The following is a 288,358-nucleotide window of genomic DNA, read 5'->3' as shown; positions in this document are numbered from 1 at the left end:
TCGAGTTCGTATTCCTCTGCTGCAAGGACTTCGGTCCATCTGTCTGCTAGGAAATCTTGATCAGCTCGAAGCTGTTGTTGCTTTTTCTTCAAGCTATTTGCTGTGGCTATAAGCTAGCGCTTGAAGCGCTCTTTCTCGATGGGATCCTCAGGCACAATAAATTCTTCATCGCCAAGGCTCACCTCATCTTCGGAGAGAGGCATGTAATTGTCCTCATCCGATTCTCCATCTGTTGCCCACTCTGGAGGGCTAGCTTGTTCACCCTCCCGCTCTAAATCATGCTGGAGGGGATTGTTGTTGTCTTCGGCACTATCCGGAGTGTTATTGTCGCTTGTGCCAGTATCACTACTTTTGCTATGGCGGGACTTAGAGCAGCGCCGCTGATGTCGGCGCTTGGGTTGCTTCTTGGAGGGGTTATCCTCCGCTGTCTCATCGCCATTGCCTTCTTTGGGGGTGTCCACCATGTATATATCAAATGATGAGGTGGCGGTCCAGCGCCCCGTGGGCGGTGGATCCTGCTCGTCTCCTGCATCGTCGTCCATACTGTCGATGTCTTTGGAGTCGAAGTCGAGCATGTCTTTGGAGTCGAAGTCGAGCATGTCGATCGTGGCTACTAAGTGGGTGGTGGGTGGGTCGCGAATTTCTTTGTCGTCCGCGTCCCATTCTAGCTGGACATAGTTCGGCCAAGGTTCTCCTGACAAGGAGAGAGACCTTAATGAATTTAGCACGTCGCAGAAAGGTGAGTGCTGAAAGATATCCGCGGAGGTGAACTCCATGATCGGCGCCCAATCAGATTCGATAGGCGCGGACGCAGGAGGATCGGAGTCCGTGGCCGGGGACGAATACAGTGGTTCGGCAATACGGCTCTCATAAGGGGTGAAGTCAGTATCCGACTCCATCGCCAATGAGAGTGCGTCCTCCATGGCGGGGTCTATCCCCCCATCCTCGGATGGCGCAATTTGCTCTAGATTGAGGGCCGGAGTAGTTGCAGGTGTGATCTCCTCAACACTGTCCAACGGCAGAGTTACGTCATGCTCGTCGTGATTGTGCGGCGCACCTGACATGGGCTCGAATCCGTCGAAGATCAAGTCTCCGCGGATGTCGGCAGTGTAGTTTAAGTTTTCGAACCTGACCTGATGGTCAGGGGCGTAGCTCTCGATCTGCTCCAGATGGCCAAGCGAGTTGGCCCGCAGTGCGAAGCCGCCGAATATGAAGATCTACCCGGGGAGGAAAACCTCACCCTAGACCGCATCGTTACCGATGATCGAAGGAGCCATCAAGCCTTACGGTGACGGCACAGTGGAACTCTCAATGAAAGCACCAATGTCGGTGTCTAAACCGGCGGATCTCGGGTAGGGGGTCCCGAACTGTGCGTCTAAGGCGGATGGTAACAGGAGGCGGGGGACACGATGTTTACCCAGGTTCGGGCCCTCTCAATGGAGGTAATACCCTACGTCCCGCTTGATTGATATTGATTATATGAGTATTACAAGAGTTGATCTACCACGAGATCGTAGAGGCTAAACCCTAGAAGCTAGCCTATGGTATGATTGTTGGTGTCCTACGGACTAAACCCTCCGGTTTATATATACACCGGAGGGGGCTAGGGTTACACAGAGTCGGTTACAAGGGAGGAGATCAACATATCCGTATTGCCAAGCTTGCCTTTCACGCCAAGGAGAGAACCATCCGGACACGGGACGAAGTCTTCAATCTTGTATCTTCATAGTCCAACAGTCAGGCCAAAGGATATAGTCTAGCTGTCTGGAGACCCCCTAATCCAGGACTCCCTCAGTCGGCTTGTCCGATCACCATTGATTATAGGGACCACCCAACCAGTATCCATCACCGAGGTTCGGCGGCCCTGGTACTCGATTCTATCATCGATGGATATCATCTCACTAAAGTCCATATGGACAGCGGTAGCAGCCTCGACTTGATCTATAAAGATACTGTCCGTAAAATGGGTATCGACCTCCTCAAGAATCAAGCCTAGTAATACTACCTTTAAAGGAGTAATACACAGCTTGGAGGCCCGCTGCATGGGCTCCTTAACACTGGAAGTGGTATTTGGCTCTCCAGACAACTTTTGAAGTGAAGATTTTATCTTCAGCATCATCCCTTTTCGTAGTGGTTATCATGCAATGCTCGGATGAACGTCTTTCACCCGCTTTAATGCGGTCCCACACTATGCTTATTTGAAGCTCAAAATGCCTAGACCTCGTGGCGTCATCAAAGTAAATGGGAATATGGAGCGCCCCCTCCATACTGAGGAGCACACAGTGGCCCTAGCAGCCTAAGTACAGGGCGGTCTCATCAAGTCGAACAACTCATCGATCATCAAGACCGATGACACTACTAAGCGAGTCCGATCCACATTACAATGTGATAGAACCATGGAGCCAGAGCTTAAATAGCAGTTTAGTCTCCGCCGACCGCCCCATAAGGTTGTGGCATATGCACCGCGCGTACATAACGACGCACTTAAAATACCTTGGGCAGCGCCGGAGGCACACTAAAGAAAAGGTCCATAGTACGGCTTGACCCTATTCGGACCCTACATATTTTTTTCCAACTGCTGGTTTGATAAAAACCAGCTGACTCTATGGTTGTACAAGGGCTCTTTTCTAGGTCCCTCTTTTTCGTAGTCGTCCACTGATTCCTCCTATCAAAGGAATTATCACCAAGGAAAACTGGCATAGACGTGCAGCAGGGCACCACTGGGATCTTTGAACCACTAATTTTAGGCCCTGTGTAAACCTTTCCCTTATGTAAACTCTTGGCATGTAAAATGGCCTCGATATTTATGGCATTATCTATAATAACACGTCTCGACGTATTAATCAGGTATAAAGGAAGTAGTTGATTACCACTTTTTGTTTGGTACTCATTTATTTTATATTATCACTTGTACTCCCTCCCCACTTTAGACTGCCACATGTGCTTTAATCTGGCCTTAACACCGGGGGCTGTACTCGGCCCTACACATTTCATGTTCGAACACCTGTAGGGAACTCTTCGGCGTCCCGGATACTGCATTATATGCATCGGCTCTGAATCGTGTCTTTGGTCTATAGTTGGTTGCCCGGCTCCTGTGCTTACCACCTTATGTTCCGCTCGTTCGGCAAAGGTAGTAAAGGGAGAACTACTGCTATTGTATTTCTGGTTCGTCCGGTCAAGTACTTTAGTAGAGAAAGCGGAAAACTGATTGTCATGATAGGCGAGAGCTGGTCGACAATCCGGCATCTTAGTCTTATACTACCAATTTTTAGCGATTCACTCCGTGTTATACGAGGGGCTGGTGTTCGTCCAGCTGTGTGGAAAAGGGACCATAGTCTGGATAGCCGCACATGCACCAGGGGCTAGTACTTAGCTCCACAGTCAAACTCCTATGGCCAAGTGAAAGTAATAGAGCCGCATAGTGTGATTGCCTTGTTCACCTCGTGGACACCTCCTCTATGGACCAAGACATCGGATAAAGTGTGGTCGCATGTTATGTCGAACATCCCTGTAGCATCTACATGGGGGCCGAAGCCGATGACTGGCAACTTTCAGTAATATATCAATAAAACGGCCGCACAAGAGGAAAAAATCGCTTGAAACAAAAGGCACGAACATAGATATATAACAAGCATGGGTTCATAACATCATTATTTACAACATGAACACATCTAATCAAATATCACATCCTTAGAACATTGGCCATCTACTATTCCGGCCCCTTCTAGGACATCGTCGAAGTATCTCTCGGGCTTCCGATGAACTTTGCCTTCGGGCGGGCCTGCGGTTGCCACTTTGGTGGCCTTCATCTTAGCCCACTGCATCTTGACGCGGGTGAAGGCCATCCGGGCACCCTCTATGCAGGCTGAACGCTTCACAGCATCAATCCAAGGCCGCGCGTCGACGAGCAACTTCACCAAACCGAAGTAGCTGCTGGGAATGGGCTCGGCCAGCCAGAGCTGGACTATTAGATCCTTCATGGCCCATCCTGCCACCCTATGTAGCTCCGACAGCTACTTCAGCTGGTCGTTCAGAGGCATCGGGTGTTCCAGCGCGAGATATTGCGACTAGAATAGCTTCTAGGTCCAGTTCCCCTCCTGGGCTCAAAAGAACTGTTTGGCATCAGCGGTACTCTTCAGAAGATCCGCAAACGGGCCAGGAGAACTCCATATTCGGGTGAGAAAAGCATACCTCAGGCCTCCAAAAATACTCTGCAAAAGAAAGGGCTTACCAGCCGCTATCTGCCTCGCCTGATGGATCTCTTCGCAAGCACTACGAGACTCGACCCATGCTGCTTTGACATCTTGAAGGGCCTTGGCAAGCTCGGACACTTGGGCTGAAGTCTTCTCCTCTGAAGCGCATTTGCTGATGGCATCCTTTAGCTCCAGCTTGACTTTGGCCACCCGAGGTTCATGTTGGCGGCGGGCAGCTTACTCTGCCTTTAGTTTTGCAGCCGCTTTATCAGCGGCAGCCTTGTTCTCCTCAGCCTCTTTCTTGGCCTAGGCAAGGGCACCATCGAGGTTCTCGACCTCAGCTGCGCCAACTATGCGCATAATCCAACATTCTATGAGTTAATACAGATATCACTTCCGATAAACAACTAAGTTATTAAACATCATACGCATACCTTGCGTCTCGTCGAACCGCTTGTTAATGCAGTCAATTTCTTCATCAGGCACCCGAAGCTTCCGATTGAGTTCGGAAACTTCTGCAGCTTGGGCGGTTGCCGCCAACATGGAAGCATGTTACAATAATAGAGCAACATGTTAACTCTCCCAAATACTATGTGGATCCTCTGTCCGGTTTCTTTTAAAAACCGGACAGAGCCTTAGGGGTTATTATCTATGGACAGGTATATTCCTCTATATGAACAGTTTTTAGAACATTATGTCGCATACCTCACAGCTTGTCAGTAGGCCGGTGAAGGCTTCGCTCGGTCTGCTCTCCGCAGACTGAACCTTTTCCACCACCACGCCCATCAGGGTGCGGTGCTACGCCACGATGGAAGCACATTGCAGTGCTTCCTCCAGAGCGTTGGGTGCCTCCAAATTAGTGGAGGTCGCCGATGGAGCTGATACTCCTCCCCCCTCTTTCAAAGGGGGATGCTTGCCTGATCCCAGAGCCGCGTTGGTCTCCGGGACGGTGTTCGGCTGGGCCCAAATTGTTGGGGCTTCCTGCCATTGGTTGTCATAGGGGCCATCCCTCCTAGGTCTTCAGCGACTGAGGTATTAACGTCGGACACTTTCTCGACGGCCTCGCTTGCCCCCCTTTGGCTAGGAGAGGTCCTTCGGGATGACACTTTGGCATCCTCCATGATCATAGGCAAGGGGGCTCACGGCGGCGTATCGCTCTCTGCCATTTTGGGTGGCAGAGAGTTCCCCTCCGATAATGGAGTTTGAAGGAGCTCACGTGGAGGGCTGAAAGGGAAATAACAAAATAACGTATATAATGGAAGCAGGGGATACCAAAGATGCATAGTAGGTTTCTAAATACTTACGATTCGGCCAGGCACTTCACCCTGGGAGGTCTCTTGGGGACTAGTTCGGACTCTGAGTCCAAATTGTCCGGGATGATCACCTTCCCTCTCTTGGGCGCCTCCCCCTTCGGGTCCTCGGAGGCCACCCTCTTCTTCTTCCTCCCTTACGTGGGGAGTCGCTCTCCACCTCCTCCTCCTCTTCTTCCTCATCTCCCTCGTGGGAAGAGAGGGCTTCGGTCTCTTCAGACACCGTGTTCGAAGGACCTTTATGGCGGGGGACGCCCTTGGCCTCCTTGCCCATCTTCTTCTTGGCCTTCTTTTTTGGCGCCCGATCAGGCGCCGGGTTCAGCATTTCTATTAGCTAGGGTGTGGCTGGGTCTTCAGGCAGCGGTGCCGGACAGTTGAACCGCTTCGCCTTTGCCGTCCAGCCCTATACGGAAGGCAGGCAATAAATTATATCTAACTTATTTGACCGAATAGGTCTTCGAAAATATTATGCTTACCGGCGAGGTCTTAGGTCTTCACCGGCCCACTTTTCTGGGCCGTGAAAAGCTGCTTCCATATGTCTTCGTGTGTGCTGCCAAAGAAGTGATTCAAGGTCCATGGCTCCTCCGGATTGAACTCCCACATGTGGGAGGCTTGGAGTTGGCAGGGAAGGATGCGGCGGAAAAGCATCTCCCGAATCACGTTTGTGAGACAGGTGTTTGATACGTCTCTGTCATATCTACTTTTTCAAACACTTTTGCCCTTGTTTTGGACTCTAACTTGCATGATTTGAATGGAACTAACCCCGACTGACGATGTTTTCAATAGAATTGCCATGGTGTTATTTATGTGCGGAAACAAAAGTTCTCGGAATGACCTGAAACTTCACGGAGACTATTTTTGGAAATAAGAAAAAAATACTAGGAAAAGATCAAGACCAGGGGTCCCACACCCTTGCCACGAGGGTGGGGGGCGCGCCTGCCCCCCTGGGCGTGCCCCCTACCTCGTGGGCCCCCTGGAGCTCCTCTGACCTCAACTCCCACTCTATATATTCGTGTTCGGAGAGAAAAAAATCAGAGAGAAAGATTCATTGCGTTTTACGATACTGAGCCGCCACCAAGCACTAAACTCTCTCGGGAGGGCTGATCTGGAGTCCGTTCGGGGCTCCGGAGAGGGGAATCTATCGCCATCGTCATCATCAACCATCCTCCATCACCAATTTCATGATGCTCACTGCCGTGCGTGAGTAATTCCATCGTAGGCTTGCTAGACACTGATGGGTTAGATGAGATTTATCATGTAATTGAGTTAGTTTTGTTAGGGTTTGATCCCTAGTATCCACTATGTTCTGAGATTGATGTTGCTATGACTTTGATATGCTTAATGCTTGTCACTAGGGCCCGAGTGCCATGATTTCAGATCTGAACCTATTATGTTTTCATGAATATATGAGAGTTCTTGATCCTATCTTGCAAGTCTATAGTCACCTACTATGTGTTATGATCCGGCAACCCCAAAGTGACAATAATCGGGACCACTTCCGGTGATGATCGTAGTTTGAGGAATTCATGTATTCACTATGTGTTAATGCTTTGGTCCGGTAATCTATTAAAAGGAGGCCTTAATATCCCTTAGTTTCCGCTAGGACCCCACTGCCACGGGAGGGTAGGACAAAAGATGTCATGCAAATTCTTTTCCATAAGCACGTATGACTATATTCGGAATACATGCCTACATTACATTGATGAATTGGAGCTAGTTCTGTGTCACCCTAGCTTATGACTGTTACATGATGAACCACATCTGACATAATTCTCTCTCACCGATCCATTGCCTATGCGCTTTCCATATATTGTTCTTCTCTTATTTACTTTTCCGTTGCTATTATTACAATCACTACAAAATACAAAAAACATTATTTTTGCTACCGTTACCTTTTGCTACCGTTACCACTACTATCATATTACTTTGCTACTAAATACCTTGCTACAGATATCAAGTTTCCATGTGTGGTTGAATTGAAAACTCAGCTGCTAATACTTGAGAATATTCTTTCGGTCCCCTTGTGTCGAATCAATAAATTTGGGTTGAATACTCTACCCTCGAAAACAATTGGGATCCCCCATACTTGTGGGATATCAAGACTATTTGCTGGCGCCGTTGCCGGGGAGCATAGCTCTATTCTTTGAGTCACTTGGGATTTATATCTGCTTATCATTATGAAGAACTTGAAAGATACAATAACCAAGATGTATCCCTCAACTACGAGGGGAGGTAAGGAACTGCCATCTAGCTCTGCACTTGATTCACCTTCTGTTTTGAGTAAGCTTGCGACACCTAAACCTGCTTCTGCTATTAATTCTAATATGTCGCATATTATTGATGATGCCACTTCTGCTATGCATGATACTTATGATGAAACTACTTCTATGCCTGATACTACTATGCCGCTCGGTGAATTTCTTGATGAACAACTCGCTAGGGCTAGAGAGAATGAAATTATTGAAACTGATAATACTGATGAAAGTGATTAGGAAGGCTCTCCTAATAAAAATGAATTACTTGTTATGCCTAAGGGCTATGTTATGGATGAAGAAACTAAAAGAGACTTTCTTGCTTGCAATGATAGAAGTGATCTTAAGAAATTATTAGCCAAGATTAAACAAAAACCTCTGAATGCTAGAATGAAATATAATCTTGCTTATGCTACTTCACCTATCTTTGTTACTGATAAAGATTATGAATTCTCTATTGATCCTGAGATAATTACTTTGGTTGAATCTGATCCTTTTTATGTCTATGAATCTGAAACTGTTGTGGCACATCTTACTAAATTAAATGATATAGCCACCCTGTTCACTATTCATGAGAGAACTCGCCACTTTTATATACTTAAAATATTTCCATTCTCATTAAAGGATGATACTAAGATATGGTTTAATTCTCTTGATCCTGGTTGTGTGCGTGATCCCCAGGATATGATTTATTACTTCCCTACTAAATATTTCCCTGCTCATAAGAAATAAGCTGCCTTAAGGGATATATATAATTTTGTGAAAATTGAAGAAGAGAGTCTCCCACAAGCTTGGGGGAGGCTTCTCCAATTACTTAATGCTTTGTCTGATCATCCTCTTAAGAAAAATGAAATACTTGATATCTTTTATAATGGACTAACCGATGCTTCCAAAGATTACCTGGATAGTTGTGCTGGTTCTATTTTCAGGGAAAGAACACCGGATGAAGCTGAAATTTTATTGAATAATAGGTTGACAAATGAAAATAATTGGACACTTCCTGAGCCAGCTCCTGAGCCTATTCCTAAACCAACTACGAAGAAAAGGGGTGTTCTATTTCTCAGTCCTGAAGATATGCAAAAGGCAAAGAAATCCATGAAAGAAAAGGGTATTAAAGCTGAAGATGTTAAGAATTTACATCCAATTGACGAAACACATGGTCTTAATTTACCGCCTATTGAAGAAAGACATGATCTTTATAACCCGACACAGGTAGTAAAGGTAAATTCTCTCTATAGATATGATAAAGCTTAGATGAGTTTGATAAATTTATGGTTAAGCAAGAAGACTTCAATGCTTATTTTGGTAGAGAATTAAAACGCAGTGCTGATATGCTTGAACACTTGGGTGATTATATGGCTAATGTCAAAGGTGAACTTAAACTTATTAGTAAACATGCTTCTATGGTTACCACTCAAGTAGAACAAGTACTTAAAGCTCAAAATGATTTGCTCAATGAATTGAATAGTAAGAATAAGGACTATGCTATTAGAGTGGCTACTAGAACTAGTAAAATGACTCAGGAACCTTTGTATCCTAAAGGCCAGCCTAAGAGAATTGAGCAAGATTCTCAGAGAAATAATATAGATGCACCTAGTCCTTCTAAAAGGATGAAAAAGAAAAATGATAGGACTTTGCATGCTTCTAGTGAACCTATTGCTGAAACACCTGAGAATCCAAATGATATTTCTATTTCTGATGCTGAAACACAATCTGGTAATGAACCTGAAACTAGTGATAATGTTAATGATAATGTTCACGATGATGTTCAATCTAGCAATGATAATGATATATAAACTGAACCTGTTGTTGATCTTGATAACCCACAATCAAAGAATCAATGTTATGATAAGAGAGACTTTGTTGCTACGAAACATGGTAAAGAAAGAGAATCATGGGTTCAAAAACCCATGCCTTTTCCTCCCAAACCATCCAAGAAAAAGGATCATGAGGATTTTGAGCGCTTTGCTGAAATGATTATACCTATCTTTTTGCGTATGCGATTAACTGATATGCTCAAAATGAATCCTTACACTAAGTACATGAAAGAAATTGTTACTAATAAAAGAAAGATACCGGAAGCTGAAATTTCCACCATGCTTGCTAATTATACTTTTAAGGGAGGAAGACCTAAGAAACTAGGAGATCCCAGAGTACCAACTATACCATTCTCCATTAAAAGAAACTATGTTAAAACTACTTTATGTGATCTTGGACCCGGTGTTAGTGTTATGCCTCTCACTTTATATCATAGACTTGATTTGAATAAGTTGACACCTACTGAAATATCTTTGCAAATGGCTGATAAATCAACTGCTATACCTGTCGGTATTTGTGAGGATGGGCCTATTGTGGTTGCAAACGTTACTATTTTAATGGACTATGTTATTCTTGATATTCTCGAGGACGATAGTATGTCTATTATTCTTGGTAGACCCTTTTTGAATACTGTAGGAGCTGTTATTGATTGCACCAAAGGCAATGTCACTTTTCATGTTAATGGTAATGAGCATACGGTACACTTTCTGAGGAAACAACCTCAAGTTCATAGTATTAATTCTACTGGAAAAGTTCCATCGATTATTTTTGGAGGTTTTGAATTTCCACTTCCTACTGTCAAGAAGAAATATGACGTTCTAATTATTGGGGATGTGCATATCCCCTTTGAGGTAACATAGTGTTATTCGGAATGAGTTTGTTAACAAGACTTGATCAACCTTGTTAATGGATTCCTTTTGATGATCATGAGATGGATGAAGTTAGAAAGCACTACCTTCTCTGCCCTCCTTTCACTTTATGTTATTTATATTAAATAAAGTAAAAAATAGTATTTTCTGTCTATTATCTGAATTATCCGTGCAATATAAAAATACCCCGAAAATAAAAGTTCTCCAAATGCCATGAAATTTAAATATGATTTTTCTGGAATATTTGAGAATATTTGGCACTGAGAACACTGCAGGGGGGCATCCAGCTAGCCACGAGGGTGGAGGGCGCGCCCTACCCCCCTTGGCGCGCCCCCTGCCTTGTGGGCCCACAGTGGCCCTCCTCCACTTATTCCTACACCCACACACTCCTTCCTCCTACAAACACCACCATCCATCTCAAGCACGAGTTCTAGCTCATTTTGCTGCGATTTTTGATCTCCTTGCTTAAAGCACCTCTCACAAAACTGCTTTGGGGGATTGTTCCTTGGTATGTGACTCCTCCATTGGTCCAATTAGTTTTTGTTATAGTGCTTTATTCATTGCAAATTTGTGCTGCCTAGGTGACCATGTTCTTGCGCTTGCATGTGAAATTAATATGGATCCAAGTAGTTATAATGCATGATACAGGCTCTAGGCACTTGTAGGAGTAGTTGCTCTCAATTTTGTTGAGTTTGGTTTACTTTTATTTGAAGTTACTAAAAATTTCAGAAATTTTTCACAGGAAGAAATATGTTTAGGAAAATGTACCAAGGTGGTTCTTCAAGGAAACAAGGACCCAGGATTGCAATGCGTGATGTTGATGATGAGCTACCAAGGGACGCTCCAGTGCGGTCTTGTGAATGGCCTTCAGAGGACTTCATGGATCGAGCATGCATTAAGGAAGAATTTAATGCATATTTGCGTAATGCTGATCTTGTGAGCTTCCAGGAAGAAAAGTGTCATCATTACCACTATATCACTAGTTCCTTTGGGAGGAGGTTTGAATTTTCATCTTCACACAATTCTCAAACTATCCTGTTTGATCTTTATGAAAATTCTTATACTGTGGACTTAGAGGATTTTACCACTGCCTGCAAACTTCCACAATGGGGTAGTACTAATGAACCCCGCAAATCTGAGTTTAGAGATTTTCTTGCTAGTATAACTATGGGAGAGTCCAGAGATATATCACAAGCTACCATAGGGAGCATTCACTTTCCTGCTATACATTATTTTGCTCACTTCATAGGTAGATGCATTAACGGTAAAGATGAAGCATGTCACATGTGTGTCCCTGACCTCAGTATTCTTAGGAGTGCTGTGTTACGAGATAAATCTTATAATTTGGGAGCCATTGTTGCATGTAGGTTGCATCTTAATAGATTTAGTGGAGATTTCTTTGGTGGAATTTATGCAACCAGCATAGCTAATTTTCTTGGTATAACCATACGTGAGGATGATATTGAGTTGCCTCCTATTTATTTGGATTATGAGGCTATGGTTCGTCATCAGTTTGTTGAGAGGAACAATTAGTTCCTCCAGTACTGACTAATCTTTGACAGATGACGCACCTATCACGTCGCTCTCCCTGCTTCTACTTTCTTTGACTTTCAAGCAAAAGGGAGATATTTTATAACCAGAGACGAGGCAGAAGAGTATAAGAGGAGAGCTGAGATAGCTCGCCTCCAAGCTGCAGCCCACGATGCAATGACTACTGCATCGTAGTATGACCCCAACTATTACTTTGGATATCCGCCAGGCCAGCTGTGTCCATAGACCAACTTAGGCCAAAAGCCTAAGCCTGGGGGAGTACGTATTTCTCATCGACATTACATTCATGTTCACACACTCATTGCTAGATGTCGGTGCTCATACTTTTTCACTGTATTATCCATGCTAGTTTATTTCCTTTTTGTTGCTTTCTTCTTGTGTGTTTAATAAACCTTAAGAAAAACAAAACAAAAAAATTACTTGTAGATTTTAATTAGTTTACTTTCCATGCTTCTAGTAATAATTAAAAATAAAACACAAAAAGATTTCTTGTTCTTCTTTTGCTTGTTGGGAGCTTTCCCGTGTATATAGTTTTATTTCTTCTCTTTGGGGGTCGATAGGAGAAGATCATGATTAAATTGTTGAAGTGGCTCTTATATGCATTATTATTGATCTGACAAAAGAGCCCATATTGCCTTGTCTTCTCCTGTTTATTGAATGCTTGCAGATTCCAGCTTAGTCCAATGCACGTGCACTTTTATTATTATCCACATCGTTCGGTCGTGCAAGTGAAAGGCAATTATTACGATATATGATGAACTGATGAGATGGGAGAAGCTGGTATGAACTTGACCTCTCTTGTTTTTGTAAATATGATTAGTTCAACGTTCCCGATTCAGCCTATTATGAACAAACATGTTTGCGATGACAATTAGAGCTCATAGTTTCTTATGCCATGCTTAATTAGCTAGGAGCTTATAATGGTTTACCTTGCGTGCCAACATGCTATTAAAATGGTTGTGATGTGGTATGATAGGGTGGTATCCTTCTCTGAATGATTTCAGTGACTTGACTTGGCACATGTTCACGCATGTAGTTGAAACAAAATCAACATAGCCTTCATGATATTTATGTTCATGGTGGATTATATCCTACTCATGCTTGCACTCAATGTTCATTAACTTTAACGCATGTTCATGGCTGTTGTCGCTCTCTAGTTGGTTGCTTCCCAGTCTTTTGCTAGCCTTCCCTTGTACTAAGCGGGAATACTGCTTGTGCATCCAACTCCATAAACCCCAAAGTTATGCCATATGAGTCCACTATACCTTCCTATATGCTGTATCTACCTGCCGTTCCAAGTAAATTTGTATGTGCCAAACTCTAAACCTTCAAATAAATATCCTGTTTTGTATGCTCAAATAGCTCATGTATCAACTAGGGTTGTCTGTATCTTCCATGTTAGGCGGGTTATTCTCAAGAGAAATGGACTCCGCTCCTCACTCACGAGAAAATGGCTGGTCACCGGGATGCCCAGTCCCATGCTTTATGAAAATCAAATCAAAATAATTGCAAACAAAACTCCCCCTGGGACTCTTGTTAGTTGGAGGCACTCGTTGTTTCGAGCAAGCCATGGATTGATGCTTGTTGGTGGAGGGGGGTATAAACTTTACCATTCTGTTTGGGAACCGCCTACAATGTGTGTAGCACGGAAGATATCGCCATCTCTTGGTTGTTATGTTGACAATGAAAGTATACTGCTCGAAATATTATTCATCTCTATTTCAAAACCGAGCTCTGGCACCTCTACAAATCCCTGCTTCCCTCTGCGAATGGCCTATCTATTTACTTTTATGCTGAGTCATCCTCCTCTTATTAAAAAGCACCAGCTAGAGAGCACCTCTGTCATTTGCATTCATTACTGATTAGTTTACATCGAGTATGACTTGACTGGATCTCTTTTACCATGAATTACAATGTCTAGTCAGTCCTTGATCTTTAAAGGTGCTCTGCATTTATGTTTTTCAGTCTCAAAAAGGGCTAGCAAGATACCATCTTGGTATATCGTATTATGATTGTTTTGAGAAAGTGTTGTCACCCGAGATTTTTTATTATTGCTCGCTAGTTGATTCTGCCATTGATATGAGTAAACATGAGACCTAAGCGTTATTGTGAATATGGTTATTTTATAATCTTTGCTGAAAACTTGAATGTTAACTTTACATATTTACAACAACAAGAGCAAACAGAGTTTGTAAAAGTTTTTCTTTATCACTTTCAGTTTGTCAACTGAATTGCTTGAGGACAAGCAAAGGTCTAAGCTTGGGGGAGTTGATACGTCTCCATCGTATCTACTTTTCCAACCACCTTTTCCCTTGTTTTGGACTCTAACTTGCATGATTTGAATGGAACTAACCCGGACTGACACTGTTTTCAGCAGAATTGCCATGGTGTTATTTATGTGTAGAAATAAAAGTTCTCAGAATGACCTGAAACTTCACGGAGACTATTTTTTGAAATAATAAAAAATACTGGCAAAAGATCAAGACCAGGGGGTCCACACCCTAGCCACGAGGGTGGGGGCGTGCCTGCCCCCCGGGCGCACCCCCTACCTCGTGGCCCCCCTGGAGCTCCTCCGACCACAACTCCAACTCTATATATTTGTGTTCGGAGAGAAAAAAAACCAGAGAGAAAGATTCATCGCGTTTTACAATACGGAGTGGCCGCCAAGCCCTAAACTCTCACGGGAGGGCTGATCTAGAGTCCGTTCGGGGCTCCCGGGAGGGGAATCCGTCGCCATCGTCATCATCAACCATCCTCCATCACAAATTTCAAGATGCTCATCGCCGTGCGTGAGTAATTCCATCGTTGGCTTGCTGGACGGTGATGGGTTGGTTGAGATTTATCATGTAATCGAGTTAGTTTTGTTAGGGTTTGATCCCTAGTATCCACTATGTTTTGAGATTGATGTTACTATGACTTTGCTATGCTTAATGCTTGTCACTAGGGCCCGAGTGCCATGATTTCAGATCTTAATCTATTATCTTTTCATGAATATATGAGAGTTATTGATCCTATCTTGCAAGTCTATAGTCACCTACTATGTGTTATGATCCGACAACCCCGAAGTGACAATAATTGGGACCACTTTCGGTGATAACCGTAGTTTGAGGAGTTCATGTATTCACTATGTGTTAATGCTTTGGTCCGGTACTCTATTAAAAGGAGGCCTTAATATCCCTTACTTTCCGCTAGGACTCCACTGCCACGGGAGGGTAGGACAAAGATTGCATGCAAGTTCTTTTCCATAAGCATGTATGACTATATTCGGAATACATGCCTGCATTACATTGATGAATTGGAGCTAGTTCTGTGTCACCCTAGGTTATGACTATTACATGATGAACCACATCTGGCATAATTCTCTATCACCGATCCATTGCCTACGAGCTTTCCATATATTGTTCTTCGCTTATTTACTTTTCTGTTGCTATTGTTACAATCACTACAAAATACCAAAAACATTACTTTTGCTACCGTTACCTTTTGCTACCGTTACCACTACTATCATATTACATTGCTACCAAATACCTTGCTACAGATATTAAGTTTCCAGGTGTGGTTGAATTGACAACTCAGCTGCTAATACTTGAGAATATTCTTTGGCTCCACTTGTGTCGAATCAATAAATTTGGGTTGAATACTCTACCCTCGAAACTGTTGCAATCCCCTATACTTGTGGGATATCAGTGTTCGAGCCCAACACGTTGGAGATGTGTTTTTGCAGCGTCTGCACCTCCGGTTGGGACCCCCAATCAAGGCCCTTAGCGGTCCATGAGGTGAGTGTCATGGGGGGTCCGGATCTGAAATTAGGCGTGGTCACCAAGTTGGTGTCGTTGGGTTCGGTGATGTAGAACCACTCCTTCTGCAACACCTTGACCATCTCCAAGAAAGCCCCCTTGGACCAGACGGTGTTGGGAAGCTTGCTCACCATAGCCCCGCCGCAGTCCGCGTGTTGTCCGTCGACCACCTTCAGCTTTAGATTGAAGACCTTGAGCGATAGGCCGCAGTGTGGGGGGATGCGGAGAAGAGCCTCACACACGACGATGAACGGTGATATGTGGAGGAAGGTATTTGGGGCTAGATCATGGAAATCTAGCCCGTAATAGAACATGAGGCCTCAGACAAAGGGGTGGAGGGGAAACCCTAGCCCTCAGAGGAAATGGGGAATGAACATAAGCCTCTCACCAGGCTCCTGAGTGGGGATAACCTGATCTTTGTCAGGGAGCCTGTGCGCGATATCCGCGGACAGATAGCTCGTGCTTCGGAGCTCCTTGATGTCCTTCTCGGTGACAGAGGAGGTCTCCCACTTGTCCTTAGAACCGGACCCAACCATTGTTGGGGAGGGTCGGAGTGGTAGGAAAGATTGGAGTTTTTTGGCGCTGGATCTTGAAGGTTGGAAGTGAGAAGCTAGAGGAAGGTGTGGGGAAAAAGAAGGGATTTTTACCATCTTATAGGCGGCAAAAATACCAAACGCCCCCTCTTATGCCGAAACCTCGCCTGTTCCCAACAAGATCATGCGTTAAGGCACGGTTGGGTTACCCAAACCATATTGATGATAATCCCGTGATGGGCGGGCACAATCCACTAGTATAGCGAGCTCCTAAACAAACGGTTTAAAACCCCTTTCCGTGACGACATCTGTAACCGTCGCCAAGTGAGTGTGAGCGATAGGGGGGTCCTTCCCACACGACCTAGAAACCGTCGGGGATATGCCCTCCTGACACACACGTTCGGCAAAATGAGATCTTGTGCGACCGACGAGTGCTCAAATACGGAAATACATACAGTAGAGCTAAAGAAAATACAATTATACGGCGAAATTGTTTTTGGTCGCAAGTACATCCCACACAGTCAATCCCTGCTAAACGTTTTCGTTCGTATGTACATCCCACACAGTCGCTCGAAGGAGAACGTTTCCATTCACAGGTACATCACACACAATTTTTCCCGTTAAATCGCTTCTGTTATTGAATATGTCACACACGGTCCGTGGAAGAAACTGTGTGGCAAAGGCTATCCATCACACATAGTTTTCATGTGGTAAACGTTTGCGCAAGGTGGCCTAACGCTAACAGTTTTCAAGAGAAAGTCGTGTGTGATTGTTCATTGATCCAACACGGTTTATTCCTAGAAACTGTGTGCGTTGCCTGAGGTCATCGCCAACGGTATTTTTTAACAACCGTTTGCAATGGAAAACCCCAATTAGCAGGCTAATTCGCTGCTAGCAGGCTAATTATCCAATTATTCATAATCCATTTATTAATCTAATTGATAGTTCATATTAAGCACAATATATTTCATTTTCATAATTGAAATACATCAGAGTACAACATCATATAGCTTTAGCACTCAGCCACCCCATTACACAACTACACCAGGACCAAGTTTCACATGCAACATCTATAACCTTTCAAAATTAGCATTATAGATGGTACATAGACAGATGTATCTCATCTAGAAAACTGCTGAAGCAGAAGGCGAATATTGAGCCTTCATTGATGTTGAAGATCTTTGTAACTTTAGGCCAGTGCATATGGATGATTGACCGTCCATCCTTCGTCCTCTTTGGGAACACTTCAATATTGAACCATGGGTGTTGTATGAATACCTTCCTCGACTCCTGACCATACAGGTGGTTTGAGAGGTAATCATCAGTGAAATTCTTTGGAAAGGCGTGAAAACAAGGATGTGCATAAATATCTTCTGTATATTGGAAATGGGGAAAAGGAATAAAAAAAGGCAAGGTATAATAGTTGGTACCATCCTGTAGTGAACTGATGTCTTCTTAATTGTGCAGAAAAAGATCTTGTTGTTTTTTGTCACTAATTTCTTTATCCTAACAATCTTTCTCAGTTTCTTGACTTGACTGATATTCATGGACAACTCATTTCCCCATATGCAAAAAGGGTCGAACAGTGGGTCAAAACCTCTGATAGGAGGACCTACATGTGCAAGACCAAATTGTTAAAAACCTAAATATTAGAATGGTTCCTGCAATTGCACAATAATGTGCTATTAGACAACGGACCATGCACGTGCTAACCTCGATTGTAAACCTCAGTGCTTCCCATTGTTTCCCTGCAACACATATAAGGTAGTTAGTCATCAGGTTAAGTTAGGGTTCGCATGCTATCAGTAAAATATGTTGATGAAAAATAATCACATTGCAGATTCATCATATTAATTCAAGCCACAGCAAAACCCCATTTATCCAAACCAAGCAGGATTAAGAACTAGGAAATATAGCACTTGTATATGTTTCTCATTTATTAAGTGCAGCCAAATTTGATTTATTCCTCACATGCACAACATAAAAAATTCTACCCACGACAATTGAACATCACATTGCAGAATTGAAACAAGTAGTTAACTAAACACCACAACAAGTGAACCAAACATTAACTAAGCACCACATTGCACAATATAACATTGAACCAATCAGTTAACTAAACACCACAACAAATGAATCAAACATTAACTGAGCACCACATTGCAAAATATAACATACTCCTAATAGAAGATCAGACACTACTAGAAAAACCGCTACTAATGGCGCACCTAATTTGGCCATTAATGGCGCATCACTGGTGCGCCATTACTAGCACGCCATTAGTAATTTTTACTAATGGCGCACCACTGGTGCGCCATTAGTATAGGCCACGGTGCGCCATTAGTATGCCTCCCAGGGCCATGTATACCCAGGTGCTTTGGCATACTAATGGCGCACGACGAAGGGATGCGCCATTAGTAACCGAGGCATACTAATGGCGCACTGTCCAGTGATGCGCCATTAGTATGCTTTGTCATACTAATGGCGCACTGTCATGTGATGCGCCATTAGTATGAATATTAGGTTTTTTTTTATTTTTTTTCTGTTTTTTGCACAGGTTACAAAATGTATAATTTGACAAAATATAGACAGCACACATCAATAACAGATTCATCGAATACAATAGAAGATTAGTCTTTGAATACAATTCATCATATTAGTCTCCGAATACAATTCATCATATTAGTCTCCGAATTGAAAAGACCGAACAAAGATAGAACATTATATTACAAGTCTCGAGACCGCGAGTAGCGAGTTTGTCTTCACATTACAAGTCGATATCGATCATCTAAACTACCATCACATAGAAGAGAGCTGTGGTCATCACGATGAGCATCATCACGATGAAACTCGTCTTCATCCGGTTCCTCCAACGCTCCCTCCCCTCTCCCGCTAGATAGCGGGCGTATCTAGATTCGGCCTCGGCCCTAGTGGTGTACCCTTTGTAACTGTTACCGCTGAATCGGTGAACCTGTCTCCGACACTCCTCCCAGTCATCGTAGACTCCGGGAACCTTACCCTTGTACACGACATACGTCGGCATCGCTATACAATCTGAACTTTTTTTGTCATCTATGTGCTCATTTAACTTTGATCCAAATAGTATCAAAGTTCTTAGAAACAAGCAGCTCTGCTAACAAAGAACAGTAAAAATGGGGCTTGCCTTAAGATGGGAGGTAAAGTTGCAAACTGAATATGTAGCTGCTAGGACCCAGTTTATCTTTCATGCACTTTGCTTTAACACAAATGTGCTCTGCTTCAACACATTGGAAACTGAGTTCTGACTGCTACAAATTCAGTTTTCAGATACCAGCAATCAGGAGCCTACATGGTACCATTTTGTTATCCTAGCAAGAACAACATGAGCCAAACAAGTAAATGGAAAACATGTTTCCTCAACAAGCAAAAAGGGAAAATGCAATTTATGGCACATAGATGTTGATCCACTGACATTCATAAATTTCAGAAGAGAAAACAGCAGGCATTGCGCATGCAGTATTTACTACTAACCAGGGAGAAGAGGTTCTTATTTTCACTCCCAACAACAAGCAGGAAAACGTCTACATCGATGCACTCGGACGAAGAAAGTGCAGCATACATATAGTTCATAACAGAGTGCACTGTGTGCAGAAACAGGAAGCGTACTATCAATCATCCACATATTTTTCGACAAAGATCAATCATCTATATAGTAAGGGATAGCTAAATTCGCACTTTACTAAACAAACTATCCCTCAAGTTATGCTATGAAAACATATTCAGTTTTTGAGACACCAACAATTAAGAACCTACAGACAAGTATTAAGAGAGCAGCTACACTAGGATTAAAGAAATTGACTCCTAACTACTACCCAGTTCAGCGTTGAGACTCCACCAATTAAGGTCCTACATAGTAATAGACCATCTAAAATAGCATTCCACTACTACCCACTACAAGCAGTATGTGCTAAACTAGCATGTCACTACTACAGACTAGATTGGAAACTGGGTCCTAGCAGCTACATATTCAGTTTGCAACATAACCAATCAAGACCCTACAAGGTGCCACTTGTTCATCCTACCAAGAACAGCAGCATCCAGAAAAGCCCCATATTTCATGCACTCTGCTTCTACACAAATGTGCTCTGCTCCTAGCTAGTTTCAGTTCAGATCTGATTACTCTTTGCTCTTATCCTGGTTTAGATCTTGTGGTAATTAAATAAATGTCCGTATATGCAATTGCAGACCAAAACAAAACTACAATTAACAGCCCCTGTTTTATTGCAAGTAAATTTGCTATCTTATACTCCCTCCTCTCTGGATTAGAGATCCTGCGTGTAAATCTAGGTTGTCTATTTTACCAACATAACAATACATATCACAAAAGTTATACCGTTAGTAGAAAGTACAATAAATCTTCAGCAAGAACCAGTAAGGTCCATATAGGGCTCTGGCTCCAACTATATCATGTTTTATTTAAACACAGTATGTTTCAATTCCTCCTCTATACAAATCTTGAGCAAGGACCAGCATATAGTATATGTCAACGATTCCGCAAGCAAGAACACGAGGCTTACTTGAGATCCAAAGAGTAGCTACCGGACTAGAGATATCGGGAACTAAACTATCAACGAAATCAATCACAGCAACTAAATCGATCCAGCACAAAAACGAAACGATAAAGATCACCGATCCGTAGAGCCACGCGTGAGGAGGCGTAGGGGAGGGAGGGAGGGAGGGAGGGGAGGGGAACCTTTCTTGGGCTGCTGGCGATGGGGATCGCTGCTTCTGCTACGACGGCGGAGGCCGCGCTTCCGCTCCCTGGTTCGGGGCGGCGGGGCGACGGACGGTGGTGTCGGGGCGGCGGGGCGACGGTGGTGTCGGGGCGGCGTCGAGGGCGGTGGGGCGACGGTGGTGTCGGGGCGGCGTCGAGGGCGGCGGGGCGACGGTGGTGTTGGGGCGGCGCTGGGGCGGCGGGGCGACGGTGGCGTCGGGGCGGCGTCGAGGGCGGCGGGGCGACGGTGGTGTCGGGGCGGCGCTGGGGCGGCGGGGCGACGGTGGCGTCGAGGGCGGCGGGGCGACGGTGGTGTCGGGGCGGGGCGACGGTGGCGTCGGGAGAGGAGATCGGGGAAGGGGATCGCGGGCGAGGGCGAGGGAGAGAGAGGGGATCGGTACGAAGTAGGGGCGCACAATACTAATGGCGCACCACCCCTCGGTGCGCCATAAGTACATTAGTAGTTTTGCAAAAAAAGGAATAAAAAAATAAAAAAAAACAACATTAGTGGCGCACTCTCTGGCAGGTGCGCCATTACTAGTTACAACTAGTAATGGCGCACTACCTACGGATGCGCCATTAGTATGTTTGGACAGGTGCACTAGTTCAAAATATTTTTTTTGATATTAATGGCGCACCGTGTGCCAGGTGCGCCATTAGTAGTTTCAACTCTAATGGCGCATCAGAAGGTGGTGCGCCATTAGTATATACTAATGGCGCACCACTTGTCTGGTGCGCCATTAGTGTCAATCCCATCTATAGCCCTTTTTCTAGTAGTGAGACAGTTAACCAAACAGATAACTACAACCAATTGTAGCAATTGTATTTGTTTCTCATGTATTTAGTACAGCCAAATTCAATTTATTCCTCACATGGTATATAATAACAGAATGCACCCACAATTTTGTAAAGATACATTTGATTTATTTCTCACATGGAAGACAATACAAAATTGCAGCATGAAGAATTGAACCAAACAGTTAACTGAAGATGACAACTAATTAACAAAACAGTTAATAAGTGAGCACCACACAGCACGACATATAGAACATATACACTAGAGCAACATATTGCATGGTAAAATTAGATAGCACAATTCACTAGAATTTGTGAAGGAAAGGCAGGAGTAGCACACGCAACGGGTAAACCGAGCATGCATAACCGGTGTAGCTAGCAAATGGTAAGGTGGTCCTTCAAGATCTGGGGGTTGGCATGAATGACAGCCATGGTGACCTCATCCACGCATGCGGCCGCGATTTGCTTCTCCGCTGCCAAATGCTCCTTGAGGTCCTAGCTATACTGCATGCACCATGGCTTAGGCCGGCGCTTATTTGGTGGAGGGGTCGGTGATTTGGGTGGAAGGTGTCGCGCCGGCGGTCAGGGCATGTGGGATGTGGAAGGAGGAGGAGGATGGGGGTCGGGTGTGGATTACCTGCCTGGATAGGCAAGGCCGAGCAGCGTGAAGGAGGGTCTCCGGCGAGGAGGCGGCAGTGCTGCAAGCAAGGAGTGAAGGTTTCATCTTGTAAAGGAAGGCGAAAAGAGGGGAAATGTGGCTTTTGGTAAGGGGGAGGGGGCGGGGAGGTAGATATTTTTGCGGAAGCCGAAAATTTGGAATCGCTTCAGCCAAAAAACTGGCGCGCAAAGTTTCATCAGACCGACGGTGCCCCAAGATATTTTGTGATGCATCTCACATGGTTTGTGATAATAAACTGTGTGCAATCTACTTGCTTTATCATCTTGATCATTTGAATTACGTAATGGGGTCACAACTACAAAGGATGGTGTTTGAATTGTTAGAACTTTTATCTGCACTGAACATGCAACTATAGGTGTGTCATCAAAAAAATTGGAATGATTCAGGGTTCGTTTGTACATTTTATACATTAACTGGGTTTTCCTGGCATTTTAGACGCATAATTCAAATTTGAACTACATGCACATGCTCCAATGGATATAAACTTGTTGAAAAATCAAATATGTGTTCTTGGTTGCATGCTTAGGTCCCATGCGAGAAATGGGAATGAATTTCAAACACCCTGCCACCGTCACTCGGCTGCAAAACATTGAGATGTCTAGTTTTTAAATTCTAGTAAATCCAAAACCTGTATAAAATTCATGAAACTTGGCATGCTATCATGTAGCGGCATCAACATGTCGTCGTACAAATTTTGTCACGTTTGGGGCAGGTTTGGGTATAAGCTTCGCACAAACCAGAGCTTCTCACAACAAGCGTGATGGTTTCGGTAGGGAATGAGCCACATTTGGGGACGAAACGATATTTGTTGCCTCTTATTGCTTTTAAAATTTATCGAGTGTCAACATGGAACAACAGGAGTGTTGTGCGAATTTTTGTCATTTTTCGGGGTTTGCTTGGATATTTTTTATGCATTAACTAAGTTTTCAATGCATTTATGTGCATAATTCAAATTTGAGATACATGCACATGCTCCACTACATATAAATTGGTTGAAAAATCAAATTTGTGTCCTTGTGTGCATGCTTAGGTTCCATGCAAGAAATGAGAATGAATTTGAAACAACAGGGCACCGTTGATTGCCGACAAAACATTGAGATGCCTGGTTTTTAAATTCTAGTAAATCCAAAACTCGTTTGAAATTCATGAAACTTGGCATGCTATCATGGAGCGGCATCAAGATGTCGTGGTACTAATTTTATCCCATTTGGTGCAGGTTTGGGCATGTGTTTCTCACAAACCGGAGATTCTCACAACAGGCATGATGGTTTTTGGTAGGGAACGTCCCACCTTTGGGGATGAAACAATATCCGTTGCCTCTTATTGCTTTCAAAAATTTTCAAGTGTCAACATAGAATAACAGAAGTGTTGTGCAACTTTTTGTGATTTTTTGGGGTTCGTTCGGACATTTTTATGCATTAACTGAATTTTCAATTCATTTATGTGCATAATTCAAATTTGAACTACAAGCATATGCTCCAGTGCATATAAATTGGTTGAAAAATCAAATATGTGTCCTTCTGTGCATTCTTTGGTCCAATGCAAGAAATGGGAATGAATTTGAAACACTAGGGCACCGTTGATTGCCGGAAAATCATTGAGATGCCTTGTTTTTAAATTCTAGTAAATCCAAAACTCGTCTGAAATTCCTGAAACTTGGCATGCTATCATGGAGCGGCATCAACATGTCGTGGTACAAATTTTGTCCCATTTGGGGCAGGTCTGGGTATATGCTTCTAACAAACCGGAGCTTCTCACAACAAGCGTGATGGTTTTCAGTAGGAAAAGTCCCACCTTTGGGGACGAAACAATATCCATTGCCTCTTATTGCTTTCAAAAAATTTCGAGTGCAACATAGAACAACAGGAGTGTTGTGCGATTTTTTGTGATTTTTCGAGGTTCGTTTGGACATTTTATGCATTAACTGAGTTTTCAATGCATTTATGTGCATAATTCAAATTTGAACTACATGCACATGATCCAGTGCATATAAATTGGTTGAAAAATCAAATATGTGTCCTTGTGTGCATGCTTAGGTCCCATGCAAGAAATGGGAATGAATTTGAAACACCAGGGCACCGTTGATTGCCGGCAAAACATTGAGATGCCTGGTTTTTAAATTCTAGTAAATCAAAAACTCGTCTGAAATTTCATGAAACTTGGCATGCTATCATGGAGCGGCATCAACATGCCATGGTACAAATTTTGTCCCATTTGGGGCAGGTTTGGGTATATGCTTCTCACAAAACAGAGCTTCTCATAACAAGCATGATGGTTTTCGGTAGGTAACGTCCCACCTTTGGGGATGAAACAATATCCATTGCCTCTCATTTGCTTTAAAAAAATTTCTCGTGTCAACATAGAACAACAGGAGTGTGGTGTGAATTTTTGTGATTTTCCGGGGTCCGTTTGGACATTTGTATGCATTAACTGAGTTTTCAATGCATTTATGTGCATAATTCAAATTTTAACAACATGCACATGCTCAAGTGCATATAAATTGGTTGAAAAATCAAATCTGTGTCCTTGGGTGCATGCTTAGGTCCCATGCAAGAAATGGGCATGAATTTCAAACACCAGGGCACCGTTGATTGCCGGCAAAACATTGAGATGCCTGGTTTTTAAATTCTAGTAAATCCGAAATTCTATTAACCATTCATGTGACGCCATGTGTCTTGGTTTTAATGGCTGTAGGAGGTGCCATGCGGACAGTTGCTTGACCTTGACTGAACAGGAGGTGTGTGAGCGTCGTCCGGTGCGTAGGCTGACTGAGAGGCATGCAAGCTATCCTCGCGTGCGCAGGCTCACCGGGAAGCGTGCGAGGTGTATGTTGCGCAGGCTCACTGGGAAGCGAGCCCTTTGATTTCCATGGCTGCCTGCCTTGCTCGCATCCTTTCCATTAATGGCACCCAAGCCGCAGTTTAATTCGACTTTTAAATATAAAACACTCATCGTGAACGTTTTAGTTAGAACACCCGTATGCAGACCGACAACTTCCCCAGGAAGCCTAGAGAAAATGTGCCGAGCAGGATTTCTGCAGCTCTTGGTCGCAAACGATTTAGATAGAACACCCATATGCAAACTGATAGTAGCGCAGGATTTGTGCATCCCTTCAACGCAAACGGTTGTTCTGGATGACCCGTGTGCAACCACGTACAAACAATTTGCTAAGATTTGCATCCGTCATATTGGGTATGTTGCCATTTGTCAAACTGGAAAGATTTACATTTGTTGATCTAGTAACGTTGCCATTTGTCCATCCTTGTAACACTGCGATTTGTCAAAATATGCAGCTAGAAATCATTAGCGCTATGTAATTTTTGCAACTAAAATTCAGTAATTAAGCATAGATTTCATCCATAGATTAAGCAGTCGTTCTTAATTTATACAAACAGTTCAACTCGACAGCTGAACCGACCAAACTTCTCCCCAATTGTTGCCAATCACGTACTGAAATAGCTAGTTCAACTATATATACTAGCTAATTTTATGTACGTTGTATAGTTCGACCACACATCTATAGTCAGATGAACTGAGCAAAATAGCCCCTAAATACTACTACTACCACGGAGGGGCTTTGTGCTACTTCCGGCAACCTCTCCTCTGCCGAGCACGCTCAGTAAGAGGCAGAGGAGGAGGAGGAGCCTACCGACGAGCTAGACAAATGCAATACGGTGCCTGTCGCTGTTGCACGTTCAGGGACGCTTGCCAGCTCGAACACCCACTGCCGCTCCAGACGATCCCTCTCGAAGCGGCCGGACTGCTCATAGATCTCCTTATTCCTCGCGTCTGCGTCAGCGTGTGTTGCGGCCACGGCTGCGGTAAGGCTCTTTGCGTGCTCGACGAGGCGCTCCTCCTCCTCCTCCCACAGGAACTGGATGTAGCGCGCAAGGTCGCTGACGCACGTGCAGGCCTCCACCTCCGCCCCCCTCCTTCGGGCGGCGGTGGCGGAGCGGGTGATGATCCCAGCGGTTCGCAGTGGGCTGGCGGCCATGGCGGCCGATGATGGGGTGGCGTCCACAACCACCACCTCCCGCCTTAGGGCCGTAGTAGCGGAGCGGGTGATGGCCACGGTGGCCGGCGGCACTACGGCCACCTCCCTCCTTCGGGCCGCAGCGGCGGAGCGGGAGAAGGCCCTGGCTTTCGACGGTGGTGTGGCGGCAATAGCTGCCGACGGGCAGTGGCGGCGGAGCGTGTGGTGGGTGTTCCGCGCACACCCAACAGGGACGCCACGTGCACTACACTACGCCGGGGACTATGCCGCCGCCGCGATGTAGCCTCCCAGCTGGAGCTGTCCTCTGATGACGGCGGAGTGGCTGGGCGACGATGACGGATCTGTGCCATTGGCGATTGTGGGAGAAGAAGACGAGATAAGCTACATGGAGGGAGGGGAAAATGCGACGCAGGACTCGCTAGCCGTGAGGGTTTTTATAGCAGGCCGGTAAGCATTGGGATTTTGGGGGATTTCACTGAGTCGGGCGGGAAGCTTGCACGGGAACCTGCGAGGTTGCATGGGAACGGGCTCACCGACGATTCATTGGCACCACCATTTGGCCAAAAGAACGCCCCTGCGCGCTGCGCAAGATTGCGCTGTAAGCCATCTAGATAGCGGGGTGACAAGACGTGCGAGAGCAGGACGAGAGGACACGTACACATACAATTAATAAAAAAACGTTTGCGATTTATTTACCTACTATACCTCTGTCCTGGTTTATAAGTAGGCTTTAAGTAATAAAATAGGAATGCATGTCGCCATAGATTATATCGTTGGAGTCGTATTTGAACATAGTTTCCTGCTATACAATTTTTGAAACATGCATTAACACTTTTTTTGTTAAATTTAAGGTTATAGACCAGCAAGTGTTTGCCCGCAACACACACGGCTTATTCCATCACAAACAGCTCTGATGGATCAACTGTCTGTCACGTATCACACACGCAACTCTAATCTGATTCGTGATTGATGTCTCCGACATTGCTCGTATAGTTCGTCTTATTTGCCACGTATCACTGTGCCATCCTTTGCTCGCATCCCTCGGCAAGCTCTGCTCGCCGTTAGGCGCCGCAGCGCGCGGTGCTCGCTGTTAGGCGCCGGGGCGCGCTCTACTCGCGTCCGTCGGTGCGCTCGGCTTGTGGACATCTTTTCCTTCAGGTGACCATGGATCGCTTTGCTCGCGTCCCTCCGCGCGTGCTCTGCCAGCGGTTGGGCATGCGCACGATCACGTCGAGGGCCCCATATGCATGCGGTTGCGACACACACATTGCCACGTGGTGCAGTTACGTGTGGCATGATGGAGTTACGCGCTGCAAATTAGAACTGCCATCAGGGCCTGCCAATTTTCCTGGTCGTCTGGCTTCCCCTTTAATGCCCGCGGCCATTATAACCTTAGTCTCTTCAACCTTTCGATCGCACCCCACAACACAACAAGCACGCCCACGACGACACATAGAGCTGGGATGTCCGGCGGCGCTCGAATGGAGTTCGACGAGCATAGAGTGGAGACCCACGCGAGGGAGACAGATCTCTCGGTGGTGTACACCATCGACCCAGCCGTGGTGGACGACTACATCAACAGTGTTGAGCAGTTGCTTGCTGGAGACAAGTACAGGGTGGTCGGCATCAACCTCCAGTACACCATCGGTCGTCCCGGCATAGATCAGAAGGTTGTCGTTGCCCAGTTGTGCGTGCGCTATCATGTCCTCATCTACCACTACTGCATGGCCACAGAGCCTTGCGACCGTTTCAACGGGTTTGTCAATAGCACCGACTACAAGTTCGCCATGGTGGATAGCAATGACGATGTAAAAGCGCTCAGTATTACGGGCTTGGCCTGCAAGAACCTTGTCGAAATCCGTGACCACTACAGGGTCTGGGGCAGCACGAAGCAGGACTCCCTGGTCAAACTCGCCTCGGCCATCATCGACCCCTACTACGAAAAGATGAAGCAGGATGCCCATAGAACAAATCCCGTATCCTGGCACAAGACTTGTATGCGGCAACTGGATGAACCTCACCTCAGGTTCGCGGCCAAGAGAATGTACACATGGTACGAGATGCACAGGTAGATCGTTGACATGAGGAAGTGCCTCGTTACCCAAATCGACGAGCCCAGATCGAGCCACAAGAATAGCAAGCATCACTAGAAGTAGATGATGATCAGATGATCGTTTATGCTAGTTAATCATGCATGTAATGTATAGTTTAATTTATTTGTGTGTGTGGATATGTCATGTGTGTAGTAGCCACCTATGTAATTATGCATGTAATAGTTTACTTTGGCGTGTGCAAATTCCATGGTTGTAGTAGCCACCTATGTAAGTGGATGTTTAATTTGGTTATGCAAGCATGTCCGTATAAGTGTGTGTGTGTGTGTGTGTGTGTGTGTGTGTGTGTGTGTGTGTGTATGTTGTTCTGTATACAATCACATCGCAGAACACACACGTCTTATTAGCAGCAACCGTTTGTGTTATTATCGGTCTTCATACACATTTCTGATTACAGACCTGTTTGCCGCGTATCACACACATCTTGTTAAGTTGAACTGTTTCTGTTCTCATGTCTCAATGCAAACAATTCATCCAAGTGAACCGCATGCCGTATATTGCACACACCTTTGATCTGGCTGACCGTTTCTTTTGTTTTGCCTAATCACAAACAGTTCATCTGCGTGAACCGTATGATGTGTATAGCACACGCCTTCATCTGGCTGCCCATTTCCTTTGTTCCTCCTTGGCGCAAACAGTTCATTGAACTGAACCGTATGCCCTTCATCACACACGCAACTAAAACCTAAACCGTGTTTGATGCATCTGTCATTGCAAACGTTTTATACATTTATGACGGTTGTCATACGGCACCGTTTGCAATTATTGCATTGCACATAGTTTCTCGAAGGGTCTCTGATCATAGTGTCACATTAGCAGCATCCTATAGTAGTGATCTCTATTTTGACAAGACGTGCCAATTAAGGCTAAGTCTCGAAACGCGAAATGGTGATAATCCCCAAGTGCAGGGAATCATCATAGCAATTACAATGGTGGAAGTGATAAGTATGGGGTGTCGAACCCACAAGGAGATAAAGATAAGATCAATATTCTCTCAAGCCCTATCTGCCATTGATACGACTCTACGTACACCGAACGTTTGCTTCCAACTAGAAACGAGAAATAAAACTATGTTGTGGGTATGAAGAGGATAACTTTGCATGGTATCAGAGAGATAAAATATAAAAGTAGGTGTTGTTATCATAAAGTTATAATATATTACTAAATATTATAAATAGCGAGTGTGGAATAATGATGGATCAATGTGCGGAATTGTCTTAGGCAATTGTTAACAAGACCGGTGGTCATCATTGCAATTTCATATGAGGGAGAGGCATAAGCTAACATACATTCTCTTCTTGGATCATATGCACTTATGATTGGAAGTCTAGCAAGGATATGCAACTACTAAAGATCATTAAGGTAAAACCCAACCATAGCATTAAAGCATCAAGTCCCCTTTATCCCATACGCAACAACCCCCTTACTCGGGTTTATGCTTCTGTCACTCAAGCAACCCACTATAAGCGAATCATGAACGTATTGCGACACCCTACAGTGGGAATCCCTCATGCTTGCGTGACACGGAGGGAACAATAGGATTGCACCAAAATAAAACATACAAGTCATACCAATCTAGATCATCAATCAACCCAAAGACAAAGGATATCTACTAAAAACATCTTAGGATGGCAACACATCATTGGTTCATAATATGTGGCATAAAGCACCATGTTCATGTAGCGATTACAGCGAGGTGCGGGAGAGTGGACCGCGTAAAAAGATGAGGGTGATGATGATGATGGTGATGTTGATGAAGACGATCACCGCGGCGATGATTCCCCTCTTGATGGCACTCCCATGCCACCGAGAGAGAGGAGGAGATGTTCTCCCCCTTGTGCTTCCTCCTCCATGCCCCCCTGGATGGGGAGAGGTTCTCCCTCTGGTCCTTTTGGTATTCCTTTTCTGCAATACTCAAAAACAAGGGAAAAAAAGAAACTAGCACTGGGCTCTAGGTTAATAGGTTAGTCCCAAAAATCATATAAAATAGCATATAAATGCATATAAAACATCTAAGATGGATAATATAATAGTATGAATACTTCATAAATTATAGATACGTTGGAGACGTATCAGCATCCCCAAGCTTAATTCCTGCTCATCCTTGAGTAGGTAAATGATAAAAGAACTAATTTATGAAGTGTGAATGCTAGGAAGTGCATAAGTTTCATAAATGATAGTTCCAATCACTTTTTCTAGCATCATTATATATCATAACAGTAGCTGAACTCATGAAACTTATCATGATCAGGTAACAAGCTATTCACATGTTAAAGTATAGATCATAAACTTTCTTGAAAACTAACAAACCGTGCTCTTAGTCTTCAAACAATTGCAATTCATCTTATTTTCGGGAAGGGTCTATGTAAGAGCTTTGATTCAGAAAACTCCACATACTGAACTATCATTTAATCTTTCACAATTGCTAACACTCATGTGATATTTATGGGTTCAAAGTTTTAATCGAACACAGAGAAAGATAGGGGCCTATAGTTTCGCCTCCCAACCTTTTAACTCAAGGGTAATGTCAATAATAATAATTTATGAGAACCTATATCCAAGTGGATATATATATCCGGATCGATCCAACACAAAGTTCTTGCCAAAGGAAAAAGTGTAAAAAGGAAAGGTGATGACCACCATGACTCTTGTATAAGGGTAGAAGATAAAAGTAAAAGATAGGGCCTTCGCAGAGGGAAGCAGAGGTTGTCATGCACTTTTATGGTTGGATGCACAAAATCTTAATGCAAAAGAACGTCATTTTATATTGCCACTCGTGATATGGACCTTTATTATGTAGTTCGTCGCTTTTATTTCTTCCAAATCACAATATCGTACAAAGCTTATTTTCTCCACATTAATAGATCATACATATTTAGAGAGCAATTTTTACTGCTTGCAACAATGACAACTTACTTGAAGGATCTTACTCAATCCATAGGTAGATATGGTGGACTATCATGGCAAAACTGGGTTTAAGGATATTCGGAAGCACAAGTAGTATCTCTACTTGGTGCATAGAATTTGGCTAGCATGAGGAGGAAAGGCAAGCTCAACATGTTGGATGATCCAAGACAAAATAACGTTTCGAATATAGGAAAACATAACCCATTAAGTTGTATTCGTTGTCCAACATCAAGTTTTCAGCATGTCATATTTTAATGAGTGCTCACAATTAAAAAAGATGTCCAAGATAGTATATTTATATGTGAAATCTCTCTTCCTTCAATATTCTTTCATGAATTGTTCAAGTGACCAATTCTACGTTTGCTAACTTCCAATAAGTTTACTACCTATAATTATTATGTGTGAAGTCATTACTCCCCATGTTGTCAGCATAAGAAACGTATATAAATTCAAATTTATGATATTCAATTCATTCAACCATTTACTCATAGGATATATGTGAAGCACATGAGTAAATGACAAACTACTCCAAAAAGATATAAGTGATGAATATTGAGTAGTCAAATAATCAAATAGCCCTGGGAGGATTCTTTTTCATTCATTTTTTCAGATCCAATGATTTTATTCAAATAGCAAGTAGAATCTAAAATATGCTCCAAGCAAAACACAGATCATGCGACGAATAGAAATATAGCTCCGAGTAAGGTATACCGATAGTTTTGAAGACGAAAGAGGGGATGCCTTCCGGGGCATCCCCAAGCTTAGGCGCTTGAGTCTTCCTTGAATATTACCTTGGGGTGCCTTGGGCATCCCCAAGCTTAGGGTCTTTCCACTCCTCATATCGATAACTCACCCAAAGCTTGAAAACTTCAATCACACAAAACTTAACAGAACTTCATGGGATAGGTTAGTATGATAAAGAGTAAACCATTCACTTTGGTACTGTCAAATACAAGGTTCATAATTGTTCTCACACAATGCCTACTTTACCAAATCATGTCTACAATTTATATTGATAAATATAATCCATTGAAACTAGAAAACAAGCAAACTATGCAATGAAAACAGAATATGTCAGAAACAGAATAATCTGTAATGATATGAACACCAACCATACTTCTTCTACTCCAAGAATTATGAAATAAATTTATGTATGTGAGGGATTTGTCTATTAATCTTATGAAAAAATAATCAACTCAATCGCACTCTTCTGTAAAATATGACAGCTAATCTCGTGAGCGCAAAGTTTCTGTTTTTTACAGCAAGATCACATTAACTTTCACCCAAGTCTTCCCAAATGTCTTACTTGGCACTTTATTGAAACAAAAGCTATAAAACATGATTACTACAGTAGATTAATCATGTAAATGCACAAAAACAGTAAGGGTAAATATTGGTTTGTCTCCCAACAAGCGCTTTTCTTTAATGCCTTTTAGCTAGGCATGATGATTTCAATGATGCTCACATAAAAGATAAGAATTGAAACATAAAGAGAGAATCATGAAGAATATGACTAGCACATTCAAACCTAACCCACTTCCTATGCTTGTGGATTTTGTGAGCACACAATTTATAGGAACAAGAATCAACTAGCATAGGAAGGAAAAAACGAGTATAACTTCGAAATTTTAAGCATATAGAGAGGAAACTTGATATTATTGCAGATCATACAAACATGTATTCCTCCCTCATACTAATTTTCAGTAGAATCATGAAAGAGTTAAACAATATAACCAGCACATAAAGCATTTTGTTCATGATCTACAAGCATACAAATTTTACTAGTCTTCTCAGAAGACAAAATTCCTCTCATTCCGAATAGTGGGAGCAACCTTCTTCTAAATCCACTTTAGATGATAGTATTATTCATACTCGAAAAGATATAAGTGAAGTTCATGGAGCATCCTACAATTAATATATACTAACCAATATCCAAGCCCAAAATATATAAGTGAAGCACACGAAGCATTCTATAAAACCATACTCAAAAGATTTAAGTGAAGCACAAAGAGCAATTCCATAAGATCATACTTAAAAGATATAAGTGAAGCACATGAATTATTCTATAAATAAATAAAGGTTATATTATACTAGCATAGTTCTTAAAGGAAAAACAAAAACACAAAGGACACAAATTATGTGAACAAAACAAAAACCGAGGTATACCGATAATTGTTGAAGAAGAAAGATGGGATGCCAACCGGGGCATCCCTAAGCTTAGATGCTTGAGTATCCTTGAAATATTTACTTGTGGTGCCTTGGGAATCCCCAAGCTTGAGCTCTTTCCTCTCTTTATTCTTCTCATATTGATAGCTCCTCGATCTTCGAACACTTCATCCACACAAAACTTGAACAAAAACTTTGTGAGATCCGTTAGTGTAAATAAAGCAAATCACTACCTTTAGGCACTCTTCCAAACTTATTCCAATTTCATATTAGAACTATACCTACTGTATTCCAACTTCATCATGGTTCAAACCCCCCGATACTACCTATAGATTCATCAAATAAGCGAACAACTCATAGAAAACAGAATCTGTCAAAAAACAAGACAATCTGTAGTAATCTGGAAATTTAGTAAACTTCTGTAATTCCAAAAAATCTAAAAATATATGAAAATATAAAAAAAAATTGTATAGAAGTAATGTGCCAAAAGTTTTAGACCCATTTGACTTTCTAGTAAAAAATGTAAAATCACGCGCTACAGCCAAAGTTTCTGTTTTTGTACTACACAAAGTAAACAAGAAATCTAATTATCCTAGAACCAAGGCTTGGCACATTATTTTTATAATACAATGGGTATATACAAGGGGATAATTATTTTCAGAGAAGATTCCATGAAATTTTTTACATTATTTCCATGAGCATGAACACAAGTGTTCAAGGTCGACCCTCATTTCTCCAATGCATAACCTTCCAATAACTTCTCTTATTGAAAAACTTTTTAGGTATGAGAGGCAAGTATTTTTTTTGTATTTTCATTCTTTTTTAAAAAAAAGTACGTTTCACCCACAACTAAAAAGAAACAAAAAAGGAAAAACAAAATCTACTTAGTGAAGAAAGCAAACTAGCATACACAAGAATATCAACCCCACGCTATTGCTTCCCTGCAACGGCGCCAGAAAGAGCTTGATAATCCCCAAGTGCAGGGAATCATCGTAGCAATTCCCAATGGTGGAAGTGATAAGTATGGAGTGTCGAACCCACAAGGATCTAAAGGTAAGATCAATATTCTCTCAAGCCCTATCTGCCATTGATACGACTCTACGTACACTGAACGTTTGCTTCCAACTAGAAACGAGAAATAAAACTATGTTGTGGGTATGAAGAGGATAACTTTGCATGGTATCAGAGAGATAAGTATAAAAGTAGGTGCTGTTATCATAAAGCTAGAATATATTTCTAAATATTATAAATAGTGAGTGTGGAATAATGATGGATCAGTGTGCGGAATTGTCTTAGGGAATTGTTAACAAGACCGGTGGTAGTCATTGCAATTTCATATGAGGGAGAGGCATAAGCTAACATACTTTATCTTCTTGGATCATATGCACTTATTATTGGAACTCTAGCAAGCATCCGCAACTACTAAAGATCATTAAGGTAAAACCCAGCCATAGCATTAAGGCATCAAGTCCCCTTTATCCCATACGCAACAACCCCCTTAGCCGGGTTTATGCTTCTGTCACTCAAGCAACCCACTATAAGAGAATCATGAACGTATTGCAACACCCTACATCGGGAATCCCTCACGCTTGCGTGACACGGAGGGCACAATAGGACAGCACCAAAATAAAACATATAACTCGTACCAATCTAGATCATCAATCAATCCAAAGATAAAGGATATCTACTCAAAACATCATAGGATGGCAACACATCACTGGATCATAATATGTGGCATAAATCACCATGTTCAAGTAGGGATTACAGCAGGGTGTGGGACAGTGGACCGCGTAAAACAAATTAGGGTGATGATGATGGTGATGTTGATGAAGACAATCACCACGGCGATGATTCCCCTCTCGATGGCACTCCGATGCCACCGAGAGAGAGGAGGAGAGGTTCTCCCCCTTGTGCTTCCTCCTCCATGGCCTCCCCCTGGATGGGGAGAGGTTCTCCCTCTGGTCCTTGGCCTTCATGGTGATGATGGCCCCTCCGGGATCCTCTTCCATAGCCTCCGGTGATGATGGCCCCCTCTGGCAGGGTGCCAGAGAGGGCCTAGATTGATTTCTCGTGGCTACAGAGCCTTGCGGTGGCGGAACTTCCGATCTAGGTTATTTTCTAGGGCTTTCTGTATTTATAGGAATTCTTGGCGTCGGTTTCACGTCGGGGGGGGGGTCTCCGAGTCGTCCACGAGATAGGGGCCCACACCTAGGGGGCGGGGAGCGCCCCCCACCCTCGTGGACGGCTCGGGACTCTTCTGGACCAACTCTTTTACTCCGGGGGCTTCTTTTGGTCCATAAAACTCATCAAAAATTGGCACGTCAAGTGGACTCCGTTTGGTATTCCTTTTCTGCAATACTCAAAAACAAAGGAAAAACAGAAACTGGCACTAGGCTCTAGGTTAATAGGTTAGTCCCAAAAATCATATAAAATAGCATATAAATTTATATAAAACATCTAAGGTGGATAATATAATAGCATGAATTCTTCATAAATTATAGATACGTTGGAGACGTATCAAATGGGAGGCATGAAAATGGTTCAAAATGTTGAAGGGTCAAGTGTGACGCTTTGCCAAAAAAGTTGTCAGTAAAAGACACTGTTTCTGTTTCGTTGTTTTGCCTTCGTGGCTAAGGGTTGTATTGATTATGCGGAGCCAGAAACAACTTCTTTATGCATGAAACTGACTTAAAATATTCAGGAGGAGGAACCCGCCTTGAAATGCTGAAGATAATCTGCGTGCCGAACACATCATAAATGAAGACTGGTTCAGGGGCTACTGAGGGAGTCCTGGATTAGGGGGTCCTCCAGTGACCGGACTATTCAATATGGGCCGGACTGATGGGCCGTAAGGATAAAGTAGAAGACTATTCCCTGTGTTCGGGTAGGACTCCTATATGTGTGGGTGGCAAGTTTGGTGTCCGGGTCTATTGTTTCCTTCCTCTGCAAACCAACTATGTACAACCCTAGGTCCCTCCGGTGTATATATAAACTGGAAGGTTCAGTCCTTAGAGGCTATCAGAACAATCATTGGCTAGACAACTAGGGTTTAGCCATTACGATCCCGAGGTAGATCAACTCTTGTAACTCCTATACTCATCGAATATAATCAAGCAAGACGTATGGTTTTACCGCCTTTAAGAGGGCCCGAACTTGGGTAAAACACTGTGTCCCTTGCGTCCCTTGTTACCATCGATCCTCAGATACACAGCTTGGGGCCCCCTACCCTAGATCTGCCGGTTTTGACACCGACACCCCCCTCCACACACACCACACACTCCCCAAACCTCTGCTCACAAAAACACATACCACCCCCGAAACCATTGGTAGGTCGCCTCTATTGCCGCCGCCACCATCCTCAACCTCTTCCTATGTGCCGGGGAGCTCGAGGAGCCAATGGATAAAAGATGTTTATCGCGGCCTCTTCGGCCGACGCCGGCGAGGTGGCCGCCAAGGTGTCCCCGTTGTCCTTCGCGGGCTCTTTATCGATCCGCTAGCGCCTGTCCCCTGATCCGCCCGCCGCCGTGTCCCTATGCCGGTTCGAGGACTTCCCCATCCTCCCTCGGACTGGGCAGCCGATGAGGTCCTACCTCGAGGTCCGTCAGCAGCGGTGGGGGACGTGGGTCGCCAAGATTATAGATCGGGAGACCCACACTCGTTGGTTGGTCGATAGCTTCGAGACGGCCGAGCTCGCGGCCATGTAGTCTGACCGCTGGCAGGTCCACTAACACGGCGCAGGGGCTAGGCTCAATTTCCCCTTCAGCACACGTCTGGTCGACCTCGTTCTGCCGTAGCTAGGGGTGGTGAGTCCGGCTAGGGCGCGGGAGGACCACGAGGTGTGGGAGCGCCTCGAGGCTGAGGCCGCCGACGAGGCCTACATGCAAGAGCTCCACCGTGAGCACCCGAAGCTCATGGAGGCGAAGCGGGGGATCTTTGCTAGCACGGGGGGCGGCGAGGTTATCGCGCACTCCTCCAATGAAGAAGTAGCAGGAGGCGAGGATTGAGGCGCGGAGGGCGTCGAGGTGTGCGGTGAAGACGAGGAGATCAACGTCAACAAGTGGAGGAGTGTCTTCCCCAACGACGGCACCGGCCCGGACCCAGCTCACGGCACACCGTACCTGACGAGGAAGGATTGGATAGACTTCTACTTTGAGCGAAAGTAGTTTAGCTTAGTTTAAATTTATGTTTTATGTTCGTTTATGCAAAACTATCTATGTTTATGTTTGAATGCATGCTACTTTCGGTTGATCCTGCTTTGAACTTGATCAAATTGAAGTTTACAGTATTAAGTTTAGGAGATCGACTAGAAACGGCCAAAAATTGCTGGAGTCTATATATATATATATATATATATATATATATATATATATCCACTAAGTGTTTTAGTCCTTTAACTTTTAATGGATCGGCTAGAGATGGCCTTATGCCTTGTTTATTTTAGTTCTTCACAATGCAATGCTCTATATGTGCAACTATTTGTCGTGCAGTTCAATTTCATCAATAACAATTTCAACAATACCACTATGAATTACGATATTTGGTTGCTATTAAGGATATTGCAGTTAACATGCCTTTTCGTTTTTGAACTATAACTAGTGTACTTTAGACCTGCACAATACTAGTTTGAATGACTATTTGCTTGTTTTTAAATGTTATGCCTGATGCATTTAACACACCTTTGCACTTCTTGTTTTGCTTAACTAGCATGCTTAAGCCTGTAGAGTGAAGCTATCATTTGTAGAGTATGTTGTCTACCATGGATATATTTGGTTGATGTTTAGCCTGTTGTGCTTAACATGCCTTTATATGTATTCATACAGGACAATGTTGAGAACGGTGTTGTTTTCCATCGAGGTTAGTTTCATCGCATTGCTTATTTGTACTCACTGTTCAGGATATTGGTAGCTGGTACCATATAGCGTGGGGCTGATAAGGGATTAATTGTTGAATCGGACATTTCATTGAATATATCTGTAACCCATTTATCAGTATGTTAACTAGGGTCATATTTAATATATCTAAGGCTACATAGCAACATGCATTGTACTGAATGACTAAATATGCAATCCAAGGCTACATAGCAACAAGGAAGAGTGTTATCTTAATGTTCTGATGATGTCTAGATATAAATGTAATAAAATTATATAATGGGATGGAGGGAGTGTTGTACTACATCATTTTGCAATTGTTGTTTAGCTTCTAATATTAACTTGGTGCTTTTAGGTACATATGTCATTGCCAAAGATCCACGCTTCGACCCTTTTTGCATATGGGGCAATGAGATATTCATGAACAAGCATCAAGTGAGGAAACTCATTAAGTTTGTTATTAAAATGTCTCAAAAGATGTCAACCGAACTATTTGTTTACACTTTATGCAAGACAACAGTGAACTGCAGGATGGTAAGTAAGAACCATGTAGCCTTCTTTTTATTGCCCGTAATGAGTTGTGTTTGATTAGAATGTCTGAATCTTTTTTCCTTTGAAGTGGATCCTGAAGCAGTTTAATCAAGATTACCTCTCAAACTACATGATTGGCGGCCGGCCATCACAAGGGGTTGGACTAGAGTTGTGTGTGCCTTCTGCATCCAGGAGAGCACAATAGGGCCATTCTGCTTCACCTTGTTCAACAACCAGAATGTCTGTCGCCTCTTTCTTTACCATCTGTACTAGTACAAGTATAGAACCCTGGTTCATCATTCTTTATTTGGTGCCTATGTAATTCTTAAACATATGTACCTGTTGAGGGAGTCCTAGATTAGGGGGTCCTCGGGTCTCTGGGCTGTGTGATATGGGCTGGACTGATGGGCCGTGAAGATACAAGGTAGAAGACCTTCCCCGTGTACGGATAGGACTCTCCTATGCGTGAATGGAAAGATTGGCGTCCGGATGTATAGGGCATGTTTGGGACTGCTCCACTTCACAAAATTCGGTTTCGCTCTACTAAATTCACTTTGGAGCAGTTTCATCTAGAAGTTGTAGTATTACCAAAGAGAATGTTTGGCTGCCATCTAGCTCCAGCTTCAAGAATAAGGAATTTGGTGGAAATGTTCTATTTGATTGGTTGAGGGGGAGAAACGAAGGGGTATCCACTTGCTGGTGGCAGTGGTGGGTACTTTCCACCCAACTCCAGCTTCTAGAGTTTTTTGGAGCACCCCCTGAAGAGCTTCATAAAAAACTAGGAGTTGTACCCCAGATTCTAGTTTTTTTGCGGAGCGGCATATCGTGGAGCTACCCCGTTTGGCATGTGTTTTCTGGAGTGGAGCTGAATTTTAAGGAGTAGAGCAGTCCCAAACAAGCTCATAATTTCCTTCTTCTGCAAGCCGACTCTGTACAACCCTAGGCCCCTCCGGTGTGTATATAAACTGGTGGGTTTAATCCGTAGTGGCTATCAGAATTCATATAGGCTAGACATCTAGGGTTTAGCCATTATGATCTCGAGGTAGATTGACTCTTGTAACCCCTATACTCATCAAATACAATCAAGCAGGACGTAGGGTTTTACCTCCATTAATAGGGCCCCGATCCTGGGTAAAAATCGAGTTCCTTGTGTCCCTTGTTACCTTCGATCCTCAGACGCATAGTTCAGGACCCCCTTGTGACGCCCCGAGACCATTAAGCCAGGTGTCTTCCAGTTATTCGCCAACGTTGCCATGTCATTTGCTTGCGTGTTGCATTTTTGCCATGTCATCATACGCATTACATCATCATGTTTTCAAACTTGCATCTGTCCGGGTTCCCCCAGTTCCGTCCGTTGTCCGTTCTGAGCCCAGACACACTTGCACGCACCCCGCGGCATGTCCGAAATAGTATTTTATAAGTGGCCGAAAATTGTTCTTGGAATGGGTTGAAAGTTGGCGTGCGGTGCTGTTTTGTTGTCAGTAGACCGCCTGCCAAGTTTCATCACATTCGGACTTCGTTTGATGCCCCAGCAGATAACTAGAGCGGCAATATAGCCGGTGTAACGTCGAACGTTTTCGGTCTCCAGAAACCTTGCCGGGCTGCATTTCCGTCTCTCTCTTCTTAGCCTGAGACCTCTCCTACACAGCCTAGGCCCAGCCTACCCCCTTTTTGCACAGTGCATCGACCCCTCGCACGTGTCCGAAACTTACCCGAACCCGACCCGTCAGTCGTCACCGTTGGATCCGAATCATCCCCAAACATGTATAAAACATCACCATTTTGTTAATTGGGCTCCCTAACCTATTTATCCGAGACCGTCCGATTTAGATCGGAGGGTCCAAACCTAATCCTATTGTCCCTTTATATCAGTCCAAACCCTAAAATCTAGGGACGTGTCCCCCCCTAGCCGCCGCCACCCACTCACCAAATCCCCCTCGGGATCTCCCCTGCCCAATCCATCGATCCCCAACAACCAGAGCCCTCCCATGGCTCCCTTCGAATCCTCCCTCCCTCAGACCGAGGAACCTGCGCTCTCCACCGATCTCCCAGCCACAAAGCTCCTCCTCCTCTCGATCCATCCCCGGGGCCACCTTCAGATCGAGCAGAGCACTCGGCCTCGTCCCATCGCGCCGTTGTGCCGCCGAACCTCCTTCCAGGACAGCCGAGGACGTCCTGGACCCCATTGTTCCTCGCCGGACCAACAGACCGACCTCGCCGCCTTGCTCAAGGTCACGCTAGCCACTCCCCATGCCCTCTCTCTTTTCTTTTCTCTCTCTAACCCGTTGGCCTCTCTCTTCCTTTTCCTCCCAGGAACCAAGCGATGGTGCCCGAGGCCTCCCCTGCCACGCCTCGCGTCTCCCGATTGCTGCCCGACGTCACCGGCCGGCCATGGGAGCCGCCGCCCCGGCCACCTTGCGCGACCTCCTGCCTCGTCCTCGTCTGCACGGGAGACAAGCGACCGAAACCGCGCGCCTAGTTCCCCTGCATCGCGTGAGTCATCGACTCCCCTGCGTCGAGCTGTCGCTCACCTTCAAGCCGCCGCCATATCAAGTCCCCTGATCCCGGCCTCCACCGCCCAGATGTGTGCCCCTGCCGTCGGCCTTTGCTTCTGCTTCCTCCGCATCATGCCAGCGCCGCCCTCATCGTCGCGACATTCTTCTATTTCCAGCGTCGCCCATGCGCCGAGTTCTGCTGCGGCCTCTGTTCTTCTGCAACGAGCAGCAGCGGCTCGCTCGGTTCAGTCTGGCGTTGACCACGTCGGCAGGCCCAGCACCCCCCTTCCAGCCTGCATCTTCCACAACCCGGGCCAAAGGCTCAAGGGCCCGGCGTGAGCAGCTTCCCCGCGCCCTGGGCCAGATCTTAGTTCAGCCCGCATGTGTTTTTTTCCTGTTCCGGGCGTTTTGCTAATATCCCAGAAAAGCCAAATTTGCAGAAAAACCCCTCAGCTTCATGCATTTAATAACTAAATAACCGTGCATCGGTTTAAAATGATTTATATATAAAAAATTCTTAGAATTTTGTGTAGATTCATATTGTGCAACTTTCATCTATGTTTAAAATGTTTAAAATGATGTTTGCATATATTTTGCCATATTGCCAGGTAAAATGATTTATTTCATAACTAAATAACCGTAGCTCCAAACTTAACAAACTTTATGTGTAAATGGGGTAGAAAAATTCCTAGTTTAACATGGTGGATTTACTTTGCATGTTTAATAACTCTAAAATTGTGTTTAGGGTAGAACAATACCATAACCAAAAATATGCAAATGGGGATTTACCGGAATTGTTGTTCGTTGTTTCCGGCCTCATTTAAACTTGCCTAGATAGGTAGTTTTCTTTTGCTTCACCTCTTCCCATGGTAATCAACATTTAATATTGTTGGGTACCAAAACGAGAGATAACTAAATAAGTCATGTGGTGTTCCGTCAATATGCAACTCGTTGCATATTGAGCTCCACTTAATTTGTAGGATTGTTTGTGCATTTTGCCATGCCATGCCTCTTTAAACGGACATGCATCATACTTGTTTGCGCATCATGCCATGCTTATGTGATGGTTGCTTACTATGTTGTTTGGTTCTTTCCGGTGTTGCTTCTTCGGGTTAGTTCCGATAACGTCGAGTTCGCGAGGATCCGTTCGACTACGTCCGTTTGTCTTCTTCATGGACTCGTTCTTCTTCCTTGCGAGATTTCAGGCAAGATGACCATACCCTCAAAATCACTTCTATCTTTGCTTGCTAGTTGCTCGCTCTATTGCTATGCCGGGATACCTACCACTTGCTATATCATGCCGCCCATATTGCCATGTCAAGCCTCTAACCCAGCTTTCCTAGGAAATCGTTGTTTGGCTATGTTACCGCTTTGCTCAGCCCCTCTTATAGTGTTTCTAGTTGCAGGTGAAGATGAAGTTTGTTCCATGTTGGAACATGGTTATTGTTGGGATATCATTATTATATCTTGTTTACTTTAATGCATCTATATACTTGGTAAAGGGTGGAAGCCTCGACCTTATGCCTGGTGTTTTGTTCCACTCTTGCCGCCCTAGTTTCCGTCATACCGGTGTTATGTTCCTTGATTTTGCGATCCTTACACGGTTGGGTGTTATGGGGACCCCTTGACAGTTCGCTTTGAATAAAACTCCTCCAGCCAGGCCCAACCTTGGTTTTACCATTTGCCTCACCACCACCTACTTTTCTCTTGGGAGTCGCTCTCCCGAGGGTCATCTTTATTTTTAACCCCCCCGGGCCAGTGCTTCTTTAAGTGTTGGTCCGAACTAGAGTCCTTTGCAGCGCCACCTCAGGGAAACTTGAGGGCTGGTTTTAGTTGTACGGAGCACTCATCCGGTGTTGCCCTGAGAACGAGATATTTGCAGCTCCTATCGGGATGTCAGCGTATTGGGGGGGTCTTGCTGGTCTTGTTTTACCATTGTCGAAATGTCTTGTAACCGGGATTCCAAGTCTGATCGGGTCTTCCTGGGAGAAGGAATGTCCTTCATTGACCGTGAGAGCTTGTGATGGGCTAAGTTGGGACACCCCTGCAGGGTTTTGAACTTTCGAAAGTCGTGCCCGCGGTTATGGGCAGATGGGAATTTATTAATGTCCGGTTGTAGAGAACTTGAAACTTAACTTAATTAAAATGCATCAACCGCGTGTGCAGCCGTGATGGTCTCTTTCCGGTGGAGTCCGGGAAGTGAACACGGTTCTTGTGTTATGCTTGAACGTAAGTAGTTTCAGGATCACTTCTTGATCACTTCTAGTTCACGACCGTGCTTTGCTACTCTTCTCACTCTTATTTGTGTATGTTAGCCACCATATATGCTAGTGCTTGCTGCAACTCCACCTCACTACCATTTCCTACCCATAAGCTTGAATAGTCTCGATCTCGTGGGTGTGAGATTGCCGAGTCCTCGTGGCTCACACATACTTCCAAACAGTTGCAGGTGCCGATGATTCCAGTGCAGGTGACACAACCGAGCTCAAGTGGGAGCCCGATGAAGATCGTGTTCATTGTGTTGTTTCATTTCCAGTTGATCAGTAGTGGAGCCCAGTCGGGGCGATCGGGGATCTAGCATTTGGGGTTATCTTTATTTATGTTCGTTCCGTAGTCGGGCCTTGATTGTATTCTGGACGATGTATGCTATATTTATGTATCGTGTGAAGTGGCGATTGTAAGCCAACTCTTTATCCCTTTCTTATTCAGTACATGGGATGTGTAAAGATTACCGCTCTAGCGACATGCCTACCATGCGGTTATGCCTCTAAGTCGTGCCCCGACACGTAGGAGATATAGCCGCATCGTGGGTGTTACAAGTTAGTAATCAGAGCCTTCCCCGACTTAGGAGTCCCCTGCTTTATCGAATCGCTGACGTTGTTGAATCTAGAAAAATGTTTTGAGTTTTATAGGGTTATATATATCGGAGAGTGGGATTCTTTTTACTCCGCAGTCCCTTCGTCGCTCTGGTGAGGCCTCCTGACATAGAGTTTTGACTCTTCTCTCCTCAAATTTCAGGAAAGTTTTTTAGGATCATGCAGGTATCTTGGAATCGTTCTGATGGTTTTGTGACGAGAACATTGTTCTTGGTGCCTCTTGACATTTAGGGGTTGTGGCGGTTAACCGGGGAGTTGAGCTCCCAGGTGTTGTCGTCACAATTTTATCGTTGCAGTTCTGGAATACCTGAGCTCATCGACATCGATGTGACGCCCTCGATTTGACCGTACACTAATCATACACGCAAACGTGTATGATCAAGATCAGGGACTCACGGGAACATATCACAACACAACTCTACAAACAAAATAAGTCATACAAGCATCATATTACAAGCCAGGGGCCTCGAGGGCTCGAAAACAAGAGCTCGATCATAGACGAGTGAGCAGAAGCAACAATATCTGAGTACAGACATAAGTTAAACAAGTTTGCCTTAAGAAGGCTAGCACAAACTGGGATACAGATCGAAAGAGGCGCATGCCTCCTGCCCTGGATCCTCCTAAACTACTCCTGGTCGTCGTCAGCGGGCTGCACGTAGTAGTAGGCACATCTTGATTAATAGTATTCATCGTCGACGGTGGCGTCTGGCTCCTGGGCTCCAACGTCTGGTCGCAGCAATCGAGTATAGAAAGGGGGAAAAGGGGGAGCAAAGCAACCGTGAGTACTCATCCAAAGTACTCGCAAGCAAGGAGCTACACTACATATGTATGCAATGGTATCAAATGGAATAAGTGTATCATATGTGGACTGAACTGCGGAATGCCGGAATAAGAGGGGAATAGCTAGTCCAATCGAAGACTATGCTTCTGGTATCCTCCATCTTGCAGCAGGAGAAGAGAGTAGATGGTAAGTTCACCAAGTATCATCGTGTAGCATAATCCTAACCGATGATCCTCTCCTCGTCGCCCTGTGAGAGAGCGATCACCGGTTGTATCTGGCACTTGGAAGGGTGTGTTTTATTAAGTATCCGGTTCTAGTTGTCATAAGGTCAAGGTACAACTCCGGGTCGTCCTTTTATCGAGGGACATGACTATTCGAATAGATCAACTTCCCTGCAGGGGTGCACCACATAACCCAACACGCTAGATCCCATTTGGCCGGGCACACTTTCCTGGGTCATGCCCAGCCTCGGAAGATCAACACGTCGCAACCCTACCTAGGTACAACAGAGAGGTCAGCACGCCGGTCTAAATCCTATGGTGTAGGGGTCTAGGCCCATCGCCCATTGCCACATGCACGTTGCGTACGTGGCCGGAAGCAGACCTAGCCTAGGAGGCGTTCCAGTCCAATCCGGCGCGCGCCGCTCAGTCGCTGGCGTCATGAAAGCTTCAGCTGATACCACGACATCGAGTGCCCATAACTGTCCCCGCATAGATGGTTAGTGCGTATAGGCCAGTAGCCAGACTCAGATCAAATACCCAGATCTCATTAAGCGTGTTATTTTGAAGTAACCGCGAACGCCGACCAGGGACAGGTCCACCTCTCTCCTAGGTGGTCTCAACCTGCCCTGTCGCTCTGCCTCAAAGTAACAGTCGGGGGACGTCGGGAACTCAGGCCCACCACTACCTGGATGGAGCCACCTGCCCCTTCAGCCCCCAACTCCAAACAGTATCACTGGTAATGTAACAGTGTAAAGTATATAGTATATGCCCGTGATCACCTCCCGAAGTGATCACGGCCCAGTGGTATAGCATGGCAGACGAACAAGAGTGTAAGGCCACTGATGATAATCTAGCATCCTATACTAAGCATTTAGGATTGCAGGTAAGGTATCAACAGTTGTAGCAGCAATGACAGGCTATGCATCAGAATAGGATGAACGGAAAGCGGTAACATGTTACACTACTCTAATGCAAGCAGTATAGAGAAGAGTAGGCGATATCTGGTGATCAAGGGGGGGGGGGCTTGCCTGGTTGCTCTAGCAAGAGAGAGGGGTCGTCAACACCGTAGTCATACTGGGTAGCGGCGTCGGTGGTCTCGGTGTCTAGCGAGAGAAGAGGGGGAAGAAACAATAAATATTAAGCAAACAGATGCATAGCGATTCATGGCATGACAAGTATCGGTGCTAGGGGTGCCCTAATGCGGTATTCGCGTTTTCGGACAGATGAACATCCGGGAAAGTATTCCCGGTGTTTCGCGTTTTCGGACAGATGAACCAGAGGGGGAAAGTTGCGTGTTTGCTAAGCTAGGAATGCATGGCGGATGAAAGGGCTGCGCATCCAAATTCGTCTCGTTGTTCTGAGCAACTTTCATGTACAAAGTTTTTCCATCTGAGCTACGGTTTATTTTATATTAATTCAAAAAAGGATTTAATCATTTTCAGGATTTAACAGATTTAATTTAAACCAAAAATAGGTTTACTGCATCAGCATGATGTCATGATGATGCCAGCAGTCAACTAGTCAGTTGACTGGTCAAACTAATGGGTGGGTCCCGTCTGTCATAGACTGTATAACTAACTACAAATTAATTAGAGTAGTTAGTTAATTAGATTAACTAACACAGGTTAATTAAGTTAATTAATTCTCTAATTAATTAATTAATTAATTAATTAATTTTCTATTAATTTTCTATTTATTATTATTTTTATTCCTTTTCTGCTTTCCTTTTTTGTTTAAAAAAGGGGGGGTCGAGCCCCGGTGGTTAGTGGCCAGAGGCCTTACCGGTCGGGCTAACAGGCATGAGCGCGGTTGCGGGCAGCGGGCGACGGGCGCCAGGATCTGGCGCAGCCTGGCTGGCCCTGGACACCGGCCGGGACGGAGGAGGCCGTAGGGAGGCTGCTGGGCGTGGGCGCGCGCGCGGCGTACAGACAAAGTAGGAACGAGGAGGCGCGGCGCATGGGGACAGGGGGCGCGAGCGCGGCGTAGGCGAAGCAGAGCAGCTGAAGCAGGGGGTGCGACGCGCGCTGGACAAGGAAGCAGCGGGATGGCGCGGCAAGCGTGAGCGAGCAGTGGCTCGTGACGGGTGCGGGCGTGCATGGGTACGAGGGGAACCAGGGCGTCTCTAGGCGACGGTGCGGGAGTGCGGTGAGCGTAGGGAGAGGTGGACGCGCGGGTTGCCGGCGACAGAAGGGGAGAATGGTAAGGTAGAGGCCAAGGGCCTCACCAGCGTTGCAGGGGCACAGGGTCGGCGAGGCGCGATGGCGGCCGGCGTGGAGGAGGTTGAGGACACGGGCGACGAGGTCGGAGATGCGAGGCGGTAGGCGACCCGGGCATCCACGGAGGTAGGCGATGGCGGATCCTTCGGGCGGTGATGGTGGCACATGGCGACGACAAGCGGGTGGGGCCCCGTGATGAGGGGATGACGGAGAGGAGATGAGGACGGGGCGGAGGAGCTCCGAGCAGCAGCGATAGGGCGCCGGGTTCGAACCCCTCCTGATCCAGATGGGATTGGGAGGTAGGGGGCTAACGAGAGGGAGTGGGGGAGTGGGTGTGAGGTGGGGGTTAGGGTTTCGGTCTGATGGGGTTATGGAGGTGAGTGGGGAGCCGGTTGGGCCAGTGGGCTGGGCTGGCTGTCAGCCGGGCCGGTTGGCCCATTGGGGAGTCCCTTTTCTTTTGTTTTGTTTTTACCTTTTAGTTATTTTACTTTTTTCTGTTTTAGTTTTGTTTCCTATTATTTTAGTTTTAGTAAAATACACATAGCATCTAAATTAGTGTTTCAACTTAAGTGTATAGTCACCAAAAAGTATAGCCCTCAAATAAATTAGTTTGACATCTTATTAATTAAAAAAGGTATGTAAATAATTGTTTTTACTGCTGTTTTATTCATCTTATAGTATTTAAGTATTTTATAAAGGTGTGGTTTCTCCACCATAATTATCTATGGAATATTTGGTTCACTCCTAACATTTTAGTTTTAATATTTGAAAACTTTTATTGTTTGCTTGATTTTAAATTTGAATTTGAATCGGTTTCGAACTAACGTGAGATTAGCAACAATAATCATGGTGATGTGGCATCATTATCGGAGGGTTACTGTAGCTTAACTATCCGGGCGTCACAATTCTCCTCCACTACAAGAAATCTCGTCCCGAGATTTAAGAGGTAGTGAAAGGGGGAAAGGTTTTGGTTATGAATCTAGCGGGTCTTCTCATCCTGGCTTGCTCTTCGCGAAGAAGTTGATCCCTGTCATTGATGTCTTCATTTCTCTACTTCAGGTCATCTTGTCGAAGTCATATCCTTTCTTCGGGGTATATCTCGTACTTACGGATAGGTAAGGGGCAGTTCGACAATGATAGAATGCTATTAGGGTTAACCATTGGGGGTTACCCATGAATGAACACAGGGGTATCTCTTGAGTTGGTCAAATGAAACACATCGAGAGCCAAGCAAGAGGGTATAGTAAAAATAATCAAGCAGATAGGCAACCGTTCGATGCCCAATTACAAGGTGAAAGGGTTTCAGGGCACGAGAACGAGTATTGCGTCTGAGACCAGAATAGATCAATAGGCAGGTGGCCCGTGAACTGCATACAAAGTCAAGCGCAAGGAATAACTTTGGCAACATGGGTGTACAGGAGAGTCAGGTTTCGATCCTGGGACTTGTGGGTTATGGGCCCACCATGTGGGTTAAAAGTAGGAAGGGGGGTGACGCCTTGCATGATCATGTAAGCAAGGCATGTCAGAGGATAGACTATCGATTATGTCAGCAACAACCATTGGTACCAAGGGTGAGGAACGAAGAGAACCATTTTCCTGGTCGTTGAAACGAGGCGGACCAATAGGCAAGGTTCTCGTCCATCGGTGGTTACCGGAATGTCATCAACAATAGTAACAGGGTCTTGCTGGAAGAATTATACACCAAGGTGTTTACATAAGCAGGAGAATATTACTACTTAGATCATTTAGATCACAAGAAATGTTAAACCAACCAATGGAAAGGAAAATATGATTATCAGGTTAAACAGAACTATGGAAAGGAAAAATGTGTTTAAACACATATTTCAGGGTCTATCCTTCCCAAGGACAAGAAGTGCATGATATCCATGACAGGATATAATGTAGAAAACTCCTTAGGTAGATGAGAGAAATTTCATGACATTACCCATACAGCGGTGTTTGGATAATTGAGCAGGAAACATTTAGCATTGGGCTTCAAATGTTCTTGTTGAAAAGCGGAGTACCATAGACATGCTTCGAGATAGCATTGACATGGTCGTCAAGCAAAGATTACACTCCGGATACACGAAGGATCCATCAGGATCAACTTGTAGAATAAGCCTTACAATTTCCTCATGGAAGAATGGATAATCTTGGTAAAAGGAAGAACTATAACAATAGGCCCTCCAGCCAGGTGTGCTAGGCATGACATCACCTTACCAGGTCATATAAAGACCAACATTATAACTCTTGTAAAATGCGTCCCAACCATCATATCTGACCGGGATCCATATCTGATTGGTGTTAGGATATCTCAGACTCAGGAGGTCTGAGAAGAAGAGGTGCAACACAATTGACGAGATGACATTATATGATTCTCGGGAAATGAACTATGGAAGCGAGTTTCGAGCAAGGGTCCGTCATTAAGCCAAGGAGAGGATGAGGAGGTGGCTGATGGACTCAGCGATAATTCAACGAGGTATCCAAAAAGATGGATCTCCACAATTATGTGGATAAGGAGATAACATTTGTCAGATCAAATGATGTAATGAAGTATGCTCGGGGAAAACATACACAATTAAACTTTGGTTGAAAGGTGCACCCGAAATATGGGTTGGGTTGCACGACCAATGTCAGAATGGTGATTCAGTAATCGATAGTATAAGAGTGAATGGCCGACCATTAAATTCAAAGCAATATGGTTGCTAGAAGGGCAGAATCCAAACAGCACCGATCGAATCAACACGAGGACCAAGAAAGAATGGTGATGGTGAGAAGTATCAATATACCAAGAATTCTTAAGAGGTGGTGAAACTCTCACGACATTCTTGATATAAAAGATGATAATACTCCAAGGTAAAGACGAACAAATGCTGGATAGCAATCATCTCAAGGTATAACACAAAACACAAACAAGTTTGTGTTGAATGGAAGGCAATAAAGTGGTCGATGACAACACAAATCATCGAGGGCATGGATGGTATTTCTTGAAATCCTGGAAGAGCTCTGAATGCTGATGATGATCACGACACATTTGTCGAGAGATTTCATGAAGATGTAATCGATCGATGATGACATCAAGTTAAAGGAATGATGAAGCAAAATGTTGTCCAAAACAAGGGTACGACACAAACTCGAAATTAAGCTTGATGTTCAAGAACCAATGATATGACGAGGAAGATCGATGTAAGATTAGCGCATCATCGAAAATTTGTGCTCCGGAAAGAAGGACCAGGGAGCACAATTTAAAATTTAGCACAATAATGTTATTAGCCAATCAGGCTAGGAATGACTTCAAGGATTTTTAAACTCATAAGCAACGAAAATTACTTACAGTTATTGTATCGGAGCGCGGAATTGATTCACTTATGGATGTCCTCGGTTGACGACAACCCAGAACCCGTGGAGTCACTATGACAGGGAAGGTACTACTTCATCAGAAATTCATAAGACGTAGTACAATGGCATGATATCCCCGAGATAGTAGGGGAATACTCGAGGTAGTTCGGTATAGAGGTTGGACAAGTATATTTATTTGCAACAGACAAGTGCTTTAACTTGTCCGCGAAATGGGATCAAAGAAGAACAATCATGGTCAGAACCACGAATGCAAAGGACCAAAACCAAATACAAGATGATTTTATAATGAGGAAATAATTATTATTACAAGAAGCTTCCATGATAGGATCTACATCGTGTCCATGGGCATGAACACAAAGGTCCAAGGTCGACTCCCACTTCATCAATGCATAACCTTCCATTTACCTCCTCGTATTTCGAAAATGACATTATTTGTTGGAAGTTTTACCTGGTGCAATACCAGATAAGTATGACCCGTGAAATCTTTTGGGTTCACATAGATTAGGGAAGGCGTTGGTTCAACCCATCGGGGGATCGTGGAAACATATACCACAAGCTTCGATAGCAAATATCACCAGCTCGAAAGCAGAGCATGGTTGGCCAAATCAAGGAATAAGATTTACCAAAAGCATTATGTATCAGGGAAAGAACTTCCAAAGTGATTGAATATGAAGGACGTTGTCGGATAAAATCCAACAAGGTTCTAATGGTCCATAAAGGATCTGATGTGAGTATCGGCTCACAAGCAGAGGAAGAATCAATGCAAAGACATTGGATTATAGAAACAACTAAGTAACTTAGAGCTCAATTGCAAAGGAATTATGATTTACAAAGCGAAGGATCAGAAGCAGATGCGCTGATCAAGGATGGATAAGTTCAATATACTTAGGGGCACAATCAATGGCAATTTGAGTGGTCGAGATCCAGCTCAGGTCTGGAATGACGTCTGAATCCGTAGGATAATTCCAGGGAACAACTGATGATTGTGTGCATTCACACACTTGTTGAATCAATAGGATCAAAATGACGGTGTCAAAAGATACTGGTGAATATTGCTAGTGATATGGGAGCATCCATAATGTAAGCATACAAGTATTTGCAGAGCAATAGTTTGAAGAGGATGCTCAGAAGGTCGTATAGTATTTTAGAGTATCTTATGAAGCATACGAACAACTGGGGATCAACAGATACTCAATAAGTGCGAGGAATTCTCAATAGGGGTATTCATGTGGCAAAGAACTGCAAGGCAATAAGCTTAAAGGATTTTCGAAACAACGGAGAGAAATTTAGGGCATCTTGTAATAACAAGGGCAACTGAGGATGAAGGTATGAACAACAATTGTAGGTAGTTATCCATAAGGGTATATCAGTGGTAGGGGATTGTAAAGTCGATGGGCACAATGGTCTCGGGAAAACCTCGGAGAGTATCTTCGGAATCTTCTGGTGCAGCAAGCGATCATCTGGAGTGCAGGGTTCTCCGGGAGAAAGTCTTTCGAGATCCTAAAGTTAGTCTTTTTAGCAAAATCATTTAACCCGAATAGGGGAGAGGTTAGAGTCCCAGAGTAAGGATCAAGGAGTAAAAGATCCTAATACCACCCAATGGCAACGTGGGCCCGTAAGCCACACAGCCATGTTAGTAAAAGTTTTGCAATGACTAGACTCGACTTCGGCCAAGGAGTGTGGAAGGGGGATTCATACAAGAAGTCGGCTCTGATACCAACTTGTGACGCCCCTGATTTAACCGTACACTAATCATACACGCAAACCTGTACGATCAAGATCAGGGACTCATTAGAAGATATCACAACACAACTCTACAAATAAAATAAGTCATACAAGCATCATATTACAAGCCAGGGGCCTCGAGGGCTCGAATACAAGAGCTCGATTATAGAGAGTCAGTGGAAGCAACAATATCTGAGTACAGACATCAGTTAAATAAGTTTGCCTTAAGAAGGCTAGCACAAATTGGGATATAGATCGAAAGAGGCGCAGGCCTCCTGCCTGGGATCCTCCTAAACTACTCCTGGTCGTCGTCAGCGGGCTGCACGTAGTAGTAGGCACCTCCCGAGTAGTAGTAGTCGTCGTCGACGGTGGCATCTGGCTCCTGGGCTCCAACGTCTGGTCACAGCAATCGAGTATAGAAAGGGGGAAAAGGGGGAGCAAAGCAACCGTGAGTACTCATCCAAAGTACTCGCAAGCAAGGAGCTACACTACATATGTATGCAATGGTATCAAATGGAATAAGTATATCATATGTGGACTGAACTGCAGAATGCCAGAATAAGAGGGGGATAACTAGTCCAATCAAAGACTACGCTTCTGGTAACCTCCATCTTGCAGCAGGAGAAGAGAGTAGATGGTAAGTTCACCAAGTACCATCTTGTAGCATAATCCTAACCGATGATCATCCCCTCATCGCCCTGTGAGAGAGTGATCACCGGTTGTATCTGGCACTTGGAAGGGTGTGTTTTATTAAATATCCGGTTCTAGTTGTCATAAGGTCAAGGTACAACTCCAGGTCATCCTTTTACCGAGGGACACGGCTATTTGTATAGATCAACTTCCCTGCAGGGGTGCACCACATAACCCAACACGCTCGATCCCATTTGGCCGGACACACTTTCCTGGTCATGCCCGGCCTCGGAAGATCAACACGTCGCAACCCTACCTAGGCACAACATAGCGGTCAACACACCGGTCTAAACCCTATGGCGCAGGGGTCTGGGCCCATCGCCCATTGCCACCTGCACGTTGTGTACGCGGCCAGAAGCAGACCTTGCCTAGCAGGCGTTCTAGTCCAATCCGGCGCGCGCCGCTCAGTCGCTGACGTCACGAAGGCTTCGGCTGATACCATAACATCGAGTGCCGATAACTGTCCCCGCGTAGATGGTTAGTGCATATAGGCGAGTAGCCAGACTCAGATCAAATACCCAGATCTCGTTAAGCATGTTATTTTGAAGTAACCGCGAAAGCCGACCAGGGCCAGGCCCACCTCTCTCCTAGGTGGTCTCAACCTGCCCTGTCGCTCCGCCTCAAAGTAACAGTCGAGGGCCGTCGGGAACTCAGGCCCACCACTACCTGGATGGAGCCACCTTCCCCTTCAGCCCCCAACTCCAAACAGTATCACCGGTAATGTAACAGAGTAAAGTATATAGTATATGCCCGTGATCACCTCCCGAAGTGATCACGGCCAAGTGGTATAACATGGCAGATGGACAAGTGTAGAGCCACTGATAATAATCTAGCATCCTATACTAAGTATTTAGAATTGCAGGTAAGGTATCAATAGTTGTAGCAGCAATGACAGGCTATGCATCAGAATAGGATTAACGGAAAGCAGTAACATGCTACACTACTCTAATGCAAGCAGTATAGAGAAGAATAGGCGATATCTGGTGATCAAGGGGGGGGGGGCTTGCCTGGTTGCCCTGGCAAGAGAGAGGGGTCTTCAACACCGTAGTCGTACTGGGTAGCGGCGGCGTTGGTCTCAGTGTCTAGCGAGAGAAGAGGGGGAAGAAACAATAAATATTAAGCAAACAGATGCATAGCGATGCATGACATGACAAGTATTGGTGCTAGGGGTGCCCTAACGCGGTACGAGGCGGTACCGGTGAAGGGGAAAACATCCGGGAAAGTATTCCCGGTGTTTCGCGATTTCGGACAGATGAACTGGAGGGGGAAAGTTGCGTGTTTGCTATGCTAGGGACGTGTGGCGGACAAACGGGCTGCGTTTCCGGATTCGTCTCGTCGTTCTGAGCAACTTTCATGTACAAAGTTTTTCCATCTGAGCGACAATTTATTTTATATTAATTTAAGAAGGATTTAATCATTTCCAGGATTTAACATATTTAATTTAAACCAAAAATAGGTTTACTACATCAGCATGATGTCATGATGATGTCAGCAGTCAACCAGTCAGTTGACTGGTCACACTAATGACAGGTTAATTAAGTTAATTAATTCTCTAATTAATTAATTATTTTATTTTCTATTTATTAATTATTAATTATTATTTTTATTTCTTTTCTGCTTTTCTGCCCAGAGGAGGCCACAGGGAGGCCGCTGGGCGCGGGCGCGCGTGCGGTGTACATACAAAGTAGGAACGAGGCAGCGTGGCGCACGGGGACAGGGGCGCGAGCGCGGCGCAGGCGAAGCAAAGCAGCTGAAGCAGGGAGTGCGACGCAGGCTGGACAAGGAAGCAGCGGGACGGCGCGGCAAGCGCGAGCGAGCAGTGGCTCATGACAGGTGCGGGCGTGTGTGGGTACGAGGGGAACCAGGGCGTCGCTAGGCGGAGGTGCGGGAGTGCGGTGAGCGTAGGGAGAGGCGGACGCGCGGGTTGCCGGCGACAGAAGGGGAGAAGGGTAAGGCAGAGGCCGATGGTCTCACCAGCGTTGCAGGGGCACAGGGTCGGCGAGGCGCGATGGCGGCCGGCGTGGAGGAGGATGAGGATGCGGGCGACGAGGTCGGAGACACGAGGCGGTAGGCGACCCAGGCGTCGACTGAGGTAGGCGACGGTGGATCCTCCGGGCGGTGATGGTGGCGCATGGCGACGACAAGTGGGTGGGGGCCCGTGACGAGGGGATGATGGAGAGGAGATGAGGACGGGGCGGAGGAGCTCCGAGCAGCGGCGATAGGGCGCCTGGTTCGAACCCCTCCCGATCCAGATGGGATCGAGAGGCGGGGCCTAACGAGTGGGAGTGGGGGAGCGGGTGTGAGGTGGGGGTTAGGGTTTCGGTCTGGTGGGGTTATGGAGGTGAGTGGGGAGCCGGTTGGGCCAGTGGGCTGGGCTGGCTGTCAGCTGGGCCGGTTGGCCCATTGGGGGGGTCCCTTTTCTTTTGTTTTGTTTTTACCTTTTATTTATTTTACTTTTTTTCTGTTTTAGTTTTGTTTCCTATTATTTTAGTTTTAGTAAAATACACGTAGCATCTAAATTAGTATTTCAACTTAAGTCCATAGTCACCAAAAAGTATAGCCCTCAAATAAATTAGTTTGACATTTTATTATTAAAAAAGGTATGTAAATAATTGTTTTTACTGCTGTTTTATTCATCTTATAGTATTTTAGTATTTTATAAAGGTGTGGTTTCTCCACCATAATTACCTATGGAATATTTGGTTCACTTCGAACATTTTAGTTTTAATATTTGAAAAATTTTATTGTTTGCTTGATTTTAAATTTGAATTTGAATCGGTTTCGAACTAACGCGAGATTAGCAACAGTAATCGTGGTGACGTGGCATCATTATCGGAGGGTTACTGTAGCTTAACTATCCGGGCGTCACAATCGAAAATCTCTTTTATGCGGTTGTTGGTGAGATAACCTCGACGCCACCCAGTACTGGGGCGGGAGTTCGGGAGTATTGCCATAACTCGTATAACGGATGCTTTTTGAAGGTTGAGGTAAATGATTTCCGAAGGTTTCTTGGTTATGTGTTGAAGGATGGATACAGCTGGATGTAGGATTTGTTAGTTTTGGGTGAGATATTATGCTTCCCCTGTATCCCCAACACCTGATTGCATAACCAGAAAGTTTCGGGAGTGTATAAGTGGGAATTCAAGTATATCATAGGATATCCTTCCAACAGACACATGATACGACATGTGGTCTATCTTATGTTTGTTTCCGGCTTATTTTGCAAGCCAATCCTTTGTTTTGTTTTTAAGTTGTGGTATTCAAGTTGCTTCGAAGTCAAATGTTGATTCCATACATTTCCTAAGTGGCGTTCTCATGCTCCTATGTGAATACTAATCCTTCATGATAATAGAGATTGTCATGTCAATCCTTTTCAACCGGCGTGTTTCTCCTGAAGTAAATCTGATCAATTCAACATCCGCAAGATCAACTCTAGTTCTTCTCAACGGTGTTTGTTTCATCCATCCCAAGTTTTCTTTGTTTTCCCCGCCCTCCCACCCTTTTTCTTCAAGGACTCTGATTTCTTATCCAAGTATCCTTTTATTGATGGGAAGTCTCTCCTTTCTTTTCTGTCAATGTTCTTATCCGGTGATTATCATGAAGTTTCTAACGAGCTTCTAGTTCATCATTCTTCATTCTTTTCTTCTCCGGTGGATTCAATTCAAGCTTTGTTGATCATATTCCTTCCTCGTTTTAAATGTTGTCTCATGTCGGTGCACGTCTTAGTCATTCACCTCTCGCTATGCAATTGTTCTGGAGTGCTGAAGATATCTCGAAGATTCATGTTTCCACTCTGTATTCGTTCAAGCCTTTTCGAGATTGTTATCTCATTGAAGCCATTTAATTCAACCGGTGCAATCTCTCTTCAAATCATTTCAACGGTGTTTCTCTTGAGTGGGCCCTAACCCACAGGTCTTTTTCCAGGATCTTACCTGACTCTTCTAATTTTACCGGAGCTATTCTCATATCTTTCAAAGTTGACGTAAGAATGAGTTATAATCAGTCAAATGTATTTCCCCAAGATCTACCAAATTCTTTTCGTCGTTGGCTCAACCTTTCTATTCGTCATCCCGGAGTATCTGAACAATTCATGGTGGTGTTTCCCATCGTCATTCTCTGTTTTTGAAGACCAAAGAAGAGTTTTCCCTTGAATCTTGTTTCGTTCTATCAAAGATTCGTGCTTCTAGCGTTACGCCATCCTCTCATAATTGTTTTCGATTGTGAGATTTATTTTCACCCATCCGGAGCAATTCACGAGTCTTTTCAGTTTGATTCTCCGGAGTCCATCATCTCAGGATTATTCATTCCATATTTCAGCTCTCGTTCTCCAAATCTTACCGGTGCATCATTCAAATATTCTCTAATCAGTTTGTGATCTATTCGTTCTCACGTATCAAATTCCCTCAAGTATCTTCGTTCGTTTTATTATTCTTCCCGGTGTTTCCTTATCTTTTCTTCGTTCATTTTCAATTCTTACGGTGGTTCGTTCAACATTTCTCTTCCTTCGTTATCATGTAAATTTATTCGTTGTTTCAATCCTACCGGCGGATCATTGAAGACCTCCTCAAGTTTATGCTATATCTATCTTAATCCTTTCTACGAGAATAAGTAGTATTCCAAATCCGTTGCTTGTCATCAATTTAAAATGGTGAAGGATAAGCATAATGTAATTCTTATTCTTGTTTCATCGAGTAAATTCAATTCCTTATTCCGGAGGTTCATCAAAATTCTTGATTTCATTTGTTCATCTTTTCCTCCCGGAGTGCCATGTTTTCTCGGTTATATCATCATGAAGATCCATCTAAATCGTTGCAAGGCTACAATCTAATTCTTTTCATCCTTCACTTCTTTTGATCATCCTTTTATTACCGGAGTTCTTCATGGAGGCTCTACATGGTTGTTCGTCAAGGATTCATTTCATTCTTCAATTGTTCTTCAAGATTTCTCTCGGAGTTATGATCCACCAAGATATACTCTAAAATAAAAGGGTGCTCAACACATGTCTTGTTTTGAGGAGTTCAAGCATTCTTCATCTTTCATTTCTAAGTGCAGTTCAATCCCTTCTCCCTTATCTTTTGAGGTGGTGTTATGTCATTTTGACAATTTCCTTCATGTTTCATGATCGACAAGTGGTTCGAAATGACATATCCTAAATCCATCATTTTCAGTCCATTCAGGACATCTTTTCAACCCAATTAATCTCTTTGTTGGAGTTATATTGGGTTATTTTTCACCTAAAGCTTTCCCTAAGGATTGTTGTTATTTATGGTGCTCATAAATGACCCAAGTTCTTCATTTATCCTCCCGGTGAAATAAGTTTCTCGTCTCCTTGTTGACATCAATCCAATCTATTGTTTTCGTTAGTGGCAGAATTTCACCTCATAGTTTTGAGGTGTTTTCCATAAGTCCACAACAAGCTTACTCTTTTTGTTGTTGGTTTTCCAACAACTCCATTCGACCCTTCCCCTAAAGATGGTCTTTCAAAGCTCATTTCAGGTAAAAGATGTTGTTTTCTTCTCCGTTCCTTTAATTCCATTCTTTTATCTCTTCCGGAGGCATTGTGATGTTGCTCTCTTCGACCAATTATCTTGATTTCCCCAAGATCATGTTCTTTCTTTTGCTTATCCATTTAACAGGAGTGTCATGCCCTCCTTTCAAGTTCTTTGCAACTTATGAAGTTTTCCTTCTCCTTTCAGTCGGAGTGCTGCCCAAATTATATAAATCGTATTCCTTCTGTATCTTGTTTTAACCGGAGTGGTTTCAATATGTATATGTCACTCCACTTCTTGGTTCTCATCGCGTCCCATGTTTCTCTTATCTAACGGAGTGTTCGCAATCTCGTTCATCTCCATTGTATTCCTTCTTTCAATTTGTTCAACCTCGCAAGGTTCTTTGGGTTTCACTTATTTGTCAAAGAAGCAACTTAGTTTTAACTCTTCTCTTCCTCTTCCGTTTTCCTCTGGTGCCATCCTAGATCTCGGGACGAGATCCTCTCGTAGTGGTGGAGTGGTGTGATGCCCCGAGACCATTGCACCAGGTGTCTTCCAGTTATTCGCCGATGTTGCCATGTCATTTGCTTGTGTGTTGCATTTTTGCCATGTCATCATCCACATTGCATCATCATGTTTTCAAACTTGCATCCGTCCGGGTTCCCCCAGTTCCGTCCGTTGTCCGTTCTGAGCCCAGACACACTTGCACGCGCCCGCGGCATGTCCAAATTAGTATTTTATAAGTGGCCAAAAAATGTTCTCGGAATGGGTTGAAAGTTGGCTTGCGGTGTTGTTTTGTTGTCAGTACACCACCTCCAAGTTTCATCGCATTCAGAGTTCGTTTGATGCCCTAGCGGATAACTATAGCGGCAATATAGTCGGTCTAACGTCGAACGTTTTTGGTCTCTGGAAACCTTGCCGGGCTGCATTTTCGTCTCTCTCTTCTCAGCATGAGACCTCTCCTACATAGCCTAGGCCCAGCCTACCCCCTCTTTGCACAGTGCATCGACCCCTCGCGCGTGTCCGAAACATACCCGAACCCGACCCGGATAGTCGTCACCGTTGGATCCGGATCATACCCAAACATCTGTAAAACATCACCGTTTTGTTAATTGGGCTCCCTAACCTATTTATCCGAGACCGTCCGATTTAGATCGGAGGGTCCAAACCTAATCCTATTGTCCCTTTATATCAGTCCAAACCCTAAAATCTAGGGACGTGTCCCCCCTAGCTGCCGCCACCCACTCACCAAATCCCCCTCGGGATCTCCCCTGCCCAATCCATCGATCCCCACCAACCAGAGCCCTCCCATGGCTCCCTTCGAATCCTCCCTCCCTCTGACCGAGGAACCAGCGCTCTCCACCAATCTCCCAGCCACCAACCTCCTCCTCCTCTCGATCCATCCCCGCGGCCACCTTCAGATCGAGCAGGAGCACTCGGCCTCGTCTCGTCGCGCCGCCCGAACCTCCTTCCAGGACAGCCGAGGACCTCCTCGACCCCATTGTTCCTCGCCAGACCAGCAGGCCGACCTCGCTGCCTTGCTCAAGGTCACGCTAGCTGCTCCCGTGCCCTCTCTCTTTTCTTTTCTCTCTCTAACCCATCGGCCTCTCTCTTCCCCTTCCTCCCAGGGACCAAGAGATGGTGCCCGAGGCCTCCCCTGCCTCACCTCGTGTCTCCCCGTTGATGCCCGACCTCGCCGGCCGGCCATCGACGCCGCCGCCCCAGCCACCTTGCACGACCTCCTGCCTCGTCCTCGTCTGCGCGGGAGATAAGCGACCGAAGCCGCACTCCTAGTTCCCCTGCATCGCGTGAGTCGTCGACTCCCCTGCGTCGAGCTATCGCTCACCTTCAAGCCGCCACCGCATCAAGTCCCCTGATCCCGGCCTCCACCGCCCAGATGTGTGCCCCTGCCGTCGTCCTTTGCTTCTGCTTCCTCCGCATCACGCCACCGCCCAGATGTGTGCCCCGAGACGATCAGGGATCTAGCATTTGGGGTTGTCTTTATTTATGTTGTTTCTATAGTTGGACCTTGATTGTATTCTGGACAATGTATGTTATATTTATGTATTGTGTGAAGTGGCAATTGTAAGCCAACTCTTTATCCCTTTCTTATTCAGTACATGGGATGTGTAAATATTACCGCTCTTGTGACATGCCTACCATGCGGTTATGCCTCTAAGTCATGCCCCGACACATGGGAGATATAGCCGCATCATGGGTGTTACACCCCTAACCTAGATCAACCGGTTATGACAGCAACATTGGTGCTTTCATTGAGAGTTCCATTGTGCCCTCGATAGAAGGTTCGATGGCTCATTCGATCATCAACAACGATGATGTTTCCGGGGAAACTTTTATCCCTGGTCAACTTTTTGTGTTTGACTGCTTTGCTCTGTGTGCCAACTCAATTGGTCACCTTGAAAAGATTGACAGCTACGCCCCTGGTCATCAGATTAGATTCAGGAGCCTGAATTACATCGGTAATATCCGAGGAGACTTGACCTTTGATGGGTTCACGGCCTCGACCACTATTCCTAATCTCCAAGAAGGAAACCCATCGGATCCATCATCAGGAACCGCTCAAGGACCAACTATCATCCCTGCCCTGGCCTTAGATCCAAAGCAGACCACCTCGTCCGAAGATGGGAGTTTGGAACCTACGGGCTCTCCCTCGAAGACCCAGAGGCGGCTGTGTTTTCGGCAAAACTGGAATCAAACAGGACTCTCCCTATCATCGGGGAGCCAAACTCGCCCCTGGACGCTAACTCCGAACTCTCAAGGTTTGCGTACAGTGAGCACGGCCTGGTAGAATCTACTATGCCAGGCCACGCAGGTCCCCATCTCCGAACTACGCCCAGCCCGGTCTAGGGGCAAAGAGTGGGGAATTTTATGTCCCACCCACTGCCCTCTTAATAGCCAATGTCGAAGACTTAACCGACAAGCTAGATTACGCTTATGAAGACACCGAAGGTATGGACAACAATGCCGGAGACAAACCAGGCCAAGACCAGCCATTCACCGGGCACTGGACGACCACCTCCACTTATGATGTGTATATGGTGGATACACCTATAAAGGATGACGACGGCGGCGGCAATGATCTAAGCGAAGACAAGCCCGTCGAGGCACCACTGAAATGTCGACATCAGAGGCACCATTCGAAATTGCTTCGCGGAAAGGAAAGCAATACCGGCACCAAAGACAATAAAACTCTGGATATTGCAAAAGATCCCGAAGACCCCGCCGAACCTGCGTCCGAGCAGGATGAGTGGGAGGAGGGACAAGTCAACCCCGACGAATAGGTCGGCAATGAGGATTCATAGGATAGTAACTATCTACAGATCTTCGAGGAGGATGTCACCTCGGCAATGAAGACCTCATCATGCCAGAGGAACCCCTCAAGCAGGAGCGCTTTAAGCGGCAGCTAATCGCAACTGCGAGAAGCCTAAAAAAGAAACAACAATAGCTTCAAGCTGAATAGGATACACTCAACGACAGATGGACCCAGGTCCTAGTTGCCGAAGAATATGGCCTCAAGTGCCCAACAAAGAGCTATCCGAAGCATCGGCTACTGCCACAATTCGATGACGAGGCCCTTGAGCCAATACTGTCAAGATATAATTATGCTGGTGAACCACACCGACCACCATGTGGGCGAGCCAAAATGACTGCTTATATCGAACACCAGCCTGCACAACCCCTCCGTCGAGGCAAGAAGGTTGCGACTCTGGGCTACACCTGTGAGTTACGTCAGGACCTGGACAATAGATCCGGTCAGGGTAGATCAATCTATGGATCAAGAGGCGTGCTCCAATGCAAGATGATGGCCATCAAGCTTGGTGCGATAAGCATAACCTCACCCGGTTTGAAAACCGAACACGGATGTCGTCCGAACTCCATTGTGATGTCGCCTGGTATAGAGGCGCCACACACCCCTTATGCTTTACCAATGAGGTAATGTAGCACCAGTTTCCAAAAGGGTTTAAACCCGTAAAAATTGAAGCATACGATGGGATGACAGATCCCGTGGTATGGATTGAAGATTTTCTTCTACATATTCACATGGCTCGCGGTGACGATCTCCGCACCTTTAAATACCTCCCCCTAAAGCTAAAATGACCAGCACGGCACTGGCTAAACAGCCTCCCAGAGAACTCTATTGGCAACTGGGGAGATTTGGAGGATGCATTCCGAGACAACTTCCAAGGTACTTATGTCTGGCCACTAAACTTCGGTGACCTGAGACCGATGCTCCAGATTCCTTTCATGTATTCTGAGTTTCGTCGTGTGATTTGTTTGCTTGTTGAATTCATCATTGCATCATCTGCATTGATTCTGCATGTTTTCATAAAACTCGTAGCCGTTCGCAGTTGCCGCTTCTTCCTCATCTCCGTTGGCCTTTTGTCCAACCCCTCCCGCGCGTGTCTGTAGGTTGTCCCGAACCCGACCCGGACAGTCGTGACCGATGTGTCTGGATCATCCCTAAACATCCCTAAAACATCTTCCATTCATCTCGATCCATCTGATTATGATCGGAGGGACCGAATAGCCCCTAAACCTAATCCCACCACTATATATAATAGGACCAAACCCTAAAATCTAGGGAGAAGTCCCACGCATTTCATCACCGCGCCGCCACTCCACCGGGTCTCTCCTTCCACCTTGGGATCTTCCCAGATCCATCTCGCAGCCACCCACGGGCCAGCCGTCTCCCCTCGATCCCCATCCCACCAGTCTCCTCCTCATTAGGGACGAAGCTAGAAAAAAAGTTCAATGAGGTCATGTCTATGACAGTGGGGTCATCTTCTATTAATAAATAGTGATTAGTACTTAGTTTCTGAAGGATTTGCTAATTTCATTGGGGTCAATTGACCCCAATTCTTACAAGGTCGCTCCGTCCCTGCTCCTGATCCAAAACCCACCAACCTACGCGTCCTTCCTTCCTCGTTTCCTCAACAGGCCAATCCCCACCGAACTCCTCTGCTCGCACTAGTGCGCGAGCTCCCTACTACTCCTCGCGCCAACCACCGTCGGAGGCCGTCACCATCAACCAGAGACCTCGTTGCCACCCCATCGCACCCGAGGCCAAGCCCCTCGAGTAGGAGGGCTACTCCTGCCTGAGCACAGCCTCGTCCCCCATCGTCCTCGCCCGTCGTCACACCACCGACGTCCAAGCCACCGGAGCGCAGCCGCCCTTCTGCCGCCGTCGAGCACCACCGCAGCAGCAGCTCCAGGCCGGCCCCTTGATCCCGTGCCCTTGTCTCTTCTCCCTTCCCTTCGCTTTCTCTCTCGAAGGGAATACAGACACATGGATCTCCATGGCCGCCCGATGCTCAAGCCACCACAAGGAACCGCTCGTCCGCCTCGGGTTCTCCCAGATCGGGACTATCCCAGCCTTCCCCGCACCTCCTGACGCCCAACGCCGCTCGCCTCCGTCCGCCAAGCTTCTGCGCCGCCGTGCCTTTTTCCTCTGCTTCTGCATCGAGGACGAGGGAGATGCAACGGAACTCCCATTTTAACCGTTGACAGCATCGAGCGTCAGCGCGCCACCCTTGTCGTCGCGTCGTTCGTCTACTTCCAGCATCGACCGCAGTGCCAAGTCCTGTTCAATTCAGCCTGCTCCGGACCGAGCCCCCGCCACCTCGCTCGCTTCGTCCAGCCGCGCGCGTTGACCCTCGCTGAGTCCAACGTGGGTGGCCAGATCCATCGGCCTGCACCAGCGTGCAACCAAACCTCGCACCCTGCTGCCACCATCGTCTAGGCCTTAGCCCATGGTGAGCGGCCCAGCCACACCCAGTAGTTTCAGCCCGTGCCATGTTTTTTCCTTGTTGCAATTTGTTCTATTATCCAGTGAACTACATATTTACAAATTGGCCCCTCATGTTCATGCATATAATAACTAATAAACGTGCATCAGATAAAAATGTTATATATATATATATATATAAATATTAGAATTTCATGTACTTTCATAATTTGCAACTTTCATCCATGTTAAAAATGTTTAAACTTGCTGTTTATTTAAATATTCATAAATGACATGCTAAAATGGTTTATTTCATAACTAATTAACCGTAGCTCCGATTTAAATAAAATTTATATGTAAATGGTGTAGAAAAATGCATAGATTAACATAGTGCACTTACTCTGCATGTTTAGCAACCATAAAATGTGGTTTAGTGCAGAACAGTACCAACTTCGAAATATGCATATGAGGATTTTCCAGAATTGTTGTTTGTTATTTCCGGCCTTATTTGAACTTGCTTAAATAGTTAGTTTACTTATGCTTCACCTCTTTCCATGTTAATCAACATTTAATATTGATGGATTGGATAAACGAGAGTGAACTAAATATTTGAATGTGGTGTTTCGTCAATATGCAACTCGTTACATATTGAGCTCCAGTTAATTTGTATAATTGTTCATTGCACTTTGCAATGCCATGACGCATTAAATCGGACATGCATCATACTTGATTGTGCATCATGTCATGTTTCCGTGATGATTATTTACCATGTTGTTTGCTTCTTTTGTGTTGCACTTCTCCTTGATAGTTCCGGTTACGTTGCGATTGTGAGGATCCGTTCAACTATGTTGGTTTGTCTACTTCATGGATTCGGTCTTCTTCCTAGCGGGATTTCAGGCAAGATGACTATTTGTAACACCCACAATGCGGCTATATCTCCCATGTGTCGGAGCACGACTTAGAGGCATAGCCGCATAGTAGGCATATCACAAGAGGGGTAATATTTACACATCCCATGTACTGGATAAGAAAGGGATAAAGAGTTGGCTTACAATCGCCACTTCACACAATACATAAATATAGCATTACATCATCCAGATACAATCAAGGTCCGACTATGGAACCAAATAAAGCAAGACAACCCCTAATGCAAAAGATCCTCAATCGCCCCAACTGGTCTCCACTACTGATCGAAAGGAAAACGAAACAACACAACGAACACGATCTTCATCGGGCTCCCACTTGAGCTCGGTTGCGTCACCTGCACTAGTATCATCGGCACCTACAAACTGGTTTTGGAAGTATCTGTGAGTCATGGGGACTCAGCAATCTCACACCCTCGCGATCAAGACTATTTAAGCTTATGGGTAGGAAAAGGTAGTGAGGTGGACTGCAACAAGCACTAGCATATATGGTGGCTAACTTACGCAAATGAGAGCGAGAAGAGAAGCAAAGCACGACCGTGAACTAAAAATGATCAAGAAGTGACCCTAAAACTACTTACGTTCTAGCATAACACAAGAACCGTGTTCACTTCCCGGACTCCGCCGAGAAGAGACCATCATGGCTACACATGCGGTTGACGCATTTTAATTAGGTTAAGTGTCAAGTTTTCTACAACCGGACATTAACAAATTCCCATCTGTCCATAACCGCGGGCACGGCTTTCGAAAGTTCAAAACCTTGCAGGGGTGTCCCAACTTAGCCCATCACAAGCTCTCATGGTCAACGAAGGATATTCCTTCTCCCAGGAAGACCCGATCAGACTCAGAATCCCGGTTACAAGACATTTCGACAATGGTAAAACAAGACCAGCAAAGCCGCCCGGATGTGCCGACAAATCCCGATAGGAGCTGGACATATCTCGTTCTCAGGGCACACTGGATGAACACTATGTACAACTAAAACCAACCCTCAAGTTTCACCGAGGTGGCACTGCAAGTGGCTCTGTTTTGGACCAACACTCAGAGGAGCACTGGCCCGGGGGTTTAAAATAAAGATGACCCTCGGGCTCTGGAAACCCAAGGGGAAAAAGGCTAGGTGAGGCAAATGTAAAACCAAGGTTGGGCCTTGCTAGAGGAGTTTTATTCAAAGCGAACTGTCAAGGGGTTCCCATAACACCCAACCGTGTAAGGAACGCAAAATCAAGGAACATAACACCGGTATGACGGAAATTAGGGCGGCAAGAGTGGAACAAAACACCAGGCATAAAGCTGAGCCATCCACCCTTTACCAAGTATATAGGTGCATTAATTAAATAAGAGATATTGCGATATCCCAACATATCCATGTTCCAACATGGAACAAACTTCATCTTCACCTGCAACTAGCAACGCTATAAGAGGGGTTGAGCAAAGCAGTAACATAGCCAAACAACGGTTTGCTAGGAAAGGTGGGTTAGCGGCTTGACATGGCAATATGGGAGGAATGATAAAGCAAGTAGTAGGTATTGCGGCATAGCAATAGAGCGAGCAACTAAGCAAGCAAAGATAGAAGTGATTTTGAGGGTATGGTCATCTTGCCTGAGATACCGCAAGGAAGAAGAACGAGTCCTCACAACTCCGGAACGGAACCGAAGCTAACAAGAGAAGCTACCCGGAAAGAAGCAAGCAACATAGTAAACAACCATCACCTAATCATGGCATGATGCACAACCAAGTATGATGCATGTCCATTTTAATGATACATGGCATGGCAAAGTGCACAAACAATCCTACAAATTAAGTGGAGCTCAATATGCAACGAGTTGCATATTGATAAAACACCACGTGACTTATTTAGTTCTCTCTCGTTTATGTACCCAACAATATTAAATGTAGGTTAGCATGGCAAGGGGGTGAAACATAATAAAACTACTTAACTAGGCAAGTTTAAATGAGGCCGGAAACAACGAACAACATTTCCGGTAAATCCCCATATGCATATTTTTGGATTAGGTATTGTTCTGCCCTAAACCATATTTTAGAGTTGTTAAACATGCAAAGAAAGTACACCATGTTAAACTAGGCATTTTTCTACCCCATTTATATATAAAGTTTATCTCATTTGGAGCTACGGTTATTAAGTTATGAATTAAACCATTTTAACATGATTTTTATGCAAATTAATGCAAACAACAGTTTTAAATATTTTAACATGGGTGAAAGTTGGATATTGGGAAAGTACATGAAATTCTAAGCATTTTACATATATGACATGTTTCATTTGGATGCATGGATATTTAGATATGAGCAATGTAATTTTAATGGCATTTTTGAAAATATGCATGCACTGGATATGTGACAAAATCACAGAATGGAAAAAATGTCTTTGGGCCGAATGCAACACACTGTGCAAAACCCAAGATGGACCTGGCTTGAAATGGATGAGTGTGTGTGAGAAAAAATTAAAAGGAGACAGTGCAGAAAAAGGGTCCCCTGGGATTCAAACCCCAGACCTGCTAGATCAATGCACACTCTGAAGACCACTGGGATACAAGTGGTATGGTGATAATAGAGGGGCTAGGCTCGACATGAAGAAGAACAAGGGCTTGATCTGGGTGAGCCAAAATTGATGCAAAAAGATGTTGGATGGGGATTTGAGCCCTGGTTGTCTGGGTGCATACCTGCTAGTCTAACCAGTAGCAACAGAAGTGCACCTGAGATAATTTGCAGACAAACACTAACTGAACCAACAGTTCGAGCAAACCTGACTAGAAAAATAACAGAAACAAGAAGAAAAAGAAACAGGGGCGCCTGGGATTTGATCCCGAGACCACTTGGACACGTGAATGCGCTGTTATCCAGGTGGGGTACTATAGAACTCTACTAAGAAATGTCTTATGGTAGAGATGAATGTCCCGGTGTTGATCTAATGAAACAAAAAACGGAATCAGAGATGGCTCGAACGCACGGTGGACTTGGCCGATGCCGGGAGCCAACACCAGCGGCTGCAGGTCGCCGGTGGGGCTGCAGAAACATACATGGGTGCGCGCGTGCAGATGTGTAAGTGTGGGTGTACGTGCAGTGCATTTGTGGGTGCAGCAAGGGGCGGCCGTGTGCAAGAGTTTAGATATCACGGCCATGGTTTTTGGCTGGAACAGAGACATTGCAAGGAGGGGTGTGGGGTTTGCTTGAGCTCGCGAGCGTGTGCTGCGAAGGTGCTGATGCGTGTGCGATAGAAGATCCAGAGCGGGGGCGAAGCGCGAGGGACCACGGCGACTACTTTAACTACACAACAAAAATCAGAACTCATCGGAACACCGAGAACACGAGGATGGCATGGATCTAGGGACGACTCCACGGTCTAATCGCGATTGAAAAGATCAGGGTTGGAGTTGGGTATACCTAGTATACCTGTGACATGAGGATGCGGCCGGGAACACAGAATATTGACGGAGACGAGGCGAGGAACTCCGCTGGACTTGCTGTCCGTGAAGAAGATGAAGTAGAGGACGAAGAGGACGTCGGGAAAGGCGTCCTAGGGCTCGGATCGGCGTCAGAACGGACTCGGGGAGGCTCTGCAGGGCTCGGGGTCGATGGAGTGGAGGCCGGCGATGCTCCTACTCCTGTGATGAGCTCTTGCTTGGGCAGGCCATGGTGGCTGCATGGAGGAGATGGAGCGGGGAGGAGCTGCCCTCCTGGCTGGCGGCGGCGGAGGAGATCGAGAGGGAAAAGGGGAAAACCTAGGGCAAGGCTGCTGGCTTAAAAGGAGGGGGATAAGACGGTGCGACCTCGGCGTCCATGAAACTCACGGCGCGAGCGCGAGCGCTCTGTCTCTAGAACAGAGAGGGCGACGCAACGGGGCAGGTGGCCGTGAACAGATTTGGGCCAGGTGGGCTGCACTGGAGCTGCTACTAGGCTTGGTTGGGCTGCGGGTGAGGGGAAAGACCCAAGTGGCTGCACTGGGAGAGCTTTCCTTTCCTTCTTAAATCTATAAATTTGAAATTCGCAGCTGAAGAAAAAGAAAATGCCATGGAGGTAGGAAATGAAATTGGCAGATATAAGAGTATCCTCATGCTCCAGGAATTATGCTCTATTGGATAAAATTCGTTTGGACATTTTTAGAGGTAGAAAAATAAGTCAAGTTTGAATTAGATTCAAACTTGAGCCATTTTTGGACCCAACCAAAACATCTTCAAATGAGCTGAAAATTGAAGGGTACGCAAGGTGTATGGTTTGCAGGAAAAGAAGGAACATTTCCTGGACAGGGAAAATGTCACATGAAAATAAATGTAATAAAGAAGAAAGGATAAGTTTGAATGGAATAGAAACTTGGGTGAACTTGACGAATGGTCGCTGGTATGAGCATGTTGCATGAGTGAGGTGGAGATAAGAAGCAAAGGGGGGGGGGGGTTCACAGAAGATCACACAACAAGATTCAAGATGCAAATGAAGGCATGATGCTCATGATGCAAAATGCAACAAAAATGACATATGCAATATCATGAAGCATAGAACAAAGTAAGGATGGTGCAATGCAATATAATATAAGATGATCATGATGCAAGAAGCAAAAATGACAAGGCACTCGACAAGATCATGGCATAACATAAATGAATGAAATATGAAAAACAATTATGATAATGCAACTAACATAATAAACACACGTTAATAACTAAAACAAATGGAAGGGCAACTGAAACATCGGTCTCGGGGCTTCACAACACTCCACCACTATAAGAGGATCTCGTCCCAAGATCTAGGATGGCACCGGAGGGAAAATGGAAGAGGAAGGGGAAGAGGTTGAACTAAGTTGCTTCTTTGACAAATGAGTGAAACCAATGAACCTTGAGAGGTTAAACAATTGAAAGACAGAATACAACGAAGATGAACAAAGTTGAAAACCTCCATTCAAAAAGAGGAACTAGGAACATCACGAGAACCCTGTAGGTTGAAAGACATAAGAAAAGGGCTACAATGGACAAAAAGTACATGCAAGCACTCCTGTTGAAACAAGATGTACAAGGAAACGATAAGGATCAATTACAACAACACTTCGGTTAGAAATGGAAGGCATAGAATATGACCATGGCAAAATGAAAGCACTTGGATGAGACTCCGGTTAGAAGAGGAATGCTAGTCACAACAGTCTGGTTAAACAAGATATAGAAGGAATAAGAATGATGTAATTTGGGCAGCACTTCGACTGTAAATGGAAAGAATTCAACATGAACTTGACAAAACAAGATGATGGGTCGAAGAGAGCAACATCACAATGCCTCTGGAACAAATGTAAGAATGGAATCAAAAGAGCGGAGGAGAAAACAACATCTTCTACCTCAAATGAGCATGAAAAAGCATCTTTAGTAGAAGGGTCGAACGGAGTTGTTGGAAAAAACAACAACGAAAAGAGTAATCTTGTAGTGGGCTTATGGCAAACATCTCAAAACTGAGGTGACATTCTGCCACCGAAAGCAATGATTGATCGGGAACAAAGAAGAGATGAAAACTTCTTCCACCATGATGATGGAGAGATAACTTGAATCATTGATAAGCACCACAATAGCAACATTCCCTAGGGAAGGCTTTAGGTGAAATATGACACAAGATAACTCCAACGAAGAGATTGGTGGATTAAAAATATCTCAATCTTGACAACATGGGAATCATGAAACACAAACTCAAATTGTCAAGAGTGACATAACACCACCTCCAAAGATAAGGTAGAACGAATGCACTTCGGAATTCAAGATGAAGAACACTTGCGTTCCTTTGAAAAGAATCCCGATGAACACTTCGAGAAGGAATTAAATCCTTTATGAACCATCATCTAGAGCCTCCATGAAGAACTCCGGTAACAAAAGGATGATCAAACGAAAGGAAAGAGAAGTTGAAAACACAAGGTGAAGCCTTGCGATGATTCAGATGGAGCTTCACGACGAGATAATGCGGAAAAAGCTTGGAACTCCTGGAAAAGAAAGATGCACAAAAGAAATCAAGAATTTATTCAGCATGAACAAACTCCGAAGGAAGGAATTAATAACCTTGAGGAAAAACAAGAATAAGAAATTATGTTCTGCTTATCCTACATCAACTTAAATTGATGGCACATAGTGAGTTTGGCATACTAATTATTCTCGAGGAAAGGATTAAGATAGATATAGCGCAAACCTGGGAAGGTCTTCAACGGACCACCGGTAGGATTGAAAAGAACGAAATGAACTGATATGATGAGAACGGAAAAGGAATCTTCAACGAACCACCGTGAAAATGTAAACAAATGAAGAGAAGAGAACGAATCACCGGAAAGAATTAGAAAATGAGCGAAGATACTTGAGTAAATCAAGATGCACGAGAATGAAGAGATCGCGAACTGATTAAAGAAAGCTTGAATGAAGCACCGGTACAACTATGGGAACAAACGAAGCTAAAAACATTGAACGAAGAAATATTCTGAAATGGAGGCCTCCGGATAAACGAAACGGGAAAGAAACTCCTGAAATACTCCGGCTGGGTAAGAAAAGAATCTCTGACAAACGGAATAATTTGAGAGGATAACATGAGGCTAGCACCACGAATCTCTGGGAGAACGGACAAGATTTAGAGGAAAAACTCTTCTTCGGTTCAAACGTTGAGAAGGACGACGAGAAACACCATCAAAATTGTTGAGATACTCCGGGAGAATGAAAAACAAAGATGTTGAGCCAACAATGAAAATGATTTGAAATCGATCTTGGAAAAGCATCTGACTGATGAAATTCATACTTACGTCAAACTTCGAAAAGAATTTGAGAATAACTCCGAAAAATTAGAAGAGTTAGGTAAGATCCTGGAAAAAGACCTGTGGGTCAGGGCCCACTCAAAAGAAACACGTTGGAATGATTTTAAAGAGAGAATGCTCCGATTGAATTAAATAGCTCGAATGAGATAACATCCTCAAAAGAAATTGAGCGAATTGAGAATGGAATTTTATCTTTTGAGATATCTTTAGCACTCCGGAACAATTGAATAGCGAGAACTGACTGATTAAGAGATGTACCGGCATGAGTAAGCATTTAAAACAAGGAAAAGGGATATGATCAACACCGAAATATTGCATTGAATCCAGCGGAGAGAAAAAAATGATGAACTTGAAGCTTCCTTTAGTATCTTCCCGAGAATCACCGGATAAGGATATTGACGGAAAAGAATGAAGAGACTTCCCATCGATAAAAGGATACTTGACTTGAATATCTCTGAGTCCTTGATGAAAAAGGGTGGGAGGGCGGGAAAAACAAAGACAACTTGGGAACAGGTGAAACGAACAACATTCATAAGACTTGAGTTGATCTTGCGGATGTTGAAAAAGATCGGATCCACTTGAAGAGAGACACACCGGTTCAGAAGAAATTGAGATGGCAAACTCGAAGATCAAGAAGGATTAGCATTCACATAGGAATATGAGAACCCCTCTTAGGAAAGCTCTGGAAACAACATTTGACTTCAAAGCAACTCGAATACCACAACTTAAAACAAAACAAAGGTTTGAATTGCAAAATAAGCCAGAAACAAACATATGATAGATCCCATATCGTATCATGTGTCTGTTGGAAAGATATCCTACGATATACTTGAATTCCCACTTATAAACTCCCGAAACTTTCTGGTTATGCAATCAGGTGTTGGGGATACAGGGGAAGCATAATATCTCACCCAAAACTAGCAAATCCTACACCCAGCTGTATCCATCCTTCAACACATAACCAAGAAACCTTCGGAAATCATTTACCTCAACCTTCGAAAAGCATCCGTTATAAGAGTTATGGCAATACTCCCGAACTCCCACCCCAGTACTGGGTGGCGTCGAGGTTATCTCACCAACAACTGCATAAAAGAGATTTTCTATGTCGGCGAAACTCAGGTATTCCAGAACTGCAATGATAAAATTGTGATGACAACACCTCGGAGCTCAACTCCCCGGGACACTGCCACAACCTCTAAATGTCAGGAGGCACCAAGAACAATGTTCTCGTCACAAAACCATCGGAATGATTCCAAGATACCCGCGTGATCCTAAAAAAAATCATGAAATTTGAGAAGAGAAGAGTCAGAACTCTACGTCAGGAGGCCTCACCAGAGCGACGAAGGGACTGAGGAGTAAAAAGAATCCTACTCTCTGATATATATATATAATCCTATAAGACTCAAAACATTTTCTACACTCAACAACGCCAGCGATTCGATCAAGCAGGGGGCTCCTAAGTCGGGGAAGGCTCTGATTACCAACTTGTAACACCCACAATGCGGCTATATCTCCCACGTGTCGGAGCACGACTTAGAGGCATAGCCGCATAGTAGGCATGTCGCAAGAGGGGTAATCTTTACACATCCCATGTACTGAATAAGAAAGGGATAAAGAGTTGGCTTACAATCGCCACTTCACACAATACATAAATATAGCATTACATTGTAACGCCCTCGATGCGGCTATATCTCCTACATGTCGAGGCACGACTTAGAGGCATAACCACATTGAAAGCAATGTCGCAAGTTAGGCAATCTTCACAACATCCCATGTAATATATAGATAATAAAAGGGGAGATACATAGTTGGCTTACACTCGCCACGTCAATCAAAGTACATAAATAGCATTACATCAACCAAACACTCATGGCCCGACTACGGCGCCAAAATAAAAGATAAACCCAACATGCGACACGGTCCCGATCATCCCAACCGGGAACCACTATTCATCATCAGGGAAAGACACATAGTAACGACGTGAGTCCTCATCGAACTCCCACTTGAGCTCAAGCGCGTCATCTGGAACGGAGTCATCAGACCCTGCATCTGGTTTGGAAGTAATCTGTGAGCCACAGGGACTCAGCAATATCGCATCCTCACGATCAAGACTATTTAAGCTTATAGGTAAGGCAAGGTAAATATGTGGAGCTGCAGCAAGCGACTAGCATATATGGTGGCTAACCTATTCGCAAAAGAGAGCGAGAAGAAGAGGCGAAGCGCGAACGAAAAACTAGAGAACAACCTGCGCAAGCATTACTCCAACACCGTGTTCACTTCCCGGACTCCGCCGAGAAGAGACCATCATGGTTACTCACACAGTTGATTCATTTTAATTAAGTTAAGGTTCAAGTTATCTACAACCGGACATCAACAAATTCCCATCTGCCCATAACCGCGGGCACGGCTTTAGAAAGTTCAAATCCCTGCAGGGGAGTCCCAACTTAGCCCATGACAAGCTCTCATGGTCAACGAAGGAATAGACCTTCTCCCGAGACATTCCGATCAGACTCGGTAACCCGGTTCTACAAGACACTTCGACAAGTTAAAACAAATCCAGCAACACCGCCCTAATGTGCCGACAAATCCCGATAGGAGCTGCACATATCTCGTTCTCAGGGCACACTTAGATGAGCCAGACGTTGGGTAGGCCAGCCCAGAGTTGCCCCTGGTAGCCCCGGACATCGCTCGGTTGGACCAACACTCAGAGGAGCACTGGCCCGGGGGGTTTTAAAATAAGATGACCCTCGGGCTCCGGAAACCCAAGGGAAAAAGAGGCTAGGTGGCAAATGGTAAAACCAAGGTTGGGCATTGCTGGAAAATCTTTATTCAAGGCGAACTATCAAGGGGTTCCCATTATAACCCAACCGCGTAAGTAACGCCAAATCTGGGACCATAACACCGATATGACGGAAACTAGGGCGGCCAGAGTGGAACAAAACACTAGGCGAGAGGCCGAGCCTTCCACCCTTTACCAAGTATATAGATTCATTAAGATAACAAGGCAATATAATGATATCCCAACAAGTAAATAATGTTCCAACAAGGAACGGTCTCCAATCTTCACCTGCAACTAACAATGCTATAAGAGGGGCTGAGCAAAGCGGTAACATAGCCAATCAACGGTTTGCTAGGATCCTCGTTAGCGAACACGTCTCCCGGCTCTACCCAAACAAGACAAACAAGCAACAAGGACACAATCAACCACGTGCAAACTCAAACAACATGATGCAAACATGGTATGCTATGCGGGATGCGATATGTGATGCATATGCAAGATTTGACAAGGAATGAATGAACCTGGCCTCAACATGGAAATCCAAGTGTGCCACTGGAAAGGTGAGATGAAATCGCTTGTAAACGATATAAAGAACGCCGGAAACGGAGTTACGGTTTGGAAATGGCAAGCAAAACAAATATGGCACCTGTCTGCAATATACAGTACGTAGCCATCTAAATGCAACAAGATGAACATGCTACAACATTCAAACATGGCAACAAAATACATGGAATGGATCCATTCATGATGCTTAACAAAAGTTGAACACTGAGCTACGACCAATTCATCCATTAACAGGTTCAAACAAGCATGGAAAAAATGCATTTGGTAAACAGATTTCAGACTTTGTGAAATTAACACTTGTCTGGAATTTCAGATCAGGTAGCACACTTTGGAGCATGAAAACAATATGCTACAGGTCCTGATCATGGAAAATCAAGACATGGCATGGAGCTACTCAAAGAGCTTAACAAAAGTCCCTTAGTGACCTTGAGCCAAAAGGGATCAGAAAATACAATTGCAAGCATGTGAACATGGCAAAAACATACTCAGATCATAGACTTAGTGAAAAATTGGAGCATGCAAAACAGATATCAAGTAGGCATGTTTACGAGCTCGATGCATTCGCTACAGAGCATGTCATGACAATCTAAGCATGCACCCATCAATAATACACATTATACATGCTATAAATGGCAAGAAAAATAACATAGCATGCACGGATCAACTACAACATCCTCGGCAAAATCGCTAACAAGTAGACAATCTGCCCAGATTCACGAAATAGCAAAAGTAAAGCTCGATTGACTCAAGCTAGGGTGCTCCATAATTGCAAACAAAGACATGGATGGATAGAGCACTACAAGATTAACAAAACATCCTTACTGATCATCCTCAAAAGAGGCACGGATCACTAGGAAACAACATGAACATATGGCATATTGAGATAAATAGATCAAGGACTTAGTGGAATTGCTAAGTCCCTGAATCAGCATTAACAAATGCACCACTTTGCAAGCTTGTGCTAGTTACCACACACATCAAAAAAATACATGGGTTTGCACCTCTGGATTGATGGCAAAACATATAACAAAACACATGTAGAGCTCAGGGGCATATCATGCACACAATAATCATGGCAAAAATGACAAATATCTAATTGGAGCAGCAGATCTGACAAATATCTCAAATAGCACTCTTCCAACAGCATTTCGGGCACCAAGATGAACTCAAATGAAAATGATGCAATGAGATGAAATGATGTGCTTTCTGAGGCGAACATTTTGATATGCTATATGCCCAAAACGGAGCTACGGATGCAAAGTTACGATGCGATGAACATAGCAAAATAATTATGGTTTCGGGCAAAAAGTCAACCCGATCTATTCCCAGATCTAGATCCAGCCGGGCGCGGTTTACGAGGTTCACCGGAAAAACTGTTCACCGGGGCAGGGACGACGCCAGAGCTCGGAGTTGGCCGCCGGAGTGGCGCGGACGTCGAGGAGGTGGCACGGACGTCGAGGAGGTGGTCGGCGGGCGGGCGCGGCGACTCGGGCGCGACGAGGTGGCGGCTTCCGGCGCGCCGGCCGGCGAGGCGGCGCGGCGGCTGGAGTTGAGATGCGGCGGCTCGGGCCCGGAGCTGGGGAAGAGGCGGTGCGGCGCGAGGTGGCCTCGGGGCCCGGTCAGCGATGGGGAGGGCCGGCCTCGGGCCCTCGCGGGCCGGCGGCTGGAGCGGCGATGTGGGCACGGGCGGGACACATGGCGTCGTCTGAGTGGTCGGCGGTGGCGGGCGGACGTGTCCGGTTGCGGCCGGACGTGTCCGATGCGCGCGAGGTGGGTGGATCTAGGGTTTCGGGGGGAAGGAGAAGGAGAATTTCGAAGGGGTCTTTATATAGACATAGAGGGAGCTAGGAGTGTCCAAATGAGGTGCGGTTTTCGGCCACGCGATCGTCATCGAATGCTCTAGATGATGGAGAGCGTTTTGGTGGGTTTTGGGCCAAAATGGGGGGGGGTGTTGGGCTGCAACACACACGAGGCCTTTTCGGTCCCTCGGTTAACCGTTGGAGTATCAAACGAAGTCCAAATGGTACGAAACTTGACAGGCGGTCTACCGGTAGTAAACCAAGGCCGCTTGCCAAGTCTCGGTCCAATCCGGAAATGTTTAATCCCCGCACATGAAAGAAAGGTAGAAATGACCACCAGAGGAGAACAGAGCGCCGGAATGCAAAACGGACAACGTGGAAAAAGCTCGAATGCATGAGACGAACACGTATGCAAATGCAATGCACATGATGACATGATATGAGATGCATGACAACAACAACAACAAACGGAGACAAAAACCCGAACCTGAGAAAATAAAATAACTTAAGGCCAGAAACGACAAGAGTTGGATTACATATTAGGAGAAACATATCCGGGGTGTTACAACACTCCACCACTATGAAAAGGATCTCGTCCCGAGATCTAGGACTGAAAGAACACTGGGTATTTAGAACGGAGGTGATCCTCGCGTTCCCAGGTGGCTTCATGGTCGGAATGGTGTGACCACTTGACTTTGAGGAATTTGATTGACTTGTTGCGAGTCTTGCGTTAAGTCTCTTCAAGAATAGCAACGGGGTGCTCACGGTAAGAGAGATCTTCTTGGAGCTCAATGTCTTCGAAGTTGACGGTGCGGTCAGGAGTCTTGAAGCACTTTAGGAGCTGAGAGACATGGAACACGTCATGCACATTTACAAAGTTTGAAGGAAGCTCGAGTTGATAGGCGAGATCGCCTCTCTTTCTGGCGATCTTGAAAGGTCCCACATATCTAGGGGCAAGCTTCCCTTTGATACCGAAGCGACGAGTACCTTTCATAGGAGAGACGCGGAGGTAAACATGATCTCCGATCTCGAAAGCCAAATCATGATGCTTACTATCATAGTAGCTCTTCTGGCGGGATTGGGCTGCTTTGAGGTTATCTCAAATGACTTTGCACATTTCCTCTGCCTCTGTGATTAGGTCATTGCCGAGAAGCTGACGTTCACCGGTTTCAGACCAGTTGAGAGGGGTACGGCACTTTCTTCCATACAGAATTTTGAATGGGGCCTTGCCCGAACTTGCTTGAAAACTGTTGTTGTAGGAGAATTCAGCATATGGAAGACAATCCTGCCACTTCATGCCGAAGGAGATCACACAAGCCCTGAGCATATCTTCAAGAATCTGGTTGACACGCTCGACTTGACCGCTAGATTGAGGATGGAAAGCTGTACTGAAGCGGATGTTGGTGCCCATGGCCTTCTGAAAAGAATCCCAAAACTTGGAGGTAAAGATGCTACCACGGTCTGAAGAGATCACTTGTGGAATACCGTGCAGAGAGACAATTCGAGAGGTATACAACTCCGCCAATTGAGCTGCAGTGATAGACTCTTTGATAGGCAGAAAGTGAGCCACTTTAGTGAGTTTGTCGATGACAACGAATATAGCATCATTGGCATGTTTGGACTTTGGAAACCCAGTCACGAAGTCCATCTCAATGTGGTCAAACTTCCATTCTAGAATGCCAAGAGGTTGGAGGAGACCAGCTGGCCTTTGGTGTTCTGCCTTCACTCTTCTACACACATCACATTCATTCACGAACTGAGCAATCTCGCGCTTCATTCGAGTCCACCAATAAGCCTGCTTGAGGTCCTGATACATCTTCGTGCTCCCAGGGTGGATGGAGAGGAGAGAATTGTGAGCCTCGTTCATGATCACTTTACGAAGGTCACCTTTGGGCACAACAATATGATCCTCAAAGAAGAGAGTATCCTTGTCATCAAGGCGGTAGCACTTGTACTTGGGTTGTCTCTTGGCAATCCCAATCTTCATCTTTTTCACCATAGCATCAAGAAGTTGGGCTTGGCGAATCTGGTCTTCTAAGGTAGGAGAGACTTGAAGGTTGGCGAGGAAACCTTGAGGAACAACTTGCAGATTAAGTTTGCGGAAAGCTTCACAAAGCTCGGGTTGATAAGGCTTGAGAATCAGGCTGTTGCAATAAGCCTTTCTGCTCAATGCGTCAGCAATCACATTGGGCTTGCCTGGAGTATACTCGATACTCGGATTATACTCTTGAATCATTTCGACCCATCGAGTCTGCCTGAGGTTGAGATTAGGCTGAGTGAAGATGTACTTGAGACTCTTGTGATCAGTGAAGATGTCCACTTTTCTTCCCAATAAGAGATGTCTCCAAGTCAAAAAAGCATGCACAACTGTCGCCAACTCGAGGTCATGAGTGGGGTAGTTCTTCTCATTGGGCTTCAACTGGCGAGAGGTATACACCACAACTTTCTTCTCTTGCATCAACACTGCGCCGAGACCTTGGAGAGGCATCGCAAAAGACCTTGTACGGTTTGGATTCATCAGGAGGAGTCAGAACTGGAGCAGTGAACAATTTATCTTTCAAAGTGTTGAAAGTGATGTCACACTCCGGAGACCAAACGTAGTTGACATGCTTCTGGAGAAGATTTGAGAGAGGCTTCGCGATCTTAGAAAAGTTTTCAACGAATCTTCGACAGTAGCTTGCGAGACCGAGGAAGCTACGGAGTTGCTTCACGTTCTGAGGTGGTTCCCAATTCACAATTGCAGACACCTTCTTAGGATTCACCGCAATGCCCTTGGCAGAGATGATATGCCCAAGATAAAGAACCTCATCGAGCGAAAATTCACACTTGGAGAACTTGGCGTAGAACTGTTGTTCCCTGAGCTTATCGAGCACCAAACGCAAGTGCTTGGCATGATCTTCCTTGTTCTTCGAAAAGACCAGAATGTCGTCGAGATAGACCAAAACAAAGTCATTGGTGTAGGCATTAAAGATGAAGTTCATCATGCGAGAGAAAGTCAGAGGAGCGTTGACGAGGCCAAAAGACATGACAGTGTATTCATATGAACCATAGCTTGTCCTGAAAGCCGTCTTGGGAATATCTTGTTCACGGATTCGAATCTGATGATAACCCATACGGAGATCAAGCTTGGAGAATACTTGGGCACCTTTGAGTTGTTCGAACAACTCGTTGATGTTGGGAAGTGGGTATTTGTTCTTGATGGTCTTCTTGTTCAATGGATGGTAATCAACACAAAGTCGGTCCGTTCCATCCTTCTTCTTCACAAAAAGAACACCACAACCCCACGGAGAAGAACTAGGTCAGATGAGACCCATTCTCTCTTGAATATTGAGTTGATTCTTCAGCTCCTTCAACTCTTCAGGTCCGAGCTTGTAAGGACGCTTGCACACTAGTTCCGTGCCAGGCTCAAGATCGATGACGAATTCAACTGGCCGGTGCGGAGGCATTCCTGGAAGCTCTTCTGGAAAGACGTCTTGATATTCGCAAACGACTGGAATCCGCGAGATAGCATCCAGTTCACCCTTCTCATTGCGAGAAAAATAGACGAATGGTATCATCGCGAGCGGCAAAGACAATTACATCCTCAGACGAATGAGTCAATTGAATCTGCCTAGCAGCACAATCAAGATGCGCCTTGTGCTTAGAAAGCCAATCCATTCCGAGAATAAGATCAATATCCGAGTTACCAGGAACCACCGGAGAAGAAAGAAACTTGTAGTCGCCCAACGTGATAGTAACATCCGGGGCCATAGCGCTTGCATTCATGAATTTACCCAGAGAAACAACAGATAACTGACTAGGCAAATCTTGTAAAGGCAACTCATGCTTAGAAACAAATGGTCTCGAGATGAAACAATGCGATGCACCAGTGTCAAAAAGAACTTTTGCAGGAATATCGTTAACAGGAAGGTCACCCATGATGACATCTGACGAGTCCTCTGCCTGATCTGCATTCATCAAGTTGACCTTTGCAGACTTGGGGTTATGCTTAACCACAGCTGTACTTGCCGATCTCATATGAGGAGGAGGAGGAAGACGCCTCTGATTGAAGCACTTGTTGGCATAGTGACCCTTCTGTTGGCACTTGTTGCACGTGACCTCTGAAAGCGGACGGTGATACGGAGCACTCGATCTTGGAGCTTGAGACGAAGTCTTGTTCTGAAAGCCAGGGTTGGGTGGGTGGGAAGATCTACTGCCACCTTTGCTCTTCTGTTGATACGGCTGACGAAACGGAGGAGGAGGAAGCCAATACCTCTGCTGCTTGGCCACTTGAGTAGAGGAAGAAGGAGTAGCATCTCTGACTCGCTTCTTGGAAGCATCACACCTCAGTTGAGTGGCCTCTTGCTTCAATGCCATGTTGTAGAACTCATCGTACCTCAAGGGCTCAAAGAGAACAAGAGCTAGCTGAATTTCTTCTCTGAGACCACCCTGAACTGGTATATCATGCTCTTCTCATTAGGGACGTCCTGCTTAGCAAAGCGGGCGAGCTTCTAAAACAACTTGTTGTAGTCATAGACAGACAAGGAGCTTTGCTTCAGGTTGCGGAATTCCTCACGCTTGCTTTCAACCACGCTCTGAGGGATATGATGAGCTTTGAAGTCTTGACGGAATTCATCCCAAGTAATCACACGGCCTCCTCTGGAATCCTTGTACTGCTGGAACCACTCTACAGCTTGGTCTTTGAGTTGGAAGGAAGCGAACTTGACAAAGTCCTCAGGCCTGACGTTACTGCACTCGAAATGCTTGCACAGATCCACGAGCCAATCGTCAGCATCAGTTGCCTCAACACAATTGCTGAAAGTCTTTGGCCCGTTAGCAAGGAACTGGTTGAGTGTAGCAAAGTGATTCTTATTGTTGCCTTGGTTGCCTTGATTCACTTTATTGCGCTCTTGAAGAATTTGCATGATCAGCTGCGTGTTTGCATTGGTTGCAGCCATCACAGCTTGCCATGCCTCCGGAGCAGGAGGAGGTGGTGGCGAATCCTGATTCTGATTCTGATTGCTGCTCTTAGCAGGAGCCATCCTGAAGAGGGTGACAACCGTTAGCACATTGCCAGATAAAATGAAGCTGAATCAAACGGGTTGAAATTGCAACATAAAGTCTTCACATCCGAACATAAGAACGAATGCATTCCAATTAAAATGGTCACATATCCATAAATTGAGAAGCCACTTAGAATTTAGGTAGAGGAATAAGTCAACAAGGTACGGATCAAGAATGAATACTCGGTAAGAAATCCCAATCTCAAACCAAATATCCGTGGAAGAAGAACTAGAGCTACAAGAATTCCCACCTATGAAACTCCCGAACCTTTCCGGTTATGCAATCAGGTGTTGGGGATACAGGGGAAGCATAATATCTCACCCAAATCTAGCAAATCCGACATCCAGCTGTATCCATCCTTCAACACATAACCGAGAAAAACTTCGGAAACCATCTACCTCAACCTTTGAAAAGCATCCGTTATACAAGTTATGGAAATACTCCCGAAATCCCGCCCCAGTACTGGGTGGCATCGAGGTTATCTCACCAACGAACTGCATAAAAGAGATTTTCGATGTCGGCGTACTAAACTCAGGTATTCCAGAACTGTAATGATAAAATTGTGACGACAACACCTCGGAGCTCAACTCCCCGGGACACTGGCACAACCCCTAAAGACAGGAGGCACCAAGAACAATTTTCTCGTCACAAAACCATCGGAATGATTCCAAGATACCCGTGTGATCCTAATTTTTTTAGTGAAATTTGAGAAGAGAAGAGTCAAAACTCTAAGGCAGTGCCTTACCAGAGCGATGAGGAGACTGGGTAGTAAAAAGAATTCCTAAACTCTCTGATATATAATTCCTAAATGACTCAAAACATTTTTTTCTAGACTCAAACTCGGCTGCTAAAAACGATCAAGCAGTGGGGGCTCCTAAGGTCGGGGAAGGCTCTGATTACCAACTTGTAACGCCCTCGATGCGGCTATATCTCCTACGTGTCGAGGCACGACTTAGAGGCATAACCGCATTGAAAGCAATGTCGCAAGTTAGGCAATCTTCACAACATCCCATGTAATATATAGATAATAAAAGGGGAGATACATAGTTGGCTTACACTCGCCACGTCAATCAAAGTACATAAATAGCATTATATCAACCAAACACTCATGGCCCGACTACGGCGCCAAAATAAAAGATAAACCCAACATGCGACACAGTCCCGATCATCCCAACCGGGCACCACTACTGATTATCAGGGAAAGACACATAGTAACGGCGTGAGTCCTCGTCGAACTCCCACTTGAGCTCAAGCGCGTCATCTGGAACGGAGTCATCAGACCCTGCATCTGGTTTGGAAGTAATCTGTGAGCCACAGGGACTCAGCAATCTCGCACCCTCGCGATCAAGACTATTTAAGCTTATAGGTAAGGCAAGGTAAATATGTGGAGCTGCAGCAAGCGACTAGCATATATGGTGGCTAACCTGTTCGCAAAAGAGAGCGAGAAGAGGAGGCGAAGCGCGAACAAAAAACTAGAGAACAACTTGCGCAAGCATTACTCCAACACCGTGTTCACTTCCCGGACTCCGCCGAGAAGAGACCATCACGGTTACTCACACAGTTGATTCATTTTAATTAAGTTATGGTTCAAGTTATCTACAACCGGACATCAACAAATTCCCATCTGCCCATAACCGCGGGCACGGCTTTCGAAAGTTCAAATCCCTGCAGGGGAGTCCCAACTTAGCCCATGACAAGCTCTCTCGGTCAACGAAGGAATAGACCTTCTCCCGAGACATTCCGATCAGACTCGGTATCCCGGTTCTACAAGACACTTCGACAAGTTAAAACAAATCCAGCAACACCGCCCTAATGTGCCGACAAATCCCGATAGGAGCTGCACATATCTCGTTCTCAGGGCACACTTAGATGAGCCAGACGTTGGGTAGGCCAGCCCAGAGTTGCCCCTGGTAGCCCCGGACATCGCTCGGTTGGACCAACACTCAGAGGAGCACTGGCCTGGGTGGTTTTAAAATAAGATGACCCTCGGGCTCCGGAAACCCAAGGGAAAAAGAGGCTAGGTGGAAAATGGTAAAACCAAGGTTGGGCATTGCTGGAAAATCTTTATTCAAGGTGAACTATCAAGGGGTTCCCATTATAACCCAACCGCGTAAGGAACGCAAAATCCGGGAACATAACACCGATATGACGGAAACTAGGGCGGCCAGAGTGGAACAAAACACTAGGAGAGAGGCCGAGCCTTCCACCCTTTACCAAGTATATAAATGCATTAAGATAACAAGGCAATATAATGATATCCCAACAAGTAAATAATGTTTCGACAAGGAACGGTCTCCAATCTTCACCTGCAACTAGCAACGCGGTAACATAGACAATCAACGGTTTGCTAGGACATGGTGGGTTAGAGGTTTGACATGGCAATTTGGGAGGCATGATAAGCAAGTGGTAGGCATCGTAGCATAGGCATAGCACAAGAGCAAGCATCTAGCAAAGCAAAGATACAAGTGATTTCGAGGGTATGATCATCTTGCCTACAAAGCTGTCAGAGTTGACTGGATCCTCGAAAGCAAACTCAACAGGCTCCTCGTTAGCAAACTCATCTCCCGGCTCTACCCAAACAAGACAAACAAGCAACAAGGACACAATCAACCACGTGCAAACTCAAACAACATGATGTAAACATGGTATGCTATGCGGGATGCGATATGTGATGCATATGCAAGATTTGACAAGGAATGAATGAACCTGGCCTCAACTTGGAAATCCAAGTGTTCCACTGGAAAGGTGAGATGAAATCGCTTGAAAACGATATAAAGAACGCCGGAAACGGAGTTACGGTTTGGAAATGGCAAGCAAAACAAATATGGCACCTGTCTGCGATATACAGTACGTAGCCATCTAAATGCAACAAGACGAACATACTACAACACTCAAACATGGCAAAACAATACATGGAAGGGATCCATTCATGATGCTTAACAAAAGATGAACACTGAGCTATGGCCAATTCATCCATTAACAGGTTCAAACAAGCATGGGAAAAATGCATTTGGTAAACAGATTTCAGACTTAGTGAAATTAACACTTGTCTGGAATTTCAGATCAGGTAGCACACTTTGGAGTATGAAAACAATATGCTACAGGTCCTGATCATGGAAAAGCAAGACATGGCATGGAGCTACCCAAAGATCTTACCAAAAGTCCCTTAGTGACCTTGAGCCAAAAGGGATCCGAAAATACAATTGCAAGCATGTGAACATGGCAAAAACATACTCAGATCACAGACTTAGTGAAAAACTGGAGCATGCAAAACAGATATCAAGTAGGCATGTTTACGAGCTCGAAGCATTCGCTACAGAGCATGTCATGACAATCTAAGCATGCACCCATCAAGAATACAAATTATACAGGCTATACATGGGAAGAACAATAACATAGCATGCACGGATCAACTACAACATCCTCGGCAAAATCGCTAACAAGTAGACAATCTGCCCAGATGCACGAAATAGCAAAAGTAGAGCTCGATTGACTCAAGCTAGTGTGCTCCATAATTGCAAACAAAGACATGGATGGATAGAGCACTACAAGATTAACAAAACATCTTTACTGATCATCTTCAAAAGATGCACGGATCACTAGGAAACAACATGAACATATGGCATATTGAGATAAACAGATCAAGGACTTAGTGGAAATGCCAAGTCCCTGGTATCAGCATTAACGAATGCTCCACTTTGCAAGCTTGTGCTAGTCACCACACACATCAAAAAAATACATGGATTGCACCTCTGGAAAGATGGCAAAGCATATAACAGAACACATGTAGAGCTTAGGGGCATATCATGCACACAATAATCATGGCAAAAATGACAAATATCTAATTGGAGCAGCAGATCTGACAAATATCTCAAATAGCACTCTTCCAATAGCATTTCGGGCATCAAGATGAACTCAAATGAAAATGATGCCATGAGATGAAATGAAGTTCTCTCTGAGACGAACATTTTGATATGCTATATGCCCAAAATGGATCTACGGATGCAAAGTTACGGCACGATGAACATAGCTAAATAAACTGAAGACTTAGGAGAAAAACAAGGGTCAACCCCTAGGGTTTCCAGATCCAGATCGGATCTCGCCGGAGCACGCAAAACGAGGATCACCGGGATCACTGTTCATCGGAGGGAGGAAGCTCGCCGGAGGGGTCGGAGTCGCCGGATCCGGCGCGGACGTCAAGGAGGGCGGACGCGGCGACGCTCGCCGGCGCGCTTAGCGGCGTAGGATGCCAGACTTGGGGCTCCAGTCGTGGGACTTGGGGCTCCAGCGGCGGCGCCGGCCGGCGAGGCGACTTGGCCGCGGAGAAGACGAGGCGCGGGGCGCGCGCGGTGCTGCCGGGACGGGAGGGCCCCGCCTGGGCCCGGGCGGGCCGGCGCGGCGACGCGCAGTGGCGATGTGGGCGTGAGGCGCGGCGTATGGGCGGCTGCCACTTGGCGGCGGACACGGCGGGCGGACACGTCCGTCGGTGGGAAGATGTTCGGCGGGTGAGGGGAGAGAGGGGGCTAGGGTTTGCGCGAGGATTTCAGGGGAGGACCTATTTATAGGCATAGGAGGAGCTAGGAGAGTCCAAATGAGGTGCGGTTTTCGGCCACGCGATCATGATCGAATGCCCTAGATGATGGAGAGGGTTTTGGTGGGTTTTGGGCCAAAATGGAGGGGTGTTGGGCTGCAACACACATGAGGCCTTTTCGGTCCCTCGGTTAACCGTTGGAGCATCAAACGAAGTCCAAATGGTACGAAACTTGATAGGCGGTCTACCGGTAGTAATCCAAGGCCGCTTGGCAAGTCTCGGTCCAATCCGGAAATGTTTAATCCCCACACATGAAAGAAAGGTAGAAATGACCAACGGAGGAGAACACAGCGCCGGAATGCAAAACGGACAACGGGGAAAAAGCTCGAATGCATGAGACGAACACGTATGCAAATGCAATGCACATGATGACATGATATGAGATGCATGACAACGACAACAACACACGGAGACAAAAACCCGAAACCGGGAAAATAAAATAACTTCAGGCCGGAAACGGCAAGAGTTGGATTACATATTAGGAAAAACATATCCGGGGTGTTACATACATCATCCAGATACAATCAAGGTCCGACTACGGAACCAAATAAAGAAAAGGCAACCCCTAATGCAAAAGATCCCCGATCGCCCCAACTGGGCTCCACTACTGATCGAAAGGAAAATGAAACAACACAACAAACACGATCTTCATCGGGCTCCCACTTGAGCTCAGTTGCGTCACCTGCACTGGTATCATCGGCCCTTGCAAACTGGTTTTGGAAGTATCTGTGAGTCACGGTGACTCAGCAATCTCACACCCTCGCGATCAAGACTATTTAAGCTTATGGGTAGGAAAAGGAAGTGAGGTGGACTGCAGCAAGAACTAGCATATATGGTGGCTAACTTACGCAAATGAGAGCGAGAAGAGAAGCATAGCACGGTCGTAAACTAAAAATGATCAAGAAGTGATCATGAAACTACTTACGTTCAAGCACAACACAAGAACCGTGTTCACTTCCCAGACTCCGCCGAGAAGAGACCATCACGGCTACAAACACGGTTGACACATTTTAATTAGGTTAAATGTCAAGTTTTCTACAACCGGACATTAAAAAATTCCCATCTGCCCTTAACCGCGGGCACGGCTTTCAAAAATTCAAAACCCTGCAGGGGTGTCCCAACTTAGCCCATCACAAGCTGTCAACGAAGGATATTCCTTCTCCCAGGAAGACCTGATCAGACTCAGAATCCCGGTTACAAGACATTTCGACAATGGTAAAACAAGACCAGCAAAGCCGCCCGGATGTGCCGACAAATCCCGATAGGAGCTGCACATATCTCGTTCTCAGGGCACACCAGATGAACACCACGTACAACTAAAACCAACCCTCAAGTTTCCCCGAGGAGCACTGGCCTGGGGGTTTAAAATAAAGATGACCCTCGGGCTCCGGAAACCCAAGGGAAAAAAGGCTAGGTGAGGCAAATGTAAAACCAAGACTGGGCCTTGCTGGAGGAGTTTTATTCAAAGCGAACTGTCAAGGGGTTCCCATAACACCCAATCATGTAAGGAATGCAAAATCAAGGAACATAACACCGATATGACGGAAACTAGGGCGGCAAGAGTGGAACAAAACACCAGGCATAAGGCCGAGCCTTCCACCCTTTACCAAGTATATAGGTGCATTAATTAAATAAGAGATATTGTGATATCCCAACATATCCATGTTCCAACATGGAACAAACTTCATCTTCACCTGCAACTAGCAACACTATAAGAGGGGCTGAGCAAAGCGGTAACATAGCCAAACAATGGTTTGCTAGGAAAGGTGGGTTAGCGGCTTGACATGGCAATATGGGAGGCATGATAAAGCAAGTGGTAGGTATCGCGGCATAGCAATAGAGAGAGCAACTAAGCAAGCAAAGATAGAAGTGATTTCGAGGGTATGGTCATCTTGCATGAGATCCCACAAGCAAGAAGAACGAGTCCATGAAGAAGACAACCGGACGTAGTCGAACGGATCCTCACAACTCTGGAACGGAACCGAAGCTAACGAGAGAAGCTACCCGGAAAAAAGCAAACAACAAAGTAAACAACCATCACCTAATCATGGCATGATGCACAACCAATTATGATGCATGTCCGGTTTAATGAATGGCATGGCAAAGTGCACAAACAATCCTACAAATTAAGTGGAGCTCAATATGCAACGAGTTGCATATTGACGAAACACCACGTGACTTATTTAGTTCTCTCTCGTTTATGTACCCAACAATATTAAATGTTGGTTAGCATGGCAAGGGGATGAAACATAATAAAACTACTTAACTAGGCAAGTTTAAATGAGGCCGGAAACAACGAACAACAATTTCGGTAAATCCCCATATGCATATTTTTGGATAGGTACTGTTCTGCCCTAAACCATAGTTTAGAGTTGTTAAAATGCAAAGCAAGTACACCATGTTGAACTAGGCATTTTTCTACCCCATTTACATATAATGTTTATCTAATTCGGAGCTACAGTTATTAAGTTTTGAATTAAACCATTTTAACATGACATTTATGCAAATTAATGCAAACAGTAGTTTTAAATATTTTAACATGGGTGAAAGTTGGATATTGTGAAAGTACATGAAATTCTAAGCATTTTACATATACGACATGTTTCGTTTGGATGCATGGATATTTAGATATGAGCAATGCAATTTTAATGGCATTTCTGAAAATATGCATGCACTGGATATGTGACAAAATCACAGAATTAAAAAAACGTCTTTGGGCCGAATGCAACGCACTGTGCAAAACCCAAGATGGACCTGGCCCGAGATGGATGAGTGTGTGTGAGCAAAAATTAAAAGGACACAGTGCAGAACAAAGTAAACAACCATCACCTAATCATGGCATGATGCACAACCAATTATGATGCATGTCCGGTTTAATGATACATGGCATGGCAAAGTGCACAAACAATCCTACAAATTAAGTGGAGCTCAATATGCAACAAGTTGCATATTGACGAAACACCACGTGACTTATTTAGTTCTCTCTCGTTTATGTACCCAACAATATTAAATGTTGGTTAGCATGGCAAGGGGGTGAAACATAATAAAACTACTTAATTAGGCAAGTTTAAATGAGGCCGGAAACAACGAACAACAATTCTGGTAAATCCCCATATGCATATTTTTGGATAGGTACTGTTCTGCCCTAAACCATAGTTTAGAGTTGTTAAAATGCAAAGCAAGTACACCATGTTGAACTAGGCATTTTTCTACCCCATTTACATATAATGTTTATCTAATTCGGAGCTACGGTTATTAAGTTTTGAATTAAACCATTTTAACATGACATTTATGCAAATTAATGCAAACAACAGTTTTAAATATTTTAACATGGGTGAAAGTTGGATATTGTGAAAGTACATGAAATTCTAAGCATTTTACATATACGACATGTTTCATTTGGATGCATGGATATTTCGATATGAGCAATGCAATTTTAATGGCATTTCTGAAAATATGCATGCACTGGATATGTGACAAAATCACAGAATTAAAAAAACGTCTTCGGGCCGAATGCAATGCACTGTGCAAAACCCAAGATGGACTTGGCCCATATGCATATTTTTGGATAGGTACTATTCTGCCCTAAACCATAGTTTAGAGTTGTTAAAATGCAAAGCAAGTACACCATGTTGAACTAGGCATTTTTCTACCCCATTTACATATAATGTTTATCTAATTCGGAGCTACGGTTATTAAGTTTTGAATTAAACCATTTTAACATGACATTTATGCAAATTAATGCAAACAGCAGTTTTAAATATTTTAACATGGGTGAAAGTTGGATATTGTGAAAGTACATGAAATTCTAAGCATTTTACATATACGACATGTTTCATTTGGATGCATGGATATTTAGATATGAGCAATGCAATTCTAATGGCATTTCTGAAAATATGCATGCACTGGATATGTGACAAAATCACAGAATTAAAAAAACATCTTCGGGCCGAATGCAACGCACTGTGCAAAACCCAAGATGGACTTGGCCCGAAATGGATGAGTGTGTGTGAGCAAAAATTAAAAGGACACAATGCAGAAAAAGGGTCCCTGGGATTCGAACCCAAGACCCGTTGGATCAATGCACATTCTGAAGACCACTGGGATACAAGTGGTATGGTGATAAGAGAGGGGCTAGGCGTGACATGAAGAAGAACAAGGGCTTGATCTGGGTGAGCCAAAATTGGTGCAAAAAGATGTTGGGTGGGGATTTGATCACTGGTTGTCTAGGTGCATACCTGCTAGTCTAACCAGTAGCAACAGAAGTGCACCTGAGATAATTTGCAGACAAACACTAACTAAACCAACAGTTTGAGCAAACCTGACTGAAAAAATAACAGAAACAAGAAGAAAAATAAACAGGGGCGCCTGGGATTTGATCCCGGGACCACTTGGATACGTGAATGCGTTGTTAACTAGATGGGCTACTTTAGAACTCTGCTAAGAAATGTCTTATGGTAGAGATGAATGTCCTGGCGTTGATCTGACGAAACAGAAAATGGAATCAAAGATGGCTCAAACGCACGATGGACTTGGCCGGCGCCGGGAGCCAACACCAGCGGCTGCAGGTCACCGGCAGGGCTGCGGAAACATACATGGGTGCGCGCGTGCAGGTGTGGAAGCGTGGGTGTACGTGCAGTGCATTTGTGGGTGCATCAAGGGGCGGCCGTGTGCAAGAGTTCAGAGATCACAGCCATGGTTGTTGGCTAGAACAGAGACATTGCAAGGAGGGGCGTGGGGTTTGCTTGATCTCGCGAGCGTGTGCAGCGGAGGTGCTGATGCGTGTGCGATAGAGGATCCAGAGCGGGGGCGAAGCGCGAGGGACCGCGACGACTACTGTAACTACACAACAAAATTCAGAACTCGTCGGAGCACCGAGAACACGAGGATGGCATGGATCTAGCGATGACTCCGGCGGTCTAATCGCGATGGAAAAGATCAGGGTTGGAGTTGGGTATACCTAGTATACCTGTGACATGAGGATGCGGCCGAGAACGCAGAATATCGACGGAGACGAGGAGAGGAACTCCGGTGGACTTGTTGTCCGTGAAGAAGACGAAGTAGAGGACGAAGAGGACGTCAGGGAAGGCGTCCTCGGGCTCGGATCAGCGTCAGAACGGACTCGGGGAGGCTCTACGATGCTCGGGGTCGACGGAGTGGAGGCCGGTGATGCTCCTACTCTAGTGATGAGCTCTTGCTTGGGCCGGCCATGGTGGATGCATGGAGGAGATGGAGCAGGGAGGAGTTGCCCTCCTGGCTGGCGGCAGAGGAGGAGATCGAGAGGGAAAAGGGGAAACCCTAGGGCAAGGCTGCTGGCTTAAAAGGAGGGGGAGAAGACGGCGCGACCATGGCGTCCGTGAAACTCACGGCACGAGTGCGAGCGCTCTATCTCTGGAACAGAGACGGTGACGCAATGGGGCAGGTGGCGGTGAATAGAGTTGGGCCAGGTGGGCTGCGCTGGAGCTGCTACTAGGCTTGGTTGGGCTGTGGGTGAGGGGAAAGGCCCAAGTGGCTGCACTGGGAGGGCTTTCCTTTCCTTATTAAATCTATAAATTTGAAATTCGCAACTGAAGAAAAGGAAAATGCCATGGAGGTAGGAAATGAATTTGGCAGATATAAGAGTATCCTCATGCTCCAGGAATTATGCTCTATTGGATAAAATTCGCTTGGACATTTTTAGAGGTAGAAAAATAAGTCAAGTTTGAATTAGATTCAAACATGAGCCATTTTTTGCACCCAACCAAGGCATCTTCAAATGAGCTGAAAATTGACAGAGGGGTTAACGGCAAGGTGTAGGGTTTGCAGGAAAAGAAGGAACATTTCCTAGACAGGGAAAATGTCACATGAAAATAAATGTAATAAAGAAGAAAGGAGAAGTTTGAATGGAATAGAAACTTGGGTGAACTTGATGAATGGTCGCTGGTATGAGCATGTTGCATGAGTGAGGTGATGGGAAGAAAAAGGGGGGTTCACAGAAGATCACACAACAAGATTCAATATGCAAATCGAGGCATGATACTCATGATGCAAAATGCAACAAAAATGACATATGCAATATCATGAAGCATAGAACAAAGTAAGGATGGTGCAATACAATATAATATAAGATGAACATGATGCAAGAAGCAAAGATGACAAGGCACTTGACAAGATCATGGCATAACATATATGAATGAAATATGCAAAGCAATTATGATAATGCAACAAGCATAATAAACGCACGTCAATAACTAAAACAAATGGAAGGGCAACTGAAACGTCGGTCTCGGGGCGTCACACTGTTACCCTGTATACCATTACTATCTTTGCTTTACTAGTTGTCTCGATGCTATCGCTATGTTGCGCTACCTACCACTTGGTTATCAAGCCTCCCAAATTGCCATGATAGCCTCCACCATCCTAGCAAACTGTTGTTTGGCTATCTTACTGCTTTGCTTAGCCCCTCTTATAGCGTTGCTAGTTGCAGGTGCAGTTGTAGGTGGTTCGATGTTGGGACCTGAATATCATGGATATCTTGGGATATCACAATATCTCTTATTTAATTAATGCACATATATACTTGGTAATGGGTGGAAGGCTTGCCCTTTTGCCTGGTGTTTTGTTCCACTCTTGCCGCCCTAGTTTCCGTCATACCGGTGTTACGTTCCTTGATTTTGCGTCCCTAACACGATGAGGGTTTAGGGGCCCCTCTTGATAGTTCGCTTTGAATAAAACTCTTCCAGCAAGACCCAAGATTGGTTTTACCATTTGCCCAACAAAATAACTAAACATGATAATAAACTTGATGCATAGGAAGTTAGAGCTACCCGAGGTTCGTTATTCCACATAATACTGGGGGCCAGTGCTGATGGTGTTGGTCCCAAACGGGCAGCCTGCAGGGCCACCTTGGGGAAACTCGAGGGCTGGTTTTACTCGTAGCTTGTCTCATCTGGTTGTGGCCAGAGACAAGATACGCACGGCTACTATGAGTGTGTCGGCACGCCGGGAGGTCTTGCTGGACTTGTTCTACCATTGTCGAAATGTCTTGTGCACCGGGATTCCGAGTTTGATCGGATGGTCCCGCGATGGAGGATTGTCTCCGTAGATTGTGAGCTTGTCATGGGCTAAGTTGGGACACCCCTGCAGGGTTTAAACTTTCGAGAGCCATGCCCGCGGTTATGTGGCAGATGGGAATTTGTTAATATACAGTTATAGTGAACTTGAACTAAACTCAACTAACATACACCAACCGCGTGCGTAGCTGTGACTGTCTCTTTTCGGGTGTGTTCGAGAAGAGAACATGGTTGGGTTATGCTTGAACATAAGTAGTTCAGGATCACTTCTTGATCATTACTAGTTTGCAACCATTTGCATAGTTTCTCATCTTACTCTTGTACTCGTAAGTTAGCCACCATACAATGCTTAGTTGCTTGCTGCAACCTCACTACTTATCCATTCCGTACCCATTAAGCTTTGCTAGTCTTGATACCCATGGTAATAGGATTGCTGAATCCTTGTGGCTCACAGATTACTACAACAGCAGTTGCAGGTACAGGTAATGCGATGATCCGACATGAGAGTGATGCTTGATTGCTTTTGGAGTTCTTCTTCAATCAAGGGATAGATTCTGGGTCTGGGAGCCTGGGATTAGCAAGGTGGATGTCGTTCTTCTTTTTTGTTTGATTTCATCCATAGTCGGATCCTGCTCTTTCTATATGATGATTGCTATGTATTGATGTATTCATGTATTCATGTTGTAGCGGGGGCGAGTGTAAGCCTTTATCTTGTATTCTCATATATTTTAGTACATGGTATGTTGTAACGATATCCACCTTGCTATGCGCTCAAAATGCGGTTGTGCCCCAATCATGACTTCATCATGTGATTGGTATAGAATCGTATCTTGGGCGCTACACACCCTCTCCTTGTGCTGGCGGCGGGCGACCTGTTCGGTCTTTAAGTCCGTAGCCGCTTTGTCAACGGCCGCTTTGCTCGCTTTCGCGTGCTCCTTGGCTTGGACAAGAGCACTCTTGAGGGCCTCAGCCTCGGCTACGCTACCTACAAACATAATCATCACAGGGCATGAGCTAAACTCTGAATTTGCATATCACTTCAGATATATATATAAAGGAAAACTCTTTTAAACATACCTTGCGCCTCATCGAACCGCTTGTTAACGCGGTCGATCTCATTATCAGCCAGCTTCAGCTTCCGATTGACTTCGGAAACTTCCGCAGCCTGGGCGGTCGCCACCAACAGGGAAGCCTGCTATACAATAGACAAGTACGTCACCTCCTGTGATTACTAATCGATCCTCTGTTCGGCCTTTTTCAAAACCAAACAGAGTCTCAGGGGCTACTATCTATATATAGGCATATTTCCTTCATATGAAAAGTGTATTATGTCGCATACCTCGAAGACAGTTAGAAGGCTGGTGAAGGCTTCATTCAGCCCGATCTTTGCGGACTGAACCTTCTCAACCACCGCACCCATCAGGGTGTGGTGCTCCTCCATGATGGCAGCACGTCGTAGTGCCTCCATCAGAGTATTCGGCGCCTCCAGATTAGTGGAGGTTAACGTTGTAGTTGACTCTCCCCCCTCCATCGAAGGAGGTTGCTTGCTCGATTCCGGAGCCATATGGGTCTCTGGAATAGTGTTCGCCTTGGGGACCGGACTGGTCAGGGCCCCTGCCTTCCATCTCCATGGGGGTTGCACGCCCCATGTTCTCAGTAGCCGAGGCCTCACCCTCGGGTGCCATCGTGGCAGCCTCGCTCACCCCTCCGTGGCCTGGAGAGGTCCTTCGGGACAACACCCCGATGTCATCCGGGGCGGTAGGCGGAGAAGCTCGCGGAGGCATCTCTCTCTCCGCCATCCCACGCGGCAGAGAGATCCCCTCCGATAATGAAGGTTTGAGGAGGTCGTGAGCAGGGCTGAAATACACACAATATAATATGTTATATTAAAAGCATAGAGGACCTAATACTTGTAACGAATCCTTTGGTACTTACAATTCGGCCAGGGGCTTTGCCCTGGGGCACTTCTCGGGGATGTGTTCGGCATCCGAATCCGAACCATCCGAGAGGGTTATCTTCCCCCTCTTGGGCACCCCCTCCTCTGGGTCTATGGAGGATGCCCTTTTCATTTTCCACCCCATGAGGGGAGAGTCGCTCTCCACCTCCTCCTCCTCTTCGTCTTCATCTCCCTCGTGGGAGGAGGGGATTTCGGTTTCTCCAGACACCGCGTACAAAGTACCCTTATGGCGGGGGCTACCCTTGGCCTCCTTGCCCTTCTTTTTATCCTTCTTCTCTGGTGCCTGATAGGGCACCGGGACCAGCATCTTCGTTAGCTGGGGAGTGGGTGGATCTTCAGGCAGCGGAGCCGGTCACTTGATCCACTCTGCCTTCGTTATCCAGCCTTGTGCAAGGGACGGAAAAATCATTATGCATGAGGATTTTTGGACCAAAGGTATGTCCGGGAATTATGCACTTACCAGAGTGGCCGAATTCTCGCTGTCAAGGCCGATGTCATCGGTCTTCTTTGGCCACGTCTTCTAGGCCTTGAAGAGGAGCTTCCAGATCTCTTCACGCATTGTGCCGAAGAAGTGCTGCACGGTTCGGGGACCTTCTGGATTGAAATCCCACATATGGAGAGGCCGGAGTTGGCAGGGGAGGATCCGGCGGAAGAGCATCACCTGAATCACGTCAGTGAGACTGGTGTTCTTGCTTATCAAGTTTTTGATGTGCTTTTGCAGCATCAGTACTTCCGTGGTCGACCCCAATTCCAGACCCTTGTTGGTCCATGACGCGAGCCACATAGGGGGTCCGGATCTAAACTCAGGAGTGGCCTCTCATCTGGCGTCACATGGTTCGGTGATGTAGAACCACTCCTGCTGCCACACCTTGATGTTCTCCATGAAGGCCGCTTTAGGCCAAGTGGTGTTGGGGAGCTTGCTCACCATGGCGCCGCTACAGTCCGCATGCTGCCCGTCGACCACCTTCAGCTTCACATTGAAGACTTTTATCCATAGGCCAAAGTGTGGGGGGATGCGGAGTAGCACCTCACACATGACAATAAACGCCGAGATGTTGAGGATAGAATTTGGGGTTAGATCATGGAAGTCTAGCCCGTAGTAGAACATGAGGCCATAGACAAAGGGGTGTAGGGGAAACCCTAGTCCATGGAGGAAGTGAGGGATGAACACAACCCTTTCGCTGGGCTCTGGTGTTGGGATAACCTGCTTCTTGGCAAGGAGCCTGTGTGCCATGTCCGTGGACAGGTACCCCGCCTCCCAGAGCTCCTTGACGTCCTTCTCCGTTAAAGAGGAGGCCTCCCACTTACCCGTTGAGCCGGATCCAGACATGGCTGGTGAGGTTGGTGGCGGTGGGAAAGATTGAAGCTTGGGCGTTGGAGCTTGAGGATGGGAAGCAGGAGAAGGAAGAAGGCGCGGGGAGGAAAAAAGGGATCTTTATCCACTTATATAGGCAGTGAATATCAAGCTCCCCCACCTTGAGCCTTTAAACTCGCCTGTTCCCAAGGGGTCGTGCGAATGGCACGGTGGGATTACCCAAACCCGCATGGATGAGGATCCCACGATAAGCAGACACGATCTCTGCTTTGACAAGACGTGTGAATAGAGGACGCGCCTTGAAACGCGAAGCGGGAGGTGAAAACGGTTTGAAATGTTAAAGAGGCCAGTTGTGGAGTTTGGCCGAAAAGTTGTTAGTTGACAGGCATTATTTTCATTGAATATTTTTGTCTTCGTGGTTGAGGGTTGTGACTGTCATGCAGAGCCGGATATAATTATTTTATTCAGTAGATTGTTTTGAAGTATTCGGGAGGAGGAACCCACCTTGCAATGCTGAAGACAAGCTGTGTGCCAAGCATATCGTCATTGAAGACTTGTTCAGGGGCTACTAAGGGAGCCCTGGATTAGGGGGTCCTCGGGTGTTCAGGCTGTGTGATATGGGCCGGACTGATGGGCCGTGAAGATACAAGGTAGAAGACCTTCCCCCGTGTCCAGATAGGACTCTCCTATACGTGGATGGCAAGATTGGCGTCCAGATGTATAATTTCCTTCTTCTGCAAGCCGACTCTCTACAACCCTATGCCCCTCCGGTGTCTATATAAACCAGGGGTTTAGTCCGTAGAGGCTATCAGAATTCATATAGGCTAGACATCTAGGGTTTAGCCATTACGATCTCGAGGTAGATCGACTCTTGTAACCCCTATAATCATCAAATACAATCAAGCAGGATGTAGGGTTTTACCTCTATTAAGATGGCCCTCACCTGCTATCTAGACATTGTGTTCCATGTGTCCTTTGTTACCTTCAATCCTTAGACGCATAGTTCGGGACCCCCTACCCGAGATCGGCATTTTGACACCAACACTTGCGAATCGAATAATGCATTGATTGTTTGAACCTGATGGATATGAATAAAGCTATAGCCTACTTTCAAGTTTAAATTAGGTACAATTTTAAATAGCAATAATTAAATTAGGGCAAAATTACGGTGTGGAGGTCATTATGGTGCACACGGTTAATAAAGCACAACATGTGCGATATACATCATAATCCGACACGGTTCATGGAGAGGAAACGTGTGCAACAATGCACACAGTTGCCATTTGTAAAGCATGTGTGATCTCACACACTATCAAATACGGTGTGGGAAAACTAAATGTCTGTGATTGTCTACCTAGCGTACACGGTTTAAAATCATGAACTGTTTGTGACGTATCAGGCATCATAAACATACATCCAGTTTGGTACGTGCCTGGAAAACTCCCGTGCCTGGAATCTTCCTGGTTTTAGGTAAAACCACAATACTTCGACTGTGATGGCAATGCGAGCACAAACGAGTAGCAAGGATGAAGCGTTTGGGATATTCGAGATATCGAAAACGGTTATATAGGGACAACTGTATGCATCAAGGCTCCCTATCCCCGACAGTTTCTGGAACGTGTGCGAAGGACCCCCCTATCGCGCACACTCACTTGGCGACGGTTCCAAATGTCGTCGCAGAAAGGGGTTAAAAACCATTTTTATAGCACCGATGTGCACCAGTGATAGTAAAACAAATTTGGCATCAAATCAATGTTTCCATGTCATGAAGTAGGATTAGGAATTTATGGCCATTTTTTTATACATATCCAGAGATTATGGTTTTATTTTTATGCACAATTGTCTATGTATAGACCAATCTTGAAGAAAATAATGGTACAAGCATATATGTAGGTCATTCAGAATCAATTGTCAAGTCCTGGCTAGGAATTATTAGCACGAACACTAACCCTAGTCGGATTACTAGCAGAAATGATTTGCACAGATGAAACAACTAATCACTTGAACGAAACTTACTCAGATTTCATGGATTGGGAGAACATAACCATAGGATTTCTGTTCGAAAAAGGGGGAGGCAGGAGTAACGAGAGAAAACCTAGGATCTATTTGACACATAAATGGGTATAGATGACTAACCAGTGGTCTGTCATCATCGGAGTCGTCGCCGAAGTGGTCGTCGGAGTCGTAGCCGGGGTCGTCGCACGAGTCGTCACCAGAGTCGGTGTGGAACTCCGCCTCCGGCTATGGAAGCTCGACGTCGTCGATGACGTCAGGGTGCAGCAACACCTCGCCGACAGTGATGGGAACCTCTATCTCCATCTCCACGCCATGCTCCGGTGCTTCAGCAGCCTCGGCGTCGCCACTCCCTCCGATGGGGCGCTTTGGCGACATCCTCGTACACTGACGGCTTTGAGGACTGAGAGCGACATTGTGGATGCAATTGGAGAGAGAGTATTGTGTGTGTGGCGAGGATGGGGGGTGTGGCCGCTCGGGCACACCATTAATATGGTGTAGTGGGAGAGAGGCAGGCGACGGTCAAACCACTAGCTCGCCTCCCGGTGAGCCTGTGCACCAGACTGCTGGCATGCCTACCGTCGTTTCACACAGCTACTCACACGCCTCCCAATGACACTGCGAAGCGAGCACGCCTCTGTCAATTCACACACCTGCACGCATGCCTCCCGATCTGCCTGCGCGGCGGACTGCTCGCATGTGTTTCGTCAACTCATGCCCGCTCGCATGGCACACGGGTCGCGTGGTGGCACATATATTGTTTTTCTATTTGGATGATTAATGCTACCGCTTTATTGCTTAACCAAAGCATGTCACATATCCATTGTTGGTCTAATGCTCACGGTTTGAATAAATAACCCGTTTGGGATATTGGTTCCCAATTATTAATAATCTCCTGTTTGTAAGAAGATAAAGATTACATCAAAACTGGTCTCAAATTTGACAAAAAAATACAATGCCACTTTGTATTTGTGTCCATATGACAACACGATAAGTTTCATGAACTTCAAATAAGTTTTTGATGTACTAGAATTTAAAAATCAAGATTCTCAATGTTTGAAATTTCTTGCATGGGGAGTAAACATGCACCCAGTGAGACACATGTGCTTTTGCAATCCATTTAGGTGCACTGTCATGTGTGCATGTAGCTCAAATTTGATTTTTGCACATTATCCCCTAGAAAATCAATCAATATACTAAAAACATCTTAATGATCTTTGTTTTTTTCTAAATTAAAACGTCCCTCCTTTGGTAACATATGTTCACCGCCGGATAATTTAACAAGCACCGTAGTTGCGGTGGATTCACGGTGTGTGTGTGGGTGTGTGCGTCTGGGGGTGGCGGGTGACTCGCAGCACACTACGAGTTCTGAGCCACCGTGTGGGTTGGCTGTTTTGTTAGGCTGGTTCCACATTAGAGTCGTGAATTCTCTATTTAAAACATGACACAACCCTTTAATACATACATGTTCTGGCCACATGCTGTCGATGGTTGTCCTACACGACACTCGATACTCGCGTGTGATGCTTTCTGTGGGCCCGCGAGGTTGTCGTCCATCACTTTGATGAACAACCGTCAGTGAGGTTAATTTGACCAGCAAGGTAGAATCTTTTTTGTTTGTGTTATGGTGGGCATATATATATAGTACGCGTTGAGGAGGTGGGATGGGACTAGCATATATACTATACGTACACGTCCGTGAGCATGTACACCTCACTCAGTCTCGGGACTTTTTAGTTTCCGAGGCATGTGCCACATCAAAATTGTGAAATTGGCTATTCAAACATCACACAACACCTCTTTGGGCCACATGCATGCAGGCGGTGGTTATCCTAGCTAGGACACTCACATGTGACGCTCCCATCCATGGGCCCATGAGGCCATCGTTGATGCATGCATCGCTTTGACCTACATCGGGAGAGGTTAATTAATTTCACCATCGAGGAGGATTCTTTTTGGGTTGTATTATGGTAGGAGCATATAGTATGCGTTCAAGAGGGGGAAGGGGACCATCATATGTAGTACGATTCATGAACCTCGCTCTGTGTGGGGACTTTACGGTTTTTGAGGCATGTGGCACATCAAAGTTGTGCATTTTGGGTATTCAACATATGTTTGGCCCACATGCAAAGCTATGGTGGTTGTCCTCTCGCACCCACTTAAGCGGTTATCAGCGATATCGGTGCTTTCCATCTGTGGGCCCACTTGGTCCATCACTGCTTTTTGCCTGACAAAGAGAGAGGTTAATTTGACTTCGAAGGGGATTATATTTTTTTTGCAATACGGTATAATATAGGTCATGCTCTGGAATGACATGATACAGTTTGAGCATGAAGGCATGCATCGCATGAATCCCTCCCATCGAGACGAAGTGGCTAGCACAACGACATGTCACGAACAAATCTCGCTCTATGTGGGGACTGTATGATTTTCGACGCACACGCCACATCAATGTTGTGAAATGGTATTCAAACATGCATGCATGCATGCATCACCTCCATACATATGCATGTAGTGGTTGTCTTCGAACGGTACACTCCCTCATGTGGTTATCAGCGACAATCCTATATATACGTGGGCCTGCGTGGACATCCATGATCAGACCGACAGTAAGATAGGTTACCATGGCGAATTCTTCCTTTGGTTCATGTTATCGCCGTATAGGTCATGTTGAGATTCAAACCTAATTAAGTTTGAGAGCGTACTATGAATGCATGGATGCATGAATCCCTGTCATCGGCTTGAAGTGTGGTGTGACATACATATGCATTGTCATCCTAACCCTCACTCAGTGTGGGGATTTCTGGTTCTAAAGCATGGTGCCACATCAAAGTTGTTCCATTGTGTATTCAAAACACACCTCTCCATACATATGTTTGGGTCACACACGCGCAGTGGTTGCCTTCGGGACTAGCTACTTGCATGGTTATTGGTGAGCTAGCCCATCTCCGGGGTCGCATGGACAGCCATCACTTTGACCAACAACAAGAGAGAGGTTGTACGACCAAGGTGGACTATTCTTGGTCCGTTTTATGACCGATCTTGGTGAGATGCCTCTCTGGCCCACCGACTGAAAGTGGGTGTGTGTGGGGGGGGCGATACTTTGCACTTTTCTAGGTAAACCTTGGTTGGTGGGGGGCATGCATCAATAGTTTAGTATTCCCTTCGTGCCGACATGAGGGGGGGGGGGCAAACAATACCGTGTGCTTTGCGAGATAGGTGCCACATCGAAGTTGCATTTGGTATTTGAACATGAAACCACCCTTTTCAGACATAAATTTGGTCCACATGCAAGTGTGTTCATGTTCTGGCCCTATCATGCATCATTTTTCGCCAAATTTATGAACATTAGACAAGTCGGATGATGCAACTTACACGGTTCACTCACACTAACTATGCGCCACGTCGGTGCCCCTATCATGCTCATCCACATAGTACATCGGGCTCCACGTGGCTTCGCCTCTCAAAAATATCTACCCGCCTACAGCTTTATTCTGTTCGATAACACACGGTTATTATATTTCGACTATGTGTGATGTTTCTTATTCCCAATCCCGCCAGCATCCCTCGAAAATAGCTGCCTGCCTCGAGGGTTTTTCTGTTTCATAACACACGGTTGTTATCCCTCGAAAATGGCTGCCTGCCTCGAGGGTTTTTCTATTGCACCATCATCCAAATTTTCAATAGCCCCGACATTTCACTCCCGTGTTTGACTCCCGCGTAGTAAAATTTTCAGTAGCCGCGTCATTTCCTCAAACACACCCCCGCTCCCACCACACACACACTCACACACCAAAACCTCCTCGGGCGCGCGCGCGTGCACACACACACGCACACACACAAACAACCTCCCTCGCTCGAAACCCTAGCAAAGTCGCCGCCGGCGCCGCAAGGCCTTCATTGTCAACATCTGCATGTTTGCCCGTGCAGCGTACCCACCTATCTTCATACCCAGGCCGCCCTGAGTTTCTTAGAAGATGCCTACCGAATGCCCCCTTTCCCACATATCCCCATCCCCCACTCCAGAGCGTTGCAGCTTAAGCCCGGCTAGGCTTCCCATGAAGCTCGAGGTGCGACTGGCCCAAAACGGGTGTATCACTGTCCCTTCGAACGATGTCGCTAAGGAAGCTGACAACCATTACTGGCCATAGGCACTCAATTAGCGGGCTAGAGTATGCTGGTATGTCGCAGACGCCAGCTATGACATCAAGGTCGTCGACAGCAATGGCCTGAGGCGGGCTATATCGCAGGTTAAGTGGCCCACCCCAACCCTTAGGATCAACCACCGTCAATCTCATCCATGGCCCTGCCGCTGATCTCCTCTAGCTCACTGTCAAGAATTTGCCATCCCACATCGCCATCGAGCCCGTTTTATCAGTTCTGAAGGACATGTTCTGTGACACTGGCTTGGGATCCACAGATTCCAAGTCAGACCTCATCGACAGCATCCACGAGGAGGGTACCCTCTCCGGCTCTTCAAAGGGGAAAGATCCCATATGTTCTTCCAAGGGGAAAGAGCCCATCTGCGACATCAGGGAGGGCACCCTACAGCCGTGCTCTTCCAAGGGGAAGGAGCCCATCTGCGACAACATGGAGCACATCCAGGGTCCATGCTCTTCCCACGGGAACGAGCCCATCTTTGACAAGTGAGGAAACCCATGATTTGTTTTGTCGTGCCTCTTCACAGGGGGGACCCATGATTTGTTTTTTTGTCCCTTTTGTAGTGTACTGACAATATGTCCAATTTTAATTGCTATATTTGGTTGTTTGCAGTATGCCTTGTTTATTTTAGTTGTTCACAATGTGATGATCTATATGCATAATTATTTACTGTGCGGTACATTTCATCAATCCAGTTTTAAACACACCGATAGGAATGCATATATTTGCTTGCTGTTAAGCCTGTTATACCTAGCATATGCCTCTTTTAAAGTTTTTTTATTGTTCGGTTGTTTGTAGTTAGCATATGTCCAGTTTCAAATGCTATCTTTGGTTGTTCGTAGTATGCCTTGTTTATTCTAGTTATTCACAACGTGATTTTCTGTATGTGCAAGTATGAACTGTGCGGTTCAATTTCATCAATACTAGTTTCAACAATACCACTATGAATGACTACATTTGGTTCCTGCATCTTGTAGTTAACATGCCTTTCTATTTTTATTTAACAATAACCAGTGTACTTAGACCGGCACAATACCAGTTTGAATGACTATGTTTGCTTGTTGTTAAATGTTAGGCCTGTTGCAGTTAACACACCTTTCCACTTGTTTTGCTTTACTAGCGTACTTAAACCTGCACACTGAAGCTATCTTTTGGAGACTACTTTGTCTGCCATGGATAATTTTGGTTTATGTTTAGCCTGTTGTTCTTAACATGCCTCTCAATGTACCTACACAGGACAATTTTGGGAACGACTGCTGTTTTCCATCGAAGTTAGTTTCATCCCATGGCTTATATATACTCACTGTTCAGGATACCGGTAGTTGGTACCATATAGGCCGGGGGCTGATAAGGGACTAATCGGTGAATTGGACTTTTAACTGAATATATCTGTAAGCCATTTATCGTTAGGTTAAATAGGGACATATGTAATATATATGAGGCTACATAGCAACATGCACTATATTTAATGTCTAAATATGAAATCCTAGGCTACATAGCAACAAGGAAGAGTGTTACCTTAATGTTCTGATGATGCCGAGATATACGTAGAAGAGTAGCAGCAACAACAACAACAACACCACAACCCTGTTTGGATACTCAATTTAGCTAGAGGTTAGATTTAGTTTCTAGCGCATGACTAACCCTGAACTAACTCCATCCAAGGAGGTGTTTGGATGACAGTGTTAGATTGAAAATAAATGCACTAGGAGAGCTAGCTCCAATTATCTCCTCTTGGGTTGGATAGTTTCTTTGGGTGGGCTAGATGCAACTAGCTCAAACTAGCCCTTGTGTGTAGATATACTTTAGGGCTATTTGAGCCCGAACTAGCTCAAACTAACTCTAACCCATGGATAAAGCAGCAGTTAATCAGCCGATAATTTGTAAGAATGTAATAAACTCCTTCCGGCCCATAATATAAGATGTTAATTCATCTAATATGTGAGTATATTGGATGTTATAAGATATTATAAAAGAGTGTTATACTACATCATTGTGCAATTGTTGTTTAGCTTCTAATATTAACTTGGTGCTTTTAGGTACATATGTCATTGGTATAAAGATCCGTGCTTTGACCCTTTCCGCATATGGGGCAATGAGATATCGATGAACCAGCAGCAAGTGAGGAAGATGATAAAGATCGTTAGTAAAATGGGACAAAAGATGGCAATTAAAATATTTGTTTACACTTTATCCAAGACAACAGCGAACTACAAGATTGTAAGTAAGAACACTGCAGCCTTCTTTTTACTGTCCACAATGAGTTGTGTTAGATGACAATGTTTGAATCTTTTTCCTATGCAGTGGTTCCCAAAGCAGTTTACTCAAGATTACCTCTCAAACTACATGATTGGTGGGCATGCAAAGGTTAAAGTATTTCTACCAGAACACGATGGTTATCTAGATGTTTTCATGAAGACCGTGAAGGATGGGCAGTAGGCCATCACAAGGGGTTGGACTTGAGTCGTGTGTGCCTTCTGTATGGAGGAGGGCACAATACGGGCATTCGCTTCACCTTGTTCAGCAACGAGAATGTATTTGGCCTCTTTCTTTACCGTCTTTAATAGTACAAGTATACAACTGTGGTTCATCATTCTTTATTTGGTTCTTATGTAATTCTTGAACATATGTACCTATGAATCGAATAATTCATTGGTTGTTTGAACCTGAAGGATATGAATAAAGCTATAGCATACATTCAAATTCAAATTCAAATTCAAATCTGATACAATTTGAAATAACAGCAATTAAATTACGGTGAGATTACGCTCTCCTGGTCGTTACGACACACACGTTGGTAAAACACAAACATTTGCGATATACACCATAATCCGACATGATTCACAGAGAGGAAATGTGTGCAAGCATGCACACAGTTGCCGTTTGCAAAGCATGTGCGATGTCTGACAATATCACAAACGGTGCGGGCAAACTAAACGTTTGTGATAGTTGCCTTATCGTACACAATTCGCATCCCTGAACTATTTCTAATGAAGTATGCATCGTAAACGTTGCACCACAGAATAACATGTGCGATAGTTGTCGTGTATGACGATGTTACAATGGTCCTACATTTCGTAATCCTGTCCGATACTCGTACGATGATTAGCTAATCTTCTTAATTAGTTATCGCATACGGTTAGGGAAAAGCGAATGCATGTGATTATTTTCTTATCATACACGTTCTATAATAGTGAACCATTTGTGATGGGCCATGCATCATAAACGTAGCACCACAGGACACCGACTGGGATGGCAATGTGAGCACAAATGAGTAGGAGTACTGTATATGCATCTTGGCTCCCTATCCAAGATAGTTTGTGTGTAGTGTGGGAAGGATCCCCCTTTCGCCCATAATCACTTGGTGATGGTTCCAAATGCCGTCGCAAAAAGGCATAAAAACCGTTTGTATAGCACCTCGTTGTACTAGTGGGTGCACTCTAATCTTGTCTACACACAACATCGTGGCTAGTTGGGTTCCTAATCTAGGCTTGGTCATGCATGTTGGGCATCTATAAACTTTCCAATATCCTAGGTTTCAGGACGGTTAAACCACAAAATAGATTCAACTACACAAATAAAACAGTGAACTAATAGCTAAGCCACATAACAAAAATGTACTTCAACAGTACAATTAAACAAAAACCAAACCTCTAATATTACACTAAACTATGGTCACGAGTGTGAGGTCTAAACAGTCTCACATTAAAGGCCCCTATAGTATGCCATCTTTCTTGAACATGACCTTCTCGTTAGCGTTTTCAAGTGAGCATGTGTCACCTATACACAGAAAACAAAAGAGCAGGAAAACTAAGAACACATAATTAAAACTTTAGTGCAATTGTTTCTAACATAGGTTATACATGCCAGACAGGTGTCATAAACTATCTAGACAAATTAATCAGGGAGCAAGTACTCCAGAAATACTATGATTCTAGCCTCTGTGTCATATCATGTTGGTTCTGCTGGAAGTAGGTGCAACTCTGCCGCTTCTATAGAAAATCAATAGCACTGCCCTTAGATATGATGATACTCGTTTATAAACAAGAAATAAGGAGACATGAGAGGCCTATTGATCGAGCCGCTAGCAAATATGAGCGTGAAAGATGGAATACAGATTTTTCCTATTTCTAATAAGGATGCAGTTTATTACTGTACCTTGACCATATGCAGAAATTCATAGCTAGTTGATATGTCTCCAACATATCTATAATTTTTTATTGTTCCATGCTATTATATTATATGTTTTGGATGTTTTATATGCATTAATATGCTATTTTATATTATTTTTGGGACTAACCTATTAACCTAGAGCCTAGTGCCCGTTTATGTTTTTTCCTTATTTTTGAGTTTTGCAGAAAAGGAATATCAAACAGAGTCCAAACGGAATGAAACTTTTGCGATGATTTTTCTTGGACCAGAAGACACCTCTAGGACTTGGAGTCCAAGTTAGAAGACCCATGAGGCGGTGGCAAGGGTGGAGGGCGCGCCCTATGGGGCGCCCCTGCCTTGTGGCCCCCTCGGGAGTCCCTTGACCTACTTTTTCGTCCTATAAATTCACACATATTCCAAAACCCTCAGAGAGAGCCACAAAAATACTTTTCGGCCAACACAACCTTCTGTTCCTCTCAGATCCCATCTTGGGGCTTTTTCCGGTGATCTACCGAAGGGGGATTCGATCACGGAGGGCATCTACATCAACCCTATTGCCCTTCCGATGAAGCGTGAGTAGTTCACCTTAGACCTACGGGTCCATATCTAGTAGCTAGATGGCTTCTTCTCTCTCTTTGATTCTAAATACCATGTTCTCCTCGATGTTCTTGGGGATCTATCCAATGTAATATTCTTTTGCGTCATGTTTGTCGAGATCCGATGAATTGTGGATTTATGATCAGATTATCTATGCATATTATTTGAATCTTCTCTGAATTCTTATATGCATGATTTGATATCTTTGTATTTCTCTTCAAATTATCGGTCTGGTTTGGCCAACTAGATTGGTATTCTTGCAATGGAAAGGTGCTTAGTTTTGTGTTAAATCTTGCAGTTTCCTCACCCAGTGACATAGTAGGGGTAGCGAGGCCCGTATTGTATTGTTTCCATCAAGGATAAAAAGATGGGGGTTTTGGTCATATTGCTAGAGTTTATCCCGCTACATCATGTAATTTTACTTACGGTGTTACTCCGTTCTTTATGAACTTAATACTCTAGATGCATGCTGGATAGCGGTCAATGTGTGGAGTAATAGTACTAGATGCAGTCAGGAGTCGGTCTACTTGACATGGATGTGAATCCTATATGCATAATCATTGCCTTGGATATCGTCAGAACTTTGTGCTTTTCTATCAATTGCTCGACAGTAATTTATTCACCCACTGTATTATTTGCCTTCATGAGAGAAGCCTCTAGTGAAACCTATGGCCTCCGGGTCTATTTTCCATCATATTTTCTTTCCGATCTACTATTTTGCAATCTTTTATTTTCAGATCTATAAATCAAAACCCCCAAAATTATTTAGTTACCTTTTATTTTACCTATCTCTATCGGATCTCACCTTTGCAATTGACCGTGAAGGGATTGAAAACCCCTTTATCGCGTTGGGTGCATGTGTTTGACGTTTGTGCATATGCATAGATTGGGGACTTGCTTGTACCTCCTACTGGATTGATACCTTGGTTCTCTAACTGAGGGAAATAGTTATCTCTACTTTGCTGCATCACCCTTTCCTCTTCAAGGGAAAAACCAACGCAAAATCAAGAAGTAGCAGGAAGAATTTCTGGCGCCGTTGTCGGGGAGGTTTACATCAAGCCTACCAAGTACCTATCATAAACTCTTATCACTTGCATTACATTATTCACCATTTGCCTCTCATTTTCCTCTCCCCCACTTCTAAAATTATTTTTAGAATAACATAAAAAGATTTGCCTTTTTTATTCACCTTCTTTCTGTTTTCCCTTATGTCTTACTTGGTTTGTTTGCTCGTTTGCTTGGCATAATTGTGTATTTTCTTGAAAAATAGTAAGCAAAGAGTTTATGGATCCTCATCCACATGCTAATATTTTTAAGAAATCCAATTATGATGAACCTATTGCTAGTGAGTTGAGTGCACTAGATTATCTTTATGAAGTTTTGCTTGAAATTCGTGAATCTGAAAATTGTGATGACTATTAAAAGAACAAATTTATGAAGTGATTCATGATAGCTCCTTGGATGAAAAGCATGGTTGCAATGGTTCTACTATAAATTCTATTAATGTCAGTTGTGCTAATGATATGCAAAACCCTAAGCATGGGGATGCTAATTTTGCTATGTCCAGTACTTGTTGCAATGATCATGATTGGGGTGATTTTTCTTATGATCTTGAAAATTTATTTAAGCCTCATGATGAATATGTTTGAAATAATATTGAAAGTGGGTATGTAAGAGTGTCAACTCTAGGTAATAATGATCCCACTACTTTGGAGTATGATCAATCTCATGATTTTATAAAAGTGGGTTTGAAGAGGTCATGACTTTAGTGAATGTTAATCCCACTATTTTGGAAGAGTGTCAACTTTGCATGCATGTGGATCATCTATAGAATATGTTATGTGATAGCTATACTGTTGAATTTGAATACCATCCCACATGTTATTATTATGAGAGAGGAAAATATGGTTGTAAAAATTTTCATGTAACTCAATTACCTCTCGTCATGTTGAGATTGCTATGTTTCTTCCATCTTCCTTGCATATGATAGTTTTTGCTTGCCTTGATAATTTGTTTTCTTATGAAATTCCCATGCATAGGTAGTATGTTAGACTTAAATATGTTTGTCACATGTTTTATGATGCTCTCTTCATGTTTCAATTGCTATCCTTTATGTGAGCATCATTGAATTCTCAAGCCTATTTTAATGGCTATAAAGAAAGAGCTTGTTGGGCGACAATCCAATATTTTTGTTTTTTTGTGTGAATACACATTATTACCTCTGTAGTAATTGTGTTTTGGTGTTTTAATTAGTGTTTGTGCCAAGTAAGACATTTGGGATGGCTTACGATGATAATTGATTTGATCTTGCTGAAAAACAGAAACTTTTACGCTCAATGCCAGAATTATTAAAAATCACAGAAGCGCGATAAAATACTGATTCTTTTTGCACAAGAGTTATGTACAAATTGCCTATGATTTCCTGATTTTTCAGAATTTTTGGAGTTACATAAGTATTCGAAATTTACAAATTGCTACAGACTGTTCCGTTTTTGACAGATTCTATTTTCTATGTGTTGTTTGCTTATTTTGATGAATCTATGGGTAGTATGGGGGGTATGAAGCATGGAGAAGTTGGAATACTGTATATATTACACCAATATAAATAAAGAATGAGGACACAACAGTACCATAAGTGGTGATTTTATTTTCTTATACTAACAGATCTCATGTGTTTTCTATTGAGTTTTGTGTTGTGAGGTTTTCAAGTTTTGGGTAAAGATTTGATGGAATATGGAATAAGTAGTGGCAAGAGCCCAAGCTTGGGCACGCCCAAGGCACCCCAAGGTAATATTCAAGGACAACCAAGAGCCTAAGCTTGGGGATTCCTCGGAAGGCATCCCCTCTTTTGTCTTCGTCTATCGGTAAATTTACTTGAGGCTATATTTTTATTCACCACATGATATGTGTTTTGCTTGGAGCGTCTTGTATGATACGAGTCTTTGATTTTTAATTTGACACAATCATCCTTGTTGTACACACCTTTTGAGAGGGACATGCATGAATCGTGATTTATTAGAATACTCTATGTACTTCACTTATATCTTTTGAGCTTGGCAATTTTGCTCTAGTGCTTCACTTATATCTTTTTTAGAGCATGGCAGTGGCTTTACTTTATAGAAATTGATGAACTCTCTTGCTTCAGTTATATTATTTTGAGAATCTCTCTAAATAGTATAGTAATTTGCTTTGGTTATGAATTTAGTCCTAATATGATGGGCATCCAAGAGGGATATAACAAAAACTTTCATATAAAGTGCATTGAATACAATGTGAAGTTTGATTCCTTATGATTGTTTTGAGATATAAGGATGGTGATATTAGAGTCATGCTAGTTTGTAATTGTGGATTGGTAGAAATACTTGTGTTAAAGTTTGTGATTCCCGTAGCATGCACGTATGGTGAACCGTTATGTGATGAAGTCGGAGCATGATTTATTTATTGATTGCCTTACTTATGAGTAGCGGTCGGGGACGAGCGATGGTCTTTTCCTACCAATCTATACCCCTAGGAGCATGCATGTAGTACTTTGTTTTGCTAGCTAATAGACTTTTGCAATAAGTATGTGAGTTCTTTATGACTAATGTTGAGTCCATGGATTATACACACTCTCACCCTTCCATCATTGCTAGCCTCTCTAGTACTGCGCAACTTTTGCCAATGCATTAAACCCACCATATACCTTCATCAAAACAGCCACCATTCCTACCTATTATGGCATTTCCATAGCCATTACGAGATATATTGCCATGCAACTTCCACCGTCCCGTTTATTATGACACACTTCATCATTGTCATATTGCTTTGCATGATCATGTAGCAGACATCGTATTTGTGGCAAAGCCAGCATTCATATTTTTTTATACATGTCACTCTTGAGTCATTGCACATCCCTATACACCGCCGGAGGCATTCATATAGAGTCATATTTTGTTCTAAGTATTGATTTGTAATTTTTGAGTTGTAAGTAAATAAAAGTGTGATGATCATCATTATTAGAGCATTTGTCCCAAGTGAGGAAAGGATGACGGAGACTATGATTCCCCCACAAGTCGGCATGAGACTCCGTACTAAAAAAAGAGAGAGAAAAAGAGGCCAAAGAGCCCAAAAAAATGAGAGAAAAGAGAGAAGGGGTAATGCTACTATCTTTTTCCACAATTGTGCTTGAAAGTAGCACCATGATCTTCATGATAGAGAGTGTCCTATTTTGTCACTTCCATATACTAGTGGGAAACTTTCATTATAGAACTTGGCTTGTATATTCTAGTGATGGGCTTCCTCAAATTGCCCTAGTTCTTCATGAGCAAGCGAGTTGGATGCACACCCACTTAGTTTCTTTTTAAGCTTTCATACACTTATAGCTCTAGTGCATCAGTTGCATGGAAATCCCTACTCACTCACATTAATATCTATTGATGGGAATCTCCATAGCCCATTGATATGCCTAGTTGATGCGAAACTATCTATTTCTTTTTGTCTTCTCCACAACCACCATATTCTATTCCACCTATAGTGCTATATCCATGGCTCACACTCATGTATTGCATGAAAGTTGAAAAATTTTGAGAACATCAAAAGTATGAAACAATTGCTTGGCTTGAAATCAGGGTTGTGCATGATTTAATACTATGTGTGATGAAGATGGGGCATAGCCAGACTATATGATTTTGTAGGGATAACCTTCTTTGACCATGTTATTTTGAGAAGACATGATTGCTTTATTAGTATGCTCAAAGTATTATTGTTTTTATGTCAATATTAAACTTTTGTATTGAATCTTATGTATCTCAATATTCATTCCACAATAACGAAAATTACATGGATAATACATTAGGTAGGATTCCACATCAAAAATTCTGTTTTTATCATTTACCTACTTGAGGACGAGCAGGAATTAAGCTTGGGGATGCTTGATACGTCTCCAACGTATATATAATTTGTGCTTGTTCCGTGCTATTATATTATCTATTTTGAATGTTTTATATGCATTTAAATGCTAATTTTAGGACTAACCTATTAACCTAGAGCCTAGTGCCAGTTTCTGTTTATTCCTTGTTTTTGAGTTTCGCAGAAAAGGAATATCAAACGGAGTCCAAACGGAATGAAACTTTCACGATGATTTTCTTGGACTAGAACACACCTGTAGGACTCGGAGTCCAAGTCAGAAGACGCACGAGGCAGCAGCAAGGGTGGAGGGCACACCCTAGGGGGGCTGCCTTATGGCCCCCTCGGGAGTGCCCTGACCTACTTCTTTGTCCTATGAATTCACATATATTCCAAAACCTTAGAGAGAGCCATGAAAAACAATATTTACTTTATTTTCAGTGTTTTAGTTCAACGACTATTGGGTGGACACAACTGCAGGTGTTCATGTGGGTGTTGACATTTCCTTGTTTTCTTCTCACCAGGTCATAGTCCACGAGTCCGTATTTGATGGGGAATGGCATGAGTACTTTTGTTCTGGTGTTGGCACGGTCTATCTGAAGTTCACTTCGGGAAGGATCATGCTGCTGAAGAATGTGCAACATGTCCCCGCCATCAAGAAGAACCTCATTAGTGGATCCCTTCTGTGTGGAGAAGGGTTTAAGTTGGTCTTCAAGTCAAATAACTAGTTGTTATGAAATATGGATCTTTCTTGGAAAATGTTATGAGTGCGGAGGGATGTTCCGCGTTTCCCTCGTAGACTTTTATAACAAAGTCATGAACCATATTCATTCAAGTGTTAATGAATATGAAGTTTGGCATTCACGTCTTTATCACATTAGTTTCGGTGTTATGATGCGGCTAGCTAAGTTGAATTTAATCCCAAGTTTCACTTTAGCCAAAGGTTCTAAGTGCCTTTCATGTGTGCAAGCTAAGCAATCTCGCAAGCCTCACAAGGCCATGGAGGAGAGACACTTGGCACCATTAGAACTCATATATTCTAATCTTTGTGAGATGAATGGTGTGTTGACTAAAGGTGGAAAGAAATACTTCATGACATTGATATATGATTCACTAGATATTTCTATGTGTATGTGTTAAATACTAAAGATGAGGCTCTACAATACTTTAAAATCTATAAGGTAGAAGTTGAGAATCAACTTGAAGAGAAAATTAAACGAGCCTGGTCAGATCATGGTGGAGAGTACTTCTCGAGTCATTTTGATTCTTTTTGTGTGGAACACAACATTACATGAGAGAACTCCTCCCTATTCACCCAGTCAATTGGGATTGCCAAGCGAAAAAACCATACTCTAACTAATTTGGTTAATGCCATGTTAGATACATCGGGTTTATCCAAGGCATGGTGGGGGAGGCTATATTGACGGCATGTCATGTCCTCAATAAAGTTCCGACAAAGGATAATGAGATCACTCCCTATGAGAAATTGGCGAAGAGAAGGACAACAGTCTCGTACTTGCATAGTTGGGGCTGTTTGGTGAAAGTCAATGTGTCGATCCCGAAAAAGCATTAGCTTGGACCAATTACTGTGGACTCCGTTAATTTGGGCTACACTAAACTAAGAATAGTGTTGGTTGTAGATTTCTAGTAGTGAAATCTGAGGTACCTGACCACAAGGTCGGTACAATTATGGAGTCTAAAGATGCTACATTCTTTGATCATATTTTTCCTATGAGAGATATTGTTGTTGTGATCTCACAAAAAATGCCATGGGATGGCTAAAAGAGGGGACAGACACACGTGCACCGGTGGGTTCCAGAGGCGAGGTTGGCACGAGTAAATGTGTGACATGAGACGTACCCAGGTTCGGGGTTCTCCAGAGAGATAACATCCCTAGTCCTGTCGAGTATGGTTTATATGAACTCCATACAGGTTTGCTCCTGGAGCTGTTCGAGGGGAGGAAGATATGCCAATCCATGTGCGGCTTCTCTGGTGCGGGTGGATGTGTGTGGTGAATGTTCTAATGATGGACTGAGCTGAACCCCTCTGCATGGAGGGGCACCTGGGGGGGGGTCTTATAGGCTGCCCCCCCCGGGGTTACAATGGTAATGTTACATGGGCGCGGGGCCCTGGTGTTAGTGTCTGGGAGCCGACAGTGGGGGTTGCCGAGTTTGCCGGGCACGGGTTCGGGCCGTACCGGGTATGGCAACTGCTGGGTACAGTGGCACGCCTCGCCGGGAGTCATGGAATAGTGAGCGCCGTCCTCCTACAGGGTCATGCCCCCATGACACTGCCCGCCCTGGGCGAGGGCGTGGGGAGCACCGCTGCCGCGCCCACCAGGGCCTACATAAAGGAGGGAGCACTGTAGCCACGCTTACTTGTCATCAGGGTTGACTTCTCGTGGACGACCGACATGTGCTAGCTGGCTGGCCGGGTAGTGGAACCCAGCCGGCTCACGCTGGGGAGCCAGCCAGGGGTGAGCCGGATTGAGGGGCTTTGCCAGAACCGATGTTTTTGAAGTAGATATGGGTTCCATTGCCTTTCTTGGGGCCATCCCCTCGATAGTAGTCCCCGAAGCTGTGAAGGCTCACCGGCTCAAAGCAGGAGGGCCTTTGCGAAGCTGGGTTGGTGAAGCTTGCGACCGCAAGGTCCCGGCAACACCCACTGTGTGCCGGCTTCCGGAAGCTGGATAGCGGCCTCCCAGCCTGGCCGGAAAAAAAGCATCGACCGAGTCTTGAAGGGGAAGGATGTGCCTCCCGCGGCTCGACGCAGCGTCACGTGGTGAACAGCGGCCGGCGAGGCCCTGCCAAGCTACGTGTGCAATGGGACACAACAGCGGGCTGGGCCCCACCATGCCGCGCCTTCAGCCCATGCGTAGGGGATTTATTGTGGCCGCCGCGGGAGGTTGGGCTTCTCCATGTAGTTAACTTGTGGGGGAAAACATGACCGTACAATGCGGGGAAGTGGAAGCGTGGGCACAACCGGTCCCACTTCCCCACGTCCCTTCGTAGTTATAAAATGGAGGGAGGGGCGCGGCGGAAACGCCCTCGCATGCTTCCCTAGCACTCACATTGTCTTCCTCTTCTCCTTCTCCTCCAAACCTCGATCACGCCCTCGTCTGAGGAACATGTATAAGTCATGAAAAAAGCAGTAGCAATGAAACTGTAACGATCATAATGCTAAGCTAACAAATGGGTCTTGTCCATCACATCATTCTCCTAATCATGTGATCCGGTCATCAAATGACAACACATGTCTATGGTTAGGAAACATAACCATCTTTGATAAACGAACTAGTCAAGTAGAGGCATACTAGGGACCTTTGTTTTCTCTATGTATTCACACATGTACTAAGTTTCTGGTTAATACAATTCTAGCATTAATAATAAACATTTATCATGAAATAAGGAACTAAATAATAACTTTATTATTGACTCTAGGGCATATTTCCTTCAGTCTCCCACTTGCACTAGAGTCAATAATCTAGTTCACATCGCCATGTGATTTAACACTAATAGTTCAAATCACCATGTGATTAACACCCATAGTTCACATCGTCATGTGACCAACATCCAAATGGTTTACTAGAGTCAATAATGTATCACATCGCTATGTGATTAACACCCAAAGAGTACTAAGGTGTGATCATGTTTTGCTTGTGAGAGAAGTTTAGTCAATGGGTCTGCCACATTTAGAGCCGCATGTATTTTGCAAATATTCAGTGTCCACAATACTCTGCACGGAGCTACTCTAGCTAATTGCTCCCACTTTCAATATGTATCCGGATTGAGACTCAGAGTCATCCAGATTGGTGTCAAAGCTTGCATCGACGTAACTCTTTATGATGAACCCTTTATCACCTCCATAGCCGAGAAATATTTCCTTAGTCCTCTAAGGATAATTTTGACCGTTGTCCAGTGATCTACTCCTAGATCAAAATTGTACTCCCTTGCCAAACTCAGGGAAGGGTATACAATAGGTCTGGTACATAGCATGGCATATTTTATAGAACCTATGGCTGAGGCATAGGGAATGACTTTCATTCTCTCTCTATCTTTTGCCATGGTCGGGTTTTGAGTCTTACTCAACTTCACACCTTGCAACACAGGAAAGAACTCTTTCTTTGACTGTTCCATTTTGAACTGCTTCAAGAACTTGTCAAGGTATGTACTCATTGAAAAAACTTATCAAGCGTCTTGATCTATCTCTATAGATCTTGATGCTCAATATGTAAGCAGCTTCACCGAGGTCTTTCCTTGAAAAAACTCCTTTCAAACACTCCTTTATTCTTTCCAAGAAATTGTATGTTATTTCCGATCGACAATATGTCATTCACATATACTTATCAAAAAGGCTGTAGTGCTCCCACTCACTTTCTTGTAAATACAGGCTTCACCGCAAGTCTGTATAAAACTATATGCTTTGATCACACTATCAAAGCATACATTCCAACTCCGAGATGCTTGCACCAGTCCATAAATGGATCACTGGTTCTCACACACTTTGTTAGCTTCTTTTGGATTGACAAAACCTTCTGGTTACATCATATACAACTCTTTAAGAAATCAATTAAGGAATGCAGGTTTGACATCCATTTGCCAAATTTCATAAAATGCGGCAATTGCTAACATGATTCGGACAGACTTTTAAGCATCGATACAAGTGAGGAAATCTCATTGTAATCAACACCTTGAACTTGTCGAGAACATTTTTGTGACAATTCGAGCTTTGTAGATAGTAACACTACTATCAGTGTCCGTCTTCCTCTTGAAGACCCATTTATTCTCTATGGCTTGCCGAACATCGGGCAAGTCAACCAAAGTCCACACTTTGTTCTCATACATGGATCCTATCTCAGATTTCATGGCCTCAAGCCATTTCGCGAAATCTGGGCTCATCATCGCTTCCTCATAGTTCATAGGTTTGTCATGGTCAAGTAACATGACCTCCAGAACATGATTACTCTACCACTCTGGTGCGGACTTTACTCGTGTTGACCTACGAGGTTCGGTAGTAACTTGATCTGAAGTTTCATGATCATCATCATTAGCTTCGTCACTAATTGGTGTAGGAATCACTGGAACTGATTTCTGTGATAAACTACTTTCCAATTCAAGAGCAGGTACAATTGCCTCATCAAGTTCTACTTTCCTCCCACTCACTTCTTTCGAGAGAAACTTCTTCTCTAGAAAGGATCCATTCTTAGCAACGAATATCTTGACTTTGGATCTGTGATAGAAGGTGTACCCAATAGTCTCCTTTGGTTATCCTATGAAGACGCACTTCTCCGATTTTGGGTTTGAGCTTATCAGGCTAAAAACTTTTTCACTTAAGCATCACAACCCCAAACTTTAAGAAACGACGGCTTAGGTTTCTTGCCAAACCATAGTTCATACGGTGTCATCTCAACGGATTTAGATGGTGCCCTATTTAATGCGAATGCATCTATCTCTAATGCATAACCCCCAAAAAGATAGTGGTAAATCGGTAAGAGACATCATAGATTGCACTATATCCAATAAAGTACTGTTATGACGTTCAGACACACCATTACGCTGTGGTGTTCTGGGTGGCATTAGTTTGTGAAACTATTCCACATTGTTTTAATTGAAGGCCAAACTCGTAACTCAAATATTTGTCTCGACGATCAAATCGTAGAAAACTTTATTTTCTTGTTACGATGATTCTCTACTTTACTTTGAAATTCTTTGAACTTTTCAAATGTTTCAGACTTGTGTTTCATCAAGTAGATATACCCATATCTGCTCAAATCATCTGTGAAGGTTAGAAAATAACGATACCCGCCACGAGAATCAACACTTATCAGACCGCATACATCAGTATTTATTATTTCTAACAATTCAGTTGCTCATTTCATTCTTCGAGGGAACGGAGTTTTAGTCATCTTGCCCATGAGGCATGGTTCGCAAGCATCAAATGATTCATAATCAAGTGATTCCAAAAGTCCATCGGCATGGAGTTTCTTCATGTGCTTTACACCAATATGACCTAAACGGCAGTGCCACAAATAAGTTGCACTATCATTATTAACTTTGCATCTTTTGGCTTCAATATTATGAATATGTGTATCACTACGATCAAGATCCAACAAACTATTTTCATTGGGTGTATGACCATTGAAGGTTTTATTCATGTAAACAGAACAACAATTATTCTCTGACTTTAAATGAATAATCATATTGCAATAAACATGATCAAATCATATTCATGCTCAATGCAAACACCAAATAACATTTATTTAGGTTCAACACTAATCCCGAAAGTATAGGGAGTGTGTGTAACACCCCGGATATAACTTGCCATATTTGTAACCCCAACTCTTGCCATTTTCGGCTTTAAGTTATGAGATTCCCTTCGTGGTTGGATTTTTCTCTGCGCTTTGCATTTTGCTCATGTCATTCATTTCATATCATGTCAACATATGCATCGCATTTGCATTCGTGTTCGTCTCATGCATCCGAGCATTTTCCCCGTTGCCCGTTTCATAATCCGACACTCTTACATGCATCGTTGCACCCCTCTTGTCTCTTTTCGTGCGAGGGAGTTAAACGTTTTCGGAATGGGCCGAGATTTGTCAAGTGGCCTTAGTACACCACCGTAGACCACCTGTCAAATTTTGTTCCATTTGGATGCCGTTTGATACTCCAACGGTTAACCGGTTAACCGCAAAAGCCTCTTGTGTGTTGCAGCCCAACACCCCTTCAAAACAGCCCAACAACCCATCTAAACCATCTCCATGTCCTCTGCCATCGGATCACGATCATGTGGGCGAAAAACGCACCTTATTTGGACACTCCAAACTCCCACTACCTATAAATATGTGATCCTCCCTCAAGTTCCGGGTCCAAACCCTAATTCCACCGTCTCCCTCCGCGCTGGACACGTCCCTTTCGGCCAGACGCATCCGCGCCGCCGCCACCGACCAACCGGAGGCCGCCACCTCACCCTACCCTCCGCCGCCGCCGCGACGCAGGCGCTCCACCTCTCGTGTCCGCCCGCCAGCGCCGCCTTCCTCCGCTGCCCGATGCCTCCTCGCTGGCGCGCCACCACGCCTGTCGCCTCCGCCGGTTGCCGCCGCACACCGCCGCCACCACCGCACCACCGCGCCGCAGGCCGCCGCCACTCTGTCGCCTCTGAGCACGCCAGTCGCCACCGCCCCCCCGTCGTCCTTGCCGGAGTTCGCCGGAGTCAGATCCGGCCGAATTGGATGAGATCCACCAGTCTCAGCAACCAAACGCCGGCCCCGTCCCCGGATCTCTCCGTCCCGGAAATCTTCGTCCCGCGTTGACTTTCGCGGAGGTGAAATTTCTCTAAGTCCCGAAAATCCCTTACATTTTTATGCCTCCTTCATCGCATCATATCTCGGTGACCGTGGCTCCAAATCATGCATATGATATGTCAAATTGTTCTTCTCGTTGAGCTCTTCTTGTCAGAAACATTTCCAGGAATGTTACTGCCCATTATTATGCCTTTTTCATTGATGCAAGAGTGCTATAAAATGTTAGCTATTGGTACTTATCAGATCATGGTGATTTGTCATTTTTGTTGCATTTGATGTGTGCATCATGTGAGCATGAGGTCTACATGTGTTTTGAAGTACAACATGCCATCCTTTCCCTGCTAAGTCTTTTCCCTGCTTATTTTGAGGGACTTAGGATTTTGCTACATCTTTTCCCTGATGTTATTTTGATGCCATGTAAACTTGATGCTATAGTGAGATCCATGCTTATTTTGAGATACTTCAGTAAGGATGTTTTAAACATGTGGTTATGATCTATCAATCCATGCCCCTGGTTGCAATTATGGAGTTTTCTAGTATGTCAATTTCTTGCTCTACTTTTGTTATAAATTATTCCTCGAAGATTGTTAACATGTTAATCAATTTTTCCATGGTTGTTGCTAGTGATCCATGCATCCTATGAACTTGCTCTTGCCATGTTTAGCTTCATGAACATGTCTTCTTATTGTTGGTATGCTTGTTTTGTCATGCAATTCTTTGTGGTGAGTGGTATGAGCTCGCAAAGTCTGAATCTGTTTGTAAAACATGCTATGTTTACATGGGTGCCATCATATCTTCTGTGAATTTTTGGCTCATGTTTGCTACCTCTTGAGCACTTCATTGGATTTCCCCGAAGAGGAGAGGATGATGCAGCAAAGTAGCGTAAGTATTTCCCTCAGGTTTTGAGAACCAAGGTATCAATCCAGTAGGAGGCTACGCGTGAGTCCCTCATACCTACACAAAAACAATAGCTCAACGCAACCAACACGCTTAGGGGTTGTCAATCCCTTCACGGTCACTTACGAAAGTGAGATCTGATAGAGATGATAAATAATATTCTTGGTATTTTTGGTATAGAGATGCAAAGTGAAAAGTAAAAGGCAAAGTAAAAAGCAAAGTAATAATAAAGTGATGGAGATTGATATGATGAGAAAGAGACCCGGGGGCCATAGGTTTCACTAGTGGCTTCTCTCAAGAGCAAAAGTATTCTATGGTGGGTGAACAAATTACTGTTGAGCAATTGACAGAACTGAGCATAGTTATGAGAATATCTAGGTATGATCATGTATATAGGCATCACGTCCGACACAAGTAGACCGACTCCTGCCTGCATCTACTACTATTACTCCACTCATCGACTGCTATCCAGCATGCATCTAGAGTATTAAGTTAAAAACAGAGTAACGCCTTAAGCAAGATGACATGATGTAGAGAGATAAATTCATGCAATATGAAATAAACCCCATCTTGTTATCCTCGATGGCAATGATACAATACGTGCCTTGCTGCCCCTTCTGTCACTGGGTAAGGACACCGCAAGATCGAACCAAAAGCTAAGCACTTCTCCCATGGCAAGAACTACCAATCTAGTTGGCCAAACCAAACGGATAATTCGAAGAGACTTGCAAAGATAACGAATCATACATAAAGGAATTCAAAGAAGATTCAAATATTATTCATAGATAGACTGGATCATAAACCCACAATTCATTGGTCTCAACAAACACACCACAGAAAGAAGATTACATCGAATAGATCTCCACGAGAGAGGTGGAGAACATTGTATTGAGATCCAAAGAGAGAGAAGAAGCAATCTAGCTACTAACTATGGACCCGTAGGTCTGAAGTAAACTACTCGCACTTCATCGGAGGGGCTTGGATGATGATGTACAAGCCCTCCGTGATCGATGCCCCCTCTGGTGGAGCTTCGGAACAGGCCCCAAGATGGGATCTCGTGGATACAGAAAGTTGCGGCGGTGGAATTAGGTTTTTGGCTCCGTCTCTGATCGTTTGGTGGAACGTAGGTATATGTAGGAGGAAGAAGTACGTTGGTGGAGCTTCGAGGGGCCCACGAGGCAGGGGGCGTGCCCTAGGGAGGGATGGTGTGCCCTCCACCCTCGTGACCGCCTCGTGGCTTTCTTGACGGAGGGTCCAAGTCTCCTGGGTCTTATCTGATGAGAAAATCGCGTTCCCGAAGGTTTCATTCCGTTTGGACTCCGTTTAATATTCTGTTTCTCCGAAACACTGAAATAGGCAAAAAACAGCAATTCTGGGCTGGGCCTCCGGTTTATAGGTTAGTCCCAAAAATAATATAAAAGTGGAAAATAAAGCCCAATATAGTCCAAAACAGTAGGTAATATAGCATGGAGCAATCAAAAATTATAGATACGTTGGAGACGTATCAATGTTCAGTAAGGGTCTTTTGTTCTATGCATTTAGTAGAATCATTCCATGCCTTTTTTTACCATGATACATTCCTGTAGCATGTCGTTTGCTTGCTCTAAACAGTTATTCCTAGTGTTTTTTTACCATGATATGTTCAGTAAGTCTGTGAACCTGCTATATTTTGCACTTTTGCCATGCTTGTTTGAACCTGTTCTAATGTGATTTAGCCGTAGCTCAGTGTTCATGTTTTGTACAGCATCTCTTGTACATCACTTCCATATGCTTTGTAGCTATGTTGGAGTGCAATAGCTTAGTCTCTTGTTGCATTCTAGGTGCCATCGTGCTGTTAATCGCAGTTTTGCGTCATTCTTGTTTTGCTTGCCATTTGCAAACCGTGCATCTGTTTCCAGTGATATTTATATCGATTTCAACCGAAATCATCTCATATTTCCAGCGGTATACTTGGTATGCCAAGTTGATGCCTTGTTCATTCTTCCCCTTCCGGAGCACACATATGCATTGCATATCTTATCTTGCATATCATGCCATGTATTGCATCATGTTGCTTGTGCATTGCACTGTGATTGATTGTTGGTCCTTTGCTTGTGTTTCTTGCTTTGCGTAGAGCCGGGAGACGAGTACGTGACCGAGGAACCTGTTGAGTACGCTAACAAGGATCAAGCTTTCGACGACTCTGAGAACTTTGCAGGCAAGATGACCACACCCTCGAAATCACTTCTATCTTTGCTTGCTAGTTGTTCGCTCTATCGCAATGCCGCGCTACCTACCACTTGCTATATCATGCCTCCCATATTGCCATGTCAAGCCTCTAACCCACCTTCCTAGCAAACCGTTGTTTGGCTATGTTATCGCTTTTTCTCAGCCCCTCTTATAGCGTTGCTAGTTGCAGGTGAAGTTGAAGTTTTGTTCCATGTTGGAACATGGATTTGTTGGGATATCACACTATCTGTTATTTTCATTAATGCATCTATAAACTTGGTAAAGGGTGGAAGGCTCGGCCTTTTGCCTGGTGTTTTGTTCCACTCTTGCCACCCTAGTTTTCGTCATACCGGTGTTATGTTCCTTGATTTTGCGTTCTTTACGCGGTTGGGTGTTATGGGAACCCATTGACAGTTCACTTTGAATAAAAATCCTCCAGCAAGGCCCAACCTTGGTTTTAACATTTGCCACCTAAGCCTTTTCCCTTGGGTTTTCTGGAGCCCGAGGGTCATCTTTATTTTAACCCGTCGGGCCAGTGCTCCTCTGAGTGTTGGTCCGAACTGAGCCGCCTGCGGGGCAACCTCGGGGAAACTCGAGGGCTGGTTTTACTCGTAGCTTGTCTCATCCGGTGTGCCCTGAGAACGAGATATGTGTAGCTCCTATCGGGATTTGTCGGCACAATGGGGTGGCTTTGCTAGTCTAGTTTTACCATTGTCGAGATGTCTTGTAATTGGGATTCCGAGACTGATCGGGTCTTCCCGGGAGAAGGAATATCCTTCGTTGACCATGAGAGCTTGTGAAGGGCTAAGTTGGGATGCCCCTGCAGGGTATAAACTTTGGAGAGCCGTGCCCGCGGTTATGTGGCAGATGGGAATTTGTTAATATCCGGTTGTAGAGAACTTGACACTTAACTTAATTAAAATGAATCAACCGCATGTGTAGCCGTGATGGTCTCTTTTCGGTGGAGTTCGGGAAGAGAACACGGTCTTGTGTTATGCCTGAACGTAAGTAGTTTCAGGATCACTTCTAGATCATTTATAGCTTCTCGATCGATGCGCTGCTTCTCTTCTCGCTCTTTTTTGCATATGTTAGCCACCATATATGCTAGTGCTTGGTGAAGCTCCACCTCACTACCTTCTCCTACCCATAAGCTTAAATAGTCTTGATCTCGCGGGTGTGAGATTGTTGAGTCCTCGTGACTCACCGATACTTCCAAACAGTTGCAGGTGCTGAGGATACCAGTGCAGGCAATGACACCGAATTCAAGTGGGAATTTGACGAGGATTCGGGCCATTACTATGTTTCTTTTCCTGATGACCAGTAGTGGAGCCCAGTTGGGACGATCGGGGATCTAGCATTTGGGGTTGTCTTCCTTTATTTTGGTTCTGTTGGGGATATACCTACCAGGTATGACCCGCCCAGGAGGGGCCGGGTCAATCACCATGGCGGGTTACTTAAAAGAAGCCCGACGAGTATACAGGGCGACGGTTAATGATAAGGCTTGTAGTAGGCCTAATCCTAGAGGCGGCTTGAGGCCCATGAGTATAAACCGCCATGTATGATAAGACTTGTAAAGTAAGGCATGTAAAAGATGTCACTGAGCCGGACACGTTGTATGAGCCGGACGGGACTCTGTAGGCCACAGGGCGTCAACCCGTGTATATAAGGGGACGACCCAGCAGCGGCTTAGGGCAAGAAACAACGGATCAAGAGCCAAGCTAGCGTATTTCGCTCCTTGGTCATCGAAACCTAGCAATACCACAACAATTGGACTAGGCTTTACCTTCACCGCAAGGGGCCGAACCAGTATAAACCTCTCGTGTCCTTTGTCCCGATTAACCCATATAAGCTTCCTAGTTGTGATGGCTCCACGACAAAGTCCCTTCACTACGACATCTGTCGTGACAATTCCACGGCGGTTGGTGCCCACCATGGGGCCAGGGCATGGTGGATTTGAGTTCTTGAAGGGCAGCTTCCAAGGGCTCAAGGGATACGATGTGGGCCGGATGACCAAGAGTCGTCGTGGCAAGCTCTACATCGACGATGCAGGCTGGGGCCCCGATGCCGGCTCAATTGAGTACGGCTATTGGGTCCCCTTCGGCGGAATCCACGTCTTCATCGGCCGGATCGGCGAGCCGGGCCCTAAGCCGGACATCTACACCGACCTCATCGAGATGGCTCAGCGTGCGAGACCCGCCCGGACTCAGCCTGCCGTGAAGCATGCCTTCGTGGGTTGCATCCATGGAGGGGAGTTCTCTGAAGGATCTGTGGATGGCGGTGAGACCGTTGTCTATTTTGATGGTGAGTCGTCCACAGGCGAGACGGATTCATTGTATCAACTACAGGATGGCGGGCTTGGGGGCTGTTCCGATGGCAGCAGTATTCCGGGCCCCTTTGAGCCGCCGAACAGAGCAGGGGTGTTCGTGACTGGTACACAGCCTGCACAAAACTCTACAATTGCGGCAACAATAACCTCTGGGCCGGCCGCGACCATGGATCTTATGGATAAGATGACGGCCCTGTTGACCGCCGTGGTTGAACCGGCGGATAAGGCTCAGCATGATGCGGAGGTGGCACGACTACGTGAGGAGGTAGCACAGGCCAAGGAAAACATGGCGGCGGAGGATGTCAGGATGGCAGCGGAGCTGACTACTTTGGACGCCCGGGCTCAGCAACTTCAATCAGAGGCTTTTCATCTCACGATGAATCTGAACGCATCAAACGAGGTCATGAGGAGAAGGCACCAGAAGGCTCAATCACGACTGCCTTTGACTTACGATCCTATGAACCTCTTCCACACACATGGAGCCGGTTCCAGTAACCCGCCGGAGGCAAACCGGATTACAACACCTGGAGGTTGGGCGCCAGGTCAGCCGCGGGCTATGGAACCCCCTCGTGTGAATACGGCTCCACCTCGTTATGCACCGACGCCACCGGGTCACTTTCCTAGCCCTCTGAAGAATCTGATAGCTGCATCAGCGCGTTTGGCGGCTGTCCTCATGGAAGGCGACTATCCTACGGTGATCGAAACACGAAGGGTCAGAGAACTTCTTCAGACGGCTCTGGCACAGCAGGAATCATATTCTTATAGTCGAGACAGAATTCATTCAACCCCTCGCCCGAGCCGGAGCCCAAGCTACAGCAGGCGTATGGATTCAGCGACCGTGTCAAGCAACGCCCAGCGGCATAACCAGCCGCGCAGGTATGACCCGGCGCGTGATGGGGCTCTTAACTTGGCTGACCAGGAGAGGATTCACCAAGAGGCTGAGCGGGCGGCTCAACATGCAGCTGAGCAGGCGGCTCACCAAGCTTTTTCGGTGTATCCTATGACCTCCGTTGAAGCAGGTGTGGACACAAGGACAGGATGTGTCCCTTGCTTGGTGCCAGCTCTACGTAATGAGCGTTTACCAAAGGATTTCAAGGGGCCTCGGAAGGTGCCTAATTATACGACTGACTTACAACCCGGGGCATGGTTCGAAAGTTATGAGATGGCCATGGAATTGCTGGAGGTCAGTGATGCAGCGATGGCCAAATACTTTACCATGATGTTGGATGGGACAGCTCGCACTTGGCTGAAGGGGTTGCCCCCCAACTCCATCGGCTCATGGATAGAGTTAAAGGCCCGGTTTATTTAGAACTTCAAAGATACATGCAAGCAACCCATGTCGATTGTCGACTTAACTAATTGCAAGCAAGAGGAAGGTGAATCCACAACCCATTGGGTGTGCCGGGTGAAGAAAATAATACATTCATCTGATAAGATGGATGTCGGCTTTGCGGTCTTAATGTTGGAGAAAAATTGCCGTTTTGAACCTCTGAAACAGAAGCTGGGGCGGCTCAAGCGTGATTGCAATGACATGGGCCAGATGATGGCGGCTCTGGTCAAATACGCGGATTCTAACAGTACCAAAGATCCCGCGTCTGCCGAAGAGAAGACATGGAAGGGAAAAAAGAACGACAATGACAAAGGTCATCAACATAACCCGGCAAATCAAGGAGATAATAATAAGCGTAAGGATGATGGTAGTCTGGAGTTTGTGGCTAACACCAACGCACAAGGCAACAATCAACGGCGTAAGGGGAGGCCACCTCCTCGGTCAGGCGGGTCAGGTCCAACCCTTGAGCAGTTGCTAAATGAACCCTGTCCAAGACACGGCACCCGGTAGAAGCCAGCCACCCATCTATGGAAAGATTGGACGATCATGAAGGCGTTCAAGAATTCTAACATGCTCGATGGTAATCATGGGCCTGGCAACGGCTCAGGTGGTGGCGGCTTTCATGGCCCGGGTGGCGGCTCAGGCGGTGGCGGTTTTCATGGCCAGGTCCCTTAGAGCAATCAAGGCGGCTATAATCAGCAATCTGGCCAAGGTAGTCACTAGCAGCAGCAATCCGGGTATCAAAGTAACCCAAAGCAGCTAAACAATGGGCAGTACCACATGTTCACCACTAGTTTATGCAAAAGGGACTAGAAACTTCATAAGAGAGTTGTGAATGCGGTTGAACCGGCGGTTCCACATTATTTGAGATGGTCTAAGCAGCCTATTGCGTGGACTAGGGAAGATCACCCTCCCCGGGTCGATAATCCGGGTCACCTGGCTTTGGTGGTGGCCCCTCAGGTTGGTGGATACAAATTAGGCAGTAGTATCAACATTCTCTATTATGAGACATTTCATCGCATGGGGTTGACTGACAAAAGTATTAAGACATCCAACACCGTTTTCCATGGAGTAGTGCCTGGTAAGTCGGCATATCTAGTTGGTAAGATTGAGCCGGACGTAGCCTTTGGAGATGAGCATGATTCTAGGGCGGAGAAGTTAACTTTTGAAGTGGTCAAAATCTAAAGCTCGTATCACGCCCTGTTTGGACGGCTGGCTTATGGAAAATTCATGGCATGGCCGTGTTATGTTATCCGCAGCTCAAGATGTAGGGTTATAAGGGCACTATCACAGTGCATGGAAGTCAGAAGATTGCTTTGGAATGTGAATAAGGTGACGCTGCTTACGCCAAATCTGTTTATGCAACAGAGGAATTGAAGTTTTACAAGGATAATGTCGACCCGGCGGACATGACATCTTTGAAAAAGCCAACCATGGAACTTGAGCCGGCGCTGAAGTTTAAGTCCGCTGATGATACCAAGATGATTGATTTTGTGCCTGGCGACTTATCCGAAAAATTCATTATCAGTGCTAAGTTGGATCCCAAATACGAAAGCGCGCTCTTCGAGTTCATCCATGAGAACGGGGACATCTTTGAATGGAAGCCTTCTGACATGCCGGGTGTACTGAGAGAACTCGCTGAGCACACTCTCAATATTGACCACAAGTTTAAGCCGGTCAGGCAATTTCTTTGGCGGTTCAACGAGGAAAGGCATAAGGCTATTGGAGAAGAGGTGGCCCGGCTCTTGGCTGCCAGGTTTATTGTTGAAGTTTTTCACCCAGAGTGGTTGGCTAACCCGATGCTTGTGCTAAAAAAGACTGGCACTTGGTGTATGTGTGTGGATTACACAGATTTAAACAAAGCTTGTCCGGCTGATCCTTTTGCTCTCCCTCGTATTGATAAATCATTGATGCTACGACGGGTTGTGAGCGTCTGAGCTTTTTGGATGCTTATTCTGGCTATCATCAGATCAAAATGGCAGTTAAGGACCAGGAGAAGATGGCTTTCATTATTCTATTTGGAGCCTTCTGCTATGTGTCTATGCCTTTTGGGCTTAAGAGTGCCCAGGCGACTTATCAGCGGTGTGTACAGAATTGCCTTCATAATCAGATTGGGCATAATGTTCATGCTTACGTGGACGATATAGTGGTGAAATCCAGAGAGAAGGAAACCTTGGTAGCTGATCTGAAGGAAACCTTTGATAACCTCTGGGTCTAAAAGATGATGCTTAACCCGGCCAAGTGCATTTTTGGAGTCCCAGGTGGAAAGCTTTTGGACTTTTTGGCGTCTAACAGAAGCATTGAGGCTAATTCGGAAAAAATTAAGGCAGTTACATCTTTGGCTAAACCGGCATGCATCAATGACGTTCAGCGGCTGGCGGGTCGCGTTGCAGCTTTGAGCCGGTTCATAAGCCGGTTGGGTGAGAAGGCTATGCCGTTGTATCAAATAATGAAGAAGACGGATGATTTTGTCTGGAGTGACGCTGCTAATTCTGCCTTTGAAGATCTAAAAAGACAGCTCGCCGAACCACCGGTTCTTGCTGCTCCGGTTGAGAAGGAGCCACTGTTGTTATATGTGGCTGCTAACACACGTGCTGTCAGTGTGGCCATTGTTGTCGAGTGCAAGGAGGCTAGCAAGGAACATCTGGTTTAATGGCCGGTTTATTATGTCAGTGAAGTGCTCATTGAGTCCAAATAGAGATATCCACATTGGCAGAAGCTTCTTTATGGGGTGTTCATGGCAGGCCGGAATCTTAAGCATTACTTTCAGGCTCATCCTATCACTATGGTTAGCTCTGCTCCTTTAGGAGATATTATTCAAAATAGAGAAGCCATAGGACGAGTCGCCAAGTGGGCCATTGAACTTGGGTCTCATGGTTTAAAGTATGTGCCACGTACTGCCATAAAATCTCAAGCACTGGTGGACTTCATTAATGATTGGACGGAGTTGCAGATACCTGAAGAGAAGCCAGACAACACATATTGGATGGTTCATTTTGATGGGTCCAGACAATTGGAAGGCTTGGGGGCTAGAGTTGTTTTAACTTCTCCTTGAGGTGAGAAATTTTATTATGTGTTGCGATTGATGTTTCCTTGTACTAACAATGCAGCTGAGTATGAGGCCTTACTCCATGGGCTTCGAATGGCTAGAGAGATGAGTTTAAGCCGTGTAAGGTGCCTTGGCGACTCAGATGTGGTGGCTCGGCAAGTATCAGGCAAGTGGGATTCAAAGGACCCTCTCATGGTGGCTTATCGCCGTGAGGTTGACGCTGTTGCTGAACACTTTAACAGTTATCAGGTGGAGCACATTGACCGCAGAAAGAATGAAGCGGCCGATGCTTTAAGCCGGTTGGGATCTCAGCATAAGCCGGTGCTGCCTAACACCTTTTTAGATGTTCTGCATAACCCTTCTTCAACTTGCCTATAGAAGAGGACTTGGCTATTCCAGACCCAGAAGCACAATTGGTGGTGGCTCTTCATGTCATTCCAGATTGGATAGTGCCATATTTGGCTTACATGACCCGGGGTGAGTTGCCGGAGGATGAGACCTTGGCTCGACAGATAACCCGGCGGTCTAAGTCAATGACAATTTCCAATCGTGAGTTGTATCATCGTAGTGTCACCGGAGCGTTTCAATGTTGTGTCTCTCCTTAAGAAGGTCAAGAAATTCTTCATGAGATCCATGAAGGAGATTGTGGCCATCATGCCGGTTCAATGTCTCTTGTCGCCAAAGCTTTTTGTCAAGGTTTTTACTGGCTAACGGCTCACGCTGATGCGGAGGATCTGGTCAGTAGGTGCGATGGGTGTCAAAAATTTGCACGACGAGCACACGTGCTGGCTCAAGAATTGCGGATGATTCCGATCACTTGGCCGTTTGCAGTCTAGGGGCTTGACATGGTTGGACCTTTCAAACAGTCTAAAGATAAGAAGACGCACCTTTTGGTGGCAGTGGACAGGTTCACAAAATGGCTTGAGGCAGAGCCGATCAGTAAGTGTGATGCGGCCACGGCGGTTCAATTCATGAATAAGGTGATATTTCATTTTGGCTTTCCACATAGCATTATCACTGACAATGGCACCAACTTGTCGCAAGGAGACATGGAAGAGTTCTGTCAACGGGAGCATATCCGGCTTGATGTTTCATTAGTAGCTCACCCCCAATCCAATGGTCAAGCCGAAAGAGCCAATCAGGAAAGCCTGAAAGGTCTAAAACCCCAGCTTATGGTCCCTTTACAATGGACGTCGGGTTGTTGGGTGGAAGAATTACCTTCTGTGATATGGAGTATCAATACTACCCCCAACTGGTCTACAGGTTGTACGCCTTTCTTCATGGTTTATGGAGCAGAGGCAGTTCTGCCCAGTGACATCCGTCGTGACTCACCCCGCGTGGCGGCTTACATTGAAGCTGGTAACGAGCAAGCTCGACAGGATGTGCTTGACTTACTAGATGAGCAGCGAGACTTGGCAGCAGCCCAATCAGCAATTTACCAGCAGGACTTGCGACGTTATCACAGCCGCCGGGTTAAGTCCAGAACCTTTCAAGAAGGTGACCTGGTGCTCCGGCTCATCCAGGATTAGTCTGATGCACACAAGCTATCCCTACCTTGGGAAGGACCCTTTGTGGTCAGCAAGAACTTAAACAACGGGTCATATGACCTTATCGATTTTCGAGAGCACCAAGACTTACGTAAGTTGGAGGAGGAGACCCGCTGGCCGTGGAATATTGCTCATCTTCGGCCTTACTACACTTGAGCCAACGACTCTCAGAATGTACATACTTTGACGTTGTATATATTATGATAAGTAATAAAGAAGGACTTCTGTCCTTTTTTCATCATATATCTTTATTATTCTAATTATTTAAAACGACCAGTAGGGGGCTGATCGTATTAGAATCTAGATTAACCCTTTTGGTCCGGCTCATGATCGTATTCAAATCAAGCCGTTAAACCTCATGGTCACCACGGGGCTTCCTGTTTAAATATAGGTCGTATTCGAACCAAAGAGAACATAGCTGTCATAACCCTCTTGATCGGCGCAAAGCCAAACTCGTAAAGGGGCTTCTTGATCGTATCCGAATCATAGCTTAACCCCTTTTGGGTCTGACTTGGATCGTATTTGAATCAGGGTTGTTAAAAACCTATCAAGGTCATTTGGGGGCTTCCTTTGTAAACATAGGTCATATTCGAATGAAAGAGAACATAGCTGTCGGTACCCTCTTGATCGGCGCAACACCAAAGCCACTGGGGGCTACATTGGTCTGGTTTATTGATCGTATTCGAATCAGAAGCCTCCAAATTATTCTTAATGCTTGATTTACATTGTTTGAAACATACTATTTTGTTTTACTGGTTTTTTGTTGTGTCAAATCTAACTGTAAGTATGGTTTCAATTTAAACCGGCTCGGTTATTTGACAATGAGTTGCCAAGGTATAACAATCATCAAGCATATGGAGGTATTGACTTGTACAAAGATTGGGTTGTCAACCTTACTTTCCGGGTTATATAAGCCGGCAGTTCAGAATCAAAGAATACATGTATGACATTGTCTTTCATAAACATACTTATCTGTGTTTGTTCGTTAATCAAAGGCTTTTTCGGCCTTGTTTATCTTTACATCTGGTCCTGATTATTCCACTATGATAAATTCATAATTATGTATCGGGTGTTTTGACCCATCCAGCGATAAACCGCTGGGACAGTTGTTTCATCTTTTGCAGTCAGGAACAAATTTAAACAATACTGATGTGATAAATGATATAATGCATATATTGACATGACGGGTAAAACAGTCATATGCAACATGATATGCACGACGGCATAGGCAAAACATGCAGTTTTCAAGCTAACCTATTACAAGTCATTGAGATCCCAAAAGGTTAAAACTATTTTCTCTCCTAAAGCAGATGTCAAGCCAAGGCCGGGTTATTAAGTCTTGGCCCAATTATTCGGACGATTATGAATCCTCCCTCACCGGTCCACCTCCCTCCACTGGTTGGAAGCTAGGCTTGGACCAATCCATGCCTCCAGAGCAACGAACTCAGCTTCATTGTCAATTAGGCCAGCCGGGTCAATTTCTGGGGCAAAGTGTGTTGGCGAACCAGCGGGATAAGTTCTATCACTTTATACGAGGGAGTCGCCATCTTCTTATTATCAACATCAAAACCCAGCTGATATTTATCAATGTTGGTTTCCTCGCCAAGGATGGTAGCATGAGGACGAACTCCCCTCACACAAGTAACAAAGTCATCTTGATCAAACAAAGTCTCGTCTTCCTTCAAAGGGGGATACCCCTTGGCTACATCTGCCGGGTCTAGCTCCGGCACCCAGGCTTTGGAGCGGCTTAGGGCAGTTAGGGCTCCGGCTCTTTCACAAGACCGCTTGACCTCTTGGAATCTGGCGGGTAAAATAGATAACTTCTTCAAAACGTCACTCAAGAGGTTGGGTCCTTGGTTGGCTGGGGAGATAATAGCAAGCGCCCGTTAAGCCCCAGTATACAGTTGTTCCACCAACGTGTAAACCGCCTAGAGTTTTGTCACGCTGTTTTGACTCAGATTGTTGCTCCGTGGACCTATGAGTATTTTAAAAAGGTTAAGTAGGCGGCTTATATTTCTGGCAAAAATAGAGTGCAAGTAACTAATGCAAATGACTCACCAAAGATTGCGGAGAACATCTGAGACACACTGTTTTTTAAGCCGGTGAGCTCCGTGGTAACCTCCTTGAGAGCCACCTCCGCTGTCTCAGCATGCTGTATCAGCAAGGTTTTCTCAGCGGCCCAGGATTTCTTCTCCGCATCAAAACTGGTCTTCAGTTTTTCAGCTTCAGAGAGGCTCAACTGGAGTTTGGACTCAGTGTTCTTTATCTCTGCCTCTTGATCCACCATCCTGGTCTTTGCATCAGCCAATTGAGAACCCAATTCAGTTAGGGCGGTCTACAAACATGCACAGGTGTGTTAAAATTTATTTCAATAAAGGTTATAATGATTAAAGTCCCAAGTGCTTTGCAACGCATCACTCGACACTTGGGGGCTAATGTCTGCCAAAGCAATTTAAAAAAAATGCAAAATGGCTCTTCTATGTTTAAAGTCCCAAGTGTTTTAAAAGTGACAATGCTTGGTACTTGGGGGCTAATGCATGATATTAAGAAAGTTTTTTCATGTTGAGCCGGATCACACTATTTGTTTGGACTGATTCAAGATAGTTATGAAGTCAAGTACCGGCTCATTCATGATAAATTGAGCCGGCCCTTGGGGACTACAGGTGAAATTTATGCTGGACTTAAGGAAAATCTAAGACAAAGCATCAACCTATATCACAAGTCTATAGATCATTCAGGTTCATCATAATCCAGAGACTTGGGGGCTGGCAGAGCATATGTAAGATAGTGAAAGCCGGAGAACATACATCATATTTCAGTTGCAGTTGCTTGACCATCTCAATTTTCGAGTCACGGCTGGAATGCACATGACTAAGGTATCCAGAGAGCACGTCACTAACATTCAGGTGAGCATAGTGAGAGACGTCAAACCGCACCTTCTGCCTTTCTAAAGCCTCTTGCTTGGCAGAGTGCCGGGCAAGTACAGTTGGGTTGCCCGGCTCAACGAATCAACTACCAGTAATTAAGGCATCATTGTCAGAAGTCGTCAGTGGGTTAGCTGAGCTAGATGGCTCAGCGGTAGAAGGATTGAGAATGGTCTCATCAACTGACGGCTCGGGAGGGTCTGATTGAACGTGGATAGCAGGGTCTTCCGGTGCTTCAGATTGTTTAGGAGGAGTTGGTATTGCCGGTTCAGGAGCAGGGTCTTTCGGGTCTTCCGTCGGCTTAGCCACCTTGGCTTTCTTGGACTTTTCTTGACCGCTTAGAAGGATTTCATGAGTTAGTATAATGATGCACACTTAAAGATGCAGAAGAAAGATAATTTCTCTTACCCAGGGGCAGTCTTGAAAGCCGGGAATTGAGTTTGTGAAGAATCGCCAGAAGAGCAAGAAACCTCCTGCAAAAGGAAAATAAAGTTAAGATAGTAAGGAAATAGATTCATTGATAAAAGCAACAGACAAAGGTGAAAGAAACCTCATTCTGGCGTTTTCGAGGAGTTTTTGGTAAGCCGGAGGGCAGTTCATTGTCGTCATCAGTCCGGGCCTAACGGCGGCTCTCATGTTGCCGCTTTTTCAAAAGAAAATGAGGATCCAAATAAGCCAAAGGGTGTGAAAACCTTACTTTCCGGGTTACCAGTCGATGTTTTGGTCTTGGCAAAGGTTCTGAGTCAGAGGAAATAGTTACCTCTTCTTCTACTGCCTGGCTAGGCCCCGTGTTATCCTGGCAATACTTAGTGTCAATAAGGTTATTAAAAAATAGGCCAAGGGAGTCAAGGGCTACCTCCGACTCAGAAACATCATCCAGCTTGAACATATCAGAAGCAGTCTTTTTCTTCTTGGACTTTTGGGTTGTCTTCCTGGTGGCTATGGCAGCGGCTCTAGCCTTATTGGCGGCTTCATGATCATATTTGGCCTTCCAGAAGTCAGATTTGGCCTATAGGCAAATAACAGGTTAAAAGTCATGCAAGTACTTAACTACTGAAAGCAAAAGGGGGTCAAGGGGATTTACCTCTGGTGCCCGGTTAAGTTTGCAGAAAGGATTTAATCCAACTTTACTGCAGTCCTCGTATTTTCCATTCACGAGGATGGTTGAATTGCAACAATGTCCTCTTCAGTGAGTTGTACACAACTTTGACGCAGAGGTTCATCTGGGCCTCCGCCATATTTATACATCAAGTTGGATCGGCGTCTCAGAGGGATGACCCGCCATGCGATCCAGCAATGGATCAGGTCAACTCCAGTTAGGACATTTCCCAATAAAGCTTGAATCCTTTTGATAGATGCTATGAGCTTCTTGAGTTCAGCGGCAGTCAACTTGTCAGGGAGCACAAACTTAGAGTAAAGACGCTCCACGCGATAACCCGACAGTGGCTTTTCATCAGTTGGTGAAGTGTCTTTGCAGTAAAACCAAGTTTGGTTCCAATCCTTGGGATGGCTTGGTAAGACTACTAAGGGAAAGACAGCGTCCTGTGGGCGCTGAATGGAAATTCCACCAAGTTCCAAGCTAGGACCGTTGGTGCATTCATTCTGGAAGTTTAGATAGAAATACTCTCTGAAGAGTTCAGTGGTCGGTTCTTCTTGAAGATAAACCTCATAGAGAACTTGGAAATTGCAGATGTTGGATATGGAGTTAGGTCCAAGATCTTGTGGATGAAGCTTAAAAAAATGCAGAACATCTCTGAAGAACTTCGAGCCGGGTGGTGAAAAACCTCGATTCATGTGGTCAGTAAAGATGATAACTTCATCGTCTTTGGGCTGAGGCCGTTCTTCGGCCGGGTCAGGAGTACGATAGGACATAATGGTCTTCTCCGACAAATATCCGATGGTGACAAAATCTTTCAAGGTGTCATCAATAACTGTGGAAGGGACCCTGTTGCAGACTATTGGCGCTTTCGACGGCATGATGAAAAAAGGACAAGCTGAAAAGAAAGTGATTTGCCCGTTCAAATTATTGGTAGAATTACAGGTTAAATGATGATAGTACAGATGAGTAATGGCGGCTTAAGTAAGGGTTAATGAGATATGAAGGAGAAATGAGCCGGTATGATAAGCTGCCATGGCTAAAGATATTTGAAGGTTGTCTGAGACAGAATTTGCTAAGTACTGAGATAAACAAGTTTCACAAGTTATTGCTATTATTTTGGATCAAACTGGTTAAAAAAGAAAAAATAAATCTAGACCTAAAAAACCAGCATAGGGGAGTTCGTCAGTTCTAAAGAGGCCTTTGTACAACAGAAAGGGATCTGCTAGCATCTGAAATGGATGCAAAACAACTACCGCGTAGGTTTTATATTTCTTTTAGATCAAAGGATGGTGCAGTGGAGATAATGCAAGGAATTTGTGATGAACATCAAAGAACACCGACGAACTTGCAACCTTAAATGCAGATCTAAAGGTGCGGAAAGGTAAGAACTTACGGATCTAGATCTACTGCGGAGGGTTGTCGCCGTTCTCTGGACAAGCTCAGGGCAATGCAGCGGCCAAATTTGAGGACGACGGTGAGCGCTGCGGCGGCGGAGCTCGAGCAGTAGACAGGTTGCGAGAGAAGGAAGAAGAAGAAAGAGGAAGGACCGGCCGTGCCTATTTATAAGGAGACAGGTGAACAGGCAGGCGTGAAAATCAAGGAAGGCTAAAAGTAATGATTATCCAGCTAAATGGACGCCTCGATTTTTGAAACACATTTAAGATAAGGATCCGTTATAGATGACGTCGTGGTGGGTTTCTAAATTTGCTGAAGATAACGTCATGGCGGGTTCCAGAGCCTTTACAAGCAGCCGAAGATGGATTTCGTCTAGGTGTTGGAGATTGTCAAGAACAAAGTTCAAATCAACCTAGGGCCTAATGTTCGGGATATAACTACCAGGTATGACCCGCCCAGGAGGGGTCGGGTCAATCACCATGGTGGGTTACTTAAAACAAGCTCGACGAGTATACAGGGCGATGGTTCATGATAAGGCTTGTAGTAGGCCCAATCCTAGAGGCGGCTTAAGGCCCGTGAGTATAAACCGCCATGTATGATAAGACTTGTAAAGTAAGGCATGTAAATGACGTCACTGAGCTGGACACATTGTATGGGCCGGCCGGGACTCTGTAGGCCGCAGGGCGTCAACCCGTGTATATAAGGGGACGACCCGGCAGCGGCTTAGGGCAAGAAACAATAGATCGAGAGCCAAGCTAGCGTATTTCGCTCCTTGGTCATCAAAACCTAGCAATACCACAACAACTGGACTAGGCTTTACCTTCACCGCAAGGGGCCGAACCAGTATAAACCTCTCGTGTCGTTTGTCCCTATTAACCCCTTTAAGCTTCCTAGTTGCGATGGCTCCACGACTAAGTCCCTTCACTAGGACATTTGCCGTGACAATTCCACGACAGGTTCCATAGTCAGACCTTTGATTGTACCTTGGATGATGTATGGATTATTTATGTATTGTGTGAAGTGGCGATTATAAACCAACTCGTTATCCCTTTCTTATTCAGTACATGGGATTGTGTGAAGATTATCCCTCTTGCAACAAACCTAGCATGCGGCTATGCCTCTAAGTCGTGCCCCGACACATGGGAGATATAGCCGCATTGTGGGTGTTACCAAGTTGGTAATCAGAGCCATCCCCGACTTAGGAGCCCCCTGCTTGATCGAATCACTAACGTTGTTGAGTCTAGAACAAAATGTTTTGAGTCTTAGGATTATATATATCGGGGAGTAGGATTCTTTTTACTCCTAGGCCCCTTCGTCGCTCTAGTGAGGCCTCCTGACATAGAAGTTTTGACTCTCCTCTCCTCAAATTTCACGAAACAAAATTTAGGATCACGCGGGTATCTTGAAATCGTTTCGATAATGTTGTTGGTGCCTCCTGACATTTAGGGGTTGTGGCAATGTCCCGGGGAGTTGAGCTCCGAGGTGTTGTCGTCACAATTTTATCGTTGCAGTTTTGGAATACCTGAGTTCACCGACATCAAAAATCTATTTTATGCAGTTGTGGGTGAGATAACCTCGATGACACCCAGTACTTGGGCGGGAGTTCGGGAGTATTGCCATAACTCGTATAACGGATGATTTTCGAAGGTTGAGGTCCATGATTTCCGAAGGTTCGTTGGTTATGTGTTGAAGGATGGATACATCTGGATGCAGGAATTGTTGGTTTGGGTGAGATATTATGCTTCCCCTGTATCCCCAACACCTGATTGCATTACCAGAAAGTTTCAGGAGTTTTATCGGTGGGAATTCAAGTAGCTCTAGTATTTCTTCCCGCAGATATCTGGTTTGTGATTGGGTAATCCTTATCACTTATTTGTTAATATCCATAACTTGTTGCTTTATTCATCTACCTTTATCTAAGTGGCTTCTCAACTTAATGGACGTGTGATGATTTACTTTGGAATTCATTCATTAATCCTTGTTCAAATGTTAAGACTATATGTTCCAATCCCATCCATTGATTCAGCCTGAATATCTGTTTATCAAGATTCTAACGAAAGTCACCCTCTTCAGGATGGCTCCTCCAACGCTTCAGAATCCGCCACCACCTCCACCTCCGGAGGCATGGCAAGCTGTCATGGCAGCCACCAACACCAACACTCAGATTCTTTTGCAACTCTTGCAAGAGTGCAACCAAGGTCAAGGCAACCAAGGAAATCAAGGCCAAGGAAACAATCAGACTCAGTGTGCTACCCTAAACCAGTTCCTGGCAAACCAGCCGAAGCCCTTCAGCAATTGTGTTGAGGCCACAGACGCAGACGATTGGCTCGTGGACATTTGCAAGCATTTCGAATGTAGCAATGTCATGCCTGAGGACTTCAAGTTTGCTTCGTTTCAACTCAAGGACCAAGCTGCTGAGTGGTATCAACAATACAGTGATTCCAGAGGAGGTCGTGTGATTACATGGGATGATTTCCGCCGAGACTTCAAAGATCATCACATTCCACCAAGTGTGGCTGAGAGAAAGCGTGAGGAGTTCCGCAATCTCAAGGAAGGCAGCATGTCTGTGTATCAATACAATACCCAGTTTCAGAAACTTTCTCGCTTCGCTAAACAAGACGTTCCTGATGAATAGAGTATGATCTATCAATTCAGAGTGGCCTCAAAGAGGATCTGCAGTTAGCTCTCGTGCTTCTTGAGCCGACTAAGTTTGATCAATTCTATAACATGGCACTAAAGCAAGAAGCTGCTCAACTCAAGTGTGAGGCTTCTAAGAAGAGAGTCAGGGATGCAGTTCAATCTTCTTCTTCATCGCAAGTGGCAGCTAAGCAACAGAAGTTCTGGTTGCCTCCTCCTTCTCCATTTCGTCAGTCCTACCAGCAAAAGAGCAAAGGTGGCAATGGATCTTCCCACCCACCCAACCCAGGCTATTAGAATAAAGCTCAGTCTCAAACTCCAAGGTCAAGGGCTCCTTATCATCCTCCGCTCTTAGAGGCCACTTGCAACAACTGTCAGCAGAAAGGGCACTATGCAAACAAGTGCTTCAACCCGAGGCGCCTTCCGCCTCCTCCTCCTGTGAGATCTTCCAGCAATGCAGTGGTCAAGCATAATTCCAAGTTTGCAAAGGTTAACATGATGAATGTAGCTCAGGCAGAGGATTCTTCAGAAGTGATCATGGGTAACCTTCCTGTTAATGACTTTCCTGCAAAAGTATTATTTGATACCGGTGCATCGCATTGTTTCATGTCATATCCTTTTGCATCAAAGCACAATTTTGACACAAGGGTTCTACCTAGAGCACTGCAAGTTGTTTCTCCGGCAAAGCGTTTGAGATGTAGCATGATGGTTCCGAATGTCGGTATCGAGATGGGCAACTATAAATTTCTATCTTCTCCAATTTTTCTTGGTGACTTGTATATTGATCTAATTCTCGACATGGGCTGGATTTCTAAGCACAAGGCTCAGCTTGATTGTGCTGCCAGGGAAATTCAATTGACACACTCTTCTGAGGATGTGATCATCTATGCCACTCATGATGAAACCATTCGACTATTTTCTCTCAATGAGAAAGGCGAGTTGAATGTCATCTCTCAGATTCCAGTCATTTTTGAATAACAAGACGAAGACGTCTTTCCAGAAGAGCTTCCGGGAGTGCCTCCTCACTGGCCAGTTGAATTCGTTATTGATCTTGAGCCTGGCATGGAACCTGTTTGCAAGCATCCTTATAAGCTTGGACCAGAGTAGTTGAAGAAATTGAAGAAACAACTCAATGAACAAGAGCTTATGGGTCTGATCAGACCGAGTTCATCTCCATGGGGTTGTGGTGTTCTTTTTGTCAAGAAGAAGGATGGAACGGAACGACTCTGCATCGACTACCGTCCATTGAACAAGAAGACAAATAAGAACAAGTATCCACTTCCCAACATCAATGAGCTTTTCGAGCAACTTAAAGGTGCCAAAGTTTTCTCCAAGCTTGACCTCCGTATGCGTTATCATCAGATTCACATTCGTGAACAAGGTATCCCCAAGACACCATTCAGAACAAGCTATGGTTCTTATGAATATACTGTCATGTCTGTCGGCCTTGTTAATGCTCCTCCAACTTTCTCTCGCATGATGAACTTCATCTTCAACCCTTACACAAATGATTTTGTCCTGGTGTATCTCGATGATATCTTGGTCTTTTCCAAGAATAAGGAGGATCATGCCAAACATTTGAGATTGGTGCTTGACAAACTAAGAGAGCATCAATTCTATGCGAAGTTTTCCAAGTGAGAGTTCTGGCTTGACGAGGTTCTCTACCTTGGTCATATCACCACCGCCAAAGGCATCGCTATTAATCCCGAGAAGGTGTCAGCCATTGTGAATTGGGAACCTCCACAGAATGTCACACAGCTCTGATGTTTTCTTGCGCTTGCAAGTTATTGTCGAAGATTCATTGAGAATTTCTCTAAGATTGCAAAGCCTCTTTCCAACCTCCTCCACAAGCATGTCAAGTATGTCAGGAGACCTGAATGTGACGTTGCTTTCAACACCCTCAAAGAGAAGCTGGTCACAGCTCCTGTCTTGACTCCTCCTGACGAATCCAAGCCATTTGAAGTTTTCTGTGATGCCTCCTTACAAGGTCTCGGTGTTGTGTTAATGCAAGAGAAGAAAGTTGTGGTAATACCTCTCGTCAGTTGAAGCCCAACGAAAGGAACTACCCCACTCACGACCTTGAGTTGCCGGCAGTTGTTCATGCATTATTAATGTGGAGACATCTCTTGTTGGGAAGGAGAGTGGACATCTTCACAGATCATAAGAGCCTCAAGTACATCTTCACTCAACCCAACCTCAACCTCAGGCACACTCGATGGGTCGAAAGATTCAAGAATACAATTCGAGTATCGAATATACTCCAGGAAAGGCCAATGTCATTGCAGATGCTTTGAGCAGGAAGGCTTACTGCAATAGCTTAATTCTCAAGCCCTTCCAACCGGACCTTTGTGAAGCTTTCCGCAAACTGAATCTCCAAGTTGTTCCTCAAGGCTTTGTTGCCAATCTCCAAGTCTCTCCTACTTTGGGAGATCAAATTCGTGAGGCACAACTCCTAGATTCCATGGTGAAGAAGGTGAAACATGGGATTTGTTGGGGATAATACTACTGGACGTAAACCGGCCAGGAGTAGCCGGATTAACTTTATGAAGATTAGAAGCCCATGAAGACGTAAGAATGATGGCGCTTTACGAAGGCCCAAGACCTAAAGGCAAGTTAAGGCCTGTGGATGTAAACCGACATTATTATGTAACTTGCATTGTAAGATAGGAAGGATAGAGACCGAACCGGACACGTTTATGATCTGGCCTCCGGACTTTGTAAACCGGCGGGCGTCAACCTATGTATATAAAGGGACGACCTGTCAGCGGTTTAGGGACAACACACAAGAACTCGAGAGCCAGGCAAAGCGGATTCTCTCCCTGGTCATCGAAACCCTAGCAGTACCAACACAATTGGACATAGGCTTTTACCTTCATCGAAGAGGCCGAACTAGTATAAAAACCCTCCTATCCATTGTCCGGATTAACCCCTTTAAGCTAACCATGACAGTTGGTGCCCACCGTGTGGCTATCGCATGATGGTTTGGAGTTCTTGAAGGGCGACTTTGAAGGACTCAAGGGATACACTGTGGGCCGGATGATGAAGAGTCATCGCGGCAAGCTCTACATCGACGACGTAGGATGGGGCCCCAAGGACGATTCAATTGAATATGGGTACCCGGTCCCCTTTGGCGGAATTCACGTCTTCATCGGCAAGATTGGTGAACCGAGCCCTAAGCTGGACACCTGCACCGACATCATTAAGACGGCTCGGCGTGCAAGCCCTACCCCGGTTCAGCCCGCAGCAAGGCATGTTTTTGTAGGTGTCATCCATGGAGCGAAATATGAGGATGGACCGGCATCTGAAACCGTTGTCTGTTCTGATGACGAGTCTTCAACCGGAGAGACCGAGTCGCTGTATCAGCTACAGGACGGTCGGATTAGTGGAGGTTCTGATGGCAACAGTATTCTGGACCCCCTCGATCTGCCAAGCCGGGTCGCAGTATTCATGGCCAGTACACAACCAGCTCATCACTCTCCGACCACCGCAGCAATGCTCTCCGGTTCAGCAATAGCAACACCAGCGGGAGCAGGGGGCTCTGCGCCGCCTCCGGCTCAGTTTTTGTCTGTTTTATTCAACACTTTGGCAACATTGATGGCGGCAGAGGTGGATGCAACAACCCGGGATCATCACAATGCGGAGATTGCGAAGGTGAAGGATCAGATAACTCATGCCAAAGTGGACCTGGCGGCGGAGAACACCGGGATGGCTACAGAATGGGTCAAGTTGGAAGCTCAGGACTACCGGCTTAGGTTGTACCAGAGTGCCTCAGATGAGGTCATGAGGAGGAGATACTGGTCGCACCTCCCACCGGGGTATGAGCCAAGAAATCTCTTCAACACACCAGGGGCCGGAACCAGTAACCAGCCAGTGGGGAACTGGACTGAGGCACCAGTAACGGGAGCACCGGTTCAGCCGCGTGCGATGAACCCGCCTCGTCAGAACAACATTGTGCCACAGTACGTTCCGATGCCCCCGGGGCATTACTCAAACCCGTTGGATAACATTGTGGCCGCCGCTTCACGATTAGTAGCCCTCCCAACTGATGGCGAGTCGCCAGTGGCGATTGAGGCACGACGGGCCAAAGAGCTCCTTCAAATAACTTTAAACCAGCAGCAGGCTTATTCGCATAGTCGCGAGAGGATTCATTCCACCCCCCGTCCGAGTCGGAGCTACAGCAGGCACATTGAGGATGAACCGGCCATGTCAAGTAGTGCACGTCATCATAACTCGCCGCGAGGGCATAACCCGGCGGGTGGTGGTGCTAATGCGCAGGATGTGGTGGATCATGGACGGGCGCGTCAAGAAGCCGAGTTAGCAGCACAGCATGCGGCTCGTCAGCCTACTCCAGTTCGTCATACCGCTTCAGTGGAGCCAAGTGTGGTCTTCAGTTCTTTAGGGGTGCCATGTCTCACCCCCGCTTTGCATAATGTACGACTGCCCAAGGATTTCAAAGGCCCTCGTAAGGTGCCCAATTACACTGCTGATTTACCCCCTGAGTCATGGGTTGAGAGTTATGAGATGGCGATGGAGATGCTGAATGTGGATGAGGTGGTGTGTGCTAAGTACTTCACCATGATGTTGGAGGGGACAACTCGTACTTGATTAAATAGCTTACCGGCTAACTCCGTCGGGTCATGGGCTGAATTGAAGCACCGGTTTATCCAGAATTTTAAAGATACTTGTAAGCAGCCTATGTCAATTGTGGATCTGGCCACCTATGTTCAAGAGGATGGAGAGTCCACAACCTATTGGGTGAAACGGGTCTCAGCTATTCTGCATTCGTCGGATCGCATCAACGCGGATACAGCAGTTTTGACGTTGGAGGGGAATTGCTGGTTTCTACCGTTAAAACTCAAGTTAGGGAGGCTCAAACGTCACTGCAATGACATGTCAACCCTTATGGCTGCTTTGGTGAAATATGCCGATTCAGATAGTACCAAAGACCCTGAGTTTGAGGAGGACAAACCGGGGAAGGGGAAAAAGAACGGCAATAGTAAGGGGCAGCAGCACAATCCGGCAGGGCACGGGAATAATGGTAAGCGCAAGGCAGACAACAGTTTGGACTTTGTGGCTAACACCAATGCTCAGGATAATGGTCAGCATCGTAAGGGCAAACAGCCCCAGAGAGGCGGAGGGTCCGGCCCCAATCTAGAGCGCCTATTAAATCAACCTTGTCCAAAGCATGGATCGAAAGAGAGGCCAGCTTCACATCTTTGGAAGGATTGTTACATCATGCGAGAGTTCAAGAACTCCAATATGTTTCAATACGACAACGGCCCGCCTGGAAGTTCAGGAGGTGGTTTCCATGGGCCGGGTTATCGAGGTAGCAGCTCCGGTTCAGGATTTCAAGGCAATCAAACTGGACATGGCAATCAAGGGAACCAGGGCAATTAGGGAGGTCATAGCCATCAGGGGAATGAGCAGCAGCAGCAGTCAAGTTATCAGAGTAATCCGAAGCAGTTGAATAGTGGGCAGTATCATGTCTTCACCACTAGCTTGTGCAAGAAAGATCAGAAGCTTCATAAGAGGCCTGTGAACTCTGTTGAACCAGAAGTGCCTCAGTATTTGCGCTGGTCTGCGCAACCAATTTTATGGAGTCGAGAGGATCACCCACCCCGGGTTGATAATCCGGGCCATCTGGCCTTAGTGGTGGCACCTCAAGTTGGGGGGTACAAGTTCACCAAGGTGCTTATGGATGGTGGAAGTAGTATCAACATCTTTTACTACGATACCTTCCACCGTATGGGATTGACAGATAAGAATCTCAAACCGTCGAACACCGTTTTTCACGGTGTGGTGCCTGGAAAGTCAGCATATCCAGTGGGCAAGATAGCCCTAGAGGTGGCTTTTGGAGATGATCATGACTCAAGGTCAGAAACATTGACATTTGAGGTGGTGAAGATCAAGAGTCCGTATCATGCCCTGCTTGGACGACCGGCTTATGCCAAGTTCATGGCGAGGCCATGTTATGTTTATCTGTAGCTTAAGATGCCGGGTCATAAGAGGACCATCACACTACATGGGAGCAGGAAAATTGCTTTGGAATGTGAAGAGGCTGATGCGGCCTATGCTGAGTCGGTTTGTGCCATAGAGGAGTTAAAGTTTTATAAGGAGAAAGTTGATCCGGCAGACATGACTTCTTTGAAAAAACCAACAATGGAGCATGATCTGACATTGAAGTTTAAATCGGCTACAGACACTAAGATGGTAGATTTTGTTCCTGGCGATTCATCCAAGCAGTTCAGCATCAGCGCTAACCTGGATCCCAAATAGGAAAGTGCGATCATCGAGTTCATCCGTGAGAACCAGGACATCTTTGCATGGAAGCCTTCTGACATGCCAGGTGTACCGAGGGAACTCGCTGAGCACACCCTTAATATAGATCCTAAGTTTAAACCGGTCAGGCAGTTTCTCCGTCGCTTCAACGAAGAAAGGCGTAAGGCTATTGGTGAGGAGGTAGCTCGGCTGTTGGCCACAGGGTTTATCATGGAGGTCTTTCACCCGGAGTGGCTGGCTAATCCGGTGCAAGTCCTTAAGAAAAAAGGTACTTGGCGTATGTGGGTGGACTACACAGATTTGAACAAGCTTGCCAAGCTGATCCCTTTTCCCTCCCTCATATTGATCAGATTATTGACGCTACGGCAGGTTGTGACCGTTTGTGTTTTTGGATGCTTATTCTGGTTATCATAAGATCAAAATGGCAGTTAAGGACTAGGAGAAGACAACTTTTATAACTCCCTTTGGTGCCTTCTACTATGTCTCCGTGCCCTTTGGGCTTAAGAGTGCCCAGGCGACTTATCAGCGATGTGTTCAGAATTGTCTTCATAAGCAGATTGGGCGCAATGTTCATGCATATGTGGATGATATTGTGATAAAGTCCAGGAAGGAGGAAACATTGATAGATGACTTGAGAGAAACCTTTGGCAACTCCGGGTTTATAAGATGATGCTTAATCCGGACAAATGTGTCTTTGGTGTTTCGGCACGCAAGCTCTTGGGTTTTCTGGTGTCTAACAGGGGCATTGAGGCTAATTCGGAGAAGATCACAGCTATCACCTCTCTGGCTAAACCGGCATGTATCAATGCCATTCAGCGTCTGGCGGGACGGATTGCAGCTTTGAGCCGGTTTATCAGTCATCTTGGGGAGAAGGCTATCCCTTTATATCAAATGCTAACCAAAAACGGATGACTTCGTCTGGAGTGATGCAGCTGATAAAGCGTTTGAGGATCTGAAGAGGCAGTTAGCTGAACCGCCTGCCCTTGCGGCTCCAATTGATAAAGAGCCTTTACTGCTATATGTGGCTGCTAATGCCCAGGCTGTTAGTGTGGCTATTGTTGTGGAGCGCAAGGAGGCCGGAAAGGAGTATTCGGTTCAACGACCGGTTTATTGTATCAGTTAGGTGCTTATCGAATCAAAGCAGAGGTATCCGCATTGGTAGAAGCTGGTGTATGGGGTGTTTATGGCAAGCCGGAAGCTCAAGCATTATTTTCAGGGTCATCCTATCATAGTGGTTAGTTCAGCCCCTTTGGGAGACATCATCCAGAACAGTGAGGCGACTGGCCGGATTGCTTAATGGGCAATTGAGCTTGGACCTCACGGGCTCAAGTATACACCTCGCACAGCTATCAAATCTCAAGCACTCATGGACTTCATCAATGATTAGACAGAGTTGCAGGCACCAGAGGAAAAGCCATACAACGCTTATTGGACTATTCACTTTGATGGGTCCAGGCAATTGGAGGGCTCGGGGGCTGGAGTCATAGTAACTTCCCCATGAGGTGACAAGTTTTGTTATGTTCTTCGCTTAATGTTCCCATGCACTAACAATGCAGCTGAGTATGAGGCCTTACTCCACGGTCTTCCGATGGCTAAGGAGATGAACTTAAGCCAGGTTAAGTGCTTTGGTGACTCTGACCTGGTGGCTCAACAGGTATCTGGCACATGGGATTCTAAGGACCCACTCATGGCTGCATATCGACGAGAGGTGTACATAGTGGCTGGTCATTTCAAGGGTTTTCAAGTTGACCATATAGACCGGCAAAAGAATGAAGCAGCAGACGCTTTAAGTCATCTAGGCTCTCAACGTAAACCGGTGCCACCTAATGTTTTCGTCGACGTACTGCATAATCCGTCGATCAAGATACCCATAGAGTAGGAGTTAGCTATTCCCGACCCGGAGGCCCAGTTGGTGGCGGCTTTGCATGTTATACTGGATTGGATAGTCCCGTACTTGGCATACATGAACCGGGGCGAGTTACCGGAGGATGAAACCTTGGCCCGGCAGATAATCCGGCGATCCAAGTGAATGACCATTATCAATGGGGAGTTACATCATTACAACATCACAGGAGCAATTCAGCGTTGTGTGTCTCCTCAAGAGCGTTGTGAGATTTTGCGAGAAATCCACGAAGGAGATTGTGGTCACCATGCTGGTTCAAAATCTTTGGTGGCTAAGGCTTTTCGTCATGGCTTCTATTGGTTGACGGCTCATGCTGATGCTGAGGATTTCGTCAAAAGGTGTGACAGTTGTCAGAAATTTGCACGCCGCGCTCATGTTCCGACTCAGGAGTTGAGAATGATTCCAATTACTTGGCCGTTTGCAACTTGGGGGCTCGATATGGTTGGACCCTCTAAGAGATCCAAGGACAAAAAGACCCACCTATTAGTGGCAGTTGACAAGTTTACCAAGTGGGTAGAAGTAGAGCCAGTCGGTAAGTGTGATGCAGCCACGGCGGTTCAATTCCTTAAAAAGGTGATATTCCGGTTTGGTTTTCCACAAAGTATCATAACTGATAATGGTACTAATCTGTCCAAGGGTGATATGGAGGAATTTTGTCAACGTGAGCACATCCGGCTTGATGTAGCGTCAGTGGCTCACCCCCAGTCTAATGGTCAAGCAGAGAGGGAAAATCAAGAAATTTTGAGAGGTATCAAACCCTGGCTTATGGTTCCTTTAAAGAGGACGCTGGGTTGTTGGGTGGAGGAGTTACCTTCTGTATTATGGAGTATCAACACCACACCAAACAGATCTACGGGTTACACGCCTTTCTTCATGGTTTAGGGAGCAGAGGCGGTTCTCCCTAGTGACATCTGTCATGACTCACCCCGTGTGACGGCTTATGTTGAAGCTGAGAATGAGAAAGCACGTCAGGACTCACTGGACCTGTTAGATGAGGAGCGTGATTTAGCAGCAGCGTGTTCGGAGATTTATCAACAAGATCTCCGACGTTATCACAGCCGCCGGGTTAAGACCAGAACTTTACAAGAAGGCGATTTGGTGCTCCGGCTCATCCAGGATCAAACTGATATGCACAAGTTATCCCCACCTTGGGAAGGGCCTTTTGTGGTCAGCAAAAATTTGCACAATGGGTCATACTACCTCATTGATGTTTGAGAGCACAAAGACTCACGCAAATGGAGGAGGAGACTTAGCAGTCGTGGAATATAGCTCTTCTTCGGCCTTACTATACTTGAGCCACAGGCTCTTCTTATGTACATACTTATGACAATGTATATATTATATAATAAACCGGAGACTCAGTTAAAGCGGAGACTCAGTTAAAGCGGGGTCTCTGTTCTTTTTTGCATCATGTGTGGTTCCATGGGGGCTTCTACTTACAAAGCGGAGTTCTATTAACACGGCCTATCAAGCCACACAGATATGAAGAAAATCACTAGGGGGCTTGGTCGTATCCGAACTATAGCCAAACCTCTTGATCGGTTTAAAACCAAAAAGGGAAATCACTAGGGGGCTTGGTTGTATTTACACCATAGCTACACCTTTTGATAGGTTTAAAAGCACAAGGAAATTATGTGGAGCCAAAGAGAGTCTGTTGCATAAAGCACAACTCAAACATAGGTCACCACTGAGTATTGCTCAAATATAACTTGGGGGCTCCTTGCTTCTCAAAGAACAACGAGCTTGCACCCTTGTAGTAGGCTATCAAGCCAGGCTTGGAAGCCAGGTGTATTCACCTAAAACCCCATGTTATCCTGCCTCTTTAAGTAAGCCACTCCATCCAGGTAAACCTGGTATGACGCATCGAACGTTTGACAAGTCAATCTCATAGACCCTGAACTTGTCAAAGTTAAAACGATGATTGGTTAAAGATTGAGGTCCATCTTAAAAGGCTTTGTAAAATGGTTTAACTCAGCGGCCTGGCAGCCCATGAAAAGCCTCGCTTTAGGGCTTGGCATCCCATGAAAAGCCTTGCATATTTCTTTTGTCTTTGTCGTTTTACAATCTTTTCATAAGGGATTTATGAATATTTTCTGATAAACCGGTGTTTATTGCAGCCCGGCGTGGTTTTCAACACATAGTTGTCAATACATGATCAATTCTCAACCGGCAATACATTGCTCCGGTCTGGTTTTGACTAGATGTCACCAGCATTATATGAACAAATCAATGGCTATTTTAGCCCGGTATGGTTTTTATATGAACCACCAAGAGGGCAAGGAGTCATCAACACTCCGGATTGGTGTTTTCACCCTTACAAACAGTTGGTTAGCCAACGAGGTATGTCATAGGTATCATCTATTTTTTATCTGGTTAATACAAATCTTGGTTATCCATCCAAGTTATGTATATATATTTTGGGCATCATGATCCATCCAGTGGTAAACCACTAGGACACTTTCAAGTTCTTACATGCAAGAACACAAATCATAATGGGCTATGCATAAATAGATCCCAAAGGCAGGACAAATTTTGAAGTATCAAGCAAAACAAACATGCTCGATGGCATGGCAGATAAGGTGTTCATGCTATCCTATTACAAGGTGCTTTCAATACCCCCAATTGAATACGTGTTTTCAAGGGAGTGGCAGACTACAGCTGATAAACTTGCCACCGGTTTAGGATTCCTCATCAGGACGAGTTGACGATTGAGGGTCATCTTGCGCAGTCACATTCTCTTCATCCCTCCCTAGACGCTAGAAATCAACCGTTGACCAATCGATTCCGGTTAAGGCTTGAAAAACGGCCTCTTCATGAATAAGGTTGGAGGGGTCAACATCAGGAGCGTAAGTATGCTTACGGATAGGCGGCACAAGATCTTCAACATTATGAATCAGTGCGGGCTGTCTTTTTCCCTCAGCATCATAAACCGGTTGAAAATGAGAGAGATCTATGTCCTCCGCCAGTTTGCTTGCTATCAGCCGCATCTCCTTTGTCAGCCTTCGGAGATCGTCGTTATTGAAGTCTTAGCCGTCTTCTTTCACACCAGGATAGCCTTTGATGATATCTGCCGGTTCATGATCTGGAATCCACACCTTGGCCCGGATTAGCGCGGTCAGCGCACCTGACCTTGCGGCTGATCTCTTCAGTTCGTTGATCCGGGCAGGCAACATGGCCAGCTTTTCAATAGTTTCTTTTATCAGCAATGGCGGAGGCTTGTTATAAGCTACAATGCAAATGGCTCGCTGGGATCTAGAGAACAGCTGTTCTATCAAGGTATAGGCCGCTGTAAGCTTCATCCGCATGTCAGAGCCTAGATGAGCAATACGGGTCCCTATCATGGTTCAATATTAGTGAACCAGTCATTGATAAGGTATTATGAATAAGACAAACTTTATGAGAGAGTACTTACCAAACATAGCAGAAGTCATGGCATTAATTGGCCGCTTTAAACCGGTCAGTTCTTCAACCACCGGCTTCAGGGCTGCCTCTGCGTCCTCGGCCTTCTTTGTTAAACTGGCCTTTTCTGTCTCCCAGTCTGCACGCTCTTTGTTAAAGGTCCCTTTTAGCCTTTCCATGGATGCTAAGGCATTTGTCAACTCCTCCTTGGCCTTGGAAGCCTCTGCTTGCTGAGATTTGATGTTCTCCTAAAGGTCAGCGGTTTGAGCATCCCTTTTACTCAGCTCGGCCTGCAAAGGCAAGATATATCAACAATGAGGTGTGCATTTTTGAAGTACCAAGCGTATAACAAGTTATGCACTTTGTACTTGGGGGCTAATGCCTATTTGCTCTATCATCAAAAGTATATTTGAGGTCTCAAGAACAATGCAAGCATTATCCTTGACACTTGGGGGCTAATGTACATTTTTTCAAATGGATGCATGGATTAAAGACCCGGTTCACCTTGGAAAGATAAACCGGCCCTTGGGGACTACACAGGCGAACACTACACGAATATAATGGTCATGTCTAGTTTACTTCAAAAGATTAGTTTGTATATGGAGGACAAGTTTGCAAGGGTTAAGATATTATAAAGTCCCGGTTTATGCTAATTATCATAAACCGGCCCTTTGGGGCTACTTGAGTTGATATTTACAAATTGGATTTACGAAAGGGGAAGTGGTCAAAATACCTCGTAGCGCTCCTTCATCAGGTTCACCAAACCGGCTTCATAATCACGGTTTGAGTGCAGACGGTTTAGAAAGCTAGAGTGGAGTTCTTGAGCGCTGAGATGGGCATAGCTTGACAAGCCGGTGCTCCATTTGCCTTTTTCCATGGCAGCACGTTCCTCCTTGGCGCTATGTTTGCCCGAAATTACAGGATGGCCAGGGGAGGTGTGACCAATACCAGTAATGACAACTTCGCCTTCTTTGTCTCCAGCAGTCTTTTCTGGAGTTGATGGGGTGTCAGTACTTCTCACCGGACTAGAAGATCTATCATCAGCCCGGATGAGATTTGCCAGTTCGTCATCAGGCATAACAGTGTCAACTTCTGGTTGTTCATCCGTATTGTGATCTTGAGGGGGGGTTCATCAAAGGTAGCTTCAGGATTTGGACCCTCCGGTTCAATGACCACCTGGTCTTCGGGCGGATTGTTCACCCGAGCCTTTTTGCTAGGTCTGGCTTTGGCTCTAAAACATAATAAGATGTGAAGGTTAGCACAGCATGTAAAGTATGAAATATCAAAAGAAAAGGGTAAAGTACTTACCCAGCTACGGTTTTGAGAGGAGGGAGTTGGGTCGCTGTTGACTGGCCAGAGGATGAAGGAGGTGTCACCTGATAATTCGAATCGGATGGATTAAGTGGTTGTCAGAAATAGCCTGCCTTGGGATAAGAAGTGTTAGAAGCGAGTGAGAGCTCAGATTGGCGTTTCCGAACAAGAGTGTCCAGTAAACCGGTCGAAGTAACCTTTTGGCTGCTATGCCAGGTTGTGCGGCAAGCCTCGTGCTGCTGCTTCTTCAAAATAAATGTTGGATCCAAGTGAGCAAGAGGATGTGAAAATCTTACTTTCCGGACCGCTTGACGGATTTTTTGTGTTGGCAGAGAATCTGAACCGAAAGAAAGGATAATTACCTCTACATCGTCAGCTTGGCTTCCCTCCACGTCCTCCTGATAAGTGTGAAAAGCTTACTTTCCGGACCGCTTGACGGATTTTTTGTGTTGGCAGAGAATCTGAACCGAAAGAAAGGATAATTACCTCTACATCGTCAGCTGGGCTTCCCTCCACGTCCTCCTGATAAGTATCATTGTCAATGTGATGCATGAAAAGGGAACCAAGTGAATCAAGTTCTACCTCAACTTCTGGTTCATCTGGGTCGTCGTCTAGTTCCATACTGATGCGTTTAGGTGCCTTCCGCTTTGTGATTTTCTTGACGGCTTTGGTTTCAGGGCGGGCAGTTTTGCCGCTTTTTCTTGAGGTTTCTTCTTCCAAAACAGATCATCACCCTGTTTAAAAGTAAAAAGAAGGGTATTCAAGGATTGTACAGTCTAAAGATATCAAGTGTAAAGCGGAAGAACAATACTCACAACAGGCGGTTTGTTTTGCGTGTAAAAAGGGTCTAGTCCGGTTTGGCGACAGACAGCTTCCGATTCGTTCAATATCTTCTTGACGGCCTCAGTGACCTCTTCATCTGTTAGCTGAATATTGATATGATGTTGGGAGTCTTCTACTTCACCTGTGTACTCACACATTAAGCGAGAGCGGCGACTTAGCGGCAAGATACTCCAGGATATCCAGCAACGGACAAAGTCTACACCTGTTAAACCGTTGGCTAGGAAGGCCGTCAGCTTGGCGAGTTGAGGTGCATACGAGGCTCGTTCCTGGGCACTTAATCGTTGTGGAAGAGGATGAGTATTGGCCAGCCGGTGGGCACGGTAAACCGGCAGATGATTCTCATCTTCAGGGGAGGTGTCTTTACAGTGGAACCAAGTTTGATTCCACTCTTTGGGGTGACTGTGTAGCTTGGCATGAGGAAATTCAACTTCTTTTCTTTTCGGAATGGAGACGCCACCATGTTCAGTATTGGGTCCGCCTACAAATTCAGTGCCTTCGGCCCACATCGTGGCTCCACCAGCGGCCCTATCCGGCCCATCTTCACCAGCAAACATTCAAGACCCTCGTGAGGGGCCAAGCCTCGCGAGGCGGATGACACAAGACCTCCTCAGGGCCACCCTCACCAGGCCGGCTCGCGAGGGGTGGAGAGATCAAGGCAAGGGACACCTCGCGAGGTTCCTGTGATGCAAGCCATGATGACTGGAACCAGGCGGGAGCCTGCGCACGCAGTGTCCTCGTTTCCTCTTTGGTGCTAAAGAGGCAAGCGCAGGCGAGGAGTCCTGAGGCATCAGGCAAAGGTTTCCATATCGGTGCAACAAGACCAAGACCAGCAGGATGGCAAGACTGAGGTCATCGTGGAGCCCAAGGCGGTGTCACCACCAGAGCCTTTGGTAGGCGAAGAGCACTTTTGTCAGGATAGCTTGTACTAGTTGTCTCCCTTCAATTCGGCCATTGTGGGGTCCCTTCCCGCTCAATATTTGGGAAGAGGACCAGTGCCTCTATAAATAGGACTAGCCACCACCCTGGAGAGGGGATTCCGATCTTTGACCACACAAGCACACCAACACAAGAACACCTCTCCTCGCAAGGCTGTTCTTCCCTTGTAACTATTCATCCTCAGCCCAAGAGGCAATCCACCACACCGCACTGGAGTAGGGTATTACACCACAATGGTGGCCCGAACCCTTATAAATCTAGTGTCTCATGTTCCTTGGGTTCGTCGAGCTAGGCCATGAGATCGTAGATTGCGTGAGCTAGAGAGGGGGAGAGATCTTTGTGCGCACCCAAGTGTTTGAACCTCAAGGGGTTTGCTGGAACCTAGAATTCGATAGGTGGTTCCCCGTTACTTGCTATGGTCTGAACACCCCATTCTCTGGAGCCGTGAGGATCACCCACCCCTGGTTAATAATCCGGGTCACTTGGCTTTGGTGCTGGCGCCTTAGGTTGGAGGGTACAAATTTACTAAGGTACTCATGGATGGGGGCAGCAGCATCAACATTCTTTACTATGAAACCTTTCGTCGCATGAGCTTGACCGACAAACATCTTAAGCCGTCGAATACTGTTTTTCATGGTGTGGTGCCTGGTAAGTCGGCGTATCCAGTGGACAAGATATCCTTGGAAGTGAATTTTTTTGATGATCATGATTCCAGACCTGAGACGTTGACCTTTGAGGTGGTCAAAATCAAGAGCTCTTATCATGCTCTGTTTGGGCGGCCGGCTTATGCTAAGTTCATGGCAAGACCTTGTTATTTGTATTTGCGGCTTAAGATGCCGGGTCACAAGGGTACTATCACAGTGCATGGAAGCCAAAAGATAGCTTTGGAGTATGAAGAAGGCGATGATGCTTATGCTGAATATGCCTGTGCAACAGAAGAATTGAAGATTTACAATGATAATGTTGACCCAGTGGATATGACATCTTTAAAGAAGCCAGCGATGGAGCAGGATCCTTTTTTGAAATTTAAGTCGGCAGACGACACTAAGCTATTTGACTTTGTTCCTGGCGATTCATCCAAGCAGTTTAGTATCAGTGGTAATCTGGACCAGAAATAGGAAAGCATGCTCATCAAGTTCATCCGTGAGAACCGGGACATCTTTGCAAGGAAACCTTCAGATATGCCAGGTGTACCAAGGGAACTCGCTGAGCACACTCTTAATATTGATCCAAAGTTTAAACCGGTCAAGCAATTCCTTCGCCGTTTTAATGAAGAGAGGTGCAATGCCATTGGTGAAGAAGTGGCCCGGCTCTTGGCGGCTGGCTTTATTGTTGAAGTTTTTCACCCTGAGTGGTTGGCTAATACGGTGCTGGTACTTAAGAAAAAGGTACTTGGCGTATGTGTGTGGATTACACAGACCTAACCAAGGCCTGTCTAGTTGATCGTTTTTCTCTCCCCCGTATTGATCTGATCATTGATGCTACGGTGGGTTGTGAGCGTTTCAGCTTTTTGGATGCGTACTCTGGTTATTATCAGATCAAGATGGCAGTTAAGGACCAGGAGAAGACAACTTTCATCACTCCCTTCGGAGCCTTCTATTATGTGTCTATGCCCTTTGGGCTCAAGAGTGCCGAGGCGACTAACCAGCGGTGTGTGCAAAATTGCCTTCATAATCAAATTGGGCGTAATGTTCATGCTTATGTGGATGATATTGTGGTGAAGTCCAGGAACAAGGAAACCTTGATAGATGATTTAAAGGAGACCTTTGACAATCTCCGGGTATACAAAATGATGCTTAACCCGGCCAAATGTGTCTTTGGTGTACCAGCAGGTAAGCCCTTGGGATTTGTTGTTTCTGAATGAGGTATTGAAGCTAACCCGGAGAAGATAAAGGCTATCACTTCCTTGGCTAAACTAGCGTGTATTAACAATGTTCAGCGTCTGGCAGGTCATATTGCAGCCTTAAGCCGGTTCATAAGATGGCTGGGTGAAAAGGCTATCCCTCTATAATAGATGATGAAGAAGGCAGATCACTTCGTCTAGAGTGATGCTGCTGATCGGGCATTTGAGGCCTTGAAGAGACAGTTAGCTGAGCCGCCGGTTCTTGCTACTCCTATTGATAAAGAGCCCTTGTTATTGTATATGGCTGCCAATAGCCTAGCTATTAGCGTGGCAATTGTGGTGGAAAGGAAGGAATCAGGCAAGAAGCACCCGGTTTAGCGGCCAGTTTATTACATTAGTGAGGTGCTCATTGACTCCAAGCAGAGGTATCCACATTGGCAGAAGTTTGTATATGGGGTGTTTATGGCTAGTCAAAATCTCAAGCAATATTTTCTAGGTCATCCCATCACTGTGGTTAGTTCTGCTCCTTTAGGGGATATTATTCAAAACAGAGAAGCCACAGGTCTGGTAACCAAGTGGGCTATTGCACTTGGACCCCATGGTTTGAAGTATATGCCTCGCACAACCATCAAGTCTCAAGCACTTGTGGACTTCATAAATGATTGGACAAAGCTGCACATGCCTGAGGAGAAGCAAGATAGCACATATTGGACTATTCACTTTAGTGGATCCACGTAGTTGGAAGGGGGCTGGCGTTATTTTGACTTCCCCACGAGGTTACAAATTTTGCAATGTTTTAAGGTTGATGTTCCCTTGCATTAACAATGCAGCTAGGTATGAAGCCTTACTCCATGGTCTTCGGATGGCTAAAGATATGAATCTAAGCCAGGTGAGGTGTTTTGGTGACTCAAACTTAGTGGCTCAGCAAGTTCAGGCACTTGGGATTCTAAGGACCCACTCATGACGGCTTATCTTTGAGAGGTGGATGATATTGCTGGTCACTTCAAGGGTTATCAAGTAGAGCATGTTGATCGGAGGAAAAATGAGGCGGCTGATGATTTAAGCCGGTTGGGATCCCAGTGTAAGTCGGTGCCACCCAATATTTTCCTTGATATTCTGCATAATCCTTCAGTTAAACTGTCTATAGAGGAAGATCTTGCTATTCCTGACCCTGAGGCACAGCTGGTGGCGTCTCTTCATGCTATTTCTGATTGGACAGCTCCATATTTGGTGTATATGACCCGGGGCGAGTTACCTGAAGATGAAACTTTGGCCAGGCAGATAACCCGGCGGTCTAAGTCAATGACTATTGTCAACGGAGAGTTGCATCGTCGCAGTGTTACGGGGGTGTTTCAACGTTGTGTCTTTCCTTAAGAAGGTCGTGAGATCCTACGAGAGATTCATGCAGGAGATTCTGGTCATCATGTCGGCTCTAAGTCTCTCGTGGCCAAGGCTTTTCGTCATGAATTTTATTAGCTGACGGCTCATGCTGATGCAGAGGATTTGGTTAGGAAATGTGATGGTTGTCAGAAATTCTCAAGACAAGCTCACGTGCCGGCTCAAGAATTGAGGATGGTTCCAATTGCTTGGCCGTTTGCCGTCTTGGGGCTTGATATGGTTGGGCCTTTTAAAAGGTCCAAGGATAAAAAGACCCACCTTTTGGTGGTGGTTGACAAATTCACAAAGTGGGTTGAAGTAGAGCCGGTTAGTAAGTGTGACGCAGCCACAACGGTTCAATTCATCAAAAAGGTGATCTTCTGTTTTGGTTTTCCCCACAACATTATAACAGGTAATGGCACCAATCTGTCCAAGGGTGCTATGAAAGAGTTTTGTCAACGACAGCATATTCGACTTGATGTGTCATTATTGGCTCACCCCCAGTCCAAGGGTCAAGCTGAGAGAGCCAATCAAGAAATTTTGGGAGGCATCAAGCCCCAGCTTATGGTCCCTTTGTAGAGCACGCGGGGTTGTTGGGTGGAGGAGTTACCCTTAGTGTTATGGAGCATCAATACCACCCCCAATAGATCTACCGGTTACATGCCTTTCTTCATGGTTTACAGAGCAGAGGCGGTTCTCCCTAATGACATCCGTCACGATTTGCCTCGTGTGGCGGCTTATGTTGAAGCTCATAATGAAAAAGCATGTCTGGATGCTATGGATCTGTTGGATGAGGAGCGTCACCTTATGGCGGATCGTTTGGCAATTTACCAGCAAGATCTGCACCGTTATCATAGCCGCCGGGTTAAAACCAGGACCTTTCAAGAAGGCAATTTGGTGCTCCGGCTTATCCAGGATCAAACAGATATGCACAAACTATCCTCGCCTTGGGAAGGACCCATTGTGGTCAGCAAAAATCTGAACAATGGGTCATACTACCTTATCGATGTTCGAGACCACAAGGACTCATGGATGTCGGAGGAGGAGACCCGCCGGCCGTGGAATATTGCTCATCTTCGGACTTATTACACCTGAGCCACTGGCCCTTGTGATGTACATATTATGACAATGTATATATTATGATGAATATAATAAAGTCAGCATCCCTGCTAAGTCAGGGCCTCTGTCATTTCATTTCTGATAATAATGAGTCTTTATTGTCACTTCATACGATCACTTGGGCGCTTCCTGCTCATTGAGCATAGCTATGACTACCCTCTTGATCCAGCTTGTACGCCATGATTACAAAATACTTGCAGGCTTCCTGCTCATTGAGCATAGCTATGACTACCCTCTTGATCCGGCTTGTACTCCATGATTACAAAATACTTGGGGGCTTCCTGATCATTGTGCATAGCTATGACTACCCTATTGATTCGGCTTGTACACCTGGAATGAAACATTAATTGGGGGCTCTTTGTTAATGGACAAGAGCTTTGTTGACCCTTATAATAGGCTTGGACGCCAGGTGTATTCACCAAAAAATCCCGGTTATCCTTCCTTTGTAAGCTTGCCACTCCGCCTAGGTAATCCTAGAATGACTTGTCGTACTCTTGTCAGTCAATCTTATAAAGACCCTGAACTTGTCAAAGTTCAAGCGGTGATTGGTCATGTGAGGCCCGACTTACAAGGTTTCAATGAAGGTTTAACTCAGTGGCTGTGCGGACCTTGAAAAACACTTGACTCTGAGGCTTGGCAGCCTATGAAAGCCTTGTTTTTTGATTTATATTTGATTTTGAATATTTTTGAGGTTCAATTCTTGTGACATGTTAATACATGGATGAAAACCGATGAGGGCCATGTTGCCTTATGGTTCATATATGAATCTATCCGGAGTCCATTAACCCGACCTGGCTTTGGACTTTGAGTCGCCAGCATATGATAGTCTTATGCTTAGAGTACTGGCTCTAAGTTTTGGGCTAATTACCCCTTACATCATATGGCAACTTAAGACGGCAATATGAATCAATTGAACAGAGTGTTTTGCTCTCAATCCTTGGGTTGTAACCCTTACTGCACAGGTAGTATAAGCCGGTAGTGCGAGCAAATATCACAGGTATGACATTCTGTTATGATTATCGGAGGTTGTGATTAAACCGGGCCTGGTTATGAAATATTATAGTCACTAGTGGTTTTTATATAGGGTATTGTGTCCCGCCCTGGGGTAAACCGCCAGGGCACTTGTGATCTGTTGTGTGCAGCTCAAATGATAAAACTGACTTGTATATTAATAATATCATGAGCATAAGTGGAAGATCTTCAAATGACGGATCAACGATATTATGCAAACAAAACATGCACGATGGCATGGCAGATCAGAGTTTAACTATCCTATTACATAGCTTTGCAAGCTCAAATGACTTAAGTGTTTTTACAAGCAATGCTTGTTGTTGAAAATTGAGAACCGTCCAGCTTATTAGTTCTCATGGTCTTGGCGGTTCGATGCTTCTGGATCATCCCGTGCCAGTTCTTCTTCTCCCTCCACCGTCTGGAAGTCAGGTGTGGGGACCCCGACTCATAAGTCGTGATCACCGAATGCACGTGTACAGTGATCCCAGAGATCAATGCTCACTGAACACACAGAAGCTGAATAACAAGAGTCTTACATCCATACATACCGTATTACACAAGTAGGACCATTATGGTCAAGTCTTGAGTATAACATCGCAGCGGAAATCTTCGTCGATAACTTGGACCCATGCCATCTGCCTTAACCCTACAGGCATTCTGACTGGGAAGCGTCCTAGCTTGCATGTTCGTCACCGAGGTACTCTTCTTCATATCATGTTCTTTCATGCCTGGCCAATAAAATAACCAGTGACAAGCCATTGAGTACTTTGAATGTACTCGCAAGCAACCCATAGTTTGGTTCAAGATACAACAATGGATGATATAGATAAATTTTTTTTGCGAAAAGCTAGTTTTTGAGTGCAATGATATGTTCAACAACTCGTAAGACATGCATCAGGAGAATTCAAGTAACCAAGAGGACAGGTTACAAATATCAACACAAAGGGAGTGGGCTCCAACCCAACTCATCCATGTCAAGTCCTTTGACTTGACCCAAGTAGTTCTTCCCACACACACTGGTTTGTAAACAAGTGGACGTAGCCCAAGAGCGGTTACCCAATTGTCCTTGACCGTGGACACGGCTATTTGAATAGTTTTACACTCTGCAGAGGTTGCACACTTTACCCACAAGATCCGGGGAACTTCCGTGTCATCCACGACCCGCGGTACCTCAAGTACCCGGGGTAAGCACCCGATCACTATCTTTCCCTAGACGACACTAACAAGGAGTCCACTCGTTGTTCCGTATCCTCACGATGTACATCATACGGGACTCACTCGAGATTGTAACATCCGAGAGGGGACACAACGGTGTATCCGGTGCCCTGTGAAAACAGTCATGGCCGCCCTACCTGGCACGACCCTGTCCCGAGAGAGAGCACCAACTCTCCCCCGTCACTAGTAATGCGGGCTCCAAGCTAGTATCGGCCTAGGTAATCAATAATGCCCTTTCCCATATAAGGGTAGAGTGGTTGCGCATGTAAGGTTGGAATAACGGTCGCAACTTAAACCAATCCATTTTTGAAAACAACACACACACTTGCCTCGGTACACCACTTCGTCATCAAGTGGCTACCCAACTCATCATCTCCCTCAGGCATAAGTGGCACCCGACAGGGTTTTTGAAAAGTCCTTTGAAAATACTTTGTCTCCATCACCATGCATATTCCCGTCCCTTTTTGCGTAGCACTACTTAGCATCCTATCTACTCCCACCGGCATAACCCTCATAGAAAGGTAGGGTCATGCATCATGCAAGTGTCAATGAGAAAAGAAACGGAGGCAAACCACCTCAAGTGGTCACCATTTTATCATGACTTCGATGCAAGCAATAAAAGTGCCATATGACATGCATAAAAGGGGTATCTTAGACATGGTCAAAGGGCCACTTGCCTGGTTCATCAGAGTCTTGAGATCTTCTGGTCCTTCTCCAAGTACTCCGTCTACTTCGGCAACTAACGTCGGAAACAATCACAATAAGCAACACAACAAGGCAAGAATAAATGTGCTCTAAAAATATGAAGTTGACTTTTATTGGATACCTCTGGTCATATGAGGAATGACCAAAGTGATTTCATTGGAAGTGGTCAAAGGATATTTCTAAACATTTCGATATGATGGAATCAAGGGGTTTATGGAATTGCAAGAAGTGTACAGAAACATATTTTTGAAAAATGAGCAAAGGCACCCATTTAACAAAACATGATTTTAGAAGCATCTAGGAGTTGGTTTCACTGGATTTGGAGTTCAAATGAATTTCCTATGAATTTGCAAAGTTGACAAATATGAAGAAATGGCTCATTATTTTATGTGGTGCAGAAAGTATTAATAAAAATGTTCATAAACTAAGTTATGAACTTAGAAACATCTTGGAATTTGAATCATGGAATTTGGATCAAATTTGAGCTCTTTGTGATTTTCTAAAGTACATCACATAAATAGGAAAAATAGGATTTGATAGATATTTGTGAAGGAAAAGCTTCTGTAAAAATGTGACAATAGCACCCTATGGTAGGGAATGATTTTAGAAACAACTAGAAATTTGAATCATCAAATTTGGAGTTAATTTGAATTGTTTATGGATTTTTGAAGTTGACTGGAAAAAGAATAAGGAAAAGGCTATACCACTTATTCTGCGCGCTGGGCGAGGGATAGCTGACGGGCCGGCCCAGTGGCTCAGCTGCGCGCGGGAAGGGCCATGTCGAAGGCGAACTCGGGGGAAATACGCCTTCCCCGAGCGAAGGCGTCAGCAGGCAGGGCCCGTGTCCACTTAACTCATGGGCCCGCCCCATTGTGCCGCTGACGCGCGGGGCCCACATGTCGGGTTCGTCCCCCACCTCCCGCTCGAACAGACGCGAGGTAGGGGAGGCAGGGCCGAATGCTTGCGGGCGTGGGCTCCGGCAGCACAGGCCACCTCCGGCTATGCCCGGCACACCGGCGGCTTCAGGCGAGCGTGACGCACCCGCCAAGGTGCGCCACGACTGCTAGGGCGGTCGGATGCGGCCAGTGCGTCACCCGCGGAGGATGGAGGCGGCGGCAAGATTGGGGCATGGCGCTGCAGCCGCGGAGAGGAAGAAATGGAGTGGGGGGGGATATGAATGATGGCGGAGGCGATGTTATGAGACGACGAGGTGGAGAGGAAGGGCTCGGGTTGGCACGAATTTAGGCGAAGTCCAGCGGCTCGGCTTCGGCCGTGGGGAGCGACGGAGGGATCAGAAAGAGGGTTGGATGGGTCAAGGGGCTTCTAGGAGGGAGAGGGGGCGAAGAGGATCCAGATGGAGGCCTGGGGCGGCTTTATATGGCGAAGGCCTCGGCTCACCGTGGGCTCATGCGCCGGCGAGCTCGTGCTCGTTGCTACGGGCCTCGGGATGGTGATGCGCCGTGTCTAAGGCGTTCGTAGGGGTGGACTACGCCCAGGGGGAGAAGAGAGGGAGCAGGGAACGCGGCAAAGCGGGTCCCCGCCGCGGCCAGCGACTGGCGCGCTCGGGCGGCGCTCTGTCCGCACGCGAGGAGAGCCGGAGAGGGAGAGAGAGGAGGGGGACGACAGCGTGCCGTGTACTGGACGTCGAGGCGACCTCGGGGGACACGAGGGGGAGGCCCTAGGTGGTCCGGTGGCTCGGGCAGAGAGCGGCTACAGTGCGGGTGTGCACTATAGCGCGCTCTGGAGCACGCCAATTGCATGCCAGGGCATGCCTTTGGCTTGTAGGGCGCGGCCACTTGTGTCTAGGTTGTTTAGGGAGGAGTAAACAAAGGGGAGAGGGCCTTGGATGCCCTGGACAGCCAGTAGGAGAGGAGAGAGGTTGAGAGAGAGAGGGAAATGGGCTGTCCAGAGAAAGAAAGTGAGGGTTTCACCCCCAAATAATTGATCTGAGATGCAGCCATTGCTACTGGAGGTAGAAGAGGTCTAGGAGGGGCTGTGGTAAAAAGTGGAGGCCATGGAGAAGAGTGGAAGAGGTCAAAACAGGGGTTTTAGTAAAATGGCAGAAGGTGTTTGATCCTTGTTTGGTTAAGCAAATGAACTCCATTTGGCAGGTGACTCCACAGGGTGAAATTGCACATATAATTAGGGCCTTACACCCATTTTGAGCTTATTTGGGCAAAGTTCACAATGTAACTTTTGTAAACCCTAGAAATTAGCAGAAATGGACTTGTGTAGATTTAGTTGAGAAAATCATTTCTCCTTGATGCACCACTTGGTGTAGTGGCCTCATTTTGTCATGTGCACATGCTCACAAAAGTTGGGGTCAAGGAGAAAAAGTTGGAAGTACAAACTTGTTCAAATTTGATTCTGGTAAGAGAGGGTTTTGGGGTACTTTGATCAAGATAACATTCTCTCCAACTTGTGCCATTAGGGCTAGATGCATTATTACACCATTTGAGCATGTGCACCAAGTTTTAGAGCATTTGGACATGTTTGACAGTGCAAAATTGTTCAAACTTGAAAAATGACAGAAGTGGTTTTGAGAGGGTTTCATGGGGTTATACTGTTCTCCATGACATGAGACTTGCCAAGAGCATCAAACATGTCATATGTGACATGCTAGAATTTTCTTGGAATTTTTGGGGAATATTTCCTTTGTAAATATTTCAAAAGCTTGAAATATCCAGCAAGGGTTTTTGAGGGATTTCACCAATATTTTGAACATGACCATGTGTTGAAACTCTTATATATGGGGAATATATGCCCCCTGAGTTTCCCTGATTCTTCTCAAATATTTTTGAAGCAATAAAATAATTTTTCCCTATTAAAGACCATTTCTGGCCTTAAGAAAAATGCTTTTAAATAAAATAGGAAAATAACTTTTAAAATTATATTTTTGTGGTTTTTGGGTATCCTATATCTAATAGGAGTCAAATATATTTTTGGAAAGATTTTTACTGCCCTGAATTAAGTACTTGCAGTACAAATCTTAATTCGGGGGTTTTTGGAAAACTAATTTTTGAAAATACTTTTTGGACAAATTATTCTTGTAAGAAAATACTATATTACTCTATACACATGGCATGATCATTGGTTCAAGAGTTTGGAGCAAGGAGATGAAGTATAGGAGTTGGAGGATTTATTTGATTTTTAGAGCACTTGCAAACAACAGACAAGATCCAAACAAGGCAAGGTACAAAACACTCAAAAGTTTTTGTCAAACCACATTTTATCATGATTTATTAGCTTAAGTGTTGTGGCATGAAAATCAGGGTGTGACAGACCTACCCCCCTTACAAGAATCTCGTCCCCGAGATTCCCAGACTAGGCGCGGAAAGGAATACGGAAACTTGGATTTGGGGTAGTCTTCACGTCCTCATACTGCTTCTGCTTCCGTTTGGTGCTCCATTGAACCTTGAAGTACTCGATGGCATGGCTTTGTGTTTGTCGTCCTGCTTGATCCAGATTGCAATTGGGGTCTCTCGCGTAGGTCATATTAGGCTGGAGGTCGATGGCTCGGTGATCGATGTCCTTGTAGAGGTCGGGCTAGTTAGGAAGTTGGAAACGTTTCCAGTGTTGTGTCATGTGGAAATATTATGCACAATGGGTAACTCAAGTGGTAACTCTAGCTGGTAGCCGTCTACTTTTCGTCCCACAGTGGTCTCGAAGAGGGCCGATGAATCTTGGTGTGGGTTTACTTTTCATGGAAATGCTTGGTTCCTTTGAGAGAAGTGGCTTGTAGATACACCTGGTCTTCAACGCGGACGTTTATTTCTTGGTGATGGTGGTTGGTATAGTTCTTCCTCCTTGGCATGGCGGTCTTCAAATGTTTCTTCAACATCTCAGTGATTCTTCTTCCGTCTTCGGGTAGACAAGTATGTTACCAAAATAAGGATGACATCTATCTTGTCTAAGCACTCCATGAAAACTTTGTTCACAGGGTACATAAAGTAGGCTGGGGGTATTGGTGGTGGTCACGGTTGAGTATGGTCCGAGGTGTTCTCGATTTAGAGTCAAGACCTATGGTAATGACCCGACCATGTTGTGGCTTAGTAGGGCTTAAGGGTTTCAAGGATTCTAGTGTGCGAGTGAACATTTTATTATCTTATCCTTAAGCACGGGTTCTGAGATGCCAATAGTCTATCTAGTCCTTCCAACAAATAACCTTATACCATCGAAAGCATCATCTCGTATAGGCCAAATCCAATCATCACTCATGATTTACCAAAGTCTCAGATAATTCCTCAGGGTCACTGATACAAACTCATGAAGTCATTTGTCCTCTATTCCTATATCCTCAAATTGGTCTTCCTTATGGCATCGTCAGTTCTTGTGCTATATTAGGGTGACAATGTGCTTGCTCACTATGTCCTCTAGTTCCATAATGATCCCAGTGCTGTGCAAGGTTTACAAAGGCTTAACTGGTTCTCTTGCAATTATGTGGGTTAAGCACATGGTTAAGGACTCGAGCTGGGGTATCTTGTGAAGTCCCGAAGGGTCTAGGAACGGGTTTCTAGTCTGGAGGGTTAAATATAACTCTACGGGGTTTCACTTGGTCGAGGAGATGGTAGCAAAAGTCTTCATTGCCAGTTGGTTGCCGGGGTAGAATCCTTGGTGCATCTTGTCTTGCTGATCTTCAGTTGATGAAAGAGATGCGGGGAAAAAGTAGCATAGAGGAGGGGAATGCCTAAAGGGGGTTCTATAGTGCAAGTGCAACCAAACGGGTGCCAAAAGGGCCAAACAAAGGAAAACAAGGAAGGTGATATAGTTGCGTACTTGTTGCCTAGGGCAAAAGTGCAACCTATATCAAAACACAAATAAATAAAAACAAGCAACACACAATCATGGTTCTATTCGAACCATCATACGGACTCGACTGCGCATAGGGGGTACATGACTCATCCTACCCTAGGGGTTCTCGGACTCAGTAATCGTGCCTTGAGCCTCGTGTAGTCTTCTGAGTTTTCGTCAGGTGTTGCTACGTCTCTTATAGTTGTTCGATGAAACGATCCAGGTTGAGCCTGAAGATTCTTCAACAACTTCTTGCCTGTTGAAGTGATGGGGTGAAGGTGGCTCCTCGTAGCAGGCATTAACTCGGTCTTCTGTTGTTTTCTTAATCATGACAATCCCTTTCTGTCTTCTAAGGAGTCGATGGTACCAGGTAGGTAATCCTTTATGCAATGACATTAACAAGGCATAGTAGAGATCCAACATGTCGGTTACGTTGATGACAACATCGACACCAAGAGCGGGGGATGAATAGAACCGTTTTCCTGCTCACTATAGTGAGGCGGACCAAATGGCGAGGTTCTCATCCACCGGTGGTTGCCGATACAACAACGGTAGTGACAGGGTTACTCTATTAGCGATGTATATCATGATCTTGCATATCCTATGCCATGATCATCATAGGCTAATGTTGCATCATCCTGGGCAAATTAAAAGGTGTCACCGTCCACTGGGTCTTCATGTCCTCATTTTTCAAAGGCGTATCTTCTGTTGGCATCGTCTTGCTGTGGTGTTGCCAATCTTGTGTTCAGAAGAGGTGGGTGAGTGTTTGGCAAGATGTAATCCTTCTAGGCTACCCACGAGGATTACAAGGAATCCCGTGGTTAGGGGCTTGAGGGTGCTAGCGACCGTTTGCAATAGTTTTGAAGGGAAGAGATTGATAGGGAAAGTATACCTTAGTTTTCTAAAAACTGAGAAGGGAAGAGAAGTATAGATAGTTTTGAAAACTAGTAATAGTTTTGGAAATAGTTTTACCCTAACTAACGACCATGCTAACTAAGGCTCCCTACAGTCAGGATGGCTCTAATACCAGCTCTGTGGGGACCCCGACTCATAAGTCGTGATCACCGAATGCACGTGTACAGTGATCCCAGAGATCAATGCTCACTGAACACACAGAAGCTGAATAACAAGAGTCTTAACTCCATACATACCGTATTACACAAGTAGGACCATTATGGTCAAGTCTTGAGTATAACATCGCAGCGGAAATCTTCGTCGATAACTTGGACCCATGCCATCTGCCTTAACCCTACAGGCATTCTGACTGGGAAGCGTCCTAGCTCGCATGTTCGTCACCGAGGTACTCTTCTTCATATCATGTTCTTTCATGCCTGGCCAATAAAATAACCAGTGACAAGCCATTGAGTACTTTGAATGTACTCGCAAGCAACCCATAGTTTGGTTCAAGATACAACAATGGATGATATAGATAAATTTTTTTTGCGAAAAGCTAGTTTTTGAGTGCAATGATATGTTCAACAACTCGTAAGACATGCATCAGGAGAATTCAAGTAACCAAGAGGACAGGTTACAAATATCAACACAAAGGGAGTGGGCTCCGACCCAACTCATCCATGTCAAGTCCTTTGACTTGACCCAAGTAGTTCTTCCCACACACACTGGTTTGTAAACAAGTGGACGTAGCCCAAGAGCGGTTACCAAATTGTCCTTGACCGTGGACACGGCTATTCGAATAGTTTTACACTCTACAGAGGTTGCACACTTTACCCACAAGATCCCGGGAACTTCCATGTCATCCACGACCCGCGGTACCTCAAGTACCCGGGGTAAGCACCCGATCACTATCTTTCCCTAGACGACACTAACAAGGAGTCCACTCGTTGTTCCGTATCCTCACAATGTACATCATATGGGACTCACTCGAGATCGTAACATCCGAGAGGGGACACAACGGTGTATCCGGTGCCCTATGAAAACAGTCATGGCCGCCCTACCTAGCACGACCCCGTCCCGAGAGAGAGCACCAACTCTCCCCCGTCACTAGTAATGCGGGCTCCAAGCTAGTATCGGCCTAGGTAATCAATAATGCCCTTTCCCATATAAGGGTAGAGTGGTTGCGCATGTAAGGTTGGAATAACGGTCGCAACTTAAACCAATCCATTTTTGAAAACAACACACACACTTTCCTCGGTACACCACTTCGTCATCAAGTGGCTACCCAACTCATCATCTCCCTCAGGCATAAGTGGCACCCGACAGGGTTTTCGAAAAGTCCTTTGAAAATACTTTGTCTCCATCACCATGCATATTCCCGTCCCTTTTTGCGTAGCACTATTAGCATCCTATCTACTCCCACCGGCATAACCCTCATAGAAAGGTAGGGTCATGCATCATGCAAGTGTCAATGAGAAAAGCAACGGAGGCAAACCACCTCAAGTGGTCACCATTTTATCATGACTTCGATGCAAGCAATAAAAGTGCCATATGACATGCATAAAGGGGTTTCTTAGACATGGTCAAAGGGCTGCTTGCCTGGTTCATCAGAGTCTTGAGATCTTCTGGTCCTTCTCAAAGTACTCCGTCTACTTCGGCAATTAATGTCGGAAAGAATCACAATAAGCAACACAACAAGGCAAGAATAAATGTGCTCTAAAAATATGAAGTTGACTTTTATTGGATACCTCTGGTCATATGAGGAATGACCAAAGTGATTTCATTGGAAGTGGATCAATGGATATTTCTAAACATTTTGATATGATGGAATTAAGGGGTTTATGGAATTGCAAGAAGTGTACAGAGACATATTTTTGAAAAATGAGCAAAGGCACCCATTTAACAAAACATGATGTTAGAAGCATCTAGGAGTTGGTTTCACTGGATTTGGAGTTCAAATTAATTTCCTATGAATTTGCAAAGTTGACAAATATGAAGAAATGGCTCATTATTTTATGTGGTGCAGAAAGTATTAATAAAAATGTTCATAAACTAAGTTATGAACTTAGAAACATCTAGGAATTTGGATCAAATTTGAGCTCTCTGTGATTTTCTAAAGTACATCACAGAAATAGGAAAAATAGGATTTGATAGGTATTTGTGAAGGAAAAGCTTCTGTAAAAATGTGACAATAGCACCCTATTGTAGGGAATGATTTTAGAAACTAGAAATTTGAATCATCAAATTTGGAGTTAATTTGAATTGTTTATGGATTTTTGAAGTTGACTAGAAAAAGAATAAGGAAAAGGCTATACCACTTATTCTGCGCGCTGGGCGAGGGATAGCTGACGGCCCGGCCTAGTGGCTCAGCTGCGCACGGGAAGGGCCACGTCGAAGGCGTACTCGGGGGAAATACGCCTTCCCCGAGCGAAGGCGTCAGCAGGCAGAGCCCGTCTCCACTTAACTCATGGGCCCGCCCCACTGTGCCACTGACGCGCGGGGCCCACATGTCGGGTTCGTCCCCCACCTCCCGCTCGAACAGACGCGAGGCAGGGGAGGCAGGGCCGAATGCTTGCGGGTGTGGGCTCCGGCAGCACAGGCCACCTCCGGCGATGCCCGGCACACCGGCGGCTTCAGAAAAGCGTGACGCACCCGCCAAGGTGCTCCACGACTGCTAGGGCGGTCGGATGCGGCCGGTGTATCACCCGCGGCGGATGGAGGCGGCAGCAAGATTGGGGCATGGCGCTGCAGCCGCGGAGAGGAAGAAATGGAGCGGGGGGGGGTATGAATGATGGCGGAGGCGATGTTATGAGACGACGAGGTGGAGAGGAGGGGCTCGGTTTGGCACGAATTTAAGCGAAGTCCGGCGGCTCGGCTTCGGCCGTGGGGAGCGACGGAGGGATCGGAAAGAGGGTTGGATGGGTCAAGGGGCTTCTAGGAGGGAGAGGGGGCGAAGAGGATCCAGATGGAGGCCTGGGGCGGCTTTATATGGCGAAGGCCTCGGCTCATCGTGGGCTCATGCGCCGGCGAGCTCGTGCTCGTCGCTACGGGCCTCGGGATGGTGATGCGCCATGTCTAAGGCGTTCGTGGGGGTGGACTACGCCCAGGGGGAGAAGAGAGGGAGCGGGGAACGCGGCAAAGTGGGTCCCCGCCGCGGCCAGCGACTGGCGCGCTCGGGCGGCGCTCTGTCCGCACGCGAGGAGAGCCGGAGAGGGAGAGAGAGGAGGGGGACGACAGCGTGTCATGTACTGGACGTCGAGGCGACCTCGGGGGACACGAGGGGGAGGCCCTAGGTGGTCCGGTGGCTCGGGCAGAGAGCGGCTACAGTGCGGGTGTGCACTGTAGCGCACTCTGGAGCACGCCAGTTGCATGCCAGGGCATGCCTTTGGCTTGTAGGGCGCGGCCACCTATGTCTAGGTTGTTTAGGGAGGAGTAGACAAAGGGGAGAGGGCCTTGGATGCCCTGGACAGCCAGTAGGAGAGGAGAGAGGTTGAGAGAGAGAGGGAAATGGGCTGTCCAGAGAGAGAAAGTGAGGGTTTCACCCCCAAATAATTGATCTGAGATGCAACCATTGCTACTGGAGGTAGAAGAGGTGTAGGAGGGGCTGTGGTAAAAAGTGGAGGGCATGGAGAAGAGTGGAAGAGGTCAAAACAGGGGTTTTAGTAAAATGGTAGAAGGTGTTTGATGCTTGTTTGGTTAAGCAAATGAACTCCATTTGGCAGGAGACTCCACAGGGTGAAATTACACATATAATTAGGGCCTTAGACCCATTTTGAGCTTATTTGGGCAAAGTTCACAATGTAACTTTTGTAAACCCTAGAAATTAGCAGAAATGGACTTGTGTAGATTTAGTTGAGAAATCATTTCTCCTTGATGCACCACTTGGTGTAGTGGCCTCATTTGGTCATGTGCACATGCTCACAAAAGTTGGGGTCAAGGAGAAAAAGTTGGAAGTACAAACTTGTTCAAATTTGATTCTGGTCAGAGAGGGTTTTGGGGTACTTTGATCAAGATAACATTCTCTCCAACTTGTGCCATTAGGTCTAGATGCATTATTACACCATTTGAGCATGTGCACCAAGTTTTAGAGCATTTGGACACGTTTGACAGTGCAAAGTTGTTCAAACTTGAAAAAGGACAGAAGTGGTTTTGAGAGGGTTTCATGGGGTTATACTGTTCTCCATGACATGAGACTTGTCAAGAGCATCAAACATGTCATATGTGACATGCTAGAATTTTCTTGGAATTTTTGGGGAATATTTCCTTTGTAAATATTTCAAAAGCTTGAAATATCCAGAAAGGGTTTTTGAGGGATTTCACCACTATTTTGAACATGACCATGTGTTGAAACTCTTATATATGGGAAATATATGCCCCTTGAGTTTCCCTGATTTTTCTCAAATATTTTTGAAACAATAAAATATTTTTTCCCTATTAAAGACCATTTCTGGCCTTAAGAAAAAAGCTTTTAAATAAAATATGAAAATAACTTTTAAAATTATATTTTTGTGGTTTTTGGGTATCCTATATCTAATAGAAGTCAAATATATTTTTGGAAAGATTTTTACTGCCCTGAATTAAGTACTTGCAGTACAAATCTTAATTCGGGGGGTTTTGGAAAACTAATTTTTGAAAATACTTTTTGGACAAATTATTCTTGTCAGAAAATACTATATTGCTCTATACACATGGCATGATCATTGGTTCAAGAGTTTGGAGCAAGGAGATGAAGTATAGGAGTTGGAGGATTTATTTGATTTTTAGAGCACTTGCAAACAACAGACAAGATCCAAAAAAGGCAAGGTACAAAACACTCAAAAGTTTTTGTCAAAACACATTTTATCATGATTTATTAGCTTAAGTGTTGTGGCATGAAAATCAGGGTATGACATCAGGCGATGACCAATTGATGCCAGTCAAGGCTTGAAATTCAGCTTCATCATCAACAAGCTCAGACGGGTCAATTTCAGGGGAAAAGTGTGCTTACGGATTGGAGGGATAAGATCTACAATCATGTAAGCCGGAGTGGGCATTTTCTGGTTCTCTGCGGTATAAGCCGCCTGGTATTTGGTCAGATCTGTTTCTTCAACAAGCGGGCTCACCAAGGGACGCATTTCATTCACACACGCAGCGAAATCTTTCTTATCAAAAGCAGACCCATCCTCTTTCAAACTAGGGCAGCCAGTTGCTAGCTTGGTCGGGTCTAATTCTGACTGCCATGCCTTTGCCCGGCTTAAAGTTGTAATGGTGCAGGATCTAGCAGTCGACCATTTGTTTTCTTCAATACGGGTAGGCAGAACAGAAATTTGGCTCAAAATGTTGCTAAGAAGAGACAGAGCTTGATTACTTGGGGATATTGTGGCTATCGTACGCTAAGCTCCGGTATATAGTTGTTCTACTAATGTATAAACCGCCTTGAGCTTTATCAGCATCTCCTCCCCAAGATTCCTGCTTCTCGGACCTGCATGGCATATGATGATTAAGTCCCTAACGGTTTATAACTTGGAAGGTGGAAAGTTATTACAATATAACATGTCTTACTGAAGATAGCAAAAGTCATGTGCTTGATATGATGCTTCAAGCCACTAATTTCCGTGCTGACCTCTTCTAATGAGGCCTCAGCCTTTTCAGCTCTCTTGATCAGGGAAGCCTTCTCTTCAGTCTAGGCAGCTTTCTCAGTATTAAACTTAGTTTTGAGTTTTTCATTTTCATCCAAGCTAAACTTGAACTTGGAGTCAGCCTTCCGGGTTTCAGATTCTTGTGCTTCAAGCCGGGTTTTTAAATCAGTCAGCTAAGACTGAAATTGACTGGATGCTTCCTGAAATTAGCAGGTTCAAACAAGTATGCACAGTTGTGAAGCAGTGTATATTAATAAGTCCGAAGCCCTTTACAAGCAATAGCACTTGGCACTTGGGGGCTAATGCGTGCAGAAAGTTCCTTTATACCACACTATATATTGCTAAGTCCCAAGCTCTTTGCAAGCAATAGCACTTGGCACTTGGGGGCTAATGCATGCGTAGTTTTCTTTTATGATGCAATGGCACATGACCCCGGTTCATAACTTTTAAAAAATTAACCCGGCTTGCATAAGCGACTAAAGATTTGTTATCGGACAAATTCAAATCCCTTTTTAATCATATGGATTCAACCTGCCCTTGGTGGATACAGGTGCAACATTGATTATTGAAAGCCCTGGCTTATCTTGATAAGTTTAAGCCTGCCCTTGGGGGCTACATGTTTTGATTCAGATGCATAAGCTAAAGGCTATCTAACAAGTCTATAGTCTATTATATTCTACCATATTCAGTTAACTTGTAGGTGAAGGGAATATATCTTATAAAAAGCGAGAATTGATGCTTCATGTTTCTGATGCATGTGCTTGACCATGTCAATCTCCAGATCACGGCTGCTGTATATTTGATTAAGATAGCCGGAGAGGATTTCGCTCATACTCAAATGAGAATAGTTGGCCATGTCAAATTTGACCTTGCACCTTTCAACCAATTCTTCCTTGGCAGAATGCTTTGCTAGAGCAATAGGACTCCCCGATTCTTGGAAACCAGTGCCAGTGATCAGAACCTCCTTAGCGTATGGTTCTAAAGGCTTGACTAGGATCGGCGGTTCGGTGCTCAAGGGGTCAAAAACTATATGATCATCAGAGGTACCACGATCCTCTGTTGGCGGGTCATCAGCAGGTCCTTCGGTTGTTGCACGGAGGCCTCAGAAATCGGTGCTTGCTTTTCTAGTTCATAAGTCTTGGGATCCTCTGTTGGTATGTTTATCTTAGCCTTTTTGCTAGGCTTTGCTTTCCCACTTTAAGAGGACTAAAAAGCCATTATGAGTTTAGAGATGTTGAAAAGATTAGATAAAGTTGGTACCCGGCAGTAGTCTTGAAAGCCGGAAGCAGAGTCTGAGATGCCAGACGAAGAGTGAGAGTTTCCCTAGTAATTTGAGTCAGGAGGAACTGCCGTAATGTGAAAGGACGGGATGACTAGGAGCGAACTACCTTAATGTTAAAGGACGTCCGGGGATGAGTAGGAGCGAACTGCTAGGGGTTTTTCTATTGTAAAACTGTTGAGTGGGGTATGCGAACGGCAGGGTCGTTACTTGACTGGTGGATAAATGGATTCATGCATAGTACTATGGGGGTCCAATTAGATGTCATGTCTACTCGGTGCCCAATGAAATGGCTTTCGATCCCATGTCAAGCATCGTGAAAATTACAGGTGATATGATGCTTTCCATTCTCCCATGATGCGGGCTTCCGAGAGCCCTTGGATCTGAGATTGAATGGTTGCATGGCGTGATTCTATACCTACGGGTGAGTATCCTATCCTAGAGGGTTATTCTGCAAATTTTCAGCAACTTAAATTAGCATGCGACCGTTCGATCTTAGGTCTAAGGGCTGCCAGCAGCCTGTATCATGGACGCGCCTACCACGGCCGTCGCCTTGCTCGCGCGGTCGCGCCCTTGGAGATTTAACACAATGCGCTAGGCTATCTGATGTTGGCATGTCATATATAGTCATCACTTAGTCACTCATACAACAAGGTTAGCTACAAGGTTGGCTATAAGAGTATTTTTTTACTTCTCTCTATCTCTTTCTTCTTAGTATTTAATGCATTTTCCAAGGAGTGACCTCTTCCAATGAAATGGTGTTTAGATGAGGTTCTTAAGGCATTAAATGGCTTAGAAACCCAAGTCCCCAATGCATAGGTGCTTAGTTCTTTGTTGCTAAGTTTGCTTCATTTAATTAGATATAGACTCAGAATTGTCTTTTCACCTAGGCACACATGCTTAGCACCGTTTCTTCCTGGGGTCACCAAACTAGTCTCTCTCTTCTTAATTAACTTGCCACATCAGACTTTATGCCTATGTGGAAGGCTTAGCACCTGTACGAGCAAGTACAATAGTGGGCTATAAGCCCGCTTATATAGCATTTTTGCATATGTGGAGGAAAGAGGAAAGGAAAAAGTGGAGGAGTGGGCTCTCATGCAAGAGCCAGCCTCTACATGGTGGAGCATTGGGAGAGGCACCTGTATACCATGGAGGTGGTCAGGAATTGGGAGACTCATGCCGGTCATAGCGCCATAGTTAAAATGATAACGACAAGTCAAATCACGGGGCCCCACATGTCCAGTAGTAACTCGCTGTCAAATCATAGTCCGATGTTTGCAGCAGCCTAATCCCTCATCTTATCGCGTCTCTGTCGAACCGACTAGGCGGAATTGCCCCACCTACCGCGCGGGAAAAGCCCCTCCCTCGACTTTTAAATAGTATAATATACTAATTTTGTATCCATGGATTGCGCCATGGAGGAAAGCCTCAAGAAAATGGTGGTACACATGTACGGAGTATACAACATGGCCGTCGCATTCGCGTCGCACCCCAGACGGTCGGTCGGTCTAGCATGCCGCTCTCCGAATGGAATGCGCGTCATATTGTGTTTGCACACACATGTCGGACCGCAATTGATAACCGACTATAGGCACACTCCCCGGCCCCGCAAGTCGGGTGAGTTAATAGAAGCGAGAGACGAGCGATAGTACTAGAGAAGTGTTGTAGAGATGTTGGTGCCTGGACGATCCCTGCATGACACGGAAGATCAGTTCGTCCATGCATGTGACCAGACTCCAGCAGACACGGTTGGATTGGCTATCATCTACATATCGTGCATGCTATGTTGTACAGGGCTGTAGTTCTGATGAGAAATCTAAAAAAAGGTTTCTTCTCATCTCGCAATATTAGGTGTCATGTGCTTCGGATCATTGCAAGGGTTAAACACCGATAACTGAATTCCTCCAAGGCCCTGGTCATTGGGGGCACATGCACGAAGACTACTCGGCTGCCATTTAGGTCAAGCCGGCTGTGTTAATTAGGACATCTATCGATGGACCCCTTTTCTATGAGTTTATCTTAATTTTAGCTTTGATCCTCGTCTAGTTTGTTTGCCGGGATTCATGTTGCCTCCTTGGGGCAGCGAGGTTATGGTTTCTTGTCATGTGGCATTTTTTCATGTTATATGTTATAATCCGGTTGATGTAGGGTGGAACCCTATACGGCCGATCTTTCACGAAAGGAGCGGATCCCAACTAAGAACACGAAGAACACGGGGAAGAACGGAGAGAAAACACAAGGGGAATCACTCAAGAACAAGTCCAATCACACATCCACTAGACAATCAAACACACAAGATCCACAAGGTACATGAACAACAGAAGGAAATATACAAGGTAAATTTCATCTCCATGAGGAGGTCTTGAAGGGGCCACCCAAGAGGGGGTCTTGACTCCAACGTGGATCTTCTCCGAAGAGGTGTCAGTCCCTCGCAATGGAGTAGATCCGGATGGATGAGTGAAGCTCTATCTCACATATGAGCTAACACAACGCTAACCCTATAAAGGAGGTGGAGGTGGTGTATTTATAGTCTAAGCCACGAAGGGGTAAGTGGGAGAGGGATACAAGGCCAAAGGCCCGGCTGCACACAGGCAGTGTCGGACATCTGGTCAGGGTCGGACGTCCGGTCGCTCGCAGGGGTCTGGTTGTCCGGAGGAGGCCGGACTTCCAATGTTTCGGCTCGGTTGAGGCGGGGCCGGATTTCCACACGATGTCGGCCGTCCGGTGGCTGATACTTGTCGGACGTTCGGTGGTCATCGGTCGTTCGGGCGTTGTAGAGTGTCGGACGTCCGGTGGCACATCAGACGCTCGACCACTGTAGACTTTGCAGCTTCGTCTTCTTCCGTCTTCGCTTCCATGCTTCCCATGCGGATGGTGTAGTTGTACACTTGCGCTCGCACTGCTCCTCATCGTCCATAGTGTTTCGACAATACCTATGCATGCACACGAGTGGAGTGTCAAGTAGTATACCATCATCAAAGGGGTCAAGTGGGCACGTGCAAAGGAGATGATTCACCTTTATGTATGTGAAGTAGATGTCACATGTGTCACTTGCCAAACGAACTCTTGACATGATGATGTCCATAGGATGCTCCGCATCATCTCCCCTCCCTTGGGAAAGATCCGACCTCGGATCGAAAACCAAATCACCATGGTAAAGAGATGGCTTCGCCGTCTAGAAGTGGACATTCACCAAGTCATTGTCATCTTGAAGCTCGAAATGGGCACTCTCCACTTGAGCACCGTCTTGTGATTCCTTCAAAAGGAGTAAGGACAACAAACACTTGGAAAAACAAATGTGGTTAGCGTTAGTGCAAAACCAAGCATTCAAGAGGTTATTCACCAAACAAGTGTCATCATCATGCAAATCATATGGTGTGACAAAGGATTGTGACATGGCATGTAAGCTTATCAATTGAGCACAAGCAAAGAAATCATGGGGACAAGCATGTGAATGTGAGGTAGTGATGCATATATATGTGACAAGAGAAGAAGCATCTACCTCAAGTTCATAGCAAGCATTCACAAATTGCTCAATGAAAGGTCTATGGTAGGCATCGGAATCATTCACAACACCAAATAAAATGAAGTGTTTAAACACATGGGACGCGTGCAAGACAATCCAAGCATAATCTGCGTAGGGTGTAGTGAATATAGTGTGGCACTCAACACGATAGAAAGAGAAATTGTTCATCAGGTGTGAGGCAATCAAGGAAAGAATGTAGCAATCGATGGGACATGGCATATGTGAAGTGATGCCATTGTTGCAACCAAACATATTATAGTAGCAAGTAGTCCAAGAATTGGATGCAACACACAAGGCATATATAACATGATGCATGGGAATGTGAAAATCATGAATGGAGGCAATATCCACAATATGCATGCTCATGGTTTGGGGGTTCTCAAAAGAGAAGGATATCACCTTGAAGGCATGTCCTTGTGCGTCCTTCACAATGCCGAAGCACAAGCAAATATGATGTAGAAGCGCCATGGTAGAAGGTGGTTCGCTCTCAAGAGCTCGAATTGTCAACTCACATGACGCGGAAGTTGACACAAGGTCCAAGTATCCTACACATGCACGCAACAAAACAAAGAATGTATGTGCATGGTAGATAAACACATCATCCATCATGATGGTTCCCTTCTCTTGCACATAACCATTAGAAGCACAAGTGCATGAACAATAGGATGCAACAATGGCAATATGCATGGCACGAGGTATATGGTGCAAAGAAGGAAGACAAGCATGCTTCACAAAAAATATGTCAAAATCTCCAAATATAGGTGAGAATGCTATGGGGGCAATCTCATGAGCAAGATTAGAATCATTGTTGCACTCAATACATGGCAAATTGTCTAACATGAGAGAAGCAACACATGGAGATATATGACAAGAAGCAATAACAATCATGTCCTGCAAAGCATGTAGATGGTTGACATCAACCGCATGAAATGACCAAGCATGAATCATTGCTGATGCAACAAGGCAAGCAATCATAGTAATCATGTCATGCAAACTAGTACCGCGAAGATGCAACATACTAGAGGAAATCATGGCAATCGTGTCATGTGAGCAAATAATAGTCATAGGCAATGTACATGACATATTGCAAGCACGAACACAAAGCAAGATGAAAGTAGCATCATAGGCATGGGGTACAAAGCATACATGTCAATGATAAGTGATATCTCCACCAAGCTTGCAAATACACGTACAAGTATTAGAATCAATCATCATGTGTAATGCAAAGCATGGGTCACAAATGCATGGCAAAAGCATAGGAATGAGCATATCATGCAAAGTGAACATGGAAAGATGGGAAAAGGATATATAATGGACAACAACCCATAGCCAAGTGAGGGACATGTAGAAGAAATGCGCGAAGTCTTTGCGCGAAGAGAGCGGTGGGATAGACAATCCATGGGATCCGAAGGCATCGTTGCTCTCTAGAGCTCGTTTTGTCAACTCATGGGGTTGTGAGGTTGACAAGTATTCATGGGTACCTACACAAAAGAGACACAAACCAAACAAATTGTGTGCGTGGTAAATATGCACATCACCCATCACAATGTGTATGTGCACATGTGAGTTAGCACAAGATAAGCATCGTTCAAACAAATTTGATACATTGTATAAGAAAATGTCATCCGTCATGAAAGAATAGTTGTTATGTATAACACGATCGGGACACAAATTGAGCATACAAGTATATGGCACATCAATAGCATTTTCATTCATGGGGAGCATATGGTGCACATAATTATGAGGATCGTGCAATGAATGGGATGTGTCAAAATCTTCTAACATGTATGAGGAAACTGTGGGGGTCTCCTCATGAGCAATATTGGGAACATCATATGGAGAAAATGGACAACATCCAAAACAACGCATATCCGAAGCTAGGTGGTTATGGCATGGCATATGAGATAAATGATGCAAAGGTAGCATGTCAATATCATACCAAGAGAAACAAATGCCAATAACCATAGGCTTGTCATCTATGCCATATGTCCAAATGGGGTTTATTTTAATAACATATGCATAGTCACTATGAAGAGATTGGAATTATGACATATGATTGATCTCATGCATAGCATATGACAAGTCAAGCGGATTGGCAAACATGATGTGACCTAAAGAATGATCACAAGAAATCCTATGTAACATGGCATCACAACTAATAGACTCCACATGGAAATCATCATACTCATCATAAATGGGTAAATCATCGCATGGGGAAGTCGCACTAGCATGAAGCATGGTAATAGGTTGATCAACATCATGCAAGCAATCAATGTCAAGAATGTCCACTAGTGGGACTAGAGCATCACCTTCACCTATGTTTACTTTGTCATTCCACTCATGTGGTGTGGGTGAGGTGGGAAAGACAAAATGGTGGTCATCTTCATCTTGATGGAACCATGTGGGGGGTGCATCATATTCCACCATGGCCATCGTCTTGTTCAAAGGGAGGATGAAGTCATCACGTATCGGCGTGTCATCATAGATGGGACCTAGCACCAAAGGATAAGACACAATAGAGGTAGAGGTCAAGTCGTTAGTGTTGAAAGTGGCCTCACATGACCTATCAACTATCTCACTCTCTCTCTATGTGGTGGTTCACTCACTCCCTCAAGGTAGGTGCGCTAATACTCAAATATGGTGGAGCCACTCGTCTCACTTAAGAGGTGGGGTTTTTGGCTCTCCTCACATGGGAATTGGGGCAACACATCACATATGGGGCTAGTGGTGAAGTCACTCTCACTCTGAATATGATGGCTAAAGTCACTCAAGTCATCATATGTCGCCGTAGTCAAAGGGAAAATCCCATGCTCAACCATCTTGTTGTCCTCGCCATGGATGAAGGCCGAAGATGGGGCATCATCACTCTCGCCTCCTAAGACGGAAGCATCATCCTTGTTCGTCACCATGTCGCTCGCCTCCAGAGCTTGGTCCTTGATGGTCTATGTAGTTGTAGTCATCGTCACACCATCTTGAAAAAGAGTCGAAGTAGACTCGGCATCATCAATGCCACAAAGAGGGATGACGATGAAGTTGAACTTGGGCTCATCGTCTTGGAGCTCGTCGGGCTTGGACATCATGGTGGTACTAGCCTCATGCTCGTTCTCATGGAGATTGGTTGTCCCGAAGTGAGCTTGGGCTGGAGAAGCTTTGGCCTTCATGAGTTCTTGTTCCGCCTTGAGAGCACCAATATTGTTGTCCTCGAGGGACTTGTAGTTCTCAAGGAAGATTGTCTTGGAGATGTTGTTGTGCAATCCCATCATGAAGTGGAACTTCATCAAAATGGGGTCGTCCACGTCGGCTCGTCGTAAGGCTTTCTTCATCTCCTTGAAGTACTCATCAATGGACTTGGATCCTTGGGTGGTGTTCTCCAATTGGCATAGAAGTTGTTCCATGTAGGTTGGAGGCACGTACTCGCACCGCAAATCTCTCTTCTTCTTGGGCCAACTCATGTTGTAGGTCTCCGAAGGTGTGTGAAGCCACCATGTGGATGTGTAGTCGTGGAAGTTCCTTGTGGCGCACTTCACTTGATCTTCGGGAGGAACTTGATGTAGCTTGAGGTAGTCGTCCATCAAACGCTCCCACTCGAGATACTCCTCGGGTTCTTGAGTCCCATAGAAAGGAATCGCGTGGTCGATGTTGAGGTCATAATATCTCGTGGAAGTCACAGACTTAAGCTTGGGGAGATTCTCTTGAGGTGCTTGTGGGTGAACATATCGTATGTCCGTAGACCAAGATGCCTTGAAGTCGATTGGCGAAGATGCCAAGTTAGATGGTGAAGTCGTTGAGTGGTTGTTGGTGTTGAGCTCTTGACCTTCACGTCCTTGTTGGTGATGGTGTCGATGCCGATGTGATTTTGCCGGAGATGGTAGCTCTAAGACATGTGGTCTTGAGCATCTTCTTGAAGATGAGGAAGATCACTTGTACGACTTGATGAGGGCTTTGACCTCCTCCATTTGAGCTTGCATCTTGGCGTCGTTGGAGTTGTTCGTGGCATTGAACTCGTCGTTGTTGTTGTAGACCGAAGATGAAATTCCTTGCCTATCCATCACAAGACTCGAGTAGAGGTGAGTAGGAAATGAGATAAACAATACCAAGTTACCTTTTCCCAAAGTTGAGGATGTATCCCGTTTCACTCAATGTGAAATGAAAGAATAGTGGAATTGGTACAGGACTTGTTCACTCACACCTACAAACTAAAGCTTATGGAGTAGCTCAGTGAGGATAGTGGCACAAAAATGTAATGTAAAATATTAGCAAGAGTCAATAATGTTGAAAGGCATTCACAAATTCGCAAGTGAAACAAGTAGACCAATAGCAATGAATGAATGGCACATGGAAACGCACACACTGATAGATAAATGGGATCGTGCAACCAAGGAATGAGAACAAAATGTGGAATCCATGGAAAATGCTTGTGTTTCACAACTCAAGAGAGACGCTAGCACGATTTCTCAATAGGCGGATACGTCTCTTATGCACAACCTATGATATGCAAAATGTATCAACTTTCTATCCCAAGTATGCTATGTATGTATGATGTTCCGGTGGTATGATCCAAGATGATCGGATATGACAATTTTATATGCAATGTGGTATGATGCTATGGCACTTGCTTACAAGCTTCTATGCTCTTTCTCTTTTGCTTAAAATCTTTATTCTTTTTTTTTGCATATGGCCACAATGCGAAATGCACAAACCAAGATAGCGATTGAGTATATGCGGAAACAAACTTGAGGCACAAGAGATGATATTATGATACCAATATGATACGGTATGTATGCAATGGGAGGTGTAGATCACTAATGTGCACAATTAACATTGCCGGCAATAGTCAAAGGCTAGTCTCGATAGTCAAGTGACGCAAAATGGGCTAGGGGTTAACAATGCAATTGCAAGGGAATATACAATGGAGGGATACCACGATACCGAGTTGATATGGAGGTTACCGTACTTGGCGATGATGAGTGGCGGTGTTCTTGATGTAGATACCAAGATGATGGAGAATCGTCCCTAAGTAGCCGAAACACCTTAGGAGACGGAAAAACCGCGAACTCAAAATCTCAAATGTCAAATGGTGGTAGCGGGAATGCGGTGGTTGTTGCAGAAGCTCAAAGGGATTGTGGAAATGCAATGATGGGTTATGCGTGTAGGCAATGCAGAAATGGAGGGTAAGGAATTATGTGAGTTGGAGTTGAAGGTCACCGTCCCTAAGTAACCAAAACATCTTAGGAGACACAACTCACAACTCAAACAAAATTGGGTTAAATTTGGGAGGTGGAAGTGTATGGTGGGTAAGCCTATGCGGTGGTGGTGGTGGTGGTTGATGAAGAAGCAGCCGTCCCTAAGTAGCCGAAACACCTTAGGAGACTCGAATCACTAGTCAAGCAACCACATATGCAATGGGGAAAAATTGGATAGGTTGCGGAAGTAGGTGGTGGTGTAGCGGATGATGTGGTGAAAGCCCTAGGCAAAGATGCTAAAATTCACAAAATTTGATGGCGTCAAAAGATGTTGGTGGTATTTTTGTGGGAAGCGGGATGTCAAGAGCTTCAAAACGAGCTAAAGAACGTCAAAATCGGAGTTCGAATGAATTAGTTATGGCGAAACAAGAATCAGCCGAAGTCTGAAACTATAGGTTGCGGACATCCGTAAAAGGACGGATATCCGGGGGCCGGACGTCCGATCGGGCTCAGAAATCCGTAAATTTGGCTCGGGTTAGGGGTTTCAGATGTCCAGAAAAGGTCGGACGTCCGGTGTTTCCTGGTGCTCCGGACGTCCATAAAACGCCAGTCGTCCGGTGTATCGGGGTCAACGCAGGATTTGAGATCCGGGACGCGATTTTGGGCGGAATTTGATGATTTTGGGTTCAAAATTGGGGAGATTTTGTGGATGAAAGATGGGTGTCGGTGTCAAAACTGGCGGATCTCGGGTAGGAGGTCTCGAACTGTGCGTCTAAGGCGGATGGTAACAGGAGGCAGGGACACATTGTTTTACCCAGGTTTGGGCCCTCTTGATGGAGGTAAAACCATACGTCCTGCTTGATTATTCTTGATAATATGAGTATTACAAGAGTTGATCTACCACGAGATCGGAGATGCTAAACCCTAGAAGCTAGCCTATGGTCTGATTGTATGTTGTCCTGAGGACTAAAACCCTCTGGTTTATATAGACACCGGAGGAGGCTAGGGTTACACAAGGTCGGTTACAAAGAAGGAGATATGCATATCTGTATTGCCTAGATTGCCTTCCACGCCAAGTAGAGTCCCATTCGGACACGGGACGAAGTCTTCAATCTCATATCTTCATAGTCCAACAGTCCGGCCAAAGGATATAGTACGGCTGTCCGGAGAACCCCTAATCCAGGACTCACTCAGTAGCCCCTGAACCAGGCTTCAATGACGCTGAGTCCGGCGCACAGTGTTATCTTCGGCATTGCAAGGCGGGTTCCTCCTCCGAATACACCACGGAAGAGTTTGAATACAAGGATAGTGTTCGACCCTGCAAGATAAGTTCCACATACCACTGTAGAGAGAATAATATTTCCACAAATCTAATTTGCTGACATGTTTTGGCAGCGTGACATCACGCCACGACCCGGTAATTATTTGAACCGTTTTTCTTTAACCAGCCCCGCACATAACACGAGGCGGTTTCTTGACACGTCTTGTCAAAGTAGAGATCGTGTTCCCCTTATTATGAGATTCTCATCAATACAAACGTGGGTAACCCAACCGTGCCTGTTGGTATGACTCCTAGATTTTAGGTAAGTTTCGAATGACCACAAGGAGGACGCCTGATATCCAACCCCTTCATAAAGGGACAAGGCTTTTTGTTTTTCCCCTCCCGTGCTTAATCGAATCCTTCCCCCGCCTCGAGTTCTAACACCCAAAGCACATGTCAGGTGCTTCGGACCTTCAATCATGTCCGGATCCAGCCTTCAAGGCCGGTGGATGCCTTCCTCCATCACGGAGGAGGACATCAAGAAGTTGAGGGAGGCCAGATATCTGACCACCGAAATTTTGCATAGGCTGCCCACCCGAGGGCAGGTCGTCCCTACTTCTGAACCCAACGAGAGTGTTGTGTTCGTCTCCCACTTCCTCCGAGGACTAGGCTTCGCCCTGGATCCCTTTGTTAGGGGTCTTATGTTCTATTATGGGCTGGATTTTCACGACCTGGCCCCGGATTCCCTTCTTCACATCTTGTCATTTATTGTCATTTGTGAGGCCTTCCTCCGCATTACCCCTCACTTCGGCCTGTGGCTCAAGACCTTCAATGTGAAGCCGAAGATGGTCAAGGGGCAGTACACAGCGTGCGGAGGTGCTCTAACAAGAAAAATTGCTGACGCTCCATGGCCAAAGGGTTCTTTTACAGAGGTGTCCGGATTGTGGCAACGGGAGTGGTTTTACATCACAGCTCCCCAAAGTGCCAAGTGGGTAGCTGCCCCCACCTTTCGCTCGGGCCCTCCACCACAACTGATGTCATGGATCAGTAGGGGGCTGAGCTGGGGTCCAGCCAAGGACGTGCCAATACTCTAGAGCCATATCTGAGATCTCTTCGAGGGAGATTTCTGTCTGGTTATGGTAATGCAAGTTATGCTGGTTCATCGAGTCCAGCCTTGCAAACGCCGGCCCCTCCACATGTGGGAATTCAACCCGGAAGGACCGTGCACTATTCAGAATTTCCTCGGCATGACGCAATAGGAGATGTACAAATCATTCTTCGGACACCAAATAGAGTGTTCGGACACTACCGAGGACGTGGGCCTAACTTGCAACCGCCCCGCTGCCCAAGTAAGTAATCCCATGGTCGAACACGCTGTCCTTTTATTTATCATGACATCATTATGAAGAATCGCTCTTTGACCAGGACTGGATAACAAAGGCGAAGATGATCTGGTGTTCGGCCCCCCTTCCTGAAGGGTTGGACAATCCGGTGCTGGAAAAGATGCTCGAGCCAACACCCTGCCTAGTGCCCTCCAAGGAAGATGAAGGGGGGAATGACGAGGCTAGTGTCTCCACGGAGATGATTAGTTGGAGAGAAGGAACTGAAACTTCCTCTTCCCAGGGAAAGAAGAGAACCACCTCTGCGGACCCGGAGACAATGGTCTCCAAACGAGGGAAGAAATCTCCGCCGAAGGGTCCTGCCCTGGGGATACCCTGGCCGTACTATGCCCTCAAGGGGACCAGCCCTCCCCCGAGCTATAAGTAAAAGGGGTAGTTAATAACGAAAATATCTTGCTCTACTTCTGAGGAAAATAATCGAAGCATTTATCTTGCAGTTCAGATCTTAGCCCTTCTCAGCAGAGCTCGTCTTCGGGGGATCTTCTTCTAGAGATGATGGAGAGCAAACCACCTCCCCCTGCCTCACCGCCTCACGAAGTGGGCGACCCTGAGGTGTCGTCGCGGAGGGTTTCTCCGGATCCGGCAAGGCCAGCAGGTAATCTTATGGTCACCCGAAGTCCTCAGCATCCGGCTCTCGAAGAGAGTCATCAAAAGAGTCCGGCACCATCTGGTGTGCGGTCGGACGTACTGAGGGGTATGCTGGAGCAAGCGGCTATCTCAGAAGAGCGCCACACATTGATGGGTACGGTGATTGAAAGGATTTCGTCCGCCGAAAGCGGGTTGCATGAAGCTTTTATGAGTCTACTGACGGGTTTTGAGGTACGTGGAATGATGTACATTTTTGATTGTACCGCACATTTTTAGATGTGCCCTGTGTAGATAGTAGCCCCTGAGACTCTGATTGTCGTCGAAAACGGCGACAAACAAAGGATCATAGTCCCAGGTAATAACCAGACTGCCTTTATGTGCAGGTGGTGGAAGCTCCGGTGGCTAGCCTGACTGATGGGTGTGCTGAACTAAAGCGGCAGCTGGATGCGGCAGATGCCGACATCGTGCTTGTCAACAATTTGCTTGACGAGGCACAGGGTGAGTGGCCTTTCTAGTGATCGTCACATAATAAGAGCAGCATGATGCCAGTATCTTTAATATGTTGTGACTGCAGATGGAGCGGCCACCGTGGAGACTCTTCGGGCGGAGCTTGCCCGAGCCAAGGAGCAAGCAAGGAGTAGAAATGCGGCCACTTTGCAAGCGGCCGAAGAGTTAAGGGCCGAACAGGACGCACATTGTGAGAGCAAAGAAGAAATTGCCAAGATGGCCGTGGAGTTAAAAGTTGCTGCTGACTGTTACCGGATTCTTGAAGAGGAAAACCGGGCGAAGGCGACGGACCTGGAGAAGGCCCGAGTGGCTGCCAAGGAAGCCCGCTCCAAAATTAGAGCGATGAAGGAGGAGCTGAATCAAGATGCAGATATCGTGTCTGGGAAGCCCTTCTTGTTGCGAACTAAGTTCGGAGATCCGAAGTATGCTCCTCTGGACCGGCTATGGAGTTCTATGGACGAGTACATGGATTTGGCTGCAAGTGTTGCTGATGCGGCCGAGTACTTCAAGGATCAGAAAGGTCCCGAAGTGGAGAAGTTGTTCTGGTCACAGTTTCACGCTCCAGTTCGTCCGCTGTTGCTGAATGAGCGACTGACCGGTTGGGCCGAGCTCCATAGATTATCCGGACTTGCCATGAGGTCCGTAGTGGATCACCTATGGCCGGGAGGGCCAAGGACGAGTAGCTACTTCAGCTTAGTGCAACAATTCCTGGAAGCTGTGCCACGCATCGATGCTGTAAAGAGATCAACGTGCATAGAAGGTGCGCGGATGGCCCTTGCCCATGTAAAAACATACTGGGTGGAGATGGAGGCCACCAATGTTGCGGTACAGGGTTCGGCCATAAGCTGAGTGGCCGCCGAGCACTACTTTGAAGAAGTTTTTGAAGGCGCTCGTTTGATAGAGGCTCAGTGCTCGAAGAATATTATGTTTAAGTGACATGTATTCCCATTGTAAGAACAATGTTTTATTGAGTTTATCAAGGCTGTATTTGTACTTTTGCCTGAAAGTACTATGATGCCTCTTGTGAGGCCGTTTATGTCTATATGTATATGACCTGAAAGATGGTAGTCGTCGGCTTTAGCCCCCACGCATATAATGCGGGGGTGTTCGTAGAAGACGCATGTTCACACTTGATCCAACGTCTTGGTCCATTAAGGAGGTGATAGCGCAGCGAACTAGGCAACCAGACTATAATGCATTAACACTTTCACTTAGCCAGAGGAGTTTGACAGTGGGGCTACTATATAGCCCCTCGTGGCTCTGCGCTCATCCATATTCGGGGCACGTACATGCCTAGCCGGGAAACGGCCCTTCGTTAAGGCGGAGGAATCCCAAAGATTCTGCTAGGTCATCAAGTGGTTGACCAGTCTCACGCTATATCATGACAGTCAGTTTTCGGCTTTCTCTACTGAGGTGCTCGTCCGGATGAACTAGGGCACAATTGCAGGAGTTCTCCTGGTGCCGCCTTAGCCGATAGAGTGGAACGTAAGGCAGCAAAACACAGGAGCCTGGCAAACCCAACATTTGACCAAAGACATGATTCGGAGCTGATGCATATAAGGCCAAACTCGCGACGCCGAACACTCCCTAAGGTATGCAGTCTTTATGATGTAAAGCGAGCCTAAACAGCGCCCATTATAATAAGCCCCCGGTGTCTAGGTACGTGCAATATTCTGACGTGGCCACATGCTAATACATCAGCATCCTTCTCAATTGTATTGAGAATCCGAGGGATGTGTATCAATAAGAGACAGTAAAAAAGGTTTACGCAGGGTCTTAATCTAAAAAGAATCCTTAGAACGGGTCCCTGCTGCACGTCTGCGCCTGTGTCTCCATTATGCCGTATTCTGGACGGGTGTAGCACGATGGTCATCTGAAAAAGAGAAGAACTTAATTGAAAATTCGTCGTGCAAAAGGTAAGTTATACTAAATAAACAATATATAGTTCAAAAATGAGTAAAGTTGAGCCTAATTGGCACTTGTTTGCGCTCGTTGAGCCCCTTGTATTGTAATAGGGGTATGGCCATCAAACCTGTATCAATTCCATATAGCTACTTGTTTGCGCGCGTTGAGCCCCTTGTATTGTAATAGGGGTATGGCCATCAAACCTGTATCAATTACATATAGCTGCACCGGACTCGTCCAACCGTGTCCGTGGTCTTAACGACCTATCAGATGCTTTTAGTTGGTGAGGCCGTTTAGTGTGCGGCTGCCAAGGCAGCTGCACGGTCTTCCGCACGCAAGGCGCGCTCAATATTTCCATTTACTATAATGATGCCACGTGGACCGGTCATCTTAAGCATGATAGAAGCGTAATGCGGTATTGCGTTAAAGCAAATGAAAGCTTCGCGTCCGAGTAGTGCTTGATAGCCACTTTGGAACGACGTGATGTGAAAGGCTAAAATTTCGCTGCAGAAGTTATCGGGAAAGCCGAATATAACCTCTAGTAGCAGGGAGCCCGTGCAATGGGCTTCTCGGCCTGGCGTTACTCCTTTAAAGGTAATATTGTGATGGCTAATTATTGTTGGGTCTATCGCCATTTTGCGGACTGTGTCTTGATATCTCAGGTTTAAACTACTGCCGCCATCCATCAGGACTCGTGTGAAGTGGTATCCGTCAATTATCGGGTCTAACAACAAGGCAGCCCATCCTGCACGCTGGATACTTGCCAAGTAATCTTGATGGTCAATGGTGATCGGTGGGGACAACCAGTGGCATGACTCTGCGGTGATAGGCCCTAGGGCATGTGTCTCTAGGAGTGCTGCTTTGTTTCTCCCCTTTGTCACATGTAACACGTTTACTGTTTTGACTTCTGGTGGGAATTTCTTTTGTTCCCCCGTACTTTGCTTGCGAGGCTCGTCCTCGTCTTCGCTTGGAGTATCCTGCCCCTTATGTTCGGCGTTCAGCTTGCCGGACTGCTTGAAGACCCAACATTCTCTATGGGTATGATTTGAAGGTTTATCGGGGGTGCTGTGGATCTGACATATTTTATCCAGAATCTTGTTTAGGCTGGACAGTTCGTCTCTGTTGCCTTTGGAAGGCAGCTTTTGTTGATCTGTCCGAGAGCTTCTGAATCCGGCGTTTACCGTCGTGCTCTTCGGTCTGTCTTCTTTATTCCGGCACTTGTTTTTGCTACGCCGCGGCTTCCCGTTTTCGTCCCTGACTTCGGATGTACTTGGGTCGCTGGTGCTGCATCGGGCTAACCAGCTATCCTCACCCGCGCAAAAGCTGGTCACGAGGCTTGTTAATGCTGCCATTGTTCTCGGCTTTTCTTGGCCGAGGTGTCTAGCAAGCCATTCATCTCGAACGCTGTGCTTGAAAGCTGCTAAGGCTTCAGCGTCCGGACAGTCGACTATTTGGTTCTTTTTAGTGAGAAACCTGTTCCAAAGCTTTCAGGCTGACTCTCCGGGCTGTTGAGTTATGTGACTTAAATCGTCTGCATCCAGGGGTCGAACATAGGTCCCTTGAAAATTTGCCCGAAAAGTGTCTTCGAGTTCTTCCCAACTTCCAATGGAGTTTTCGTGGAGGCTTTTAAGCCAGTGCCGAGCTGGCCCTTTGAGCTTGAGGGGTAAGTACTTGATGGCGTGGAGATCTTCTCCTCGAGCCATATGGATATGGAGGATGTAGTCCCAAATCCAGATCCCAGGGTCTATCGTTCCGTCGTACGCCTCTATGTTTACTGGTTTGAATCCCTCTGGAAATTCATGGTCCAGCACCTCATCGGTGAAACATAGGGGGTGTGTGGCACCCCTATATTTGGGTGTACCGTGGTGTTGGGATGTTTGTTGTGTTGCATTGCGTGTTGGAGCGCGCTTGCGTGGCCCATAGATGGATCTGGTTGTGCTGTACTTTTGATGCGAGCCCTCATGTGGATCGCGTACTGGCTTATGTGCGGCGTCGTTTGCCACTTTATGTTGGCCACGAGGTCGTCTATCCGACCGGATGGACGTTTTATTTTTTGATTGCGGGGGATCTAAGGCCTCCTCATCGAATTCAGGTAGCAACTTTCGCTTCGGGTAGCTCTTGGTGTGGTGATTACCGCCGTACTTTGCTTCAGTGTTGAGTACTTCACTCCATCTAATTCTGAGTGTGTCTTGTGCATCCCTGAGCCTTTGCTTCTTCTTTTTTAGACTCCTCGCAGTGGCAACAAGCCTTTTATGGGTATTCTGTTGCTCCGGGTGCCTGTCCGGTGTGATGTTGTCCGGATTGTTATCTTTGACGGAGTCGGGTTGTTCGGTTTGATTCTCCGTGTTGCCGTGATCGGACGATGGTTCAATGCCGTGTTTGTCGTCCGCTGGTTCATCTTGCTCTATCGCTGGGTTTATATGATCTCTATTTTTGGCAAGGCGGGAATTGGAGCAGCGCTTACGCCGCTGCTTTGACTGCTTCTCGAGGGAACAACCCTTCGCTGCGTCCTTCCGCTCTTCGTCGTTGTTTTCCTTGGGTGCGTCCACCATATATACATCATATGATGAAGTGGGCGTCCAGTGCCCTGTGGGCAGTGGTTCCTGTTCGTCTCCTGCATCGTCGTCCATACCGTCGATGTGTTCGGAGTCGAAGTCGAGCATGTCGATCAAATCGTCGATAGTGGCTACTAAGTGGGTGGTCGGTCGGCGGCAAATTTCTTCGTCATCCGCATCCCAATCCTGCCTAACATAGTTCGGCCAGGACTCTCCTGACAGGGAGAGGGACCTTAATGAGTTCAATATGTCACCGAAAGGCGAGTGCTGAAAGATATCCACGGAGGTGAACTCCATGATCAACGCCCAGTCGGATTCGATAGGCACGGGCGCAGGCGGTTCGGAGTCCGTGGCCGGGGAGGAATCCGGTAGTTTGGCGTTACGGCTCCCGTGAAGGGTAAGGTGTGACACACCAAAAATTTAACCATGATTTATTAATTAAAATTTTACGCTGGTAAATTAAATTTTTATTTTCTGGATTTTCTTTTAATTCAGAACCACTCTTTTCTCCTAATTGTGGAGTTTTCACCCCAAGTGAAAACCTTTCAAAAATATTGTTGGACTTGTATATCTTCCCAAGAACATTTCTTCTATCAGTGGAATTATTTTCCCTGAGCTTTATTTCTTTAAAAATGATTTTCATAAGTTTTAGGGTTCCATTTGCACTACAACCCTTTCAAATACTTCTTTAAAATGCCCACCAAAATTTGGGGATGTCATGTGATGTTCCCACATCACTTTTATGCAAAAATCTCTTTTAGTCATTGGAAATTTTGAGCCATACCCCAAGTTTTCAAATCTGGTCCAGTTTGTAATGTGCACTACAACATATTTAAATATTTCTTTGTAAATTCCACCAAAATTTGGGGATGTTAGTAGTAGTGTATAATTCAACTTTATGCAAAAACCCATTGGTGTTCTTTGAAAAATTTGAGCAAACCATCCTCATCTTCATTCTGGTCTAGTTTGGTGATTTATACTGCAACCATATTTTGTCTTGCTCTTGTTGCCTTAGGATTTGTCCTGCTTGAAGTACACCCTACCAAACCCTTAAGTCCAGGATTTGGGAACCATTTGAATATTTTTGGTCCATGCAATAATGCCCTTTATTTCCTGTCCAGATTTGGTTTTCTCAAAAACTTGCACTAGGGAGTTTTTGTTTTCATCAAACTAACCTTGCCACCCTCTTTATCATCTAAAGAGACTCTGATCTAGAGATTTTGTCCACCCAGAGAGATGCCTAGATGCCCATGGCATTCTGTTGAGCACCTTGGGTTCATGGACAGATTTGACATAGTTTTTAGTTTGCATTGTGAACTTGATCCCCTGACCCGACAACCTTGTCCACTAAGCTCCTAGCTACCTCTAACCTAGACCTGTTAACTACCAGCCTCATTGGAGCCCTCTAACACATGTTCGCATTTTGTCGAGCACCTGTCATGCGTGCTCTGGGCACGCCCAGAGTGCACGTTTTGCACGCGCGCGCGCAACCGAGCCGCCGCGTTCGCTTACCCCCGCGCCCTAGCCTTTGCTCGCCCGCAGGGCCATGCCCTGTCCTCACCCGCTCGCCAGAACCCTCCAAGCCACCCCTAGCGCCCTACAGCGCCGCCTTCAGAGCTCCCTTGGCGGCACGCCGGCGTCCGCAGCAGGCTCCTGCCATGGACGATGCCGCCCGAGCCACTCCAGCGCGCCAGGTCACCCCTGAACAGCCCGAGCTCATCCACGAGTCCGTCCGCTAGCGCCCATCGCCGCCACGTCGCTCTTCTGGCAACAGAATGGCGGTTCGCCAGCGTTCTTATCCGCAACCGTGGGGACTGACCTCCCCGTGCTATAAATAGTGATGTGGTCACGCCTAGGCTCGTCAGGAACCCTGTTCGAGTAGTAGGAAGCCCCCCTTCTCCCCAGTTGGCCAGAGGCCATCATCTCTCCCATCTCTGGTAGGCCCAGCCGCTGCCACGTTCCGGTAAAATCCAGCCAAGACCGAGGCCCCTAACTCCATCCATGCTCCCATCCTCCTCCCCTCGACGGTGCGGAGCCACCCCACCTCTCAAACACGATCAGGAGCCACCGTAGCCCGAGACCCCAATCCACCAGAGGCCACCGTCCGGCGCGGAGCTCGCTGCCGGTGACCCCCTTTGTCCGCATGACCCTCTCGACCACTGGGAGGACCGCCCTGGACTGGCGGATCCATCCCTGCCCTCGGAATCCCGTGGGGAGCCGCCGTTCGTCGGCAGCAATAGCCGGAGCTCCGCCTCTGCTCGGCCAGAGGAGAAAGAAGGTGTGGGCGACTGGTCAAACCTGACCAGTGGGCCCGATGGACCCACTGTCAGTGACCCAGCGACGACCCACGCTGGCTTTAGTGGTAGCGTAAAACCCAGAGTACGTTTCCTCCTATTCAAAAACGTATTACTCCCCGAACCATTTTCTTTTTCTGATTTTTATTAAAAACAGATTTTGGCTAAACTTTGACTGGTTGTAACTTTTTTAATATAAGTCCAATTGATTTGATTCTTTCTCTATTGTTTCTCAAATTTTGTCTAGTTTATTTTCATATTTGTTTGAAAATTTTACAAACAACTTTTTGTACTGTTTTGAAACTATGTGTTAATTTGAAATTTTCTTAAATAGGATTTTTGGAGACGGACGCAACTTTCGAAAAGTGCACCCCCACTTGCATACTCTTGAAGGCAAGCATTCTGAACCCTGGCATAATATTGTTGTGTGTTGTTTGATACAAATACGCACCACCTCGACATGAAGTATTCAGTATTTTATGTGGTGCGATGATTATATTCATGAGTGCATAATGATGATTCCTTGCTATTGGGATTTTGATATGCTTCTGATTGTAATCACCCTCGTATGCCTTTCATGCCTACCGGAAGGAATCCGGGAAAGTCTCTGTCTTGGGTAGACGCGAGCTGGTCTCTAATTCTTCGTCGAGACGGTTATGGCCGGTAAGGCATGGTGAGGTATGATGAGTGGTGATTCTGTCTGATTGGTGTGAAATATATTTCTTATGCTTATCATGCAGGAAATGCTTTAACCTCCTGAGTCGACCATAGATCGAGTCTTGTTCCAGTAACCCCCATACATGTTTCGTACTACCACTTGTCCCTACCATAGGTAGGGTACGGTTCAGTAAGTTGTCAACCCCTTCCTAGCACACACCGTACAGAGAGGCCATGGTGGAAGATACCGGCTGTATCCGGTAGGCATGCCACCTGGTCCGGGGGCATGGGTGCTTCCGGTTGGAGCCGAGGGGGTAGCTCCCCTTGTTTGCGCGCGCTATAAATTTTGTGATCCCATGCTAATCGAGGTTGTAGCCTCCCCACTTAGAGTTTCGCTTAACGGGTGTCGTGGGTGATTCCAGACACCGGTAAGTTAGGCTGGTGTGTGCGGTCAGGTGTGTTTTCAATTAAACGACCATAGACGGAATTAGTCCCGATGGACTAAAGGAATCTGTTACTCGTGGGTAAAGAGTACACCCTCTGCAGAGATTATATATATTCGAATAGCCGTGTCCATGGTTAAGGACTACAGTCTGGGTTGGGTCAAGTGTCGGTCTTAGTGTCGGCCTTCAGAGGAAAAATTGCTAAACCAGAACATGGATCATGACTTGTGACTCATGATGATTATGATTACTATTATTATGAACTAACCATTTACATTACTTGAAATATTGAATATCCCTGGGACGGTCCTACCTCTTGGATATTCACCGTGATTATTCTCTTATAAGCCCTTTATGTGGTGTCGCTCAGACGCCCGACTGCGGCATGCTTGTTATTTAAATTATTTATAAGGCCTTTATGTGGTGTCGCTCAAACGCCCGACTATGGCCTTCTTGCTATTTAAATTATTTATAAGCCCTTTATGTGGTGTCACACAGACGCCCGACTGTGGCATGCTTGTTATTTCTTTTATTTATAAGCCCTTTATGTGGTGTCGATCAGACGCCCTACTGAGGCATGCTTTATATTATTATCCTGTCGAGGCGTCGCTTCAGACACCCGATCGGTGCATTCTATTTCTACTCCCTTATTGCTAATTCATGTGGTATATGAATAACCTGCTTGCGTGCATCATGAATTTTTATCTTGTGACTGACGTTGTGATCATAGAATATTTCAGAGCACGATTATCATTTTTATATTATACCCTTGTTCATAATGTTTGCGAGTACATTCAAAGTACTCACTGGCGTGTCCCTGGCTATTGTCTTGTCCAGATTTCTTGCATGGAGAGGAGCGTTGCGATGACAGCCCCGGAACCTACGCAATGGTGATAGCATCCTCACGAAGATAGGAGTTATTATCCAGGTCAGCTGTTCCTGTGGGAAATGGAGTCCCGTAGACGCTGATGAACTGCAAACCGCTTCCGCCGTCAACCACTAGAAACCATTTGTTGTACTCATAGGCCAGAATGGTCTTGTACTACACATTTTTTATTTTGCTTGGAGTTTCTGTATCAAGTTGGTGTCTCATCAGCTAACAGTAATCCTGGGGCTGGTGAGCACAAGGGCCATTTTCTGGGAAACTAATATCCCGAAAATCCGGTCGCTACATAAGGAGGAGATATGCATATCCGTATTGCCTAGATTGCCTTCCACGCCAAGTAGAGTCCCATCCGGACACGGGACGAAGTCTTCAATCTCGTATCTTCATAGTCCAACAGTCCGGCCAAAGGATATAGTCCGGCTGTGTAACACCCCGGATGTAATTTACCTTATCTGTACTCCAACTCTTGTTGTTTCCGGCACTAAGTTATTCTATTTCCACGTTGTCGGGTTTTTGTCTCCGTGTGTTGTTCTCTTTGTCATGCATCTTATATCATGTCATCATGTGCATTGCATTTGCATACGTGTTCGTCTCATGCATCCGAGCATTTTCCCCGTTGTCCGTTTTGCATTCCGACGCTCCTATGTCACCCGGTGGTCCTTTCTACCTCTTTTCGTGTGTGGGTGTTAAACTTTTCCGGATTGGACCGAGACTTGTCATGCGGCCTTGGTTTACTACCGGTAGACCGCCTGTCAAGTTTCATGCCATTTGGACTTTGTTTGATACTCCAACGGTTAACCGAGGGACCGAAAAGGCCTCGTGTGTGTTGCAGCCCAACACCCTTCCAAACTGGACCAAAACCCACCAAAAACCCCCTCCATCGTCTATAGCATCCGATCACGATCGCATGGCTGAAATCCGCACCTCATTTGGAGCTTCCTAGCTCCCTCTACCTCTATAAATAGGTCCCCTTCCGAAATCCCGGGTCTCCCCTCCCCCTAAACCCTAAAAATCTGCTCTGCCGCCGGCCGGACATGTCCGTCGTCCGCCGGACAAACTGCGCCACCGCCCCGCACCAATAGGAGGGCGCCACGTGCCCCCGCCGGGCCTATCTCTCCTCCGGCCCGGAGAGCCCGGATCGGGCCCTCCAGGCCCGCGCGCCGCCGCCGCCCGGTTCCCTCGTCCGCGCCGCCTGCGCCCGCTCGCGCCGCCCGCCGCCCGGCGTCGCCCCTCGCTGCTACTCCGGCGCCGGCCGCCGTCTTCGCCCACCGCCGCCTCGTCGTTGCGGCAAGTCCGCGCCGCCACCGCTCGGCGCCGGCGACCGCACCGGCGAGTGCCTCCTCACCGCCCGGCGCCGACCTCGTCCATGTCCGACTCCTCTCCATCTCCGGCGAGCTTCCTCCAGCTCCGGCCGCCGTCCGCGCTGATTTCGGCGAGTTCCGGTCATCCTCGAAGAACGTGCCGACCCAGATCTGAAGATCTCGAGGGTTGACCTAATTTTGCCCTAAGTCCCAGTTATTTTTAGCATTTTTCCGCATGCCATAACTCTGCATCCGTAGCTTCGATTCATGCGTGTTGCATATCAAAATGTTCGTCTCGACGAGTACATCATTTCATCTCATTTCATCATTTTCAGTTGAGCTCATCGTGATGCCCGAAATGTCGTTGTAAGAGGGCTATGTGATGAATTTGTCAGATCTGTTTCAGCAATTAGCCTTTTGTCATTTTTGCCATGATTAATGTGTGCATGCTATGATCTTGAGCTCTACATGTGTTTTGTAGAATGACATGCCATCCTTACAGGGGTGCTTGCCATGTATTTTTGTGATCTATGTGGTGACTAACACAAGTTTGCAAAGTAGCTAATCGTTGATGCTGATTTCAGGGACTTAGAATTTCACCAAGTCCTTGTTGATTTTGTTCTTATGCCATATGTTCATGTTGTTTCCTAGTGATCCGTGCCTCTTTTGAGGATGATCAATAAGGATGTTTTGTTAAAATTGTGGTGCTCTATCCATCCATGTCTTTGTTTGCAATTATGGAGCAGCCTAGCTTGAGTCAATCGAGCTCTACTTTTGCTATAAAATGTTCCTGGCAGATTGTTGACATGTTTAGCGGTTTTGCCGATGATGTTGCTATTGATCCGTGCATGCTATGTTGTTGTTCTTGCCATGTCTAGCTTATATGCCATGTCTTCTTCATGGGTGTATGCTTAGTTTGTCATGCCATGCTCTGTAGTGAGTGCATCGAGCTCGTAAGCATGCCTACTCGCTAACTGTTTTGCATGCTCCATTTTTTCACAAAGTCTGAATCTGTTTATGTTTCTGCTATGTTCACATGCTTGCAATTGTATTTTCTGATCCCTTTTGGCTCAAGGACACTAAGGAACTTTTGTTAAGTGCTTAGAGTAGCTTCATGCCATGCCTTGCGTTGCCATTTTAAGTTCCTGTAGCATGTAGTTTTCATGCTCTAAAGATTGCTTCCTGATGATAAATTCCAGACTTGTGTTAATTTCACTAAGTCTGAAACCTGTTATCATTTGCACTTTTGCCATGCTTGTTTGAATATGTTAATGGATGAATTAGCCGTAGCTCAGTGTTCATCTTTTGTCAAGATTCATGAGTGGATCCCTGCCATTTATTCTGTTGCCATGTTTGAGTGATGTAGCATATTTATCTTGATGCATTTAGATGGCTACTTGCTGATTATCGCAGACCGGTGCCATATTTGTTTTTCTTGCCATTTCGAAACCGTGCATCCGATTCCGGTGATCTTTATATCAATTTCAACCGAAATCACCTCACCTTTCCAGTGGCACTCTTGGATTTCCATGTTGAGGCCAGGTTCAATCATTCCTTTGCAAATCATGCATATGCATCACATATCGCATCCCGCATATCATACCTTGTTTGCATCATGTTGCTTGAGCATTGCATGTGGTTGATTGTGTTCCTTTTGCTTGTTGTTCTTGCTTGGGTAGAGACGGGAGAAGAGTTCGTGAATGAGGATCCCATTGAGTTTGCTTACGAGGATCAAGTCTACTCTGAAAGCTTTGCAGGCAAGATGACCATACCCCCGAAATCACTTCTATCTTTGCTTGCTATATGCTCGCTCTTTTGCTATGCCTATGCTATGGTACCTACCACTTGCTTATCATGCCTCCCAAATTTCCTTGTCAAACCTCTAACCCACCATGGCCTAGCAAACCGTTGTTTGGCTATGTTACCGCTTTGCTCAGCCCCTCTTATAGCGATGGTAGTTGTAGGTGAAGATTGGAGATCGTTCCTTATTGGAACATGTTTATTGTTGGGATATCACCATATTATCTTGTTTATCTTAATGCACCTATATACTTGGTAAAGGGTGGAAGGCTCGGCCTTATGCCCGGTGTTTTGTTCCACTCTTGCCGCCCTAGTTTCCGTCATATCGGTGTTATGTTCCCGGATTTTGCATTCCTTACACGGTTGGGTTATAATGGGAACCCCTTGACAGTTCGATTTGAATAAAACTCCTCCAGCAATGCCCAACCTTGGTTTTACCATTTGCCACCTAGCCTTTTTTCCTTGGGTTTCCGGAGCCCAAGGTTCATCTTTGAGTGTTGCTCCACCTCGTCAGCCGCCGGTGGCCACCAGGGGCAACTCTGGGCTGGCCTACCGGAAGTTTGGACAGTCTGAGTGTGCCTGAGAACGAGATATGTGCAGCTCCTATCGGTATTTGTTGGCACATTCGGGCGGTGCTGCTGGACTTGTTTTACCATTGTCGAGGATGTCTTGTAACTGGGATGCCGAGTCTGATCGGATTGTCTTGGGAGAAGGAATATCCTTTGTTGACCATGAGAGCTTGTGATGGGCTAAGTTGGGACTCCCCTGCAGGGACTTGAACTTTCGAAAGCCATGCCCGCGGTTATGGGCAGATGGGAATTTGTTGATGTCAGGTTGTAGATAACATGGAACTTAACTTAATTAAAATGCACCAACCGCGTGTGTTACCGTGTTGGTCTCTTCTCGGCGGAGTCCAGGAAGTGAACACAGTGTTGGAGTAATGCTTGACGTAGGTTGTTCTAGGATCACTTCTTGATCATAGTTGTTCGACCGTGCTTTTGCCTTCTCTTCTCACTCTCTTTCGTGAATAGGATAGCCACCAAACATGCTACTCGCTTGCTGCAGCTCCACATCATACCTTTCCTTACCTATAAGCTTAAATAGTCTTGATCGCGAGGGTGTGAGATTGCTGAGTCCCCGTGACTCACAGTTTACTTCCAAAACCAGATGCAGGGACCGATGATACCGTTCTAGATGACATGACCGAGCTCAAGTGGGAGTTCGATGAAGACTCTCGCCGTTACTATGTGTCTTTCCTAGATGATCAGTAGTGGTGCCCAGTTGGGGCGATCGGGGACTTTGTCGCATTTGGGGGTTGATCTTTATTTTGGTACCGTAGTCGGACCATGAGTGTATTGGATGAATGTAATGTCTTATTTATGTATTTGTGTGACATGGCGAGTGTAAGCCAAGTATGTACCTTTCCCCTTTATTTATTTACATGGGTTGTTGTGAAGATTACCTCACTTGCGACATTGCTTTCAATGCGGTTATGCCTCTAAGTCGTGCTTCGACACGTAGGAGATATAGCCACATCGAGGGCGTTACAAGCTGTCCGGAGACCCCCTAATCCAGGACTCCCTCAATGGGAAAACTTGGGGAGATGCTAGATCCACTTGAAACCAAGCAAATCCATGGATCAAAATCAACAAAACTTCCTTAAACCAACAAATCACAAAAAAAATTGGGGCTATTTTTGGTGGGGACTTTCGAACTTAGGGAAGAACATAACAAAATTAGGCTAGAAAACGAAGAGGGGAGGCTCCAAAATCGTGATCAACGTGGCTCATGATACCAAGATGTTGTAGGGTGGAACCCTATACGTCCAATCTTTCACGAAAGGAGCGGATCCAACTAAGAACACGAAGAACACGGGGAAGAACGGAGAGAAAACACAAGGGGAATGACTCAAGAACATGCTCAATCACACATCCACTAGACAATCAAACACACAAGATCCACAAGGTACATGAACAACAAAAGGAAAGATACAAGGTAAAGTTCATCTCCATGAGGAGGTCTTGAAGGGGCACCCAAGAGGGGGTCTTGAATCCAACGTGGATCTTCTCCGAAGAGGTGTCGGTCCCTCGCAACGGAGTAGGTCCGGATGGATGAGCAAAGCTCTATCTCACATATGAGCTAACACAACGCTAACCCTAGAAAGGAGGTGGTGGTCTATTTATATTCTAAGCCACGAAGGGGAAAGTGGGAGAGGGATACAAGGCCAAAGGCCCGGCTGCACACAGGCAGTGTCGGACGTCCGGTCAGGGTTGGACTTTTGGTCGCTCGCGGGGGTCCGGTCGTTCGGAGGAGGTCGGACTTCCGACATTTCGGCTCGGTTGAGGCGGGGCCGGATTTCCAGACGATGCCGGTCATCTGGTGGCTGATACTTGTCGGACGTCCGGTGGTCATCGGTTGTATGGGCGCTGTAGAGTGTCGGATGTCCGGTGGTACATCGGACGTCCGGCCGCTGTAGACTCTGCAGCTCCGTCTTCTTCCGTCTTTTCTTCCACGCTTCCCTTGCGTATGGTGTAATTGTACACTTCTGCTCGCACTCCTCCTCATCGTCCGTAGTGTTCCGACAATACCTATGCATGCACACGAGTGGAGCATCAAGTAGTATACCATCCTCAAAGGGGTCAAGTGGGCACGTGTAAAGGAGATGATTCACCTTTATGTATGTGAAGTAGATGTCGCATGTGTCACTTGCCAAATGAACTCTTGACATGGTGATGTCCAAAGGATCCTCCGCATCACCGGTGCTTCAGATCAAAATGACGACAACTGCGCCTTCGGGGCACGTGCATGAAGAATTCTCGACAGTCATTGATGTGGTCAAGCCGGCTCCGGTAGACAAAAGAAAACTACTCCACTATATACGCAGGAGCCTCCGCGCTTGCTTGCTAGTGTTGCTCTCTTCACACTGTCTCATCCTCTCCAGATCTAACCACGACAGTTGTGGCCACACTCGCTCTCTCTACTCACCGGTGGTCACAGATCCAGCAGGATCCTCTCCGCCGGGGAAGGTGATAAGGTGCAACGTTCACGTGGTCATCCTCAGCGATGGCTCTTACCCACTGCCGGTGCATCCCGATCAGTGTGCCTTGTCCTTCTCTCCCAAGAACCGCTAGCTAGGGAGGGCCTCCAACCCCTTCTTCTTTGCTGTTGTAGTGTGGGAAGATCCAGCCTCCCGCCGCCCACCTAGTGACATCCCGGCGACCCTCAGGTATAACTTCCTTCAAAACCGAACTTGCTCTACTTCCTGAGCTCCTGACGTCACTACATTTGTACCTTTTACTATTTCTCAGGCACCCTCATAGATAGGATCGATTGGTAGTTCGAAAGGCACCTAAATTTTTACTGTTAAGAGGTAAAACTTGTTCATGCACTCGAATCTAGTACTATTTGGTTCAAACAACGAAGAAAGGGGTGGGGTGGGGGAAGATTTGTTATGTGAATCTAGGACTTCGTCCAAAGAGGAAATAATGGGGGCGAAAAGTAGTAGAGACTGGCTATCCAACTGGTCTCTTGGTCTAATAGGGAAATAAAGGGAAACGCAGTACAAGCTCAATATAAACCTGATCTATTGGTTGAAAAAGGAAAGAAAGTGGGGACTGGGGGCAAGTCAATAGAGTATGTCCAACACTAGATTTGCTAGCCTCACATAGTATAAGGTGGCTATACCGAACATAAATGGGACCAACCCATATATCTTGTTCTAATGTTTGTTGCCCCGAGCCACTTTTATGTAATGCCACTGGTAAAATGTAGCAGTCGCACTATTAAAAGTAAGGAAATGTTAAACCAATGTTGTTTCCAATTTAATGCCTCAAGTAATATGAATCTATGGCACTTTTTTTCATGTCCTGCTAAATTTCCCATTTAGATAAGTTTCTTCTTTTCGTTAGAAATGCAACTGTCTTGGTCCGCCTACTCTCCCGTGCCCAAACACCAACTCTGTAGCAGCTGTTAATGTAATGTTGCTAGTAAAATGAAGCAATGCCACCATTAAAATAATGTCGTATTTAATGGTTCTCATAGTTAATCCTAATACCCACACTAATATCTAGCAATGCTGCTGCTTTAGAAATTGCTACTGCCCTTGTAGGATCACCATTCAGGTAATTAACATGTTTCCTTTCATTTTATGTATGTTTCATCACTTGTTAGTCACCCTCATTTCCACCTTTTGTGCAAATAGATATATACATTTCATGCTTGATCTTAGTTGAACTACACAAATTATATCCAAATTATAGTTGAACATTCCAGGAGCTTCACAACCAACCTTGATGTTGCTCAATTTTATTGCAACTAATGAAGAAGAAGCTCTATTGGTTTCATTTTCTGATGGAAATGGAACCGGGGCTGGAGCCCTTTTCTTTAAAAAAATGAAGAAGAAGCTGCTAGCTCATGGGACATTGCTTCATTTTTGGTGAATTGCACCAGAAGGTCCCATAAATTGAATCATCCATGTTGGTGACTGGTGTCATCCCTTCTACGATGGCGTTGACTATAGATATGCTTCCCATCACGAGGTATGTTCCTTTTTGGTCTGACCCTTTGCCAAACATCCTGCATGTTGAGTCTGCTCTTGTGCTACTGTTTTGGCACTGCCATGATAAAGCAGTAATGTTATTATTTTGCACCTTAATCTCGTGGCACTATTAATTTGAGGCAATGTTTTGGCACCTCTAGTGCCACTGATTTTTTATATATATTTAAAGAGGGGGTTTCCTCCGATGTCTTTAAAGTAACCCAACCATAGAGAACTATTTTCCGACAACATCTCAGTATAAATGGGCAGTTATGCTACTTCTACTTGAATGGACTGAGTACTAGCAGGAGACAAGTTCGCCATATAAGCTAGGCAGGTAGGGTGACGCAGCACCAGCTAGACCAGGTTTGGATTACAACCCAAATGCCACCACAGAAACATCAGGGGGGAAGATAGGGACTGAAAGAGCCAGCTTCAACATCCCAATCTAAGCACCCTCGGCCTCCATCCTTGCGATGCATGGTACACCTTGTTTGCCACCTGTTCGACCCTAGTGCCACTGATAAAATGAAGTAATAATACAGTTAAAATAGAGCGAGTGTCCTCTCTATCATTTCATTTCCAATGTAGATAAAGAAAATGCTTCTCTTTGTTAGTATATGTTTCATCAGCTAGTCCCATTGTTAATGTTTAAGCGTTTCTACAAACTAGGGTGCTTAATTTTAGTTGATCTGCACAAAAATAGAAATTGGAATGTCTCAGGGCCCCTCGTTGTACTACCATTGTACATTGATGTTCATCACAGGTAGAAGGTGTATCGGAGAGACTTGGGTCAATTTCCAGTATGAGGCCTACCATATCAGGCATCGCAGGACCCATCTCACCCTCGCAGCATGGCATACTATGATACTTTCGCAATATTTTCTTCTATTTATTAGTGTATGTTTAATAAACTAGTGCTGCTATAATGTAATCACGCTTTTTCATTACCTGTGCAAATAGGGTTATTCAGCTGCATTTTGGTGGAACTGCTCAAATGTACAGATGGAACCGGCATATATGCAGAGTGCGAGGTGTGCCAAGTAAAACTTACCGATACCAATGATGCTTCATGCATGCATTGGCATCCACCACCACCAGTGGGATGTGTGGCACTCTCTGCGGATGGATCTTTCTCGGCAGCAAATCCTCTAACCAAATACTAGTAGCTTAAATTGGCAGTTTTCTAGGGAGTACTATTTTCTGAAAGAAGCACCAATCTATTTTTCGTTATTTGTACACAGTGTCACAACTTTGACCCAAAGGTCCAGAGCTATTTTAGGGTGATTGGCGTAGTACTCGGAGACTGATTGTGAGCCTGATTTTCATTAGCTATCACACTGATTGTAAGCATGAGCAGATGAAAGATTAGGTTAGTGCGAAGCTTACCTTAAACCCTACCACTGCAGTTGAAATGAGGCAAAGCGTCAAGGGAACTATGGAGAACGGCGGGGAAGCGATGTCGTGCCATCCGTCCTCCTCTTGCGGTGGGAGAACGAATACTCCTATGGCTCCGACTGGCTCTGCACCCTCAAGAACGACACACCATATTCAATCGATTTGTTATCCTCTAGATGCTCAACCTTCGACCTGTACGCCCACCACATGTGCCTGACTTTTACCGCGGGCAAATCTGTGCGCTCCATCGCCCACAGGAGATACTTGATGAACTCGAAGGACTGCGTCGTGCCTGTCGCGGAGGACTACATCGCCGCCTTCATCACGTCTGTCTCGCTCTTTCACATACATTGCCACATGGCCCTCGTCGTCCTCAAAATCTCCCACGCATTGTCAAACAAGGTAAGGATCTCCTTCAACCTGGCTAACTTTTCCTGGTCATCACCGGCTATCTGCCGGATTCGCTGCTACATCCTCTCCATAGATGTTCTTCTGAGAGGTCCGATGCTAGCTTAGGAATATGGGAGGAGATACCCTGGTCTTGCAATAGAGAAGAGGGAGAGGCGAGACGGTGGTTTTGCAAATTGAGAAGATGGAGAGGATAGGGGTGGTTTTGCAATGGAGAAGAGGGAGAGGCGAGACGGTGGTTTTGGAATGGAGATGATGGAGAGGAGAGGAGGTGGTTTTGCAATGGAGAAGATGGAGAGGGGTGTGTGGCGGCGATTTAGGATTGGAAGAGAGGGCCAGTGTGTTGTGACTGGATCAAAATCAAAATCAATTTACCCTTCAATTAAGAAAGCAACCCCACATTAATTAGTATCCATTTTATTATGGGTCATAATTGACCATGATTTTCACAAATAAAATATATGTTATATGTTGCAAAAATAATAAAATTTGAAAGTACATTCAGGTACAAACCAAATGATACAATTTTTGGTGACATGCATTCACATTTTGCTTTTCAAAGACAGTACGTGTTTAAACTTTGACCCAAAATACGCAAAACAAAAAATACTTCCAAGACCAGCGCGACTCCTCTCCTCTTAAACCACCGCCACTCCTCTCATGTTCCAATCTAAATCCAGCACCGCTCCTCTCCCATTCTAATCCAAAACCAGCGCCTCTTCTCTCCTCTTCCATTCAAAAACCACCGCCGGTGAGTGAAGGTGTTGTGGAGAACTAGATCGATGGAGGAGTACAACTAATACATGAGGATCATAGATGATGACCCTGTGAAGCTAGCTAGGATGGATATAGTCTTGGTTTGACAACAAGGACCAACTAGCGGGGACGACGACATCCATGGCCAAATATCTGCAACAGAGCAAAAAGGCGGCGATACTCCCAAAGGGAGTCACGCCGGAGTACATAGAGCTGCTCCTCTGGGCCATGGAGCAAATAGATTCATCGAATCTGATCATGAGGCAGTGGTGGTGGGAGTATCGATCCTAGATGGAGCATCCACCAGAGATTGAAGGATCGAGCATCTACAGGGTGCCGTTTGTGAGGGTGTCGTGCCAGAGCGAGCCGGTGGAGTCTTCTTCGACCGAACCCAATTGCAAGAGGAGAAAAGCAGTTGGCTCAACGATGCTTCCCCGCCATCCTCTCCCTTGCCGTTCACGTCGTCTCATGGGGCGGTTGTTTACCGCCGAGGAATAGGAGGGGACTGCCCCCCAGCCCAATAGTTGAGCAAGTTTTGAATTGTCGGGAGGAGCTTAGGGTTGTCAGTATTTGTAGGTTGTGAATTGTGTTTTGTGTTGTTTATTTTGAGAGTACTTTCAGATATGAATGTCTTTTGAATTTTAGATGTGTAGTATTGAGCATGAAGTATTTTATGAATTCTAGGGATCTATCTTTAGCACTTCAGAAAATGTAGTTTCATAGGAGTATAAAAGTGCAGACAATGTGATTCTCAGTAAAGAAACTGCAAGTTTCAGTTTTAGGTAAGAAACTGCAAGTTCAGTTTCAGATAAGAAACTGCAACTTTCAGAGGCAGAGCATTTATATTAACACGGCCTTTTCAAACAGGTATAACATCATGTTGGAAGTTTTATTCATGGTTGTAAATGGAACTACCAGCCAGTTAACATCATGCTGCTCAACATTCATGCATAGCACATCTTCATATGATGCACAGTCAAAAAGATATGCTATTTTCAAAGTGCCCACACAATGTCTAGTGTGTGAAAAATAAAGAAAATGAGGGACGAAGTTTTCGCAAGTGTTGGACGTGGTGTGCGTAGATGACAATGGGGACCCACATGTCAATAATGGGGACCCAAGGAAATGCCTCCTTATTACGCACAAAATAATGATTCCTCCACCTGACAGCTAGGACCCAACGGATGGGCCTCTGTATTTTAGGAAAAAAATGTCCCCCCCGCTGACACCTCAGACCCACCAGCTATATCTTCGAACGCAAGGAAGTGCCTCCTTATTACGCACAAAAAAATGAATACTCCCCCTGCTAGCTAGGACCCACCATAGTGGGTGGCTGAGTTGTGGGCCTACTAAGTTGACCCGGATGAAGGGCTTTGTCAACTTAGTCAATATGAACGATTCTAGCTCCAGTGACCGTACGATGTCCATCCAACGGCCGTAGTGCTTCTTCAACCTGTGGTCTTCTTGCTCCAGCCGCCCAAACTAAGGCCAGTCGTGCCACCTGCTCCTGCCTCCCATGGCCGGTTGAGTTGTCATGGAGGCCTCACTGCCCTCTACTATTCCCACTGCTGGCCAGGCCCTACGACGACGACAGCCTAACACCGCAGCCGAACCAGTGACCCCTTGTACTCCTCTCTGTGTGGGTACCCACTGTCGCGTGTTCCCAGCTCTGCGTCGTCCCCTTCCTAGGCCTCGCCATCGTCCACCGCTTTGGTGCTCTCAGCGTGGCATGGTCAATGTGGTCAATGACTGACTTCAATCGAGAATGTACTATACGTGGAGAGGCTGACAGCTGGGTCTACTACCACAGCAAGGAAGTGCCTCCTTATTATACGGAAAATAATGATCCCTCCACCTGATAGTAGGGATCCACTAGACGGACAACCATATTTCATGAAAAAAGGTTCCCCCCTTACTACTGGGACCCACCAGTTACATCTTCACACGCAAGGAAGTGCCTGAGAGTCGGGACCCACCTGGTCGAAGCGTACGTAGTGTTGTCATTGTGGTCGCGAACGTGTGCGTACATACGACCGGTCTGTCTACAGGCTGCAGCGATGAACCCTGGCTGTGTAAGGAGGTCACGTGTCATAATATAGACGCACACGTGTCTAAGTAGAGGCGAGCACGTAGCATGTCATGCAGTCTCATTAATATCATGTACACATATGTACAGCCAGGGTGCAATAAAGTAAATACATCCATGTACATACATACGGGCGGGGTCTCGAATGCCCACTCGCGCATACGTATGGCCAGGGCTCGTGTACATGGCTGGGTCGGAATAGAGAAACTGTGTCGTCATCGTGTTCATCGGGAGCCAACCGGCTTCAACGGAACAGCCGATCGAAAGAATGCCTGGCGTACCGCAGAACAGAGGAAATGGCCTTGTGTTCGACCGGCCATGGTCGAAACGGGAGGGGTCTGGCGTACTGCAAAATGGAGGAAACAGACTTCTCTTGGACCTCCTACGGTCAAAACGGGGTCCTGTTGATTGGGAGGGGTGTGGCGTACCGCAAAACGGAGGAACAGACTTGTGTTGAAGCGCTACGGTCGAAATGGGGGTCGTGTTCATCGGGGGGAGTGTGGCATACCGCAAAACGGGACTCCACAGGATACTGTTCATCTCCACCGATGACTGTCTCCACGGGCTAATGTTCATCCACCGTCGACCTCCTCCAGCCACCACCTACGACTGTTCATGCACGAGCTCCTGTTCATCCAGCCTCCACCGCTCCTCGACGGGCTACTGTTCAACCAGCCCTCTTCAAGGGACCATGTTCAACTACCCCTCCACGGGCTACTGTTCATCCAGCCCTCCGCCACCTACTGTTCAACCAGCCCTCCATGGGGTCATGTTCATCCACTCCAACCGGCTCGACCAGGGTCCTGTTCATCTAGCGACAACGGCCTCTACTACCATAGGGTCCTATTCATCCACCCCACATCGGGAACTGTTCATCCACCCCCCAACAACGCTCACTGTTCATCAAGTGGAAGCATCGATCGGCTTTAGTTAGCAGCAGTTGCAAAGGAATCACTCGGTTTCAGTTAACAGCAAGGGATCGATAAAGGTTTAGTAACGTAGCTAGTGCAATCGCTCGGGTTTAGTTAGAGCCCAATGCCTCGCTCGGGTTCAGTTAGAGCGCAATGCCTCACGCACATGCGCGTACGTGTACGAGAGAAACACGTAAACCTCCATGCATCACTCAGCCCCGACCACCCACCATAACCGGGAACTCCCCGATATTTTCCTCGCACTCACTTCTACCATGTTTTTTCCGTCATGGACGTCCCAAAGAATGTCATGCAGCTGTGTCTCCAGCCCACCCAGGACAAAAAGCCCATTTTCTGGCATGATTTTTTGTCATAGAGGCAGCATCCCACCACATCTATGATGATACCGGGTTTTGTCACAATTATTGTCATAGAAGTGTCATAAGCATGACAAATTTTTTTTGTTCGGCCCAAAATGTGGCGTATGTGTCTTTTTTTGTAGTGGGGGTGGAGAGCATGCGCTTGAGACACCGGAAAGCTTCATCCGCCCTGTCGTTCCACTTTACCGACGACGTCTTCTTCATCATCTGAACCAGGGGAAAAGGCCCTCTCGCCCAGGCTGAGAAACCGGCTGATAGAGGCCAAGCAGCCTGTAAACATCTGTACATCGCGCAGCCGGGTCGGCTTGCACATGCGCTCGATGGCTTGATTTTTTTCTGGGTTTGCTTCAGTGCCGCGCTCTGAGAAGGGGAAGACGAGTAACTGTCCAGCTGGCACGCCGAATAAACACTTCTCCGGGTAGAGCTTGATCTTGTACCCGCGCAGGTTGGCGCAAGTTTTCTTGCGCTTGGCTAGGAGCGTGAGGTGCTGCTTGGTCTTCACCACTATGTCATCGACGTAGGCATGCGCGTTGCGACCGAATTGTTGTAGCAGTCACTTTTTCATGCAGTGCTTGAAGGTGGCATCGACATTCTTCAAGCCGAATGACATGGTGATGTAGCAGCAGGCACCAAAGGGCATGATGAAGGATGTCTTTAGGGCATCTGCCGGGTCCAGCTTGATCTAGTGGTAGCTGGAGTAAGCGTCTTGAAAGCACAAGAGCTCGCAGCCGGCCATGGAATCAATCACCTGATCTATCTGTGGCAGGGCAAAAGGATCCTCGGGGCATGCTTTGTTGAGGCTGGTGTTGTCGATACACATGCGCCAAGTGTCATTCTTCTTCAGGACGGGGAGTGGATTCACCAGCCACATGGGGTGAAAAACTTCAATGATGAAGCCGATGCTGAGCGGCCGGGCAACCCCTTCACCAATGGTTCTTCTCTTCTCATCAGGAAAGCGACACAGGGGTTGATGGACAGGATTGGCATCCTTTTGGACATGTAGTTTGTGCTCAGCCTACTTCCTCGGAACACTCGACATGTCCTTTGGGGACCATGCAAAGATATCCCGATTCTCATGGAGGAAGTCGACGAGCTCGCAATGCTATTTGCTATTGAGGCGCGTGCGCACCACCATGTGTTAGTTGCAGTTCGGGTCGGTCGGGTTGCGCGAGATCTTCTTGGTGTCCTTGGACGGCTAGAATGAGGCCTCGCCAGCTGACTCCTTGGCCGGAGCCGGCACAACCGGATGCTCGCCAGCCAGCGCCACAATCCAGTCGAGCTGGCACCGCTCCTCGGCATTACCAGCGACTCTACCAGCTTGGCGCCGGCTCGGGCAGACTTCAGGGATTTCTTGTAGTCGTCGGAAATAGTGATGAGGCCATTGGAACCCGTCATCTTCATCTTCAAGGAGGCGGAGTGGGGTACCACCATGAACTTCACCAGCACGGGCCGGCCTAGCAATGTGTGGTAGGGGCTAGACAGGTCCACCACCTCGAACCAGATGGGCTAGCGTCGGAAGTGGTCACTGGTGCCGAACAGAATGTCGGGCCGGACCGACCGATTGGGGAGCAGGAGAGACTCGACACGATGCTGTGGAAAACCGTATGGGTTGGCTCTAGCTGCCTTGCATCGATGCTGAGCTAGGTCATCGTGTCGCGGTAGAGGATGTTGATGCTTCTGCTGCCATTGATGAGGACTTGCAAGAACTTGCAGGTGCGCTTTTCAGCGATTATGGTGGGGACGAGGACATGGGCGTACGCATGATGGTCGGATGATCCTCTCGGGTCCCGTTGACCGGACACCCCGACTAGTGCATGTATTCAGGCACAATCGGGACAACGGTGTTCACCTCCTGCCGAAGGAGGCACTCACTGTGCTTGTTGCCGCCCATGCTGGTGAAGACGACGTAGCAGTCATTTGTATTGGGGAAGGCTTCATCACGCATGGCGCCGACTGTCGGGGGTGGAGGAGGCGGCGGGGCGACTGCCCAACACCCAGTGCCAGAGGAGGAGGCGGAAGGATGTCGCCCCTCATGATGCGCTTGGGTGATGGAGCACTGCCAGAGCGTGTGCGTAGACGGCCTTGCGCCGATGTGCTGTTTGTAGGGGCATCAAGCATCTCTTCAAAACTCATGGCGGGTTGCCATGCGGTCTTGCCGGTTCACTGATGCCGGTTGCCGGCCGGCTCGGCCCAGGGTGCCGTGGCGAGGCGGTTGTCGTAGCGGGGACCTGGCTCCTCAGCCTTGTGCTTGTTGTTCTGCTAGTTGTTCTGGTTGTGGCTGCTCTTGTTAGCCGTCTTGGAGGGCGGCGCCGACAACACCTTGCCGGCGTCGTCCAACACAACTTGAATCTTCATGGAGGTGTCGGCCGTGGCATACTTGTCCACCGTGGCCATGAGCGTGGCCATGGTGGTCGGCTTGGAGCGCAGGAGCTTGTGCTTCAGGAGGGTGCCATCTCCGTAGCCACTCACAAAGTACTGAATGGCCTAGACCTCATGGACTCCCTCGTAGTTGTTTTGGAGCTTGGTCCATCGCGGGATGTACTAGCGTCCGGTCTCATCCGGCCGTTGGACGCACATGGCGAGCTAGCGAGGCCGGTCGAGCCTCTTGTAGGTGCCAGTGAAGTTGTGCACAAAGGCTTGCTCGAAGTTGAGCCACAAGTTGACGTTGTCTGCCGACAGGCTATTGAGCCACGTCCAGGCTGAGTCTTGCAGCATGAGCGGGGCATAGCGCACGGCCAGGCGCTTGTTTCCGCCCACGATGCCGATGGCGGTGGTGTAGTCGGTGAGCCAATCCTCCGGCTTGGTAGTCCCATTGTACTTGGGGTGTCCCGGGGGAGCGTGAACCCCTTGGTGAAGGGTTCATCTCAGATGCGTGGCCCGAAGCAAGCCAGGCCGACTGCGTTCTCCTCCAGCTAGAGGGAGAGAGCCGGCTACTCGATGCGGAGGCTGGCGTCGTCGTTGTTGATGTCACATAGGCCCAGCCGGCTGGCGACCGGGTCGCGGGGATCCGGCCCGGTGGAAGCTAGGCGGGCACGCCGGCCGGATGGCGTGGGGAGATCTTGCCGGCAACACTCGTCTGGAGCCGGCTTGTTGCCCAGGTCGTCGCCAGCTGTCACGGTGTGGTCACGTCGGGTTCGTCTGCTCTGGGTTTTCCCAGACTAGGCCTCGTTGGGGCGCAGAGAAGATGCCTACTGGGTGTCCCGGGGCTCACGGTCTCGGGCGCGATGCGAACCGGATGCCGTGGGAGTACTGAGGTGGTTCTGCTGCGTGTTCAGAGCGGCGAGAAGCTCGTGCATGCACTCCTGCAACTCCTCGCCCTACAGGAGCTCTAAGCCATCAGCGGTCACCTCCGTGGTGCGCTTGTTCTTGACGGGGGTCTCGTAGATGGGCGGGATCACGCCCAACTTGTGGTTGATGGTGCCACCATGCGTCCACACCTCGGCGACCTAGCTGGGCTCGGCCGCGGCCCGCATGAAGCTGTACATGGCGTCGCGCTCCCACTAGGCAGACTCCAGCCGGCGCTGCGTCGCAACAATCACCGTGGCCTCGTCCTGCTTCTGAGATTCTGCAGCATCGCGTGTAGCGGATCGGTCGGGCTGGCGTCAGTGGTTGTGGCCTTGGCCGCGTCGGCCTTCTTCGTGGTGCTGTTCGAAGAAGAAGTGGGGCAGTGGTGAGCGCCACCACGCGGGTGGAGACATCCACCACGTCACTGGAGATGTTGTAGTCGAGGGGGACGGGTGAGTCGGCCACGTCGAGCACCCCAGTTGGGTACTCATTGGGGGCGAGCGCGACGTAGACACGCAACACACCGAAGGGCACGACGGACGAGCCGGTGAAGCACCAAGCGCGGGTACCAAGCCATGCATGATGCGCTCGCCGGATTCGGTGAAGGGCTTCGTCTGAAACGTGACGCCGCTTGGTGCCGCGACCTGCCCCATGGTGGGAGCCAACTATCGTGGTGATCTCACGGCAGATGCCATCGGATGGCTAAAAGAGGGGACAGACACATGGGCACCGGTGGGTTCCAGAGGCAATGTTCGCACAACAAATGCGTGACATGAGACGTACCCAGGTTCGGGGCTCTTTAGAGAGATAACACCCCTAGTCCTGCCGAGTATGTTTATATGAAGTGGATACATGTTTTCTCCTAGAGCTGTTCGAGGGGAGGAAGACAGACCAATGCATGCGCTGCTTTTCCGGTGTGGGATGGATGTGTGTGCACGTGTGTGTTCTAATGAAGGACCGAGCTGAACCCCTCTGCATGGAGGGGCACCGGGAGGTCTTATAGGCTGGCGCCTGGGGTTACAATGGTAATGTTACATGTGCCCAGGGCCCTGGTGTCAACTCTGGGAGCCGGCAGTGGGTGCTGCCGGGTCTACCGGGCACGGGTGTCGCCGGGACCTATCGGATCACGGGTTCCAGCAAAACCCTTAGGGGCAAAACCCTTAGGTTTGAACACTGGGGTGCGCGTGAAGGTCTCCCCCCTATCGATCCGCATCCTAACTTAGCCTAGATCTCACGAACTAACTCGACGAACTCGCAACACAAAGGACACAAGATTTATACTAGTTCGGGACACCATTATGGTGTAATACCCTACTCCAGTGTGATGGTGGATTGCCTCTTGGACTGAGGATGAACAGTACAAGGGGAAGAACAACCTCCTCAGGTTGAGGTGTTCATGTGCTTGGTGCACTTGTGTGGCTGTGGATGAACTCGATGATCTATCTCCCTTCCTATGGTGGTGGCTAGTTCTATTTATAGAGGCCCTGGTCCTCTCCCCAAATATTGAGCGGGAACGGAGCCAACTACGACCAATTTGAAAGGGGACAGCTACTACAAGCTATCCTGACAAAGGTGGTCTTCACGTGCCAAAGGTTCTGGTGGTGACGCCGTCCTGGGCTCCATGGTGACCTCCATCTTGCCGTCCTTCTAGTCTTGGTCTCGTTACACCAATATGGAAACCTTTGCTTGATTCCTCTGTACTCCGCGCCTACGCTTGCCCCCTTAGCACTAAAGTGGAATCAAGGACGCTGCATGCACTGGCACCCGCCTGGTCTCAATCGTCATGGCTTATGTCACGAGAATCCCGCGAGGTTTGCCCTACCTTGAATTCTCTGCCCGTCACGAGCTGGCATGGCGAGGCCACTCCTGAGGAGGTCGTGTGTCGTCTGCCTCACGAGGCTCGGCCCCTCGTGAGGGCGTTGATTCCTTGTTGATGAAGATGGGCCGTACAGGCCTGCTAGCAAAGCCACACAGTGGACCGCAGGCAGGCAAGTCTGGGGACACCGACAGTAGCCCCCGGGCCCAAGGTGCGCTCGGGCTTGGCTTCGGGATGAAGACAAGGTCAAGTGCGGAGCGCCGCGGGCCCCAATAGACTGCGGCCTCGATCGACGCGTCGTGGTTGATTGGACGTGGGTGTCTCCACTTCCCCACGCTACCTCGGCAACCGTCCGACGTGACAAGTCCCTGCGACATGTAAGGAAGACCATCATTACCTGTGATCGTGGGGGGTGCTGGTTGGCCTTCTCCTGGTATAAATGGGAGGGGGCGGAGCCCCCGTTGCCCATCTTTCCTCTGCCTCTCCTGCTTCTTCTTCCTAGCTCCACTTCTTGCTTGTGTAGGCATGGCACCGATCCGGAGGTTCTTAGCCGCAGAGAAAGGCAAGGCTCCCCTCAACGTGCCCGAGCTACTCCCACCAAAGAAAAGGAGGTCTCATCGCCACGAGATGGTCGCGAGGCCGGTGGTGTCGAGGCCCTGGTATGAGAGGTCACCTCCTGGGTAACCGCTGCCCTTGTACGCCCATGGTAACGACTCCAGAGGGAGGAGCAGTGAGCGGCGCCGCCCACGCCAGGGCCATGGTCGCTGTGCCGCGGAGGCGCACGTCGTTGCCCAGGGGTCCATGCTGCATACTCTTTGTGCGAGTTCGTGTTGTGGGCGGTGATGCCCCTGAGCACCTGGATATGCTTCCCGCCATTCTTCGCCACCGAGATACCGCCGAGGGGCCTTCGCGAACTTTGGCTGTTGTATGCCAACTGCGATGCCCCAGCCATTGGAGCGGAGATTGGAACCGTAGCCTCCAGGAAGATCTACATGACCCGAGGCTGGGGTGAGATTGCCCGAGTTTGCCGCGCGGAGGGCGCTTTCACGATCCACTTCAAGTACGACGGCGCCTCCGTGTTGTTCTTCAAGGTCTTCGACGAGGAAGGCCGCCGCCTGGAGTGCTGCCCTGAAGGAGGTCGCCAGGACGATGCTAGGGCGGGCGTGGGGCCCGCCACCTGTCTTTTCTGCAGCTCCTCCAGTGACAGCGGTGACTCTTGGTGGTCCAGCGACTATCCTGAGCTCTTGGAGTCTCCGGAGACGAGCGACGACAGCTACGTTCCCCTGAGCTCCCGCCGAGCCCGGAGCAGGGCCGCGGCGTCCAGCCACCGCCGCCGCTGACCTGGATGGGGCTGGCGCCGGCCTCACGTGGCCCACTGTTGATGATGGCTTCGGCGACACCTGGTGTGCATAGATAGAACCCCTAGGAATTCCTTCCCTTTTGTTTTGTGCAAGGAATTAAGAAACGGACCCCATGAAGATTTGTGTGCGCTTATCCTGCCGAGGCTCAGCCTCCCCTTTCCAATCATGCGGCAACTTGGTGCTCTGCGCTGATAGGTCCCGGTCCCCAGGCAGGCTGCAGCCGTCGCTAGTATCCCAGGTCGAATGCCGTGGTCAAGGCCAGTAGGTGAGCGGCCCGGGGTCCAGTAAGAGCTCCTGAGGCGCGATGCTCAAGAGGTCCCCTTTAGCGTGCAAGCAGCTGTCTTAGGATGGGAAAGGAAGAAAACGTTGCCGCAGGAAGGCATCGAAGGAAGTGAGCGAGGGTCTCGTGCCACAAGGGACTGGTGCGAAGGATGTGAGCGAGGGTCTCGTGCCACAAGCGACTGGTGGATCTAGAGCGGGAACTTATCTTTGGATGTCTGGGGTCTGCTCCTCGGGTCCTGCCGGACTCGCACGCCGGTCATTGTAGTGTGGCTAGGTCTGGCCTGTGCGGGCCAACGCCCCCTCCATGTTCTTCTTGATGCTCTGCGTCCTTGGGTCCCGGCCCTCGAGCGAGCTCAGCCGCCGCTGGTATGCCAGGTCACGTGTCGTGGTCAAGACCAGGGGGTGAGGGCTGGAGATCCAGTAAGAGCTCCTGAGGCGTGATTCTTAGGAGCCCTCCTTTTGTCGCGCAAGTGAATCACATGAGAGGAGAGAGAGTCCATGGTACCGCCTGTTGTGGCCCTCATGAAGTTCCTGCAAGCTAGCGCAAGGAAGGGAACCGGTTGCCGTGGTGATTGCCGATTTGCTTCTGGTGCGTGAGTGGGGACTCCCTGCTACGGAGAGCCCCCGGGGCGTGTACAGCCCTGCCCTGACACGTGGCTTGCATGACAGGGCTAGACGAGGTGTATCTGGGCACTCGTGAGCCAGCGCGGGACTCACGAGGCCCTACCTCAAGGCGGGTTCCGCCTGGTCTTGGTTCTTGTTTGCTCTCTTGGTCCTGCGAAATGGTTAAACAACGCGAAGAGTCCTGAAGAAAGACGGCCGACGCTTAGCTCCCACGGTGGGTGACAGTCAAGCAGACGATAGTCATAGATAGATTAAGCATGGAAAGCAACCAGCTCAAGTAAGTGCAGGGAAGATGCATGCCACTGGGTCCGGACCGAGTGGCTAGGGGATGATGCAGCCCGAGGGGCACCCCCAACAGGGTAAGCTAAAGACATAAAAGGAAAGATACATGCCACATGGATGAACCCACGCGGCCTGGGGATGATGCTTCCCTGCGAGCGCTCCCAGCTGAATGAACTTGGGAAAATGTCACCTGGTTCTATTCTCGAAGGAGAGTTGGGATAGTTGAATGTGTGCGGCGAGAGGGTTGCCCCTCACGAGCCACCGGGGCCCTGAGGCTCGGGAGGCCCTAGGGGTCCAGGGGGTTCCCCGAGGACTGTCTTCATCTCCGCCAGCACCACATGGTGCCTGGCCTCTGCAGCCGCTAGGATGCTCCGCAGGTTGCACTGATAGGCAGCCGCCACACTCGGCAGACCAAATGGCATGCGAACGTAGCTGTGAGGTGGGCCCTCGCAGCGCCCGACGTGCGAAGGCCAGAGAAGCTCCTGAGAGGCGGCCCGATTGAGCCCTAGGACATCGACGCAGACGCGCAGCCCGGCATCCTTGCCTGGATGGGGAGCTACGCCTGGTGAGCGGCGGCTACCGCACATGGGCCTCGCGTCTTGCAGTTCCTGAGTGGTCTTGGTGATGAACTCCTGACAGTGGGCACTCCTTGCCCTGTGTTCTCCTGAGTGAAACGTGTCGCGAAGCATGCCTCCAAGTGGTGCCCAAGCGGCTTCCTTGTGTTGCTGGCAAGGTCTGAGGCACTCCAGAAGAGAGCCCCCGAGCCCTGCCTGAGAGGGGGACTAGGCGCACTTCCCTATGCGATGGAGGGAGGCGCCCCAGGCACGGACGCCGATCCTGACGAGGCGCCGCTTGCTTGAGGCCCTGTGTCATGCAGCTGCTTCTTCTTCTTAGGTGTGGCCTCAAGAGGGCGCTCACCCTGACTGTCAGGGTCCTCGATTGCTGCAGCTTGGAAGGCACGGTCGAGGGAGCACAGCGCATCTCTTTCTTCGCACGGGACTGTGATGATCCCGTCGCTTCCCGGCATCTTGAGGACATTGTAGCCGTGATGGGTCACCGCCATGAACTTGGCCCGGGCTGGATACCCGAGGATGGCGTTGTATGACAGCTGGATGTGGGCGACATGAAGTCGATGAGTTCGGTGCGGTAGTTGTTGCGTTCTCCGAAGGTAACGGGGAGGTATACCTAACCGATCGGGGTAGTAGAGCCGTCGGTCACTCCTGAGAAAGGCTTGGTAGGCTGAAGCTGGTCATATGGCACTTGGAGGTTGTCAAACGTGTTGATGGACAGGTCATCGAGCCCTGCACCTCCGTCAATGAGGGTCTTGGTAACTTGCACGTTGCTGATGGCTGGCGAACAGAGCATTGGGAGGACGCAAGTAGTAGTCGCGCACTTGAGCTGATCTGCCGAAATGAACGTGATGGGGCACCTGGTCCATCTGAGCGGGTGCGTGGCCTCGAGCTTGGGGAGAACTGCACTCACTTCACGAGCAAATTGTTTGAAGATACGCTGCGAGGCTGGGGCTTCAGCTCCATCCAAGATGCAGGCGATAGCGCGTGGTTCCTAGAAGCCCCCTCATCTTGATGGTGGTCATCATTCCTTCTGGGTGGTGGCAGTAGTGGAGGAAGGCATGTGTTGCCTTGAGGACAAGCCTCACGAGGCTGGTCCCACCAGGCGCCCTCGCGAGGCTGATCCTGCCAGCGGTCCTCACGAGGCCGGTCATGCCACTCCTGGCTTGGGCCACGGTCGTCCCAGCGTCCGCCACCACGTACTCCTCCTCGGCCGTAGCCCCGGTCGCTGCGCTCAGGGCATCGACCAAAGCGTCCTTCTCAAATGGCTCTGAGCTCTTGACAATCGCTGGTGTTGTGGGTATGTAGGTTATGGAAAGCGCAGAATGGGCGGCTGCCTTTGGATGACTCGGGCTGGTCTCTGCCGCGGTTGGTGTCTAGCTCCGCCACGAGCATGGCTGCTCCCTTGCGCTTCACATCCTTGGCCTTGGTCTTCTTCTCCTCTGGGTCCACAAAAGGGAGCTCGAGGAGGGAGAGGCGCCCCTCCTCAACTCTTGCACACTTGGTCACGATGTTGAATAGCTCCAGGGTCATGCACAACTCCTCATGGATGGAGAGCTCCTCCTTCATCTTGACGTTGCGGACACCGTCGAAGAACGCTGAGATGATGGCCTCGTCGGTCACCTTGGGGATCTTGATCCACGCGTTGTTGAAGCGCTGGATGTACTTCTGCAGGGTCTCTCCTGTTTGTTGCCTGATGCGGCGCAGGTCACCCACAACCGACGGGCGGTCGCGAGTTCCCTGGAAGTTGGCGATGAAGCGGACACGCATCTCGTCCTAGGAGGAAATTGAGCATGGAGGCACGTTCAAGAGCCAGGAGCAGGGGCCATCCTTGAGAGCCATGGGAAACTAGTTCGCCATGACTTTCTCGTCGCCATTGGCCGCCTCGATGCTCATCTTGTAGAGCTGCAGGAACTCCGCGGGGTCGGGGGTGCCGTCGTAGCGAGGAGGCAGATCTGGCTTGAATTTGCCCGGCCAGGCGACGCTACGCAGCTCGGGGGTGAAGGCGCGGCAGCTGGCCGTGGTCACCGGTGCCCGCCTTGGAGGTGGAGCTTGGTCTTGGCGCCCGTACACCGCTACGGCAAGCGGCGCGGGGCCTTGCTACAGCAAACGATCCGGGGCGGCAGAGCGAGGAGTGACGGATCGTTCGCTTGCGGTCGAGGGACTTCTTGACGGCTTCTTTTTCACGCGTGGGCGCCGTAACCGGTGGGTCGCACCGTGGAACCGCGTGTCTTGGCGCTAGGGCGCCGTCTTGGGGCAGAGGTGGTGGAGGTGCTTCACGAGCCGCATCGCCCGTGGCTGGCGGAGGGCGAGGCAGAGAGTGGGACGGCGCAGGGGAGCACCCTACGGTGCGGACAAGCTCGGCGATGCGGTCAAGCCAGTCCTCGTAGAGGTCGTCGACTGGGCAGTAGCGCAGAAGCTCATGCGCCATGAGGAGCGCGGCCCATGCGTCAGTTGGAACGTGACGAGCGTGGGACGACGAACCAGCGGGAGTCAGCGATGGAGTGGCGGTGTGGCCATCCTGTCGCACCGAGGGGTGCAGCGAGGATGCTTGCTGCTTGTTTCTCGCCAAGCCGGTGGCGACGTTGGCGGCAGGCGACGGAGAGCGACGGGGTGGCGAGGGCAGCCCGGCGCTCGGCACCGGGGCAACACGCATCCGCCATGGAGACGATGAAGCGACGTGACGCGGAGCAACGGAAGGGAAGCTTTGGCGCACCCCTACCTGGCGCACCAAATGTCGGATCACGGGTTCCGGCAAAACCCTTAAGGTTCGAACACTGGGGTGCGCGTGATGGTCTCCCCCCTATCAATCTACGTCCTAACTTAGCCTAGATCTCACGAACTAACTCGACGAACTCGCAACACAAAGGACACAAGATTTATACTGGTCTGGGCCACCGTTGCGGTGTAATACCCTACTTCATTGTGGTGGTGGATTGCCTCTTGGGCTGAGGATGAACAGTACAAGCGGAAGAACAACCTCCTCAGGTTGAGGTGTTCTTGTGCTTGGTGCACTTGTGTGGCTGTGGATAAACTTGATGATCTCTCTCCCTGCCTATGGTGGTGGCTAGTTCTATTTATAGAGGCCCTGGTCCTCTCCCCAAATATTGAGTGGGAAGGGAGCCAACAATGGCCAATTTGAAAGGGGACATCTAGTACAAGCTATCCTAACAAAAGGTGGTCTACGCCTGCCAAACGTTCTGGTGGTGACGCCGTCCTGGGCTCCATGGTGACCTCCATCTTGTCGTCCTTCTAGTCTTGTTCTCATTGCACCAATATGGAAACCTTTGCTTGATGCCTTGGTACTCCGCGCTTGCGCTTGCCCCCTTAGCACTAAAGAGGAAACAAGGACATTGCACGCGCTGGCGCCCACCTGGTCTCGATCGTCATGGCTTACGTCACGAGAACCTCGCAATGTTTGCCCTACCTTGAACTCTCTGCCCTTCACGAGCCGGCATGGCGAGGCCGCTCCTGTGGATGTCTTGTGTCTTCCGCCTCGCGAGGCTCGGCCCCTTGCGAGGGTCTTGACTCCTTGTTGATGAAGATGGGCCGTACAGGCCTGCTAGCAAAGCCACGCCGTGTGTCGCAGGCAGGCAAGACTAGGGACCCCTATTCCTAGAACGCCGACAGGACCGCCAGGTGCGGGCCATACCGGGGACGCCTGGTGCGGGTACTGCCGGATGCTGGGTACTATGGCACACCTTACCGGGTGCTGGATGCTGGAACGGTCAACGCTGCCCTACTACAGGGTCGTGCCCCCAGGACACCGCCCGCCCCAGGCGGGGGCATGGGGAGCGCCGTTGTCGCGCCCGCCGGGGCCGGCGTAAAGGAGGGAGCACTGTAGCCATGCTTACTTATTGCCGGGATTGAATTCTCTTGGATGGCAGGCATGCGCTAGCCGGCTGGTCGCGCTACGGCACCCTGCCGGCTCATGTTGGGGAGTCGGCCAGGGGTGAGCCGGATTGAGGGGCTTTGCCAGCCCCAATGTTTTTGAAAGAGATCCGGTTTCCGTTGCGTGCCCGGGGGCCATCCCCCCGATGGATATGCAAAGCAGTTCTAGACAGGAATCCGAGGAGACTCCTGGGGCTGCCATTCCCATTGAATATTATGAAAAAACACATGATGACAAATCCTGAGGAGGATGATGAGGAAACTCTTTGTAGGGGCAAGAGACAAAGGACTGCAAAGACCTTTGGTGATGATTTCTTTGTGTACCTCATGGATTATTTATAACCCACAAGTATAGGGGATCTTTTGTAGCATTTTTCAATAAAGAAGAGTGTCGAACCCAACGAGGAGCTAAAGGTTGAACAAATATTCCCTCAAGTTCTATCGACCACCGATACTACTCTACCCACACTAAACGTTTGCTTTACCTAAACAAGTATGAAACTGGAAGTACTTTGTGTGAATAAAACTATGAATAAATTGCAAGATAATAAATTTAGCAGTTTAGTAGAAAGCTTTTGTCACACAAGAAAGTTATTTGTCCTAGGTGATCGATAACTAAACTGGTAATCATTATTGCAATTTTATATGAGGGAGAGGCATGAGCTAACGTACTTTACATACTTGGATCATATGCACTTATGATTGGAACTCTAGTAAGCATCCGCAACTACCAAAGATCATTAAGGTAAGACCAAACCATTGCATTAAGTATGAAGTCCTCTTTATCCTATACGCACCAAGCCACCTATTCGGGTATGTGTTTCAGTCACTCACGCCACCGACCATAAGCGAATCATGAATGTATTGCGACACCCTACAGCGGGGATCCCTCACGTTTGTGCGACACGAAGGGCATTGTAGGACAACACCAAAATAAAATATACAACTCAAACCAATCATCATCATGAATCAACCCATGGGAGAAGACAAATCTACTCAAACATCATAGGATAACCACATATCACTGGATAATAATATATAGTGTTGAGCTCCATCTTTAAGTAGAGAATTGCAGCGGGAATAAATAGGTTACACCACTGAATAGAGGTGGGGAAAGTTGGTGCTGATGGTAGCAAGGTTGTTGGTGTACATCGCCATCTCAATCCTTTGCCTCGGCGGCACTCTGGCGCCACCGGGAGAGAGGGGGAGAGAGCCCCCTCCTTCTTCTTCTTACTTGGCCTCCCACGTAGATGGGAGGAGGGTTTCCCCTTCAGTCTATGGCCTCCATGGCAGCGGAGGGGCAATAGACCCTCCTAGATTGGATCTATCTTTCTATTCTGTTCTGCTTCGTGTTCCTGTTTTCTGGCCCTTCACCGTTTCTTAAATTCCAGGAGATCCGTAACTTCGATTGCGCTGAAATTTCAACACGATTTTTTCTGGATATAAGCTTCCTTACGCCTGAAGAAGAGCCCCAACTGACTTACGGGGTGCCCACTAGGCACCACCACGCGCCAGGGGGTCTAGGCGCGCCCTGGTGGTTAGTGGAGGCTGTGGGCCTTCATTTGTGTTGATTCCACCTCCCAAAAATCACATATATTCCAAAATAATTCTCCGCAAATTTTTATCGCGTTTGGAATTTATTTGATATGGATATTCTGCGAACCAAAAAAACATGAAACAAACAGGAATTGGCACTGCGCATTGGATCAATATGTTATCCCAAAAAAAATTGTTGCCAAAAGTATATAAAAGTTATATAATATTGGCATGGAACAATAAAAAATATAGATACGACGGAGACGTATCAGCATCCCTAAGCTTAATTCTTGCTCGTCCTCAAGTAGGTAAATGATAAAAAGTTAATTTTTGATGCGGAATGCTACCTAGCATAATCTTGATCATACAATCTAATCATGGCATGAATATTAAGACACAAGTGATTCAAAGCACTAGTCTATAATTTCACATAAAGACAGCAATACTCAGGCATCCCAACAAACAATCATGTCTTTCAAAATATCAATGCTAAAGATTGCTATCCCTACAAAATCATATAGGCTTGTCATCCTCCATCTTCTTCACTCAAACTATTTACAATGCATAACCCTGATGACAAGCTGAGCAATTGGTCCATACTTTTTAACGTGCTTCAGATTTTTCAACCCTCACGCAATACATGAGCGCAAGCCATGGACATAGCACTATGGATGGAATAGAGTATGATGATAGGGGTAAACATAGAGAAGACAAGAAGTAAGAAAGCCTCACATCAATACAGCTAATCAACGGGCTATGGTGATGCCCATCAATTGATATCAATGCGAGGAGTAGGGATTTCCATGCAACGGATGCACTAAGAGCTACAAGAGCATCTCCAGCCGCGCCCCCAATAGGCTCCCCATGTAGCGCCGGCAGGCTAAAATCGGCCCAGTCGCACCCCCAGGAGTTTGTTTTTTGTCAGGTTGGGCCGAAATAATAGTCGGCGCACCCGAGCCGAACCCGGCGCGCTGGGGGTGCCTGGGGGCACAGATACAAGTGAAAAGGAGCGTGGGGGCACTTGGGGGACCCTGGGGCTGCTCGCCGTCGCCGGGCTACGCCGACGGGGGCGCGCACGGTGGGTTCAACCCCAACATCACCTTCCACCATGGTCACCCAGCCCAGCGGACGCCCTCGCCCGCCCTCACCGGCGTGTAGTACCCTCCGTACAACTACTCACCACTGGCCTACACATCCTCCCCGACGCCCCCTCTCCGCCGTGGCATGCCACCCTTCTCCCACACCTCCACGTCGCACCTCGATGACACCGAGGCAACCGAATCCGACATGGACGACATCATCACGGCAGGCTCGGCCGCCTCCGCCTTGTCCCAGGGGTTCACAGCGCAGGACGACACGGTAGACCTAGACGGCGACATGGACGGTGAGCTCAACTACGGCGAGGAGGAGTGGGATGAGGAAGAGCAGGAGGATGAGGATGAGGAGGAGGAGCCGGCGCCGTCACTGGCCAGGAAACGGAAAAAGAAGAAGCGGGTGGCCAGGACCGGCGAGCCGCACATCAAGTGGGCGTCCAAGGAGCGGGAGTGCCTCGCCGAAGCATGGAAAGTCGTCTGCCTCAACCTGATCACCGGCATGAATGAGAGCATCGAGACGTATTGGGAGCACATCAAGGCCGAGTTCGACGAGCGCAAGCTCGTCAACCCCTACTTCAAAGGCGTCTACATGCAGCACGGGTCGAAGGCGATGGAGAACCATTGAGGGCTCATCTAGGCGGCGTGCAACAAATGGCAAGGGATCATTGAGGAGATCGTGGCTCGCCCGAAGAGTGGCGCCAGCATTGAGGATCAGGTATGGTACGCCGGTTCCCCACTTCTTTTCCCCGTGGTCGCCGGCCAACTGTTTGCTACTCGGTGCAGCTGGTGCGGATGTTCTCCCTGTATCGCCAGGACATCAGCGACCAAGACTTCAAGTACCTCCATGTCGTCAAGCAGATCGAGAAGTGCAAGAAGTGGGCGGAAGTCCGTCACACCCTCGCCAAGGCCAAGGAGACCTACAAGCCGGACGCACCAACGCCAGGCGCGGGCGACGGGCGCCCCGAAGGTAACAAAGGCATCATGAAGGGGAAGCACACCGACTCGGCCTCTACACGAGTGCAAGAGTCTACCGAGCATTGCCTCGGTGACACATGGGCCCGAGCCATCCTGCATGAAGAGAAGACCGAGGCGCGTAGGTCGGCGTTGATGACGAACAATGTCGTCAAGCTCGACCTACTCCGCACCAACGTCGCCGCGAAGAATAGGAACACCAACCTGGCTTTTCTGATGGGCGGGGCGTACATGCTTCAGAGCAACGACGAGCAGCTCAAGGCGTGGTACCTAGCGGAGCGCGGCCTCATCCTGAACCAGCTGCCATCAATGGCGTCTCCAACTCCCACGCCCATGCCGAAGACGCCGCCAAGCCCAAGTGAGGATGCCTCCACGACGCCCAGCAGCACAAGCCACACCGACGCTGCCCAGCACAGAAGGATATCCAACACTGTCAAGCCCGCGCACACCGACTCCACCAACGCCGGAGGCTGGCCCCGCCGTTTGATGCATTTCCCATGCTTCCTTTCATTTTTTTGTATGGCAAACTTTTCATCTGATCGCCGAACTGGGCGTTTTTCTGTGAGCGAGAATGACGTAATTTGAATTTGCCGTGACTTGGGGGGCAGCACCTGGGGGCGTGGCTAGGAGCTAGATCGCCCCTAGGGGCCAATCTAGCACCGGCTCGCCCCTGGGCGGCTCTTTTTCGGCTCCCTAGGGGGCCGAACGGCTGGAGATTCTCTACGTGTATGAAAGCTAAACATGAAAACTAAGTGGGAGTGCATCCAACTTGCTTGATCATGAAGACCTCGGGCATTTGATGAAGCACGTTATTGGAATATACAAGCCAAGTTCTATAATGAAAATTTCCCACTAGTATATGAAAGTGACTACATAGGAGACTCTCTATATGAAAAACATGGTGCTACATTGAAGCAAAAGTGTGGAATTAGCATGCCCCTTCTCTCTTCTTCCCTCATTTTTTCTTTGGTTCTTTTTGGCCTCACTTTTTTCTCCCTTTTTTATTTTTGTTCGGAGTCTCATACCGACTTGTGGGGGAATCATAGTCTCCGTCATCCATTCCTCACTGGGACATGCTCTAATAATGAATAATGATGATAATCACACTTCTATTTACTTACAACTCAATATTACAACTCGATACCTAGAACAATATGTCTCTATATGAATGCCTCTAGTAGTGTACCAGGATGTGCAATGATCTAGCATAGCAAGGATATTAAAAAACGGACAAGCCATGAATATATCATGCTAGCTATCTTACGATCATGCAAAACTATATGACAATGAATGCTCAAGTCATGTATATGATGACGATGGAAGTTGCATGGCAATATATCTTGGAATGGCTATGGAAATGCCATAATAGGTAGGTATGGTGGCTGTTTTGAGGAAGATATAATGAGGCTTATGCGTGATATAGCATATCATATCACGGGATTTGGATGCACCTGGGAAGTTTGCACCACATCTCGAGGTGATAAAGGGCAATGAACGGCACCGTAGAGGCTAGCAAATCGCGGAAAGGTAAGAGTGCGTACAATCCATGGACTCACATTAGGAATAAAGAACTGACATGCTTATTGGAAAAGTTTATTAGCCCTCGAAGCAAAGTACTACTACGCCTGCCGCTAGGGGGATAGATTGGTAGGAAAATACCATCGCTCGTCCCCGACCGCCACTCACAAGGAAGACAATCAATAATAAATCATGCTCCAACTTCATAGCATAACGAAAGACTATACGTCCATGCTTCGGGAATCACAAACCTTAACACCAACATTCTTACTAACCACAACCATTCACTAGTTCCTCCCACATATTACCATCTCTATATCGCAAAACTAATGCATGGAATCAAACATATCATATTCAGTGATCCACAAGTTTTATGTAGGATTTTATGACTAACCATGTGAATGACCAATTCCTGTTGACTCTCTAAATAAATATAAGTGAAATATGAGAGTTTAATACTTTCTACAAAAGACCATGCTCTAATAAATATAAGTGAAGCAAAAGAGCATTTTACAAATAATATTTTTCTATATGTAGGGAAAGAGGAAATCCACACTTCAAATGATATAAGTGAAACACACGAAGCCTTCTATAAAGCCACACTCAAAAGATATAAGTGAAGTGCAAAGAGCATTCTATAAATCAACCAAGGACTATCTCATACGATCATGGTGCATTATTAAAAGAAAAATTAAAAGGCGCAATCAAGGTTGTCAGAATAGCGACTTTGAATCAGATCGGAGCACTGATGGTAGAATCATAAATCGTAGAATCTTCACTAACAGGATCGTAGAAATGTAGATTTCATGAACCAAAATCGTAGAATTAGATGGGTAAGTTTGGATCATAAAGTCGTAGAATCGTAGAACAGAATCGCGATTCTAACAACCTTGGGCACAATACACTCCAAGATCTACGCATATCAGGTGAACAAAACAAAAACAGAAACATACCGATAGTTGTTGAAGAAAGATGGGATGACTTCTAGGGCACCCCCAAGTTTAGACGCTTGAGTCTCCTTCAATATTTACTTGGGTTGCCTCGGGCATACCTAAGCTTGAACTCTAGCCTCTCTTCTTTCTCCTCATATCGAGACCTCCTCGATCCTCAAACACTTCATCCATAGAAAAGTTAACAAAACCCTTGTGAGATCAGTTAGTATAATAAAGCAAATCAGTACTTTAACTACTGTTGCAAACCCATTCATATTTTGTTCTTGCATTATCCCTATTGTATTATAACTTCTCCATGACTTATACCACTCGATACACTCAATAGTTCCATCAAAACAAGCAAAACAATGCATCAAAAACAGAATCTATCAAAAATAGGAGAGTCTATAGAAATCTGAACATTGACCATACTTCTGTAACTCCAAAAAGTCTGAAAAATTAGGACAATTTTTTTCATAGAAGTATTGTGTAAACATTTCAGAAGTTTTTCACATTCCGGTAAAAAATGTAAATTCACGCACTACAGCCAAAGTTTTTGTTTTTGCACCGCACATACCAAACAAGCAATCTAATCGTCCTAAAGGAAAATCTTGGCACATTATTTTTATAATACAATGGATTTGTACAAGGTGATAATTATTTTTGTTGAAAAGTTTCTGTAATCAATGTTCACAAAGATTCCATGGGCATGAACAAAATTCAAGGCTAGCTCCCACTTTAACAATGCTCATCTATCTCACTTTCACTTTTATTTTTGAAAAAGTTTTAGGTTCCCCTCTATATTTTTGGTTTTTGAACTTTATAAAAGAACACAAAGGAATAAAATGACTCTCTAAAACTTCTGGGTTGTCTCCCTAGTAGCGCTTTCTTTAAAGCCATTAAGCTAGGCATAAAGTGCTCAAGTAATCGATCCACCTGGATCCCAAGGTATATTAAAGCCAATTTTAATTATAAATGACTTATAATTTAGTACTGAGCACGAAGAAACATATATCATGCAATAACGAGGTCTAACTTTCTTCCTATGCATCTCCATGTCATAAAAGAACAATTCATGCACATCAAGTAAAGGTCAATACATAGCATAAGCAGTTTCTTGCAATTTTATCGTGTTGGAAACATAGAGACGCGGATGTGTAGTTCCTCTCTCATAATAATTGCAAGTAGGAGCAGCAAACACATGCATATTATATTCATCAAAATAATCATGTGTAATGGTAGAACGCAACCCATCTATATAATCCTTCATAAGAGGAAGCTTCTCCGATAGAGTGTAGTTGGGAGAATTTAGAAAGATAATAGGACTATCATGTGTGGGTGCAATAGCAACAATTTCATTCTTAATATAAGGAACTATAGCAAGTTCATCTCCATAAGCATAATCCATATTGACATATTGGCCACAAACATAACAAGCATCAAGTTCATCAAAAAGGGATATTTCGAATGAATCCAAGGGATCATAGAAATCATCATAGCATTCATCCTTCGGTAAGCACGAAGGGAAATTAAACAATGTATGAGATACAGAGTTACTCTCATTAGAAGATGGGCACCAGTGATCAATCTGCTCTTCCTCCTTTTGTTCTTAGTTTTCCTCCTCATCTTTTTATCTAATTTACTCACAGGTTCAACAATTTCTTCCTCCATATTTTCCTGCAAAATATTAGTCTCTTCTTGGACAGCGATAATTTCTTAATAAATTCATCAATATCAAGATTGTATTTATAATTCTCATAAAAATATTTAAGTATAGCAAAATTTTTAGGTCTATAAACAGCATCATCGTAATCTTCATACTTTTCAAACAAAGATTCAATTTCATAAGCACCTTTAAAAGCAACAAATTCTTCTATTCGTTCCACATCATAGTAATCATATCTACCATTAGTATAAGATACCAAGGTTTCATTATCATTAAATTAACATGAAAAAGGAAGGTGTGGAGCTTTCATCCTAGAGAAACATGTATTACCATATCTCAAGCATAAATTCAAAGCATACCAGTGCAAATAATCAATATGTTTTCATAAGAGTTTCCCTTTTTGAGTCAAGCGATAATGCCTAAAGTATTCAAGTTGATCCAACATGTCTCCCATTATCAAGTTGAATGGGGTTTTCTCGGGATAACAAAAGTAGTGTTTAATATTTTTCACATAACGAGCATCGAGGGTTTTAGGAGGTTTCCCATCTCCATGATTAGCAAGTACAACTAATTTTTTTGTATTTTATGTTCCATATCCATAACTAAAGATAGAGAACAAGTTAGAATAGAAAATAAAATAAAATCTACTTAATGATTAAGCAAACAAGCACATAGGAGAATATTCACCCCACACTATTGCTCCCCAGTAACGGCGCCAGAAAAAAGGACTTGATAACCCACAAGTATAGGGGATCGTTTGTAGCCTTTTTCGATAAATAAGAGTGTCAAACCCAACGAGGAGCTAAAGGTAGAACAAATATTCCCTCAAGTTCTATCGACCATAGATACAACTCTACACACAGTTAACGTTTGCTTTACCTAGAACAAGTATGAAACTAGAAGTACTTTGTGTGAATAAAACTATGAATAAATTGCAAGATAATAAATTTTGTAGTTTAGTTGAAAGCTTTTGTCACACAAGAAAGTTATTTGTCCTAGGTGATCGATAACTAAACTGGTAATCATTATTGCAATTTTATATGAGGGAGAGGCATTAGCTAACATACTTTCCATACTTGGATCATATGCACTTTTGATTGGAACTCTAGCAAGCACCCACAACTACCAAAGATTATTAAGGTAAAACCCAACCATATAATTAAGTACGAAGTCCTCTTTATCCCATACGCAACAACCCACCTACTCGGGTATGTGTTTCAGTCACTCACGCCACCCACCATAAGTGAATCATGAACGTATTGCAACACCCTACAATGGGGATCCCTCAAGTTTGCGTGACACAAAGGGCAGCGTAGGACAGCACCAAAATAAAATATACAACTCAAACCAATCATGATCATCAATCAACCCATAGGACAAAACATATCTACTCAACATCATAGGATAACCACATATCATTTGGTAATAATATATATTGTTGAGTTCCATGTTTAAGTAGAGAATTGAAGTGGTAGTAGAGAGGTTACATCGCTGCATAGAGGGGGTGAAAGTTGGTTTTGATGATAGCGAGGTTGTTGGTGTAGATCACCGTCATGATTCTTGCCCCGACGGCACTTCGGCGCCACCGGGAGACGGGGAGAAAGCCCCTTCTTCTTCTTCTTCTTCTTCTTCTTCTTCTTCTTCTTCTTCTTCTTCTTCTTCCTTGGCCTCCCCCTAGATGGCAGGAAGGTTTCCCCTCTGGTCCATGGCCTCCATGGCGACGGAGGGGCAAGAGCCCCTCCGAGATTGGAGATATCTCTCTGTTCTCTTCCGTTTTGTGTTCCTGTTTTCTGGCCCTTCACCGTTTCTTAAATTCCCGGAGATCCTAACTCCGATTGCGTTGAAATTTTAACACGGTTTTTTTCCATATATAAGATTCATTGCACCAGAAGAAGATCCCCAACCGACTTACGGGGTGCCCACTAGGCACCATCATGCGCCAGGGGGAGGCAGGCGTACCCTGGTGGTTAGTGGAGGTCGTTGGCCTCCATTTGAATTGGTTCCATCACACAAAAATCACATATATTACAAAATAATTCTCCGTAAATTTTTATCACGTTTGGAATTTGTTTGATATGGATATTCTGTGAAACAAAAAACATGAAAAACAGGAACTGGGACGGGGCACTGGATCAATACGGTAGTCCCAAAAATATATTAAATGTTGCCAAAAGTATATAAAAGTTGTATAATATTGTCGACGTTCCCGGCCCGGGGGTACCCAGACTTGCCTGCCCCCGGGCTTGAGCGTGGCTGCACCAATGGACTGCTACGGCCCATCTTCAGTAGCAGCCACTTAAGACCCACGCGAGGGGCCAAGCCTCGCGAGGCGGACAACACCAAGACCTCCCTTGGGGCAGTCTCACTAGGCTTGCTCCCGAGGAGCGGAGATCTCTATGCAGAGGGCACCTCGCGAGGTTCACGTGACGTGAGCCACGACTACCAAGGCCAAGCGGGCACCAGTGGGTGCAGTGTGCCAGTTTCCCCTTTCATGCTAAAGAGGCAGGCGCATGCGAGGAGTCCTGAGGCATTAGGCAAAGGTTTCCATATCGGTGCAACAAGACCAAGACCAGCAGGACAGCAGGAAGGAGGTCACCACGGAGCCCACTACAGCGTCACCACTAGAGCCTTTAGCAGGCGAAGACCACCTTTTGTCAGGACAGCTTGTACTAGTTGTCCCCCTTCAAACTTGGCCGTTGTGGGATCCCTTCCCGCCTAACATTTGGGAAGAAGACCAAGGCCACTGTAAATAGGACCAGCCACCACCATAGGTAGGGATCGACTCAACTTGGATCGGATCCATTCCATCCTCACATCCACAGGTCGCCGAGCTCAAGAACACCTCTCCTCCTGAGGCTGTTCATCCATTGCACGGTATTGCGAGATGCGCGGACCTACTACCCCATGCCGCAGAACCTTCTGCTCACACTCCTCGTGGCCTCGCGCAAGTTACGCCACTACTTTCAGGGCCACCCCATCAAGGTCGTCTCATCTTACCCGCTAGAGAGGGTGCTCCGAGGCCCCAACGCAACGGGAAGGGTCGCTGAGTGGAACATCGAGTTGCAGGCCTTCTAGTTGGAGTTCAGCACCACCAGGGTCATCAAGGGAGCCGTGCTCACCGACTTCATGGCGGAATGGACTGACGCTCCAGAACCCGAAGCATGCGAAGATCGGCCTCTCTCTCCATGGAGCGAAGCACCAGATGACTGGGTCATGTACTTCGTTGGAGCCTTCGCGCGCCAGGGCGTGGGGGCTGGAGCCATACTCATCTCGCCCACCCGGGACAAGCTCTACTATGTCGTGCAGGTCTGCTTCCAGCAGGGTGAGAAGGTCTCCAACAACATCGCAGAGTACGAAGGTTTGATCGCCGGCCTCAAGGCTGCGACGGCCTTGGGAGTGAAGCGCCTCACCATCAAGGGCGAATCTCAGCTCCTCGTCAACTTCTCCAACAAGGTGTACGAGCCAAACGACAAGCACATGGAGGCATACCTCACGGAGGTACGCAAAATGGACAAGCAATTCTCAGGCCTAGAACTGCAGCATCTGCCCCGCGGCACAAACAGGGAAGCCGATGACATCGCCAAGAGGGCGTCAAGGCGTCAGCCTCAGGAACCTGGCATCTTCGAGGAGCGGCTCTTTAAGCCTTCAGAGCCTACGCCGCTAGAGGAGGAGATCCACCCCACCCCACCCCCCCCCACCCCCGCCACCGGCCTCAGGAGCTCCCGCTTGCGGCCCGACCTCAGGAGCACGCCTGCTCCTTGTGCCTAAACCCTAGGAGGGGTACTGGACTGAAGAATTTAAGGCATACCTACTGCAAGGGACCCTTCCAGAGAAGGAGGAGGACAAGGAGTGCGAAGCTTGACAGGCTACTGCTTACTGCATCCGGGAAGGTGAGCTATACCGAAAAGGACCGAATGATGTTCTCTTGCGATGCATCTCCAGGGAGCAAGGGAATGAACTGCTAGCTGACATACACGGCGGAAACTGCGGGCATCATTCGTCGTCACGCACCTTGGTGGGCAAGGCGTTCCGCGGCGTATTCTATTGGCCCATGGCACTGAGCGACACAACAGAGTTGGTGAAGTCCTGCAAGGCTTGCCAGTTCCATGCCAAGCAAATCCACCAACCAACTCAGGGCCTCTAGACCATCCCACTCTCATGGCCGTTTGAGGTCTGGGGGCTGGATATCCTAGGTCCATTCCCTCGAGCACCCGGGGGCTACTGCTACCTCAACATCGCCATCGACCAGTTCACCAAGTCGGCGGAGGTGGAAGCTGTCCGCACCATCCCAGCCGGCTCCGTAGTCAAGTTCATCAAGGGCATCATGAGCCGGTTCGGAGTCCCTAATCGCATCATCACCGACAATGGGTCACAGTTCACTAGAAATCTCTTCAAAACATATTGTGTTAATCTTAGAACGCAGATATGCTATGCCTCGGTGGCGCATCCTAGAAGCAACGGCCAAGCCGAGCGCGCAAACGCGGAGGTCCTGGGGGGCCTCAAGACAAGGACCTTCAAAAGGAAGCTCGAGGCATGCGGCAAGGGCTGTTACGACGAGCTCCAGTCCGTGTTGTGCTCCATCTGCACCAGCGCCACCAAGCCAATAGGCGAGACTCTGTTCTTCCTTGTCAATGAAGCTGAAGCGGTTCTCTCTCACGAGGTCAGGCATCGCTCCACGCGGGTCCTAGCGTTCGACGAGGCACTTCAGGACGCCATGCGGGGGATGGACCTCGTGCTGGGGGAGGAATGCCGCCGCCAAGCCTCGCTCCGTGTGGCGTGGTACCAGCAAGCGCTGCGGCGGTATCACTGCCGCAGCGTCCGCTCCAGGATGCTTGAGGTGGGCGATCTTGTCCTGAACCAGGTGCACTCTACGGAAGGGCTGCATAAGCACTCACCCATGTGGGAGGGCCCATTTAGGATTGCCCGCATCTCCAGGCCTGGCGTTGTGCACATGGAGACGTAGGACGGGATGCCCATCCAGAACGCCTATGAAGGTCTCCGCTCGTGACACTCTCATGTAATAATCAGTGGGGGGGTACATGCCCCGGAGTCTCCGGAGTGCCGCCCTCGGGCCTCGGGGGCTCCCTCCCACATCCTAGTGGAAGCACTTAGCTCCACGCTGGTGAGAAGACTAAACTAGGTGTCAGACGCGGCTGTTCATTTGCTTTCTGTAGTTGGCTTGCAACCTTTTAATGGAATTTGAAGTTCTGGCGTTTCTCGATTGCTTAGTGGAGTCCTTTCTTTTCTCTACTTCTTCGCTCGGTTCTTTGTTTCGCGCCAGAGAGGACAGCAGTTTCCCGACGCTCTCCCTCATGTGCCTCGCATGGGGGCTGGGCAGGTTTGTGTGTGCGCTGGGCTAGACTAAGCCACGGACGCACCTCTCCATAGCCCTGTTGCTCTAGTCTTCGGCTCCCCTGACCTTCGCGAGGCATCCTCGACTGAGCTCGCGATTGGCGCACCACTCTAAGTCTGTGCCCCACGGGTACCGCGATGTGGTGCGCTAGGCCGTTGTCAGCCCATGCCCGAGGCCTCGCACAGGGAAGGATAAGGCACCCAACAGACGTCCTAACAAAATTTGCAGCTTCGTGATGCCTCCTGAGGTCAACGGCACCCGAGCCAGCAGCAAGGAGGGCTCACCAGGGGTCGGAGGGCGTCCCCTCACGAGACAGGAAACTACCCTGAGCACATCCAGCTAAGTTATGGGAAAACTTTGTTTTTGCCACTCTAGTTTTTCCCAATTTGCTTATGCCACTCTGAAATTTGACATGTCACTTTTGCCACCCTTAGCTTTTGACCATTATCACAATTGCCATTCCGTGGCAAAAATAAAAATTTTAGAGTGCCAATTGTGATATATTTCAAAATCTAAGAGTGGCAAAAGTGATAGAAAAAATTATTGCTTTTGCCATCCAACGGCATTTGTGATGTATTGTCAAAAGGTAGGAGTGGCAAAAGTGAGATGTCAAATTCTAGAGTGGCATAAGAAAAATGGGCAAGAACTAGAGTGGCAAAAACAAAGTTTTCCCCTAAGTTATCCCTCTATGTCTACATGAAGCACGAATGCCATAACACAACACAGGAACAATAAACATAACACAACCGGCATGAAAATTACGATTCATTACACGCCCTCGTAGGGCCCCATACCCGTTTCTTGGAATGCAGGAAGAAGGTTAAAGACGAGAAAAAGCGGCGCGTGCACCCGCAGCGGCTCCCGAGGGTAGGTTCCCGATGCCCCCCCCCCCACGGGACTCAGCCGGAGTCCTCCTCGCACTTCACAGGAGTGCGGCGGCGGGACGACCCACCACCGTCCTCATAGCGAGCCTGGTGATGTGGCGGCTGGTCGTAGCCACCGCTGCTGGAGCTTTCGCTGGAGGAGAAGCTGCCACCACCAGACGAGCCACGACCGTCGCCAAGGGCGAACTCGCCTCCCGTGTCATCACGATCGTTGTCAAGGCCCGGCCCGTCGTCGCCACCGCTGTCCTCGCGGCTGCACCCTGCGTGGCGGCCATCTTCCCCAAAAACCCTCACGTAGAGGGTCGCGACACCGTCGTACTTGAAGTGGAAGGTGCACCTCCCGCTCAGGCCACGCGCGCGGGCGAACGTTTGCCCGCCCCGAGCCAGGACCGCGTTGCCCATGGAGGAGACCTCCACCACGGCCCATGAGGCCTTGCTGCGGGAACCGTCAGCTTGCAACCAGAAGCCGTCGAGACCTGCGATCGGCAGCTTGTCGGCAAAGGAGCGCGCGAGCTGGAGCCAAGTGCCGGCCGGCTGCTCCGAACACATGACGAACTCCGGGAGCACCTCCGCCAAATGGAAGCGCGGCCGAGGAGGCCGGGCGACCACGGTGCGCCTCCCCTCGGCGCAAGGGCTGCTCTGCCTAGAGTGGCCTCTGCCATGGAGGGAACAGCACTGCGGCCACCAAGGACGGCGCCGGTTCTCGAAGGAGTGCGTCCATTCCCCCGAGGGGCCACGACAGGGGTCACATCATGCTTCTGGGGGCGGCCATGCCTCCTCTTGGGCGGTGGTGAGCCGGGCCCCTCCTGGCCATGGTGGAAGATACCGGCTGCATCCGGTAGGCATGCCACCTGGTCCGGGGGCATGGGTGTTTCCGGTTGGAGATGAGGGGTAGCTCCCCTAGTTTGCGCGCGTTATAAATTTTGTGATCCCTTGCTAATCGAGGTTGTAGCCTCCCCACTTAGAGTTTTGCTTAACGGGTGTCGTGGGCGATTCCAGACACCGGTAAGTTAGGCTGGTGTGTGCGGTCAGGTGTGTTTTCAATTAAAAGACCGTAGACGGAATTAGTCTCGATGGACTAAAGGAATCCGTTACTCGTGGGTAAAGAGTACACCCTCTGCAGAGATTATATCTATTCGAATAGCCGTGTCCATGGTTAAGGACTATAGTCCGGGATGGGTCAAGTGTCGGTCTTAGTGTCGGCCTTTGGAGGAAAAATTGCTAAACCAGAACATGGATCATGACTTGTGACTCATGATGATTATGATTACTATTATTATGAACTAACCATTTACATTACTTGAAATATTGAATATCCCTGGGACGGTCCTACCTCCTGGATATTCACTTTGATTATTCTCTTATAAGCCCTTTATGTGGTGTCGCTCAGACGCCCGACTATGGCATGCTTGTTATTTGAATTACTTATAATCCCTTTATGTGGTGTCGCTCAGACGCCCAACTGTGGCATACTTGTTATTTAAATTATTTATAAGCCCTTTATGTGGTGTTGCTTAGACGCCCGACTGTGGCATGCTTGTTATTTAAATTATTTATAAGCCCTTTATGTGGTGTCGCACAGACGCCCGACTGTGGCATGCTTGTTATTTCTTTTATTTATAAGCCCTTTATGTGGTGTCGCTCAGACGCCGGACTGAGGCATGCTTTATATTATTATCCTGTCGAGGCGTCGCTTCAGACACCTGATCGGTGCATTCTATTTCTACTCCCTTATTGCATATTCATGTGGTATATGAATAACCTGCTTGCGTGCATCATGAATTGTTATCTTGTGACTGACATTGTGATCATAGAATATTTAAGAGCATGATTATCATTTTTTATATTATACCCGTGTTCATAATGTTTGCGAGTACATTCAAAGTACTCACTGGCGTGTCCGTGGCTATTGTCTTGGCCAGATTTCTTGCATGGAGAGGAGCGTTGTGATGACAGCCCGGGAACCTATGCAATGGTGATAGCAGCCCCGCGAAGATAGGAGTTATCCAGGTCAGCTGTTCCTATGGGAAATGGAGTCCCATAGACGCTGATGAACCGCAAACCGCTTCAGCCGTCAACCACTAGAAACCATTTGTTGTACTCATAGGCCAGAATGGTCTTGTACTACACATTTTGTATTTTGCTTGGAGTTTCTGTATCAAGTTGGTGTCTCATCAGCTAACAGTAATCCTGGGGCTAGTGAGCACAAGGGCCATTTTCTGGGAAATTAATATCCCGAAAATCCGGTCGCTACATAAGGTCGATATTTAGCTCGATCGCCGCTGAGAATGCGGCCTCCGTGACGGGGTCTATCCACCCATCCCTGGATGGCGCAATTGGCTCCGAATTGAGGGTCGGAGCGGTCGCCGGTGCGATCTCCCGAAGACTGTCCGATGGCAAGGCTAAATCATGCTCATCGTGACCGTGCGGCGCACTCGGCAGGGGCTCGAATCCGTGGAAGATCAAGTCTCCGCGGATGTCGGCCGTGTAGTTTAAGCTTCCAAACCTGACCTGGTGGCCAGGGGCGTAACTCTCGATCTGCTCCAGATGGCCAAGTGAGTTGGCCCGTAGTGCGAAGCCGCCGAATACAAAGATCTATCCGGGGAGAAAAGTCTCACCCTGAACTCATCGCTATCGATGATCGAAGGAGCCATCAAGCCTAACAACGACGACATAGAGGAACTCTCAATGAAAGGACCAATGTCGGTGTCAAAACCATCGGATCTCGGGTAGGGGGTCCCGAACTGTGCATCTAAGGCGGATGGTAACAGGAGGTAGGGGACACGATGTTTTACCCAGGTTCGGGCCCTCTTGATGGAGGTAAAATCCTACGTCCTGCTTGATTATTCTTGATAATATGAGTATTAAAAGAGTTGATCTACCATGAGATCGGAGAGGCTAAACCCTAGAAGCTAGCCTATGGTCCGATTGTATGTTGTCATACGGACTAAAACCCTCCGGTTTATATAGACACCAAAGGAGGCTAGGTTACACAAGGTCGGTTACAAAGGAGGAGATATGCATATCCGTATTGCCTAGCTTGCTTTCCACGCCAAGTAGAGTCCCATCCGGACACGGGACGAAGTCTTCAATCTCGTATCTTCATAGTCCAACATTCCTACGAAAGGATATAGTCCGGCTGTCCGGGGCCCCCTAATCCAGGACTCCCTCAATGGGGAAACTTGGGGAGATGCTAGATCCACTTGAAACCAAGAAAATCCATGGATCAAAATCAACAAAACTTCCTCAAACCAACAAATCACAAAAAAATTGGGGCTATTTTTGGTGGGGACTTTCGAACTTAGGGAAGAACACAACAAAATTAGGCTAGAAAACGAAGAGGGGAGGCTCCAAAATCGTGATCAACGTGGCTCATGATACCAAGATGTTGTAGGGTTGAACCCTATACGTCCGATCTTTCACGAAAGGAGCGGATCCCAACTAAGAACACGAAGAACACGGGGAAGAACGGAGAGAAAACACAAGGGGAATGACTCAAGAACATGTTCAATCACACATCCACTAGACAATCAAACACACAAGATCCACAAGGTACATGAACAACAAAAGGAAAGATTCAAGGTAAAGTTCATCTCCATGAGGAGGTCTTGAAGGGGCCACCCAAGAGGGGGTCTTGAATCCAACGTGGATCTTCTCCGAAGAGGTGTTGGTCCCTCGCAATGGAGTAGATCTGGATGGATGAGCGAAGCTCTATCTCACATATGAGCTAACACAACGCTAACCCTAGAAAGGAGGTGGTCTATGTATATTTTAAGCCACGAAGGGGTAAGTGGGAGAGGGATACAAGGCCAAAGGCCCGGCTGCACACAGGCAGTGTCGGACATCCGGTCAGGGTCGGACTTCCGGTCGCTCGCGGGGGTCCGGTCGTCCGGAGGAGGCTAACTTCCGACGTTTCGGCTCGGTTGAGGCGGGGCCGGATTTTGGGACGATGTCGGTCGTCTGGTGGCTGATACTTGTTGGACGTCCGGTGGTCATCGGTTGTCCGGGCGCTGTAGAGTGTCGGACGTCCGATGGCACATCGGACGTCCGGCCGCTGTAGACTTTGCAGCTCCGTCTTCTTCCGTCTTCGCTTCCACGCTTCCCTTGTGGATGGTGTAATTGTACACTTGTGCTCGCACTCCTCCTCATCGTCCGTAGTGTTCCGACAATACCTATGCATGCACACGGGTGGAGCATCAAGTAGTATACCATCCTCAAAGGGGTCAAGTGGGCACGTGTAAATGAGATGATTCACCTTTATATATGTGAAGTAGATATCGCATGTGTCACTTACCAAACGAACTCTTGACATGGTGATGTCCATAGGATGCTCCGCATCACCGGTGCTTCAGATCAAAATGATGACAACTGCGCCTCCGGGGCACGTGCATGAAGAATTCTCGACAGTCATTGATGTGGTCAAGCCGGCTCCGGTAGACAAAAGAAAACTACTCCACTATATAGGCAGGAGCCTCCGCGCTTGCTTGCTAGTGTTGCTCTCTTCACAATGTCTCATCCTCTCCAGATCTAAACACGACAGTTGTGGCCACACTCTCTCTCTACTCACCGGTGGTCACAGATCCAGCCAGATCCTCTCCGCCGGGGAAGGTGATAAGGTGCAACGTTCATGCGGTCATCCTCAGGGACGGCTCTTACCCACTGCCGGTGCATCCCGATCAGTGCGCCTTGTCCTTCTCTCCCAAGAACCGCTGGCTAGGGAGGGCCTCCGACCCCTTCTTCCTCGCTGCTGTAGTGTGGGCAGATCCGGCCTCCCGCCGCCCACCTAGTGACATCCCGGCGACCCTCAGGTATAACTTCCTTCGAAACCGGATTTGCTCTACTTCCCGAGCTCCTGATGTCCCTGCATTTGTACCTTTGACTATTTCTTAGGCACCCTCATAGATAGGATCGATTGGCAGTTCGAAAGGCACCTAAATTTTTACTGTTAAGAGGTAAAACTAGTTCATGCACTCGAATCTAGTACTATTTGGTTCAAACAAGGAAGAAAGGGGGTGGGGTGGGGGAAAATTTGTTACGTGAATCTAGGACTTAGTCCAAAGAGGAAATAATGGGGGCGAAAAGTAGCAGGGACTGGCTATCCAACTGGTCTCTTGGTCTAATAGGGAAATAAAGGGAAACGCAGTACAAACTCAATATATAAACCTGATCTATTGGTTGAAAAGGGAAAGAAAGTGGGGACTGGGGGCAAGTCAATAGAGTATGTCCAACACTAGATTTGCTAGCCTCACATAGTATAAGGTGGCTATACCGAACATAAATGGGACCAACCCAGATATCCTGTTCTAATGTTTGTTGCCCCGAGCCACTCTTATGTAATGCCACTGGTAAAATGTAGCAGTCGCACTATTAAAAGTAAGGAAACATTAAACCAATGTTGTTTCCAATTTAATGCCTCAAGTAATATGAATCTATGGCATTTTTTTCATGTCCTGCTAAATTTCAAATTTATATAAGTTGCTTATTTTCGTTAGAAATGCAACTGTCCTGGTCCGCCTACTCTCCCGTGCCCAAATACCAACTCTATAGCAGTTGTTAATGTAATGTTGCTGGTAAAATGAAGCAATTCCACCATTAATGTAATGTCGTATTTAATGGTTCTCATAGTTAATCCTAATACCCACACTAATATCTAGCAACGCTGCTGCTTTAGAAATTGCTACTGCCCTTGTAGGATCACCATTCAGGTAAGGAACATGCTTCCTTTCATTTGATGTATGTTTCATCACTTGTTAGTCACCCTCCTTTCCACCTTTTTGTGCAAATAGATATATATATTTCATGCTTGATCTTAGTTGAACTACACAAATTATATCCAAATTATAGTTGAACATTCCAGGAGCTTCACAACCAACCTTGATATTGCTCAATTTTATTGCAACTAATGAAGAAGAAGCTCTATTGGTTTCATTTTCTGATGGAAATGGAACTAGGGCTGGTGCCCTTTTCTTTAAAAAAATGAAGAAGAAGTTGCTAGCTCATGGGACATTGCTTCATTTTTGGTGAATTGCACGAAAAGGTCCCATAAATTGAATCATCCATGTTGGTGACTGGTGTCAGCCCTTCTACGATGGCGTTGACTATAGATATGCTTCCCATCACGAGGTATGTTCCTTTTTGGTCTGACCCTTTGCCAAACATCCTGCATGTTGAGTCTGCTCTTGTGCTACTATTTTGGCACTGCCATGATAAAGCAGTAATGTTATTATTTTGCACCTTAATCTCATGGCACTATTAATTTGAGGCAATGTTTTCGCACCTCTAGTGCCGCTGATTTTTTATATATATTGAAAGAGGGGGTTTCCTCCGATTTCTTTAAAGTAACCCAACCATAGAGAACTATTTTCCGACAACATCTTAGTATAAATGGGCAGTTATGCTACTTCTACTAGAATGGACTGAGTACTAGCAGGAGACAAGTTCGCCATATAAGCTAGGCAGCTAGGGTGACGTAGCACCAGCTTGACCAGGTTTGGATTACAACCCAAATGCCACCACAGAAACATCAGGGGGGAAGATAGGGACTGAAAGAGCCAGCTTCAACATCCCAATCTAAGCACCCTCGACCTCCATCCTTGCGATGCATGGTACACCTTGTTTGCCACCTGTTCGACCCTAGTGCCACTGATAAAATGAAGTTATAATACAGTTAAAATAGAGCGAGTGTCCTCTCTATCATTTCATTTCCAATGTAGATAAAGAAAATGCTTCTCTTTGTTAGTATATGTTTCATCAGCTAGTCCCATTGTTAATGTTTAAGCATTTCTGCAAACTGGGGTGCTTAATTTTAGTTGATCTGCACAAAAATAGAGATTGGAATGTCTGAAGGCCCCTCATTATACTACCACTGTACACTGATGTTCATCACAGGTAGAAGGTGTATCAGGGAGACTTGGGTCGATTTCCAGTATGAGGCCTACCATATGAGGCATCGCAGGACCCATCTCACCCTCGCAGCATGGCATACTATGATACTTTCGCAATATTTTCTTCTATTTATTAGTGTATGTTTAATCAACTAGTGCTGCTATAATGTAATCACGCTTTTTCATTACCTGTGCAAATAGGGTTATTCAGCTGCATTTTGGTGGAACTGCTCAAATGTACAGATGGAACCGACATATATGCAGAGTGCGAGGTGTGCCAAGTAAAAATTACCGACACCAATGATGCTCCATGCACGCATTGGCATCCACCACCACCAGTGGGATGTGTGGCGATCTCTGCAGATGGATCTTTCTCGGCAGCAAATCCTCTAACCAAATACTAGTAGCTTAAATTGGCAGTTTTCTAGGGAGTACTATTTTCTAAAAGAAGCACCAATCTATTTTTCGTTATTTGTACACAGTGTAACAACTTTGACCCAAAGGTCCAGAGCTATTTTAGGGTGATTGGCGTAGTACTCAGAGACTGATTGTGAGCATGATTTTCATTAGCTGTCACACTGATTGTAAGCATGAGCAGACAGAAGATTAGGTTAGTGCGAAGCTTACCTTAAACCCTACCGCAGTAGTTGAAACGAGGTGAGCGTCAAGGGAACTGTGGAGAATGGCGGGGAAGCGATGTCGTGCCATCCGGCCTCCTCTTGCGGTGGGAGAATGAATACACCTGTGGCTCCGGCTGGCTCTGCACCCTCACGAACGACACACCATACTCGATCGATTCGTTATGCTCTAGATGCTCGACCTTCGACCTGTACGCCCACCACATTTTCCTGACATTCGCCTCGGGCAAATCTATGTGCTCCATCGCCCATACGAGATACTTGATGAACTTGAAGGACTGCGTCGTGCCTCTCGCGGAGGACTACATCGCCACCTTCATCGCGTCTGCCTTGCTCTTTCACATACATTGCCACATGGCCCTCGCCGTCCTCGAAATCTCCCACTCATTGTCAAACAAGGTAAGGATCTCCTTCAACCTGGCTAACTTTTCCTGGTCGTCACCGGCGATCTGCCAGATTCGCTGCTGCATCCTCTCCATAGATGTCCTTCTGAGAGGTCTGGTGCTAGCTTAGGAATATGGGAGGAGACACGGTGGTCTTGCAATAGAGAAGAGGGAGAGGCGAGACGGTGGTTTTGCAAATGGAGAAGATGGAGAGGATAGGGGGTGGTTTTGCAATGGAGAAGAGGGAGAGGCGAGACGGTGGTTTTGGAATGGATATGATGGAGAGGAGAGGAGGTGGTTTTGCAATGGAGAAGATGGAGAGGGGCGTGTGGCGGCAATTTAGGATTGGAAGAGAGGGCCGGTGCGCTGTGACTGGATCAAAATCAAAATCAATTTACCCTTCGATTAAGAAACTGACCCCACATTAACTAGCATCCATTTTATTATGGGTCATAATTGACCATGATTTTCACAAATAAAATATATGTTATATGTTGCAAAAATAATATAATTTGAAAGTACATTCGCGTACAAACCAAATGATACAATTTTTTGGTGACATGCTTTCACATTTTGCTTTTCAAATACAGTACATGTTTAAACTTTGACCCAAAATACGCAAAACAAAAAAAATACTTCCAAGACCAGCGCGACTCCTCTCCTCTTAAACCACCGCCACTCCTCTCCTGTTCCAATCTAAATCCAGCACCGCTCCTATCCCGTTCTAATCCAAAATCAGCGCCTCTCCTCTCCTCTTCCATTCAAAAACCACAGGTGGTGAGTGAAGGTGCTGTGGAGAAGTAGATCGATGGAGGAATACAACTAATACATGAGGATCGTAGATGATGACCCTGTGAAGCTAGCTAGGATGGATATAGTCTTGGTTTGATAACAAGGACCAACTAGCGGCGACGACGACATCCATGGCCAAATATCTGCAACAGAGCGAAAAGGCGGCGATACTCCCAAAGGGAGTCATGCCGGAGTACATAGAGCTGCTCCTCTAGTCCATGGAGCAAATAGATTCATCGAATCTGATCATGAGGCAGCGGTGGTGGGAGTATCGATCCTAGATGGAGCATCCACCAGATATTGAAGGATCGAGCATCTACAGGGTGCCGTTTGTGGGGGTGCCGTGCCAGAGTGAGCCCGTGGAGTCTTCTTCGACCGAACCCAATTGCAAGAGGAGAAAAGAAGTTGGCTCGACGATGCTTCCCCGCCATCCTCTCCCTCGCCGTTCACATTGTCTCACGAGGCGGTTGTTTGCCGCCGAGGAATTGTAGGGGACTGCCCCCCAGCCCAATAGTCAAGCAGGTTGTGAATTGTCAGGAGGAGCTTAGGGTTGTCAGTATTTTTAGCTTGTGAATTGTGTTTTGTGTTGTGTATTTTGAGGTTACTTTCAAATATGAATGTCTTTTGAATTTCAGATTTGTAGTATTGAGCATATGAAGTATTTTATGAATTCTAGAGATCTATCTTTAGCACTTAAGAAAATGTAGTTTCATGGGAGTATAAAAGTGCAGACAATGTGATTCTCGGTGAAGAAACTGCAAGTTTTAGTTTTAGGTAAGAAACTGCAAGTTCAGTTTTAGATAAGAAACTGCAACTTTCAGAGGCAGAGCATTTATATTAACACGGCCTTTTCAAACAGGGATAACATCATGTTGGAAGTTTTATTCATGGTCGTAAATGGAACTACCAGCTAGTTAACATCATGCTGATCAACATTCATGCATAGCACATCTTCATATGATGCACAGTCAAAATGATATGCTATTTTCAAAGTGCCCACACAATGTATAGTGTGCGAAAAGTAAATAAAACGAGGGACGAAGTTTTCGCAAGTGTTGGACGTGGTGTGCGTAGATGACAATGGGGACCCACATGTCAATAATGGGAGAGGCAAAAAATTTGGAGATATTTTCCCTGCATCAGGTGGAATCGAACTCGGGTGGAACAACGGTCAGGTAGTGTCACTTGGCCACTAGGCCAGTTCAGTAGTTTCGGTACAAATAAGGCACTTCGCCTTTGTGCGCTCGCCGCGGCACTACTGTCTGCTGTTGTGACCATTGAAAGTGCGTTATATCGACTAGAGGGGGGGTGAATAGGCGATTTTTATGAAAGTCTTCAAAACATGGGAGTTTTGAAGACAAACGATAGAAATGAACCTATAACCATGCAGCGGAAGGTAGACTACCCTAGACAAACCATAGTCAAGTGTTCAATGAAGTTAAAGCACAAAGACTAACGGTAGCTAGGTAGTACGGATCAGGATGGAAGATAATATGAAACCAATCTGAACAAACAGTCACCCAGTGAAGACAAATGGACAATGCAAATAGGCAATGACTTCACAAGGACCAACTGTAAATAAAGAGATGGGAAGGATAGAACCAGTGAGCTTGGGGAAGACAAAGATTTGGTAGACCAGTTCCAACTGCTGTGACAGTTGTACGTCTGGTTAGGGCGGCCAGGTATTTAAACCTGAGGACACACAGTCCCGGACACCCAATCCTGAACACACAGCTAAGGACACTCAATCCTCACCGTATTCCCCTTGAGCTAAGGTCACACAGACCTCACCCAATCACTCTGGTAAGTCTTCAAGGTAGACTTCCAAACCTTCACAGACTTCATTCACCGGCGATCCACAATGACTCTTGGATGCTCAGAACGCGATGCCTAACCGGCTAGAGGATTCACAGTCCTCAAGTGTAATAAGTCTTCAGATCACACAGATAGGAAGACTTCAGTGATGCCTAACACTCTTTGGCTCTGGGTGGTTAGGGCTTTATCCTCACAAGGAATTCTCTCTCAAAGGCTTCGAGGTGGGTTGCTCTCAAATGACAAAAGCCGTACTCTAACTCTAAGCAGCCAACTGTTTATGGTTGTAGGGGTGGGCTATTTATAGCCCCTTGGCAACCCGACCTGGTTTGTCTGAAATGACCCTCGCTCACTAAGGAACTGACACGTGTTCCAAGTCAGATTTCAAACACACACGACAACTTTACTTGGACTACAATCAAAGATGACTTATCCAACTCTGGACAAGATTTGCTCTCATAGTCTTCACTCGAAGACATAGGATTTCGGTTAAGCATCACTTCAGTCATTCTGACTGGTTCTCTTGGACCCCACTTAACAGTAGGGTGGTTCCTATGACTCAACAAAGAAAAACACAGAACGATGAAACTGCTAAGTCTTCGTGCTCCATAGTCTTCACGCGATGTCTTCTCTTATCATAGTATTCAATGTGAATGTCTTCACATACCACCCCTGACTTCAATGTCTTCATACATTTTTAGGGGTCATCTCTGGTAGGAAAACCGAATCAATGAGGGACTTCTACCTGTGTTATCCTGCAATTCTCACAAACACATTAGTCCCTCAACTAGGTTTGTTGTCAATACTCCAAAACCAACTAGGGGTGGCACTAGATGCACTTACAATCTCCCCCTTTTTGGTGATTGATGACAAACTAGTTGAAGTTTTCAACGGGGAATATAATATGTGAAATTGTAATGGATAGGGGATTGTCTTCATAAGTTGCAAGGGCTCCCCCTGAAGATGTGCATATAAGTAATTTGCTTTTGGAATGCAAATGCACATGGCAGTTTGTACTTGTGGAGATCCTCTTCAACTTACGATGACAATTCATCATGCATGAAAAGTATGTGAAGATAATGACATGCATAATGAAAACTGGACGTCTGCAAAATGATCTAAGTGCGGAATTTATCGTCGCACATGCGGAATTTATCATCGCATCACAGAATAGCAAACAAGTAGCAGACGACCATCGAGTTTGAGTGTTACAACTCAAAGAACAAAATGTATCAGGATGCGAGAGTTGTAAACACTAGGCAAAATATAAAACTACCACCCATATGAACCCGCTTGAAGACTATCAAACTCATATGCTTCTCCCCCTTTTGTCAGTAAGGACCAAAAAGGTTTGAAGACATAGAGCACCTACTCGTCCTCGTGAGGAATTGGTGAGGTAGCAGGGTCTTCGGTGTTGGTTGGCGGTGTAGACGAACTCGGTGCAGTGTTGATTCACGCTGAAGGTGGTGAAGTAGCATCGTCTTCATCATCGATGACACGTGCATTCACTGTTGCAGCAGAGGAGGAGAACTCAGAGTCTTCAAGAGACGGAGTTCGTCACAGCACAGTCCTTCTTGGAGGTGTTGAGTCAAACTTGAAGCGTTCAGAGAAGCCATCCTCTTGAATATCATCTTCAGAACACATAAGCGTCAGCCCTTTCCATGTACACTGACAAGTTTCTGAAAGCACAAGTGCTCCCTAGGTGGTTTTGATAATTGATGACAACATACCTCTTGTTGGACTAACATTTCTCTCTAGCATGTTTCAGGTAAGTTCAACAATGAAGTGGCATGGACTAAAGGTTGTGGGAACTCCTTCAAGATGCAAAGGACAAAGGATTGGCTAAAGCTTCAAGCTCAAGACTCTTCATTTTATATTTTAGTGATCCAAGATCACATTGAGTCCATAGGAAAAGCCAATACTATTAAGGAGGGATGAGGTGTTGCTTAATGATCCTCTTGCTTCATGTGCTTAGTGATATGCTCCAAAACCCTCAACTACTTTCCCATATCCACATATGACCTAAACTCTAAGCCAAACTCGGTCCTGCTGATTCTTCCTATCCGGCGCCACCGAGTTTCACTTGTCATTAGCCACTGCCAAACCCTAGCAATTCGGTTCTACCAATAAGGATCTCGGTCTCACCGAGATGGGATTGCAAACTCTCTGTTACCTATTGCAATATTCTCGGTCCCACCGAGATATGCAATCGGTCCCACCGAGATTGCAATGTAAACTCAGTGTTTCTCCTTTGTAACTATTCGGTCTCACCGAGTTCCACTCGGTCTCACCGAAAGAGCAAATCAGTCCCACCGAGTTTGCCTGACCAACTCTCTGGTTAGCTAATTACCAAATTCGGTCTCACCGAGTTTGTGTAATCGGTCTCACCGAGATTACGTTATGCCCAAACCCTAACCGAATCGGTCCTACCGAGTTGCATGTCAGTCCCACCGAAATTCCTAACGGTCACTAGGTTTACTATTTCGGTCAGACCGAGTTTTCTGATTCGGTCCCACCGAGATTGGTAAATTGTGTGTAACGGTTGGATTTTGTGTGGAGGCTATATATACCCCTCCACCTCTTTCTCATTAAGTGAGAGATCCATCAGAATGCACACATCATTCCAACTCATTTGTTCTGAGAGAGAACCACCTACTCATGTGTTGAGATCAAGACATTCCATTCCTACCATATGAATCTTGATCTCTAGCCTTCCCAAGTTGCTTTCCACTCAAATCTTCTTTCCACCAAATCCAAATCCTATGAGAGAGAGTTGAGTGTTGGGGAGACTATCATTTGAAGCACAAGAGCAAGGAGTTCATTACCTACACACCATTTGTTACTTCTTGGAGAGTGGTGTCTCCTAGATTGGCTAGGTGTCACTTGGGAGCCTCCGACAAGATTGTGGAGTTGAACCAAGGAGTTTGTAAGGGCAAGGAGATCGCCTACTTCGTGAAGATCTACTGCTAGTGAGGCAAGTCCTTCGTGGGCGATGGCCATGGTGGGATAGACAAGGTTGCTTCTTCGTGGACCCTTTGTGGGTGGTTGCTTCTTCGTGGACCCTTCGTGGGTGGAGCCCTGTGTGGACTCGCGCAACTGTTGCCCTTGGATGGAGCCCTGTGTGGACTCGCGCAACCGTTACCCTTCGTGGGTTGAAGTCTCCATCAACGTGGATGTAGGAGAGCACCACCTATCCGAACCACGGGAAAAACATCCGTGTCTCCAATTGCGTTTGATCTTTCCAAACCCTTCCCTTACATTCTTGCAAGTTGCATGCTTTACATTCCGCTGCTCATATACTTTTTGCATGCTTGCTTGATATGTATTGTGTGTATTGAAATTGTGCCTAAACTCCACTTAAACCGAAAAAGATTAAAAATTGCAACTTTAGCACTAAGTGTCTAATCACCCCCCCCCCCTCTAGACACATCTACTTCTAGATCCTACAAGTGGTATCAGAGCTTTGGTCTCCATTGCCTTGGTTTAATCACCATTGGAGGAAGATGGATGTGTCTACTCTAGGGAGTCTTAGACATAGAGTGCCTATTCTTGATGGAAAGTATTTTCATGAGTGGAAAAATGAGATGCTTGTAATCTTCAATCAATATCATTTGAACAAGTATATTGCTAGCCCTTGTGCACCCCATATTGATCCCTTGCATCCTACCCTAGATGAAGATATTGACATGATTCGCAATCTTAGAACTATTGAGCTCATCAATAGAGGATTGCCCAAAGATTTGATTGCTAGTTTGCCTACTCAAAATTGCGCCTATACTATATGGAAATTTCTTGGGGAACGGTTTCCCAATCACTTCTTGAAAACTTTGGATGAAATTCTCCATAAATCTATTGCCTTGAGTAAGATGAACTCTAGTGATCCTAGTTTTGGCAAATGTCTTCTTGAACTTGCAAATCTTAAATATGCTAAAGGAGATGTTGGAATCATTAATGATATCATACTCAAAGCTATAAGAATTCATAAAAGTAACCACTTTGATCATTTATCTAATGAATTACCCTCTCTAGGAAATGATGAGTCACAAGATCATGATGAACATGAATATTATGATGATGATGATAGTGACTCCGATCTTGATAATGCAATGAGACATTTTGGTCTTATGGCAAATCTTCGGGGATATGAATCAGGAGGAAAGGAATGGGTCCTTGATAGTGGATGCACTGATCATATGACCGGAGATGAAGAGATGTTCCATGAACTTGCTGAAAACAATGGCCCTCGAAAATATGTCACCTTTGGTGATAATTCAAAGGGTAAAGTGGTTGGCCTTGGTAAGGTGGCCATCTCACATGATAGTTCCATTCAAAATGTCATGCTCGTTGAATCTCTTGGCTACAACTTACTTTCAGTATCTAGACTTGCTGATTTCGGTTTGAATGTCCTATTTACTGAGGTAGATTGCCAAGTATTTCGTCGAGACAATCATAAAATGGTCTTTACGGGTATGCGTAGAGGTGATCTTTACATTGTCGATTTCTCTAAAAAGGCACAACCTAAAACTTGCTTTGTTGCTAAATCCTCAAAAGGTTGGTTGTGGCATAGACGACTAGGTCACGTTGGCATGAGAAACCTTGACAAGCTTATTAAAGGAAATCATATCCTTGGAGTTAACGATGTCATATTTGATAAGGATAGACTTTGCAGTGCTTGTCAAGCAGGTAAACAGGTTGGAGGAAGACATCCCGTGAAGAACATCATGACCACAAGGAGGCCACTCGAGCTGCTTCACATGGATCTTTTTGGTCCCAACGCCTACAAGAGTCTCGGTGGAAATTCTTTTGGTCTAGTTATAGTTGATGATTTTTCAAGATTTACGTGGGTGTTCTTTCTTAATGACAAGTCGCAGGTCCAGAAGATCTTCAGAAACTTCGCTAGGAAGGCCCAAAATCAGTTTGATGTGAAGATCAAGAAGGTTCGGAGTGACAACGGAACGGAGTTCAAGAACGCAAATGTGGACACCTTTCTTGACGAAGAAGGGATTTCACACGAGTTCTCGGCTACGTACACACCTCAACAAAATGGAGTTGTTGAGAGGAAGAACCGGACGCTCATCGAAATGGCAAGAACGATGCTTGATGAATACAAGACGCCAAAGCACTTTTGGGCAGAAGCGGTTGAGACAGCTTGTCACGCAACAAATCGCTTATATCTTCACAAGCTACTCGGCAAGACGGCATACGAGCTCCTCACCGGTAACAAGCCTCAAGTTGGATACTTTCGAGTATTCGGCTCAAAGTGCTACATTCTTGATAAGCATCGTCGTTCAAATTTTTCTCCTAAATCTCATGAAGGTTTTCTACTTGGTTATGGCTCAAACTCTCACACTTACCGTGTCTACAACAATTTCACCCGAAAGGTTGAAGAGACGGTAGATGTGAAGTTTGATGAATCTAATGGCTCGCAAGTAGAGCAATTGCCAATTGATGTAGGAGACAAAGACCCTTCGGAAGCAATTCAAGACTTGTCCATTGGAAAATTCGTCCAACGGAGGTGAAGGAGAGTACCTCATCCGTCCAAGTGGAAGCTTCTACTTCACAACAAGGTGAACCAAGAATCGACACGGAAGCATCCACAAGTGGGACACACCAAGATGAAGAAAACGAGGAAGTACGTAAAGATGAACATCAACAACCTCCTTCTCCACCACGACAAGAGAACGACGACGTCAACAATGAAGAAGGCCAAGAAGAAGAACAAGATGAAGAAGATGTTCAACGAAGACCCAAGCAAAATCTCTCACGAGTTCGAGCAAGAATTGCCAAAGATCATCCAGTCGAGCAAATCCTCAATGATATACAAACCAGGAGAATCACTCGCTCAAGAACTCGTTTAGCTAACTTTTGTGAAAACTATTCATTCATCTCTAGCATTGAACCAATGAAGGTTGAAGAAGCATTGGAAGATCCGGATTGGATAAACGCTATGCATGAAGAGCTACATAATTTTGAGAGAAACCAGGTTTGGACATTGGTTGAGAAGCCCGACAACAACCACAACATCATTGGTACCAAATGGGTGTTTCGCAACAAGCAAGATGAAGATGGACAAGTGGTCCGCAACAAAGCACGTCTCGTTGCCCAAGGATACACACAAGTCGAAGGTATGGACTATGGTGAGACGTATGCTCCCGTTGCTAGACTTGAATCCATTCGCATCTTACTTGCCTATGCTAATCACCATAATATCACCTTGTACCAAATGGACATTAAAAGTGCTTTTCTAAATGGAGAAATAGAGGAGGAAGTTTATGTCAAACAACCTCCCGGCTTTGTCAATCCTAAGAAACCAAATCATGTTTACAAACTTCACAAAGCTCTTTATGGTCTTAAACAAGCTCCTAGAGCATGGTATAAATGCTTGACCAAGTTCCTTACTACAAGTGGTTTTGAAATTGGTAAAATTTATTCTACTCTTTTTACTAAAAGGGTTAATGGTTCAACTAACCCTCTCTTTAGTGAAAAGTTTGGAAAGCTAATGTCAGAGAAGTTTGAGATGTCTATGATGAGTGAACTCGAATTCTTTCTAGGTTTGCAAATCAAGCAAACTAAGGAAGGTACATTTGTCTCTCAAACAAAGTACACCAAGGACTTATTCAAGAAGTTCAATATGCAAGAATGCAAAGGTATGTCTACACCCATGCCTACTAGTGGACATAATGATTTAACCAAAGATGGTGAACCTGTTGATCAAAAAGTTTATCGCTCTATGATTGGTTCATTGTTATACCTATGTGCTTCACGTCCCGATATAATGCTAAGTGTGTGCATGTGTGCATGATATCAAGCTGCTCCTAAAGATTGTCATCTTAAGGCTGTGAAAAGGATAGTGAGATATTTAATCCATACACCAAATTTTGGCATTTGGTATCCTAAGAGGTCTTCCTTTGATCTTGTTGGCTATTCCGACTCGGATTATGCCGGAGACAAGGTTGATAGAAAGTCCACTTCGGGTACTTGTCAATTTCTTGGTAGATCTCTTGTGTCTTGGTCTTCCAAGAAACAAAACTCGGTATCCTTATCCACCACCGAAGCGGAATACATTGCCGCTGGTTCATGTTGTGCTCAATTACTTTGGATGACCCAAACTCTTAAAGATTATGGGATTTATGTGAAACATGTTCCACTGCTTTGTGACAATGAAAGTGCTATCAAAATTGGTCATAATCCTGTACAACATTCTCGAACTAAGCATATTGAAGTTCGTCATCATTTCATTCGAGATCATGTTGCTAAGGGTGACATCAATCTTAAGCATGTTCGCACCGATAAGCAATTAGCGGATATATTCACTAAACCGCTTGATGAGAAAGTGTTTTGCAGGCTGAGAGGAGAATTGAACATCATTGATGCTTCGAACTTGGAGTAGAAACTCCATGGGATCCATGCAAGACATGAGCTTATGACTAATCCATGATGTATCTCTTATGATAACTATCTTATGTCTTGGATATATTTGCACCTTGCATGTTGTCTAACCCATGTAGGTGCTTGGTTGAATCTAATTCCATGAGATTGCGACTCACTCACATCTTGAGCAATCTCTACATCACCAAGACTCTACACAATGGTGGTTAAAGACAAGGAAGCACGAAACCATTCAAACATATCCTTTGACAAATCTATGTAAGCCTCATGATTGTCATTTTCGGATACACAAGTGCTCTTCCTTGCAAGAACTAACCCATGTAGGTAGATGAACTCAAACTCCAAGTAATGCTCCCAACTCTTGATGAACTACATCAATCTTGAGCACCCACACAAGTTCAACTACATGAGCAAGAACCACATCACCACCCAAGGTATGTTATTCCATCTTAGAGAAGCTTTACTCCAAGACATGAGTCAAAGCAACTCAACAAGATGTGAATACATCAAGATGCTTAAACGAAAAAATGGTAACCCCATTTTGAGCTTAAACGATGAGTATGACCTATGATCAAGTGTGCTCACTTGACTCCTAAGTCAATATACTCTAACATAGGTGACTATGTCACCACCCAATTCTAGATGAAGTTCTCTTGTGTCCTTTTCTGAGTTATTGCATTTGTTCCTTGCATATTTGTTTCCTTCTCTCTCAAACAAAAAAAACTTCATCTAGAAACTTTCACTCTTTTCCCTTTCGTTCTTTTTCTGCATATTTCCGCATCAAATTCCTTGCAAATTTTTCAGCAAATTCATTGCAAATCTTTGTGAGATCTTACTTGACTAGTGAGCTGAGGTGACAAGTGTTTTTCTCTATGATGCACTCGGTTTCACCGAATTGCCATTTTCGGTCCAACCGAATCCCTTCGGTACTACCGAAACATGCCACTCGGTGCCACCGATATCGCAACGGGAAAAACAGTTTGCCACATATTCTATATTTCTTCTGATCCAACTCCACTCAATGAATCTTGTCCTCTACAAGCATCACAGTTTTATTCCCTGCTTTGTACTGAATCTCAAGGACCAAACCTATACGACGGATTCCAGAAAGCCCTTCTTGGAAATTGATGTCAAAGGGGGAGAGAGAGATCACATCAAAGCTTATCATCAGGGAGAGAGAGATCACATCAAAAGAAAGTACTAAGGGGGAGAGAATACTCAAGGATCCCATATATTAAGGGGGAGAAAGAAATCTCCAAGGGGGAGAGAATACTCAAGGATCCCAGATGCTTGATGTTCAAGAGGAGAGATGCCACATGTCTTTTTGGGGGAAAGACATGTTCATATGAACTCATTTGAGTTAAGTTCTATTCATATCTTTCAGCTCTGATTTTCTGTTTCCTATCTTCTCCCAATATCCCATGTACGATTCAGGGGGAGCAAGACACCTAAGGAAAAGAAATCAGTCAAATTCATTGCATATCTTTATTCTTGGGGACATGTTGAATTCAATATGGTACCTTGTACTCACTCTCTACATGTCATCCCAGTCTTCGTATTCTTGTGGTTTCTTTTGTTTGCTCTGGCTAGTGGATGTACCTGTGTTATCTAACCTTGTTTGTGCAGGTTCATTCCATCCTAAGCCAACTCAAGACCACAAGGTAAGTATATGCATCAAAATCATGAGTATGAGGAATTCTTGCTTATGTACATACTGTTTGCAAGAAGGACTCATGAGCATGAAGGTATTTTCCTTGATAATCTTTTGGTCTGATGCATATGGCCAAGATGCATGTAACACATTGCCTACTCTGTCATGGTTATGCTCTCACATGTCTCTATATTTCATATTTACATGAGTGCATACATGTAGGGGGAGCCTATGCTCGTTACATGTCCTTCCAAAGCTTTACTTGCTGTTCTTTATATCTTTATCTAAAGCTTTGATGTATGTTGCCATCAATTACCAAAAGGGGGGAGATTGAAAGCACAAGTGCTCCCTAGGTGGTTTTGATAATTGATGACAACATATCTCTTGTTGGACTAACATTTCTCTCTAGCATGTTTCAGGTAAGTTCAACAATGGAGTGGCATGGACTAAAGGTTGTGGGAACTCCTTCAAGATGCTAAGGACAAAGGATTGGCTAAAGCTTCAAGCTCAAGAATCTTCATTTTATATTTTAGTGATCCAAGATCACATTGAGTCCATAGGAAAAGCCAATACTATTAGGGAGGGATGAGGTGTTGCTTAATGAGCCTCTTGCTTCATGTGCTTAGTGATATGCTCCAAAACCCTCAACTACTTTCCCATATCCACATATGACCTAAACTCTAAGCCAAACTCGGTCCTACCGATTCTTCCTATCCGGCGCCACTGAGTTTCACTTGTCATTAGCCACTGCCAAACCCTAGCAATTCGGTTCTACCGATAAGGATCTCGGTCTCACCGAGATGGGATTGCAAACTCTCTGTTACCTATTGCAATATTCTCGGTCCCACCGAGATATGCAATCGGTCCCATCGAGATTGCAATGTAAACTCAGTGTTTCCCCTTTGTAACTTTTCGGTCTCATCGAGTTCCACTCGGTCTCACCAAAAGAGCAAATCGGTCCCACCGAGTTTGCCTGACCAACTCTCTGGTTAGCTAATTACCAAATTCGGTCTCACCGAGTTTGTGTAATCGGTCTCACCGAGATTACGTTATGCCCAAACCCTAACCGAATCGGTCCTACCGAGTTGTATGTCAGTCCCACCGAAATTCCTAACGGTCACTAGGTTTACTATTTCGGTCAGACCGAGTTTTCTGATTCGGTCCCACCGAGATTGGTAAATTGTGTGTAACGGCTGGATTTTGTGTGGAGGCTATATATACCCCTCCACCTCTTTCTCATTAAGTGAGAGAGCCATCAGAACGCACACATCAATCCAACTCATTTGTTCTGAGAGAGAACCACCTACTCATGTGTTGAGATCAAGACATTCCATTCCTACCATATGAATCTTGATCTCTAGCCTTCCCAAGTTGCTTTCCACTCAAATCTTCTTTCCACCAAATCCAAATCCTATGAGAGAGAGTTGAGTGTTGGGGAGACTATCATTTGAAGCACACGAGCAAGGAGTTCATTACCTACACACCATTTGTTACTTCTTGGAGAGAGGTGTCTCCTAGATTGGCTAGGTGTCACTTGGGAGCCTCCGACAAGATTGTGGAGTTGAACCAAGGAGTTTGTAAGGGCAAGGAGATCGCCTACTTCATGAAGATCTACCGCTAGTGAGGCAAGTCCTTCGTGGGTGATGGCCATGGTGGGATAGACAAGGTTGCTTCTTCGTGGACCCTTTGTGGGTGGTTGCTTCTTCATGGACCCTTCGTGGGTGGAGCCCTGTGTGGACTCGCGCAACCGTTGCCCTTGGGTGGAGCCCTGTGTGGACTCGCGCAACCGTTACCCTTCGTGGGTTGAAGTCTCCATCAACGTGGATGTAGGATAGCACCACCTATCTGAACCACGGGAAAAACATCCGTGTCTCCAATTGTGTTTGATCTTTCCAAACCCTTCCCTTACATTCTTTCAAGTTGCATGCTTTACATTCCGCTGCTCATATACTTTTTGCATGCTTGCTTGATATGTATTGTGTGTATTGAAATTGTGCCTAAACTCCACTTAAACTGAAAAAGATTAAAAATTGCCACTTTAGCACTAAGTGTCTAATCAACCCCCCTCTAGACACATCTACTTCTAGATCCTACAGTTTCATGGGCAACAAAGGCATTCTTGGTGGCAAGGTTGCGAATCCTGTTTACATCCACCAAGAGGCTTTGCATTTGGCGCTTCAGCCAGTCATGATGCCTATCCTGTTTCTGATGAAGGGCAACCAGAAGTTGTCGGTCGTTGAGAACACGAGATCGCTTCTTGGGCCGTTGGGAAATGGTGCTTTCAGTTGCTTCAGTGAGGGCACGATGAGGTGCACGGGTAGTACCAGCCAGAGGATAAACACGAGAGACTGCTGGATCTCCATCAATGTGTTGTGAGAAACTTTGCTTATCAGCATTTTGAAGACTAAGGGGCTCCTTGGCAGGCTCTAGATAGATGGCTTCAACTGACATATCGACGTCAGGCATAAAGATCCGATGATTGCGAGCAGAGGGCTGATAGGTGACAGCTGAGTGTAGTTTGATCAGCCGCATAATCCATGGAGCGTAAAACTTTAAGCCAAAGAGATCAGATCCTGATGCAGCAAGTTGGCGGATGAAGAAGTCTTGTGCATTGAAGCATTTGCCATGAAGAATATGGAAGACCAAAGTCTTCATTGCACCTTCCAACTTTGCATGTGGGGAATGTCCTTTGATGGGCCAGAGAGTTCGCCTTATAATGTGATAGATAGTGCGTGGCAGATACTCAAGGTCTTCAACAAAGAACTCCTTAGGATATGGAGCATCTGGAGGCAAAGGCTTCATCATGCTAAGCATCTGACTCATGTTTGGTTCAGGCTTGTGAAAAATGCTCTCCATAGCTGCACTGTGAAGCTGACAACCAGGTTCATAAAGATCTCCTGAAGTGGGCAGACCAGTGAGCTCAATGATATCAAAGGCTTTGGCTTCGTGATGAACATTGCCTGTCATCCACTCAAGGACCCAAGTCTTTGGATCTCTGTTGTAGCCACGAATATGAAGAGTGGCATAGAATTGGAGCAGCAATTCTTCGTTCTAGTGCTCCTTGTCAGTGACGAACGGCAACAATCCAGACTCTCTGAAGCAATCTAGAGCTTCTTCCAAACAAGGCAGACCAGTTATGGCTTTAGTGTCAAGACGCATATGTGGGAAAATGCGGCCTTGATTGTACAGAATGCATGAGTAATAACTGCGTTGCTGATAGCTCCAGAACCGATCAGAAGATATTCTTGCCTTGGTGTAGGGGTTCTTGGCTCTATCAAAGAAGGTGTTGTGTGCCTTGAAGCCATTGATGTTAAAAGATCCGGGTGCAGATGCAGTACCTGGAAACCTGGGCAACGTTCGCATTGGCTTCTGAACCTGAGGCTTGTGCTCAACATGATAGTCAAACTGAGGACCAGCAGCAGGCGGAGGAGTCAGAAAAGGCCATTTGATAGTGATAAGTTGGCCATAGTTGAATGCTTGCTCGATAGTGTGTGGCCTTGGTGGCGGAATAGGAGCAGTGGCATCAACAGAGGCGTCAGGTTGCACATCTGTTGCAGGTGCATCATTGGCTTCATTGGCCTCTGGCACAGTGTTAAGTGCAGGCTCCACAGTGTCTTCAGCCATGACCACGTCATTGGCTTCAGTGGTGTTAGTGGTGGCAGCCTCAGGATTCTCAACCTCCACTTCAGAAGCTGGAGGGTCGGTCACGTTCTCCTCGAGAACAACATCTTGGTGAGACGAAGGTGTAGCAACTCTTGGGGCTTCTTCTTCATCGGCTGATGTAGCCGGAACATCTTCAGCCATTTTGGCTTCGGATTCAGAGACAGTCATAGTAGGAGTGGCATCTGGAAACACTTGATGTGCAACAGATTGGTGGTGCACTTCTCCTTCTGGAACGCTCGAAAGAGGGACTTGAGGCCTTGGTCCTTTGCGAAGCCTACGTAGCGCTGGCGACGCCTATGGAGATGGAGTTGGCTGGGCCTCAAGGTCGTCTTCTTCGTCTTGCACAGGTGGTGTGACTTATTGTTGTTGGGGAGTATTGGGGGTGTCTTGTTGTTGTGGGTGATCATCCCATGATGCATCCAGAGCAGTTGGCGTCAGAGGACGACCAATGCTGATGAGTTCGTTGTGTGTGAGCACAGGCGATGTTACCAGTTGGTGCTCGATCTGAGGAAGGACTTCATCATCTTCAACATTGTCATGGTGACCAATGTCTTCAACAGCGGTGGGGTCAACTGATGGAATGTCTTCAGCTTCAGGAGCCTCTATGGAAGCAGGCTCATGAACTACTATCCGTTGTTCTTGATGCGAGGAATCAGGGCGAGCAACAGAGATGGGTTCTACAACAAGGGGCTATGTGGGAGCAGCCCGATCTTTCTTGGTTCTGCGCTTCTTCTTGGAGGGAGCGACATCAAAAGCATCAGGATTTTTCCTCTTTCTGGCTTCAGCCTCGGCAGTCCTTGTCTTCTTCAGTTCTGAAGCGGTTGACCGGACCTTTGGCTTCGATCCAGTCATGCTGCTTGGAAAGACTATGTGTCGTGGAATTGTCACGGCAGATGTCCTTAGTGTCAGGACTTAGTCGCGAGGCCAACGCATCTATGTGGTAGCTTGAGAGGGGTTGAGCGGGACGAGAGACGCGATGTTTTACCCAGGTTCGGCCCCTCACGGTGGAGGTAAAAGCCTATATCCTGCTTCATTGATATTGATGATGATGATCACGGTTACAAGAGTGCTCTATCTCGAGAGTTATTGTCTAAACCTAACTTGTCCAACTTGTGGAACTTGTGAATCTTGTCCCTCTTGGGGTGCCCTGCCCATCCTTATATATGTTGAAGGGGTGGGTTACATGTAGAGTCCTATTAGGATTAGGACTAGTCTATCTTAAAACAAACCGGATACAAGTCCAGGTCTTACCTCCTTGTAAGATAAATGTTCCTCATGCCTTTCCTCTTAAACCGGCCCACCATTAACCTAAACCGGCCTGCTGGGCCTTGGGCCTTGTCATCCATCTGGGATACGTGACGGGTCACAAATGAGTCTTCAGGCTCGTGAATCGTCATACCAGTGAACCGCCAGACACGTAAACCGCCAGACATGTAAACCGCCGATCACGTAAACCGCCAATCCTCTGGCGGTTTAGCAATGAAACGCCTAGTCCGGCCAGGTTATACTTCCGGCTAGTTTACGCCGCGGGGTATATCCCCGACATTAGCCCCCAAGTTTAGCTTGGATTTATTCATGGTAAACTTATGCTGCAAAATAAACACAAGAACAAATTTGACAGGTTATGCTCCGGGTTAAGAATTTTTGTAAACCGGTACCTGATCATCCTTAGGTCCTTGTTATTTCCTCCTTCTGGGAAATCCGGGTCAACAGACTAGCTTCATAATCAATTTTCCGACATTGGTTTGTCACGGAGAAATATTGTAAAGAATAACTCCTTTGACTCAGCTCCCAAAGCGCCGGTTTAAGAAATATGGGTCTGAAAATACTTATCTGATATTCAGCCGGTTTGAAGATGTAAAACTTGCCGGTTTAATATTACCAAAATGGCCGGTTTATAAACATTGATGGCGCCGGGTCATAATTGTTGTCGACACCGGGTCATGTAATTGATCTTCCTGATTTGCTCAAAACTGATAAAATGAAGATGTTCCTCCTTTATATGCGTAATACCTGTAGCCCCCAAGTCTTAAGAGGAGAACATAGTGATAACTTAAGACTTGCTCCAATAAGTGTTTCAACCTTGAAGAAATCCGGTTTGTTCATCTCAATCATATAAACTGAATACTCCATATATGTAGCCCCCAAGTACCGGGTTGTCATGCTTGCAGCAACCTAGGACTTGTAATTGCTTATAAAAAACTTCAATCAATGTAACCCCCAAGGACCGGGTCATTATGCAATAATGAGCAGGAACTTTGTAAATATAATAATGTAGATTTTAGCAGTGATGTGTAGCCCCCAAGGGTCGGCTCATTATAATATGCGGGTCTTCAATAAGACTAGTAAAAAAGACTTTGCATTAGCCCCCAAGTGTCATGATGCATGCTTGCAGCGACATGAGACTTGCATGTAATCTCGATTTGAATAATGTAGCCCCCAAGTGCCGGGTTGTAAGCCTGTAGCGACTCAGGAATATTCCTTCAATTGTAGAATAAATCATATCTATTGATAATATGATAGCCATTGCGCTAAAGCGACTTTGAAAACCTCAATGATACCGGTTATTAATAACCATAAAAATCCAGCCATGTTGGCTATTCAAGATAACATAATCCGGTGAAAACCTTATTCATTCAATATCATAATGAAAATTCAGCCAAACTTGGATATTTGAATAATATATCCCAATGATTTATAAGCGCATGATTCCAATGGCGCAATCCAAATATATATATACTGGCGACTTATAGTCCAAAGCCAGGCCGGTTTAACAAACCTGTTTCTGCATACAACAAGTTTAAAGTGTCCTGGCGGTTTACCGCCGGACGGGTCATAATGCCCAACATATAACCCGGGTTTATAACCAAGGCTGCACTTAAGAATAATCAAATATGAAATATATCATACCTGTGACATTGAATCACATTGTTGGTTTTACCAACTTTTTGTAGTAAGGGTGATAACCCAAATCTTGAGTACTGATAACTCCTTCCATATTGTGCCGGTTTATGATAAAACCGTGCCGGGTTTGTGATAAACCCCAGATTAACCATATATAATACTGGTGACTTGTAGTCAAACCAGACCGGGCTGATAGTCTCCGGATTATAACTTGATCGTGTACTGACAACTTGTAGTTGAAAGCTGAGCCAGGTTGATAAACACTGTTTTACTCCATAATAGGATGGTAATAGAAAATCAAACCGGGCAGATAGTCTCCGGATTAAGATTTGACCATGTTCCGTCAATTTGTAATTGACAGTCGAACCGGATTAACAATGTCGGTTTAAAAACGCAACAGAAGTAAAAGGCAATATTTATCAAAGCAAATTTCAAGCAAAGGGAATGATAAAACCATTTGCAAAAAGAGGCTATTGAGCCGATCAAATGGCGTTACCATGGTCGGACACGACCAAGCCCCCGATAGGCGTAGCTATGGTTCAAGTCAGCCAGGTCCCCAAATGAAACAATGGCATTATGTCGATCAAAAGGCGTGGCAATGGTTCGGGTTCGACCAAGCCCCCAAGTGATTATGTGGCCTTAGGACGATCAAGAGGCGTGACTATGGTTCAGACGTAACCACAAGTCCCCAAGTGATGCATTGGCATTACGCCGATCAAGAGGTGTAGCGATGGTTCGGGTTCGACCAAAGCCCCCAAGTGATGTTGTGGCACTAGGTCGATCAAGAGGCGTGACTATGGTTTAGACGTGACCACAAGTTCCCAAGTGATGTTGTGGCTTTCCGCCTACCAAATGGCGTTGCTATGGTTCGGACGCGACCAAGCCCCCAAGTGATATTGTGGCATTGCACCGATCAAGAGGTGTGACTATGGTTCGGATACGACCAAAGCCCCCAAGTGATCAAGAATATGATAAGCCAATAAGGCATGATACCATGTTTGAACCGCGCATCATGGCAGCAGGTCCTCTTTGGCACCCTTTAACTTTTTGCAAGAGATAAATCCTTCTTGAACCAGATGTTAAACCGGAATCTTCATTTTTAGCCAATATGGCGGTTTAACCGGATGATAAAGCCTTTAAAATTTGCACCAATATGGCGGTTTAGGGTCCTGCATTTAGATAACTTTGCAAGCCGGAGTAATTGCTCTTTCAAAGAAAGCAATATATAAAATATATTGGATGGATTTCACCTGATATGTCAGTCCAGTTGATATCCATCACGGGGTTATATGCCAGTACGGACAAAAGAGTCGGCCGCGGCATTGCTGATGTAGTCCGGACTGCGGGGGCGGCGTTCTGTGTTCCGGTTCACCAATGTGATATGCACAAATGCCGGCATAGAACAGCTAGCGCGCGCCATCCGTAGTAGGGCATCACTTTTATAGTGAGCACTTGTCCTGTATAGAAAGATATGGGCCAAAGTAATCGTTCTTGGAAAAAACAATATGTATAAAAAAGAAACAGATGGAAAAGATAGCACCTGGAAATTTAATTGGCCGTGCTACCAGCGAGTAGTAGCATGCTTTTTGTCTGCACGTACCGACTGCTCCACAGTAAACCGGCCAGAACACATGCCATGGCCTGGTGACTGTTAGCACTAGGATTTTACCCTCAAGTCGCCGGTTCAACTCCCACGGCCTGCTCCTTTACCTTCAGGTACTACTTGCTGGATTGATGCTATGTGCTTTCCTACTTAGGCTTCAGAGAGCGTGGTGAACTAGAAGCCAAACCGGCGGGAGTAGCGCGGGCACGACACCGTCGACCGGCACGGCCCAGAACGGGGCGGCTCGTAGTGGGACACAATCGGAGGCAACCCGGCGGGGTCTTGCAGGGGCGGCCAAGGCGGCTCAGCGGCAACATAGGCCGAGTCAAGATGGGTCATCGGCGAGATATGGCGACGAGGCCTTGGCCGGTTCAACGAGGGAGTGCTTGTAACAGAGGCTTGACCCGGTGGTGGTTCAACACCGGGACTGCGGCTCGACGGGGGCGGCTCAGTGACACCGCTCGGTGGCGAAGAGGCGAAGTAAAGCGGCAACAGGAGGTGATTTGGTGACAAACCGACCCACAGTCAGCGGGGCGAGTCCGTGGTGACCCGGCAGTGGTTTGAGCGGAGGTGCGCTGGCGGTTTAATGGTGGTAGCGGTCTTGGAGCGAGTGAAGCAAGCCACAGTGGCTCGACGGCAGCAGCTCAGTTGGGGAGCAACTCAGTGAAGCGGAGAAGGCAACGGTGTGCCCAGTTGAGTATCCTCATGATGTGCCTTTTCCACGTTTGGTTGCATGTCACGATTTGCAAGGCACGTATTCTCCTGGGTTGACCTCATCTACATGTATTGACAATGTCTTTGATACTGAAAAACACTTGCTCCCTTTTCCTTTGCAACGATCTGACTCAGCACAATCCTGGTTATATGTGATGAATCTTCAGAGCAGTTTTTGTGGGAAAATAGTAGTAGCAGCCAGTCGATTTCATATACGAATTCCTTTGTTATATGCGGACAAGCGTCGTTGTCCAGTTGGTGTTTGTGGTGGCTCAGTGATGCCAGCTTGAGGCAGAGACAGAACCCAGCCGATGCACGCGCGAAGCAACCAGGTTGAGCACGGATGCGGCGACTTGCCGTGGGTGGGTTGACGAAGCGGGGCGAGCGGCGGGTTAGCGCACGGTGGCTCGCAGCAGCTGCCGAGGCCGCTCACTCGACGCCTCGCGGCGGACCGATACGCTGGCGGTTAGGCCATGTCAGAATCTAGCAGAAAGAGGCGAGACGCACTCGGATAGGCAACGGCTCCATGTCGAGACCGGGGCTGCTTGCAAACAAGGACGGCGGTGACTCAGGTCGGACCCGAGGCGGAGCTGTCCCGTGACTCGACAGACGGGCGCGCAGTCGACGAGTCCGAGCCCGGCTCAAGTTGGGAGTCTGATACGGTGCTTTGCAGGATTCTTCTTCTTGTCATCGTAGTTCTGGAAAAAAAGAAAACAGGGCCCTCCCTTTGCGTCCATCTCTGGCAGGCGACAGCAGTGCTGCGGCCATCGGCGGTGGTGGCTTTCGACGTGGTTCTATCGAGCTGATGCGTTGCTTGTAGCTGCAATCCTCTTCCTAGACTCGGTCAAACCTGTAGAAACTGTGGACGGATAATCTTATGTGAAGTTTCGGATCACCAAACCCATCAGAAGTCAAAAGCGGATCCGTTGCTTGTAGCTGCAATTTTCTTCACACGTAGCTTCACACATAGCTTTCCTATGACTGGATTAATGACTTGAAGTTGATCCAGCTCCTTCCAAACCGGTTCTTCTTCATCCAGAAATTTTGCGAATTTCTCGAAACCCTAGAAGCGATCCCTCCAAGAACTCAACACCACCGTGCGCAGGCCCCACGATGGGCGCCAACTGTCGTGGAATTGTCACGGCAGATGGCCTTAGTGTCAAGACTTAGTCACGAGGCCAACGCATCTATGTGGTATCTTGAGAGGGGTTGAGCGGGACGAGAGACGCGATGTTTTACCCAGGTTCGGCCCCTCATGGTGGAGGTAAAAGCTGTCACATCCCTAGTCTGGTATGACCTAGACTAGCTAGTTATTTGTGCATCATGTTTACATTCCATTTAAATTTGAAATGAGGATTGGTGCAACCCTCAGAATCATTTTTAAAATGACCCAAATAAAAATTGCTCCAAAAAGGTCCAAGAAAATGCTCATGCTGCTCTCTGAAAATATTGGACAGAGATAAAAATCAAACCAATATTTTTAAGAGCTCATAAGTAATTATTTTGGGCATTTGGAATTAATGCATAAATATTTGCATTGGAAATATATTAGTTATATATATTAATATATGTCCAAAAATTATGCCACTTGTTTGGGAGTTTTGGAACAATACTACTAGCTTCTATAAAAATTGGCATAAGAAAATAAAATGGTTTCTTATTTTTATTAAATCAAACAGATGTCAGAAAATTAGAAAACAGAAATAAAAAGGGATACTTACCTGGGCCTCCTCCCTGTGCAGCCCAGCAGCAGCCAGCGCCGGCCCAGCCCACTGGCCCCTCCTCTGTCGTCTTCGTCCTCGACAGGAGGATGGGCGCGTGCCCGACGCGCGCGCGCGCCGCCGCGCCACGCCACCAGCCTCCCTGCCTGCCTGCCCTCTCCCTCCTCGTCTGGATGCCCCGGAACGACGCCACGTGGCCCTCGACCCTCTCCCACTCTCCCGTGTCTCTCCCTCGTCTGCTCTCTCCCTCCCGAGCACCACCGAGCGGAGCTCGTCGCCGCCGCTCATCGCCTACGTAGCCACAGCCTCCCCCTCGCCTCTCCGACACGCACAGAAGCTCCGCCACGACTTCCTCGTCTCCTCCGTCAAGACACAAGACGTCGGACGCCCTGTGGAGCCGCCGTCGCCATCGTCTTCCTCCTCGGACGCCGCCGACCGCCGACTCCGATTCGCCGTCTCCAGTGCGTCCCCGAGCCCGCTTCGACGCCCGCTGCAACCGCGGTGAGCTCCGCCACCGTTCCCCTCTCTCCGTTTAGCTGCCCGCACGCTGTAGCCCTCCTCCCCACCACGGCCGAAGCCTCTCGCCGCCGTCCATGTCGCCGTCGTCGTCTCGGCCCGCCTCCGCCCAAACCGAGCACCCCATCGTGCTCCCGGTGACACGAGGGTGCCGCCGAGCCCCTCAGGTGGCCTCCCCGTGCCCCGCAGCCCGTTTCCGCTCGAAGCTGAACTCTGGCCGCCGCCCCGAGCTTCGCCCCGGTGAGCTCCGGCGTCCCCGCGGCTTCCCGTCTGCTCCCCTGGATGCAGATGAGCCCGGGCTACGCCCCGCTTCTCTCAGACGCCGTCCCCGTGGCCTGTGGCGCGGACTCCGCCGCGTCCAGAGGTCGCCGGCGGCGAGCCCCGTCGCCTGAGCCCAGCCATGTGGGCCTGGCCATCAGGTGATTAGCTTAGTGGTAATCACCGCTTAGTTAACCCCTGACACTGACAGTGGGCCCCGGCCCCTTAATCCTTTTAATTAAGCAAATAACTTCCCCTGTTAACTAACTGTGACACTGACGTGTGGACCCCACACGTCAGGTTCGACCCCAGTCAGCCGCAGTTGACTGCTGACGTCGTGCTGACATCATGCTGGCGCAATAACATATTTTCTGGAATTAAAATAATTCAGGAAATCCCAGAAAATGTTCAAAACTTCAAAAATTCATATCAATTCAACCGTAGCTCAGATTGAAATAAATTATATATGAAAAATTATCAGAAAAATGTAATCTATCCATCTGTACTAGTTCCATGCATGACAAACCAACTTATACATGTTGTATAAGTGAAACACTATAATGGCTTATATAAAGAGCTTATTTTGGAGATGCATTTGAAACTTTGGTTCAAATGGACTTCATCCAAATATAATGCTAGCTGCATTAGCACAATCAGCATCACATCTTCATGCCATGTTCATGCATCATTGTGTTGCATATGCTTGTGTTTTGATTGTTGGCACCGTTCCTTCTCGATAGGTCCTGCTCCGGAGACGTTCCAGAGTACCTGTCTTTGAAGCAGTGCCTCCCTTGTTGATTTACCAGGCAAGCAAACCCCCTTGTTCATTCCGATATAATCCTACTCTCTCTCTCCTTCTCTTTGTTATTGCATTAGGACAACAACGATTCATCTGCTACTTTGTGCTGCGGTAGTTGAACCCATTCCTCTGCATGACCTGTCATTGCCACAGTAAATAGTTGAAACCCACTAGCATGTGTAGGAGTTGATTGAGCCATGTTGTGTTCCTACCATGCTATGCCTGCTATTGCTTAGAGTTGTGTCAGGTCTGATTCATTGGGAATGAATTGGAGTGTTACGATATGTTCTGATGCTGAGAGTGAAGTGTGTGAACACGATTTGGTAAAGGTAGCGGTGAGAGGCCATGTAGGAGTACATGGTGGGTTGTCTCACTGGAACCGTCCTTAAGCACTGAGTTCTATGTATGTTGTCCAATGACTCGATACTACCACACATTGGGTTCCGGTAACTCGACCCTTCTCGACTTATTAACCAACTTGGTCTCTGTCCAGGAGTCGCAACTAGTTTCTGGTGTTGGTAGGTAGTGCTATTTTTCTACCAAGTGGCACCCGGTAGGGTGGGCTTGGGACAGACTAGGCACACGTGGCCTGGTGTACCGAGTGGCACCCGGATGGTGGGCTCGGGAACCCTGCACACATCGTTTGGGGCCGTGAGCGAAACCCCGGCCGGATCTCCTTGCGGATGGAACCCGAATAGGCGATAAACCTGGACTAGAGTCTTGTGTGGTTAGTCAGGTCGTGGCCGACACCCTCGCCAGGCTTCCGCTTGAAGGTTGCCGAGATACATGACGTGTACATGGCGGTAAGTGGCGAGAGCGTGTGTGAAGAAGTACACCCCTGCAGGGTTAACATGATCTATTCGAATAGCCAGGTCCGCGGTTATGGACTTCTTGGATGCTTACATGGTACATAGACAACTTGAAGTGTATACATTAAAAATCTCAAGACAAGTGTGAGTGCTATGGATGGCCTTCTCGTAGCGAGACGGGGATGAATCCATAGTAGTGTATTGTGTGGTGATTAGTGGACTCGTGTGCGCCATATCACCTCAAGAGTTTCTGGTAGTCGTAGAACAGGATAGCCACTGAGTCAAAGCTGGCTTGCTGCAACTAAACCCCACATTACCTTATTGATAAAAATGCATGTATGATAGGATCTGATGTAAGTCTTGCTGAGTACCTTTGTACTCATGTTGCTTTATTTATGTTTTTGCAGCGGAGACTTTGGTCTTAATAGCGTTCTCGTGGACTTTGACGAGTAGTTTGTACCTCAGCTACGATCTTGATCGGATGTTGTAGATAGTCTGGCTTTTCAGCCTTTTTCATTTGTAGATGTCTATACTCAGACATGTAATGCTTCCGCTTGTTGCTTGATTGCTCTGAATGTTGGGTCATGTGACCCCTGTTTGTAACAAATGCTATGATGATGCTATGATGGCTCTTTGAGCCTTATCTATATGAGTTGTTGAGTTATGCTGTGATGCCATGTTGTACAGCACATACTTGCATGTTATGCGTACGTGTAATGTGTATTGCTATGTGTGGGATCTGACTATCTAGTTGTTTATCCTTAGTAGCCTCTCTTACCGGGAAATGTCTCCTAGTGTTTCCACTGAGCCATGGTAGCGTGCTACTGCTCCGGAACACTTAGGCTGGCCGGCATGTGTCCTTCTTCGTTCCTGTGTCTGTCCCTTCGAGGAAATGTCACGCGATGAATACCGGAGTCCTGTTAGCCCGCTACAGCCCGGTTTACCGGAGTCCTGTTAGCCCAATTGCTACTGCCTGGATTCACTCGCTGATGACCGACACGTTCGATGCTGGGTCATGTATGCCTGTCCCTGTAAGTTAGTGCCACTTTGGGTTCACGACTAGCCATGTCAGCCCGGGTTCTCTGTCATATGGATGCTAGCGACACTATCATATATGTGTGCCAAAAGGCGCAAACGGTCCCGGGCATGGTAAGGCGACACCCGTGGGAATACCGTGCGTGAGGCCGCAAAGTGATATGAGGTGTTACATGCTAGATCGATGTGACTTAGGATCGGGGTCCTGACAGCCTTGGTATCAGAGCCTGACTGCCTGTAGGATTACCAAGCCAAACTAGTCGAAGTTGAGTCTAGAAATTCTTTAGTTATGTAAGGGAATTGATTGTGGGAAGGAACGTAAGGCTCCTTTTACTCCTTTACCTCATGGCCTTCTGATCTGAGTCGTCCTATCTTTCCTACGGGGTTAAGGAACTAGGCTTTCTCTTCCGTCTATCAGGATCACGTGTTACTACTCCGTAGTCCCATAGGATTGGTTGATCAGAGTCATACCCCAGTTTCGAGTACTTCCGGTGTAGTCTGTTTAGTACTATCCCAGAACCTTGAGTGGTGATGTTGAGTTGTTGTACTACCCCATTTTTAGCAGGATGTCTCATTCTGAGCATTTTACTGCCGTTATGCTGCCGGAATTGCCCTAGGAGTTCGAGAGATACTAATTCCTTGTCCTACATTCTATAGTCTATAGTTGATGCTGACTCCGTCCCTGGTTTCGTTTCTCAGGATGTCATCAAGTTCTATTGTTCATAGCCAGAACCATGGAGATGGTAGGGATGAGGATCCTCCCGACCCGCCTTCGTTGACAGAGTTCATGTTAGAAATGGAGAGGAACAAGCATGAGTCTAACCGTTTGTTGGCACGTATCGAGGAGAACACCGCACATCAGTCCAATAAGTCTGCGACCATTCATGACTTCATTCGCTTGCACCCACCTACCTTTCATCATTCCATCGAGCCACTCGATGCAGATGACTGGCTCTGTAGCATCACTCATAAGCTGCGTTCTGCGAGCATAGCTGAAGATGACAAGGTCACTTATGCCACATACCACCTGGAAGGTCCTGCTAGTCTTTGGTGGCAGAACTATGAGGCTATGCTTCCAGCTGACCAGAATCCTACCTGGAGAGATTTCACTGAGGCTTTTCGCGAGCATCACATTCCTGAAGCCCTCATCAATCGCAAGAGAGAAGAGTTCTGTAGTTTCACCCAGAGTAAGATGGCTGTTGATGCTTATAGTAGAGAGTTTGAGAACCTCGCTCGCTATGCCACAGAAGAAGTGTCCACGGACGCCAAGAAGCAGGCTAGGTTCCGGAAGGGTCTCAACCCCAAGTTGCGCCGTGATCTCCACCTGCATCATTGTGATACATTCCAAGACCTTGTGAACAAAGCCATCAATGCAGAGACAGCTCAGCTCACCTACGAGGAGTCTCGTAAGCACGCCCATGATTTGGGATCTTCTTCCGGTTCTAGTTCTCAAAAGCGCCGGATTTGGGTTCCAAACTCTGCTCTTCCTTCCGGATATGCAACGAGGCCATCCCATGTGGTGCCTCCCCCAGCTCAGTCATATGTTCCACCCATGCCTACTGGTAGACCGCTTGTCAGTGCGGGTCCACGTCCAACCTCAGGGACTTGCTTCACATGCGGGAAGCCAGGACACTATGCACGTGACTGCTCTTAGACTAGTTATGCTTCACCCCAGCCCGAGAAGACTGTTGGCTGTGTTAAGCCATCACGCAAGATGATCAGTGTCAAGTCAGCCCCCACTGAACGTGGACGTGTGCATCACGTCTCAGCTAAAGACGCTCATGATGATCCGGATGTCGTTCTTGGTACACTCCTTGTCAATTGTCACCCAGCATCAGTTCTATTCGATACTGGAGCATCTCACTCCTTCATTTCTGAAGGCTATGCTCGTTTGCACGACATGTCATTTTGTGATATGCCAACTCCGCTTGAAATCCAAACCCCAGGGTCTAGATGGCAGACCACCAGAATTAGCCATGGAAATGAAATCCTTGTTGACAGACTTGTATTCCTTGCGTCACTTGTAGCCCTCAAGTCCTCAGATATTAATATCATCTTGGGTATGGACTGGATGACAGCTCATCATGCCAAGATTGATTGTTACACAAGATCTGTTCAGCTTACACACCCATCTGGCAAGATAGTCACTGTCTCCACTAGAGTTGCAAAGCGTCAGCTCTATTCTCTTAATGCCAGCCCTCTTCCAGACCTTGAAGATATCCTGGTAGTCCGTGACTTTCCGGATGTCTTTCCAGAGGAACTGCCAGGTGTTCCACCTGACAGAGATGTAGAGTTCGTCATAGATCTTATCCCAGGAACTGCTCCAATCTCTAGGAGACCCTACAAGATGGCACCCTTAGAACTAGCCGAGCTTAAGAAACAACTTGATGAGTCCTTGCAAAAGGGTTTCATCCGTCCTAGTTCTTCTCCTTGGGCTTGCCCCGTCCTCTTTGTTAAGAAGAAGGATGGTACGGACCGGATGGTTGTAGATTATCGTCCCGTTAATTTGGTCACGATAAAGAACAAGTATCCGCTCCCCAGGATCAACGACCTGTATGATCAGCTCGCTGGATCCTCAGTCTTCTCCAAGATGGATTTGAGGTTAGGATACCACCAAATTAAGATCAGAAACGGGGACATTCCCAAGACAGCTTTTGTCACTCGTTATGGCCAGTACGAGTACACCGTCATGTCCTTTGGCCTAACCAACGCCCCAGCCACATTCTCCCGTTTGATGAACTCGATCTTCATGGAGTACTTAGATAAGTTCGTCGTGGTTTACCTCGATGATATTCTAATTTACTCGAAGAACGAGGAAGAGCATGCTGAACATCTTAGACTTGTGTTAGAAAAACTCAGAGAGCACCGCCTTTATGCCAAGTTCTCCAAGTGTGAATTTTGGTTGCCAGAAGTGACCTACTTAGGCCACGTAATCTCTGGTAAGGGCATTGCTGTCAATCCCGAGAGAGTCAAGGCCATTCTCGATTGGACTCCACCTGAGACCGTTAAACAAGTTAGGAGTTTCCTTGGTCTAGCCATCTATTGTCGCCGCTTTGTTGAAAATTTCTCCAAAGTAGCCAAACCCCTCACGGAACTTCTCAAGAAAGATAAAAAGTTTGAGTGGTCCCCACAATGTGAGTACAGTTTTCAGGAACTGAAAAGACGCCTGACTTCTGCTCCCGTACTTGTGCCACCGGATTTCACAAAGGACTTTGTTATCTATTGTGACGTGTCACGACAGGGACTAGGTTGCATTCTTATGCAGGATCGTCATGTGATTGCCTATGCATCTCGACAGTTGCATCCACATGAGGAGAATTATCCTACACATGATCTAGAGCTTGCAGCCGTAGTCTATGCACTCAAGACCTGGCGACATTACCTTCTTGGTAAACGTTGCGAGATCTACACCGATCACCAGAGTCTCAAGTATATCTTCACCCAACCGGATCTGAACCTTAGGCAAAGACGTTGGTTGGAGTTAATCACAGATTATGATCTAGGGATTACCTACACCCCAGGCAAAGCCAATGTCATGGCTGATGCGCTAAGCCGTAAATCCTATTGCAACAATCTCATGTTGCAGCAAGGCCAACCACTTCTCCATGAGGAATTCTGTAAGCTTAATCTTCACATTGCTCCTCACGGATTCCTTTCTACCTTGGTGGCGAAACCTACTCTTGTGGATCATATCATAGAAGCCCAGAAGCATGATACGGGGATTACCCGGATCAAGAGAAACATTGCCAAAGGTGTTGCTGGTAGTTTCTCTGTTGATGATCGAGGTGTTGTTCTCTTTGGGAACCGCCTGGTGGTCCCCAAGAAGCAACATCTTCGGCAGTTGATTCTTAAGGAGGCGCATGAATCTCCTCTCACCATTCATCCCGGTAGCACTAAGATGTATCAGGACCTACGCCAGAGGTTCTGGTGGACTAGGATGAAGAGAGAAATCGCCGACTTCGTTGCTAATTGTGACGTATGTCGTCGTGTTAAGGCAGAGCATCAAAGGCCTGCTGGCACCCTTCAGCCTTTAGCTATTCCTGAATGGAAATGGGATAAAGTTGGTATGGACTTCATCACCGGTTTTCCCAGGACCAAGAGAGGGAATAACGCTATCTTCGTAGTCGTTGATCGTCTTTCCAAAGTGGCTCACTTCCTTCCTGTTCGAGAGAGTATCACCGCTAGTCAGCTTGCTGACTTATACATTTCTCGAATAGTGTCACTTCATGGTGTTCCACTAGAGATCAATTCAGACCATGGCAGTCTTTTCACTTCTCATTTCTGGGAGAGTTTCCAAACTGCCATGGGAACCCATCTTTCCTTCAGTACTGCTTTCCACCCTCAGTCGAGTGGTCAGGTGGAACGGGTCAACCAAATTCTCGAAGACATGCTTAGAGCTTGCGTTATCTCATTCGGTATGGATTGGGAGAAATGTCTTCCTTTTGTCGAGTTTGCTTATAACAATAGCTATCAATCCAGCCTCAAGAAAGCTCCTTTTGAGGTTCTCTATGGACGAAGATGTCGAACACCTTTGAACTGGTAAGAAACCGGTGAAAGACAATTCTTTGGACCGGACATGATCCAGGAGGCAGAAGAGCAAGTTCGCATCATTCGTGAGAACTTGAAAACAGCCCAGTCTCGTCAAAAGAGTCAGTATGATCGTCATCATAAGGATATGACTTATGAAGTTGGCGAAAAAGCTTACCTTCGGGTTACTCCTTTGAAGGGTACCCATCGTTTAGGTATCAAGGGCAAGTTGGCTCCTCGTTACCTTGGTCCCTTTCGCATTCTCGCTAAACGAGGAGAGGTTGCCTACCAGTTGGAACTACCCCCACATCTTTCTCGAGTTCGTGATGTCTTCCACGTCTCTCAACTCAGGCGTTGCTTCTCGGATCCCATCCGCGGAGTGGACCACGAAACGCTTGATCTCCAAGATAACCTCACATACCGAGAGTACCCGGTTCGCATTCTTGATCAAGCAGAGCGTGTCACTCAACGTCAAAACATCAAGTTTCTCAAGGTTCAGTGGTCTCATCATTCCGAGAGAGAAGCTACTTGGGAGCGAGAAGATCGTCTTCGACTGGAGTACCCCGCTTTCTTTCCGTCAACCCTTGAATCTCGGGACGAGATTCTTTCAAGTGGGGGCGAGTTGTCACATCCCTAGTCTGGTATGACCTAGACTAGCTAGTTATTTGTGCATCATGTTTATATTCCATTTAAATTTGAAATGAGGATTGGTGGAACCCTCAGAATCATTTTTAAAATGACCCAAACAAAAATTGCTCCAAAAAGGTCCAAGAAAATGCTCATGCTGCTCTCTGAAAATATTGGACAGAGATAAAAATCCAACCAATATTTTTAAGAGCTCATAAGTAATTATTTTGGGCATTTGGAATTAATGCATAAATATTTGCATTGGAAATATATTAGTTATATATATTAATATATGTCCAAAAATTATGCCACTTGTTTGGGAGTTTTGGAACAATACCACTAGCTTCTATAAAAATTGGCATAAGAAAATAAAATGGTTTCTTATTTTTATTAAATCAAACATATGTCAGAAAATTAGAAAACAGAAATAAAAAGGGATACTTACCTGGGCCTCCTCCCTGTGCAGCCCAGCAGCAGCCAGCGCCAGCCCAGCCCACTGGCCCCTCCTCTGTCGTCTTCGTCCTCGACAGGAGGATGGGCGCGTGCCCGACGCGCGCGCGCGCTGCCGCGCCACGCCACCAGCCTCCCTGCCTGCCTGCCCTCTCCCTCCTCGTCTGGATGCCCCGGAACGACGCCACGCGGCCCTCGACCCTCTCCCACTCTCCCGTGTCTCTCCCTCGTCTGCTCTCTCCCTCCCGAGCACCACCGAGCGGAGCTCGTCGCCGCCGCTCATCGCCTACGTAGCCACAGCCTCCCCCTCGCCTCTCCGACACGCGCAGAAGCTCCGCCACGACTTCCTCGTCTCCTCCGTCAAGCCACAAGACGCCGGACGCCCTGTGGAGCCGCCGCCGCCATCGTCTTCCTCCTCGGATGCCGCCGACCGCCGACTCCGATTCGCCGTCTCCAGTGCGTCCCCGAGCCCGCTTCGACGCCCGCTGCAACCGCGGTGAGCTCCGCCACCGTTCCCCTCTCTCCGTTTAGCTGCCCGCACGCCGTAGCCCTCCTCCCCACCACGGCCGAAGCCTCTCGCCGCCGTCCATGTCGCCGTCGTCGTCTCGGCTCGCCTCCGCCCAAACCGAGCACCCCATCGTGCTCCCGGTGCCACGAGGGTGCCGCCGAGCCCCTCAGGTGGCCTCCCCGTGCCCCGCAGCCCGTTTCCGCTCGAAGCCGAACTCCGGCCGCCGCCCCGAGCTTCGCCCCGGTGAGCTCCGGCGTCCCGGCGGCTTCCCGTCTGCTCCCCTGGATGCGGATGAGCCCGGGCTACGCCCCGGTGCTCTCAGACGCCGTCCCCGTGGCCTGTGGCGAGCCCCGTCGCCTGAGCCCCGCCTTGTGGGCCCGGCCATCAGGCTATTAGCTTAGTGCTAATCACCGCTTAGTTAACCCCTGACACTGACAGTGGGATCGGCCCCTTAATCCTTTTAATTAAGCAAATAACTTCCCCTGTTAACTAACTGTGACACTGACGTGTGGACCCCACACGTCAGGTTCGACCCCAGTCAGCCGCAGTTGACTGCTGACGTCGTGCTGACATCATGCTGGCGCAATAACATATTTTCTGGAATTAAAATAATTCAGGAAATCCCAGAAAATGTTCAAAACTTCAAAAATTCATATCAATTCAACCGTAGCTCAGATTGAAATAAATTATATATGAAAAATTATCAGAAAAATGTAATCTATCCATCTGTACTAGTTCCATGCATGACAAACCAACTTATACATGTTGTATAAGTGAAACACTATAATGGCTTATATAAAGAGCTTATTTTGGAGATGCATTTGAACCTTTGGTTCAAATGGACTTCATCCAAATATAATGCTAGCTGCATTAGCACAATCAGCATCACATCTTCATGCCATGTTCATGCATCATTGTGTTGCATATGCTTGTGTTTTGATTGTTGGCACCGTTCCTTCTCGATAGGTCCTGCTCCGGAGACGTTCCAGAGTACCTGTCTGTGAAGCAGTGCCTCCCTTGTTGATTTACCAGGCAAGCAAACCCCCTTGTTCATTCCGATATAATCCTACTCTCTCGCTCCTTCTCTTTGTTATTGAATTAGGACAACAACGATTCATCTGCTACTTTGTGCTGCGGTAGTTGAACCCATTCCTCTGCATGACTTGTCATTGCCACAGTAAATAGTTGAAACCCACTAGCATGTGTAGGAGTTGATTGAGCCATGTTGTGTTCCTATCATGCTATGCCTGCTATTGCTTAGAGTTGTGTCAGGTCTGATTCATTGGGAATGAATTGGAGTGTTACGATATGTTCTGATGCTGAGAGTGAAGTGTGTGAACACGATTTGGTAAAGGTAGCGGTGAGAGGCCATGTAGGAGTACATGGTGGGTTGTCTCACTGGAACCGTCCTTAAGCACTGAGTTCTATGTATGTTGTCCAATGACTCGATACTACCACACATTGGGTTCCGGTAACTCGACCCTTCTCGACTTATTAACCAACTTGGTCTCTGTCCAGGAGTCGCAACTAGTTTCTGGTGTTGGTAGGTAGTGCTATTTTTCTACCAAGTGGCACCCGGCAGGGTGGGCTTGGGACAGACTAGGCACACGTGGCCTGGTGTACCGAGTGGCACCCGGATGGTGGGCTCGGGAACCCTGCACACATCGTTTGGGGCCGTGAGCGAAACCCCGGCCGGATCTCCTTGCGGATGGAACCCGAATAGGCGATAAACCTGGACTAGAGTCTTGTGTGGTTAGTCAGGTCGTGGCCGACACCCTCGCCTGGCTTCCGCTTGAAGGTTGCCGAGATACATGACGTGTACATGGCGGTAAGTGGCGAGAGCGTGTGTGAAGAAGTACACCCCTGCAGGGTTAACATGATCTATTCGAATAGCCGGGTCCGCGGTTATGGACTTCTTGGATGCTTACATGGTACATAGACAACTTGAAGTGTATACTTTAAAAAGCTCAAGACAAGTGTGAGTGCTATGGATGTCCTTCTTGTAGGGAGACGGGGATGAATCCATAGTAGTGTATTGGGTGGTGATTAGTGGACTTGTGTGCGCCATATCACCTCAAGAGTTTCTGGTAGTCGTAGAACAGGATAGCCACTGAGTCAAAGCTGGCTTGCTGCAACTAAACCCCACATTACCTTATTGATACAAATGCATGTATGATAGGATTTGATGTAAGTCTTGCTGAGTACCTTTGTACTCATGTTGCTTTATTTATGTTTTTGCAGCGGAGACTTCGGTCTTAATAGGGTTCTCGTGGACTTTGACGAGTAGTTTGTACCTCAGCTACGATCTTGATCGGATGTTGTAGATAGTCAGGCTTTTCAGCCTTTTTCATTTGTAGATGTCTGTACTCAGACATGTAATGCTTCCGCTTGTTGCTTGATTGCTCTGAATGTTGGGTCATGTGACCCCTGTTTGTAACAAATGCTATGATGGCTCTTTGAGCCTTATCTATATGAGTTGTTGAGTTATGCTGTGATGCCATGTTGTACAGCACATACTTGCATGTTATGCGTACGTGTAATGTGTATTGCTATGTGCGGGATCTGACTATCTAGTTGTTTATCCTTAGTAGCCTCTCTTATCGGGAAATGTCTCCTAGTGTTTCCACTGAGCCATGGTAGCGTGCTACTGCTCCGGAACACTTAGGCTGGCCGGCATGTGTCCTTCTTCGTTCCTGTGTCTGTCCCTTCGAGGAAATGTCACGCGATGAATACCGGAGTCCTGTTAGCCCGCTACAGCCTGGTTTACCGGAGTCCTGTTAGCCCAGTTGCTACAGCCTGGATTCACTCGCTGATGACCGACACGTTCGATGCTGGGTCATGTATGCCTGTCCCTGTAAGTTAGTGCCACTTTGGGTTCACGACTAGCCATGTCAGCCCGGGTTCTCTGTCATATGGATGCTAGCGACACTATCATATACGTGTGCCAAAAGGCGCAAACGGTCCCGGGCATGGTAAGGCGACACCCGTGGGAATACCGTGCGTGAGGCCGAAAAGTGATATGAGGCGTTACATGCTAGATCGATGTGACTTAGGATCGGGATCCTGACAAAAGCCTACATCCTGCTTCATTGATATTGATGATGATGATCACGGTTACAAGAGTGCTCTATCTCGAGAGCTACTGTCTAAACCTAACTTGTCCAACTTGTGGAACTTGTGAATCTTGTCCCTCTTGGGGTGCCCTGCCCCTCCTTATATATGTTGAAGGGGTGGTTTACATGTAGAGTCCTATTAGGATTAGGACTAGTCTATCTTAATACAAACCGGATACAAGTCCAGGTCTTACCTCCTTGTAAGATAAATGTTCCTCATGCCTTTCCTCTTAAACCGGCCCACCATTAACCTAAACCGGCCTGTTGGGCCTTGGGCCTTGTCATCCATCTGGGATACGTGCCGGGTCACCAATGAGTCTTCAGGCTCGTGAATCGTCATACCAGTGAACCGCCAGACACGTAAACCGCCAGACATGTAAACCGCCGATCACGTAAACCGCCAATACTCTAGCGGTTTATCAATGAAACGCCTAGTCCGACCGGGTTATACTTCCATCCGGTTTACGCCGCGGGGTATATCCCCGACACTATGTGTGGCTCTTCCCGCGTTGAAGGTGCAGATTGGTCTGTTGATGTCTTCTTCTTCTTTGCAGCCATTCTTGGGTCGATGCCAGGACGACCAAGAGCCTTGCGCTTCTCAGCCTCATTGTAGGCTTGCACACACTTGTCAGCCAGGCTCTTCATGCGCTCACGAGAACCTTTAGCTTCTTCACGCTTCTTGAGAAAGGCTTCCTAGAGCTCGTGCAGCATAATCTTGAAGTTTTTCACATCTTGCATGCTGAGCTTGGCCATGTGTTTCTTGAACTGAGCTTTCTCATAGTCGATCTTTTGCTTTAGTTCAATGATGCGCTGAGCTAGAGCTAGCTCAGAAGCAATGGCGCCAGTGAAGGCGACACTTAGGCCAATTGGAAGTTGCAGATCTTCAAAGCTGTGGTTGGGCGTGTCAAACCACTCATTAATGAAGTTATGGATGATTGCCACATCAAAGAGAGGCAAATCATTGAAGATCTCTGATTCTTCCTTGCTCTTGATCAGTTGCTCAAGAGCGTCATTTGCAACATCTTCATTGCTGGACAGATCAATGGCGTCGTTGCGCAGAATAGCAGCAGCAGTCAGTGCCTGATCAGTATTCTTTCTCATCTCAGTCTTCTTGGACATATGTGATAGATCTTCAGACTGCACACTGTCTTCAGGAGGTGCAGTAGCCAGTGGCTTTGCCCGTAAGATTTTTGGTGCTGAGGCAGACTTTGAAGCTTTAGGCTTCTTCAGCTTCGTTGGCTTCGGTGGTGCAGGTGCTTCGTCAGATTCAGCATCATCTGCAGGTTGATGCACGACTGCCCCTTGAACCATAATATCAGTGATGAGACCTTCTAGGTTGTAGAAGGGCCCAACCAGATTGGGTTCAGCTTCTCGTGTGCCATCAGCACGTGGCGCAGAGGGGCCTGGGTTGAAGTCTAATCCCAATGACTTCTTGTTGTCCTTGGCAGAGTTCTGTGCAAACTGATAGTTGCGCTTGAAGAGATTATCTTCGCGACACCATAACAGAGAGGATGGGTCGGCATTAGCAGGCTAAGGTCCACGAAGCATGCAGGGGTAAAAGCCTTGAGCAATAGCTTCGGACTGTGATTTGGGCTGAAGACCTTTGTATATGATATCTCCCCATGGGCCCTTGATGGCACTCTTCTCAGCATATTCGTCGGTGACTAATCTGTACTTGAACCATTCCTCTGCCCAATGTCTTCGAATCCATTGGATTCGGTTCTTGCATTCTCCATAGGTTTCTTCTGGATCTGACTTGTATAGCTCATAGAGATCTGGTGGCAGCTCCTTAGCAGTGTTTCCATGGCGATTTCTGCCTCCCTTCCTTGTAGATTTCTCTGTAGCCATGAACTTCAAACTGAATGGCTTCAACACGTTCAAAGGTTTCAAAGGCTTCCGCCTGCGGGTCAAACATGAACTGGCTTCGGGAGAATTTATATGATGTTGTAAGAATTTTGCAAATGAATGCAGACTATGAGAACCAAGGGATTCTCCCACGGACATGTACCTATGACAACATTAAGGTGCGAGGTAAGGGGAAGAGGTCATATGCATTCTCAGAAGATTTTGAAGATAAATCAGTTTAGAACACATTGACCTCATAGTGCGAAGACATTCACTCATAGATAGAGAGTTGGTTCCAGATTTGTATGAATCCACGAATAAGTACAAGTGAGGAATCTAACTACTTTGTGAAGCATAAGTGAACATACTAGGCATATTATGAGATGCAATATGAAATAGATCCAACTTGTGTGAACAGAAACTGCTTGTGGTAGAAAGTGATGAATCTATAGGATCAAAGGGGCCGTAAAAAGGAAGTTTTATTTACCACACGAAGAACTGCTAGACGGAGTGGGAGAGGAGGCCGAGCAGTTCGATCGTCCGTGCCCTAACTTGGCGATGGAGGACACCTACGGCGACGGCGGAGAAGACGATGTCCGCGGCCGGCGTGAAGATGGCGTCGGTGAGGTCGCGGCAGCTAAGCGCTTCGTCGCCGGCGTCGTCGAGGGCTAGAGGTGGCGCTAGGGTTTGTGCGAGAGTGGAAGGAAGGATAATGACTGTGGTGAGGCGTGTATTTATAGGGACAGGGACGGCACAGTGTTATTACATAGGTGCCCCTGGCGATTCACATCTGAAGGGCACGTGGCTATCATGCAACATATCGGAGTTTGTTCCATGTTCGCACGCACGCCTGGATTGTCGGGTGGTCATTCCCACTTCTCTGGGTTTCAGGTGAAAGGATTTATCATTGAAAACAGACTTAATGTTTATCTCTGTATCTTCTGCTGACAAGGACGCAGAGAAGATATTCGACAGTTTCAATAGAGTGCATATGATTTGGAGAGATAGAGTTTGAGATAGAAAGCATAGAGAGGTTAGGGTCCGATCACGTTCACTTAGTTCAAAAGATTCAACAAGGAAGACGTAGCTATAAGTGAATGCTGTAGAGGATAGAACACTAGTATATATATGAGAAAGACAATCAAATCAACATAGTGAAGATAATCATGAAGACAAGTTGAGATTGAAGCCAAACCAAATGTGAAGACATACCAAACGTAACTCCATGAGTGAAACACTTCAAACAGAAAAATTTGGTGGTGGCGTTACCCACTGTATAGGAAGTATTAGACCCAGACACGGCGCACAATTATCATGGCGCTTCGAAGTCAAATTCCACATTAATGTATTCACACTTAGAATGTAAGTCTTCATTGATTGAAGATATACTTTACTTCGTGTGTTGCACATCTAAGTCATCAATATGCATAAGTTTTAGGATGTGTGCCTGATCATAGGACATTTGAGGATTCCAAGATATTTAGCTCACACCGTAACTTGCAAAACCTCTTCTCATCCAAGGGCTTGGTGAAGATATCTGCCAATTTCTCTTCAGTGTTGACGTGTATGATATCAATATCTTCCTTCACAACATGATCTCTGAGAAAGTGATGACGAATTTCAATGTGCTTTGTCTTCGAGTGCTGAACTGGGTTGTTGGCAATCTTGATGACGCTTTCGTTGTCGCAGTAGGGTGGCACTTGCTTCAGATGAATGCCATAGTCTTTGAGTGTTTGCTTCGTCCATAGAAGCTGAGCACAGCAAGATCCAACAACAATGTATTTAGATTCAGCAGTGGAGAGAGATACACAGTTCTGCTTCTTTGACGACCAACATACAAGTTATCATCCCAGAAAATGACATGTGCCTGATGTAGACTTGCGATCCACCTTGTCACCAGCATAATCAGCATCCGAGAATCCAACCAGATCAAACTCTGAGCCCTTTGGATACGATAATCCTAATGTTGGGGTGTAAGCCAAATATCGAAGAATGCTTCACAGCTAAGTGATGCGATTCCTTTGGTGCCGCTTGGAATCGAGCACACATGCAAACACTAAGCATAATATCTGGCCTAGATGCACATAGATAAAGTAAAGATGTCAGGACCCCGACTCAATGCCACATCGATCTAGCATGTAACACATCATATGACTTTGCGGCCTCACGCACGGTATTCCCACGGGTGTCGCCTTACCTTTGCTCGGGACCGTTTGCGCCTTTTGGCACACGTATATGACAGTGTCGCTAGCATCCATATGATAAGGAGCCCGGGCTGACATGGCTAGTCGTAAACCCAAAGCGGCACAGACTTACAGGGACAGGCATCCATGACCCAGCATCGAACGTGTCGGTCATCAGCGAGTGAATCCAGGCTGTAGCACTGGGCTAGCAGGACTCCGGTGAACCGGGCTGTAGCGGGCTAACAGGACTCCGGTATTCATCGCGTGACATTTCCCCGAAGGGACAGACACAGGAACGAAGAAGGACACATGCCGGCCAGCCTAAGTGTTCCGGAGCAGTAGCAAGCTACCATGGCTCGGTGGAAACACTAGGAGACATTTCCCCGTAAGAGAGGCTACTAAAGATAAACAACTAGATGGTCAGATCCCACACATACCAAGCATTTCGATAACATACACACAATATGCTCGATATGTGCAAATACAACATGGCATCACAACATGACTCTATGACTCAAGTAGTTTATTCAATAGGCTCCGAGGAGCGAGATATTACAAACATGGGTCTCATGACCCAACACTCAGAGCATACAAGTCAAGGCACAAGCGGAAGCTATCATGTCTGAGTACAGACAACTATAAATGAAAAAGGCTGAGAAGCCTGACTATCTATCAGATCCTGCCGAGGGCACAAGATCGTAGCTGAGGTATCAAGCTAAACGTCGAAGTCCACGTGAAACTACTAGCGAGACCGAAGTCTCTCTGCAAAACATAAAATAGGCAAACGTGAGTACAAATGTACCCAGCAAGACTTACATCAGAACTAACTACATATGCATCATTTTCAACAAGGGGGTGGTGGGGTTTAACTGCAGCAAGCCAGCTTTGACTCGGTGGCTATCCTGAACTACGACTGCGAGTAACTTTTTTGAGGTGGCGCACATGAGTCCACATATTCACCATATCAATACACCACTATGGATCCGCTCCCGTCTCCGTACGAGAACGCCATCCATAGCACTCACGCTTATCTTACGTATTTTTAGAGTATCCACTTTCACTTGTCTATGAACTGATATAAGCAACCCAGAAGTCCTTTTCCGCGGACACGGCTATTCGAATAGATCATATTAACCCTGCAGGGGTGTACTTCTTCATACATGTTTCCACCACTTAGCGTCTGCACACGACATGTGCTCGGCAGACTTCAAGCGAAAGCCGACGTGGGTGTAGACCACGACCTACCTAAACACTCAAGTCTCTAGTCCAGGTTTATCGCCTATTCGGGTTCCATCCATGAGGAGATCCGGCCGGAGTTTCGCTCACAGCCCCAAACGATGTGAACAGGGTTCCCGAGATACCAAACGGGCATCCGGTACACCGTGCCACGTACCTACCGCATCACAGCCCACCCCTACGGTCAGCGCTGTCCACGGCCTCCAGTAAGCTACAAACACCAGAAACTACTTGCAACTCCTGGACAGAGAACTAGGGTGAATAAGAAGTCGAGCGGGGTCATATTTCCGGGCCCAATGTATGGTAGTAGCTGAATCATGGATCACAAACACAGAACTCAGTTCCTGAGGACGGCTGCAATGAGACAACCCACCATGTACTCCTACATGGCCTCTCACCGCTACCTTTACCAAATCGTGTTCACACACTTAGCTCACACACAGTAGGACATGTTCACACGCCTCTGATTCATCCCCGATGAATCAGACCCGACTCAACTCTAAGCAGTAGCAGGCATGACAACAAACATAAATGAGTAGGCACATCAGGGCTCAAACAACTCCTACTCATGCTAGTGGGTTTCATCTATTTACTGTGGCAATGACAGGTCATGCAAAGGATAAAGGGGTTCAGCTACCGCAGCAGGTAACAGTTGAATCGTTGTTGTCCTAATGCATTAAAAGAGAGCAGGAGCGAGAGAGTAGGATTGTATCGGAATGAACAAGGGGGTTTTGCTTGCCTGGCACTTCTGAAGATAACATTGAGTCTTCATCAGTGTCAACGATCACAACGTCGGACATCGTCTACCGGGAGGGAACAGATACCGGCAACAAGAAGAAAAACAATCAATGCAATGCACAATATGATGCATGATCATGACATGGCAAAATGAATGTGTTTTGGGCTAATGCAACTAGCAACGGATTAAATGAAGTTGGTTTGAATACAAGATTCAAATTCAAACTCCATATGTGATTATTCAAATGCCATTCACTTCATTTGCCCTAAACAGTAGTGATAAGTTGTTCTAACATGCATGAAAATGGTACAGATGTATTCCTTGAATTTTTCTGATAATTTTTCATATATAAATTATTTAATTTGGAGTTACGGTTAATTTTCTATGATTTATTGAAGTTTATACAATTTTCTGGAATTTTCTGATTATTTAGAATTAAAATAATTCCAGAAAATGAATTATGGCGTCAGCATGACCTCATGCTGACCTCAGCAGGTCAACGGGCGGTCCAGGTCAAACCTGACGTGTGGGGTCCACACGTCAGTGACAGGGGGGTTAACCGGGGTTAATTTAATTTAATTAAAAGGTTAGGGGGGGTCGGGCCCACTGGTCAGTGTCAGGATTAATTAACAGAGTTGATTAAATTTAAACTAATCCTAAACTAGAATTAGTCAGGGCCGGGCCCACATGTCATTGACCCAGGGGAGGTCAAACCCCCTGGTCAACCGGGGCTAATGCGCCGGCGTTTAGCCGCCGGCGACAGCAAACGCGGCGGAGGGGCTCGGGATCGCCGCTCCGGCGACCATTCGGGCGGCGGAGACCACCCACGCGAAGCCCAGACTCGCGCGCGTCTGGTAGTGCAAGTGGGAGGAGCTGGGGTGGCCGGAGCTGCCGGCGGCGAGCTCTTTTGCGGCTGCCGGAGCTCGGGCAATCTCGGGGTGGCATTACAGAGCACGGGAGGAGGCGTTGTGGGTGTCTACGGTTTCATGCGATCGTGCTGATCACGATGGTGGGCTCGGGAACGAGCTGCGGTGGCTGTGGCCACGGCCACGCCATGGCCGGCGGCGAGAAGCTCTCGGCCGCGGTGGGAGTTGGGGCTAGGGGGCGAGAACGGAGGGGGCGAGCACAGGAGAGGCAGCGGAGGCTCACAGCGGATCCATTCGAGGTGGAGACGAGGCCGGGGATGGTCCGGAGCCGGCGAATCGAACGGCGGCGAGTTCCGGTGGCCGAGGAGGGGAACGGCGTCGTGGGCGGCGATGCAGGGCTCCCGGCGTCACGTAAGTTGGTGGGGACGAAGAGGAAGGCGCGGCGGTTCCTCTGGAAGCATCGCCGAGGCGAGGGGTGGACACTGGCCGCGGTGGAGCTCGTCGGTGCTCTCGGGTGCTCGTGGTCGATCGTGAGAGAGAGAGCAGAGGGGATAGGGACGGAGGGAGAGATACGGGAGAGTGAGAGAGTTCGTGGGGCCGCGTGGCGTCTCCAGGGAGTAGTGGAGGCAAGCAGGGAGGCAGGAGGTGGCCGAAGCAGGGAGGAGGTGGCCGGGGCGCGTGGCCGCGCGCGCCGGGCGCGTGCCCGTCCTCCTGGCAGAGGAGGAAGGCGACAGGGGAGGGAGGCGGCGGTGGGCTGGGCCAGCGGGAGGAGCTGGCCAGCTGGGCCGGCCAGGTGGGCTGCACGGGTGAGGCCAGGTAAAACTCTCTCCCTTTTATAATTCTGTTCTGTTTTATCTTTTCTATTTTTCTGCAATTTGTTTTTGATTTGATTTAAAATATCAAGTCATTTTATAAAATCCTGGAAACAGTTATGGGTGTTTTCTGAATTATTTCAGTGACCCCTAACAATTTTCCAACATTTATTTGAACATTTAAATTATTTATAGTATTTAAATGCCCAAAGTCAAATACAATATGGTTTAATTCAGTGACCAAAAATGCCCTGCAAAAATATAAACCATTTTTGGTAGATGCTTCCACCTCAAACCAGAAATGTTGAACATTTTTAGAGGACATTTTGAGTTCAATGAAAAAGGTTTTATTTTGACCCTAGTTGAATTCATTTGGTGTTAGGGCTTAGTCAATCCCCATTTCAATTTTAGGCAAAATTTAAACATGATGCAACACATGACTAGCTAGCTCAGAGCAAACCAGAAGCTAGGGATGTGACAACTCACCCCCACTAAACAAGAATCTCGTCTCGAGATTCGAGCGTAGGGTAAGGTGAAGGGGAAACGCAACTAGTATAATCTTCTCGATCCAGGGTGCACTTCAGTTGAACGTTGATTCAGTCACCATCATTGTCTTGAAGTCTTGCTCTGAGAAATCCTGTCAACATGACATGGAGGGAAGAAGGAGACTCTAGAAGGACTGATCTTTTGAAGATCGAAACACTCAGGATTAACTCTCGGAATGACATTGCAACATCTCTCGAGCTGAGAGACGAAGCACACCTCTAGAGGAATGGAGTGGAGCAGGTGACGAGGTTCACTAGGTAGACAACAATTCCACACTTAAGAGGGTGGTAAACGATTGTCCACATAGCGAGGAGTTAAGTTGCCATGATATCACGACGAAACATCCTGGAGGGGGGTGATTTGTAGATTATTATCTTAAGTGGCAAAAAGAATTACCTTTGATTCAAGGATCATTGAAACTCTTTATACCAGCTTAAGGCAAATCATAATTGATCATTTGGAGGGGGTCGGTAGAATGACATACTCAAACTTGGATGATGTGGATTACCTTGTTGAAGACAACGTAATGGATGAATTTGCTTATCACCGGAAATGGAAGAGACCCATGGTAGAATGACACATTGGCGGTGCAAGCTGGGAACAACATGCAAATGCTGGGAATGATTCTGGTAACTGGGGAAGAACCCAACAATAGAGAGTGAATTCACTGGTTGAATAGATCATAGCATAACCGAGGAAACTGGGAGGAATCCTGGTTAGAGCCGATGGTAACACGTAGCGCTTGTACGTGCTCTCAAGAACTTGAGCATTTCCACAATCATCAAGATTTTATCAACATCCGTGTCAAGGGTGCTGTCAACACAACATACTACCATGATGAATAGCGATGGACGATGCAGGTGCAAAGGAAGACAACACCTTCTCAGATTTCACCTTAGCGAAGCCAAGGAACAAAATCTGGATGATCGACCGAGAGACATTTAGCACTCCGCTTCTAATGTTCTCCTTGATGTGCTAGGGTAACCCATTCATAGATATGGTTTGATATCTAGAACATCAAGTAAAGGTCGGACTTCGGGAGCAATAGAATCCATAAGGAACAGTTACGGAGGTAAGTCCTACGAAATCTTTATGGGGAGGTGGCTAACTTCCTCAACCAGGATACTACAATAATAGGTCTTCCGGCTGGGTGTGTTGGCCACGACATCCACTTTACCGGTTATCGAGGGACCAATATTATAGTTCTTGGGAAATGTTCCAATCATCATATCTGCCTGAGACTCAGATCTGGTTGGTGTCAGGATATTCCAGACTCATCGAGTCTAGGAAGAAAAATGAAAGTTTGCAACACAAATCGACGAGATAACGTTGCGAGATTCTCGGGAAATGAACTACGATAGCAAGCTCCAAAACATGAGCTGGTTCTGCTACAAACATGGGAACACGTTGTTCCAGACAAGCATGCCCACATGGTAGTCTTACAATAAAACACTACCAAGTTCTGGTTGGGAGCCATCATCGAGGATATCGAAGTCTTTACGCAAGTCCATGGATTAGATCCCAAGCACAAACTTCTTTTCCTTGAACAAGTCAATCAGTGGCTTGGTGTGCTAGGATACACATATGGAATGAAGATGATCAGTCTATCAAACCACAGAATACTTCGCACGTGCATAACTGACTTGGGCGGGTTCCAGAGGAGGCAAAAACATGCTTTCTTGAATTCACGTCGGCAACTTACATCAAATGCACATGAATCAAAAGAAGTCACTTCTTTTATCCAAACATATACTTCATGAACGGGGCATGAAGAAAATGCTTTCAAAAGTTTCCAACACTAACTTAATGTTCAACAACATCATGGAGGAGATAAGAATGTTGTCAATGGGCTCAACAACAACTCATCGGAATTTCCATATCACTGGACTTCCACCATCGTGTGAACGCGGTGATAGCAT

Source organism: Triticum aestivum, chromosome 6A (genome assembly GCF_018294505.1).
Source record: "Triticum aestivum cultivar Chinese Spring chromosome 6A, IWGSC CS RefSeq v2.1, whole genome shotgun sequence".
In the NCBI taxonomy this organism is placed as follows: Eukaryota; Viridiplantae; Streptophyta; class Magnoliopsida; order Poales; family Poaceae; genus Triticum; species Triticum aestivum.
The sequence above is the reverse complement of the archived record's forward strand: the minus strand, read 5'-3'. Positions refer to the sequence as shown.